Source organism: Indicator indicator, chromosome 22 (genome assembly GCF_027791375.1).
Source record: "Indicator indicator isolate 239-I01 chromosome 22, UM_Iind_1.1, whole genome shotgun sequence".
NCBI classification, from domain to species: Eukaryota; Metazoa; Chordata; class Aves; order Piciformes; family Indicatoridae; genus Indicator; species Indicator indicator.
The window spans coordinates 9,658,876-9,893,149 of NC_072031.1; the positions used below are offsets into that span (position 1 = coordinate 9,658,876).

General features: G+C 39.5%; 13 protein-coding genes across 18 annotated transcripts; 6 read left to right on the forward strand and 7 right to left on the reverse strand.

Moving 5' to 3' along the window:
* The first annotated feature begins 1,132 nt into the window (after positions 1 to 1,132).
* On the forward strand, positions 1,133 to 14,229 carry DAGLB (diacylglycerol lipase beta). 2 transcript variants are annotated; one of them, XM_054390919.1, is made up of 15 exons: positions 1,133 to 1,227; positions 1,888 to 2,039; positions 4,440 to 4,614; positions 5,244 to 5,505; positions 6,542 to 6,667; positions 7,546 to 7,673; positions 8,444 to 8,570; positions 8,849 to 8,932; positions 9,329 to 9,406; positions 9,811 to 9,891; positions 9,977 to 10,104; positions 10,527 to 10,595; positions 10,686 to 10,758; positions 11,459 to 11,712; positions 13,039 to 14,229. In XM_054390919.1, exons 1-15 carry the CDS (start codon positions 1,133 to 1,135, stop codon positions 13,229 to 13,231), a joined length of 2,025 nt encoding a protein of 674 aa, XP_054246894.1. In that variant the 3' UTR covers positions 13,232 to 14,229. The 2 variants fall into 2 exon arrangements, with proteins under 2 accessions (XP_054246894.1, XP_054246896.1); XM_054390921.1 differs by having other exon boundaries at positions 13,654 to 14,229.
* Positions 14,230 to 14,837: 608 nt separating this feature from the next.
* Positions 14,838 to 29,549, reverse strand: RAC1 (Rac family small GTPase 1). 2 transcript variants are annotated; one of them, XM_054391247.1, is made up of 7 exons: positions 29,485 to 29,549; positions 22,723 to 22,794; positions 21,257 to 21,374; positions 19,018 to 19,074; positions 17,462 to 17,524; positions 16,572 to 16,731; positions 14,838 to 16,416 (listed from the first exon to the last, which is right to left on the reverse strand). In XM_054391247.1, exons 1-7 carry the CDS (start codon positions 29,517 to 29,519, stop codon positions 16,286 to 16,288), a joined length of 636 nt encoding a protein of 211 aa, XP_054247222.1. In that variant the 5' UTR covers positions 29,520 to 29,549; the 3' UTR covers positions 14,838 to 16,285. The 2 variants fall into 2 exon arrangements, with proteins under 2 accessions (XP_054247222.1, XP_054247223.1); XM_054391248.1 differs by lacking the exon at positions 19,018 to 19,074.
* A 9,965-nt stretch (positions 29,550 to 39,514) lies between these two features.
* Positions 39,515 to 42,608, forward strand: LOC128974405 (small integral membrane protein 10-like protein 2A). Its single transcript, XM_054391024.1, has 3 exons — positions 39,515 to 39,700; positions 41,307 to 41,708; positions 42,573 to 42,608. The coding sequence occupies exons 1-2, from the start codon at positions 39,515 to 39,517 to the stop codon at positions 41,325 to 41,327; spliced, it is 207 nt and encodes a 68-aa protein (XP_054246999.1). The 3' UTR covers positions 41,328 to 41,708; positions 42,573 to 42,608.
* A 17,885-nt stretch (positions 42,609 to 60,493) lies between these two features.
* Positions 60,494 to 106,108, forward strand: CYTH3 (cytohesin 3). The gene is made up of 13 exons (XM_054391323.1): positions 60,494 to 60,524; positions 86,261 to 86,343; positions 86,871 to 86,935; positions 87,357 to 87,423; positions 91,110 to 91,228; positions 93,722 to 93,802; positions 95,816 to 95,928; positions 96,116 to 96,264; positions 96,778 to 96,889; positions 104,780 to 104,856; positions 104,937 to 105,008; positions 105,141 to 105,295; positions 105,928 to 106,108. The coding sequence occupies exons 1-13, from the start codon at positions 60,494 to 60,496 to the stop codon at positions 105,998 to 106,000; spliced, it is 1,197 nt and encodes a 398-aa protein (XP_054247298.1). The 3' UTR covers positions 106,001 to 106,108.
* USP42 (ubiquitin specific peptidase 42) lies at positions 106,029 to 124,357 on the reverse strand. The gene is made up of 16 exons (XM_054391324.1): positions 124,132 to 124,357; positions 123,191 to 123,391; positions 121,921 to 122,031; positions 121,662 to 121,764; positions 121,432 to 121,499; positions 121,212 to 121,282; positions 120,472 to 120,554; positions 120,075 to 120,186; positions 119,554 to 119,694; positions 119,256 to 119,356; positions 118,669 to 118,807; positions 117,248 to 117,985; positions 116,842 to 116,930; positions 114,693 to 116,159; positions 113,920 to 114,209; positions 106,029 to 106,033 (listed from the first exon to the last, which is right to left on the reverse strand). The coding sequence occupies exons 1-16, from the start codon at positions 124,355 to 124,357 to the stop codon at positions 106,029 to 106,031; spliced, it is 3,945 nt and encodes a 1,314-aa protein (XP_054247299.1).
* Positions 124,358 to 128,431: 4,074 nt separating this feature from the next.
* On the forward strand, positions 128,432 to 140,622 carry EIF2AK1 (eukaryotic translation initiation factor 2 alpha kinase 1). Its single transcript, XM_054391180.1, is given in 16 exon segments — positions 128,432 to 128,634; positions 128,736 to 129,091; positions 129,555 to 129,713; positions 131,491 to 131,627; positions 132,345 to 132,376; positions 132,650 to 132,749; positions 133,525 to 133,605; positions 133,985 to 134,102; positions 135,603 to 135,654; positions 136,306 to 136,672; positions 137,503 to 137,614; positions 138,253 to 138,359; positions 139,165 to 139,294; positions 139,404 to 139,489; positions 139,855 to 140,088; positions 140,500 to 140,622. Coding segments are annotated over 16 exon segments (2,397 nt in total).
* A 350-nt stretch (positions 140,623 to 140,972) lies between these two features.
* Positions 140,973 to 143,727, reverse strand: AIMP2 (aminoacyl tRNA synthetase complex interacting multifunctional protein 2). 4 transcript variants are annotated; one of them, XM_054391052.1, is made up of 4 exons: positions 143,713 to 143,727; positions 142,317 to 142,523; positions 141,616 to 141,847; positions 140,973 to 141,488 (listed from the first exon to the last, which is right to left on the reverse strand). In XM_054391052.1, the coding sequence occupies exons 1-4, from the start codon at positions 143,725 to 143,727 to the stop codon at positions 141,103 to 141,105; spliced, it is 840 nt and encodes a 279-aa protein (XP_054247027.1). In that variant the 3' UTR covers positions 140,973 to 141,102. The 4 variants fall into 4 exon arrangements, with proteins under 4 accessions (XP_054247027.1, XP_054247026.1, XP_054247024.1 ...); XM_054391051.1 differs by having other exon boundaries at positions 142,317 to 142,517; positions 143,596 to 143,727; XM_054391049.1 differs by having other exon boundaries at positions 143,596 to 143,727.
* Positions 143,728 to 144,107: 380 nt separating this feature from the next.
* PMS2 (PMS1 homolog 2, mismatch repair system component) lies at positions 144,108 to 154,745 on the forward strand. The gene is made up of 15 exons (XM_054390826.1): positions 144,108 to 144,127; positions 144,513 to 144,652; positions 145,232 to 145,318; positions 146,366 to 146,468; positions 147,149 to 147,332; positions 147,824 to 147,991; positions 148,626 to 148,723; positions 149,474 to 149,573; positions 149,850 to 149,934; positions 150,418 to 150,570; positions 151,577 to 152,471; positions 153,187 to 153,354; positions 153,811 to 153,911; positions 154,055 to 154,224; positions 154,602 to 154,745. Exons 1-15 carry the CDS (start codon positions 144,108 to 144,110, stop codon positions 154,743 to 154,745), a joined length of 2,616 nt encoding a protein of 871 aa, XP_054246801.1.
* Positions 154,746 to 156,899: 2,154 nt separating this feature from the next.
* Positions 156,900 to 169,055, forward strand: LOC128974562 (radial spoke head 10 homolog B-like). Its single transcript, XM_054391225.1, has 18 exons — positions 156,900 to 157,144; positions 158,003 to 158,078; positions 158,308 to 158,376; positions 158,579 to 158,752; positions 159,784 to 159,869; positions 160,510 to 160,630; positions 161,466 to 161,642; positions 162,342 to 162,480; positions 162,983 to 163,104; positions 163,531 to 163,720; positions 164,145 to 164,256; positions 164,349 to 164,428; positions 164,533 to 164,681; positions 165,408 to 165,515; positions 166,578 to 166,751; positions 167,121 to 167,172; positions 168,252 to 168,447; positions 168,881 to 169,055. The coding sequence occupies exons 1-18, from the start codon at positions 156,900 to 156,902 to the stop codon at positions 169,053 to 169,055; spliced, it is 2,445 nt and encodes an 814-aa protein (XP_054247200.1).
* A 703-nt stretch (positions 169,056 to 169,758) lies between these two features.
* Positions 169,759 to 185,185, reverse strand: CCZ1 (CCZ1 homolog, vacuolar protein trafficking and biogenesis associated). The gene is made up of 15 exons (XM_054390954.1): positions 185,087 to 185,185; positions 183,207 to 183,304; positions 182,995 to 183,088; positions 182,823 to 182,897; positions 181,885 to 181,932; positions 181,189 to 181,272; positions 177,941 to 178,116; positions 177,223 to 177,304; positions 176,583 to 176,644; positions 175,545 to 175,656; positions 174,918 to 174,951; positions 174,451 to 174,568; positions 172,184 to 172,342; positions 170,983 to 171,110; positions 169,759 to 169,889 (listed from the first exon to the last, which is right to left on the reverse strand). Exons 1-15 carry the CDS (start codon positions 185,183 to 185,185, stop codon positions 169,834 to 169,836), a joined length of 1,425 nt encoding a protein of 474 aa, XP_054246929.1. The 3' UTR covers positions 169,759 to 169,833.
* Positions 185,186 to 189,941: 4,756 nt separating this feature from the next.
* On the reverse strand, positions 189,942 to 192,501 carry LOC128974368 (parvalbumin, thymic CPV3). The gene is made up of 4 exons (XM_054390958.1): positions 192,441 to 192,501; positions 191,941 to 192,073; positions 191,409 to 191,518; positions 189,942 to 189,967 (listed from the first exon to the last, which is right to left on the reverse strand). The coding sequence occupies exons 1-4, from the start codon at positions 192,499 to 192,501 to the stop codon at positions 189,942 to 189,944; spliced, it is 330 nt and encodes a 109-aa protein (XP_054246933.1).
* A 6,937-nt stretch (positions 192,502 to 199,438) lies between these two features.
* Positions 199,439 to 201,598, reverse strand: LOC128974674 (parvalbumin beta-like). Its single transcript, XM_054391352.1, has 4 exons — positions 201,520 to 201,598; positions 200,747 to 200,879; positions 199,905 to 200,014; positions 199,439 to 199,464 (listed from the first exon to the last, which is right to left on the reverse strand). Exons 1-4 carry the CDS (start codon positions 201,578 to 201,580, stop codon positions 199,439 to 199,441), a joined length of 330 nt encoding a protein of 109 aa, XP_054247327.1. The 5' UTR covers positions 201,581 to 201,598.
* Positions 201,599 to 208,896: 7,298 nt separating this feature from the next.
* On the reverse strand, positions 208,897 to 214,211 carry LOC128974673 (parvalbumin, thymic-like). Its single transcript, XM_054391351.1, is given in 7 exon segments — positions 208,897 to 208,922; positions 210,448 to 210,557; positions 211,356 to 211,488; positions 212,273 to 212,340; positions 214,100 to 214,134; positions 214,136 to 214,169; positions 214,171 to 214,211. Coding segments are annotated over 7 exon segments (447 nt in total).
* Positions 214,212 to 234,274: the final 20,063 nt, after the last annotated feature.

Below are 234,274 nucleotides of genomic sequence, written 5' to 3' on the forward strand. Positions count from 1 at the left end.
TAAACTTCTCAATCAACAGCACCAGTTACCATTCTTTATCCTTTAAATGATTCCCTTTTTTTACTGAGCTGTTGCATGATTTATCCTGTGTTACCATCCTCAATAAACACTTTATGAAATGGTGAAAATGTTGGGGTTTTCTTTTTTTCCATTCATGAATTAAGGCTTTCTGGTAGCCTGAGACCAACTGCAAAGTTGTAGTAAGGGTGAATTGCTTAGTGTCATTGTTTGCTTTATTGAAATACGAAGTTTTTAAGGCTGTAAGGGGCATGATCACTGAATGAAGCAACGGTAACTTAGTTCTGCTTGTTTTATAAGAGCTCAGTCTCCAGCCTAGTGCTGGTGTGGGTTTGGTGCTTTGTTTGTGGTTTTAACTCTTGGGGATAGGGGTAGGTTGTGTGCTTTCCTGTTGTCAGCTTTTTCTTCAGTACAGCTGCAAACTGTCCCTAGAGGCTGTGCTGTCGTGCTGTGTAGGAGCACAGGGGCCTGTGGGAGAAGGCAGCAGGGCTGCGGTGACGAAAGCCAGCGGCAGCGGCTCGGTGCAGCAGCCGTAGCGCCGCCCAGATCTAGCCTGCTAACTGCTGCTGCACCTACTGAGCGGCTTTGCTGGTTTCTGGTGCCTGCTGGTGACCTATGGTGGCTGAGAGGGTTGGCATCCCTCAGCATCCCAAGAGCAGGCCGGATGGGGCGCTGGGGCACGCAGACGCTTCGAACTGGGTTTGTTCTTTACCCCTGAGCCACCTTCTGCTCACCGCTCTGCTCTTCCAGTACGACAGGGTCAGGGGCGGTGTGACATCCGCTCTGCGCATGCGCCTCGGGCGGGAGGGGCTTCCCGTGCCCGGGTGATTGGCCCCGTTCCGCCGTCTGCGGGCGGGCGGCAGGGCGGGGCGAGGCCACTCGGCGCGGGTGCGGCTCAGCCTAACGGAGTCGCGGAGGAGGAAATGTCCGCGAGGCACCATGGGCGCCGCGCTCTACGTCATGACGTGGCGGCGCCGTGACGCGGCATGGCGCGTGCCCGCGGGCGGGCGCTGTGGCCTGCGGTAGGGGAACAACGGCGCTGAGAGGGGCCGAGGGACTGGCGCAGGTGCTCGGGCGCCCGTGACGGAGCGGCCGCAGCGGCGCGGCCCGAAAGATGCCGGGGCTGGTGGTGTTCGGCAGGCGCTGGGCTATCGGCAGCGACGACTTCGTCCTCCCGGGGGCTTTTGAGCTCTTCGTCAGGCTGGTGTGGTAAGGCGGCTGGGGAAACCGAAACCTCCGCGTCTGTGGGGACAGGGCAGCCCGATGCTGCTGCCTGGCCTGGGGGTCGTTTCCCGGCTCGGCTGGCCATCGGCTTCTGCGGTCGGCAGGCGGGATGTACGGTCCGCCGGCGGCCGGCTGGCTTGCTCGGCGGCGGCGCCGCTCCCTTGGCTGGCAGCGGAGCGTGGCCCCTTTCGTCTGAGGTGGTGTATCGCTGGGGAGAAGAGCGGCGGGGTTGTAATTAGAGCCCCTTGAGTTACGTAATCACACGGCGTAATGTCACTGCCCTGTCTTCTGTATGCGCGGAACCATAATCACCTGCTTGTGTTTAATCGCTGACTGGTGCTAATGTGGTTTCGTTACTTGAAGAATTAATGCGATGGCTCCTTTGTTTAGATCAAACGACGTTCTTTGGGATCTGTGAAAATGAGTAGCATCACAGAGGGAGTCCGTGGCTCGGTCTGCAAACGACTTTGTGCTAATTACTGCTGTAACCACTTCATTCTGATGGATTCTTTATGTGACAACTCCCTTTGTAGTAATCTTTGTGGGATACTTTCATTAAGATGAAAACTGTTTTATCATGTGATCACTTTGCAGTATGCACTTTTCCCTTCCAACTATAACTTTTCTTATCTCGCTTTCCTGTAGGTGGATTGGAATTCTTGCTCTTTACACAGTTCACAAGGGGCAGTTTAATTGTCCTGGGGGAGGATTACTGCACAGCTACTTGCTTGTCCTCCTCATTCTCCTGGCCTCTATAATATGTGTGTTATCTGCTCTTGTATACATCAGTATGCAAGGTAAATAGTTAATATTTTAATAATTTATATCTTTCTAGTAAGATTTTAATATGTGTGTTCTTTTAATCTGGACCTGCCATTAAAAGAATGTAGAAAAATTCAAGTACTTTATTGGTAGTCAAGTCCAAGAAACTGTCAGCATTAACACATTTGCTTTAAGAATATTACCTCAGTCAGGAATCTAAAGATGCTAAGTGGACACCATAGCTTAATGCAGCTAATGGTGACATGCCAAGTGCCATCAGACCATCTTGAAATCTTCCTCCTGGGTTCACCATTCATACATGACCTCATGGAACTCCACTCAGCCACTCTGACAGAAATTTAGGGGAATTCATCCAAAATCAATTTCCCGTCTAGAGAATCACAGAATTGTTATGGTTGGAAGGGATCTCAAAGACCATCCAGTTCCAACCCCCCTGCCATGGGCAAGGACACCTGCACTAGACCAGGTTGTTCAGAGATCCATCCAGCCTGGCATTAAAAACTTCCAGGGATGGGGCTTCTACCATCTCCCTGGGCAATCTGTTCCAGTGTCTCACCACCCTCATGGTGAGGAACTTTCTCCTAACATCCATCCGAATCTACCTACTTCAAGTTTTGCTCCATTCCCCCTAGTCCTATCACTACCTGACACCCTAAAAAGTCCCTCCCCAGCTTTCTTGTAGGACCCCTTAAGATAATGGAAGGCCACAATAAGGTCTGCCCAGAGCCATATTATCTTTGTTTTGTATAGGAAATTTTTCCTCTCTTTTAAAAGTTCATTAGCTGCGTTTGGTTGTTTGGGAAAAAACACATAGGATCTGTATAAACATCATAGCTAAACTAAATGTAGTAAGTACTGTTACACAGAACAGAACTTACAGCTTGAAGTGAATGGCTAAACAGAAACCAGGACACCAATGCAACTCCTAGTCATTTGCTGAAAGGATTCTCTTTGGGTTTAAAAATGATAGGAAAGCTTTATTTCTGGTGAGGCATCTCATTATCAAAGTCATTAATTTGAAGAATGTATGTGGCCTCTCGAGTAAGAGATGAGACCCCACAATTTCTAATATATTCTACCTACGCAATGTAAATGAGAGAGTACTTAATTAAGTGGAAAGAAGCATGAAGAGAAACTTACAACAGAGTGGAGATATGGATAATAATCCTGGCCTTGAATCTGACCACTGATGTTTGTAGTTTCTAGAGAGGGAAAGGAAGATGAGCCAAGTTATGCTAATTATGTTTATATCAAAGTGGAGAAGGTGAGAGATATAACTGATTAGCAGGGAGTAAAGAGCCTTGTTTGGTATGAAGATATAGCTACAATGCCAACATAACTGAAAAATGGAAGAATTATGAGGCTGGATTTCCAAGAAAACTAACGGTGAGATGTCTTGGACTATGACTACAATGTGTGGGTTTGGGAACAGTGGTTCTTATACCACCCCTTGCACTGTAATGACATAGGGATTAGTGATGCCAGTGGTGAACCTCACTGGAGAACTCATACATTGGCTTGTGGTGCTGGAAAAGGAAAGGAGTTGTCCTCAGGAACCACAGTTCCATCTGGTTGTGTCTGTGCTAGCAACCATGCTGCTGCAGTGCAGGCTAGAACTTGGGAATGGGAATAAGACACCAGTGGATCAAAGGCTTTCCAAGCAGCTCTGTCACTGGCTGCAAACCACAGCTTTGTAGCTGGGGCACAGCTTCTAAAGTTGTTTTTGTTCTGCAGCATCTTAAACCTTTACAAATTATGAGCACACACACCCCACTACCTCATTGCACTGCCATCAACAAACTGGTGTAAGGAGCCGAGCTGGCCAAACATTGCTCTTCTTTTTATTGCCACAGAGTGCTAAATGGGAGAGATTATTAGTGAGCTACAATACAGAAAATAGTCTAGGAAGTGTTTGTCCTGGTGATGTTTGTATTTTCGTTCTTCTAAATTAAAAATGTGGATTAATTTATTATTTAGTGAGTCCATACTTCATTGTCGCCCAGCAGAGTGGCATCTAAAAATAAAATACACCGCCAACTAAAAGCTGAAGAGAAGGATAATAAGAGCAGGTGCCAGGAGTCATAGGGAACTGTAGGTGAGCCAGCACTCCACTATGCCAATTTGGCTTGTGCTGGGCACAGCACTTCTGCCTGCAGCTCACTGCAGGACTGCCTGTGACTACAGGATGATTTGGGGTATTAGGAGAGCAGAGACTTAAGACTGATAGCTATAAACCTATTGTGGTTTTTCTTTTCTCAAGCTTCAGTGATAGCTTTCTATGAAAATGCTTTATAGTTTCAATTTAGTTCTCTGTTTTCTGTAAAGCTCAAGAAGTTGTGTATCCGGGTGGGATTTTATGTACTTAAGATGCATTCATAAACAGTTGTTGGTTTAAATTTTCCCTGTCATTTCAGGAACAATTTCTAATCCAGGCCCAAGAAAATCACTTCCCAAGCTACTTTATATTCGCCTGCTTCTCTGTTTGCCTGAATTCATCTGGGCTGTGGTAGGAGCTGTGTGGGTGTCAGACAGCAGTGTGCACTGTGAGAGGACTGTGGTAAATGCCATCGTTGTTACTGTTATTGCAAGGTAAAGGAGCTTTCCCTCACATCTGCACTCGGTAGTGTATGTGACATGGCAAGTACTGCTGACTGGCTTTGGTTTGTGATTATTGAAGGCTTTTCCAGCAGTTAGACTTTGATGCTTCTTAGAAATGAGAGTTGTTTCTCACAGAAGGGTTTGCATTGTGAAAGGATAGGAATTTTTTATCTAGCCAGCTAAAATGCTTTGATAACCTTTCCTAAACAAGCCTTAGCTGTTGCCTTGAGAGAGCTCATGCTGGAATGAGGGAAAGGAGATAAACATCAGACGTGCTAAGAGTGATAGATGGGAATGTAGAAAATTGGATGAATGTGAAGATTGTAGTAACTAGATCACTGCTGGTGCAAAAAGGATCCTTCACACCTCTGGGTTGCTGTTTCAAAGCGCAGGGTCGTGATTTTGAGTTTGCCCTGTGTGAAATGAACTGACAGCCTTGTCCATCTGCCTAGTGGGTTGAAAGCCCAATAACAAAATGTGCGCCTTTAAGACAGTGACAGATGGTGTTCATGTCTGACTTTGTTTTCTGTCTGTCAAGATCTATAGTTGTGGGGCTTTGCATGCTTGTCAGAAGTATCTAGTCTCATGGCCTGTTTATCCCACTTCCATCTGTTTTGCAGCTGGGTTATCATCATCTTTACCATCATTGGAGTTGTAATCGTCTTTGATCCACTTGGGGGGAAAAAGACATTTTACCTCACTGATGGTGTAAATCGGAACCTGGAAAGCAGTCAGTCAGGGCAGCTGCTGTATAATGTGAAGAGCACTGCCACCAGAGTCTGGGAGAAGAGGATCAGGTTACTCTGTTGCTGTATTGTGCAAGACGACGACCATCGATTGGCATTCACAAGTATCGCGGAGCTTTTCCGCACCTACTTCTCAGTAAGATGGAAAAATTTCCTTATCTTTTGTTTTGACTAACTCTGAACTTGCAGATATTGCAGCACACATGTACAGCCAGAGGTCCCTGCCAGCCCATCCCTTGAAATCAAGTTTTGAATATGCCCATTTCAAAATTAAAGGTGATTCTCTTGCAAGGTGTACAACACTGAATTTTGATTCCCTTTAACAAAGATTTCTCTCCCTTCACAAGTGTGAGAAAGCAGTGTTCTTGGGTGAGTATCTAGTCAGGAGAACAAGGGTGGGTTTCTTATCCTCACTAGGTGAAGATTGAGGCTTGTTTCCTGCTGAAGATGAGTAAGGAGTCACACCCATAGCAAAAACTCAGGCTGCTTTCTGACTGTTAAAGAACCAGTCCCTGCAGTACATGAAGGCAGCCTGTTCTGAGCCACTCCTGAGCACGTGCCAGCCTGGAGCCTGCACAGGCAGGAAGCTGCTTTTGGGAAACAGAGTGTCTGCCACCTCAGGGTCTGTGTCACTTGCTGTTTGGGCAATCACAGTTCAACACTGACTTTGAATCTGTTCAACTAGTTCTCAATTATCAAGTGTTACCTGGGTATGCTGACTTGCAGCTACAGCCTCCTCAGTGGTGTGTAGGGTAGAGGGTGTCAGTCATAGAGAGAGCTGACTGCCCCAAATACTTGACTAAAAACTCTTCATCCCTCTGCTGTGTAAAATCCTTTTTTGTTGCTCTCAGTATAGAGGACTCTTCACACAAAGCTTTTCACATAGTAGTGTAGAACAGCAAAGTCTGGATGATTATTTTCTATATGGCTGAGCAGGTCCTCTGTTGGATATTCTGTTTAGTGGTGAAGTTGATGTAGAGAATCGTCAACTGACCTGCTGAAGAAATCCAATATGCACAGAAGGGCTGGGAGGTTAGATCCTGCTGTGACCTGTTTCTCCATTTATACAGACTGAAAAAAGAGAGTTCCACATGAAATTTCTGATAGGATAGTCATTCTATGGGGAACTGTGGGTTTGTTTTAAGTGGTTTTTGTTTCATTTCTTTGTACAGGACACTGATCTGGTGCCAAGTGACATAGCAGCTGGCTTGACTCTGCTCCATCAAGAGCAAGATAAAATGGAAAGTTGCCCAAAAGAACCTGAAGAAGTCTTGTGTCATTCTCCATCATCTCTTGTGGTAAGATGGGGTTGTTGCAGTCTTTGTTGCAGTTACTCTAGATAGTGCCAGATCCAATTGAAACACACAAAGGTTTTTGGGTTTGTTGTTTGTTTTTTTTAAACAAAATTTAAATACTTAAAAATTCTCAACTATTTAAATTATTAATGCATGCAGTGAAAATGTCTTGATGAGCTTGCAGTTAAAACCTTTGTCTGCTTGTGCATAAGTAAAACTTTATGAATGGGGCATTTAGTACAAAAAGGACCCATTTAGGACATTTGATCGTTATTGAAGAGTTGGGAGAGAAAGAACAGAGAGAAAATGAATATTTAATACTATTTGCATAGAACTGAAAAGTTAGTCTTTGGTATTGTGGTCTGTTTAAATTGTCTACAGCAAATACCTGGGTGACAGTTTGCTGGTTGATATTTTAGTCCTCTGTGGTAAAATGCCTTTGTAAATGATTTTACCTTCTTTTGATATGTGTTTTATGGAAGTATATAGTTCCACTTCAACCAATTCCTATCAAATTCCTTTTGAATCCAGCAAATATGATGGGGAGAGACTCTTTAGCTATTCCTTTGACATCCTTAAGTAACATATTTGGACCTAATATTGTTTTCAGCATTGAGCTTATCAGTGTATACATATTGGAAGAAACTAATGAGAGCTTTTCAAGATTCTTGAGCTGTGTAGCTTTGTAAATAGAGACTTCTCCCTGGAATAGGAGTGGCTGGTTTTAGTTCTTCTTAAACCTTCAGGTTTTGCTTTTGAACAGTGCTTATGTCATTGTACCTTGGTTTTCACTAGTCTGTGTTTAGGTTTTATTCTGGCACTGTCTTACACACTTTCTTTCCTCTCTCTCTTCATTTTTTTCTTTCCCTGTGTCCCTTCAGACAGATGATTTGGATATCGAACTGGAGAATGCTGCTCACTATATGCTGTTTGCTGCAGCTGCTTATGGCTGGCCCTACTACATATACACCAACCCATTTACTGCACTCTGTAAGCTCAATGGTGACTGGTAGGTCCAATCAAGAGCTTAAACCCACATAGCTTCTTTTTATTTAACTAATGTTAACAGAAATAAAATAGTTTCAATAGCAGTATTTTTGTTGCATTAAATTATTTTGCTTTTTGAGAGTACATGAGCTTGACTGGTAGAACTATCTTTCACAAATTAAAATATCAAAAATAGCAGCAGAATCCCAACATTTTTTCCACCCTCAGAGTAGCTTTTGTTTCTTAAGCAAAGTTTGTGATTAATAGAAAGAAAACTCATTTAGCAAAATGGCAAAGGAAGAATTGGAATTAAGGCAAACGTGTTTCAAAATGAGGCTCTTTTGGGCACGTATGCACATTTAGAACATGAAATTATTTAACCTACTGAAATATGCATGACTTGGAAAACAGCCCAAACATGTAATACAATGGATAAACATGAGATTAGCCTGCTGTACAGGAATTGGTTTGAATTGCCTCTTTCGCTGCTTTGTATTTTCTGTTATTGGCCTGTAGTCTTAACAGTTCTTTTCTTACTGCCTTGTTTGCTCTGCTGGTACTCCTGTGGCAGTGGTGTAGCAGGCAGTCCCTGAACTGAAAGTGTATGGCACACTGGGCAGAGGTAACAACATCTCGTGTCAGACTGCTGCTACTATTGGTTAAAAACAATAAACCAGAAAGAGCATTTGGTTCCTGACGGAAATCCTCTGCAAGTGTAACTGAGTTTGATTCCTGGAAAGGAAACCTAAAAAAATGTGAACATAGTAAGTTTTTTCTCTTCTTTTTTGTTAGTTGCAGAAATAGGCCAACAGATTCTGATATAACTGGCAGTGACCGTCATAACTTTCACTTTGGATCCATCCTAAGAATAACAGGACTGCAGTACAGAGACTTCATTCATATCAGTTTTCATAACAAGGTAAGCAATCTGCAAAAAAACAGTGATAATTTCAGTGAAAGCAAGGGGTGACGTTTCTACTTTGCCTTCAGCATTTGTCATGTGCAAGATGCAAAGCCAAATGAAAACAGGCCCTGAAACATTCACTTTTGTTTCAGTATTGCAATAAAGGCACTTAAAATAATGTGGTAGAAAATAATTCATCTTTTTTTCCATAAGATAATAAAGAGAGCTTGAGTAAGAGCTTTCAGAAGGTGAGAAAAGACTTTGGCTTCACTGATTACGTTTTTTCCTTACAGATTTATGAGATTCCATTTTATGTTGCTTTGGATCACAAAAAAGAAGCTATTGTGGTTGCAGTGAGAGGAACCTTGTCTTTTGAGGTATCATTAGCTTTACAGAAATGGGTGAAGTCCTTGTATTTAGAGGAAATTGTGTTACGTTGGCACACATTGAAAACAATCACTGACAGGTATGAGTCTTAACAGGCCTAAGTCATAAGATCCTCCTGGGCTTGGATGGCCACTGGAAGAGAGCAGAAGGTGGGCAGTGGTAATTTCTTTTCAGTCTGAGTGCAGGTGCATGTGTGGTGCTTGTGATTACACTTGGAAATAGTTGCTGAAAGCAGAGTTGATTGCTGTGTATGTTTGTTTGGGTGGTGATTTATGGTGGGTAGTATTTGCTTGGAAGTCAGCTTGATGATGGTCTGGTGGCAAAATTGAGCAGCAGAGACCATGAAGCTCTGCAGAGAGGCCTGACAAAAGCTGTCTTGTTTACAGGACATTCTCACTGACCTGTCAGCAGATTGTGAAGACTTGACACTGGAGGATGTTCTAGAGAATGGCTTTGTGCATAAGGTGTGTGCAGTCTGTAGCTGATTGTTAGTCATCTCAGCAGTCAGAGAGCTACAGGTACCTGGGATCCTTTAGTTAAACAGAACAGTGCTCTCCTTGTGAGATGGAAAGTACAAATTATTTCAGTGACTGTGTTGTTGCATCAAATATTGACTCTGAGCATGCAAGGTAGAATTTGTAACCCTCTTGTCAGAATTAATGTCCTTATTAAATACCAAAAACCCTTTTCAGTGTTATGTACAAGACCCCTTGGTCTAGTTACAACTAGACCAGGAGAATGTTGGACGAGAAGAGCAGCTTTGCAGAAAGAAAATTGTTCCATGGTGGTGCTGTATTTAAGATGTACAGGTGTCACACTTCAGATGTAGATGCACCCTTCTCTTCTAACTTGAAATGTTGTCTTCCAGGGAATTACTCAAGCTGCAAATTACATCTATCGAAAGCTAATAAACGATGGCATTTTAAACCAGGCTTTCACAATTGCTCCAGTAAGTTACCTTCCAAATCGCTCATTTTGCCAGAAAAATTACACAAAGCTTTTTCTGTGTCACTGTTTTGGTCTTCTGTCTGTAGGAATATAAACTTGTGATAGTTGGTCACAGTTTGGGTGGTGGAACAGCTTCGATACTGGCAATCATGCTCAGGAACTCTTTCCCAACGTTAAGGTGTTATGCCTTTTCTCCTCCAGGAGGACTGCTAAGGTGAGAGCCTTCTGGGTTTGTCTGAGATACAAAAATCTTCAGTTTATGTTAGATGGTAACTCTGGGCTGTGTGCTCCATCTCAAGTTGCAGTCAAGTTCTTGGGGGAATATTACAGAATGAATACATCTAGCCAGTTCTATCAGATACTGTTATTAGGGATTAAAATAAATGTTTTTGGAAATGAAATGCTCACCTGACCTAGTGCAGCTTGGCCTCTTCAATATCTACACATACCGCTACAGTCAGCATTGAAGTTAGTCCCTCAGCTGGAGTAGATCTGAAAGTCTGCTGAAGAGCTGACTGCAAATACTGCTGCTGGTGCCACCTATTTGTATTTTTGTTGAACAGGAACAGTCATAAAACTGAAGCTGGACATCTCTTTAGTGTATCTAAAGGGCTTCTCTTCTCTTTTTCTATTAAGCAAATCACTTGCAGATTACACAAAGCGCTTCATCGTTTCAGTCATTGTTGGAAAGGACCTTGTTGCAAGGTGAGATGAAATGGTTTTCAATTGTTCCTTCTGGGATGCATTAGACTGCAGAGAATAGGAGACTTCATTTTGTCCTGTGTGTTTCAACAGGTTGAGTATGCCCAACATGGAGGATTTAAAGAGGAGAATAGTGAGAATTGTAGCAAACTGCAACAGACCCAAGGTAACTAAATGCAGTTCCTGGTTAAAAATCGGTGGAATTGGTACAAGGATTAAGTGCCAGCTTTTATTAGTGACAGCTGGTGCCTGTATTTCTGATTCTTACACAAGAGTTACAGTCTTCAGGAACAGAGGTGTCTGGTTTTAATTCATTTGGAAAGCAAATTATTTCTCTGTTACAGAGTTAATTGCTTACCTTTTCTTATTACTGTTGGTGAAAACAGTTTTGAAAGTGCTGTGACAGTGTTGGTGCCTGGCAGCTGGAGATGTAGGGGGTAGCCTAAATCATAGAATCACCAATTAAGATTAAAGATTTAAACTTGCTGTTTTCCAGCATTTCTAAAGCTCACTCTGCTGTACCCACATAATTTCCATGCAGTGCCAGGATCAGGAGTCATAAATGCGGAGTAAGATAACAGACAGAAATTATAGCTGCAAGAAAGCTTAAACCTGCAGAGCAGAATCCACCCAGAGAAGTTCAGCTGGTAAAGACGGTGATGTTTTCTGCAGTGTTACAGTGGCTTGGGTTAGAAACTGGTGAAATAGGTATTGCTGTGGGGAAAATTCAGTAAGGAGATTTTATCAAGCACAAAGTTTGGGTAGCATCTCCTAATTGTGGTTTCCAATGATGTGCATGCAAGCACACAACTAGAAGTTACCTGGAGATGCCAGGCCTCAGTTTGACCTTTTCTTTCTGAACTCAGTACCAGATTTTGCTGCGTGGGTGTTGGTATGAAGTATTTGGAGGAGATCCAGATAACTTCCCAACTGAGCTGGATGGTAGAAACCAAGATGCCCTCAACCAGCCACTTCTAGCTGAGGAGAGTTTAATGGTGCATCGGTCACCTTCATACCATGCCCTGGAGGATGAGTCTCACTTAAATTCACCACCTCAGTATCCTCGTCTGTATCTTCCTGGAAAGATCATCCACATTGTAGAAGAATCCAGCTCTAGGAGGTGAGTAGAATGACGAATGCCACTGTCCTGTTTTCTTACAATCTACTTAAAGCTGCTTCCCACTTTCAAAGCATGTTTCCAGCTCTGCATCAGCTCTGCATCTGCAGTACCCCTCCTGGGTTATTACACATCAGCCAGCCCTTCAGTTTTTATTCTGACCCTCCCTGCTTCTTTCTGTTGGAGCCCTGGACACTCACTCTCTTGCTGCCTGTGTCCCCTGTTCCACCCACGTGTGCTCAAGGGATGATTTTAAATAAGATTTTAAAGCTGAGGTTTGGCAAGCTGAGGGTCCTACCTGAGACTGCAGTCCTTACAGTCTTGTGTCCTGGTAGCAAAGAAGGGATAACCAAATACCCAGTTCTTGAGTAGTCACATGAATAACGGTGATGAGAAAGAGGCAAAATACTGTCTGGAGTACCACCCCAACCAGACTGGAGAGGCTCAGTAGCCAGAGTGCCCATGCAGCCTCTAGTTTCCTGCCCTTTGCTCCTGTTTTGTGGGCACAGGAAAGTGAGACACAAAGACAACAGAAAAGCTGAAACTGCAGAAGGGATGAGGATTATGGCTTTGGTGGGGCAGAGTTGTTGTGTTTAGGGCTTTTTATTTTCTGATGTTGGATTTTTTTTTGGACAAAACCACCTCAAACAACCCACAAGCTGTGTAGTCCTTGATACCCTCTTCCATTCTGGAATGTAAGTAGGAGTATCTGTAAGGTGCACAAGACCCTCTTACAGAAGAAAAATTAAAATCTATACCTTACAAAAGAGAAGAGGGGTGGAGAGGAAATGCACTTTTTTTTTCCTCCTATGCAGTAGATTCATATTTAATTTAAGCTTCACATTTTCAACAGTTTTAATCCTGGATTTACAAGTTAGCTGCTTCAAGTACCTGTGACCTGCCTGTGACCTGACAGGCTCTCTCAATGGCTACTTTTATTTTACTTTTATTATTTCTTTTCCTTCTTTTCCTTCTCTTCCTCCATTTACTCCCCAGCAGAGCAATTAATCATGTTTTTTTAATTAGCTGAACTAGCACACGTCCTGTTCAGGTTCTATAAAACAATGATCCTAAATACATCACAGGTGCCTGTTTTTCTGCTGGTACCGGTGACTTATTCCCTAAACTTGATAGGAACCCTGTGAATGGCCAATGTTTAACCCTCATCCTGCTTTGCTCAGACTGTTCTGTGCATTATTTGTCAGGTTGAGAAGGTTCCAGTTCCTCCCTGAGCAAGGTTTGAAGGCTGTAGGGTTCTGTTCCAGGCTTGGTGTCAAGCACCGGTGCTGACAGTCTGAGCCATTGTATTTGTGGTGTTTTCTTTCCTAGGTTGTGCTCTTCAGATATTAAATATTCGGCACGGTGGTCAAACGAAACAACTTTCAGCAGCATTTTAATAAGTCCCAAGATGATAACAGACCACATGCCAGATGTTGTGCTAAAAGCTCTGAACAGTTTGTCTCAGGAACATGAATCATGTATTTCTTGTCAAACACGAGAATGTAACACCGATGTGGTATAACCAGAGCTGGGAGAGGAGTTGTGGGGGTTTACTGCAAGTCTCAAGTATTCAGGACCCACTCCACTTTCCTACTGAAGTGGGTTTCAGTACTTCACACATTGTGTAAAATAAACAAGGGCCTTAGTGCCCTTGGTCTGCAGCAACCCAAGTCCCATTCTGCTGGTCGAAGCACAGATTCTGCGTTGCTGCTGAAGGCTGAGCTTTTACACAATGAATAGTGTGACACCTTCTAGCTAAGCCTGTGGACATGAGCACACAGGAGCAGAGGCGTCAGCTGAGTACTTGACCAAAGCGAGCATGTGTGAGAACAGCGCGGCCTACACCCAAGCTCTGTCAGACCTTACAAATTAAACATAAAGTCCAGTTCTGCTTTGGAGTCACTTCAAGCCATTGTCTTAGTGCCCTGTGACCAACCCTTGCAGAGCCTGGAGAGCATCATAGGAAAGGAAGGCCCAGAAAGCGATGCCCTGCAGGGGTGAGTGGCTGAAGCCGGGTAAGTGAGCAGGGCTGCAGCAGTGTGCAGGCAGCGCTGCGCTGGGCTGGCATGGGGTGGTTCTGAACCATTGCACTATTACAGATTGTGGTAGGATCTGGGGGTGGTGTGGTGAAATGCTGCTTGGGTATACATGTGCAATATTCTTTACTTGACCTGTCTTTTCTATTTGCTGGCCCACATGACTACTTTTATTGATTTTAAGCTGAACTAATATTGTTAACTATTTAATGAGAGGAAAAAAAAATTATTCATGCCCTCCTGTCATCTTAATCACCAGCTCTAGCTCTGAGAGCACCAATCCAGTTCTACCAGAAGTGTATAATCAGTTGTGCTGATTTTAAAAAGTGGGTTCCTTGTTTCTAGTGTGCAGCTACTTTTAACTTCTGTTTTTTAAAGGCTCAGCAGCATCTGTCAAAAAAAAAAAAACAAACAGAAATACGTAAAGTTTTCTGTGGTTAACTGTGTGGATGTTGTTGCTGTGATACTTAATATGGAGACAAAATAAAATGCACTCTAAGAAACCTGTTGTCTTCTGTTCAGGTGTGCTGGGTGCAAGACAAAAGTTACTGATTGCTGGCTGTTCAGAGCTAGATGCTGTGCAGTGAGGAAAGTCAACACCAAAGGCCTAGCACGTGCTTCCTCTTCAAGGAGGCGACAGTGGTGGAGACAGGGGAGCTAACAAGCATACAGCACAGCTGTAATATTAAAAGGTTAAAAATCTGAGACATTTTAGCTCAAATAATACTGCACCAGAGCCATCATTTACAAACCATTAAAGCAGTAACAATTTTGTTTGCACAGAATGAAACAGGTTTTGGATTTGTTTTTTTCTCTGGCTGGCAGCAGCTTTAAAGCACTGCATAAGCAGCAGCAGGAGCTAGTAATGACTCAATGTGAGAGCTCTGAAGAAACGTTGCTAAGTTCCCTATTGTGTGGTGGTTCTTAACATCAAGGCACCACTGAAAGCTTGTGGTCAGCACACACACCCCCAGAGGAGACAAGTGCCCCATGCAGCTCTTGGCACCAGAAGAACACTTCATTCACAGTGGTACCAGAAAGAGAACACTTGCTCAGAAACTCAAACATTACCACCACACATGTGATTCAAGGATTTATTAAGTCATACATGCAAAACATACTGCTAATTGCATTAGCAAAAGATCAATGTAAAAACTTCACAATTTTGCAACTTTTCTTTTTCATTTCTGCTGTAGTGGTTGGAAAGGTGTAGTCCAACATTGCATTCCTGCCAGTTTAGAACGTACAGAACATTAGCACTAATTTACAGAACCTCACAAACCCAAATTACCATTACTCCATCTATGCTGCACATGTACATGTAGTGACATCGAGAACACTTGTCTGCATTAGTAATGTTACAGTGGTGGGGACATCTGGCAAAGAGTGATAGTTGAGAGGGTTCAGAGTTTTATAGAGGTTTAAAATAGAAAAAAAAAGAATTACTAAAATGTGTAAAGCTGCTTCACATGATTTTTACACCTAGTTAATAAACTAAAAGCTCCTCAGAAAGCATATAACTTACTGGGTCAGCAGTAACAGGAAAATTAGGAGGATATGCTTGAACACTACTCTACAAAAAAAAGAAAAGCAAATTTCTATCATCAGGTTTCAAAATACAAGTTATATTGCTCAATCAGAAGAGATCCTACAAGAAAAGCATTTACTACACAACAGCTGTGGGAATGACTGGTTCAGAACTGTACCTAAATGAATGCCCTGCTTGAAAATTCAAAGGAATTCACGGATGAACGCCAGCCTCTCCTCCACTACTGCACCTCGAGGAAAATGGTCCCTGATTTTAACCTGCAATAAGAGTCAATTCAGTTTCAGCTGCTCTGGCAGTGTAGTGTAAGTCAGCTGTACAGTGTAAAAAATACTGTCTGGCACTATCATTGATGCAATTTTCATTTATCCGTCACAACAGAATGCTGTCAAAAGGACTAGATACACTTCAGTAAGAACAGTTATTTATTTTGTTTAAATCACAGCAGCAAGAACTAGATTGCAACCAAGCCCTCACCAAGGATAAAGCATTTTACACTGTGACTCAAGGGTGTCAGTCATTGTCAAAGATTTAGGGTCATTACACAACACTATGCAACGACTGTGGGTTGTAATCAAGCACACTGGAGTGCAGTGGTTTGCTAATTACACGGTAGTTACTTACTGTGAAAAACTAGAAAGGTTTTGCATTTCCTACCAGAAATTAGAGTCATTTTCAAGAAAAATCTTTAAAAAACGGTTTAGTGCTTAGTGTTTGTAGCACAACGATGCAACTTAGTTCAGCAGATAGTTTGGCAACACTTAATTGAGCAAGAACAGGATTTTAAAAATAAGGCTTTACATAGGTTTGTCTTTTCAGGAGTTTGAGAAGAATGCAAGGTAACTTTAAACAAATGAAACCATGAAATTGTTGACTGGTTCAAGAATTTATGGAAGAGAACTAATTTAGAACAGAAAAACTTGGCATTAAATGTGAATGCTCCATTGTTCCGAGCAAAGCACAAGGTTGGGATTGGGCTGGGGGAGGGTAACATTTACAGCAGCAGACATTTTCTCTTCCTCTTCTTTACAGGAGGGGGGCACAGAACTGCTCGGATAGCTTCATCAAACACTGTCTTGAGGCCTCGCTGTGTAAGCGCGGAGCACTCGAGGTATTTCACTGCACCTGTGGAAGGAAGGCAAATAGGCAATTACAAAGCAGTTCTCCTCAGTTCCAGCAGCACTGCTTCTCGCCAACTCCACAATGAAAGCCAGGCATTTATTTTAATTAAGATACATCATCTTCACAAATTTAGAAGAATAACCCCGTTGCCATCATACCAATCTCTTTTGCCATGGCAAGGCCCTGTGGGTAGGTGATAGGAGTCAGTTTCTTCTCCTTCAGCTTCTCAATAGTGTCCTTATCATCCCGGAGATCGAGTTTGGTACCCACTAAAATGATGGGGGTGTTGGGGCAATGGTGCCGCACCTCAGGATACCACTGCAAGAAACCAGCATAGGTTGTGTGGGGGAAGATTTCCACAGAGGCTTTCCAACATTAAGACTGAAAGGCTCAGAGCCCATGACACTTTCAAGAGTCAAAGAGTAAGGGGAGATCATAAGACCCCATTAAGGCTGTATTAGAACATACAACTGCAAAACATTTCCATTGAGGCCAGCTGGTACTCTGCAGAACTTAAAGTTTACCCTGTTAAGGGGCTGTATTTTTCCCACATGCCAGAAAAACCCTGACCTACACTTCTCCCACCCATGGAGACCACCTCTCATTTGTGAAGTCTCCACAAAGCCATCATACAGCTGAGTTGTCCACGGAGATGAAAGACTGCAGCAGTAGCAAACCATGTACTAGAATACTGGCTGATGTAAGAAACAAGTGCTATGAACCTAATTTTTACATACATTTGAGGATTTTTTACTTTGCATTGCACTAAAAGGAAAGCTCCTATTTGTGATCTTAGTACCTCATTGGTTGAAAACTCTTACATTTCTGTTACCCTATCAATTGAAAGGAACAATTCATACTTAAGAGTGTTCTATGAACACTGACCTTCAGTGACTTCACTTAGGCAAACGGATTTCTGTCTTTTCAAACCACATTTCACATTGCTTACAAAAAAGCAAATAAATCCCACCTAATGCATTTCCAGACACTGTTGCAAAGTGAACCCTATGCTGAACCCTTAGACAAAGTGCTACCAGCTTGCACTTACCTTCGCACGGACATTTTCAAAGGAAGCAGGACTGACAAGGGAAAAGCAGATTAAGAAGACATCCTACAAAACAAGTTGACAGAAGTTAGCCCAGCAGAGCAACCATTGCAAATCTCAACTCTGAACAGGCCAGTGTCATGGCACGTGTATCACTCTGTCACCTGTATCACACTTGCAAAAGTTAAGGGGTATAATACAGCTGCACATAAAAATTAAAGGTACCTTTCCCAATGGGAGATCCATTCCCAGGCAGCTACAAGCAGACACAAAGGGCAGGGAGAACCAACAACTAGACTGTAGTCAAGTTGATATCGTCAGCTATTGCAGTAACCAGCAACTAAAACCACTAAAGCCAGCAACTAAAACCAGCACTACACTGCAATCTTTTATTTCATGTCATTCCTTCTCCCTCACTGACAGGGGAAAAAAAAGAAAAAGAAAAACCACCAAAACAAACCAACACTTCAGATCCTTGACAAACAGAAGCAAAGATGAATCAGACTGGCTTCTGAACTTAGGCTGGATGCTCTTTGCAGACCTCTAAGTGATTTAAGCCTTTAAAGACGCATAGGATGTTGCAGTGTTAGCTGTTGGCACCAAATTTTAAAACATTAATATACTGTTACTATACTAGCCTAAACTAGTCTTAAATTGCAAAGGCAAAGTATACAGTATGCAATCTTTCAGAACTGTAACTGCTATTGAATGTCAGTATAAAATATTTCAGAATTTCTTCCTTCTTCCCCTTCTAAATAATACACAGCTCACTTGTCAATTGAAGGCAAAAGAAAAGTTGCAAGAGCAAGTAAAATCGTTTTAGAGCACAGTACACTGCAGACCTCAAAGAACAAGGAGCTTCACACCTGACACACCATAGTCTGTAAGTGTTCAGAAGAACCACAAATTATGTTTCTTGACCTAAACTGATGAAGACTGTAGTCCTGCTGTGTGATCTACAACTCATGCATCTCTCAAGCAAGCCCAACTTTCCCCAACCTACCTCTGCATCCGCATTTAGTCCAGTATCAACTGTGTTACAGAATCAGGCATTTCAGATTGTTAGTTGATTGTGCTGCATTTCACGGCATTTTGTTAGGTCAGCAGCTGACATCTGCACTGCTAAGCACTTGCAACCCATGTTCATGCATCACCCAACAAGTTTCCGTAGCAGCGTCCCAGAAGAAGAAACAACATCAAATAATGTGATACTATGGCCACTACTTCTGTTCTCCAATTCTGCAGCTTTGTGATAACTGAAGTTTTGTACACTGTGCAGACTCTTTCCTTTGCTAGCTCCAGAGAGCAGAAAAATTCAGTGTAACCATAAGAAATTACATGGAGATTTCAGGTGTCTTGCACACTACCAATCTTAACAATTAGGAGGAAAAGCTATTTATTTGCAAGAGAACTTTTAGCAACTTTTACAGAGATTTGGTAACAGAGTTCTCAATTGGATAGTTCCAAGAAAGTAGCTGTTTATAAAATAGGGGCCAATTTATCACTATGGTAAGCAAGACAAGATGGCAGAACTTGGAACTGGAGTTAACGTTACATACGGCAATAGGTTGATCTGTCAGACTGGAAGATCTACTCTTACCATTGGTTCCTCCAACCTAGTAACAGTAGGAGATAAAGTTACTCCTAAAATGGCTTTAAGGGAAAATGTTCTCTCAGTCAGATTTGTGTTCACAAATATACACATGACTTTTCTTCTTAAGAGAGAGACGCTGCCCTGTAATTCAGCACAACCAACTGCCTGCACCCAGAACAGACCACCAGACTTCCCCCAAAAACCTGTAAATGTCTGTCTACAAGGTCAGAAGAGACTGGCAAGAGCAAGCTTCTCATCATGAGGATCCTCCTTACAGAATTTTCTTTTTGGATTAGTTGTCTGAGGAAACAAAGTTAACTACCTGTTCTGTTCCAACTTCTTTCTTTCCCAAATATTTTAAAATAATGACAGATTTCAAATACATGCAGCAGAATCTACCAAATTCCTGTGTATTTTTAAGGAAAAAATATAAATAAGGGGAAAAGGTACAAATTAATGCCTCAGATAGAGCAAAGTCCTTACTGTGAAGAGCTGCTGAACTGCTGGGTGTTGAATGGAGATACACTTACTGGCCAAGTAATCAGCAGTACCTACTGTCACCTTGCCCAGAAGCTCAGGTGCACACACTGGGAAACAGGACCACAAGAACATGCAAGGGGTGAGTTTTAAATAGCACAGGGAAGGAAGCAGGAGGCTGAATGCAGATACTTCAAGTCAGGCTTCACCAGCTCCATTTTCTCTTCCTCTGTGCTTTTTTGTTAGTTTTGTGGGTACCCTTAAGGGATGGCAATTCTTACATATTGCACAAGGCTGAAATCTGAAGACTACTTCATAAGAAGTTCAAGACCACCCTGTTTCATTTTCTGCTGTACATAAAACCTTTATGTAACAGATATACAACAGAAAAGACTATTTTCTCCAAAAGTATCCTAAAATGGAATTCTTTTGCAGTCTGAAAGCCAAAGTTATTTTAGCAGGCTGAAGACATGCACATGCATTCTGTCCTTCTGTCACAGAGGAGGAATTACACAACTCTGCTTTCTCACACTATTGAGTGATCTTTCAACATACCTTTTTCTACCTTGAGATACTTCATGAAATCTTAAGTTCTTAATATCCCATAAATATTAGATAAGAACAGCTTTCCATTATCTCTCTTCCTAGAAAGGCAGGTACTGCTGGCATTTCTACTGCAGTTGGGAATCAATGGGAAAGCCTAATTGTGTAAGTTAGTGAGTAGTGGATTAAAGAAAATTGTGAATTAAAACAGCTTACGAAAAAGAAGCACTGGAATTCATTAAATAAGATTTACATTATTCTGCTGTGAATGGCACCATTTTGCCTTTTACATTGTTAGAATTTGACAGTTAACAGCAATATTAATCCACACCAAAAAACCCTGCAAATGACCTTTCTTTACTTACAGCACAGTTCCACCAGACAAAAGTAACTGCTCTAAAGAGACTAAAAACCAGCCTCTACAGAGATAACTGTAGCTGAAGTTGCACTGGAAAAAGCACAGCAAATCACTTCAGCATTTTCCTTACACAAGAAAAGATGCAGCCTGCAAACAGGACTTAACCAGTTGCAAGCATGGAAGACAGAAGCACATTTGTATCGATGTTACAGCATGAACTACAGCAAGTAATAAAATAGCCACAGCCTTAAGTACATTAGAAAGCTCCAAGGCAGCCTCTGTCAGTACCAATAATATCTTCATTCAGCATTGCCTCTTTTGCATTTAGAACATCTTTACAGACACTAAGCAATTATCAAGTGCTTAGCAGTGACAGTTTCAGGTTGCAGCCAAACAGCAGGCCTGAAAACAAAAACAAGCCCTGCTTTTGGCAGGCAGCTAACCTGAAAATCAATGGACCAGCTGAGGGAACTATTCACAAGGGTTTTTTGGTTTTGTTTTGGGGTAGGTTTTGTTTGTGTTTTTCATCTTGTTTTAAATCAAGCATTCTAGTTGATTCTGAGGCTGCAGTTAAACAAAAGGCAACAAGTATGGGTGCAGGCAAATACACAAGCATGAAAGCGTTAACATTTGTACAACAGTATGCACATCAAAGACCACACAATTACAGCTACAGCATGTAGGATGAAGGAAGATGGCTTGCAATGAGTCACTGTTCCTAAGAAATACAGCTCCAGATATGACATCAACCTTCTGTTAAAAAAATAAAAACCTTTAAGTTTGACAAAGCTGTACAGATTCTTTTTAGTTTTACACTAGTTCTTACTGTTTGTGGATAGGAGAGTGGACGTAGTCTGTCATAGTCTTCTTGACCAGCTGTGTCCCACAAACCCAGGTTGACTGGTTTTCCATCAACCATTACATTAGCAGAGTAGTTGTCAAAACTAAAAAAAAAAATAAAGGAAGAATTAGCTGTGTAAGCTTGCACTAAAACAGGGAGCCCAAAGACTTGGCTAGAGTCCTCACTAGGAACACTGTGAAAGGAAACATTTTTATTGCATCCTTGTGTCCCCCAGAAACAGTAACACTGTCCTTTAAATAGTGAGCCTAGCCTTGGGTAATGGAAGGAAAAGCAACATGCACAACAGACTTGGTCCAGTCTAAGCAGAAGTAATCTTTTTCATTGCTCCTCCAAAGGAAGCATTAATCTCAGTAAGCACGGGAAAGCAGGTGACATGCTTAGCAAGCACTTTCCAGTCTTAGTGGGACACTCAGCAAGTTAATCTCTCTCGTTTTGTAAGATTTAGAATAGAAGATACATAAGCAACAACCCAGGAATCCTTAGAAAAAAAAATTTCTTTAGCCCTGCTAATGGAAAAAAAATCCTCCAATGAAATATCAGAAGTTAATAACCAGGGACCAGTAGAGGCGTAATTTTTATTTTACCAATACTGTATGTACAAAGGTTTCAATGATTTGTTAAGAGTAAACTACATTTACTGGAAATACAAGCATACTGTAATGCAAAAATCTGAATTTTAGACCAGAAAAAGAAATAGGAACAATTAAGACAACAAGGCCTCTGAAAGTTTACTGAAGCCATCTGTAAACATCATTAGAATGTACTTTGTTATCTGAAAAAATCACTAATAATTACAGAGAAGACATAAAAAGAGAGATATCTGGAAAGGGCAAAAAGCTGCTTGTGTCTAAGACACCTCCCTCCAACAGGCCCTCAAAAAGGGAACTACACTAACACTGATACTAACAAATTCTTACATGCCAGAAAACAGGAAGCACCAAAATAAATGAGTCCCCACAGTCTTGCCTGAGGAGGTACAGAGCTGTGGCTGGCTGAGAGGACAGGCGGCAGCACAAAATGTGGAAGGAACAAATGAAAATCAACCTCTAGCTGCATAAACTATTTCTGATTCAGATATGACATTTTACAAGCTGTTCAGCCTTGAGACTGCTTATTATGAATTACATTAAAGATATAAATAATACATTATTTTAGAAGAGAACAGCACTGATAAAATGTTAGTAAATGTTAGTCCCTAATAACCTAGGCCTAGAGGGCAGGCAGAGGCTAAGCTGACAGAGCATGAACAAGCACAGGTATGACTGTGCTAAGAAGTAAAAGCCCAAAATGCTTCTTGCACACACCTAGATACTCAGTTAAACATTTAAGATGAAACTGAGAGGTGCTTGCAGACAATTCAAACGACTCCAATATGGAATCTGGAATGGCAATAAGCACAAATGAGTTGTGAGCATTTCAGAAGTACTTACACAGTGGGTATATATTCTCCAGGAAATGCATTGGTTGTGTAACTGATGAGTAGGCATGTTTTACCTACAGCACTGTAAAAAGAAAAAGTTCACATGTGAAACACATTCATCCTGAATACTGGGAAATAATATTTGTTTTAGGGAAGAAGATTGCATCCAGTCATCTAAGAAACAATTGAGTGTCAGTAGTCACTGTTGTGAAAGAAAACAGCTAACAGACTATAGCTTTAAGATTACTGGTAATTAAAACACACCTAATACAACCACCCATTATGTGAAGTGTTAAATTAACAAATTTTGTTAATCTTTAGACCAAAAAAATCCACAAATATTAATAAGACTACTAACATCTGTTAGGTTCATGACTGGGTACTCATCAAGACAGCCTTACTCCAAATCCCTGAAATTGAAAAAAAACTGAAAAGCATTTCCAGATACCCTTTACCCAACTCCAAAACTGTTATCTCTTCCACAAAATGGTAAACTTTCACATAAGACTGAAAAATGTATTCTCACAACATTGGTACTTTCGAATATTTGAGGAACAAGTACAAATTATAATCCTCACAATGTCTGTTGCCATTGCAAAATTATTCCCCACATGCCTTTGTCAACTATTCAAACATTTCATAAACTGATTTATAGATAAATTACATTCCAATATTGGAGAACTTGAAACACTGAACCATTTCTCACCAATCTCATTCTGAACAGCTTCAAATGGGAGCAGGGCAAGGTTCTATTTCAGGTTTCTTTCAAAACTGGCAGTCAGCTCATTCCCTCTCCACCCTCCTCACGTCTTATCTAGAGTCAAACACTAGATGAACACCACCATTGAATTTTTGTTACTGTTTCAATTAAAGGGTTGGAAAACCTGAAATTGGAGCATATTTCTTTTAAGAAATAAGACACTGCAAAGAGTGTTTCTGGCACTGCAGACTGGTTCCCATGCTGGCTTCTCACTAAGTGCATAATCCTTTAACAGTGTGAGAATTTCCAGAGGTGAGTGTGCAACTAGTTGATCAAAAGCAGTAATGCCCAGACTTACAATTCTTCCCCATCACTCTTCTCAAACAGACAAACTCCCATGCAAGGAAAACTGTATTGCCTTACAGATGTTTTATCACTACAACGATCTGCACAAAGCGAGTCAGCAGTAACTTTGAAGCCTTACTGTACTGAAAGGTACAGTCTTGCTTGCCATTAGTATTAGGTTTGACTTGTGAGCCTTCTGAACTAAAGTTTTCACCAGCTGAAGGTAATCATTAGAGTTTTAGTCTAGAACTACAGTTAATATTAAAAAAAGAAAACCAAAACCACCAAACCCAACCCAAGAACCAAATGCTATTACTAAAAATATCCTATTATCCTTTAGCTTCTACAGAAATTAAAAAAAAAAATAAATCACAGAAACAAGCTTTAGTGAAGGGCTACTTAGCTTTCCATCTGCAAACATTGTGAGGCATTCATATATGGATTTTACTATCTATCTTTCACTTAAATCACTGCATTTCATCTCTCCGTTTGCCAGCATGTGTACTGTCCCTTAACTTATCAAAGGCCATCTTCAAAGCATCATTTAAAATTATTTAATGCTCAACATTAACCAGACAACCTTACCAACTGACTCACAATTAAGGCAGGCCAAGTGAATCTTGAGCTTTTGCACAACTGTAAGTTACCATTTTATGCTGTAGCTCAATCTGTAACAGGTCCCTCAAACTTTAGGCAGTCCCACACTGCATTAGCCCAAGTTATTGGATAGCAGCATGACATTACCTCAAACACTTGAGCTGTGAAAGAGTTGCTTCAGTACAAAAATTTACCTAGGATTTTACCCTACACACCCGTTTTTTAATTGTAATGTTATGTTTCTGATCTGACACCTAGCATAACAACCCATCTGCTGTAAGTCTCTCTGATCATACTATGCAGTTTTCCACACTACTTTTCACACCTGCTTCTAAGGAAACAAGATGCCAGCTCTTTGCACAGTCTGAGGTTAATTTTTTCCTTTCAGTATGCACTCTTTTACCAAGCTGTAACAACAAGAAAGAGGGCACTTATTCTGTTCTTTAGAATTAAGTGCTGAACATTTTCCTGTAGTAACAGGCTTGAGATATACTTGTGCTGAAAAACAGGAGAGGGATTTAGCCTTCAGAAACTTCTGTGGGAAAGAATCAGGGAGCAGTAGGACAATGCAGCTAGCTAATGTTAACAGCTATCAGAAGAGCAGATCCCATCTTATCTCCTGCACTAGCATGCACTGCCTCTGTAACAAGCCAGAACAAGGAGTTAAGGGAAGATATTACCCTGCCTCCCCCACTAGGACAATAATTTCAGCTCCCTGAGCTATCAGTTAGATCAGCTTCAATATACTGCTGAACTGCACTCACAGCGCTACAAAGCAGGCTACACCGGCCCAGTTTTAAAAGGACAAATGTGAAAACCTTTAAAATACTAAGAGAAGCAAAAGCCATTTTATTTGGAAAACTTCATGAAGTGCAGAGGCTGCATGTTCTCATGCTTCTAAAACCTGTTTGGTCTAATGCTTCATTTTCCAGTAAGTTCATTACACAGAATTTAAGCTTCTAACAAATTAAGGTTAAACTCAACAATTTTCAGCAGCAGATCAAGAATTTTTCTACACCCGGGCTCCTTTGCTCGCCTTACACTGAAACTGGTGAGTCTGCTGTGGCTAAAGAAAACAAGCATAGGAAAGAGGTGGTAAGAGATTCATTCCAAGCCTAGAAGTGCCTGTAGAGTGTTTCTGCAGCACCAATCAGCCAGAGTCATTTTAACAAGAAAAAACACGTTCAACAACCCTGTTTCAGACTTGCTCCATCTAGGTTTCCTGCTTTCCTTGCCTTTTGGCTCACTGCCCTATGAATCAGATCATTATGGCCATAAGTCTTAAAAATAAACACTAAAGCCTACCTTTACAGATAAGGTACAACCTTTATCAACTTATGTTACCAACTTTTTTAGACTTCTGTGTTAAAGCAACTCTCCTAAAGAGAACTCTGTTTGGCAAAACATAAATCCTTGTACATAAAGGCTGAGACTAAGAAACTAATGCTGAAACAAGATTAGTCATAGCAAGATTTCTAGCAACTACTTAATCATAGCTCTGTCCACCCACTATTACATAAATGAAACTAGTAACATTTGACTGTCATTAAAAATATGGCCTACAGAAATACGGTGTTTTAACCAGCAAGTGAAAGACTTAGAAAAGACAGCACTGGGTCTCCTATTGCTTCCAGGTACCACCCAGGAATTGATGTACTTATATAACCACATAGATATTAATTCCTGAAAACAAAACGTGCCATCTCTGTCCTGGACTTATTTACAGTAGCACATTTTATGAAGCTTCCCCATTGTGTTAGAGCTGCTTGGAGCCATCTTACATGACATGCACTGGAAATCTTTTCCATTCTGAAGGCACCAGAGTTGTGTACATGGCTGAGAGTTTCCTGTTTTGTTGCACCTAAAAACCATTGCTGAGAATTCAGTTCCCATTTGCAGCCATGCCAATAGAGGCCAGCTGAAGTACTTGCTCAGTTAAGTCTAGAAACACCCCTATCTGCCTTCATGAAAAGCTCTGACTATCTCCTTTCTTTCTCTGATCCACATGAACTACTTCCCTAGCAGACATAATGCCAAACAGCCCAGGTTTTCACTTAAACATTAAAGAGTAGCTGAGATTTCTCCATTATCATCCTCAGATCAAAAATTCAGTACTTTTGCTATGGCTCTGACAGATAAGCTGCTTTTACTCACTGTAACACACCCTCTCTCAGATACACTACATGGTACCTACAATCCTACTACATTTTGTAAACTGTAAGAGTTTGGTGACACAACTCCCCACACTCTCTACAGATTGCATTGCAGGGGTCCCAAGGTGTTCAGTATCCTACACCAACACTGCACTACACAGTAAAATGCCAATTACCCTACAAACCCTCCCTCAATAAGCAAGCAAATTAAATACAGCATGGCAGATAAGACCTCAAATTAAGCAGAATTCCAATCAGAGATTCTTAATTCACTGCTCTTGTTCTTACAGTATTTCTACAATTAAAAAATTACTACAAAAGAGCATGAAGTGATTACTTACATGCATAGAAATGGTCACATTTTTCCAATATGCAGAACTTCCCCTAATGTTACACAACATCACTGGAGACTTCATACCACTTAACAGCTGCCTTTTTAGAGTAAAACCAAAACCTGCTAAAAATAACTTGGACCAATGCTTTTTCTCAAGTGACAATCAACAGCAATTCCTGCAGTTACTCAAGAGGAGAGCTCCTCATCTGTCCGGCACATTCCTACTGTTCTATATCATCAAGAAGTCAAAGCAACAGTTGCCATTCATTTTTCTCCCAACAATCCTCACAGTGAATTAAAAGGACAAAATATGACAGCACAGCAAGCACACATGCCATATTTTCCTAGTCAAATTTACTTACCTAAACAGATACTATTCAAAGCACTAAGAACATGGGTTACATATGAGAAAGTCTACTCATTTACAAATTAAAAAAACAATCACCACAGAGGTACTTCTACACCTTTGCTTATTTTGTTCCTAGCAGATCTTTGTGGAGGGAAATAAAACAATACCTATGTTTTATAGTACAAAAGCAAATCTTTGGCTTGCATTGTTTCATAGAAACACAAAAGCTTTAGCTTTATCTAAGCCAAACATCACACATTTCCTAGAATACCTCTAAAGCCTGAACTTTTGAAGGAGCAACAGCACAGAGAAACACAGTTAAACGTTTTTTAAAAAACACTAAATGGAGAATGATACAAGACTACCAAAAATGAGCCATTCTACCTGAACAGAACCTTAAGAGAGACTTGTTTCTAATTTGTTTTTCTTCTTGGAAAACACATTCAACTCCTGCATTTTGTTCACACATTATGTACATCGTTCAGGTAGAATTACACCACTTTCCAAGACAATACACAATAAACATGTTAGGAAGCGGAACAGTTTACAGAGCAACTGACAATAAAGAACTGTTTTGTGGAATCAATTTCTCAACATGATAGTTTGTGATGAGTTTTCAAATCTAATGGAGGAAGCAAACTGATATTTTTCCCCCATGCAAACATGATGCATCACATTTACAGCAGTGGCACAGATAACAATTTAGGTGATTTAAGAAATCTGTTTGGTTTAAAATCAATACAACCAAAAGAACAGTCCACAGTTGTCCTGCCAAAGAATTCCATTGCTATGAAAAGTCTTAATTTGTCAGAATACCACTTTCATTGAAATTCATATTGCTCAAACTCTTGCACAGCCAGTCAAAATATACTTGTAACAGTAAACTTATCTTTCAACCATACTTAGCTTCATTTTTAGAGATCCAATATCTTTTAAAAGGCAAAAAACCAAAACCACACAAATAACTTGAAGATTAAGCCACTGCATGAAACGAGAGACAGTAGTATAACTACTTAGGTACACTTCATTCCCGTCATTTACACAAGTTTGCTGTGAAACCAATTATCATCAGCCTACACTGTGATTTTTGTTTCTCCTAAGGAAAACAAAACCTTTCAAACTCCATAAGGTAAATCTTGTTTTCCAGCCGGCCTGTGATGCTCCCCTGAGCTCTAACATCTAGCCAAAGAAAGCATGCCTCAGTATCGATGGGAATAGAACATTCTAAAGCAATAAACACACTTTCCCCATCACAATTTCAGCATTTCTGACACTGAAATCCAACAGCTAATCTTAAGAGTTAACCCGATTCTAAAAAGCATCCCCAAGTTGTTTCACTTATGACTAATACCATATTAGAATGCTGTAGGCGTAGCAGCTCTTTACCAACAAGTGACCATTGATGATTTTTATTTCGTGCTTTATCAGTCTCCCTTAGATAAGTACTTTTACAAGACTAGATGTACACATGCAGAAAAACAGTTTCTGTTCACAAGCATTTATGATCTGCTTAGAGCTCTGCGTCTTTCAGTTTTAGAGCAAGAATCGGATGTCAAAAATCGAGCTATAAACCGTAGTAAGTGTGTTACTGCCACAACAAGTATTTCAAATCAACATTAAATTCCTCATATCACTAAAAGCATTGTAATTTAATTTTTTTTTCAATACACTTTGAATACCTCGGTGTGCCCAGTGATACACCAAACACCAAAAAATAAGAGGCAGATCCCCGGGGGAGCTGACAAAAGCGGCCCACCCCTGCCACAACAAACCCGAAGCACACGCCCTCCTGTACCAAGGCAGGGTTCTGTCAGCACCAGTATGAATTATTCAGCCACCACTACAGCACCTATCCCAGTAGCACCTTCCCCAAGAGCGATTCAGGGCTCGGAGAGGAAGCCAGCGCTGGAGACACCCACCGCTTACTACCACCCCTGCAGAAATCTCACTCTCCCGCTCCCGACGCAGCCACCATTTGCTCGCAGCAGTCACAGCCTTGCCCCACGCTTCCCTCCCCTCCCCCGCCACCAGCAGGAAGCCGCGGCCACCACCCACCCTCTACCCACCCGCCGCCTCAGCACGGCCACCCCCGGCCACGGGCAGCCCCCGCAGCCCTCAGAGGCGGCAGGGCCGCGCCCGGGCCCCGCGCCCAGAGCGCCCATAACTTGCAGCGGGCCCGAGGGGCCCGCGCCGCTCCCCGCCCAAAGGGCGGACACCCTCCTCCCTCACCCCTACCCGAGGCCGGCGGCGCTCTCCAAGGCCACGGCCCGACGGAGGGCTCTTCTCAGACTTACCCGTCGCCCACCACCACACACTTGATGGCCTGCATTGGGGCTGCGCTTCGGCGGCGGGTCCTGCTGCTGAGCGGGGCGTGGAAGGCCGCGCAAGAAGGGAGCCGGCGGCGGTCTCCGCACCAGGTCGCAGCCGCCTCCGCCCTGTGCCTGGAAGCCGGGACGAGGCAGCGGCCACCACCCAAGGCGGGGAGAAGGAGGACTGCGGGGAAACAGGAAGCGGCCGCTCCACTCACATCCGGCCGGGCTGCGCTCGGTTCCCGCGGCCCCGCCTTCGGGCCGGCTCGGCGACACCCCGCCCTCACGGGGAGCCGAGTCGGCGCCGCCGCTTCGGGCCTCTTCGCCCAGGAGGCGCGCAGCGCCAAGCGGGCGTCAAGCCACTTCGGCAGAGTTCGGGTTTCTCCGGCGCGCAAGGAGGGCTTCGGGTACGATCGGCATCTCTCGGCACCGCCGAGCAGGAGCGGCCGGCCATGCTTGTGCTACTAACCCAGTCAGGGGCGGGAGGGCCCTTATTCCTTACTCCGACTCCCTTTGCTTCAGGACCAGGGAGGCCCCCAGGGTGATCTCGTTTTTGTCTTCTAATCATTCAGAGCCTTACTGAAATGTGATGTCATGCACTAGCACTGCTAAGACAAGCAGGCAGACTGGTGCTGCAAGCAAGGCTGGCAGCTATACGCAGACTGTGGAGAGGCTCCACTGCCGGCTCCAGCCAGCATCCTATCGTGGACACGAGTGGGGGCATCATCCCACACCCACTCTGTCCACCATATCACTGGTGATGAATCGACCTGGCAGCCACGCCATGACAAATCCCTGTCAAATAAAAAGCTGCCTTCTGACACCACTTGGATCCTGTCTCGTTCCTGACAGTCTAACACGATCTAGCACCTGTTCGCTATCAGGACTTCACATACCAATCAAATTGTTCGCATCTCATGAAGCATGTTAACGTGACGTCAGGTTTACCCTACAGATGTACTGTGTGGATGTAACTTCAATTACCAGACAACTTCAGACAACTTGCAACATTCCTGATGCAGATGTGTTTTCTTCTGGCAGTCTCTCTCAGTGTGCCAGCACAGCGCAGAGCCAGAACATTTCCCTTCATCAATGGATCATCACACCACCCTTAGTCCTCGTGATATGCTATGGCATTAGTTAACTCTGCTGGCAAGTTTGAGGCCAGGAGAGTGCACAGTTGGTCTTCACATCAAGATGGGACAGCCCGGGCACTGTCAGGCTACACAGCACCTTGGGTGTCTTTTTTCCCCCAGTTATTGTCAGGAAATAATGAAGAAAAAGTCAAGCAGAGCAGGTACAGTGATCCCAGGAGTCTTTTAATTTCTCTTAATTAATCTTGCTGTAATTCTGCTTGGCATAGGAGCTTCTGGTTGGACTGATGATCCTTGAGGTCTTTTCCAACCTTTTTGATTCTGTGATTCTGTGATGCACACAACTGCTATTCCCTCTGTATTGCCATCCATTCCTCAAAGAATGTATGGGGAAAGGGCTCATGCACATGCTGCTTCTGCAAAGTGATGATGAACTCACTGAAACTGATACCAGTGGGCGATTTTCTAGTGATTTGATCTCCTATGAATTTCAGAAGGTTTCTAAATTATTTTTATACCACACAGTGCAACCTCATCAGTGGACAGAGCATTCCATATTTACTGTCTCCGATGTCTCTTTCACTGAGCAAAGATACTTCTCAGATATTTCACATCAGTGAGGAGAACATCATAAATATCACTGTGAACTGGAAGGCTATTTTTGCAACACTTCTATGTCCATGTTCCTTCATACAGATGGAAGATGAAATGACTTGTCATTTAAGCTGAATATCCTTAAAGCTAAGACTCTGCTGCTGCCAATGACCTGGCAACTGTTCCTCACCCAGCAGCCAGGAGCTGCAGAAGAGAGGTGTGGGCAGTATTGCAGTGCTCCTGCTGTTCTTGGCTGCTACAACAGATTTTGAGGCCTCTGAGATAAGGCACGGAAATAGAGCAGACATGAAGACTGTCTAATTTATATCATGGTTCTGGAGAGACCCAGAACAGAGGAAGATTCAAGGAACTTGTAAAACTGCTTCTGATTTTCCCACTGCCTACCTGTTCCTCCACTGGTTCATATTATCTAGTATAAAATGGATGATTAGAGTTTTTCACATGAAAAAAAAGGTACAACAAAATGTACAGTATATAGCATACAAAGAAGGAATTGCTTTTATGATCCTGCCATAAGACAAGCAATATCTTTTTAAATATGATCTTTTCAGTGCTCCTCTAGTCCATTATTTGGGGATCAATTGTTTTTCATTGTCAAAAAAATACTCAGGTTAAAACACAGGCTCTGCTTTACATGTGTTTTAAATTGACAATTTTATATCCAGTTGGGGATATAATTGCCAGCACCACAAAATACCACACAGTTTGGATAGGTGGTGACAGTAACAGATCTATACATTTTTTTCCCCACACATTTGTAAATTCTGATTTCCTGAAATATGATTAAAAAGAATCCTTTTGGAATTGTTCGGAATTTTGTATTTTAAATCATAGTTGCTATTTCGCTCAAGGTAACTTACTTTTTTTGTCCTGGAAGATAAATTGTAAATTGTGTGTACATTCCTTAGAATCCATGATGTGTTAATTATTCTATTATTAAACTTTACAATCTTTTAGCTACATTTTACTCTATTATTGCATCTTTGTTTGTTTAATTACTATGTAGCATATTTGCTTTTAAAGAGAAACAAGTAACATGGTGCTACAAATGGTTACCACTCTTTACTGGCATGTTTTTTTCCCTGAGAGGGAGAGGAGAGACCAGCACAGGGAACATACTGAAACGTTAGTTTGGCAAAATAAAAGAAACTTAAGACTATAAAAGACAGGACAAAGGAGTGAGAAGTTAATAACAAACAACATCATAGAAAAATTATCAGCTGTGGTGCTGAGTTGTATATAAAATAGTTATAAATTAGTTACACAGATCATGTAAAAAGAAAATAATGATGGCAGTAACAGTAACCAATTATAAATTTTCCCATCATTCTGATAAGGTCATGAATCATAAAGTTGAGGTTTAGATCAGTCTTATTCCACAAACCTTATCTTCTCTCATCCACTGCAATTGTTGTTGAAAGTCTTTTTCTTAGACATGAAAAGGAGATCATTATTTAAAATTAGTTTGGATACTGTCTGAATGTGCACATTGTGTATGTGCTGGCAGTGAAGGAGGATTATTCTTTGTGGATGGGGAGTGGCAGGGTAATCATGCTGATGCAATACTGGAAAGTTCTGCTCACCCTGACACAGACCAGCAGCATTACAGAGACAATAATTATTTGCCTCTTTATAGTATCTTTCATCCCAAACTATAACTGCGTTCTTTCACATATTAGTTCATTCATAGAGCCACAAATGAATGCACAGAGAAATCTAAAAGTATCAGCGTACACACTGAACATCCAGGGAAACATGTCAGTGAAGCAAACAGAGCACCTAAGAGTGATTCCCTTACTCCTAGATGACACTTCCTCCTGACACCAGTTCTGTTCATTTGAAAACAGCATTCTGCAATATCTGGGTGAAACGTAAAAGCCTGTCCAATTGCGTAAAGTGTTTCAGGGCTGAAAAGCTGTAATTGTAATTCACAGCCACTTCAAAATGGGGGTTGGACTGAAGTGCAAGAGCCAGTCTGACATGAAGAAAACGTGTTATCACAGAGGGCAGAATAAGGTTTTCAGCATATTGCACTCTTCTCTCTCTAGATATTTGTATTAAAATCAGGAGGAAGAAGAGTTGTTGGTACAAGTCAGGTAATTAACAATGGAGTATTAGGGATATAGTAAGTTGTAGAAAGAACTGTCTTCCTGGACTCATTTGACCTGTGGTGCTATCTGCCTTAGTGGCTCTCTCACTGACAAATCAGGACAGCAGCACTATTTAAGCTGTTTGGACAGCAGCTAAAGTCTTAAAGAGTGACACCTAGCAGTGCCTGAGATTCTGAATTTTTTTGCTTAATTATCTTTGAATTATTTAGTTATGTGTCTTTATCAAGCTAATAGAGCACATGGTTTTAATTAGGAAAGTATCACTATGGCTGTGGAGGAAATTCAGAGTATCTTTATGGAAGTTGGGGAGATACTGTGACATAAAATTAATCTTAGAATGAATATAATCCACAAGTAACAGTCTGCAATTTCTAGATACTCCAGGGAGACATTTTTGGCATGATTAGTGTCTTGAGTGTGGAGAAAAAACCCTGTACTAGCATGTGATATGTACACTCGTCAAATATAGTACTCAGTCTGCTCTGGAGGAACTCAAGCCAGCAATAAAAAAGGAACCATGACTTTTTGTATGTCAGCATTTGCTGCACCAGAGAACAGATTAAGGCAGCATAAAGATAAAATATTAGTATATAAGTCTCTACATCAATAATAAAGCTTTGTAAAATAAATGTGTCACATTCATGTGATACCAGCACAGATGATTTAGCTGTATATGTACAAGAGAAACAAGTCCTGTATTTTCTTTAGGTAGCTTATGATAAATATCTCTTCTGTCAAGAGTTTCAGTTATAGAAACTGCATGAGGCTTTGCATTCACTTATGTCTGCCCTCAGGTTTAGCAAGCAGTAACGGACAGTGCTTACTACAGTGAGAACTGCTGTTGAAGGCAGTGGGTCTCTATACAGTAAACCCTGTATATGGCTGTAAGTTTTATGGAATAAAGACATCATTATATATTATAAATAAGGACTTCAGATTTCTCTGTGCCTCCCTCAGCAGAAATACAGGAGTAAGCCTTTTTATAAGTGTAAGCATCACATCAGTGAGGTGAGGCACTGCTGAAGTACACAGATGTGCAAGCTGCAAGTTCCCCTCAACTTCTACCTATCTGGCTATGAAACATTTCACAGAAATGAGCCTTAAAATATTAAGAAAAAGGATAAAGGCTTAAATTTAACATAAGCCCTTTCTGTTTTACTGCCTTCCACAGCCCAATCATTTTTCACATGAATAAAAACCAAAGGCTACAAGTTTTGTCCTGGCAACTTGTTTAGTGTTTCTTTTGCTCCAGGCTTGCAGACATGCTTACGGGCTTCAGCAGAGCTTAGTCCTAAAAGGACCAAGTCTTCTGTGGTCAGTTTGCCTGAGGACAGATGGAGTGATAAGAAGCTTACTTCCCTCTGTCATGGTGTACAGCTGTAACTCACGTCTCAGATAACTTCTCCTGGAGTGGAAAGCCAGACAATAACCAGACAGCTTCAAAAGCCACATTAGATCAAAGCCAGCAAGTAAAATCAGTGGTTCCTCATATAGCATAGCCAGCATTGGGGGGAAAAAAAAAGTACATTTATTACAGAAATAAAACAACTATCAAAAAGTGATTGTATATTCTGGAATCTATTCCTCACTGGAACCATTTGTACACATCCTGAAGAGTTTTTAAGAGGAATAAAGATCATAAATAAGTATAATATATCTTATTGTATCATAAATAGAATTAGACATTGTATTACACAGAATGGTTTAGGTTGGAAAGACATCAAAGATCATCTAGTTCCAACCCCCCTGCCATGGACAGAGACACCTTCCACCAGACCAGGTTGCTCAAGGCCTCATCCAGCCTGGTCTTTTTTTAGGAAATCATTCAGCATTAATTAATTAATTAATTAATTTCCACTCTCAGTGATTACATACTGACAAGCTGCTAAGTAACATTGCAGTGAAGAGGAAGACTTCACAGAATAAGATGTTTATTTTTCATTTCATAAATATAAAAATTACAAAATTGCCCTATTTGGAAAACCATCCAGGTTAATGGTGAGACAGGTCAATCAAGCTCTTTCTGGTTTACCAATAAATACAGTTGAGTGACTGATATTTCTGCTTATTTCTGACAGTTAGGTATTTTGACTTAATGTTAGACTGTGCCTTTATTAAACTGATGAAACATACCTGCTCCAGTGAGGTCTTGTGCCTTTTTAATACTGCCAGTGTTGGAATACCAATGTTCCTCAGCACAAGCTGTGCACAACACTGTGTTATACCACAACAGCTTCTGCAAGAGCTGTTTATACTGTCAGTAGCCTTCCATGCGTCAAACTGTAACTCGCCAACATTGTGCTGGCAGAATCCACAGTGTGTTGTATGCTTAATTTTCTGAAAGATTTTGGAGGGAGGGAGCTCTGAACTCAACATCACCACAAACTAAAAGACTAGACTGAACATTTTTGTCAGCATGGACAATAAACTCTCTGAGGGGTGCCTGGGATTCCAAAGTGTTAGATAGTAGATGGCTTCTGGGGAAGGAAACATGGCATCAGCAGACAGGCTATCAGGGATGGTGACAAGTTGCCTTGCATTCCTAAAAAACCCACTCACAAGAAGGGGTTTGTTAAGAACCATCTGTCTTTTTTAAAACTGAAATTTCAGTCAAAAAAAGGATGGAAGATGACAGAAACTAGACAGAACAAAATGTTTTGTTGTTTAAAATATTTCACACTTACCCTTTTCCAAGTTTCTGTTATGATCATGGTCTTTTGCAATCATTTTATCAATCATTTAATGCATTTTTTGCATACATAGCAATGGATAGAAAAAGGCACCAGAAAGAAAGAACTGTAAGCATAAATGACCCTAAACTCTGTTTCATTTAAATACTAAGTGTTCATGGTTTATCTGTGTTTGTACCAGTTCCTACACAGAATACCAGAGACCTGATCACAAACATAAAGATTGTTCTGTGTCATGCTCCAGAGCGAAGAGAGGTCCCTTCCCAAAGGGGGTCTCTCCTAAGGACAGGGAAGACAGAATTAAACAGGAGAATGCAGTTAGATAATATTGGTCTATGTAGTGGTTCATCAAGGGCCTAATTTTTCAATTTTTTTAAATACAGTAACTTAAGAGCCTTGAAGGAGAATAATCCCTGCAGAAATCTACAAGGAGCTACTTCTAAATATAATAGAATTATGTTGGGAAAAGCATAAGAAGACATTTTGAAAATGTACAAAGTCAGTAATGGTGACTAACCTTTTTTTTTTTCTTTCAACAGAGGAGTATTTGAAGAAATTTTAGGAAAAAGCAAATAAAACATTAAAATACTTGAAAATATTAGAATGTGCTTGTCTGATGCAACAGAGAAACCAAGTCAGGGTTAGGAAGCAAAAAATGGCATTAAAGTGATGGAAAATGGTCTCTGCAGCCATCAGCCACAATTTGCATATCAATAGTTTTGAACTTATGCATATTAAAGTAATCAGAGTTCTAGATAAATTGAAAATTATTTTACCACCATGACAGAGCTCAAATCAAAGGAGGAAGTGTGGGAAGGTTTTGAGGTTTGTTTTCACTGTCAAAATAATTAGCTAATTTCCAAATGTCTACGTGTAAAAAATCTGCTGAATCTCTTCAATTATTTTTCAGCTGCATTATCCACTAATTTCTTTCTTGGAGAGCTAAATAGTGTTTTATCAATCTCACTATTTAATTAAAGAATTAGATCCAAATCAATACCAATGATAGCTTGTTATTATGACCTAATTTATTAGTTATATTGCCTATTTTAGTGTGAAAAGTAATTTACAGTTACTCAAGATTTCAAAATTGATACTGTATCATATCTGTTTTGATGTGCAACATGAGCCAGAACTAATGAGAATCTGGCAGATATCTACGGATAAATATAAAAGTTAATCAGCTTCCTGATTCAACCTTCATGTATCACATTGCATTCCAGTTTAATCATGGAAAGCTCGTAAATGTCCTGTGGCAGCTAAATCACATTTGTGCTTAAGCTGTTGAGAAGATGGTCCCAGGACACATAATGGAGAAAGGAATGGAGACAATAGGGAATTTGAATGACCTTGGAATTCCAGTGTAGGGCCTGGACACATTTCAGTTCCTGTGCCACCAGTGCCTCTTGTACCAAAAGGGTTATAAAAACTTCACATGAGGAGCAAACAAGACATGCCACTATATTCACAAACCAGACATAGAAGGGAGGAGGATGGGGACACCACACCCCACACCAAGGTAAAAGCACTGCTGTGTACATTACTTTCCTGCTTTCAGAAGCACAATACCTGGGGATTTGGAAAGCTGTCAGAGGTTAAGACACTGTGGAACTGGGAGCTGTTGCATTAACTTTATGGATAAGGTGTGTACCTTCTGGCTCCTGCCTTATTTTTCTTCCATAGCTCGATGTAATAATAGTAACAACCTGAGGGATACTTTTTGAATGAACTCATGGGGAGAGTGAGAACTGTTACTTCAGGTTCTCCAAAATGGAAACAGTGCAGATAAACCCTTTGAAATTTTCACTCTCTGGAATTGTACAGATAGACTCAAGATCACCAGGCACATGGAAAAGACAAAATCATAGACAGATCAATTCTGGCATCAGATAGGATCATTCATTTTTGATTAAAGCACTGACAGAAATCTATGGCTAAAGAGAGATCTTTGAAAGCGCTAGGATGTCTTGTGCAAGATGGCTAAGCTCCTGGAAAAGGATAGTCTTAAATCTGGGACAACATTCAACTCCACAGCTTGAAATTCAGGCAGATCTACTTAGAAGACACCAGTGATCTGTGGCTGTCCAAAGCTGGAGAATGGGGTGTAGGTCAAGGATTTTCATGCTAAGAAGAAGCTATCTAAAAGCCTGAATCCAAATGGATTCCTCCAAGTCTGTTCAGAAGCTGGCTGGTGTTAAAAATTGCGCTAAGGGCAGCTTCACTCACTGGTTCTGCCATTTAAAATCATGCCCTACCACAGCAGCCCCAGGCCAGGCTGGAGGGGCCTGCAGTACCTCACCCCTAATACCGACAAGGTCTCAGAACACTCCCTGTCCTTAAAACAGTCCCATTCCTGAGAGCACAAGCCCGTGCCTGCGGTTCTCTTAACTGAGCTGTTTAGGGTTTCCAAACACACAAGGGGGTTTCCGCTCTATTATGCAATTAATGGATTACAGACAATGGGATTGCAGATAAACCTGGGAGGATGTCCATTTTTGACCTGGAATTAGTCTTTCTCTGAACACCATAACGATTGTGTGGCAATAAAATAGTACTTCAGAGGGAGTTTAGATCAATATATTGATTTTCCTGTTTCACTTTAGAGTTATTGAGAGTTGATGGAATGGAAACTGCACTGAGCAGTTCTGGTGGGGAAAAAAAAGGAGCCACCTTCATAAACTGTATTGGTTACCTGTTAATCTTTTGGGGCATTTTTCCCTTCCCACAAAGCAAATGTCATGATGATAATTTATCTCAATAACAGCTTCCTCAGAAACGTTTACAAAACGTTTGTCAATCTTAGATATAACCCATACCTGAGCACTCTGTGTTAAATTCAAAGCAAGAACTTAACTATGGATTTTAAAACGATAGGAGCTATTTCCTTGTGAAAATAGCTGGCTCGCAGAACTGATCGTCTAATTGCACAAACAAAAAACCCCACCCGCACCCAGAAATTATAATCAATATCGATGAATTGAGAAGGTTAAGGTGCACGCCTGGGTTAAGCCTTCAGGCCTCTCCTTCCCAGCCGAGAGGGGCTAGCTAAGCTGGACACAGATCTTGGAAATCGCAACAACCCACCGTGGGTGCCCTGCATGCTTTCCACACCCGCGGGACCTGCCGAGCAGAAGAGCGAAGGCGGTGAGGGCAGAGGGCAGGCGGCCCCGCTTACCACCCCCCGCTTACCACCCCCCGCTTCCCGCCACCTGCTTCCCGCCACTGCCACTGCAGCCCTCTCCGCTGCCCGCGCGCCGCCCTCAGGCCAATCTTGTCCCGCGCGCCTCCGTGAGCACGCGCAGGAGGAAGAGCCAGTGGGGCGACCTCGCGCGTCGGCGTGCTGCGGAACCACTGCGGGCACCGTCCCGAAGTACGACGTCACCGTTACGCACGTACGCGCGTCGCCGGCTGAGGGCTCCTCCCCGCTGGCGACGCCCACCGCCGGGTGCGGGGAGGGGGCAGTTGCGGGGCTCGGGCGGCGCGGCGCGGCCGCTGCAGCGAGTATATGGCGACGGTTCTGTCCGCCCTGGCTGCCAGGCTCTCCCAGTCAGCCGCGGCCAGGTCCTACGGGGTGTTCTGCAAGGGCCTGACTAGGACCCTGCTCATCTTCTTCGACCTGGCCTGGAAGCTCCGCATCAACTTCCCCTACCTCTACATTGTCGCCTCCATGATGCTTAATGTGCGGCTGCAGGTGGGTGGCGGCGGCGCCTGGAGTGGGGGGGGGGCTATCTGGGCTCAAGGTGGGGTTTGTGTTCCCACGTTTTAGCCCAGTGCTAGGCAGCGGGGACCGTTCGTTCCTAGGGGCAGCGGCTTCGTAGCCCTTGTCTTTTCACCCCGACTAACTGCAAAGTGCCGTTGGCCGCGTTCCCTGCCCTTAACAGGGCCGCGGGGGGCACTGCACTCCCTTGTCACCAAGGGAAATGTCGCTCGGATTTTGCACGGATGCAGTCAGCTGCAGAGACCTGCCTTTGCCGGTGTTTAGGAGCAAGTACCCCGCTATGCTGCTGGCTCGGGATGTTGGCAGCAAACGTACTGCTTTCTCATCTCAAGTTTGTCCATGTCACTAAGTCATAGTTCCCTTAAAGACAGACGATAGATTGTGAATATGTGCACTTCATAATATGTTGCTGATAATCTGTAAAGAGCTAAGAAAATAATTTATTTCAGGTGTCGTCGTTTGTTTTTTGTTTTGCTTGTGGTTGGTGATTGTGGTTTTTTGTTTGTTATTTAAGAACAATCGTAGCAGGAAAGACGGAGAGGTAGTTTTAAACGATAACGTCCTTGCATGAAAATGAGACTTCACGTTCGGATTATTCTCTCTTCTGCCTTAAGCCTCTTTGTCCAAAACACGAAAGTCCCTAAAAGAGGTTTGACCTAAAGAGGAGCTCACATTCTTTGTAGAGTTCAAGTTTGTTGGTTTTCTGATGAAATGAAAACTGTACCTTTAACTTAACTGGCAACAGAATTAAGGTGTGGACTATCACAATAAACATCTGTCCTTCAGATACTTTTAGATGATTTTTTTTTTCCCCTTCATAAACATAGATGTAATGAGAGGCTTGACACCTGGCTAGGGGCCAGGTGCTGAAAGACAAGTCTGGTTGTAGTTTGTGTCTTGTGAAAGGTAAATTGAAGTGGGATCTCCTGTTTTTATTTGTGGGACTACAGTTCTGAAGCTTGAAATTGAGCCATGCTGCCAGGAGTTGTACACATAGCTGACTAACTTTGGTGGCTAAAAATGCCTTGCCTTTGCTTGTTATCTCTGTTGGTACATGATAGTGCTCTTGTAACAACATCAGCTTGTCATTTGACAACATTATAGCTAATACCCTCTTAACTGTGCCGGTTTAGCCAGTCTGACCAGTTCCTTTTGGGAAACTCTGCATGGTACATTTTTGATTTCCAGTGTTGTGTGTCTCATTTCAGCATGTGCTTCTGTTTATAGGAAGATTAATACTTGCCTTTGGTGTTAAGCTGCTAATCAGTTACAATCTGTATTTCTAATGGTTAAGAAAAGTGGTAGTTATGTAGAGAATCTCTAGCTGCTTATTTGCTGATTCACTTTGATGCTTGTTATCAAAAGAGTTTGTAGCAGATTAATCTGAAACTACAGAAGAAAATTTATGTTGGGGTATATTTCCTTCCCCTTTGGATGGGTTGAAGCAACCTGTAGGGAGACTTGGGCTAATGTTGCACTTTGCAGTTGGGCTATTCTTTGTGTTAGAAGATTTTTTTTTCCCTATATATGAGGCACCTGGCATTTTAGTGTAATAACTTTCTGCATTCTTTCCCTTTAGGTCCATATTGAGATCCACTGACTTGTGACCTGGTGTGCTGCTTGCCCTGTGTGCTGCAACTAGAGTCAATCACACTCTTCAAATTCAGCCTGCCGTGAAACAGGAAAACTATGCTTGTGTTCTCTAGGACTACGAAGAAAGCAGTATGTGACTGTGGCCCAGATCATCACAAGGCAGCAGCTCACCTGACACACATGCATTCCGTGTTGAACAATTCTCAAAATCCTAGTAGCAGTTTACAAGAACTATTTTATTTTAACACCAGGAACTGTTCTCTCTTTAATACTATACCTCTGCCTTCTACTGGCAAGGAAATGCCTCTGAGTTTGAGTGAATCAGCAGGGAGGAACTCAAGTGCAGCTGCTCTGTGGAAGGATTCATTTCATCTGCACTTTTCTTCTGGTAAAGACAGTCTTGCAGTGATAAACCCTATCATTAGTAGCATTTCAGTAATGGGCTGGATGGAGAAAGCTTGTAGTTTTGCTGGAGACTTTAGCTCCTGCTGTTCAGGAGATAACTTTGTATGTTTTGCACACTTCTGGCTGCAAAGTTTGCAGTATAATAAAACCCTGCAGTTTCTGGAATTAGAAATGAGTGGTAGCAGAGAGACCAGATCACATCTTATGTTTCTTAAAGAGCTGGAGCTTGGTGGACTTCCTGATTTTGATTCAATTCCGGTTGCCTCACTGAAAGAATACGCTCTGGGACCCTTGATTAACCAGACACCATGTTTTTTTCTTTGTTACTTAATCCTTTTATCTTCAGAGCAAACACTTGGATACAAGCAAATGCTTTCAAACGTACAATATGTGACTAATAATTTTTGCATCATACAGCTAGTAATTTCTGTGCTAGCTTTTGCACTAGCAGGGCTTTGGTATGCAGTAGTGAAGGTAAAGAGAGTACTAAGATTTTAATAATTACTATTTTTAACATTAATAGAAATATACCTGAATAACAGAGACAAGGTTATACAGTTCAGGTTTTAGTGAGAAGGAGACAGCTAAAGTAAACATTATACTTGTGTAATTGCTAGTAAAACTGGCTGTTGGAAGAATAGCAACTTTTTTTTTTTTTTTTTTGTCAAGGAGTATCTGCATCTGAAAGAACTTCTTAATCTCAAAATTCTTTGTAACTTTTGCAGGTCTGCCTAGACTGGAACCCAGTTTGATTGTTTAGCACAGATCCTCTGTTTTCTTTAGGGTTTCTATTAGCAGAGTGTTCTGGCTGCTATTTACAACTATTTCAAATGATATTTTCTTGCAGAATTGAATTCCTGCTCTGAATCCAACAGAAGGAAAGTATCAATCCTCAAAACATTTTGAACTGGAAAGCCATTGGGAGAGTAGTCTTGTCTTCAATACAGCATAATTCTCAGCAGTGTTCCTTTTCAGGGATGGTACTGCTTTAATCTGTACAATATCTCATAAGCTTTATTGTGCTACAATAGACACTGCAAAAATTTTCTAAAAGAATGTTGCCTTTCCTTGAGGAAAAGTGATTGTTATCACTGAAACCTGGTAATCACTTCTGGGCCTGTTGACTTTGGCTTTGTGAGACTTCTGACAGCGGGGTTTGGCAAAGAATAGAACAAGAATGTTGGAATCGATAGAGCTGCTTGTGACTAAGAATTTGCTCCCATGGGCACCTACATGGAGAAACTCATTGTGCAGTAGGTCAAAGTTTGAACTCAAAGTTTCCAAAATTCTCAGCACGGAGTTGGTGTATATGGGATAAATGTGCTCTAGGGACTTGCCTAAAGAGGGAGGTATTGATTGAGTCAGGCTGTGTTCTCAGCTCACCCTTCAATCTCAGTTAAAGGTGAGGACTTAGAAAAATGTCATGCCAGTGATTCACACGCCCAATATCCTTTTTGCGAGCTATCCTACTTCAGTTTGGAAAGACAATGAGAGATGTTACATTTAGTCAGAACTGAATTCATCTGGAAAGCTAGTAGAGTTTCTAATGTGGTGTTTGTTGGGGTGTTAGCACACCGGTGTGGAGAAGTCCTTGATTGTGAAGATGAGATGCTGGTTATCAGTGTTACAGGGAGAAATGCTGGATTTTTTTTTAACCTTCTTTGAGTGCTGAAAGTAAGATACACTACTTTTTATGTTAAGTGTTATGCTATGTTTTTATTTTCTCCATTGGTTGGCTATTTCTTCAGGATGTTACTTTAATTTAGGAAATATTTTTTCCCCTGATGTGTAGTTTTATTATTTAACTTCTAGACTTTTGACCACATGATAACCTGTCACAAAATTACCAAAGCCCCTCAAATTATTAATGGATTATGTATTTTAAGTAGTTGACAGCAAGTTTCCTCTTAGTCCAGCCAGTCCTTTCCAGCTCCTTCCCAGCTACACTGCTGCAATTTATCACCCTTGCAGTGGTGTTAACACAGGTGTTTGTGGATCAAGATGGCTGAAGCAATGTGGACCTGAAACCCCAAAACGCCAGAAGCGAAGACATTTCTCCAGAAGTCTGTGGCTTATTTGACTTACGGTGTTAAGCTGTTGTCTGTGTACATCTTGACCCAAAAAAACACTTGCAGAGCTGAGGGTAGAGGAATGAAGGTGGGCAGGGAGTGGAGCCTGTTTAAGCTGGCTTGGTTGCTGAAGAAAATATTGTGCAACTAGATAGTAAGGTGCAGAACTAGCTCTATAGGTAAAGAAATGCTCTTTCCTGTTTGTTTGCTGGTTTTGTTTTTTGTGTTTTGTTTGGGTTTTTTTTCCCCTCTTCTAAGTTGCATCCACAGTTGAGTGCTTGAACTTCCTGTATCAAGAAGTGATTGGCAGTTGTATCTGTAGTTGCTGCTTGAGTCCTTGTGTGTACAGTTTGAAGGGTTTGGCCTGGAAGATTCTCCACTCCAAAACATCATTTGGGAACCACAGTCATACACCGCAAAAATTTGGAGATGATATTGTTAGGGTAATAGCAAGAGGAGTAGCTAAAGGCATAAAAGCATTAATCTGTTTTTTAACACACCTATTCTTCGTGGTCATTTTAATGTGGAGAGGTGGGAGGGGACACCAAAACATGAGAAATCGCCTGTAAATGAGAATTTAAATTGGTGTACAGCAGGGTGCCCATGGGTTGTTTCTTTCTTGATGACAAGCCTATGCAGGAAGGGATCTTGGAATGTTGAATCCTATTGTGTATCACAGTCTAGCTAATACAGTCCTGTTTTAAGCAAAATTTGCTTTTGACTGAGTGGCCTTTAATCACTTCTTACAGAATCACTTTAAATACAGATACCATACAGCTAAGCAAAATTACTGATTTTCTTTGGGTGTATTATATGTATATAGAACATAAGATATAAAGAATATGTCTTAATGGAGTGGATTTAATCCATTTTAAGATAGTTTATGTACTTTGCCTTGGATTTTATTGTTTAAAACGTAAAAGGTAACTTTCTAACTTGAACATTCCTTCTGAAATTCAAATAAAGAACAGTTTGGTATGTTAAAATCTCATGTAATGTACTGCACTTTAAGCTAGGTGGCCATAAATTGAAAGCGCTGTTCTTGCACTAAGAGAATTGTTTGACTGGCGGCGACCACACTCAAATGGCTTTTACTGTCTGGAGGAGAATAGTGAACCAGAAGGATTGCAGTCCTTTGAAACTACAGATAAACCAAACACTATGTGATTTAGGCCACTGTTCTATTCCTACAAATGTTTTTAGATTAACTCATCTCAAAAAATGGAAGGTGTCTCAGCTAAAAACCAGCTTGCATGGAATTGTCTGGCTTCAGTAAGTCTGATTTGGAAAGCTTTTTCTGAGTAAATGTGTTGTGAGGGCTGAGACTGTGTCTTGGATGATTATTATAGCACAGAAGAGTAACATTTTTAGTAGGGCAAGGGACCTTTACAGTTAACCAGGAGTTGCCTTCTTATTTCCAGTTCCTCTCTCCTCTTTTTCTTTTGTTGCTGATGGAAATAGGTATTTTGAAGCAAAATATCAGGGTTCTACTAAATAACTCGTGTTTTCTAGAATTTCATTCACCAATGTCCAGATCCTTCCTGCACTACATAGCAGAGTTCTATTTCTGCCATTAGAAAGCAAATTAAGAAAATATTCAGTATTTAGAGAATTGCCTAGTAGTTTCCCATAAATGTCCACTGGAGTGGAAATTTGCTATATGGTGTACTGCTTTAGAAAAGAAACCAGACTTTTAAATGTGTGCACATGGAGCTCTGCACGTAGATAAGTGTTTTATCACAGTGTGATGTTGGAATGCTTATGCAAATGCTTATTTACTTTCTGACATGACAATGCAAAGTGCAGTAGAGATGGTGGTGTACTTCTCAGTGTGATAGTAGCTAGTACAATCTTGGAAATCATGTGTGCATCGTCATGCACCATGAGAGTTTTATCTCTAGACATTTTTTAGCCTTTTGCCTTTTCAGTGTTGGGTTGGTTGGTTGTTTTTTGTTTGTGCTTTTTGTTGTTATTGTTTGGGGTGGGGTGGATTTTTGTGTGTATTTGTTTTTTTGCATTTTTCTTGGATTTTCTAGGACTGTGAAGACTGCACTTTCTTAAACTTTACCAAAGTTTGCTTTCTTTCTCCTTTTCTCCTCACTTGCCCTTCCTTTTAAGTGTACACACTGAATTTTTGGAAGAAGCAAGCCTGTACATACTCTGTTAATATATCATATTATTGTCAAGTTGTTCTTATCTGTATTTTCCTTCTCTTCCTTCACCATCATATCTCATCATAAGCATATTCTGATATTCCATTCCATTTCAGAAACACTGCCCTATAATTAATTATACGTACCAGACTGACAGAAACCATGTAGAGATGTAAGCATCCATAGCCATTAGGGTATATCTGACAGAATAAGTTTTCAATGTAAAACATTTCTGCTTTTTCCCCTAAAAACAACTGCTTTGATTAAAATCTGATAGTAAATTTTAATTTGTAGTACCGCTGTCAGCTGAGAATTGCAGCTAGAGTTTGGGGTTTATTAAAATGCACTGATGTCAAAACCTAAGAAACAGGCTAGCTTAAATGCTCTAGGTTTTTAAGTTACAACTTTATGAACAATTCATGTGAATGTACTCCTAGTATTTTTGAAAACCTTTTTTTTTCCCTAAGAGTGCATAGACTAAAATGTGTTCTGACACTTGTTTCTGAGATACACAGTCAATAACTGGGGAGGAAGGGCTGGAGGGGAAACCTGAAGGATTAAAAAAATTGTAATCAATCTCTTCAGTATCTCAGACAACAAGCCCTCTAATCCTCAAGGAAGAGCTGGATTCCATAGAACTTTCAAGTAACTTGCTGCTAATGAAAATACTAATTTATGATCAGCTTGCATAGTTAAATACAAGGACATTTAGGTATCATCTGCCAATGGTGTGAAAACGTGAGTAATATGGAAGTGCTAGAATAATGCTATCCTTTACCACCCTGCACTAAGGAAGTTCTGTTGGTGTGTACTTTGAGATTAATCCTGTATGACACTCCAAAATCTCAATTATCTTAGTCTTCTTGCAATTGGTGATAGAAGATAGCCTAGGAGACTTCTAGAAAGAAAACATGCCTTGAAAAGATTCAGTTTATTTCTGTGATCTCTTATAGTGTTTTTGCAAATTTCTTCTTTGTGGAAGATCTCTAGAAACCTGGTAGCAAAAATGGTTAAAATGCAAACTTGTAAAGTATTGGTGTTCTTTTTCTGTTTGTAGTTAATGTTACCTATAAGCAAATACAAAAATACCTAGATGTAATTTAAGCTTTTATTCTTAAAAGTAGGTAAATCTAATGCTTAGTGCCTGATTTCATCACTTGAAGTCCAGTGTTCCATGAACTTTTCTTGAAAATGGACTCTGCTACCTGCTGGTGACTAATTTTAAATGCTGACAGTACTTCCTGTAAACTGTGATATTATCCATGCAGAACAATTTTAGTCTTTGGCCCTAATGTTTTGGTTGGTTTTTTTTTTTGTTTGTTTGTTTTTGTTTAATTGCAGTGTGGGAGATGGAGAAGGCTGGCACAAACCATTGCTGTTTGTTCCAGAGAAAGATGTTTACAACTTTGTATATATTTCAGAAATTCATTGTAACACTTTTTAACTTGTGAGAGGAGTTTCTATAGTAAACTTGAAATCTGTTGTCTTTGAGGTGAATACACTCTTGAATGAGTGTTTAAGCTTCCAGAAGCTGTTGATCGTGATGCTGCTTGCTTACACCACAGGAGGGAGTTAAATGTCAGTCTTTTAAATATTTCCAGTTACAGCATCATTTTTTTTTTTCTTAGCACAGTACATTTCAGTTTATAAATATGCTGACTCTGAGTTGTACAAAATCAATACATGGTGGTGATGTATTGTAACTGTTTACAATTGAACTCTTGAGTATCAGTTGATGGGTTTTATCAAGCTATTTAAAAACAAATAAAAACCTTTTTAAAAACAAGTCTTTTGTCTGTGCTCGACTGAAGAGCTGGTCTTAGTTAGTCTCATTCCAATTTTTCACTGTATAAATTGTACAGATGTACTTAAAAGGGGTCATGTTTCTGACAATATAGTCAGATAGTGAGTGGCTTTTTCAGAGATACAACTTGAGATGTATGTACTGAATACCAAACAAATTTTAAAATCTCTGCAAGAATAGAAAGGTAAATGCCGTACACTTTTCCTTGGAAGCTTGCTATATGAGCTCCAGGCTAGCTTAAGCATGTTAGCCACCAGTATGCATTCAGGGTTGAAATCTTAGTTTTAAGAGCTATGTTAGTCCTCTTGTTTTTGCTGAATAAAATACTCACATTAGAGGATTGGAATAAACATGTACCTTCTGCTTAATGGTGATTGTTTAAAAAATGAGAAAAACCGAACCAAGAGGAAACCCTCACTTTTCAGATATCTCTTCTGAAGGTTGCTATCAGAAGATCTTTTGATTCTAGACTCAAAAGGCTTAACTTTGAGGTTTTTTCGCTTTCAGGGTCCCTCAATGCCACAAGTGATACATTTTGAGAATGTTATGTGCTGTATTTATTCTGAAAAGAAAGGGTATTGACAACCCTAAACATATTATCTTTTCGTCTCATAATTTAAACCAAAAAAAACCCACAACCCTCAGCAACTAAAATCACACACATTTTGATAGTCTTTCAAGTGTTAAGCACTGATGAGAGTATCCCCAAGGGCAAAGGACCAGAACCAACACAGAAGTCAAATGTTCACCTCTTGCTCATTGAACACACAAAAAAAGCCAGCAGAAAGGACAAGCAGAATGTTTTCAATGCCCTTTATTTTTTTCTTACCTAGTGACTTAAGTCTTTCATCATTTTAGTTGGACATTTTTTACAAATAACCCTTCTGAGCTCTGTAATCCTGCCTTGTTTTATCTAGTAAAATATTTCCTACAGCAGAGATTCCTAAATTGCTTTTCAGGACTTGGCCTTGTATTCCAAGTACTGCACACTGACTGTAAGCATGGATAACCTGCTCCAGTGTTAGAATAGTTACCGCTTTTCCAATTTCTGGTCTTTGGCCCTCTTCAGTATAAAAGAATTTAAGATTAGAACAGACCCAAAAGTATTTTTATGATACTCTGTAGCACCTTTCTAAGGGCTTGCTTGTACACCTTCAGCTGTCTTGTCATTTTAAGTCAAGTTTGTAGATTACTTTCCTATCAGGCTGAACAGCAGAGACTAACACAAAAATGAGATCTACTTGTCAAGACAGAATGAAAATGCAAACCTTTTTCAAAGCTGGGCAGCCTTTTCTGTTCTGTCTAGCTGCTTTCTGAGTGAGAACCTCTGTACAGACTGGAACAGGTTTCAAGTTCTTCACTTTGATAGATAGTATGTTCCAACAAGCTGTTGGTTTAAAAAAAATGCTGTCTGATCTGTTGTCACTGTCAAACATAGCATTCAGAGCTCTTCTTCACATTTTCTTATTGGTTTATAATACCTAATTTGCAGCTGATAACTATCTTCTGTTTAGCTAAACTACTTACCAATGCCAACAAGCTAGAAGTCTGTAGATTTTAATCACTGGATGTTTTGTTATGGTTCCTCAAGCTTCTTTGCTACTTGCTCAGTTTACAGTTAATTCTAATATATTTTCATTAAGTATCCATAAGGCATTGTAGCTGTTCCTGACTGCGTTATTTAGCAGTTTTTCTTCCCTCACATAGGAAGTATTTTCTTTTTCTCAAGGCCTCTATTGAAATAACATTGTCCAAAGGTTTGACTCCATTTTGGATACTGCTGTTGTTACTATAGTTGGTATAAAAGAATGCTTTTATCAGTGAAAATGCCTCTGGTAAATCTTTGTTACTCACATGCGCTTGTTAAATCCAGCAACTGATGTGCCTGGGAGGGAACCATACTAGCAGATATCCTAGCTGTGATAGATAATGACATACACAGGATGACTCTTGTCAACCTAACATACAAAACCAGAGGGATAATGAATAAACTCAGCAGGAGTGTAGGGGGAGAGACCAACCATGAAAAAAATAGTGCTTTGAACATATTGTTTAATTGTGGTAAGTCCTTTTGCCAGAAATACAGGATGAAAAGATGTGAATTACAACTTGAGACAAAGAGCAACATAGATATGATCTGATTTTCCTTTATAACAGGAACTCTGTCAAATAGTTCAGATTCCATAGAGGGGGTGGAGTTAAGTAAGGACTGGAAATGGGCTCAGAGGAATTAAAAAACCACACAAGTACTTTACATCTCCTTTACTGAAAATTACACTTTTTTCCCTAAGAATTAGTTCTCTTGTCCTTCCAGTCCTACATACACCTTATGATAATGCAGAGCTAGAAAGTGAAGTAGTCCATGAAAAAATCTGGAGAAAGCACACAAAGTTTGGCAAACGGTGAAGAGTTTTTTGCATTTCAGAAAGTGTAATCAATAAGAAATCTGATAGTAGGATTTATCTGTCTAAGCAACTTAAAGTGGTTTTAGTAGGACAAATCACGCTTCAATCCTGTAATCCAATCACACAAGATCAGTATTCATGTCTTGCCTTGCTGACTTAATGAGAGCTCTGTATGCATGAGGATCTTCCTATGTGAGCCAAACTATAAGGTCTGGACTTGTGTGTTTCATGGGAATATCCTTACATTTAAGCCAGGTTAAAAATCCAGGTGTACTGACAGAAGAGCCAATGTGAATCTTCCCAGCAGTTCACATAGAGACGATACTGTATTCCTGAAGTGCTTTGAAATTCATTGCATACTTCCCAAATATCATACTCGTCATAAAAGAACAATGCTAAAATATAGGTATATTATTTACCAACTGAGAACTACAAATATAAAATACACAATGTCCAAAATTATATCTTTGCTTGTCTAGCTCAAGAATGTATTTCTGGCTAAGTGCATTCCTAAATGATAAAAAGTCCATCAGCAAAGAATAGAAACACATCCCTAAGTGCTACATAAAGCATAGTCAAAACATACTTTTCTTTTCTATTAATCTGGAATTAATATAGATGTTCCAGAATCCCAGTGTGATAAAGATACTGCTTTACTCATTCCTATTGCCTGTGGCTGGCATTCTGGAATAACATCTTTAATTGATTAGCAATTTAGATTTCTGAGAAGACTGCTTTATCTGCATTTATCTGTCATGCATGCACTTTCATAATCTAATAAGAACAGTATTACATCCTTTCTAATAGTTTCAAGACAGGTTTTAATTATTTTAGCTGAAGAACATGAAGACAAATTTATCTCTTTTTAACTCTTTTCTGTGTAACTCACCTTTACTAAAACAGAATAAAATATAACAAGCATAGAAAGGAGAGCTCTGTAAAAATGATGCACAGTTCAGAGCATTTCAGGAAGCAACATTTAGAAAATCACTGCCAGGCTACTCTTCTTCATAAAAAGTGCAACTGGAAATTCCATACAAGTAATCAGGGCACTGAAGATGCTGATATAAAAATGTCTAAAAAATACCTGCTGGAATGATTTAATTTATGAAGGAGACAACCATTCTTATCAACAGATCAAAAAAGGTTTTCACTGTGAGAGAACAAGACATTATTTAAGAACAGTGCTCAGATAACCTTCTATTTATCTTGCAAATGTGATGAAGATGTTGAAAAAATATCTGTTTGTTTTCATTGTAGTTACCTGCCATCTTGTTTTTCAGGTTTGGAGCCTTCCATGCATGTGGAGTTCTGGAAAAGCCTTCCAGATAGGCATAAAGAGCAAGAGCATCATTTTGTTAGTCATAAGCACAGCTTATAACTTAGTACAGCTAAACTCTTCTGTGTATCCCTCTTCTACTGAAATAGTTTCTCTTCTAGCTTGAATAACAGAATGCAACAGGCCTTAACAGGACAGAGGAGAAAACAGCCTTGCAGCAAAGACCGTATCTGTTTTCAGCTGGTACAACAGAACTAAACATCCTAGTTTCTCAGGCTTTCGAAGTGCTCTCCGTCAACATCAGGTTTCAGAAACTTCTATATAAATGTACTTTTATTTCCTAAAGCTTTCATTTTTCCCCACAAACACATAAGCAAATGGAGAAGATAGACGTTTTAAAAAAATAATTCTTTATCCAGTGAAAAAAGGTTGAGCAGTGCATGTTTACTTGAGTAGCTTTGTGGATTAAAATTGTGCATCAGCTATTTTAAACATGTAAATCACTTTTCTATAAAACATGCTTTGTTTCATGTTGACTGTTTTGTACATTTTCTACACCCTGCTGAATGGCACACCTGATGCTGACATCCTTAGAGCTGAAAGCTTGCATCTGGACAACTGAGATTTCTGCTGTCTGAAAACAGAATGAAGCTTTTAAAGATAACACATAAAAAATGGGCAATTGAATTACTTTGTAAGACATTAGTTTTTCAAATGTGTCTATTGTGTTTTGTACACTAAGTAATATTTTTTTTCACATTACATCGCTTGTTTTATCTGAGCAGGCAATTTGCCAACCTTAGCTTTTAGTGATAAATTCTGCTATACAAAGCAAAAGTTTTTCTATCTGAGGCCACTTCCTTCTGCTATTTTATCATCTTCCGGGTTTTGTCTGTTTTCAATAAATGCCTTTGTATTTTCACATCTTTTATATGCATGTATACACAGATACTTTCCTCTGTATTAAAACTAATAGCTGCAAGTTAGTAAGGATGAAAAAGACAGACTGTTGACTTCAATTTCATTGCAGTAATATACTATATGGTTGCTTTTATATTACAGTAATAAAAGATCTTAACATATTGATATTATTTCCTGAATTTTCTGTTTCATAACAAGGTTTTAAAATGGAAATCATCTCTGGGTACAGCTATATTTGAGTACTACAGATTGACACACGGAGGCTGGGTTCTCACTGTGAAAATGTGTTATTTTAAAGCATCTCAAATTTGAGTATATTGAAATTTAAAATCTAAAAAATGAAGAGGGAGGCCAAACATTTCTGCTTTATCTATCCCAAGAAGTTGAGTATTTTGGCCTGAGGGGAAAAATCTAGAAAATCCAGCAGTAGGAAGAAGCCACAGAGATACCTGCACCCATAGTGAGACCCAAAGAAACTTCAGGGGAAAGGAAAACTGAATTATGGATGGTCAGGGCAAAAGAATGAGACTGAAGGAAAAAAAAAAGTTGCAATGAAACAAACTGGAGAAAAGCTTTTGGAACTGATGAGGAGCTGCCCCTGATGTCACTGCCCGTTTTAGCACTCTCTCATTCCTCTTTCCCACAAAAAACGGTTACTGAGGATGTAAGCTGCAAATCATCATGTGCTAATCTTTTAATGAAGCTGGTTTTGTTGTTGTTCTGTAGACTTATTGTTGTTTTACAATTATATTAACAGACTAAAAATAACAAAGGCAGTTCTATCAGTTAAGAAACAATTTTATATTAAGAATGATTATTTTATATTGTGCTGATTGAGATCAAAACAATCCTTTTCTGACCACAGAGGTATAAATTTGTCCTTCATGTAACTGCACTGAGGTAAATGGAGTTACATAAGGAATTAATTTGACCTGTCTCTGCCATTTCCTTGGAAAAATTCTTTGTTTTAATGCTTGCCAAGTTTTAACTTTGTCTCTCCCTTGCTTAACATCTTCTTGTACTTAGAGACAATTTTTCTTTCTTTAAGACTATAAAGAGAAATACAGCAGGAGAAAGATAATTAAGGCGAAAATCTGTTTTTTCAAGTTGGAAGTACACTTCCATTATGGTAAGAAAATACCAAAACCTTTCTGTTTTGGTATAGAAGTGTATGGGATTATTCTCACACCCATGAGAACATGAAAGGAATAAAATAGTAGTACATATAGCCATGACAGGGAAAAGATTGAGGGGATGTTTTTTGCCTCAGACCCCATGTATTTCTTTCTAACTGCAGCAGCTGGAATAAACAGGGACCTTTCTTGGCCAGAGACAGTAAGAATTTAAAATACTACATGTTACCTTTTACAAAGAATCACCTCCCTTTTTCACCTGGACTCAACAGGAGCTATCTATTAAAAATAACTTACAAGAGAAGCTAAAGGCATACTCCATACTCCCACCAGTATATAACTAATTTCACAGTACACTAAATTTAGGTTTCAGATGGTAACACGACACGAAACTCTTTGTGCAAGTTCAAGCCACCAGTACAAAGTTATTTAAAAACTAAAACCCTTGCAGAACAAGGTGTGGAGAGTGGTTTTACTCCTGGTGATTTTACATTAGAGTTTGTATTCTCCATCTTCCTGTTGCTGAGCCAGGATAAAGCTTGGTCTAAACACTGTAACTCACATCTTGCTAATCTTAACACGAATGCAATTACATGCTCATATTTGATCTTGATCAACTTATTACCATTAGATGATCTAGTATTGCACAGATCAGACATTAACAAGTCTGAGGCACAGTCTGAGAAGGGCTGAACATGAAGGATCAGAAAGTGAAATTGATGGAGATATTCTGTGGTTCAGGGTAAGGACAGAATTCTGCAGGGTTACTGTCCATAAAATAATTATCCAGCAGCTTGCCTTCTTTTCACCTGTGTGAATGGTGCGATTGTGCCAATGCAACTATTGTGGGACCAGAGTGTGAACTTACAATGGAATAATTCTGGTTAAAAATTATTAGTTTAGACAGAACTTTTAAAATCTGGATTGAGTCATCTGATTTACAGTGTGGCTTCACAAACACTTGCATTAATAACTGAGAGAGCACTAAAAGTCACAATCAGTAGTTGCCAGTTCCTGCTCCTGTTGAAATTTATGGTTCCATGTTTATTAAACCCAGATTTGTGCACTGTGGACTAGCCAGCAGCAAAATTCGAGCCAGCCCATGTGGAGATACGCAATTGCATTTCAGATGCTCACTGATGAGCCAACGAGAGCACCTGGTCTAATCCTCTAACACTGAATGTTATGAGTACCAGCTTGTAACTTGGCTGCCATATGTACCATGGGATGCCAGCCCTGTTACACCATGGAGCTGTTTAAGAAGGCTTATCTGGCTGGGGAGGAGGAAGGAGTTATGGGGAACTCCACTGTTTCCAGCACGACTACAGTAAATCCCTCAACTGTTGCCATATGCATGCAGCCAAAACAGAACTTGTGTGGTTTGAAGCCCAGGCACAGCACCTACAGTGTAGGACAACATAGGAATTTTGAATTCGCAAGTGCTGGTGAGACTGGAGAGTGGTACGTGATGACACACTTAACCATTCCAAACTGGAGATAGCCAGGAGAGGTGAATTCACAGATGTGGCTACTTCCCAGGTGGGAAACACAGTCTGGCCTTAATCAGTGCACTTTCCTTTGACAATTACTTTTACATCAAGCTCTTTCTAATTTTCCTGAGATAGAAAAACCCGTTCAAGCTTCATCCAAAATTCCACTCATGATCTGGTTCAGCCCATGTCCTTTGAATCCAGCTCCTCTTTTTCTGTTATTTTAGGCCCATCTTTCATGCTAGAAAGCATCCTGTTTGTGTCTAGTACTATGCGTAATTAATACAGGTAGAACAAGTTCTAATGCAAAGTATATTTCAGATCATAACTATCACAGACTTGGTGGACCTCCACCATTTTTAGTGCATTTGGTTTTCCTGACTGGGACATTCTGGTGTTCTTTACTCAATGACTCACCAGTAGCCCTATCAGTGTTACACAATGGGAATAAGCACGGACTTCCCAAACCCAAACCCAAGCATTTGATGCTAAGAGTATATTAAGCTTAGTAGAAGCCTTTGAAAACAACCTCAAAATAAGCCAAGAACTGGAATTTGAAATAAGCTGCAAACAAAATTCAGGCTATGATTTACATGTTCATATGGAGACTCATGCAAAGTTCTTATAGAGAGGCATCTTTTAACTTCAGGGGGTTGACTATTTCAACAGAGTGAGCTTCCTATCCACACAGAAAAGCATTCATAAAAGATGTTTGACTTGCTAAATTTCAGCTTTGATGTTTCCCAAAGCAATATAAAATGCTTCCACGTAATTTTCTTTTTGCACTAAATGAAAAGTGCAAGCACTTTTGAAACCGTTAGGACAACCAGCAAACAGGATTTTCTGTAAATATGTTTTTCCAGCTGAGACAAATATGATATGTATGACAGTATAAACATTTTAAGAAACAATACATGACTACAAACCGTCTGCCAGACAGAGGAAGTCAAAGACTTTGCCTTAAGGGTTTAAGAATACCAGATTATTCAAGAACTGATAAATAATTGAAAAAAAAAATAGGGGAAAGGAAGATATGATGATGGACTAAAACCTTCCTGCCTGGAAACTGTTAAGCAACACTTCTTGAAAAACAAAATTTGCTTGATCATTTAGACTAGAAACAAAAAATACTCTTTAATGAAAAGGCTGAGTATTGATGACAGTGATTCTGACTAACAACAAGATACTGTCTTAGGAAATGTAAAGCTTGCACCATTTTTCTAGAAATGCGAGCATGTAAGTGAGCAAGTGGTAAAAGCAATCAAATAATGGTAGTTCACAAACTTGCACAAAGTCTATATTCTTTCAGATGTATTGATATTCTTCTGAGGTGTATGTCTTCTTTAAGAATGTGTTCTTTGAACTAGAGATGTTCTTGTCCCTAAGATTAACTGTTCTCCTTAAGGGTAACTACAGAATCCTTCTTAGCAAATCTAAGAAAAGTCACAACAAGCCAGACTTGCAAATTAGTGGCCCGAACACATTAAATGGGAAGAGCCTTTCTTCCCTCTAAGAATAAGATGACCTTTGGAGGTCCCTTCCAACCCAGACCATTCTATGATTCTGTTATCTCTCTGTGTACAACACTGGTGGCTAGTTTGATGCCACAACGGCACTTTATTTCTGCACTGAGAAAATTCAGAATTACCTTTCTCTTTGAATACAATTGTACTATCTACTTTCCAACTATTATCAATGTATTGAAGATCATAGCTCGTGTTTTTAATTAGAAATACAAAGTTTACGAATCTATCATCATAAAGTGGAATTTTACATCACAGAAGCATTTAGTGAAAAAGGGAACTTAGTGAAGTAAGATTAAGCTTATTTCTTTGTACAAGTAAAATGAAGATGAATACTGAAGGTGGTTTTTTTTCAGAATTTCCATTGATCTGTTAATAAAAAGAAATCTAGAAAAAAGGGAATCCGCTCTTCCTGAGGAAAGGCTCTGATAACCAGTAGGGCTTTCCTACTCTTGAATTCTTCATTTAAAAAAAATGGGGGGGGAGGGAGGTAAAGAGTAACTTTAATTCACTGTTACTTGAAATCTGGTTCAAATTGAAGTGCACAGAAATGGCTTAATATTTAATCAGCCTTGTAGACCACAAAAATGTGATGCAAGGGATGCAGTTGTCTTCACTGACTCTCTGTGTAGGGACAAAGGTTGTAATAGAGGTGCTCCTGACCCATTAAAATGAAAAACTACACAATGAAATACTACCTAGTGGAAACTGAATCAAAACAGATACTAAACTGTCCAAAGAGGAAAAGAAATATAAAATGTATTACCTGAAAATTTGGTTAATAGCCACATTTATCATTAAGGAATCAACCCTGCCAAAAGCAGTTTTTGGAGAAAGCACAATTTTCCCCTAAAAATAATTTCAACAGATCAGCTATTAGACTAGTATTTACATGACTGACAGACTATGTAGTTCTTTCAACAAAGAAGGTTAGACTTGTGGATATAAAACTGGCAAAACATACTTGTGGTAAAAATAGAGCTATGACTACAGAAGGGACTGCAAGAAAGAAAAAAAAAAGATCTAGTAATCTTCAGAAAACTGTTGATTGAAACCCTTATTAATATGGGGAGAAAAAATAAAATTCATATGTATTTAAAAATTGTAAGTTCTAGAAAAGTTGCAGGAAATAAAGTAGATGCAAGGGAATTATTCACAGGACTAGGAAATAGTTTACTGGAGTGTGTCCTAAAACTTGCTGAGATTATAACCTGTCTTGCTACCTGGCATCTTTGTTGGTAAAGAAGCACCCAGTATTCAATGACAGTGCTATTGTTACTGTTGAATTACCAAAAACTGTAGAGTAGTTCTGCTACAGTAGAACTACTATGGCTGCGATGCAGAACTATGACTGTAAACCTTTAGTTGATTTTGTATGTTTTCAGAATATCTATTCCTGACTTAGTTAGGTTTATAGCCAGACATGAGACTTATTTTATACACAGGAAAACGAGACAAAGTAAAAGGTTTAATCTTAAAAGTTTCTATCACACATCTCACCTGAAGATCAAACAGCTTTGTCCAGTTTGCGCCTTGTACATAGAACAGTTTTAGAACACCTGTAGGATCAGGCCTGTGAAAAAAGTCTTTTTATAATACACACAGGATGTACAAAAATGTCATGTTTTAAGGAATATCTGCCATCATTTCAGAGACATACAGCCTTCAAGAAGCCACTATCATTTCAATACTCTTTTGTACTATGTATCATTAATAAGTCAATCTACTAAAAAGGCAGTGGAAAGAACAGTTTCCTTGAGAGGGTGTTGAATGACATATATTTCAAAGTTTCCACAGAGTAAGGTAAAATAATGCAAAATACTAAAAATTCAACTGTTTGTTCAAGTTAATAATGAAGTTAGAATAAAGAACATTTTGCTTCTCTCCCAAGTTTGGAATTGTCAGATATCACCATTAAGTTTATGTTAAGTATCCCAATTGATAACTTTTAACTAGGATCGACAGACTTTCTTTCCATATTCTGTTTGCATCACGAAATAATTTTTATCTTTGCTATTCATTTGGAGAATTTTAAAACCTAGTAGTGTTTCCATGAAGTCATCAGGAATTTTGCACTGAACTGGTAAAGGAGGACTGCTCTCCACAGCTCACTGTTCTCTGTTATTAGAATTAGTGACTCAGCTTGCCTTTGTTTTGCACTAGAATTTTCCTTATAACAAAAGGGAGGGAGGAAGGAAGGTAACAAAAAGAACACAAGTAAGGTTTAAAACAACACACATAAAAGGAAAGCAAACAATCTGTGATCAATTAACAAATTATAATTTTCTCACAAGCCCTCTTATGTAAATTAACAGTTTGCTCAGTGTGCAAAAATATTCAGAGCCCACTGCCACTTCATCTGCTTTCAGACCTATCTTAAAACCACTCTATTATCGCATTTCACTGACACACATTGCAAAATAAATCTCTTACCAAGGTAAAGCTTCTGATTTATGTTATTATATCCTTCTTATACACTAACTTACTAAATTATGACAATGTTTAATTTAAAATATGAAATACAGAGGAGTATTTTAAAGGTTTGTGATATTTATGCTTTGTAGATGAGGTAAAATGCTTTATCAGTTGAGCAGCTGTCAGAGACAAACCTCATCTCTCAGCAAAATGTGCTGTAATAACCACCCATTAGCCGTGGTGTCAAGAGGTGAGCACTCTCGACACAGCTTCCTAGACTGTGCTCTCTCCCATGCCAGCCTACAGGAGGAAAATGAAAAAAATGGTATTTTCCTGTTGGCTGACCCTTTCCTCCCGCAGCTTCCTTTCTGAATAAAATTTTGACACCAAAGGCTTTTAAAAAATAAAGAGGGGTGATGCCAAGAAAGGAAGGAAGGAAGGAAGAGTGGTCTGTGCCAGCACACTTCTGTTTACCTTTACAGACTTGGGAGGATGCTATATCTCGATTCCTGAGGTATCTCACTGAAGATCTTTACTGAAGAGTTAAGAAATCCCAGAGATCCTTTGACTCCTAGGCCAGTAAGCAGGCAAATCCTTTCTGTTACCAATGCAGAGAAAACACACCAAAGCAAAAGCCACTGCTGCGTAGAGGGTACAGAGCCATTGACATGGAAGGTTCTTTATGACCCCTTTGTCAGCGGAAGTACCCAGCTGCCCTGGACCGGACCCAAGGACAAGGAGCAAGCAAGAATCAACAGAAAACACGCTGAAACATCACATGCCTCAGGCTCCTTTTCGGAAACTTCAAACCACCTCACTCCCTTCTTCACGAAGCTGCTTCAGGCCAGCTCGGCCTTCGCCTTCCTGTCACCTCCTCCCTCTATTCCCCCTCCCCTCTTTAGACTTCTGGAAAAGAGTCACTGGTGCTGCATTTTCTGGCTACCTCAAGGGCCAACCCCAGTTGACATAAACCCAACTGATTCGATGGCTCCCCTCGGCCCCTCTCACGACAGCCCTCAGGCTGCTCCCCAGCGGGTGCCCTGCAAGCCAGGCTCCTCCCGCTCCCGATCGCCGCCCTCGACCCCCTCCCACTATGGCCTCTGCCAACCCACAGGAAAGTCAGTTTACGGCCCTCAACGCCGCCAGGCCGCGCCGTGCGGAACCTGCTGGGGCGGGAACACGGAAAAGCAGAGGCGCGAGGCTCCTTTCTTCGGCCTCCTTTCGCCGCAGGGCTGCCGCCCCTTGAGGGGAGGAGGCACTACGGCCGTGGCCGACGACCCTGTGGCGGCAGGGGTGGCGGCCCTGCGCCGGCCAGGCCTGCCTTCCCCCTCCGCCCCTACACGGGTCACATGAGAGGGGCGGGCGGCTGTGCCGAGGCGGCGGCTGCTGCCGGGGCTGAGACAGGGGTGGGAGGAGAGGGACTGGGCAGAGGAGCTCAGCGGCACAGCGCGGCGGAGGTGGAGGAGAAGGGGCCTCGAGGCGCGGAGCGCCGCGAAGGAGGAGCCGAGCTAGTGGAGTGAGTCCGGGGCCTCTCTCAGCCGCGGCCGTCGCGGAGCGTCCTGCTTGCGGCCCCAACATGGACGAAGAGGGCGGTGGAGGTGGCGGCGGTGAGTGGCGGGACTTGCGCGGGAGGGGACGCGGCCCTTACCTGGCCGCCGGGGGTGTGTGGAAGGCGCGCCTGCCGTCGGGGCGCCCTGCTCCCCGGCCTCTGAGGCCGTGACATTTGCTGCTGCTGCTGCTGCCGCCGCCGCCGCCGCTGCTGCCGCTGCCGCCACGGCCCCGCCGCGCCCTTCCCCTCGGCGCGGAGCAGCCCGCCGGTACTTTGGTCTCGTCCTGCTTGGCGTTCCCCCGAGAGCCGAGAGGCCAGCCCGAGCAGAGTGACTGTAGCAGCGAGTGCCGAGCAGGTCCCAGGAGCCGGGGAGCGGCGCAGGCTGGCCCCTTAGCCGGCGGCGACAATGGGGGCTCTGTGCCCCGCGGCGGCCGCCCCCGCTCCCGGGAAGGGTCAGGCGTGGGGCGGGGGGACATGAGTTTGAGCCGGCATGGCGGGTTCAGGCACAAAAGGGGGCGGCAAGGCCGGGCAGGGCAGGCGAGTCCCCGTCCCTTCACCGCGGTGACAGCCCCGCGACATTGCGTGCAGCTGCGCTTCTGATGGGAGAGGGGAAGGGGAAAAAAAGTATGTGTCTTGCAGTGAAGAGAATAATTAACCTTTGCGAGGGCTCTCTGTGTGTGATCTTAATGGAGGCTCGGTGATAATCACGGGGTGGTTGATCCAGTTTAAACAAGGCGAATTGTTTCTCAAGGCAGCGGCGTTGATGTTGCTAGTTTCTACTTTTGGAAAATCCGGACTTGCGTCTTGGGAAGCTTTGAGTTTTAATTTTTATCTTTTAGAGGCCGGTTTGCTCACTGTCCCAGTTTAAGGCGCTGCAGACTTGCAACACGCTCCCCTCCTTTAATTTATAATGTGTTTTGTGAGTGCGTGTGTAAAGCTGCTGCCTGAAATAACCAGTTCTTGTGTATCATCAGCGATAATGGTGGCTGCGGAGTGGCTGCTGATCCTGCCTTGGGGCAGAGGGATTGACTGAATGGGCTGCCCTATATTCGCAGTGTCTGTTACTGTGTCGGTGGTGCTGGTACAGGTTGAAGTGATGATGATAGATCTTAAAAAAAATGCTAGGCAGACTGCGTTTAAATGCACTGGCTGATTTCTAAATAGGTAAAGTGAGGGCTAAGCCTTGTATGATTAATAGTTGCATGGTGCTTGCTAATTCTAAATATAATTACCCAGAACTCGGAAATCAAGTGGGTGTGGTGTTTGTTTTGACAACTTGGGAAAAAATACTATGATGAATCAGAAAAATAATTCTTCAAGCAGTTGTCTGAAAATGTGGCCACTTCTCAGGAGGCATTTCTGCTCATTTTGTCAGTGATAGGCTTAAAAAAAATTCTGAAGAAGGGACACAAAAGCCAATTCTGAAAAGTTATTATTCAAAACAGTTGAACACTGTAATTGTAAAGAACAGAAAGCTCATTCAACTCAAAATATGTTATTTTCACAGTATTATGGACTTGCATCTGTAGTTAAGGGAGATTAGCATGCTTGTTATTGGCGCTGACCCTGTGTAAAATAGTACTTAATAACATTCAAATTGTCAGCTAGAAAGTGGCTGTATTGCTGAATCAGTCTTTCATAAGGTGTTAACATTTCAAAGCTGGATTTTCCTGGGAGGAAAAATACTCAGGACCACTGGGGGAGACAGTGTGTATTTAGCTAAGGACTGGTTCTATAGGTAAAGTCAGATTTTTACTTAGCATGCAAGTGGATCTATTATTTATAGCTTTATATCACATTAATAAGCATGTTGCTTTCTTTGGGTCAAATGAGAATATAATTTATGTTCCTTTGTACTTGGCTTCACTGTAAAAAAATTGTAGACTAACAAGACTGGAATTTTTTTTTTTGCAATCAGTGTCTTTGACATTTTACACAAGCTTCTTGTGAGTATTGCACTTCTTCCTTGAATAGAGATCCATTATAGCTTTTATTAGGGACCACTTTCAATTTGGAACAGTAGCATTAGTTAGGTCCTTTTCAGCTGATGAATTATTATTTTGAAGTGAAAGGGATTTTCTTTCTTTTCTTGTTGTAGTAGCAAACATCCAGAAAGTGTAGATTTCATAGCCAATTTTAAAATCCTTTCTTGCTGTTGAGTAGTAAGACTCTTAGGGTACCAGGGGAGTCTGACCAGGGCAGTCCAGTATTTTGAACCTCTGCAAAGCATTTGCAATCCTCAAAAAGTTTACCTTACTGAGTGGGAAACTCAGAGAGATAAGCAAATCACTGTGCACAAGTACTTTAGGAAGTATGCAAAATTATTTGAGGACTGTACACAATCACCCTAATTAGAGACTTGGTCTAGATAATCATCTAAATATCTAGGACATTAAACTGTGATTCAGAAGGTAAGCTGCTATTCCCAGTTCAGTTCTGCCTGCTGCCCTGCTCTTCAGTTTAATTTGCATCCTATGCTTCAGTTCTCTTCTTTGTCAAATGGGGTCAGTTGTTTTAGTGTCTTTGAAAAAAAAAACAAGCAAAAACAAAACTGTTAATGAAATCAGAGCTGTTTAGAGTTAGGATTTCTTTTTTTAGAAGCATTTGATGGAAGAGAAACGTTAATTAAGGGAATTGTTCTTAGCACTGCTTTCTCTTTTGTATGTGGAGCTCTAAATAGGGGCATGCATTTATATTATACAATCCACTTACACACAAGCCTCTCATTGATTTCAGCAGAGGCACTGTGCATGGATTATTGATGTGATATGATCCGAGTCAGTTGGTGTTTATCTCAACCTTCTTTTGTGTTCTGATTAAAATATCTCTGTGGTTCACATAATCCAGGAAATCTCTCCTCCTCCTTCTCCTCACTTGATTTAAAACCACATCTTTTGCGATATGACTGAGGCTTTTTTTAAGTGCTTACTGCTATGTGGTGGTACCAGTGAACTGAGCTCTTCATGTTGAATAGTGCTGTTGGCAGCAGGTGGTATGGTTGAGTGCTGCTGAACAGTAAGTGATCTTCTGTGTAATCTTGAAAGTAAAACAGTCAGTGCTGGAGGCTCAGAATAGTGCTTAATTTCTCTGAATTTGAGTCCAGTTATGCAGCAGCTTTGTGATCCCCAAAATTCAACTCGGTGCTCTTGGAAAAGACTGCAAGACTGAGTACTTGCTAACTGTATGTATGTATGTTTGTTTTAAGCTGCCTTTATGAAGGACTCTAAACAGACATGCCAAGAGGTTAAAATCCTGCTTCTGCTTGACAAATAGATCAGATTAATAGCACTAATTACAGCATTTAGGTTTACATACTGTTTTATTTCCGAATTTTGAAGCTTTTTTTTGGGAGAGAGCAGTTCAGTTGCCAAGCTGTGCTAGCTGTTGGCTGTAGTTGCCAGTGATGGTGCCAGGTAGCAAGTTGATTGTGTTACGTAGACAGCCGTTGACAAGGAACTAGACCAAGAGACAAGGTCATCTCAGAGAGGACTCAAAAGAATGGATTTACTGCCAAACCAGATTTAGCAAGATGACTTCTGTTCATGTAAAGGGCAAAGCAGTTATCCATTTATAGGTAAAAACTGTTAAACAACAAAAAACTCAGATTTTTCTTAGGAAAAAATGTTTCCAATTTTATTAAATGCATATCCTTCTCTCACTTTGCGACATGAGCAGCCTTATCGCTTCTGGTCTTTTCGCATTGTGGTATCTTTCAAAGTTAGACATTAAAGATAGAAGAGTCCATGTGGCCTCCTTATGGGTATAGACATTTAATCTGTGTGTTTTGTTTATAATAAAAGAAACTTGTAAAATAGTAAATATATTTTAATGCAGAAGAACATTAATCGTGTTTCACTCCCTACTTGTCAAGGTGGGTAACTCGTACCAATAGTTTTAAAACATTGTCCCGAAAGCCTTTTAAAAGAGGGTTTGTAGTTTTAAATGGCACTGTAGGGAAATGCCAAGAATATAAAACTGTACCTGAGTGGTAGACTGACCACACAATTCAATTATAGGGAGAGAAAAAGAGCAGATAGAGACAGAGCACAAAAAACTTAATGACATAAATAGGACTTTTATCAGCCAGTGGAGCTCCATGCACTCTCTTTAAACTAGATAAATATTTCTGCAAGGTAAACTAATCTCATGTTTGTGCAGATTATTTGTCAGATCAGTAATATTTTAATTTTTAGCCCCAAACCCATTTAATCTGTTACCACTCTAATAAAAACTGCTGTAATAAAATATTAATAATTGTGTTGTAAATACTAGTTTTCTTGTGATATCAGAGAATGGGCTTGTTAATTGCAGTAATAGTAAGCTTTTTCTTAGCCTAATGTTCAGTATTTTTAGTTGTGAATTGGAAGAATATACTTTCTTTTTAAATGCAATTTCTGGAGGTTGCCAAACTTACTCTGTTATTATATAATGGCATTTAGTGACTTGTGCTCAGCAATGTAAGCAGGCCATGGGTTTAGGAGAACATTATGCCTATAACATCATATCTGTGTGCTGTTACATCTAGGAATGAAAGCTGTAGGGTTTACTTAGTGGAACAGAGTGTACACTACAAAATGATGTCTGGGAATCCCAGGAATAGCTACCTGATAATGGGCTCCCCCAAGTACTGTTACTGAATGGATATTGCAATTTTGCTTTGGTTTTTTTTTTTTTTTTTGGATTTACCAGTTGAGGGAATGCGAATCTTGAGGCAAAACAGTCTTCCAAGATACAGTCTGCAATTCACATTGAATTTCTCAATCTCATCATACTTATTCCCTCCCCTTTTTTCTTGGTAGAATTTTGAACAGTTTTTTAACAGGAAAACAAATGAAATGCCCTGTGGGTTTTTTTTGTTTGTTTGTTTCTTCTGCTTGCTGTCTTTTTATCCTATAAGTCTTGACTAGTACAACAGAAAGGTTTTAAAAGCTTTAAATTGTTTTGCTGCTATATTCTGCTCCCTTCCTTTCCCTCCTAATGTGAACATGTTTTAGTCAATTTCTTTTTACAGTCCTTCTTTGGCCCCATTTACTTTTTGAACTACTGCCCCATTTCCTTTTAATGTTGAAAGTCATTGAAAGAGCTGTTGGCTGTCACTGCCTGAAGAGTATCTCCTCCAGGTTCATCCTAGGTCCTTTCCACACTTGTCATGACCCTTTGTGCTCAGTACATTCCCTTCCTTCTCTTTGTCCTGCCAGCTGCCTCTAGTACTGTTTACTATCCTTTTCTTTTTGAAATCTTCCTCTTTTTTTTGGCTTTTTTTGATTGTTCTTGTTCTTCTATCTTGTTAATTGCATTTTCACGTGGAAGATGATCTTTCTGCTTCCAGCTTTTTTGTGAAGATTTCCAGGACCCTGCACTTTGTTTAATGCTCTCTTCCTCTCTACATCTTGTTTCAGGAGAATCAAATTTGCAAATATAATGGAACTATCATATTTAAACTGATGACTCACAGCATGTATTGTGTGCTCTGGATCTAGTACCATCTGTCCCAGCTAATGTTGGCTTGTTTGACATCTTAAGGTTGTATAATCGTCATCTTAAGCTTAATGAGTCTAAAACAGAGCTCTTTATATTGTTTCTACCCACTTCATTTTTTTATATTGGTGGATACACACTGACATCCCAATTGGTTATTGACGAGTAAATAGTGAGATGTTATAATTTATTCTTAAAATAGTCTGTAGAAAAGTTGTAATAAAAAGGGCAATGCAAAACTTCTGGAACACTTTTACAATCTCAAAGTTATGAAATAAGTTATGTTCTCCTGTGCAATATTAGTTTTCCTGTTTAAATGCACAAATATATTTAATCTGGGTGTGGGATCATATGAGACATTTTCTGTAAGCTTCTGCATGGAACTAGCCAGCATGTGGGATAGTGTTTTGTAATGATTTAATGAACTTACATGATTTTTTTTTTCCTCCTTTTTGAAGTAAAGTGTTAGTTTATGTCTGCTTTACTTTGTCTCCTGTGGTTCATGAGTACTCGAGCGCATGCGGAAAGATTGCACTTGGTTTAGTGAAGAGTTTGGACACATTGACCATATTCTTCATTCACAGAGGATAAAAAAAAGTACTTAACAGCTGTTTTATTAGAAAAACCTGACAACTTATTGAAGTGTAAGGCGGGAATCCAATGGAGGTGAAGGACATGTGATTTTTACTTTCAGATTTATAGAAGCAAAGGAAAGGTTGTTTGAACAGACAGAATGCTGGCCTTTCAGACCTGTGCATTCCTTTAGAGCAGTATGTGGAAGGTATTTGACTTGGGTAGTAAAAGTGTACTTAATGATGCCATTTGTGTAATTTTGACATCTAGCAAATTAGTTTTAATTGCATAATTTAATTCCTCCTTTTAATTCCAACAATTTCATGGGAAAACTTAGTATTGCAATTTTTTTGGACAGCAGCATTTCCTCTTAGTGGGATAGACACAAAAAATCCACTAGAAAACCATGTGTTTTGTGGTCCTCTGAGACTTGCCTGGAGAAGGAAATGGCTTGACCTATTCGGTTGCTATGAACTAAAAACATTCTTTTTTTTTTTTTTTTGGTGAACATCTGTGTCACATTTATTTCATTACTTCCTGAGTTTCTTTAAACCCATTATTTGGCAATATTACATTTTATTCAAAAAATAAACTGATGCATAAATGCTTCTGCAATTTCATTGAAGTTATGATATTTTCTTCTACATATTTATTGTATAATTAAGTAGGTTTTCCAATAGAAGTTGACATGTTAAAAGGCAAACACAAACACTATGTGGTGTTTCCTGGCAAAAAAAAGTTTGAAAAATTCAGTAGGATTTCATGGAGTTAACAGGAAATGTTGCATGCTGGAAGCTTGTGAAATCTAAATCAGAATCTCATTTAGGATATGGAGTACTGAAGATCTTTGATCTAATTTTTCAACAGGTTGGACTTCTTGGTGTGGTTTTACTAATTACCCTTCATTTTTCAGATGTTGTGTTTATTATAAAAAGAAATAGTTACCTTATGCCAGGTATATGGAAAGAATGTGAAATGTGATGGAAATTGTACCAACAAGGACAGATCTTACTGCAAGAATATTAACTAATGATTTTTCTGAATTCCATAAGAAAATTCTTCAACAAGAACTGAAGATCTATTCATTTTTGAAAGCCCAATTTGAATTCAACTTCACTATCATGTCCAAGGACTCAGTTGGATTTTGAGGAGCTGCTGCTGTTCTCTGCAGATGTGGGTCCTTAATATGAAAGGAGAAGCTGTTTTTGATTTTGGGATAAAATACCCTAAGTTTCTTAACAAAGCAGCTGTGTGAAAACAATGAAACACAAGTCTGCTGATTCTCAGGGTATGGAAGAGACTGAACAGTAACTGTGGGAATTAATTTTAGCGTCTCTTCTACTCAGCTACCAGTTCTCACACAGCTTGAAGGAATATATCTACTCCTCAGTCAAATCAGATTGAAATTGAGTGCTACGCTCGGTCTACTTTGGCAGAAGGAGTTGATGGGTAAGAAATGTGTCTAGTCTGTTGTGCTCACTCATTCTCACATGCATGCACCCATGAGAAAAGGCTGAAAAAATTGGCATGTGCAAGTAAGGGGATTGCCTCTTGCTGTTTTCTCTAAGAGGCACTGTGAGATGTGATAATTTAATGAGTCACCTCTACGTTTTTCTACAACACTGTAATACTTGGTGTTACTCCTAGCACAGAGATATGTATTTTTTTTATTTTTCCAATCTGATTCATATTGCAAAATATCGTTCAGGTTGTTTTCGTGCTTAATTCCAAGTGCTCAAGAGTCTTTATTTGTTGTTACATTTTTGCTTTCATGTACTGTAGATAATCATGTTCCTTAATAAGTTCCTTGTTTAATTCAGAAGCAGTGTTGCCTGTAGGGTCACATAAACAGACCCTGTTGCTTTACTACAAGAGAGAGGGGATTGTGAAAAGGGACATTTCTAATTGCATTGGTATTATAAAATAAGGAACTATATTCAGTAGTCAGATTCCAAATAATTTTTTTTTCTTTCTTGCTCATCTAAGTTTGGACTAATGAACTTCCTGCCTAGTCATTCTAATACACTGAGGAGGAATTTTCCCACCAGGCTGTGTTCTCTGTCTGAGTACAGCGTTGACCGCTTGCAAATGCAGTTTTCGAATTTGTAAAGCTGCTGCATGTTTTTGTTTCACTATTTTCCCAGGAAGTGGGGGTTAAATGAAGTGGTTGTGAGAAGTGATGGTGGTTCTGTTATGGAGAAACTCCATTCCTTGGGAATAACCTTCCAAGTTGCATGCATTCTTTGACCGTGAATTTCCTAATGTACAGTAGACAGGGACTTGGTTCTCCATAGGACCATTTTTGAGTTCTTCTTGAGAATATCAAATGGACCTCTCCCCTTTGTTGTACATGTAAAGTGCTCAGCTGTTTCTGATTGCTCACACAGGAGCTGCTGTGTACAAACTGTGCAGGCTGATGATCCATTATGATAGTTCTATGGACTTTGTTGTGTGAGGTAGGTGAGTGTGGGTCTGTGTTTTGTGGTTCTTCTGTTGTTGGTTGTTCCCCCCCCCATAATTTCCCCCCCCCCCCCCGCCTTGTAACTGAAAAGGGTTCTGCTTGGGACCCTCTGTCAGAGTGAAGAAGTCATTGATTTAGTCTTGCATTTTGTAACCCTAGCATATACTAATTGGAGAATACTCATTTTGTGTGTGGCATCTGTCACGTAGCTGCCTAAATGGTAGTCTGTATTATGGAAATATATTTTTGTGGTCTCAAAAGTAACTTTTTTATTTTATAGAACTTTATTATTATTTAGCTTGCTCTTTTTTACAAGTCACTTTTGATCTCATGTACTACCCTTTTACTTAAGAAAATTGCCATATCACATAGTTGCAACGTTTTTAAGCAGCATCTAACATTCGTCTGGGGACAAGAATATCTGTGCTTGTTTTCCCACCATCTCATCATGTGAGCTGCTATTCCTGAATTGCAGTTTGTATAGAAACTGTGTCCTAAGCAGAAACTGATAGCCAAGGTCTGTCAGGGGCAAAGTTTAGAGAAATGGCTGTTGCCTATGAAAACATTTGGAGTCAGAATGAAGAGATTAAAATGTTTCAGGTTTATGTCTAGTTTGTTCTTCATGTGAGTGTTGCTGGTTACTTCTGTTGCCTGGGCATCTCAGACTGGGTCTTAAGCCAAGTTTCTATGTATTACATGAGGTCAACCTTTGTAGGCAGCTTGTGACATTTCAGTTTGCTGTAGATGTTTTAGCAGGGACAGATAAATGGAGCATATGGAGTTGATTATTTTTTTTGGCTATAGGATGTGGATTTTTGTGCATTAAATATAGTAACTTTTTAAATATCTGAGAGGAAGCTTCCCCATTCCCAGTGTGGTGTTTTTTTTTTTTTTTTAATCAAAATACATCTAACACTCCTCACTCTCATTTTGTGCAGCATAGGTTGGAAAGACTGCAGTATTTAGTCTTGGTCTTGTACCAATAAATGATGTAGTATCACATGAATGTTTTAAAAGATTCGGTGATATTTTATAAGAGAAGACCAGCTATTTTATAAAAAGAAGACCAGTTTAAGTCCTTCTGCTGTGAATTTACTGGTATCCAAAGTAAAAAGGTTATACAGTATGTTACTTGTTTTTATTTTGCTGAAAATTTGCTTTCCTTTTGTGTATTCTACCTGGGTTGTAAGCCTGCAGAAGTAACGTGTTACAAAGGGGAAAGGTTGGGTGAAATTGGTAATCCAAATGAAATAAAAATAATGCTCTACAGTTTATGGAGCCTGTGGGTGGGTGGACTTGGCAGATAGACCCATTGTGGTATGTTAGACTTGAAAGACCATATGGAGATGATTATCTTCTGGCATTTTGGAGCAAAGGTTTTTGAACAAGGATTTTTTTTTAGTTTATTTTTTTATGAAAGGGATGAAAAAAAGGAAGGATAACTTCAGTTTGCATTGAGCAGTAAAGGAGTTTGTTGTAGTAGCATATGGAAAACCAATTTATTTAAAGGTAAACTGCTAAAAGAAATTTTACTATTGGCTCTCTTGTTTTCTGAAGGCAGCCAAAGATCCTGTGCAGCTGGGACTAATACAGGATCCAGCTGTAACTTTTTTATTGTTGTTCAGATGTCCGGTGATGGTCAAATCTAAGTTATTGTGTGGAAATTCAGCAAAGGAAAAGGGTAGGGTGGGAAAAAAGTGACTCTCTATAAAAATATTCCCGTAAAAGCAACAGGAACTAGGAGTATCCATTTCAGAACTCTGCCATAAATCCCATCCTGAAATACTTAAACGCCTTCAGATTTTGCTGTAGACTTTAAGTCATCTAAGAGTTCTTGGTTTGTTTTTTAAAAAGAAATGAAGTTGGCTGGTTGGAGTATGAAGGTGGCTGCTCTTCTAGATTACTTATGGAAGAAGATACCAGTTTCTCATTCATAATACAAGGTTTCAGTTAAAATTCTTCACTCTTTTTAAAGTGTTGGTACAATATGTAATGCTACAACATGAAGTATATCAAACAGTTTTAATTTTAATAACTTAATTATGCTGTGTATTGCTAGTCTTTGGTTTACAGAGCTTAAGTGTGTAGGGAGAAGAGAAGCCCAGTGTCATTCTGCAGAGTTTGGTTCACCCTTGGTACATTTGATGCTTTCAGTCCAAAGCATCATCAGAGTTTGAATTAAACAGAAAAAGTGAACCACACAGATATATGGAGTGGTGAGAATGCTTGATGATGATCAACATAATATTTCTTTTATTCTTTTGAAACAGTTTGGGGTTTTGGTTTTTTTTGTTTTGGGGTTGTTGGTTTTTTTTTTTTTTGTGTGTGTGGTTTCCCCCCCCTTGTTAAAAATGTCGTATTTCTCAAGTTTCTTTATAATTGTAGCCAGTTATCCTGTTAGTTACTTGAGGCTGTTGATGCCAGTGTTGAAATGTACTGTCTTTCAGGTTTCTGCTTCCTTCCCAAATCTTCCCTCCAAACTTAACTTGCCTATGGAGTCCATCAAATGACTACCTGAATTTCAGAATTCTTCTGTTCCAAACGTTGTTACTCAGTTTGTAATTATGCTAGTCTAATTTAATAAGTTTAGTAACAATAGTATACAACTGTAAGTCCTAATTGCCTGGAAGAGCTAGCTTGACATACTGCAAGTTGTTTCCATTACCAGTGACAGTGAAAGGAATTTTAAAACATAACTCCTGTCTCAAGCATAATTGTGGGCAGTATTTGTCCATTCTTTTCTGTGTGACTTAATTGGTTGGTGATCCTAATTTTTTTACAGGGGAGGGAAGAGGAGGAAAAAAAAAAAGGGACAAACTGAGAAAGATTGGTGGTTGGTCTGTTCGCTGTCGGACCGCCTGGCATTTTGCCCCACAGTACTAGAACATAACAGCAGCAAGTTGTATTTTCCTTCCTGAACTAGTAGGGGCTCATCTGTGACTTCAAAGTGGAAGAGAAATGTGGACAAAATGCTACTTTGCAGGCAGAACTCAGCTGCAAATCAGCTGCAATGCAGAAATACCTATGATGTTCATATAGCAAGGTCAAATGTAATAATTTTGGGAATTCTTGAATGTGCTCACCAATACCAGTTGTAAAAACCAAGAAGTTTTGTTTTGGTGGCAGGACTGCTGCAGTCTATGCATGAGTGACAAAACCAGTTAATGCTATTTGTCTGGTGACTGAATTAATTTGCTGTCAATGTGTTTTGTAAACCTGCAACCAAATCTGTTTAGTTTTGGTTTTTAAATTGATAAGTGTTTCTTCTTCTGTTTAATTAAGCACATGGTGATGCTTCTTTTGCTCTACTACTGCATTGAGTGATGTATATGTGTACCTGTGTTTGGGCTTTGGTCACATTGTTTCCTCTCCCAAACACTCTTGTATTTTATCTTTTATTTTCTTTTTTAATACAATTATATAAATTAATACAAGAGAAATAATTTGCATGCTCTTTTTTTTTCTTCCCAGTAGTAGTGGCTAAATAAGCAGTGCTACTTTATTTTACAAAGTTTTGAGAAAATGGTAGTCAAAATTATTTTCACCAAGTTTTTGAAAGCTATGATCTTTATTTGATTTGTGAAAAGCCTAAAAGAATCTCTCAGTTTAATCATTTTCTTGAAGTGCAGGTCAGCTTTCAGTACATTTTGAAAAATGGGTTGTGTGTAGACTCTGCCTGTGTCACAGACCATTAAAATACAGCAACTAGAATAAGAAACTTCGCTTACAAGTTTACTTCCAACATGCTTGCTGTATCCATCATGTAGTTAAAGAAAATTCAGAAAAAGTTTGTGGCTTAAGAATATAATCTGCCAGCTAAATTGAAGAAAGCAGTATGATCATGTCTTTCATCCTGGAAACTGTAAGTGCATTGTATTTGGAGCTGAGATGGATTTAGGAGATTATTTTCTGATGCAACAAGAGAACATCAAAAGGTCCTCTTCAGGTTTGAGAAATAATGGTATGACAATTCCAGCAAAGTTTTAGCTTTTCACTACCTCGTTTTGCATTTTGAAGAAAAGGTTTCCTGCTGAACAAACACATGTTAGCCTGATAGCATTTCCTGTGTTTGAATTGTGAACAGTCAAATGACTCAAAAAAAATTATGTTATAGTAGATACAGGGTTTCAACATGGAATATGTGCATACAATAAATCTATTCAACTAATCAGTCTGCTTCCTTTCCCTCCCACCCCCTTGCAGCTGGAAGTTCATCAGCTTCTGCTACTATATCTAGCTTCCTCTTGAGACTTTCTGGTATAGAGTTAACAGTGGTGGCAGGCATTGATGAACAATATCATGATTATATTCTGGGGGTCTGTATAAGCTGTCATTTTCCATTGCTACTATTTCTTCTGTTTCTTATGGAAACTATGTCATCCATTTAGTACAGGCATATCATGTATGCCATGCAGTGTTGTGTGCTGCAGTATTTAGTGAAAGCATGTACGTCCTCATTAAATCAGTAGAAAATACTTCCAGTGACAAACCTGACATTTGAAATGGAAAATTTTTAAGATTTTAATTTTCATAAGGTTCTTAGTGAGGATGATGTAGGATGGCTTGACTTCCATTGGTAGTTCATAATTAATTATACTTTGAAGTTCTTTGGCATATGATAAGACTTTTTTTTTTTAATGGTACATCTGTGGAAGAATTTGGGAAAGAGGAAAAAATAGATGCTTCCATTTAGCAGTTGTAAGCTTTCATGATAAAATACTTGCTGTCAGGTCTAATGAGATCTAACAGCCTGATTGAAAAACCAATTTGTATAACTTGGTTTTTGGTGACCTTTTTTGTTTAAAGGATCAAAATGTTATCTTTCACAACTAGCTTCTGGACATTTAGAGACACTGGCTAAACATCTGCAGCTTCAGTGCAGGTGTTCTGATTGTGTTTCAAATACTTCAACAATGTTTTAAGGTCTAATTTATTCATACATTGAAAAGATGGTAGGACAAATCTTGAATAACCTTTTAGAACTAGTTTTGGTATAATTTTGACATGGGCTGCAGACTGCTGCCTGTTTAGATGTATGCTGTCAGGATTAGATGATTGACAAGAAGATCTATGCCTAACCACTTTATTACCAACCACCTTTCTCACTGATCAAGAAATACAGCAATAAAGAGTTTATCTGTGAGTGGTATTCTCCAGGTGTTTTGTAGTCACTGCTGTATCATCCCTGTTTGTGAAATAGGAACTGCATTAACAAGTTTTCTCACTACATGTTACAGAAGTTAGAGCTTGGTATTTCTGGTTGGCCTAAGGCAAATCTAGAAGTATTGCAAGTATAGTAATGTGAGTCAGTTCTTTTTCAGCTTTGTATAAAGTTTGCCTTTGTATAGTGAAAGCTCATGCCTGGTAAGAGCACTGCTCCAAAGAGCAGACCTCCTCTCTAGAAATGTGCTTAGCTGAAGCTCCATATAACCACACTATGAACTGGTGTCTGGAGATAAAAGATTAATAATTTGCTGTAGGTTTTACTCAGTGGTGTCTTTTATTTTCACCTTCTATGTCATGTTGAGGGGTAGCAGAACTAAAGCATTTGGTCCCAGTCAATTGTTTCCCAGTCAACAGAAATGTTTCCTATTTGAGCATGGCAGGATGAAGTGGAAATCTGAGAAAGAATGTTTATTAATAGGAGCAGCAGGAGCTGGTGGATTTAAAAAGAGGTTGAGTGTTGAATGCCTGTTAGTTGCTTAAAGTTTATAAATCTTTATTCATTTTCAGGGAAAATGAATAATTTTATATGCTGTAAATCAGAGAAATTGGGAGTAATAAAGCTAAATTGCTTAGAGCTTTGAAGTTGAAAGGATTTCTTTTTTAAGTACTTAGCAGAAAAAAGTTATTAAATTATTTGAAAACAAAGCACAAAAGATTATGTGTTCAGATTATTTTTCACTGATCTCTGGATGGAATGTAGTGATTTTGCCAGTATCAGGCAGAGAAAACAGCTTAGAAAGGGCAATGTAATATTTTAGCAGATCTGGCTGAAACTGAGGAAAAGTTTAAATAGGAGAAATGTATTTTTTCAAATGAGGTTTTGATCAGAATGCTAGAAGGTCTGCTTGGAGTATTAAAAAAAATCTTTATTTGTGTAACATAGGATTGATGTCTGCACTTAGAGGGATTCAGACATATGCTGAATGTGCTCTGTTTTGGAAACACAGTGAGCCAGATGTGGTATGAACTGCTAAGGTTTTTAGCCAAGCAAAGAATAGGAGACCAGGGGTTTGACCTTATGGTAAGAGGATCCATCCAGCAAACTTGCCAGTGGACCAGGTAAAAAACTCCTTTATATCTGGATTAGTGACCTGTCAAGCTAATTGTTTCATGGTGTGATGGCAACCAACAATTCACAAAGGCTAAATATACTCATTTCTGTGGAATCTGAAAATGCTTTATAGTCTTTACCTAAGCCTTACTATTCCTTCACTAATAAATCTATAAAAAAATTCCAGACCTCTCCTAGTGCCCTCTTGGGCTACAGAGCATGTGGCCAACAGGTCTGTTGATGCAGTAGCAAAACGGTGGAGCAATTCAAGCTAAGATGGCCAAGCAGCAAAACACTATTGCCTATAGGGTGTTCCTCTTCAAGTACTAAAGCTCAGTGGTTTCCATAGCAGGTATTTGAGTTAATTTTTTTGGAGGACACTGCAGGAATGTCTAAGGCTTAAACAGCATCAGGCATTTGTCTTGTTTGGGAGAAGGGTGAATGCTGCTTGAGCAGTTATTTGATAGGTGAGCAGTCCTACATGACACTATGTAGCTGCCTTTTGGAGGCTTTCTTCCGTGAATGGAGATTTTCAAATCTGGCAGTTGCTTCACCTCCTTCAGTGTGCAACTGATCTCGGAAAATGAATATGGAGAAAGCTTCTGCAATAAATACTGCTTCTGAAATCTAATTCCAGAGCTGTAACAAGCAGGGATGGGGGAAGGGGAAAGGTGAACTTTGCCTTGCTTTCTGAAAATTGTGTTTTTGTGCTTTAGAGACAGACAGCTAAGTAACTGGCTAATGCTGTCTGCTAATGAGTGAAGTACAGTGAGCACCTCTCTTATTGCCAAGATTAGACGTTACTGGAAATTTGTGACAAAGACTGTCTGAGCCCAAACTGTCTTGTTGGAAACATGGTAGGTCTGATGAGCTGTGCCTGGATCTTGAGCAGGATTCAAGAGTATTGCTGGCGGGCAGATGCAGGGCCTGGGCTCCAGGACCCCCTTGCAGCTGCTCAGCGACATTCCTGTCAATTTTCCATGCTGCTACTCGAAATGGATCTGACAGGAATGTCTGCTCTTACTCTGATATATTTGCTTTTTGATTTTTTTTTCCAGGGTCTATCCTAGGAAAAAATGTAGGTGCATGCCAGCCAACCATTTCCTCTTCCCAGTAACTGGAGGTGCTGTAGGTAACAGTGGTTGTGTAAGGGCACAGCTGAAACACATTGCTACAATTATATTTTTTTCCCCTTTTCCCTTTCCTTCTCATAACATTTCAAAAGCTGAAGGGATCAGTGTGTTCTTGTTTGGCTCTTCTTCACCCAAGAGATGATGAAATAATCTCTGCTTTCAGAAGGAGTTGTCCCATTCTTGGATCCTGGAGCCGAAAGCAATCTAGATTGGCAGCAGATCATTTGTAATTAGTCCAGTTTTTCACAGCGACTATTGGCAGCTGTGTGCAAGTGGGAGGTGAAATACCCCCCTGCTTTCCTCTTCATCCATACATACTTTTTGGGACAGCTAGGAGAGAAAAAAGGTGTCCTGTCCTGACTGACAAGGAAAAGGAGTTGACAGAGGAGGATTTGCTCTCCTATTAGTTTAAACTTTCCCTAAAACTCCACAGAGTCTCTAAGAATCACCCCAAACCCTCAGAAGCAAAGACAGAACCAAAATCCTAGTCAGTGGCAGCGATAGTTCAGGCTACACAGCTTTCCAGCCTGTATGGGCTTCCACATCTTCAAACTGTTTTCCGTTAACAGTCTGTGCTGATCACTCTCCCCTGCTCTTCAGCTGAAGTGTGTGTACAGGGCCACTTTCAGTCCCTTAGAAGAGAGCAACTTTAGTGATGGGTGATGTGCTGGAGGTAGTCCAGTGCTAAGCATGTCCCATTTTACATGAAGAGGTAGATTATCTTTGCCAGCTTTCTGATCTGGATTTGAACTAGGTATCTTCGTATTGTACAGCATGATGTCAGTCTGCTGCAGGCTTATGGAAATTTCTTGAAGCTTCCTTACCTGAAATTTTGTTGTCTTACAATTGTTTGAAACTGAAGTGGTTTTTAATTATGCCAACGTGGCCTGCATGCTTGGCTCAATCTGAGGTGAACTGTACTGGACTGTGAAGTCTCTGACTGTCCATTCCCTTTCCATCTCATTCTTTGTGTAATTCTGTTTAGTAATGCACTATTTTTCTGTTGGGCAAAGTCATAAATGCCCCAGGTTAAAAGGTACATGCTGCTTCTATTCCATGGCTTAAAAGATCTTGCTCTTGGAAAGCTATTACATCTATGCTTCTTAATTTCAGAATTTTTTTCTTCCTACTGCAAGCGTGCAAAAAATCCACTGCTCTTCTACAGCCCTTTCTTTGCACAGTACTGAAGGAAGGATTTCAATTAAATACATGATATCTGTAATGTGTCACTCAGCTATGCTGTGCATACTTGGCATGGTGATTTGTTCCTTTCACCTCCAAGATAATGCTTAGAGGGAACCCTGATTTCCTTCCCAAGACTCCCACTTAAAAGATACATTTGCTATCAGCTATTATCCATGGTCTCTCTCAGCATTATTGCTGATCATTCTCTCACTCTGAGGTACTAAAGTTTCCTGTGACTTGGGTCTTGCTATGAAAGTGAACAAAAGAAATTCAGAATTTGAAGGGCTTTACTCTCTATAGAGTAAATTTTGTGTTAATGCTTACTGTAATGTAAGCACAGGCTTTAAAATGCAAACATCTGAAGATGTACTAAGTAACCTACCTATTTGTTTCTCCAACTCTGCATATATGAGTGCTCCATAAGGAGAAAATTAGTACTGAGTTCTTCCAAAATTATTTATTATATTATGTGAGACTCTGTCTTGCAGCACACATATTGCAGGGCAGGGGCAAAATAATGTGATTCTGTTTGACAGTATTTTGTTGATCTAATTCAGTGTAAAGAAAAGGCTTGAGACTTCTGATTTTTGGAAAGGCAGTATCTAATTTTTAGACTGGTAGTGTTACTGCACAAAGTGGATTCTGATCACCCTTTCCCCATTATTTGCTGTAGGGAAAAGTTGGATGCATCAATTTTGTTCAAAAGATGAGTAAGAAAATCTTAAGGTAACATAAATGCACCACTGTTCCTAAAACAGTAAGACAGTGCAGGACTGAGCATTTTTACTTATGGTGCTTGGCACTGTATTGCATTTGTCCCACATTACCTCGATGTCACTGTTTTCCCTGTGGAAGGAGGACTGTAGTGTTAAGATGATGGTGTAAGTGACAGTGTATAGCTGTACCACTGTAATCAGAATGGCAATTCACCAGATTCTTTGAACAGTAATTGATAACTTGTGTTATCTTGGGTGGCATTTCCTGTATCTGCGCTAATGGGTTCATAGCCCTCCCCAAAACACATACCACTGTGGTGTGGGCACCATCTCCTGTTAGAATTTCCACATTAGTGAGTATCAATTTTTTTCTGTGCTCCTTAAATATGCATGGCCATGCATATTTTAACACTTTATATTATTAATGCAAGTATTAATGTGTTTGGGTAGGAGACTTAGAATGTGAAGTGAAATTCAGCTTTCTTTTCGTATTCAGTAATTTGTATTTACATATTTTAGAAAGAAAAGTTGACCTAGAAGCATCTTCTGATCTCGAAGCAGAAGTAGCCTGACTTCAAAAGAAGAATGCTCCTAAAGGGAAATCCACACTTATCAATTTTTAATATCAGGTTGAACTACTTTTAGGATTTTGAGAACACAGTCTGTAAGGATGGGGTTTTGGGGCTGAGATCAGCTGATTTTTGGGCTGGCTGTTGTCAAGGGGATTGCTGTCCTCTGTACCTTTCTTGCTGCCAGGGCTTTCTGCTGTGCCTGTTGTGTTGATGTGTGCAAATCTGTGGTCCCTCAGTGGAACCATTTGGCCTGCAAAAGACAAACCCAGAAGAAACAGGATCCAGGCAGGATTGTGTAGGAATTGGCAGAGTGATGCAGGGACATAGGGGAGCCAGTACCAACTTGCTAAGTGTGAAATCTCACTCAAGCTGATGCCTTGTGGTTTTTCTTCTTTCTCTCCAAGTGATGCTCCTTTATTTGCTTGAAAGTGGTTCTTCTGTGTTGTTGCAAAGTACTTGGCTTCCGAATAGAAATAGATCAAAGTGCTGAAATAATATACATTATTGAGTATAAGCTGTAAAGGAGGTAAACAGAAAGTAATTGTGGCCTTCAGTGCTGCCTATTCATGTTCATAAAAGTAACGTTGTGGACTGAAAAAGGAAATACTCATTAACTTAAACACATACTGCTTTCAAATGGCAAATACCTGTGTCAGTGGTATAATTAGGAACTCCAAAGCAAGGTAGGTGTCTTTCCAGTTCTTTCAATGGGTGTTTTTATATAGCAAGGTGAAGATCTGAAAGCTGTTGTACCTGTATGTGCTTCAGTGCCATTAAGAATAGCAGCTGATAGCAGCTGGTGTGGGCTATGAAAAGCCTTTATAGTCTTCTCGTCCACTTGGCAGCTGTTGTTACTAGTGTTATCTACACACATAGTTTGTAAAGATACACATACTGCAGAGTTTGCTGCAAACTCCTCTTCCATCAAGTTCAAGAAACACATTTACTGTGGTGTACACTGTATAGGCAGAAGGGTATTTGCAAACACTATGGTGAGGCAATGTTCTTTCTCTGTGTGACAGCTGAAAGAAGATGTTCTTTGGGTGGCAGGTAAAATGTATGGGTTGGATTAAGAAAAATCTTTTTTTCTCCCCCTCCAAATCAGTGTTGTCTGGACCCCATTCTACAGCATTTTGGAACTGCCTAATTACTGCTTGACTGGGGATACTAACGCTACTTAAAATCTCCATGGATATTTCTGAACAGGACAAAAACATAATACTGACTTTTTGGAAGTAATTCTTACAGATTATAATACATACTATTTATTTTGTACAAGAAATTACCTTACACTTGGCAGTGAAGTTACCCTGCTATATCTTTCTGTATAGAACAAAAATGTATTTCATATTTCCAATTTTTTATGCTTTTGTTTGTTCTTAAAAAAAAAAAGATGATGGTGTAATTAAACCTACCTTGCAGTAGAAGTGAAAAAATATAATACATCTTGCAGATTTAGTGGGTCATATTAGAGGGAAACTCTCTACATTCCTGAAAGTATGTTTTTATGTAGGAGTAAGATTAACATCTCTACGCTATTTCTCCCCCCTCACATATTATGAGCCCAATTACAACTTGCCTGTAAAGTATTTCCTTATGCTACAGGGAAAAATATTTTCAGGAACATCTTGTAATGGTGTGATTTCCAGAAGCTAAACAATGAGGATGATGGATGTGAGTTTGAAGTTCTTCTCTGGGTTTGGACACTAATGTGCTTTCTGGCCACAGTGTCCCTCATGACTGAAAATCCTCAAAATAACTCTGCAAGCCATGGACTCGATCCTAAATTCCTCATACCACTGGCTGGTAATTTTTTTTTTGTATGTGAAAAGGGTTATTTCCCCTCTTAGTGATCACTTCTGTGCTGGAACATATTCATCAGTGACTAAATAGCAAAGATTAATACAGTAAGATAGTTAAAAGAAGGAAGCAACCAAATCCATCTAGTTTTACTGATCAAATTTAATACAGATATAGTTTGGTTTTGCACTGTGAGGTATGTGTATTCAGGAGGATGTCCTCCTACAAAAACTTCTGTGGAATTTTTAATAGCCACAAGTGGTCACAGCTTTGTTTATACATCTTGTCTGAAAGCTGGAATATGTTCCTATAATTAAGTTTAGAAAAAGGGAGCATGTAGGGGGAAAGGGAAGAGAAAATAGCCTGAGAATATCCGTTGAGGCAAATGTCCTGAGACAATCAGATTTGTTCTCAGAGACGAATGTATATTATTTTAAAGGCGAGAAGAAACATGTCTACCCATTCTGTGCACCAGTGAGTTCAGCTTTGTTTAAAGCCTTGCATTGTGTAAATATCTTTACACTTGCAAGATGTTTCAGTAGTTGCAAAATTGAATTCCGTCCAGTTGTTCTTTGTTTGGAATGGAAATACTTAAGACCACCAAATGGGGGCTGACATGGAAGAAGAAGAATATTTGTCTGTGTGAAACCAAAAAGTTAGTTGAACAGTAAGTGAGGGAGTTGCTTCCTGAGTGAAGTTTCAGGATTAGCATTTCATCTACTGTTAGATGTTTGCTTTCTGCTGTTTTGTGTATTGTTTTACTGTGTCCACTTGAGACAGAGCTCTGAAACGAGAAGGAAGTGGTGGGGCTGAGGTTGTTTAACACCTTGACTGGTGACTGCTGATCAAAAGACTAGTAAGTTTTTCAAAAAAAGGTGAACACAGGGGTTTTGGTTCATATGATACCATTTGAGAGTTTGAAATTATTTAATTTTTGCCACTGGAAACCAGAATTATAGAATACTTCTGGGTTGGAAGGAAGGAACCTTTAAAGGTCAGCTAGTCCAGCCCTTCAACAGTGAGGTTGTTCAGAGTCCAACCTGATGTTGAATGTTTCCAGGGATGGGACTGTTACCAAGATGAAGGCATCAGAGGTGTGGACCTGCAAAGGACTAGATTTCTGTCCTCTGTTATGGAGCTTGCTCCTAACTGTCACTAACTTGTGGTACTTTCTTTGCAAGCCAATCTGTTGCAATTCTTTCTCAGTGTGGAAGAGACCTTTCTTGGGTGCCTTGTTGCTCAGAAATGCTTCTTATTTTTCATAAAAGTCATCAGAGTTCTGGGCTAATGTTTTTGTTTGCATACTGAATTTGGGTTTTCAGTAGAAAATTATTTAACAAAGTGACATCACTACTGGATGGACAAGACAGGACATTGATTTCTGTAGCAAAGCTACAGAGTTTGCCATGGAAGTCAAACAGTTTGGTTTTCACTTGAGTTTTGTGTTTGTTTTTTCTTCTAAAGCAGAGTAGACAAACCTGTATTAAAAGTGTTTATTCCAATAAGTGTTTGTTTCCAGGAAATGCAGTTCAGTACATTTAGACCAGTTAGAGTAGGAAGGCCAAGTTGGAATATATGAATTTTCTTTCATTATTCTTAGGTTTGTGTTTATTTGTTTGTTTGTTTTAATTCTGTTGGCGGTGCTTTGTTTGGTGCTTTGTTTTCATCTGGCTACTTGGCCAAGAGTAGAATTCGTACTTTCAACAATTTTGTTGTTCTTAAAAGTCAGTATGTATATTCACTTTTCATTCTGTAACAGCTGAAAGTCTGAAGTTTTAGAAGGAGGAAGCCCTCTGTGTAAGCTCTAAGGTTTTCACACAAATGATTTACACTAGAACATTGCCTTAATTTAAAGATAAGGCAGCATGAAAGCATGCTGCAGCTGTAGTTTGTTCACTATATTGAAATGCTTTTGTTCTTTTTCAGTATTTAAGTGTTCATGCTAACTCCTCCCATCCTGTCTGCTTTGTGTTTAGGTTGGTGAAAGACAAAAATGTTGGAAATGACTCAGAGAGGTCGGCTAGAAAATTTGTGTTACAGAACAAATATGTAATACGTGCTCAATGAGCTCTTGAGCGCGGAGGGAGGATTATGTGAACACAAGGTTAGAAAAACCAGAAGTGTTCTAGCTGCTGAAGTGAAAAAATGGCTTATGGAAGGGGTCTTGCCAGGGCAAATCATCACTTGTCATTCATCTGCAGTATTTGCTTAGGACTCTGAAGATGTTTTACCGCCCTGTTGTTCATCAGCCAGTTTTGATCCCCCGTTTGCTTGCCGTGAGTCTAGCATCAGCCATGACACCAGACATCACAACTGTGGTTTTCATGGGTTTTTTAATAAAAATATTTCCAAAGTGGAAATAGTCAAATTACTTCATAGGAACACCTCAGCACAACAGCTTTACAGGTTTGCTTTCCAAAGAGAATTATTTTCAGGATCTCACTGTGGTCCCTGTACTGCAGGTTGTGTAAGGCACCTTGTGCTTGAGTTAGAAGGACTAATTGCCATTTAAGCCTGTCACTGAGGAGACATTTTATCTATTTAGAAGTAGGATGCAGGGTTTTAATATTTCCTAGATTTTGTTGAATCTTTAGGGATCAATAACAAGCAAAAGATACTTGGTGTGAAAACTGAGTAGATCCTTACTTTTCCTTATTTGTAAGGAACAAGTTTAACTAATGGTGCCCTTTTGTGTAAGTGGGGATTTTGTTTGTTTTTAGTTGCAGGTGAGTTTCTTCCACTCTTTCAGGTAAGGTAAGCACAGCCTTCAGTATTAATATTCCAAAAATCTTCACTGAAATACAGAAATACTGTTTTGTTTTCAGACAAAACTGAAACAACAGGGACAATAGATACAAAGCCACATAGCCTTCTGAAGCAGGCACCCTCAGCCTCTGAAGTTGCAGGCCACAAGGTCACTTAAGAACCTTTATTTTGGTGAGTTTTCACATTGATAGAACAGCAGCACTGGAGAAGGATGAGAATAAAGCAAACATCTTCAATATCTTGCACGTATACCAGTGTATGGTGACGATAGGAGTCATGCAGACAAATCAATGTATGTGCTGGTAGTTTGGAAGTAAAGCAGTGACTATACCAGTACTTTCTAGAAGCTGAGCAGTACTGTAACCCCTTCTTAACAAAAGATACTGGAATCTTTTGGCTCTCTACCATTATTTAAAGATGTTGCATTAATGTGCAGTTTTCATTTAAGTGGTGTCTTCTAAGTGCTCTCCAAGTGCAGAATCTTCTTTTCTGGCAGACTTTTCTTGTCTTGCATCTGGCAGATAGATACTTGATGTTATTTCCTAATGCAGAACACAGTCTGACTCCATTTAGTTTATTTCCTTTCTATCTAACAGCCTCATTAATTATATTGTAAGGGTTGTCTCTCTGCTGTGCCTGTGATCAGAGGAAAGGAAAAAGCACAGCAGTCAGCCTTTGGGTGTTGTAGGAAGAAGATGGAGGTGTTTCATTTCTTTTCTTTGCTGGATTGCTTGAGCAAACAAAACTCACAATTTGTGTTGATTCCAAATAGCAATTTCTCTTGTTCTAGGCATTCCAGACCTGTCCCAAGGAGCTTTTACTGTATGGTAATGTAAGGAAGAAGAAACTGCACTCATCAAGCTCTCATGGAAGAGTTTGTGTTAGCATGCAATCCAGAGATTTTGTAACTCATCTTGAAAAACAAACTAGCACCATCTATGAATTCTATCTATTTAATGCTTAAAGAGTATTTTCTGTTTGGGTTCTGATTTAATATTTCCAGTTGTCAGCAAAGGAGGGAGTTACCAAAATGCTTGCTGTGGCAAAAAGGTAAAAAATGAAGAACTCTTACAAATACTGGTACTGCAAAATTGTAATGTCATTTCATCTACCAATGTAATACTGCAAAAATCCTTTAAGGATCCTTGAACATCCTAGCTAAGAAAGTGATTGATTATACAGTTTGCCAGCATTGAGTAACAGACTTCTTTTGTTTTATTGTCAGTCCTCAGTTAACTAACCAGAATATTTGTGGTATGTGTATGTACATAGTGTTTGTATAACCATCAAATCCCCAGAGTGTTGGTGGTTTAAGATCTTAGAGTGCAGATGTGAGACAAAGATAAGATGTAGGCACATGTATTTATAAGAGTTGTTGTGAAAAGTATCTTACTGGTATTTGCATGCAAGGAATTTTTAGGAGTGGGTGGGTTTCTGATGAGATGAAGGGAAAAAAGCAGGTTAAAGGTATTGAAGCCTGATATTTGTTCAAGGGAAGACTAATTTCCTAAACTGGAAGTAATTTAATCATGTTTGTATCTGGAGTAGTTAAATGAGATCATTTGCTGTAATTACTTCATGTCTAACAAGGTCTGCTGCCATTTGGATTTTATGTTTGATTTTATGTTATGATTAGAATCTGTAAAGAAAGGAGCTTAACCGTGGGATGTTGGAAGTAATATATTCCTTTATTAAAATTTGAACAGAGTGCTTCGCGTGTGTCTTTAAAAATCTCCTCTGAAGATGAAACTTTGCTTATGATCCTGTTGCTTACAACTTTGGCCATCTCAAATGCCTGTGTTGGTGTCGTGTGTTGCTGTTGGGACAGAAGCATTTAAATTTCTTGATAATGGTTTTTATTGTTCATTTTGCTAAGCTAGAAGGAAAAGCTGTTCTACAATTAAGGAACTATTTCCAAGAAAGTGGGTAGCATTAAAACTGTTATTATAGGAACATTGCAGAGGAAGTGAATATTTGTGGTTGATGTCTAGTGTTGTAGAAGTGAGAGTAATCTCGTTCCAAAGAAGTTTCTTGCTAGAGAAAATGTAATTGCTCAAGAAAAGCAGAAGTTTTGTGTGAACAACTTCTTGTGTTTGCTGGTGCATTTGCATCTTCAGTATCAACTGCTAAGGAGAGACCTAAAGTTGACGTAAATACTCCAGACTAACTTAAATGATGTTACATAAAACCTTAAGTTTGTGATACAGTGTTAAAGAACTGATTTTGACTGGGTGTTTATTTGTATATCTTACTGAGGGAAAGAGTGATGGTAGTATTGTGCTTACCTGTATCTCTGCTCTGCAAACAGATGAAGGGGTGGTGCTGAAATTGTGATGTTGTCTGAAATCAGATCTTGTTGATGATTTGTATATAGCTTTGACTTCTCTTTGGCTTTATTCCCTGAAAGATAGTCATGTCTTCTGAACCATAATTCATTTACATGGAGGATTTTAATCTGTAACTGAAGTAACTTGAATGATATCAGACTCTGCAGCAATTAAGCTGCAGAGCCAAATCTTACCACATACTCTATGCTAACAAGTTCCCTTTGAATGTCTGTCTTTCTTTTGAAAGATAGTTTCTGTCCATAGCCATTTATTTGATTACCTTACTTAAGATATTATAAAATAGAATTCCAATAGATAAGGTTTGGGGTTCAATTTGGTTTCAGGCTTTTTCCCCTGGAAATATTCCCAGCTTAAAAAACAAACAAACACGCAAAAAACCCAACCCTGATGTTTCCTGTAAACTCACTTTTTAAAATCAGTTTTATTCAGTTCTCTGTGATGAGATATTTTTACAAATGCTAAAAGACTACTTTGCTCTATTCTAGTGCCTGATGACCTCTCCATAGAAGAAAGAGAAGAGCTTTTAAATATTCGTCGCAGAAAAAAAGAACTGATTGATGATATCGAGGTAATTGATTTCTCTGTAAAGATCCTTAGAAGACTACTTCAATAGATTAAGTTACAGTAAACTGCATGTCTAGGTATGAATTCCAGGTAATTGTTTTAAAAGCATATAAATGACTTAAACTAGGTTTGGCTAACAATGAGTAAGATTTATGTGTCATTTGTGTGCTTTAAAAAACAAACTTCTGTATTTATGTAATGCAGTATGTGCATGTGTACACATTTGATTTGTGTAATCAAGAACTCATTAAAAGGCAGATTTGCATATAGAATAGGAGTGAGTGAGAAATCTGGGTAAAGAAACCTACTGAAGTTGATAATGGCAGTTTGGTGTTGATGCTATGATGTGAGCACAAACTGGGAGTTCAGACCCATATGTTTAACAGTCATTCAGTTGTGGCAAAGTCAATATGATACAGGTGACTAGCAAATACTAGAAAATAAAACCTAATAAATAATATATGATAGATGATCATCTGTCAAAAATTGTTCTAATGCAGGTTAACATATTGTCCTTCCTTCTTCTGGCAGAGATTAAAATTTGAAATTGCTGAAGTTATGACAGAAATTGATAATCTGACGAGTGTAGAAGAAAGGTAAGTACTGCTAACATATGGACATGAATCAGTAAGAGCTTGTAACAGGTCTTCCAGGAATAACAAAAAAAATAGCTTCATCACGCTAAATAAACATTGGGTCACCTTTATTCAGTCTATTATAAAGTCGCTAAAGCCTGACTTTATCCTGTTCAGATGTGTCATTCATGTGGACAAAGGATATGTTGGACAGAATGTAGTATTTTAGACTGTCCAGTTGACAGAATTCTCTGAAGCTGAATCACTCGGAAGAACTGAAAATGGTAATATAATTTTCCCCCTTTGTAAAAAGTGAATGGCTTGTTTTTGTAATAGAAAACACAAAGTAGCCAAAATATAAATACGCTCATCCAGAAGTTGTTGTTGTTGTAAAAGAGCAACTGATAACTGCTGCTTGTTTTGTCTTTTCCTACATGTGTAGCAAAACTACACAAAGAAATAAGCAAATAGCCATGGGAAGGAAGAAATTCAACATGGACCCTAAGAAGGTACAAGGTTTTTTTTGTTCCATTTGTCAGGAATGGAGTTCCTGCTTGTAATATGATCCATAGATCAACAAATATAGTCTGATAATAGAAGTCCACAGGTCTTACTTGTATATCCTGTAACAGACTGAGCAGAGCGCTTAGCTAGAAGCAGTCACCTAGTCATTTGCTAGTCAGGTGTGCTTTTTTCCCTTAAGCAAACCTTTTTTGATAATGGAGGTTATTTATCAACAATCAGATATGCCAGCTATTGATTGAGCTGGCTTACAGAAAGATTATTTGTATTTGCTAGTGGTGTTCTATGTTGGTATATCAAATACAGTTCTAAAAACGTTTTTATATTTGGTTATTAGCGAGGCCATGCTTTTAAAAAATGCCTTCCTATTTTTGTTTCTTCTAAAATACTTTGAACATGTGTTAATTTGTTCTTATATGGACTTTTTATATTTACATATCTAAGCTCTGTTTGCACAACAGGCATTTGTGAACATTCATAGGTTTGTATACATCTATATGTGTACTTACATGACTTGTACAAACACCTGCAGGCAGAAACCTGGTCACCAATATTGAGATGTCTACCATGCATTTATCCAACAGTAAAGTAGTTAATTTCCTGGTAGTGCCTCTACTTTTTGTACATAATTGTTGATTTTCTGGAAAATCAGGGACCCACACATGCTCTTACAGACTTCCCCAAATGTATTTAAAGGGCTGCTTTGACATAGTTCACCTTCAGCCTTTACGTTACATTTTATGTCTTCCTTGCTTTTTTTTTACTGCCTTCTGGTTTTTTTGCAATTGAGCCTCCATTTTGAATTTGTAAAGAGTCTTCTTTAAGCTCTTTTTGGAAGTTGTTTAGCCTTTTTTTTTTTTTTTTTTTTTTGTTCAGTGTTACTTCTTGATGTGTTTCTTTCCAGTTGCATTGATTCAGTTATGTTTTGGTGTTTCTGTAATGTTCCAAGTACAGTGATAGCTGCTATGCTTCAGGTTGTTCTCAGTTTACCAGAAACACTCATATTCTTTGGGGTATAGAATCCTTCTACTGACCATGTCTTTTTTTTTTTTTTTCATTTTATTTTCCATTCTGGTGACTGTCTAACTTAGAGTTCTGTTGAGGGCAGAATACTCCCCAGATATCCTGAGAGTTTGCTGTTGTCCTCCAGCTCTTTCATGTCCTGGAAGTTTCTGGCAAAGTCACAGGATGATGTCAGACGCTTTCATTGCAATGTTAACTATTTTTTGCTACTGTTCTTGTTGGGTGAAACTACTTCTAAAAATAGATTCTGGGGACACATTGCTACTGTAACATAATTTAAATGTAGTAAACATACTTACAGTAGTAATTTCTTAATAATGGCTGTGAATCAGTGTTAGCCTGCAGGAGCTGGCTGCTCTAGAGCTAGATCATCTTGTTTGCAGCTGCTGATTTGAATTACAGGCAGCTAGAATATATATCCTTCTAATGTTGAGAGAATTAACTTGGGTCATTGTGAAAAGGATTTTTTTTTATTCATAAATGGGAGGGAGGGTGGTCTCTGGAGTTAGAAATATGAAAGAACTGGGCTGATAATACATGCACCAAATCCTCCAAGTTTTTGTCTTTAAAACCAGGTAACAGAATTCTAATACTTTCATATTAGGAGTACATTGGAGTAACTTTCTCCTTTTTATATGAAGACATTTGTTTTCTAGCATGTAACCTACATATAGAGAGCAATTCTCCAACCCCCATCTAGAAAATTCTCATTCAAAATAGCTGTGTTTAAGGCAGATAATGTGATGTCATGTTACATACCACACTGTTTCGGATTTGGTTAGCTAGTGTGGGAAGGGTTATAATGGTAAAGTTTGTAAAACACTTAAAAAGAGTCCCTGTGCAGAAGACATAAAGTTGTGTTTCAGAGTCTCAGCACAGAAGTCAGCGCTGCCTGTGTTACAGCCAGAAAATTAATTCTCTGTGACAGAGCCTGGGTTTAAGTAATTGCAAAATTTGTAATTAAGGTACTGTGAAAGCTGTCACATTCAAAGGAGATTTCATTGCACTGATTAAAAAAAAAAAAAGATGAAATATTTGTAGTGAATGTGGAGTATTTCTGGAGCTATGAATTTTGTGTGTGGAGGTTAAACTAGTACAGCTGTCTTCCATCTCCTATCAGTCTACAGAAAGAAAATTTGCATCAAGACAAAAGATAGTGTAGGAGTTGATGGGGATTTGGCTGACCTATTTTACTGTTCATTCCAGACACTGGGGTTGTTGTCCCAGACAAATTCCTTTTCCTGTCTATTTGACTTTGTGTTGTTTAACATCTTATGAATAGTAAAAAAGGGGGAAAAAATCCAGAAAAAGGAAAATTAAATTCATTTCTGTAGTATCTGAAAGTATCTGCTTCTGTGCACAGAAATTTTGTTTTCCATGGACATTATCTTTTTTTCAGGTTAGGAAGTAGATTTTTTTTTTTTTTTTTTAGTCAGGCAGGTAATAATTTTATCATAAAACCCCAGAATCAACTAAACAGAAGGATAATTACTTTTTTGAATGTTACTCCTATGCCACATTAAAAAAAAAAAAAGATTTCCCAGTTGTAATGTAATAAAGAAAGGTGCTCCATTTGCAAAAATTGAAAACCAGTATTTCTGAACTCATGAAATACTCTAGTAGGAAAGATTGGGAATAATTTATTACTCCATATCTGTACATATTTGTAATCTAAGACATAGGGTCACAGCTGCCATTCCTACTTTTCACTAGTGTGCTGTTAAGTTTATAAAATCAGCAGGAGCAGCAACATCTTTATTGGGGTGTGTGATGGGGGAAAAAAAAGAGCTCGATGTCTTCATGACCTGCTGAGTGGCGGAATAACATCCCTTTCATCCTTTGCATCATTTTGATATAACTCTTAGTCTCCTTTCTTTACCACTTTACAGAGAGTTCTCTGAGCATCCCTAGAGTGTGCCAGTTATAGGGCCAGTAATTTATGGAGGCATTAGGAGTCCAGGGGCTTGGTCAAGTACCTGCTGAGGGACAGGGTAAGATTTTCCTCCTGGCTTTGATAGAAGCTCCATGATAGAAGCTTCACTGGTTCATGAACAGTCCTTTGTGAATAGTCTAGATCAAGTCCTTTGTGAATAGTTTAGTTCCAGCACAACCAGAAGTCACTGATAATCCCAGTGTCAGCATAAACTCTTTTAAACTGGTTTCAGTATCTTCTTCAGCTGCTACTTCTACTGCAAGTAGTGGCTTGATGTATTGGGTTGCAGTTTGTAGATTATAACAGATGCTTTATTTTGCCTCGTGATGGTGATTAAGTTATTCCTCTTCATTATATGATTTTACAGATTGTCTCTTCAGACATTTATGCAATATTATGAACAGGCCAACTCACACATTAAAGAGCAACGTGGAATCATTACTCAATATTTGATATTTCTGTTGTTGAGGGATTCAAACTGCCACCTAGTACTTCTAGCCTTAGAAATGTGTTCTCATTTTATCTTTAAACCAATACTAAATATTGCTTATCTAACTGAAAAACATTTGTTTACCATTTCATTAAACCCCCTACAGCTGTAGGCTAATGTAATATGTCTGTGTCAGGACATTAATACCAAATGTGTGAGCAATATTTACATGAATACTTGTGGGAGGAAATCTAACCTTCCTTTTCACCTGCAATTGTTCTTCCTAGGGAATACAGTTTCTGATAGAAAATGATCTCCTGCAGAACACAGCAGAAGACATTGCACAATTCCTTTATAAAGGAGAAGGATTAAATAAAACAGTAATTGGAGATTACCTCGGTGAAAGGTAAGGTGAAACTACTGAAATTTTGGGTTTTGTTCTTGAGTTTACAAAGCATACTTACGGGTTTGGGTGGTTACCTTACCCTTCAAAGACTGCTTGAGAGAGCTATTCTGAGATGTATAAATACTACATGAAGAAGTAAAACTACTGCAATATTGTATAGTGCTTTTTTCTGTTAAGTTGGTTTACCTTTAAATTTAACTGCAGTGCCAAATTTAATACCATAAGCTTTTGGAATGTGTGAGAGTTGTATTGCAACAGTTCCAGTAACTCTTGATACTGTGCCCAGTCAAGGAGTGATTTACAATCACTAATAATTGGATAGTAGAGAAATTACTTATTAAAATGGATAGTTATGGGACAACAATTTTAAACAGCTTTTACTGTTGTCGTCTTCCATGCACCTGGATTTCCCATTAAGAAATAGAAGTCTCAAGAGGCAGCTGTACCACATCTTTATCAATCCTAGGACAATAAACATGCAACATGCATATTGATACATACTTCTACAAAACACAATCAAAATGCAGGTTATTTCCAGTGCTGTGTGACCCAGGAATTGATTTTGAAAAAGGCAGAAGAAAAAGCCAAGTGAAGAGTGGCTTGGAGCACATGTATCTGCATGCTGGCACATGTTCCAGTTCAGGTGCTAGTTACAGAGGTTTGAAAGCTGACTCATTTAGGATATACTCCTGTAGTGATATGTTCTGGCAGATCCCTTTCAGGCACTCATAATCTGTTTACATCATCAACATCTTACTTCGTGCTCAGCAATTTCCCCCTGACTTTAATAGGTTTAATGAAAGTTTTTACTGTGATATGTCTGTGTTGAAAATCTTCACTATGAGGTTTCTGTACAACATATGTAGAAGCTTCAATGCTTGTTATACAACAGGATGAAGTTGTTTCTATTGAATATTTCTGTATTAAAAAATCCCCATGTTAATGTCCATCCTTTCAAAGCTGTAACAAAGCAAGTATAAAGCAGTCTGTGTCCGTTTTGAGAGCTCTGTTTGACTGTGCCAAATAGTCTTCCTAAGCTGCTAGTTTTGCTTTTTTGACTACCTCAGGAGCAAGCTATTAAGTGATTTGTGGCATGCAAATGACAGTGCATATTATAGATGAGCTTTTGCTGAGTTGTCTACTATCTTGTACCAAGGCATTTGGAGTCTGAGGACATTTTATTTTACTTTGTTACTCCCTCTTGGGGGCCCATCATTCTAGCTAAATATAGCTGGGCATGAGACCAGGGTAGTCAACAAAAGGGAAATATTTGTACAATATCCTGCCATAAAGAGTTATATTTTAAATTATTGACTTTTATAGTGTTAAGTACTCAATAAACTGGGAAAAAAAAAAGTGAATGGTAAAATGGAGCAAGATAATACCTAAAAATGTACATGAAATGCAGGATAAATTATATTCTACAAAATATTTAAGGTTTCTTTCTATGTAGGTAAGTGGCTTCCTAGACCTTTCGTGGTATTTGACTTGTGTCTTTGAAGCTCTACCCAGCAGAAGTATGAAATACTCTAATTTTAGCTCTTCTGGATTTTAATGTATCAGACTAATATTTGTTCTGACTTACTGCAGCTTTACATACATATGAGCAAAAGCAATTATTTGGCTTGGAGTAACAAAGTACCCCTATTGAGTGCTCTCTTTTGTTATACTATTACACCACTTTATTTCACTGCACTGAAGGGCAGTCATGCAATTTAATTGTGCATTACTAAATTTCATGAGAACTGCTTTGTTTTGCTTGACAGAGCTGATGTGTTTTTTTTCTGTAAACAATATAGGGACATCTTGATGAATGGTTTGTTTTAAGGTGTTTGCTGGTGAGTGTTACAGGTTAGTCTGACCATGCAGTTAGTAATGTAACAGGTAATTCCTGGTGGATGCACACCTTTCTATTTTTGGGTGGAGGCTGATATGCAACATTCTGTCTTGGTGATGTATTTCAAGCACACCCTGAGGATTATAAGCCTTAACACTTCTGGCACATGAACTCAGTGTAGACCAAATTCTGTCTGCATCCAAAAAGTTTTGTGTTCATTAATGTTTAAAAGTTGGGTTTGCCTTTCAACACCTTTGTATCAAACAAAATCATAATTTGGCACATGGATTACATGGCAATACAAAAGGTGAGAAGAAGCCTGTTCAAAACCTATTCTGATTTAGTGAACTTTCATTGTAATGCTTTTTGGGAGTGAAGTAAGAACATAGTACATAGTAAGCAGCCCTTTAAAAAATGCTGTTCTTAGCTAAAAAATTCTTGCTAAAAGCAGTTCAAATGTACTAGCTCTTGCTCACCTACCAGCAAAAATGGGCCAAATACTATTATAAAATATTAAAATACCCCTCAAATGTGTAAACTAGTTCTGATGATTTGATTGGTATAATCATTTATTGCATTGCTTATTCTCAAAAGCAAAGCCAACAGACCTTTATAGTTCAGTTGTAATTGCCTGTTTCCAATTTTGTCTTCCATAGAGATGAATTTAATATTAAAGTTCTTCAGGCATTTGTTGAACTCCATGAGTTCGCTGATCTCAATCTTGTACAAGCTTTAAGGTGAGTAAATTCTTTCTTTTTTGACCTGAGGTTCGTTTATCAAATTGCACATTCTCATGAGTGACTGTTGATGTATTTGTTGGAAAACTGATCTACAGCTCAGCACCATTAGCTGCATTACTGTGCAAGTTAGCAGAGACAGCTCTGTTTAAGCCTTCCAATTGCTTCTGCGTGTGCTGCCTTTTGAAGGTGAAAACCTAATTATTTCAGAGAAATACAACTAAAACATAGCTGTAACTCTTTAGTGTGCCTGCCATATGTGGACATTTGAAGATCTATTTATATCTTAGCACAGAGACAGGTAAAAAACCAAACAACCCCTAACCTAAGCAAATAAGTGATTTTCTTTGGTGCCATCTTCTCTCTCCTTTCTTTCTGCCTCAACTTGTTCATCTGAGCAGGGAGGGGAAGAATCCAACTGACCATAATCAGTGATAATGTTCAGTTACAAAGAGGTAAACTTTGAATCAAGTAATTTTTTTTTTCTCCTTTCCTCAGAGTTTCCCACTTGTCATGTGAATGAAAGTGTGATATCTTAGTATGCTTTTTTCTCTTGCTGAGTGAACAGTTTGTGATTTCTCTGGGATGCCAGCATACAGTGACCTCGTGAAGTCCCTTCTAGTCTTGGTGGAAATCCATAATAAATCTAGCAAATTAAGTTGATTCAGACAGTTCTGCCAGTTTTACTGCCACAAGTGACTCCCTCCTGACACCAGATAAATTGAAATGTCTGTGTGATCTTTGTCTCTGGTGCAGTGCCTTGTGATGTGAAGTCAGAACAGCTTTGCTATGGTTGAGTAATGTGGGAGTGATAACTTGAGCTGCCTGAGGCTTGAGCTAAGGAAATCTTTTTTTCTGGCTGCTGAAGCTTGTCTGCGAGGCTTCATATTCCTATCTCTTTAACCCAATTTAACATTAGGTTTGACTTTATTCTTCCTTAGCAGCTGCTACTATTAAATGTTTGTATTTTGGTAGCTTACAAAATTGGTGATCTGGGTTGGAACCTTGCACAAGGTGAGTATAAGAATAGTATGTAGAGCTGGCAAACTAAAGATGGCCTGTGACACCTTAATATAAGGTCCTAAAATGAAAACTGATAAAGACAGGAATATTGGCACCCAGGGTACAGGGAATACTGAGAACTTGTTTTGCATGGCAGAGCATGTAACTTTGCTGGTTCAGGTCCTCTTTTAATTGAGAAAATTCTCGTGCTAAGAAAAGAATAAGTGATTAAATTCTTTGGAGCTTTTAGGCACCACAGCGTGCCAAAAGTAAATTTGTGAAGACTTCTGTCCTGTATGCATTCCAGTGTACCTGTATATAGAAAGAGTCAGTGATGAAAGTAGTCCAGCTCATGCTGATAAACAGGAGCACAGATCTCTTGCATGCATTGAAAATTACGGAGATGGTACCATGAGCCTTTCCTTTTGAGATGTAGGTATGATTCTTCCAGGGTGAACTTAAACTGGGCAGGCAGCACCTCTCTAAGCACTGGGGATTTTCTTGTTGTTGTTGCTATTCGTAAAACGTTTTGATGAGTTCAGGTAAAGGCGTTTAAGCGTTTTGTATTCTTTGCTTCTCTCCCCTACCAGACATATTTCATCTTACTGTGTCTTTTCACATCGTAAGAAAAGTCTAGCTGAGTGTTTATTGGTTTTAGTGGCCAGGAAACAGAGGGGGGATTGAAATAATTGTTTCCTCATAGCATTCTCATGGAAAAAATGGGATGCATACAGAAAATTGTTTACTAGTCTGGAAAAAAAGGGAGCATCTCAGAATATGACCTGCTGTATTATCTTGCCTGATAGCATGCAGTGTTGCTGGCTGAATTACTGGGCTAGCCATCTGTGCATGTTGCTTTTTAATAGCTCCTGACTTGTGTGTGGAAAGATTGAGAACATATCTCCAGGATATTTTATATAGATGTTGCTGACTTTGCTTCTGATTATTAGTAATACATGCTCAATATATGAATATTGGAATGAGTCTAACAATTATTCTTCCCTTCTGTAGGCAGTTTCTCTGGAGCTTCAGACTCCCAGGAGAGGCTCAAAAAATTGATCGTATGATGGAAGCTTTTGCTTCACGCTATTGCCTTTGTAACCCAGGAGTCTTCCAGTCTACAGGTTAGTCACAGGAAACAATAGGGGCTCTTACTTATACATACCCATTTTTGGATCATATTTTTAATTCTACAAAAGACAATTCCCAGTTTGGAAGTTCAGGATAAAATAATACGTGAAATGAGAAACCTGTATGCTAACTGTACAGGTTTGTGGCACAACACAAATATGCTTTCAACTCTTCTTTCAGATACATGCTACGTGCTTTCCTTTGCCATCATTATGTTAAACACCAGCCTGCACAACCACAATGTAAGAGATAAACCAACAGTAGAGAGATTTATTTCCATGAATCGTGGAATTAATGAAGGTGGAGACCTTCCAGAAGAATTATTACGGGTAAGTTAGATTGGGTGAGCCAAGACATTTTTTAATAGGAAACTTAGAAGCATGTGCCATATTTCTCAGGCAAATTTGTTGACGGAAAGTAAGAAAAACATATTCTAGCACGCATAATAACTGAGTTGCTGAAAGAAGCTTTTTATGATACAGCTTTTTTGAGCTAGCTCTCCCTGTATGCCCTGTATTGTTGAGGAGAGGAAATTCCAGAGAAAACACTTCCTATATCTCTCAGTCAGAGAAAGAAAGAAAAAGTAGAAAGTAAAAATCACTGCTTTGTTACTGCACCGCATTTCTCCCCATTTGTCTTGTGGAGCTCCCTGTTGTCCCTTGAGGTATCAGTAAAAATACTTACTCATCTGAGACAGCGTGATAGTCTAAACCATTTTCTGCAAACCCAGATTCATTGGCAGAACTTGTACTGAATGTGAACTGAAGCTGAAATCCTGGTTGCATTCTCTGTTAGACGTTTTATTAATAATGTCTTTTTCCTCCTTTTTTTTATTTTTCTAGAATTTATATGAAAGTATTAAGAATGAGCCATTTAAAATTCCAGAGGATGATGGAAATGATCTGACACATACATTTTTTAATCCAGATAGAGAAGGTTGGCTGCTGAAATTAGGTTAGTTCTAAAGGCAGTTTTGCTGGCCTGTGTTTGTTCATTGTTAGCATGTTTGCGCCTTCCGTGTCTCTGCTTTCTTGTGAAGGTAATAGAATTGATTTTGTAATTTGTGTTTTAAAATGTTTGAGCCAAAGTAAGTAACTCCTTTAGATCTGAAGGTTATCTTTTTTTTTTCTTTCTTTTTTTTTTTTTTTTTTTTTTTGCATATCCGAATTATCAGTCTTCAGGCTTGGGAGTTTTATTTCTGCTTAGCTGAGAAATAAAACCTCAGCGACAAAAAGGAAACGTCGTATGTTATTTACCATGTGCTGTGACTGATAAATAACAACTAAGCCTCCGTAAGGTCATTTCAGAAAACTGTGTGAGATTTCAACTCAGTTTTCTGCGTACCAAAAAAAAAAAAAAACAACAACAAAAGATTTTTCTCTTCAAAGAGTTATTTTTGTATGTCTTTATTTTTCCATATTATTTGTGAGTTTCTCTTGGTTTGGTTTTGGCTATGATTTTTTAATGAGTGGTTTAAATGTGCCTTCTTGTTTTCCTTATGGCCTATGACCTATCACCTTTCTGTTCTGTGACTGGCTGTCTCTGCTTATTCTGCATTAGGAGGTACGTATCTGATTGCTTTCCAGTCCCCTCTTCTTCAGTTGCTCATTCTTTTATTTTCTTCCTCCTTCTTCCTGTTTTGTTTTGGGTTTGTTTTCTGTTTTCTTTTGGTTTTGTTTTTTGTTTGTTTGTTTGTTTTTACAATCAAATTTATTGTAGCATTTTTCTTTTTCACTCAGTGTCACTAACAGTATCATCAATGGTACTCTGAAAGACTGGCATGTCAGTGTCTAGCTCACATGCAAATGTGTTTTGCAAAAGAAGAGTGTTTACATGTAAAGCAGAAAAATAAAGATGACTATTCAAGATACTTTCCTTGTTTATTGAACAACATAACCAGAGAGACAAAACATGTTGCTAATGAGAGAAAACAACATGTCTTATAATGAAGTTCCAGAGGGATTGTTACTTGTGTATTATATTAATTATTGAAAGATCAATTACATGTGAACTATGCATTTATAGGAACTGTTCTTTTTCCTGCTTTGTTTTCTTTGTAAATAATATATTTAGCTTACTTAATAGAATCTTAAGTGAGCACCAAATTCAGGGTTGTGGAAACACCTGGTTATGTCCTGGCACTGCAAGGTGATGTCCGTGTTTTACAGATCCTTTTAAAGTTAATAGGATTCAGTTTTTCACTTGGGTTTAGGGATATTTTTTTTTTATTCCCTGTATGCAGGAGACTGGAATTTTATTTTAGCAATTTGTTTTTCAGAGAAGTAGGTCTCCTGTATTTAAAACAGTGCATGTTCTATTAAATCCAAGTGGTAGCCACTTTACTGTATAACTGCTTGTTAAAGTAGAAGGAACTTTGCCCTTAGAGAATGGTGACTAAAGTCTGAAAAGGAATATGTGCTAGAGAGTGCACATAGGGGTGAGTGTGAACCTAGAGCCTGGTTTGGTCCCACTCTACTGATTGCACCTGGAAATCAGTAGTCATGCAAGTGCTGGAAGGAAATAGATGTGCAAAGGAAGCATTTGGAATTCATTCACATGCTCTCCGATGTCTTATTTTGACCTCTAAGCTACAGATGCTATAGAGCTCTTTGTCTTTCTGAATACAGAAAAGGAAAGCTCTTGCCTTTTTATGTGTGTTGGCCCAGCTGGCGCTATTTCAAAGATAACTTTGCAGCTTTTCTCCATGTTGTAGCATGAGATGATAGCTATCTCAATAGAAAAGGCTTTTAAGATGATGTAGATAAAATATACTTTCTGGAGAAGGGGTTGGGTATAAGTTGATGCTCTTCATATTCCTCTGTTGCCAGTGTGCTCCTGTATACTAACATACATACTGAGAGTACAAGCAAGAGTGTGTGTGTAGAGGAGTGACAGTATGGAATCACAGAATGCACTGGGTTGGAAGGGATCTCTAAAGGTCATCTAGTCCAGTAAGCAGGGACATCTTTAATGAGATAAGTTGCTCAGAGTCCCATCAAGCCTGACCTTGAATGTCTCCAGGGACAGGGCCTCCACCACCTCCCTGGGCTACTTGTTCCAGTGTTCCACCACCCTCACAGTAAAGAACCTCTTCCTAATGTTCAATCTAAATCTCCCCTTCTCTAGTTCAAAACCATTGCCACTTGTCCTATTCCTACAAGCCCTTGTCAACAGTCCTTCCCTAGCTTTCTTGTAGGCCCCCTTCAGGTACTATAAGGCTGCCATCTCTTCTGCAAGCTGAACAATCCCAACTCTCCCAGCTTGTCTTCATAGGAGAGGTGCTCCAGCCCTCAGATCGTTTTTGTGGGTCTCCTTTGGACCCTCTCCACCAGGTCCATGTCCTTCTCATGTTGAAAGCTCCAAAACTGGACACAGTACTCTTGGTGAGGTCACACTAGAGCAGAGGAAAGTGGCAGAATCACTTCTCTCAACCTGCTGGCCATGCTTCCTTTGCTGCAGCCCAGGATGCAATTGGTCTTCTGGACCACTAGCCTCTGGATACAACCATCCAGCCAATTCCTCATCCACCCATCAAAGCACCCCTTGTGAAGAAACTGTCAATGAAAAAACATACAAGAGAACTAATAAAAAATAGAGGAAGAAAGACATTGAAGGAAAAAGGTGACTGAAAGTCAGTAAGAGCTGCCAGGTCCTTCTGCACAACCCATCTCTGGCCCTGGCACAAAGTCAGTAAAACCAACTTTTCACTGGGTATGATGCAGATGAGAGTGCACAGCAATCCCAGCAGAAGAGCCCTGTGTGCAGCGGAAGGGTGTTCCATGGAGCACTCCCACAGCCTGATGTCACTTGGATGAAGAAATAAAACATGTCCAGAAGCCTCCAGTGAATCAGCCTGGAAACGCCTGAAGCTGGGCTTCTGTGAGGGACTGCAGGGCTTTCAACAGGCACAGGCTGGTACAGACAAACACGTTGTGGCAGTTTAGATTCATTGACCAGAAATAAACCTGGACATCTTTTTTGGTGTCTTTCTGTCTTTCTTCTCCCTTGAGTTTCCTATTTGCTAGGAGACTTTACCAGTGTTTTGAGAGTGCTGTCTCAGCCAACATGGTTTGCATTTTTACAATCCTCTCTGTTGGGAAACAGTTCTTGTGAAATGGGTAGGGCTTCCTCCAGATCTGGACGATACTGGTTTTGAAAGCTTCGATGTTGTTGAAATGCTAAGAAGACTTTTCCTGCATGAGAGTTAAGTGCTCGCTTCTGATAACATTAAAAGTTGAAATAAAAAATTTTATGTAAAACTGCAAATATGACTAAGACAACTTGCAGACCCTGAGGGCATCAGGTCAGTAGTTTGTATCTGATATTTCTTACAGTCATCTCTTCTCAGTTAGCTGCTTATGCCCCACTTTAGTATTTCAGCTCAGCCTATTGCTTATCCTCTGGGCAGGAGATGGGTATCCTGAAACTTTGATATGTTGTAAAATGCATCTGTCCTAAAGCCCACTCTAGCTCTTTTGCCTGGCATTGGGTTTCAGAAGCTGGGATGGTACAACATGCTTTTGGAGAGTTTGCTGCTCCGAATTGTTCAGAGGTGACTTTGCGTTAATTCTGAGTGCCAAACTTGGCAACCGGACAGCACTTCTGGTTTTATCTCTCTAGTTTCAGCTGGTACCTTTATGTAGACATCTTTATCTTTGGTAAACCTAAATTATCACTCAGTTCTAGGTCATTTGAAGCCATAATGAAAATCCATCATTACCCCATAATGAAAATGAATGCTACAAGTGAAAAACTGAAAGCTGCTGAGTGGTAATGAATCTTCGCTTAGAGCAGCCTGAGACATTACAAGCTTTTAGATTTTTCTGCTTCATAATTGTTAGTGATGTTGGTACCGTGATGTTTTCTGCCATCCACTTGAAGGTATTTTGACATTGCTGCTTGTGCTGTCTGTCCATGTTACAGTCGCTTTGCCCAGGGAGGTATTTCTTGGCCTAAAAGAGCGTCTCTTGGCAAATAGCTTAGTTTGAGTAATATTTTCTTGTAGTTAGAGGGAAACCATGACGTTTCCTCTCCAGTATGGTGAAATACTGATTCAAGCCACAGACATGATCATATTAGTTTTCTTCTTGCCAGTCAGGCTGTTACTGAGGCTTGGAGATTGTCCAAAAGCTTTGTACCCAGGCCTATCCCACAGGTGGCACTTTTTACAGCACATCTGTCCGTGAGAGGATGATGTTTCTCTTCCCTAACCTGGGATGAGAGAAGAGCAGTGGTTGATCAGGAAACTGGTGGCTTCCTGTACCTGTCTGTGTTTTATGATAACTGAAGCTCTTGAGGCTGTAGTGGTTAGTGTTGTGGTCGAGGGAAGCTTGTTCAAAGAAACTGAAACTTCAATCCAGTCATCTGTATAACTGCAATTCCTGAGTCTGCTCTGCTGGGTGGTGAACTGAGCAAAAATCACTGCATTCTTGATGTCTGCATCTCTCTCTGCTCTAAAACTATACAGAAATGTGCTGAAGATGTGGGTAGAATTTTCTAACTTCAGTTACATTCCTGCCTTCAGTCTTAAGGCTTTTTCTTTATATTGAAACTGGTGTTTCCCAAGTCATTGCCAGTTGGTTTTCCCTTCAGTACAAGGTGGTTTATTTTACGTTGTTGGCTACTTCTTTGTGCTTTGCCCAGAATTGAAAGAAAGAAATAATCCTATGTTTGGTGACATAGGTGAAGAGGGTTTCTGTTCCTCTTCCTCTACATTTTGCCTTGTTGTGGCCTTTTCTTGTAGTTTCCTTAGATTTCCACCTACAAGGTATTGTGCTGCTTTATTTTGTTGTTCGTGAAATCTTTGCATTGTAATCAGCTAGATCTTTCAGAAGTACATCACTTGCATTTCTCCATTACTGTAAATGGTTATGGATTCATACTTTAATTTTCTTGATCCTCTTCTGCTAACTGAATTTCTTCCAGTTTTAATCTTTGAAAGGCTGGGAGCTGGAATGATACAAAGTATGGTACTAACCCCTTTGTTGTTGTTTTGTGAGCCTACAGCAATTTTGGTGGAGGAAAAGAATGTTCTGTTATGATGAGTTCTTACCCATTAATCTTGCATGCAGTGTTTACTTGCCACAAAGCCTTATCAACCAGCTTCTTGGGTCTTAGCCCACTGTAAAAGCATATCAAATGCATGTTAGACAGTGACCCCTGGAAACTTGATGAGTCCAGATAAGAACGCCTTTCAAAGCCTTATTAGAGTTTGTGCTGTTGTCAGCTGTGATTAAGTAATGGGGTGGGGAGACAGAGAGAGAGACTTAACTGCTAGAATAGTTGCCCATCTTGCCAAAAAAATACAGCCTTGTTGCCTTTCTTTTTCTGGAAGAGAAGAGTAACTCATGTCTTGGTGGAGCAGGAGCTGAGAGTCTATTTCTGTGGCTCACATGAGTGGTATAATGTGGTGAGCTACTGGCTGTGTTAGGGAGAAGGGAGCAGTAATAGAAATGTTATCAGAAAAACTGTCTTCTTTCTGGCTTCAGCAACAGTGTTGTCCTGGAACTGGGAAGTGTTTCCTAACAAAAGCTTCATCAAAACTGCAGCTTGATGCCAGGTCTCTGTTTTGAGAAATCTGGCTTTCTAAAGAGGATGTCAGAAAAAACTTTAGCAAACTCAACTGCCTTTACTAATTGGCACTTCATATTATTGTAGGTGGTGGGTGTTTTAAGTCTATTCTCCCTAAATCATAAGCAGGCCTTCTTTTAACTCTATATAGTTATTGCCTGATGATTTTTAATTGTGTTTTGACATGATATCACATTTGAAGAAGCACCTTTATTTCCTTCAAGCTGCCTCTCTGATAGTAACCTCTTTGCCTATTTATTTCATCCTCTATCCTGCTGAATTGTTTTTCTACTAGAATTCAGCAACCCATGACATTTGATGCTAGCTGATGTTACCAGTTAGCCTGAAAAATGTGGTGATGTTTTTGTGCTGTTAAAATGTAAATGATGTTAACCTTAGAAAGCAGAATGTGACCCTAAAGTCACAGCAATCAGCATGAGGTTTTAAGAAAAAATGTCATGTTATGGGGATAGCAAAGACTGCCCTGACAGTCATCCTGACTTGCTGATGCTTATTCATTGATCTGGAAGTGAGTCATGCTGAAGTTAGTCAGCTTTACATTCCTAGCCCAAACACTTCCTGATACTTGAACCATCTCTCAGTCAAGGTGATGGGAATTTTTCTAATGACTTATGTGCCAGTTTGAATGTTTCCGCAATGCTTTAAGGATCTGTCGCAGTGGTTACACTAAAATGCCACCAGTTCTTCCCTCACTGTCTCCAGTTCACTCAACCATTCATTGTGTCATGGCTTCTGCATCTTGCACTATTTTGCCTTCTCTTATTTCACCACACCTGCTTGCAAATTAAAGTTTTCTTAAGATACATGTATGTGTGTAATGGGAAAAAAGTTTACTGAGTACCTTCAACATCACAGTGTGTTAGCACTGGGTTACTGTGTAGGTCATGGAACCAAGCAAAAGGAAGATACAACATACTTGGTCTGCAATGCAAACACGTAGTAGGCTGGTATGGAGAAATTTCATGACACTGCTAGAATTGTTCATGAATGTCATTTGGATTTCTGTGTTAAACAAAACCCCAGATATCTCAAGCAGAACTAAAAGATTAAAAAAAGTAGGCTCGGGTCTTACATTTAGTTGTATTACCTGGATGAAATTGGGCATCTTGTGTGTTATCAGTACTGCTTCAAGAGGAAGATGAACTGTTTTGAAATGTTTGGCTAATGAAGTTAAATCACTGCTGAATGGATGATGCACAGGTGGTGACAGAATCCTGAAATCAGATAACTATGGTGGAACTAAGCCTGTATATTAATACCAAGTGAATGGTTTAAGTACAGTTTCCCTTTCCTGGAAAATTAGTTTTTGAAATCATGAGACTGTGGAATGATAGATGGGTTCTGAAGTAGCCAAGAGCAGAAAACCAGCTGAAAGGGCTGAGACCATAATGTATGTTCCTAAGAGGAACTGCTCCCTACAGCATGACATGAGCAGGTGTAAGCAAACTCTGTGGTTGCTGTTGTCTAAACTGTTAATGCAGGAAAAATTGGCATTTTGGGAGCAGTAGCTGTTTCTTATGGCAGGTGTACTCAATGATGTATTAATCCATGAAGGGAACATACTTTAAAAATACTAAATGGTGGGAAGCAACCTGGTCCATTTTAGCATATGATTTACTCCTTGCTGATGACACGTCCTATTTGTTCTGCTAATAATGTTCAGAAGCATCTTACGCACTTGATGTGAAATCTGAAAGCAGAGAGGGATTCTTAATCACATGTATGCTCACAAGTGGAGTGAAAGGAAGGTGATAAAATGCCCTTGATTTTGTATTTTGCCCTTGACCCTTTTCTTGTACAAGACAGGCTGTGGGGAAGGTGGGACCTGTCGCTGCAACCCATTTACGAATTTTGCTGGTGGTTGCTCCCTTTGTCTTAGCAAGACTGCATTTCTCAGGGCTATACTCTATTTGTATTTTTGATGCAATAAATAGGTGTGATGGACTGGACAGGGGGAGCAGGTCTGACAGCTAAAACACTGCATTTATCCTCTGTAAGAGAGGAGACGTGCAGCTTCAGAGAATTTGTGGTTGGTCAGCGACACCATAGTTAATGCTGCCTCAGGAGTCTGATCTTAGTACAAGAGTTGCAGTAACATGTTCCTTTACCCTCAGCTCATCTGTGCCTGATCCATTTGCAATTAAACAATTAAGCCACATTTTGAAAAGCAAGCAAAACTGAGTTACTTTCTTATCCATTGTTGAAGCCTTGACAGCAATACACATTTAATTCAGCCATGCCTTTTGATTGTAGGGGGAAGAGTAAAAACATGGAAACGGAGATGGTTTATTCTAACCGATAATTGCCTGTATTACTTTGAATACACAACAGTGAGTATATGTTACAGTGAACTTTGTTTGTAATCAAGATGTTTAAGTGGCTAACAACATGGCATTTCCTAATTTTTTAGGACAAAGAACCTAGAGGAATTATTCCGTTAGAAAATCTTAGCATAAGAGAAGTTGAAGATCCCAGGAAACCAGTAAGATATTTTCAGAATACATTTTTTAAAAATGAAGATAAATAAACCATGTATAACTTAGATGTAGTGTTAAATTAAGATGTTTGTCAGTTTGGGTTTGTATTTTCAAGTTTTTTTGTTTCTACCCTTCAGAACTGCTTTGAACTCTATAACCCCAGCCACAAAGGTCAAGTAATTAAAGCGTGTAAAACTGAAGCTGATGGTAGAGTGGTGGAAGGCAACCACGTAGTGTATAGAATATCTGCTCCCACCCCAGAGGAAAAGGAAGAATGGATTAAATCCATCAAGTGAGTTTGAAGTCTTCAATGTCTTTCAGAACTTAAATGTAAGCTTTTCTTGGAGTAAGATACTCAGAAAATTTGTATTTTAACTTGACTGAAGAATTCCGATATGGCAAAGTCCTGTAGGATTAATGACAAGCTACATGATGTTGACAGATCAAGATCAAATCTCCTATTATTGCCTGGTCCTGAGGAAACAGTGCTTCTAACTGAGATGAGGAAAATGTGGATTTTTTCTTTTTTTAGTATTTTCTATTTTCAAAGCAAATATAAAGCTATGTCTGAGTCATCTCTAACTCTTGTTTCATTAGATTCTTACTTCACCTAATGATTAACTTCAGTGACATATTTTAAGAATATTTACAGTGCAGCCTTAAGGTTTCACAGTTTTGCTTTAAAGTTTCATAAAGCAGACCCACACTTAAAGAAATGAAGAACAATCAAGGTGAAGATAGGAACTCTTCTTAGCAAATCTCAGCTGAATAACATCTTTCTCTAAAGAAGTATCAGTGATGCCTAGAAATCCACCCTCCATTATTTTAAGAGTGTGAGGTCATCCACAGAGAAGAGAGAACAGAATTGAGTTTCCATATGAGCTGTTTGTTAACCAAACTGATGATTCCTTTTGTCTCCTCTAGAGCAAGCATCAGTAGGGATCCCTTTTATGACATGCTGGCAACAAGGAAACGAAGGATTGCAAATAAGAAATAGAACCTGATCAGCAACTTGCATACCTGCATCAACCTATAAATGAGCATGGAGTTGAGTGATAATGTAAAAATTGGACAAACTGAATGAAGACAATAACTGTAAAAGTTTTTTTTTAGATAGATATATATATATATAGATATATATATATATACACACACACACTTTGATTAAAAAACTGGGCAAGACCTTTCAGGGTAAGTAGGTATTGGCATATAATTTGAAGCATCAAATCCCAGAGGTGATTCTATTGGAACTTAATTACACTGAAAACATGGAAGCCTTGTTTTTACTTACATTAGTTACAACTCCAGTTTACTTGGGTTGGGAGGGAAGGAATTTGAGGCCAATAGTAAAATGCCCTATACCTGTTATTTGAGTGCATTTATCCTAAAAGGAGGAGTGATTATTAAACCTTCATCTCTCACTGAAATGCAGCACCAGAAGTGGAGCACAGTGTGATCTAGCACTTAACTTTTCTGTAAAAAGAAAAGCCACCATCTCAATGTCAGCTTTCAAGTCTTGTGTGTTTCACAGTACACAAACAGCTGAGTGCAGCTTTTAGTTCGGATTTGTTCCCCTACCTTTATGGAAATAGCCTTTATTCTTCTTCAGAAAAGCAACTCAGTTGTAGCAGACTGGAACCTGCATACTTAACTAGTAGTGCCAAAGAGTTTGGTTGGTAAGTGTTGAAATGTATTTGCAGGTGCCACCAGCAAAGATTTGAGTCTGTGACATGACACTCTTAAGTACAGATGTGGTTTGATGTTTGCCAGTAAGCTAAAACTCATTGCTGCCTACTCATACTCTCAGAATAAGCAGTAAGACTGAATGAATGGTTTAATCTGCTTTTTTATATAGTAACATCTTTCTTAAGTTTCAGATATGTTGTAGTTTAATTAACACTAAGTTACTAATAAAGGATTAAGAAGATGGGGCTTGCATGAGTTTAGGCTTTGCATGTGAAAACACCCCTAAATATTTACAGATGCATTTGATCTTTCTAGGGGTAAAAAAATCCAGCAAGGTGGAATCTTTCTGTAAGATGCAGCCCTAGATAATTAAGCAAGCAGGGTTTGTTGTTTTGCTTAGTAACAAACTTTGGACATACAGTATTTGTATTCGATATTTTATTGCATTATTCAAAGGCAATTTTTTAGATCTCTGCTTCAGCAGTTACAAGAATGAATAGACATTTTTACTTAAAAGCTCAGATCTTGCACACCAGTTACTTAGTGCAACTAAACTCACCCACAAGAACATGTCTCTTTGGTTTGGGTTTTTTGTAATTCATGGGAGGTCTTTCTGAGGTCTTTTGCAACAAGCAAACTGTTATTGCAGATTTTTCTGACAAGGCTTTTCTATTCGTAATGCAGAGACCATTCTTAAGGTAAAGCCCCTCATTCCACAATGGGGACAAGAAGTGGTTTGTCTGGACCCTGCTGCTTCTGTTAGTACTCATTTTTTTCCACAAACTTGTTGAATCTGAGCTGTGCTGACTGTGCTGGTGAAGACCCAATTGGAGACCCAATATTTTGTCTAAGCAGTTTTGCTTGCTGGAGTTACAGAAGCATCTCTGCAAGTGTGCTGCACTGGCAAAACTAGAAACTTCAGTGAGTTGATCTGTTTCAAATCTCCTTGTAACTGTAAGGGAGAGTCTGTTTCATTGTTGCTGTCTTGCTCACTTGCCTTGTTTTGCATGGAGTGTCAGCCTGCTGATGTTTTGATTTATTGCATGTTTGCAAAAAAGGATGAGAGGAAGAGAAAAGAAGGAAAGTTTTTTACACCTTAGATTTTCACCAGAGTGCATTAAAGTGTAGTCTGCTTAGATGAACGTTCAACTCAAAGTACTTTCAAGGGAGTAAAACTCAACCAAAGGAAGTAGAATCCTTGAATAAGTATCAGTGTGGGAACTTAATGGAACACATTTAAACTCTTTATAGAAACAGATTAAATTGTATGTCCTATGTTGGCAAAGCAGCAGGATTACAAAGCTGCTAACATCACTTGCTTTGAGGCTTCTGTTCCACAACTTTAAGTGTTGTTTTCAAATGTTGCCTACATCAGGTTTAGCTTTGGACGAGCTGTAATGCAAATAGCACTAAGCCAGAACCAGTGGTACTAAAGAGAGTAAAGGGGAAGAGCAGCAAATCAAATGTCTGGAGAAATGTGAGATTACTGAAGCATTAATAAGCCATAAAGCACTTTTGTATCAAATGTTCTGAAAGATCACCTTCAAGGAAATCTATTTATTTAACCAGGTGAGGCTGTCAGCCTATAAGCATGAAGGAAATGCCTTGAGAGTTCATTTGCTGTATTTAGTTTGAAGTTCTTGTATCCAGCAGGAGTAACTAGAGTAACATGTAACTAAGGATATGATACCAGGAAATATATTATTTCTTAGCATTAAAATGCAACATCTTAAAACAGCTCTTTGTGGTGCTCAATCTATTTAATTTACCAAAGCTAATGGAATAGCATTCTTCTGTGTGATAATAATTGGTTTCAGACATGCTTTGTTAACAGTATTAGCAGGGAGTGAAACCGGCCCAAAATTTCCACTGGCCATGAGGCCAGTAAAACACAGTGGCTTGTGAAAATTTTGGCCAGATCAGGTACTATCCATGAGGGTGAAAAAAAAATCTCTCAGCCTTTCCCTTTTTTATTGGACTTTGAGTCCTGGGGCAGCTACTAAGACCAGCTGCTCAGTGGCCTAAAGCGGTGTCTGTTAAGGTTTGGCCATGCTGAGGAAAAGTCCTATGGGGACAACAGGCTTTTCCCTTCCTGTTGCACTGAAACTCGCTCAGTTCTTTGTCCTTTACAACTGCAGGGGCCAGCAGGAGCTGCTGCTGCTGCCATGCACATGGCTTCACTCAGCATCTAAATCATTTGGTCCCCAACAGCAGCCCATGTTACCAGTGCCAGCTGGGCAGAGAACTGCACGTAAAGCTTAAGCTCAGCTGGACTGACTTAAATTTTACAATATTCTAATGAAATAAGCTCTGAATCACTTAACGTTTTGAACCGTTTAAAACTGGTACAAACCTGAACCTTTGTAAACTGAGCAGCATTTATAGTGCTTCATATATAAAAACAATGCATATTTTTAAGATTTATTACATATCTATGTAGATATGCTTGCTGGAAAAGCTGGGTCTGTTGTAGCCACCTGCTACAAAGTAAGACTTGTGGCTGACCAGTTTCATTTCTCTATTTTCTTGGAAAATGTTTCTAGTTAGAGTTTAAATATAAAATGTAAATACTGTACAGCTCTGTATTGATAGAAGTATTCCCTGATGTACACAAGTGATTTGCATGACAAATACTCTGTATCAATCATTGTTAAAAATGTGATGTTTTGTGTAAATCCACTGCAATATTAATGTTTTCATTTACTGTTAAGACCTGTTGCTTAAATTTGGAGATTTTTTTTTTCCAAAAATAAAGTGTGAAACTATACCACTGTACAGCTCCTCGGTTACCAAGAACTCCACAGGGGTGGGGTGGTTTGGATGCCTACCACAGCCACTCTATCACTCCCCTTCTTAGATGGACAGAGAAGAGGGATACTATAACTAAAGGGCTGTGAGTCAAGATAGAAGTGATTTCATGGGATGAAGAGCAAAAGCCAAGGCCATGCTTGGAAGCAAGAGCAAAGAAAGATGTTATTCTCTGCTTCCCATCAAGCAGAGTCCTGGGAAGCAGAGCTCCAATATGCACAGTGGCTGCTCTGGAGGACAGGTGCCATCAATGAACATCCCCACACCACCTTCTTTCACTTCATTTTTATATCTGAGCTGACATCGTATGCCATGGAATATCCCTTTGGTCAGTTTGGGTCAACTGGCCTGGCTATGTCCCCTCCCAAGCTCCTGCCCACCCCTCAGCCTGCTGTTGGCAGGGGGAAAATGTTGGAAAAGCACAGCCTTGGTGCTTGGCTCAGCAGTAGCCAAAACACCAGTGTGGTATGAACACCCAGCTACAGCACTAGAAAGACATTGGCGAGCATTAACTCCAGCTCAGCTCACCCAAATACAGGGGGGCAATTGCTGACTCTTTTGGCTTGTTTTCATTGAGATTATGGTTCAGTTTCACAGCCTGTGTTGCAGCTGCTCTTGTAAGTAAAAGGCCTCTTCTCCCTACCTTGGGCACACTGATTTAAATTACCAGGTTTAAATTTTCAGAGAAAAACCTTCAACTGCAAAATCGATGGTTTCAGCAGATGGGCTTCAATGAGTGCTCTTCCACAAAGAGCTGGTCTCCTTTGAGATCCAACCTAAATTAAGGAAGTAGCTAGTCTGTTCTCTTCCATCAGCCTTAATCAAATGTAAGGGAGATGCAAGGGGTGGGGAAATTGGATCTCTGCTCAAGTGGATTAATTAGACCTCCCCCAGACAGAAATAGCTCATGCTGCTGCCCAGCCTGCTTCTGCATGAGCTGTCCTCCCTCCCTTTAACTGCTTATTAGCTAATTCAGGTACTTGTTGCTTCTGGAGCTCAGCATTGACACTCTTTTTATCCACTTACACCAGAGTTATTTACCAGACAACAGCAAAACCTTGGAGCTGCAGGACAAAAGAGGGAAAAAAAGGCAGATACAGGACAGGTATGTGTTTTCTTTGTCATGTTACTTTATGTAACTTCACATAACTGTTGCCATAGGAACATATGCAGGGTACACTTCTGGTTTGGCTTTATGGTGTTCTCCATGTACCAAAATATTACTTTAAGTTAGTAAAACATCGACCTTGCTCCTTTTTAATTTTTTTTTTCCTTAGTGTCACACACAATTAAAAGCTACTGTTGAGCTTCCAACCTGTTGCCTGGTTTTGGAAGCTTTTAACTTGAAAGGAGAAAGCCTTCTGCATTCTTGTCTAGGCAGGCAGCTGAGTCCCAAGTTACTTCTCTGGGTCACATCGACAGCATCTTCTCACCTACCACTGAAAGGAAGAGCTGCTCCTGGGAGTAACAAACACATGGCAAGCTGTCCATTCACATGACATATTGCATGGTAAAGAACTCAAGTAAAACTCCAGTAAAAATCCATTTTAACTTTGCTGTATTTATATACTATATAAATTGTACATGCTATATATTTACAGTGGGGCAAGTGCTTTTTATCTTTAAAAAAACAAAGATCAAACTTTAGACATCTCTGAACAACACAGCTTGTATAAACCAGACAGATTATTCAGATGAACTGTATTTAATACAGGTTCCCCACTCATCTCCTGATGCAGGACCAGTGAATAATAAGTGCATCACAGTTTGATAGCATTTAATAATAAAAATAAAAATCACAGTATGAATTTGTCTGTAACTAGACACTTTAAAGAGACAAAAACAGACAACTGAGACTTAAGTGACAGTATATTAAGAAAATGTAATAAAAACATATGGAAGAGTATACAAATAGTCTTGAGATACATTCAGAACTGCATATTCCTTGTTTCACAATGCTGAAAATCAGAAGATTTTCTTCAGATCTTGAATACAGCTCAACTGTGAAGAAGTGTCTAGTGTCAGACATCACAGGAAAAAAATAATGAAGCTCTTGCAAAACTCTATAATAGTTATTTGAGAGCCTGTGAAATTTTAAATAAGTCTTTAAATTAAATATACAGACTGTCAGTTGCAATTTCTGTAATTCCTGGTCGCTCTTGCACCAGATGTCTAACTTGGAGTAACATTACATGAATAACATAAAGTCAACCTGAGTCTGTAATTAAGCAGCATTTGAGATGGTCTATTCCAGGGCATTATCTCACATTGGTGAGAGACTGATGTGGTCATTTACAATGTTCAGCAGTTGTAAAAAGTTTCCACCCTTCTGGATTAAAAGTCTATTTTAAAAAAGAAAGTCTTGAGTTCAAAACTTAAAAAAAAGTTCTTTCATGGTAAAATTCTGTACAGAAATGTTAAGCACCACTTATGACTGGATTTTGTATTGATGGTAATTCTTTTGATAATAAATGTTAAGTTTTGATGGTCAGTATTGGTCAGGTTGGGTTTGATAGTAAAAAGTTGTTGGGTTTGATGGTAAAAAGTAGTTTGAGTTTGATGGTAGGTTTAGCTGGAGTAGTGAAAGCTTCCATCAGTAAGCTCTGCATCTGAAAGATAAAAGGAAGCAAGGTCACTCCCTGTCCTGACAATTCAACATAAAGCTGTGTCTCAGTGGTTTGATTTCTGCAAGAGAAGTCACAGAATCACGGAACTGTCAAGGTTGGAATGGCCCTCAAGGATCATCTAGTTCCAACCCCCCTGCCATAAGCAGGGACACCTTCCACTAGATCAGGTTGCCCAGAGCCACATCCAGCCTGGCCTTAAACACTTCCAGGGATGGGGCTTCTACCGCCTCCTTGGGCAACCTGTTCCAGTGTCTCACCATCCTTATGGTGAAGAACTTCTTCCTAATGTGTAATCCAAATCTACCCTCCTCTAGCTTGGATCCATTCCCCCTAATCCTATCACTTTCTGACACCCTAAAAAGTCCCTCCCCAGCTTGCTTGTAGGCCCCCTTTAAGATACTGGAAGACCACAATAAGGTCTCCTTGGAGCCTTCTCCAAACTGAACACCCCAACTCTCTCAGCCTGTCCTCACAGGAGAGGTGCTCCAGCCCTCTGATCATCCTTGTGGCCCTTCTGTGGACACGTTCCAGCAAGTCCATGTCTTGTAATGGAGGCTCCATAACTGGACACAGTGCTCTGGGTTGGTCTCTCCAGAGCAGAGGAGGAGAATCCCCTCTCTCAACCTACTGGCTACAATTCTCTTGATGCAGCCCAGGATACAGTTGGTTTTCTGGGCTGCAAGTGTACACTGGTGACTCATGTTGAGCTGCTCATCCACCCATTGTATGTATCAGTGAACATCTCTTTGAACTAGAGGCCGACAGTCTCCATGCCCCCGCCTCGTGTCATGAGATACAAGCCACTTCCTTTCCAGCCGGGTTTTGGGCTGCTGTAGGGAAACGCGAGTTCGCCATCCGCTGGCCAGAGAATTCACTACAGCCCAGATGCGTTTGCTTCTCTTTTGTGCCTGATTATCAGTTGGAACAGAGACGCCTCTAGTGCAAGAATAACTATTTTGACATCAGTATCACTTAAATTTGATTTTTTTTTTTTTTTACAACAGTAGTATTTGAAAGACCTTCTTAAATTTTCCTGGTTGAAAGGATGAATATAATTTTCAATTGTACAAGAAGAATGTGTGAACAATCAGCTTTCCCTCCGTACTTTTGTTTTCAGATTAAAACTTTTGGTTGCCTTTGCCCAGGAAGACAGTCCTTGTTTTTCCACATGTGCTCTTCCTCTTTGCCTTAAGCAAAGAAATAGCTGAACACAGTCCTTTATTTAAATCACTGACTCTGGCAGTCTTTTTTAGGAAGATGGTCTTTCATTACAGTATTACCAGCCTGGAAGTCTTGTGTCATCTCTTTCATCTTGACTACTGAACCCCCTGTCCACTTGATAGATTCTCTTCCAACACAGCTGCCCAAGGCTGCTGGGTTTTCTAGTTGGTTAAACTCTATTTAATGAGGCATCTTGCACCTCTCCCCCTTGTTTGCCGCTTATAGAATCATATCAGGGTGAAAGGGACCTCAGAGATGATCTACTCCAACCTTCCCACCATGGGCAGGGACGTTTCTCAACTAGACTCAGCTTAACCATCAGATCAAATTAAGATTACTTGCCTTTCAACCCCTTTTGCACTTTTAGTTCAGACTTCCTTTCCTAGAATGCATTTAGAAATGGAGAAGGGGGGTGTGGGGAAAAGCCTACCAACTCTTTCTGGTATGAATGCAGGCAGTTCAGAAGCCATGGGATAGAGCTTTGGATATCACCACACATTTAAATATTGTTTGAAATAACAGTGTCAGTTTGAATGAAAAGGAGCCCTGCAAACCTCCTGTGGCCCCTGCTTACCTTTACCATACTCATTGGATGGGATGAAGCTGTGTTTCTTGCTTTCACCTGCAGCAGAAGACTTCCCTTCCTTGGAGGGCTGGTTACTGCCCTGGTTTCTGTATTGCTCACAAAAATAGCCTCCTGGAGGACAGGATTCTTCCCTCTCCCACCTTTTCTTCTGAAAATGAGGATCTAAGTGTTCCAAGAAGTCTTTTGGTTTCCTGATGTGTTTCTTCTTTTTCTTCTTTTTCTTATGTTTGCGACTGTCATTGTCAAAGCGGAGCACAGAGTCATCCAAATCATAATGTCTGAAGGAAACAGGCAAGTTAAAAATAGAAAAACAGATGTGGCACTTGATGCATACATGAAAGGTTATTTCTTTCACCCCAGCCGATGACTTGCAGCGTGTCAGCTCTTTGGTGGTAACTGCTGCAGGTCTAAGTTACCTTAGATGCAGCAAACTTAAGCCCTCAGAGTGAAGGACAGTAGGTCCCGGTTTGTACACAAATCATTCACAGGGGCTACTTGTGGAATAGGTGGAATTAAGAATAATAAAATTGTCACAACCGAATCAAGAAGGCAGAGGTGACTCTAACTATGTGGTCAGATCTAGTGTTCCACCACCATTCAGCAATAGCTTTCCCGTCTTCCCTTGACCGGCCTAACGCCATGAGCCCCAGCCAGCTGATGCTACACAAATAACTTAGGAACAATGGAAGAAAGGCAGACATGAGAAACACCTGGAACAGAATTAGGAAAAAACTGCTTATCATGCCAGAATCCTTGCTTACTTGTAATCCTTCTCTCGATGTTTATCTTTGGACTTCTTTTTCTTCTTCTTATATTTTTTCATTCTTTGGTCATCTATTTTCCGGCATTTCCTTTCTATTTCGCTTCCACTGCTTTCTGAGGGGCTGGATTTTCTTTTGCCGTTTCTTAGTTTTTCATTTTCCCAGGAAGAGTCCTCAAAATTGGAATGAGCTGACAGAGGTGGAAGTGCATGCCTTTCACGAGAGTATTTTTCAGATTGCTGCTGAGGTACTGAACAATGATAGAAGTTTGCTCTGTGGCTGCTAAAGTGATATCCATCAGAGAAGGTGGTGTGAGGCCACTTGCTTCTGCAATGATAATCCTTGTGTGACCTGTTGTAAGCTTGACTCAGTTTGTCAAAGTCTTTATCGCAGTAAGAAGACTTTCTCTCTCTACCATCTCTTGCTCCGTAAGAGGAATAATAATCATTGTAGTACCTGCATTTATCCCATCTCCGTGGCTCATCTTGATAGTATCTTTCTCTGCTCCAAGTTCTCTCTCCTTTGGAATGATAATACCTATTCCTATCTTGTTCTGTTCGTTCTCTGCTTCGGGATCTATACCGAGAATATTTTCCTGAGCTTTTGCCCTTGCTTGGGCTCTTTCTGTCACCATGGGAAGCTCTGTACTTGCTTTCACTGCAATACTCCTGCTTAGGACGATTTTGCTTATTTGTTTCCACGCTGCGAGAGCACCTCCTCTTGTGGGAATGGTCATCTGCTTTGCTTCTGGTTTGCTTCTCCTTCTCTTCAGTGTCCGAGCTGTCTCTCTTCTTTCGGTAGTGCTCTTTGTCAGTTCTTTTAGAGTCATACAGAGTTTTCTTGTATTTTTTCCTATGTTTGTCCTCTTCACATTTTTTGTTACTCAGTCCCTCATTTTCTCTAGAAAATTGACTCTCCAAAACCTTATCCAGCTTTGTAATGGAAGAGTCATTAACAGGTGGTACCTCTACATAGTTATTAGAGATGTCCTTTGTATCCTGGCATTTGTCTGTAATATCTAGCGATGCAAGATTTTTAGAACTACATTCAATGTCAGACTTTAGAGAGGAAGTTGGTCCTAACTTCTCTTCACTCTCAGAAGACCCTTTGATGTACACGGGATTTTCTTTTGAAATGAGTTCTGGTTCTTTAGACCTTCTTGGTTTATCTTTGTCTCTGCCATCTTCAGACTCACCCTGCCCTAGGAATTCATTTTCGTCATCCAATGATTTTTTCCGGACCTTGTGCTGACTGTTGATATTAGGATGTACGTTATCAGCCTTTTTTATACTTTCAGCTACTTCTTTGGTAGAAATGGTTTCAGAATCTGATTGAGAAAAAAGATTCTCAACCTCACAGCTAAAGTTGGAAGGAACCTTCCTTGATTCCTCATAGGCAAAGAGTGCTTCCATCATTACAGTTTCCATAAGAGCATCATTCTCAGAAGATTTCTGTGGTCCGGGGACACTGCACAAAATGAAAATGTTTTTTACTTGCAAAAGGCCATCTAAAAGATTAATGTTAGGAGTAAAATCCCCTCAAATAAAAAGATTGGTGGCTACTGAAAAACTCTTGAAGACTTTCTCTTTAGAAACCTATTTTTGTACCTCCCTCAGCTCCCAGAAAAACACGTTTTCTTTCTTTTGATTCTGCAAGTACTGCATTAAAAATCCTTTCAACAGATCTGTCTCCATCCACTTGCTGCTCTGAATCCCAGCAATAGCCAAAACCACTATACTTGCTCTCCCTCCAACCAGAAAAAAAAAAATGGATGGACTTTCCTCTCCACAAATGGGAGACCAGATGGCAGGAATTTACGTTCACACATTTGAGGATGAAAAAAAGGGAAAGAGGAATAGAAAAAGTACTCCAGAAAATGGGGAAAAAAAACAACCAACCAACCAAAAAAAAACCTAAAACCAAACCAAACCAAATAAGCCCCAACATTCTAACAAAAATCAAAAATTTTCCAAAAGGTATCTAACTGTATTTAATATGGAATAACATATGCTCAGTGCTGACGTTTGCAGCACTAGTCGGTGTGGAATTCTCTGTACTAATTTAAAGCTTTTTATTAGCCAGAACTAGTAGGTAAAACAATGATAAACTTGTATGAAATCTTGTTTTAATGACAGGGGACTCATTTTACCTTATTTCCTCTGACAAGCTGTTCAACTGGCTGTATGTGAGAGACTCTAAGAGGATTTCTTGAGGAACCGGTGACAAAGTTATAGGCATCTGCAATTAAAATGTAGACATTAACAGACAGAAATATATCAGATGTTAAACCAGATCACTTGGATTTATGTTCACTATCACCCCACTCCCCTCTCCCCCCTTCATAAGTTATGAAACTTACGAGGTACTATCTCAGCTGAGTTTATCTTAAGTTTATATGAGCTCAGCTCTGCAAATTCAAATGGGATAAGAGCACAAAGAGTTATGATGAAATTTGCACTCTCTATTTTCTTGGTATATCAAATGAATTAGGAACATTAGAATGCTCCCAAATATATCCCAGGTGAGAAATTATAGAGGGAACAATCAAAACTCACTGTTTCAAGCAATCCATTTGTTTTAGAAAAGAAAATCTCAGGTTTAACAGGTTGGACTTGGCAAGTGGAATCATCAAGTTTCAGTCCATTTTCTTTAGAATCATTATCTAAACTAATAGCACCATTTAGTGACTCATTTTTTGGCAGCTCATGCTGGGATCTCTCCTCTTCAGCATTCTGACAGGAAGAATGGGAATTCTGCAATGTACGGACCACCTTTCCAATCAAAATTCCATTAGAAGATACTATGTTGCAATTCCTTTTAAACAAGCCCTTCGACTCCTCAGACTTCCCTGAAGATTCTGCACTGTAAGGGACTGCATTATCAGAGCTGAGTTTAGGGTTTCCATTTCCATTCACTGCTGGCTCAACAAAAATCTCATCAGGAACTTCCTGTTTGGAAATGTTAGTAGCAACTGACATTGTAGATGCATTTGAGGTAGACTCTGCTGCAGAAGAATTTGTAATGGTAGATGAAGCAACAGGCTTGCTTAGGTCCTCATCCTCTGCAGCACCACTAAGACAGTCAGGTTGTGACACAGTCTGACGTGCAGGCAATTTGTTATGAATACTGATAGTGATCTTCTGGGGTTTTGATGGATCTGGAATTGAAGGCCTGGCAATTGCCCAGTTTTGAACACAAGCTGTTGGTGGAGCTGAAGATGGCCGTTTTAGGGTAACACCAATGGTATTTGGATCCTCTTTTAGGGGTCCGTTTCCATTTAAACGACTTGAATTCTGTATTTAAGAAGAAGAGATTGCAAGATGGATATGTGGAAACACACAGTATTTAAACTTTTAAAATATGAATTCTTCTACTAATTATTTCTACAAATTGTCTCAACACCTAGGACAACAAAACACCACCCTTCAAATATAAATACAAGTCCAACAATTGTGTTTAATTCCTGCCTGTGGTTTGCTACATAATGGTATCAAGTGCACATTACTTTTGAAACACACCCAAGCAACTGAAACCTGACTAAAGCCCTTCCTAAATATATTTATTTTCCCCTTTAAACATTCCCTGAAAACACAAGAATAATCATTCTGGTACTTGGAAACAATACACTATGTTTTCAGTGTATCAACTAAAGTGACACTGATAGGTGGGGAAAAAAAAACACCTTTACTTTTAACTATGTAAGCATTAATAGATGACTTAAATTGTCTCAAGAGCGTAGGTCTCAGTGCTTTAGAAAGCAGAGTTGGAAATATAAAGCAGGGAAGTAACACGGCTGCACAATTTAGGATTACCTGCAGTTTGAATAATTCTGGCTGTAGCACGAGAGATGTGAAGAAAAATACAGAGATGGAAAATAAAACTCAGATGCTAAAAAAAACAGTAACAAAACCCAGACACACACCAGAACAAAACTGAATTTAGTGCCATTATCTACACCCCCCCCCCCCCAAATTACCTTAATCATGTGAGGAGGAAGTCGTGGTCCCATAAACCCAGCCTGCTTACTGTTGGCTCCCCGCTGACCGAGGAAGGAGCGGGGATAAGACGGTGCCGGCAGGTAGAAAGCACGTTCTCCAAGCGTCAAATCATAGCGCCTTGGGAAAAGAGCAGAGAGCTTAGCTTAGAGTTTTTCTTTCAGCCTCTTCCTGGGTTAAATCCCATCCTGTAATTTCGTAGGAACAGTTTCTATGACACAGAACGTGTACACAGAAGATTTAACCAAGACAACAAACTGACAATTAGATAATGGTCTTCCTGCAGGGACTGTCCTTTTCAGAGCAAGAACTCATTCTCACACCATCCATTGCCTTAATTTCTTCCCTTTTCTACAGAGAGCAGAGCTGGAGCAATGTACACCACGCAGTCGTGTAAGGCCAGGAAATGAAAGGTAATAAATGACACAGGGAATTTCAGGTATGACAGAATTGAATTAGACAAAGAGTAATCTTTTCATAAGACAGGAAGTAAAACACCTGAAAGTCAGAAAAATACCAGCAACAGGAAAAGAAATCAATTCTGAAGATAGTCAATGTTTGTTATTACCTGATATAAAAAAGTACATAAGCTTGCTGGTTGAGCACTGTCTTGATATCAGAGAGCTCTACTGAAGCATCATTCATTCGATACCAGAGTCCATTCCCAGCCTGCAAAGAAAGATCTGTGGATGAATCGCAAGTTTTCCAAATGACACCACAGACAGAACACCACGGAACAAAACATACCAAAACAAGTCAAATACAGAAAATGTAACCTTTTCCCCTATAAACAGGGGTTACCAGGGAACTGTTTTATTTCTTTGTCAGCACAGATTTACCCTGTTGAAAATCAAGCTGGTACCTACCTTGATGAAGCAGAGATAGTGTCCTGCATTACAGTTGAAACCACTATGTACAAGAACTGCATATAAAGCGTAGATGAGAGGTTCTCCTATTGATTGGGACATATATGCTCGGAGATCCAAATATTCAGGGTATTTTACATCCTAAACACAGAAGAAGATTCAAAAGTTATCCTGAAATACTTCCTGCAATAGCCCAACAAAAACTTCTAAAAACACAGACAAGGATTGCACCAGCAGATTTTTGATTCCTTTAAAGCCATCTATTCTCAGACGCAACATTTCATAACTGAAATTCCACTGGACTGTTGGCTACAGCAGGAGCTCTTGTAGAGTAAGGTATATTCTTAAGGTCATGAAGGAGCTTGATTGCAATAGAAAGAAGCCATAGTTGTTCCATCAACATTTCTTGGGCTATAGCTAGTTACTGCCTGCAGATGGTAACAGCTTCTCTATCAGTATTCAATCTTTGAGAAATCGCTCATTCCAAGAAAATAGTAGTTGCATGACAGCTGCAAATATACCTTGTTGATCTTTCCACCAGTGAAATTTGCAAACCTCTTCAGTGATATTGTGAGAACATTGGAAGCACGGTGTATTGTGTATCTCTTCGAGGCAGGAACCATCTTTTTACACCTTAAAGACAAGCACAGACAAATGATGAGCTGCATATTCTCTTCCTAAAAGCCAGACAAGGTTTCATCTCATGCCAGAAACACAAAAATTGCTCCCTTAGGAACCAATGTGTTGCTTTCCAAGGCTGAAACTATTGCAGTGTATGAGTTCTAGATACAAAAGTAAGTGAAAGAACAACAGAGCTGTGTGTCATTATCTTAAAGTCAAAAGGTAACCTGTGCTTTAAGTCACACCACACATTAAATATGTATTTTGTACTAAGGTGTCATTAGTAAGAAATCTTACTTGCTGCATTTGTAGCTGTTTTCACCATCCAGTTGTTCTGGTTTCACAAATTGTTCTAGAGCCCTGGTGACAGATGTAACTGCCTGGAGAAGTAAGAAAGGAGAGCACTAAGTCACAGAAATTCAAAATTTCTAGCACTTACTAGTAGTTTGAAAAAACCTCTCTAGATCCTGCTTAAGTGACCTACTGTGAACCAGCAAGCACTGTGAGGGAGGAAGCACAGACAGTACACCAAGCATTTACCTTGCTGGGAAAAGATTCTACTTGGAAATAACTAAATACTGTAATGCAGTAACAACAATAGATGTGTATTGAAGCAGAATAATTGCAAAACTTGTTTGTGTTGGTACAATTGCCGTTTTTCCAGATTAAATCCATTGCAAACATGGAGACCATTTCCATGGCTTCCACAGAAGAACAAAGTCTGCTTGACTCCCATCCCCCACCAAGCTCTTTGGGGTTAACAGCATCTGCTTAGAAGTGAAATGACTTGATCCGAGAAAGCTCTACAAGCCTTAGAATCCTGGAATCGTTTTGGTCGGAAAAGACCTTGCAGATTGAGTCCAACCATCATCTAACTGCCAAGTCTGGTCCCTTAGCACCACATCTATTCATCTTTTAAACACCTCCAGGGATGAGGATTCAACCACCTCCCTGGGGAGCCCATTTCAGTACTGAATAACCATTTCATTGAAGAAATTTCTTCCTGCATCTCAACACAGATTCACAAAACAACTTACCTTTATATCCAAAGTAATATCTAGGAATGGCTCATAGGTATCTGAAACCGCTTTGCAGTTTAAGCACTTTACTGGAATCAAAACAAAAATGCTTATCAGTATGAGAAGGAGACAAACTGTGCAAATTTTAATTATGAATACATATTACTAGAGTCAAACTACAAGGCAGACAAAAAGACATAAACCGGATGGAAGGATGATAAGATTCTTAAAACAGTACCTCGAGATCTTAGATAGCCTCCAAATATTTGATAGATAAGGGTGGTAGCTTGGGAAGATCTGTCCAATCTGCAAATAAATGATAATCAGGGCTCAGGAAACTTAAGGCACAGACTTAACTCTAGAAATAGTTTTTTATGAAAACCACAGACAGAGGTTTTAATTTATGCTAGTAAAGAAAGGAGTAAGAGGGAGTTGGGAACATTGCAAAGTTCGTTTCTTTATGCTTACTTGGTGCTTCCATTCAAGCAAGCTTTCTGCAAAGCATCAACGGTGAAGCATAAGAATTCATGTGCATCCTCCTGACTGCCAAAGTGGAAATGTTTTCCTATTCCTAATGAAGAAAAAGGTTATGATGTTTATCTCCTATGAAGCAAAAGAAACCCTGCATTTATAAAATATTTCTTAAAAGTATCAAAATAACTTCTATGCATTTTTCTTTGAAACATTAAAAAAAAAAAATCCCACCCCACCCCCTGAACTGACTTACTTTTAAGGCCATTGATAACAGATGTGGGTTTGATGGCATTATTGGAGCAACACAGGACTTGGTTTATGTGAGTTTCCATAGTGCACATCATACAGAATCCTTCTTCGTGACCTGAAGAGGGAAAGAAAGCAGCACAGTCTAGTCAAATATGCCCTAAAAACCCCTCCAATCTGTACATTCTGGGTACAATGTCCACCTTGCAGGCTATATTTTCTCCTCCTAAAGTGTCCACATCCCAACAGTTTGGTGACATTTTATTTTGGAGGACAGTAAACAATACAAATGTTGATTTAAGTCTGCATTCGAGAAAGAACTACATACTTGTACTACTGTAAATAACCACTGCAATATCACTTCTTTTCTGCAGGCTGACAGGGATGTGAGCTCCCCAGGCTGCAGAACATAGGGAGAAACAATATTGACACCAATGATTCAGCACTAAGAGCCAATGTGTATTATCTTCAGCACACTGCTGTTAGGTGAGCTACATGACAGAGCTAAAACTCCTCTGGGAGAAGTGGAAGAGTCAAGTAATGTACTTATCATTATGTCTGCCCTCCTTTTTTCAACAGGATTCTTAACTGATGGTAGGAAAACACAGCTGCATTTCTAGACTAGAAAGCATGCAGGTGCTTTTGTGAAAATACACATCTATGGATATGAAGAGAGGCTCTCAGGCTTCAAAAAAAAATCAAGTGTGACAATTAAATTCAAAGAATGCAAATCCAAGGATTTAAAAAAATACAAACTTTTATCCAATTGCTATTTTTTTCCTAATTTTTCCTCACTTTTCCATTGGAGTTCACAAGAGACTACCTTATAGTCCTTTCTAGGGTGATTGTCTTTTTTTATTTAAATGGGTCAGCAGTGAACATACTGTTTCTTGCAGGATTAGTGCATGACAGTATCCAGGCAGTAAAGACTGATATTTGACAGCACCAACATCCTCAATTTTACCACTTTTCTACCAGCAGCAAACCCAAATGCCAAATGTTCATCAAATGTCTTACTTTACAACGCATGTCATGACTCACAAGAGGGAAAGAATGACCTTGTTCTGAACTTTCACCATGGTGCATTAAGTGAACAAATGTACTTCATATGCTATTCTGAGCCCCCTGCTAATATAATCATAAAATCATTGAGGTCAGAAAAGACCTCTAAGGTCATGTCTGAAGCCAGGACAACTAAGTTTTCCTAACAGGTTCAATGTTGTTCTCCACCTTCAGAGCTGTCCAACAGATTTATAAGGATGTTGGAAAGTACTCACATGACTGGGTGTGTTCAAGAGAAAGCATGTAATTGGCAAGCGGAGGTGTATAGGTCAAACACTGGAGAGTAGAATTAAGGAAGCAGGTGTTGCCCAGATTTTGCAGTCCAACTCCCACACTTTGTGTTTGCTGCCAGTCCATACAGATTTTCTCAGGTGGAAACAGAATCCTTTGTGGTGGGGCAATTCCATCATTGACAACTGCAAAAAAATAGTATTTTTAAAGAGATGTATTGGTTTTGTTTGAATAGGGATAGTTAAAAACTAGTATGCAGAACCAGCAATGCTCCAAAATGCAAAACCAGATTATGCATAGCTTTAATGCTGCCATTCCACTGGTCAACACAATGTTTTGGACAACAGTTTAAATCACCTGGTCTGCTCTCCTCCTGATGCGAGACAAGCTACCACTCCCACTTTTGCCAAGCTACTTTCCATCTATAGTCTGATCATGAATTAATTTGGTTGGTTGTTTTTTCTCCTTACTGGAACTGACACCACACTTGTAATTAGATGGCAGTAAATATAGGAGCTAGCACAGAAAAATCAGCAAATAACTAGCACAAAAGGTAGCCTTAGAGATATCAGCTCTCTTCCTGAGCACTCTTATCATTCAAAGACTTGTGAATAATGGAAGGCACAAGTAGCACTGGTATAATGTACTTCTTTCTGCGTAACAGAAAAGACCTAGGCAAGTATCTGTAACATAAAAAACCCTCTCCACAACTGCCAGTCAGTAGATAAAAACTAAGTTACGAATACTGTAAATAAGTTCTGCAACACTAGTCCCTTCAACTTCCTTAGGGGAGTCACAAAACAGAAGTGTGCCACCAAAGTCTTTATGTGTTGCAGCCCCGTTTTATAGCAGCACAACAAAGAATAACAACTCGATTTTCTACTTCTGTTTCATTTTGAAGAAAAAATGGAGAGGAGACACTTACCTAGATCTCTTTGGGCAAAAGGCTTAGATTTTTGAGATGACCTACAATAAATATGACCTGCAGGTCCTTTGTCCACTGAGACGTTTGGATCTTCCGCAGGTGGTACCCGTCCCAGATTTGCAGTGCGTGATGTCATTTTCTTTGTACGGGGTTTCTTAGGCTTATCAGACCGCCTCGATGAGGATTTTTTAGAGTTTGAAGATTTTGGCTTGTTAACTATGGTCATTGTTCATATCTGTAAGAGAGGCAAAAGTCCTGGTTGACATAAGAACACCAAGAAACATTCTAGAAAGAAAAGGAGAAATCTTATCACTTGGTCTCAAAGGAATAACTGAAGGAGATAAATAACTGATAAGAATGATTAACAAACAATAAATAAAAATCAACCAAACCAAAACCTAAACACTCAAAGCAGCATTTTCCAGGAAACCTGTATCAATATTGCTTATAACAGCTCTGTGGATGGTGACTGATGGCTTTTGTGGGATTCAAAACACTTTCATGGGATGTTAATCCATTACAGTTATGAAGAGCTTTCTGGGAAGCTGGGAGCAGTGGTGTGTTCAAGTGGTGGCCTGGTGAGATACAGGAGAAGCTCTCTGGCCCATCTTTCTGTTCCTGGGAACCACACACCTCATGAGACAAAGAAGATGGGATACAGCTCTGACAAATCTGTGGAAACCACTAAAACACTTGTCAATTGATGTCTACCTGGCTTTCTTCTGACACCAACCCCCCTCCCCCCCCCCCGAAAGATTCATTTGGAAGCAGTTTTGGCAGAAGTACTTGCGATGTTTTGCACCTATTGCATTTCCAACTCTTACTGACAATCAAAAAGGACCAAAGCATCTTCTGCTTAGGCAAAGCTGTACAACTTTCCCTGGCAAAGCAACAGGGGGATGTAAGGTATAAAAAGGAAGCACAGAAAAGAAAGCAAAACAAGCCCTGCCCTCAAGGGCAAAGGCAATAACTGATATTAAGTCCTCTTAAAAACAATGAGTGGTTTCAAGATGAGACCTCTTTTGAGATGTATAATTGTGTGAGCATAGAAAGCTGCACACAGTCATCAAGTTTTAGATGTTGGTGTTTGCTTCTATGTTGGGGCCTTCATAAGTTTAGGGAAACTAGAAATTTAACTGAGTTTCAAGCATAAGCCACTTTCATTACACTGAAATAAATGAGAGAACAAAGCATGAAGTACTTTCAGATTTACTGCACAACTGGATTGCTATTAATAAGAAAGGCAGATTAAAGAAAACACAGTAAATGAGTACAAAAGACAAATGGTATGCAAAGCCCTTCCTCACATCTCTTCCCCTTTACATTTTCCATTTAAAATCCACTCTCTACACAATTGCCATTTTGGAGTGGAAAATTCCCACTCATTTTACTCAAAGATGAAGAAGTTGGCTCTGAGGAGACCTTATTGTGGCCTTCCAGTATCTTAAGGGGGCCTACAAGAAAGCTGGGGAGGGACTTTTTAGGATGTCAGGTAGTGATAGGACTGGGGGGAATGAAAAAAAAACAGGAATGGGTAGATTCAGATTGGATGTTAGGAAGAAGTTTTTCATCACGAGGGTGGCAAGACACTGGAACAGGTTGCCCAGGGAGGTGGTAGAAACCTCAACCCTGGAGGTTTTTAAGGCCAGGCTGGATGTGGCTCTGGGTAACCTGATCTAGTGGGAGGTGTCCCTGCTTATGGCAGGCGGGTTGGAACTAGATGATCCTTGAGGGCCCTTCCAACCCTAACAATTCTGTGATTCTATAAGTCACCCTTGGTTGTTTTGGAGACTAAGAGGACAATTCTCAGGCTCAGTGTTTGCAGGAGAGATCCAGGCTTGAAGCTGCAGATACCTGGGGCATGTCCTCTTGCCAGTTGAAAGGGGAAGTGTTTCAACAACAGATTTAAACCAGATGTGCAGGACAGAGCTCAGTGAAAGGCAAAAAGAAGACGACTATTGCCAAAAAGCGTGAGTGTTTCATTGAGTAACAAAGGAAACCTTAAGCAATTTTGAAGTTATTTGTGTTGGACAACCTTGCAGCAATAGCTGACCAAATAACAAGCACTGTACCAGAGCAAATGTCAAGACCTGTAGGAATCAATCAGATCCACCACTTAACCAAATTCTTAATTCTTAAGCTGGACATAACACCTCTGTGACAAAGCAGCAGAGAAATCAGAAATGCTGAGAGCCTTCCCTCTCCCGTTATTCACTCCACATACAGATTGAGTTTCTACAGCACTGCTGAATAGACACCTACGATGCCATGTGTGCGTAGTCTTAGTTCCCTAGGGGGAAGTCCTAAAGGATGTTTGGCACATTGTGGGATTATTTTTTCAGCACCCTCCCCTCAATGCTCATCAGTTACAATTTAGATCTAAACCTTTGCATCTGGTCTCCAGCCGCCACACAGTAAATCACAAGTCAGCAAGACTTTGTGCAAGATTCCACTGACAAAGCTGCCTTTCACCAGGGAGCAGAGATTGTAATGAAAAGCGCACTACCACCACTCCCCCAAATACCTGGGTAGCAATGAGGCGCAACAGAATACTACAGCAGAGACGTGAAGAGCAGGCACGTTTAGGTCTAGAAATGACATGCGACACTTCACAGCCCAACGCTACTATAAGCAAAACAAATCCTGGAGATGAAGAAACACTACAAGCAACCCACCACACGCCGACTTCATAAAGAAACCGTCGTTCAGAAAGAGCCCAGCCAGCAAGCCGGGAAACGCGAAACTCCTTCTCACTTCCTCACTCGGAAGCCAGTGAAGTACGTGAAATACAGAGCAGCTTCGGATGCTCCTTGCCCCGATGTGCCAGAGCCAGCAGAGGGTTTCTCGGCGCCGACGTTTCTCGGGGCGGCAGAGAGTACGGAGACCGCGGGTGCCCGAGAGCCGGAGTATCCAGGGCAACCCCAGTGCCCACCTCGGCTTCTTATCCCGGGCCATGGCTTGTTCAGGCGGGCTCGGAAGCACCGCTGCATCGGTGACCGCCATAGAGCTCCGGCTCAAAATCAAACCGTTCTCCTCCGACGCCCGCGCACTGCCCGTACTGAGCCCGAAGTCCCAACTCGCTACCCGCTGCTCTCCCTTTCGGAGGGGCAGTGGCTCCTGGAAGCGCTTGGGCACGACAAGAGCAAAGGCTGCTCCCAGGACCGGGCACAGCCCGCCCGCCCGCGCCATGAACGCCCTCGGGAGCGGCGAGAGCCCCAACACAGCCCAAAGAAAAGCCACCTCGACACGCAGGTGACGGGGACCAGGGAACGGCTCTGAAGGAGCTCCCTTCTCTCTCTCCAGCTCCCCCACCACCCCAAAGGGCCGCGGGCCCCGTGCCCCTCATCCCCGCGGCTCCCCGCCCAGCTGGGGGCAGGCCCAGCGCCCTGCCGCACCGCCTCAGCGCCCGCCCTCTCCGCACCGCCTTCACCTTTCCAGGCCGGAGCCAGCGCCTTTACCGATCGTCCGGAGGCAGGACCGCGGCACAGGCTCGCCCAACGGCGACTCCGTGCCCATGGCAACGCGGCGGGGGGGGCGGGGGCAGCCAGCGCCGAGGCAGGGGGAAGCGGGAAGGGGAGACAAATCGAACCCGGACCCTCCGAACAGTAGGCGGCAGGCCCCGCAGGGTGCCACCGCCTCGCCGCGGGACTCGGGGCAAGGGGATGCCGGCCGCCCTCCCGCCCGCAGCGGGACGCGGGGAAACAGCGCTCAGAGCCCGTTCTGGCCGGAGGAGGAGGAAGAAGAAGAAGGCGGCGGGTGGGCAAGCAAGCAAGCGCTGGCGGGACCCCGGCGCCTAAGGGGGGAATTCGGCGCAGAGCGAAGGCATCGCGCCGAGCACCGCCACCCCACGCCAGGAGGGGGCCGTCCTGCCGGCCCAGGGGGTGGCGGCGGCGGCTGGGCTGGGTCCTTTAGCCGCGTGCTGGGGACGGCGCCCCGCCCCGCCCGGGGGTCCCTCCCCCTCCGGCTGCCCGCCAGCCGGGAGGGCAGCGGCCGAGTGCCCGGCTGGCGCCCCGGCGGGGTGGGCCGGGCAGGGTTGGGTTGGGCTGAGCTGGCGGCTCCCGCCGGTCTCTTTCCCTTCCTTTTCCCGGGCCAGCCCCTCCCCCCCAGCCCATTGATTTCCAGGCAGGGAGGCGCACGCGGCGCTGCTGGGATGTGCCAGGCCGCCGCCGGGCCCAGCTCTCCTCCCCAGCCCCATTACCTGGCTCGGCCCCGCTTGACTCGGCGCTGCCGGGTCTCCCTCGCCGCAGCCCCCGCCTCAGCCCGGCCCGCTCCGCCTACTGTTACAGCCCGTCGGGGAACAATGACGTCCCTCCGCCGGCCTCTTGCATCCGGGGCCCGGCGCCGGCCCGGCAAGCGGGCGGGGGGAGGAAAGGAGGCGGTGGCGGCGGCGGGGGGGAGAAGCGAGCTCCTCCGGGTCACACGGGGACCAGCACCGCCCCTGTGCCGCTGCCGGGAGCCGCTAGAGGGGGCTCGGCGACCCCCTGCCAAGGCGAGTGGTCGAGAGTGCCGCGGAGAGTGGGTTCCCGCGGGGCTGTGCTGGCCTGGGAGCCTCACAGGGCCCTTTGTGGGTGATGCGTGGAGCTGCAGCCCCGCGCGGGAGTAAGAGGTCTTCACCAGCCCTGCTGCCTGAGGGGACGCCTCAGCTCCCCACCGCTAAGCTTCAGTCCGAGTTCCTTCCTCGGCCGTAGCGTTCCTGTCCGTTTCTGCCTTCCGGGCCCTATTTACCCTGCTGCTATTTATTCCTCCAGTTAATGTTTTATTACTCTACGCTCAAAGAGCGCCCATAAACGCTGGCCCGGCTCCCAGGGCCGCCCACAGGAAGGCTGGCAGGCCCCACCGGCCAGAGCGAAGGCCGGGACCCCAGCGCCCGGCATGTGGCGGGGCGTGTTCCCGGCGGCCCCCCGCTCGGTGCTGCCCGCCATCGAGTTTCCTGAAGAGAGCCCGGAGCCGCGCTTTGATGGTAAGCGGGGCCTGCAGAACAACCTGGTTCTCTGCGGGAGGTGTGGGGACCAGGTAAGTATCCCCGTCCCCGCGAGTGACGGCGGGGCGCCCCGGTTGGCAGGGTAGGAAGGAGAGTAGAACCGCCGCTTTCGTACGCTCCCTCCCCCATCGCCTCGAGGAAGCGGCAGCCGCGGCGGGTGATGCAAGAGCGGGCAGGCCCTTGGCAGCGCACCCTGGCCTGCGGCCGCGGTGGAAGCTCCCCCTCCGTCGGGGGGAGAACCTCGTCCTCTCCGTTTAGCTTCTTAATTGTATGCGCTTACTAAAATCAACCCGATCTCTTAATTAGTGTCTTAAGCTTGCGCGATGGCCGCTCGTGCGGTGCTTTTTTTGTGAGCTAGAACTGTGTTGAAGCTATGTGGGTTTTGGTGTTCTGGTAAGTGGGCATCTACTGAGACCTAAATTTATTCTTCCGACTTTTCCAGAATCGGATGTGCCGGCGGAGCTGCGAATTGCAAATGGGTCACAAAAGTTTGTCAACTTCACTTCGACCATCCAAAACCAGCTGCTGCTCGTGTCACTTTTGGAGCATCTGTGCCACATGTACACACGCAACCCCGTTCGTTCACGGTGTTTGTTCCGAAGTTAGTAAGAGTAGTTCTTTCCTGCCCCTTAAACTGCCTTACCCCAATACATTCCAGGTTCTTCTCTGTACTATAGTAGTGTAATATCAATACAAAGCTGTAGATCTTACAACATTGAGACAAATAGTTCTGAGAAGTTCATCAGCTTAATTGGAAAGGAGGGCCTGTTTTATTTTTGGGAACAGTGAGAGAATATTGTTCCATTGTTGTAAATGCAAAGATCAGACAGTTCTGTACGAGGTCAGTCATCTGAGTTGCATCATGGGAAATGTAGCAGGGTACATTACCTGGTTGTTAAATCTGACCTAAACCACAGATACAAATTTATTAAATATTTATCAAGAAATAGCTGTAGTTTAGTCTCCACTAAATGTTTTTAAATTATGGTCTGACAATCATAGTAAATACCTTTCTAAATCCTTTATTTTCCTGGAAAGTATTTTGATATATGTCAGGGAACTTGCGTTTTTAGCTGTGAAGTGTTTATTTTGAAGTTTATTTTTAAATCTATCCCTTTGATATGTGACTTGGCTTAAATATTTTGTAAGCACACACGTAATGGAGTTGAGAAACCGTCTTCAAGGTTTTACTCCTTACTATACTTGATTGTTGAAAATAAAATTCAGTACATTGCTCATACTTAATATTGAAGCCATTTATAGCATGACATGAGTGCAGACAACTCATTTTGTCATTCATAGTCTGATGTAGAAATTTGGCCCCAGGTCTTACTGTTATCTCTATTGAACCCAGAAATATAGGTGGAAAAGAAGTCCAAATAAATTTCCTCCTTTTAGGAAAGAAACAAAAAAAGCCCCCCAAAACTCAACCTGGGCATCTTCCAAAGTATGTAGCTGCTTGGCTTCCTGGTGTACTTCTATGGAAAGTGCTGACCCTCTATTGGTGTAGCTTAAACCAGTCTCAGAATTAGAATAGGCTTGATGAATAAAATAAATAAATATTGCAGTAATCATACTTGGTTTGTGGTTTTGTCTGGTACATTTATGTTGGCAAGGGCAGGTTTTTCCTACTTTTATAGTGTGTGCAACTGTCCCCCTAAGGTTTGCATAGCAAAATTCCTGAGTTCTTAGAGGTTCACTTTCAATAAACTTTATTTCCTTTAAAAGGTAAAGTAATAGGCTGTTTTTTTTTTTTTTAATACTGATACCAAAGAGTCATTTTTCAAAAAACTTTAAGATTTGAGAACTCTTTAAATACATTTTTGTAGCATCTTTACAGTTGCACCCATCTCTAGTGCTAGTGTTTTGTCTGCCACAGCATTGTTTTGCTCCAACTGAGAAAGATGTGCAGCACTGGAGTTGGAAGGAAGTGGCTTAATTCTTTGCTGTGAACACATGCACAAATGTTGAAGTTTGTATAGCACTTGCTGTAAGCGTGTCCTCATAATTGTGAACATGCTTAGAATTTTTTTTTTCACTGATCAAAATTAGTCCAAGGATATAAAGCAAGTGAATGGGTGGCTGTTTGTATGATTCATCTGCTAAGACAGGGAAGAAGAGGAGATGCAGTTGTGACCATGAAGGGCATGGCAAATAACTGTATTACACAAAGGGATTCCCACAGAGTAACTCGGGTTGGATTTAATTAGTTTTTATTGCTAAGAGTATGGGAAACAGCATTGGAGTAGGAGTGACTGTTTAGTTTCTCAGATGTGCTATCTTTATTCAAATAAAGTTTCTCATTTGAAAAACAACCATTTAGATGATCTCATTGGCAGGCTTTATTTAATGTGACCTTTCTCTGTTCCTTTGTACAGTACTCCGTGAGGCTTTCACAAGAACAGGGTTGCTCTCCCCTTTTGCCTTCTGTGATGAATTTAGTACTGTAAGACTGCAGCATAATAGAGCCATTACTGAACTAATGAAAGCAGCTGATCGACAAATACTGAGTGGGGTAAGCTTTGTTAAATTTCTTTGGCAACCTCTGCATTAAGGGATGAACATAACTATTGCATCCAAAGAAGCTTTTGTTCAGGGCTTCTTTTAATACTGGATTGGGTGTTTTTAATAATGATATTAAATGGTACTCCCCTTCTAGCTTAGCCATTTGGGATGGTTCTGGTTCTATAGGTGCAAAACAGGAATGTTTTGTTCCTTATTAAATAACAGTAAGTTTTAAATCTTAGTAAAATACAAGCCAGGTGGTTTAAGTAGTGCTACAGTTTTTTTGGCAGTGGACAGATGTGCATTTTCAACTTGTAACTGTTATAGTTGATTATGTTAACACCCTCATATTTATATTAGTAGAGGGCATAATTTGTATGCTGCATAATGTGCTTCAGGTTGAGTCAGAGCCGTTAGCTTATCTCACTGCTTGAACTAAGCTAGTTAATTTTGTCTTAAGCACATTTTAGAGCCCTTATTTTATCCTGTTTGCCAGGAGAATTCCAAAAGGGCAGTAATCTCTCCAGCTGAGAGCTGTTAGCAGATTACTAGTGGGGTAATACTTCAATTTGGTGAAGCTTTATGCAGAATGAAATGGCTCTCAGTAATTTTTTTGCTTCTAAGAACATAGTTGTAGTTTATAACTGATCAAGCTGTCTGTGCTGATGCATGGTAGACCTGTTACTCCATGGGGCATGTTTTTATGTTGGTTTTTGTTTTTTCACAGGAACTTGATAATGGAGATTCTCATGCAATTGGGTATGTATTCAAAGCATTGAGAAATACTAAACTTAACTTCCTCCCTAAGGTTCTGTGCACTGCTCTGAATTTAATTAATACTGCATTTCGTATTTTGGCTCTGAAACATAGAAATAAAAGTGAAAATTTCTCTAAACTCTTCAAAGGCATTGTGCATATGTTTTCTTCTTTTCATAATGTAAATAGTATTTCTAGATTGTGTATACCCATATCTTATACCTTACTTCGAAGTTGTGATTTAGGTTAATGCAGCCTGACTTTTTTTTTGATCAGGGAGAAAGAAGCACTCTTTGAAGGACAGACTTCACGATACTTGAATGAATTTGATGAAATCACAAGACTAGGAAAAGGAGGATATGGTAAAGTATACAAGGTATTCTTTACTTTCTGTTTGTAACTGATCACTTTTTATCTAATTATCCTTTGAAACGTAGAGTTACTGTTTTGTCTTTTATTTTTCTAATTAATTTTCTAATTAATTTTTCCAATAGAACAGATGCAAACCTGCACATTGAAGGATGTTGGCATTTAAAAAAAATGCTCAGTTGTAGATTTTTCTGTTTGTCAGAAGCAGGATGTGTTTTACTTGGTACATTTTGACCTTTTTAATTTGAACTTCAATAAGGAAACTCCTTATTTCTTGTGTACAGTGTTGTGAATGACTTAAAACAGCCACAGGAACTATTAGTTTACACACCCCAATGTACCAATTGTGCCTACTTTAAAAAAAGGCAGCTTTAATGTTGAAGTAAACTGTCCAACCCAGTGCTGAATTGTATTAAATGCTTGTAGCATATGGCCAGCCTAAGGTTCCCCACGTGATTACAGTTGTGGTCTCACAGATTTCCTCAGAACTTGTTTAAGCCTGATACTACAGGACCTATCAGCATTTTTTTATTGATGGAAAGATAGCTGTAAAGCTGTACATTTCACAAAGACCAGATTACATGATTGTAACCCTGAAAGTAGGCAGGAGTACCCTTATCTTAGACAGGTGGGGCCTGATCCCATTTCCATTCTCTGATACAGGTGAGAGGTTGTGAATGGAGTGTAGAAATTAATTTTTAGAAAATAGTGGGTTCTTAAGGACTTCTTCATTAATACAAACTCATTAATACCTGATTTTGTCTTATTACAATGGTTTTCAGGTCAGAAACAAGTTAGATGGTCAGTTCTATGCTGTTAAAAAAATTACCATTAAGAAGGCTAAAAGAAGAGATTGCATGAAGGTAATCTTTCCTGTGTTTCATTTGTTTTAAATCCCTGTCTGCTGTAGCTGATTCTGATTTAATTTAATGATGCAGTTAATATTTCCCAAAACATCAAAAATATTAGTAACATTTTTGATGCTTTGTGAATTTCTAAAGATTTGACCCTTTCAATACCTAATAGAAAAAAGAGAGTTAAATGAAGCATATTATTAGCTTGGATTTGATCATCTCTGCAACTGCGAAAATCATCATTTGTTTTAAAGCTTCCATATTTTATCCATTCCTGCAATAATTTTGTCCTTTGTGAGAAACTGGTTTTGGTTTTTTGTTGTCTTTTGGGTTCACTAAGCACTTGGAACAAGAAGCAGTCATACTGTTTCCTTTTTGGTCTTTTTAGGTGCTACGAGAAGTTAAAGTGTTGGCTGGGCTGCAGCATCCTAACATTGTAGGCTACCACACTGCTTGGATGGAACAAATTCAAACAGTACGTCCAAAAGGAAAGTACAGCATATTGTGTAATTCTTGCTTACAGCCTCTCTACTATTCTTTGCAGGGTAGTATTCTCTGGTATAAATTAAAAAAAAATACATTTTAAAAAAGTAAACTCCAGGGAGCCACCACTTCAATCTACTGCCTGATCATTTATCTGTTACTTGATGAATTTGGAACTTTGGCAGTATTAGCTTCACTTCTGGTAATATATGAGGAAGATGCTAAAGTTGTGTGAAGTTGAATAGAATGCAATGAAAGCCTTTTAACACAAAGTAGTGAGTTGACTAGGAGAAGAATAAATACTGGGGAATGAACCACTTCAGATTTTGGGGGAAAAGTGATGAAAAAAAAGGAAAAACCCCACTAATCTGCTACCACATTTTGCAGTCTGGAAGTTGTAACAAAACTAGAATAAGTCTTCTACGATGCTTCCCTTCCTATTGGGAAAGGAGTTTAGAGAAACCAAAAGAACCTTCAATGGCAAAAATAAATAAATATTCCTTCTTATTTTGCTTTCCACAGAAGAGTTCTTAAATTTGATAAATTGTGTTTAATAGTTCTGCAGTGACACAGCAATCTGGTTTACTGTCTGCAATCACTGAGAATTTATCTACTTTTATGTTGATTTTACACCTTCTTTTCTGCCCCTTCTCACTTTTGTTTCTCTTTTCTCAGTCTTCCCACACTTTTTCATTTGGTCCATTTGCAACCCTGATCCCTTGGTCCCTTTCTTTCTTGTCCTCTTCTGGAATGCCTTTAGCAGTTAAGTCCTTTGATCCCGTCTTAGTGGGAGGCTTTCTTATGCTCTATATGACTTTATTGCTTTCCAAATTGGTGACTTGACACCCAGTCAGCTATAAGCACAAAAGAAAGTACCCAGGAAGTTGATAGTATAGCAAGACAGACAAAACTTTTTAAGTGATGATATTGAGAATCTCAAAGGATGCAACTTTTTAGTGCCTTGAGGACAAGTACTTAATAGAGGTAATGTGAGTACACAAGTAGATATATAGGTAGGTATTGTCATATTTAATGGTTTTCCTTGGCTTACAGAATTGGTATTTTGTATTTGTATGTGCTAATTTTTTTCCCACATAAATATACAATTTTAATGAATTATTTCCAAAATAGCAAGTGTTTTCAAAAAAGCAGCAGCATGATACAAAGGATGGTGCCTTGTGGAGTTGCTTCTTTAACCGTATCATATACATTATAAGCCCTCATTTTGAACAGGCTGAATTCTTAAAGGTGAAATCTAGGTAAATAGCTACAAGAGCCCAATATGGCCCTTTCAGTGAAATGACACAACATGTATTTTCATTTAGAAGAAAAAAGTAAAAACATATTAGAGTTGCTTCTTAGTAGACTAACAAGTGCCTTTTACAGCACCAGAATTAGAGAAAAAAACATCTACAGGCAATGAAGTTAGACCCCATAAGATGCTGTAGCTTACATGTTGATTTATAGTAAATATATGCATGCTTTGTTTTGTAAAATACCATCTTTACCTTTTCTTCCAATAGATAAAACAATAATGGAGTTGCAGCCATTATGTCTGGACCAAGCAAGCAGCAAGTGAGTATTATAAATCTCAATGATAACATTTATTTGGCTTTAACATGAAGCTTTTAAAAAGTAACTTAAAGGGTACAGTTGCACAAGTACTTTTTGCTTCCATGTTATAGTGAAAAAAGGGTTGTAAATTATCCTTGTCATAGTTTCTGTTGTTGCATAAGCAACTGTATAGTTCTGCCTTCTTTAGATCTTTCACTTTCTGAGTGCCTTAATGAAGGACTGGGCTTCAAGTTTACTTCAAAGTTCTGTGTCAGCCAGCAACACTGATTAGTATGGTTGAGTCTTATTAGAGTGGTGAGGCACTCCCTCTATCTGAAGTGTTGATTAGTCCTTTCAATTAGGAGATGGAGTCCTATGAGAAATCCTTTCTCAGCTTTAAGGGACTGGAGATGTACTTCTGTGCAGTGAGTGCTGTGACCTAGGGCTGTACTTATGCATGAGCTGTCTTGGTTAGCTATCAAAAATCCCTCCTGGGGGGAGGTATTAAAAAGGCTGAAGTGTATGCTGCCTACTTTTTGCATTGGGAAGCAGCTGAACTCTTATTCTAGAATGCAGTTTGCAATTGGAAAAAAAAAAGTGTTCAGAATGCTGTCTCACAGATGATATAAAACTGTGTACATGTCTTGATTTCTCTCTCTTTATTATTTTCAGTGATCACTGTCACATTCAGAGTGTGGAAAGTGGTAGTTCAATTATCTTTGCTGACCTTACTTCACAGGAAAAGAAGTCCTACGACACTACCAGTCTTAGAAATGGTAGTGAATTAGTGCAGAATATGGATATAAGGAATGAGTTTACAAACAGCAGTAGTAAAGAATGTATGAATCCAAATAAATGTGAATTATCCATAGCATTAAAAAAAGATTCTGTAAGTAGTGTTAGCAGTAGATCAGCTGATGTGAAAAATCATTCTGCACATGGACCTCATTCTAATCTGGATCAAGATAACACCACTGAGAGTAGTTCCTGCACTGAAGAACGCTCCAAGAATGATGTAGCTCTCTGTGAAGAGTTTGAGGTAAATGTTGTTCTCTCTAATTGAAAATATTTGTGAAGTTGACCATGGGAACTGGCAAAACTTAGCACACAAGAAAATTTCCATGTCTTAGTTGTCTTGGATCCTTTGTGTTTACCTGAACAAAAAGCACTGCTCCTGCATTAAAAACTTAAAACGTTAAAAACTTGACAATCTTCAGCGTTCTGTAACAAAGGCTAATTCAGATGTTACTGATGAAAGTGTCTGGGTGTGTAATGTGGTGCCTATACAGTGTAGGACTACACGTGAAATAGAGAGAAGTAGATCTGGGCAGGGAATTGCCACTCTGCTAATGCTTCTTAACCTTTGCTGGTGTTCATACCACTGAAATGTTTTGTATAACACAGGCAGATCTGGAAGGTTTCAAGCTTTTGGTATCATCTGGAGTTCCCTCTTCCAAGAAATCCAAGATTTTAAAGTGTTTACTTGAGTTGTCTAGGTTATCAATTGAACTAGAACATGATCAGAAATTGGGTGTGAAGTTACATACTCATCCTAATAAATCATAACATTCCATAGGAATAGGTTGGGTTTTTTCTCTTTTATATTAATATACACTGTTTTATTAAGCCAGAATGAACCTCTGTTTAGTATGTCTAGAAGCTTTTAAACTCTAATTGGAATATTAAGGTAGATGGTTGGCTGTTTGTTAGCTTTTATCAGGACAATTATTAAAATATGAGGAACAAACCAAAAGAAAAACACCCAGACTAGATACGTGAATGCAGTAGATTACTGATGCTGTATCTGATATCAAGGAAACAGTGTTGACATTACAGTGGCAAAATCACAGACTCTTACTTCTCTGCCAGGTGGAATATCATTTGATGCTTTACATACAAATGCAGCTGTGTGAAATATCCTTGTGGGATTGGATCGCTGACCGTAATAAAAGATACACTGAGACAACAGAGGAAGCTTCCAGTAAGATTCATCACTGTCTTGAACTTACTGAAGTTCATGAGTTTTTAGACAGCTCTTCAGAAAAGAATGAGCATGTGCCTGAGGCATAGTTGTTTCCTGGGGAGATCTCTGCCCACGCAACTCTACTTACTTGGAATATATTTTTTTTTATTGTCAGAATCTGCTTTTTCTCAGTAAGCTGTTTAAATGAAATTTTGCTTTGGTAGTAGTCTTGCTGCTACAAAACAGAGCTCTTCACAGGCTGATTTGTCTGCTGTAAAAATCATATATACATCTTTGGTTCCAGACAAGTTAGAACATACTTCGTAGAATACAAGGTTGGAAGGGACCTCAGGGATCATGTGGCCTAACTTTTTTTTTTTAGGAAAAGTACAATCTAGATAAGATGGCCCAGCACCACCTTTAGAAGCAGACACATATTCATGTCCCCTGAACTTTTTTGCTGTCAAGGTTAGAGGCTTTTGCTATTTCAAAACCAGTTATCTTAAGCATAGAAAATTAAGTATTTAAACTATGCTCGTTCTACTAAAAATGTATTCTACATCATAGATAAACAGAATTCAACAAGATCTATTATTATAAATTTATATAGCTCAGTAAAATTAGCTGAAATAGTTGAGATTTTAAATTGGTTTCAGGTCCGTATCACCTTGTGGATGTCCACTCAACAGTGAAAATTTTTCAAGAGTTGGTAGAAGGAGTCTGCTATATCCACAGCATGGGAGTGATGCATCGAGACATTAAAGTAAGTTCATAGAGTTACTGAGATTGATGAAAGCAGTGATGACTGACATTATGGGAGAATAAAAGCAACTTCATAGTTAAATTTGAGATGACTTGGGCTCTTAATAATTTAGCTATGTTATATATGAAAAATACATTGTCTCTACAGCAATATCATACTGTATTCATGATAAAGATGGTACTCAGTTACATTGACTTAAACTACAATTAAACTGGAAATGCTTTCTCCTTTCTGGTTTTCTTGTTCTGAACAGGGATGGTCATATTGGTTTTGTTTTGTCTTTGTCTTTCTTTCACCAGGGTAGGACCCTAAATTATGTTTTCAAGGCTGAAACCCCCCTAGTTCTTACAGCCTTTCTTCGTATGAGAGGTGCGCCAGCCCTCTGATCATTTTTGTGGCCCCCTCTGGACCTGCTGCAACAGATCCATGTCTGTCTTGAGCTTGGAGCCCCAGGGCTGGATGCAGTACTCCAAAGTGGGGTTTTGTGAGGGTGGACTACAGGGGGAGAATCCCCTTCCTCAGCTTTTCATGCAGCCCAGAATGCAGTTGGCTTTCTGGACTGTGGGTGCTCATACCCACTTTTTTTATCCACCAGCATCCCTAAGTCCTTCACAGCACAAGATGCTTACTGAACAATGGTTAGTGGTGTGTCTGAGGCAAGAGATAAGATCTGGGTTTTTTGTTTATATTGAGTAAGACAAATGTCACATTCAGAATTAACAGTATATGTTATTTCATATCCTTTGAAGCGGTTGAAATTTCATATTCCTTTACATTTTAGATTTTATGATGTCTTACTTTGTAGCCCAGAAACATCTTTCTATATGGATCAGATCATCATGTGAAAATAGGAGACTTTGGATTAGCCTGCAAAGACCTTCTTTGGCATGATGCAGACCAGTGGTTTAAGACAGAAAGGGTAAATGGTAAGAGAAAAAAGCTGAATGGGTTTCAGTGTTTAAGTCTCTGTTGTATTTAAACCATTAAATTCTTAAGTGAAATGGTAACAATGCAACAGTAGCTGAGCAGGCATGAATTGCCTTTTTAAAGGACTGACACATACTTCAGGAGTGGGGACTTGCCTCTATGCCTCTCCAGAACAACTGCAGGGATCTCACTATGATTTCAAGGTAGGGGGACTCTTTTTTTCCTATTAACACATGATGATAGATAATAGGAATAAAACAAGCCTTTCAGAAAAATAAATACTAAATGTTTGGTAGATAAATAATCCTTCTACTGTTATTCCTAATGTTTTTGTTGAAACATGGATTTCAACTTTTTCTAGCTTGCTGCTAATGCAAACATTTCTAATATCACCTTGAGGAATGTATGTAATTTGGGTGTGTTTCTGTAGTAGTGTCATACTTCCCATACAAATATGAAACTTGTCATTAAACTTTTTCATATAGTGAAATTTTTAATGAGAGTGAAATCCAGTAAATAGTTAAAACCAGCAGTTATTCCACAACTTTTTTCTTCACCCCATTATCAGTCAGACATGTACAGCATGGGTGTTATCCTGCTAGAACTCTTCCAGCCATTTGGAACAGAGATGGAAAGAACAGAAATTCTTACACGTTTAAGAAATGGGCAAATTCCTCACACTTTCTACAAAAAATGGCCTATTCAGGCCAAGTACATTAAACTTCTCACCAGCCAGAGCTCCACAGAGAGACCAACTGCTGCTCAGCTTCGTGACAGTGAACTATTTCATACCACAGAACACGTAAGTTACACCAGCAGCTGCAACTGTTACAGCATAAAGAAAATGCTTTGTTTCTCTGCCTGGAATGTTTGTTCTGAATCTGTGATTGAGACTCTGATTTCAGTATTTAAGCCCCTGTGTTAATGTTTATAGTGTCTTTGCACGTTCATTAACTATAGGTACCTTTATGAAGACTGTACAGTTGACTAATTTACAGCTTGAGGTATTATTATGGGTTAGAAAAGCTTTACAAGCTTTTCATCAGCTCCACAGAATCTTTTTCCTTTTCTTTGCCGTGCTTTTTTGTGGATTAAGTTGTATCACAGATGCAGAATAGCTGTGGTGCTGCAGTGTGTAGTGGATTGCAAAGAAATCAGATAGGTTAGTAAGGTTTTACCCTTGCCTATGAAGTAAACTGACTCTTGTTTTTAGGTTATTTCTAGCCTACAACAAAAGGTGAGGCAGCAGGAAGAAGAAATAGACAAACTGCGAGAGAGGATAAGATTGCTTTCTGAAGAACGAGATGAACATGTGAGATTAGGTTCTTCTGTTTAAGTACTGGATGAACCAACCTTTGTTGTATACTAAGTTATATAAAATTATTCCTTTTTTACATAAAAGTATTTCAATGCACTTCGATTTTTTTTTTCCCCTGTCTATTCTTCAAAGGTATTCATCCTTTTATTTTAGTTCACAAAACACCAGCCCCCGTAAGAGTCATATTGTGCTTAGCCACAGTACAGTTTGACTTGGGTAAATAAGCTTTTGGGTTACATAGAAAAATAGAAAGTAAAAGTGCAGCTTGTATTTATATAGGACTACTTTAGAGACTTCATAACCATTGAATAAACATATGTTATGCGTCAGTTAAAAAAACAAAAGTCACACCCAAAAGGTAGCTGTGATGTTTTATTAATTTTAAAACTCTGGCCAAGTGTAGTACTTGAACACATCTCAGAAAAGACTCGAACCACTACAGCAGGTAGGCAGGAGTTGGAGTAGGATGAAAACTGCACCACGATGAAGAGCACACACTTACTTCAGTAGCTTCATAACAGAGCTGAAAGGTGCTAAGTTCTCACATGACTTCATCCATTTCTGCACATTGGCTGGGGCAGCATTTGCACTACCTGTCTGCTGAAGTGCACACCATGCAACAATGTCTGCTACGGTGAGTTCATTTCCCACCAACCATGATGTCTTGCCCAGGGCAGCATTCATGGAGCGCAGGACTGCTCCTTTTTCCTTACTGCTACCTTCTTTTAGCTGGAAGATGGCTGTATCAACCCAGCTGTCAATCAGAGTTGAAGTAACTGCATTGTACTTCTGGCCAAAGAGAGAAAAGAGAAATCGAGCAATGTTCCCTTCTCCTTCAATAGGGCACATTGTTTGAATGCTAAACTTCATCTGTGGTTTTGGAACTGAAATTAAGAAAAGAAAGAAAAAACAAGTGAATACCAGATGCAGAGAAGTTAAATGGAATGCTACTTCTATGAGGTTTTATTTGTGATTTTGATGTATTGATCTACAAGGTAGCTTCACTCTTACCTTCCTTCCAAATAAGAGTAAAGCCCAACTGATACTCATGACGTGATTGCTTTTTAGTCTGCTCACCAAAGCATTTCAAGAGGTTTTCTGGCACACTTTTCACTGATGAATGTGTGTGAACAGCTGATAGTATTTTATAGCGTTCACAAAGCAGACTGTGTAGTACTAATAATGACAGTGGAGGCAGAGAAGGATTTGCATTGATGACAATATCTTTCAGGGCACCATAATCCTGAAAGGAAAATAAAACATTCAGCAGGTAAGACATATTCCAGGTCAAACTTTGAAGTAGTGGAGTTTTCATCTGACACCAAAACGTTCATAGTCACACATGTATATCTGAAATTCTAAGGATAGTCAAATAATTCAAATTTGGACATTTAAAACTTGTTTAAGCATTGAAAACATTTAACTTGATAACATGACTGAGGTAAATTACAGTTCAATCTGAAGCCAAAATTAAAATTTTCAGTTAGTAACAAACAGGAAACCAACTATCCTCATATCAGCATTAGCCGTTCTAGTTTGGATAATTCCAAATGAGAATAAAAAGCATTTAGTATTTACAAATGTATCTTTACAGATGCCCAGCATGAGCAGGTAGCTGTAGGTTACTTGTAAGGAGAGGACTTGCGTATTGAGTTTGGACTGTCCCACCCTTCCAACCTCAAAAATCCACCTACACAATCAACTAAACTTACCTTTCCAAGCATCAAATCTAAATCTGCACCATTTGTTGTCAAACAAGAAGAGTCATCAGTTTGAATGACATTAGTTACATCAAAGTCAGCATCTGGAGTTTGTATCATCTTTGAGAGACCATCGACAGCACTCTTCAGTTCATACAAACGCTTCAGAATCTCTTCCTGGCGGGATTCAAGTGCTTGAAGTGATGGATCAGCCTCTTCCTACAAGAAAGGATAGACAAAGTCACGTAAATGTTTCACTTACCTGTATGAAATTAGCCCACAGCTCACTTGGCAGTTTTGAACGACTTTAAACATCTTCAAGTAACTAACATCATGGTATGTTATGGTCTTATCAACCCAACTTTCTTCTTTTGGTCCAGTGGATAAAAAGATGCTGAGCAAGGTATCAGAGTGAAATCCTGACAGCCACTTTACACAATATTCTCACAAGACACAGAAACACCTCTTAAATGATCATTATTCAGTCAGTGCACAAGTAATAAAAATTACTCTCAGAGGCTACTGGTAGTTAGTAATTTGTTGTTGCAACATGAGGGCACCTTAGTAAGCATTCCTATGAAGTTCTGCCCCAAGTCTACTACTGTGTTCCTCCATCGACAACCTGGGTGAGGGCACAGCAAATACTCACTGAAAAGATACGATGGTATCAATCTAAAAATGGCCACTAGCAGCCTGAAGCAACTCAAAGCATTCCTGACACTCAAGAGAGGTTGAAGTATGATAATATTTTGTGGGTTTGCCTTATTTAAGTAACTGAGACTGGAAACAGGGCCTGTGCAGCTTGCTATCTCAACAGCAAAAATAAAACCACACCTGAGCCAACAGTGACGGTGCAGCAGTGACACAAGGTCTGCAAGGCCTCTGCTCGGCCGCTTAAATACAGAAACCGGAAAGAAACACACACGAAAGCCCAGGAAAGACAGGTTGAGAATTACCGACGGCTTTTAAATTGTTGGGGAAAAAAAAACAGCTCCGAAAAAGGTGAGCTTATTCGACCCTCAAACGAGCCATTGATAGACGAGGAGGAGACAGGTGCCAGCGCTACCGTGCTCCTCCTCCGGACATACGTGGTGGATCGTGGGGACCCCTTCAGCTCCTCGGTGCCAGAAGCTTTTCCTAGCCCCCGAGGGCAGACCCCACCTCGAGCAAATGCTGATCCTGTGCAGCTGGCGACTCGCCTCTTGGGCTTCCCGACAGCGCGGCCCATAGACGCCGGCCCGCTGCCCATAGCCGAAGCCACCGGGCCCACCCGCTGTTCTCTCGCTCCTACCTGCGGTGGAGGCGACTCGGCGGACGAGGGGGAGCGATGGACGTTGGGCAGGCGGTACATGCAGGAAGGCAAGTGTTCCGCCAACACCTCCCCACCAACCTTGTGGAAAGACCTCACTTTGTACATGGGCATGGCGGCACCCACCCGCGCAGCACATCCGCTCCCGGCCCGCCAGCGGGCCCGCCCCGCGCTGCATCCATTGGGCCAAATAGGAGCACGGCGCATTACTGACTCACGCCCGAGCCAGTGCGCGCTGGGGGCTGCCGCATGGCCTCCTTGTCTTCTTTCTATTGGTCAGTGTGAGCCGGTGATTCGTTAAGCGAGTCCTCATAGGGCAAAAGGTGCAGCTGCCAGTTTTGATTGGGTGTTCTCATTGACCAATTTGCATCAAGGGAGTTGAGACTTTCTTTACGATGGGCGAACTATTTTCTGTAGTGGCCAATGACTGAGCGAGGGCGGAGCCTGCGGGAACGGGATTCTGAGGCGACTACAGCGCGTCCCGCTGGGTCCCGATGGACGCTGCCTCACCTTGGTGAGTGCCTTCTCTGGAACCATCGGCCCTCCTTCTTTCTGCAGCGGTGGGGTTCGCCGCTCTCTCGCATTCCCCTACTCTCCCTTGCTCTGGCTGCCTCTCACGGGAGGCTCGGGGCCTCGCTGCTCCGCAGTGCCCTAGTCGCTGGTGTGGTTGCGGCCTCCTCATCAGTCGCTGGCTTCTTGGTTCCCGCCTCCCCTTCCGACTTGATCGGGGAAGCGTGTGCGCCTTCTCGGGCGCTCCGCACTTGAATGCGGGTAGCAGTGTTTTACCTCCTGCCTCGCTCTCGGATGCCAGTTGCCCTTGCTTGGGAGGGATGGACGGGCGCGGTGCACCTTTACCGCCTGCTTTACCTTGTTTTTCCCCCTCCCTCCTATGTGTCAAGCCTGCAGCCTGCCAAAGCCATCAAGCCCATCGACCGTAAGTCCGTCCATCGGATCTGTTCGGGACAGGTTGTGCTGAATCTTGGCACTGCGGTGAAAGAGTTGGTGGAGAACAGTCTGGATGCTGGAGCTACCAACATTGGTAACCTTCTCTTCATTGCACTTTCTTAACATTACGTAGACTTCTCAAGTAGACCTTTTCCTCAAGGCACAGAGCACAAGGCACAATATTAACAAGGCTGTGCAAATAATTCCTCTTTGGGTCAAAGCATATTTGCAGTGATTTTAAGCCTCGAAAAAATAAAACATTTTGATTTTCAGGCTCCATCTGGGCTCCTAAAGGATGTAACTTTTTTTTCTGTTGTAGCCCTTTTGGCCACCAAATAAGGTATGCAGCCTGTACCAGCAGCGGTGATAAGGCTCTGCTATCCAATGGCCTCAAATTAGCGGATAGTTAAGGCAGGGTTGCAGCTTCCAAAGCTGCCAGGATAATAGCTGCTATAATTGGAAAAAATTCTGTTCAGGCAAAAGTGTAATGAAGCTGAACTATCTGCAAATACAGACTGGTTTGCATTTGTTTGCCCTAATTTTTGACAGCTGTGGACCTTGCATTGTTCAAACTTGAACTACTGCTATCTGGTAAAGTTACATCAAGTACAAAATTAATTGTGAATACTTTGTATGAACATACAGAATGAAAAGACTTTACTCAATTTTGTAGATGTAAAACTCAGAGATTATGGAGCAGAGCTCATAGAGGTTTCAGATAATGGAATTGGAGTGGAAGAGGAAAACTTTGAAGGCTTAAGTAAGTTGAACCTTTTTCTTAATTTATATTTGGATGTCTCTGTTCAGTACGAAAAGAGCTTCAGGGTTTTTTTAAAAACAAATTTCCTACATTTAATAATATTTTAGCAAATACTCCTCTTTTATATAACATATGCACAACCTGCAAGACTTGGGAAAAACTATACTGAACTTACGTAGTGCTATTGTGGTTATAGTTCTTGTAGCTTAGAATTAGTCTTTGGTTTGATCGCTTATTTAAGTGTAATAAAGAACAGAAATAACTATAGAGGAGAAAGTCCTATAAATGTTCCCTTAGGTTCATTCATGTTGGGTCATCAGTCATTGTGAAGGAGTCAAAGTTTGTTGAAGTGACTGCTTTTTGCTGAAAGGGAACTGACTTGTCTGGCTGTCAAATCTTCCCTTTGGTAGTTCTAAATTGAACAAATGGGAGCAGAAGCAATACTGTATGATAACTGTAACAAACCATTGCAACAGAAATATTTGCATTTCTTTTGTCATAGAATGACTTTCACCATAGGTTATTACTCAGTAACTTCATGTGTTCACAATATGTATATGGTACCTCAGAAATTCCTACTGTTCCAGGACACTGGAGTTTCTGGGGTGCTGCTACTAATTGAATTCGTAATCTAGTGACAAATGCCGTCCTGATTGTGTAGATTGAGTCCTCTTCAGCTGTGTTCATGGTGGATTAAGTATATCCCTGTCCACTGTATACTGTGGACGGCACTGCAGTTGTTTTCTTGCAGGGGAAAAAAAATCTGTGACAGGTACATCAGCAGCAATGGCAGGTACTGTGGCATCTTGTAATGCATAGATCAGTAATGCTATATGAATTTGGGGTGTAGTGTGGAATAACAGCTGTATCTCAGGATTTTAAAAGCTATTTATAGGAAGAGGAAAAAGGAAGCATTAAGCATTTAATTATTGTGTCTCTAATATTATCTAAAATAAAATTAATAATACAGAAGGTTTTTTGCATCTTGATAGGCACAGACCAGTGTCAATTTGAAGTGACACATGTATTTTAAATATATTTTTCCAGCTCTGAAACATTACACATCAAAGATACAAGATTTTTCTGATCTAATACATGTTGAAACATTTGGATTTCGAGGTGAAGCTCTGAGTTCACTGTGTGCATTAAGGTATTAATCTTCTTATTAGCAGAACATCACTGTATGCACAAAAATAACTGAAGGCAACTTTTCAGTTTACCATTATTGATGAATGAAGCTTTGGAAACTTCCAGTTGCTTAATGTTAGGTCAGTTCTGAGCAGTAAGTTGCATGGTATCCTGAGTCCTTTCCAACTAAAATTGTTCTATGGTTCTAAGCTTCTGAAATTATTGTGTGATTCTGAGCGTCTGATTGTTCTTTTATGTACAAAAGTCTTTGCAGGATGGGACTCTGGACTTGTGTAAAAGTGTTTGATTCTCTGATGTAAAGTAGTGCTGTGTTTGCTAGGCTGTAACTTGTTAAAACTGTGTTTAAACTTCTCCTAGCCAATCTATATATTGGAAATGGCTTTTGTGTACACAGTACTGTGCATCAAGAATATTTTGCTGTTAGTTACGTATTAGTGGTCTGCAACAAAACCAGACTTTATAGTCTGGAGAAGAATGAAAATGATAAAACTAAAAATGTTTGTGTTGTAACTAGGCAAATGTTACTCTGCTCTTCAGGTATGTTTTTAGTTGTTTGGGGTGAAGACTTGGTTTAAATGAATGAATGGGATTGATGTAGATTCTGTGCCTGATCAGGCCACGAGGAATGAGTAAGAAAACAGTGCTCAGTAAGTAATACTGTTGCCTCTTTCTGTCCCTTAGTGATGTTACCATTTCTACCTGTCATAAGTCTGCAAAGGTTGGGACTCGTTTGGTGTTTGATCACAATGGTAAAATTACTCAGAAAACTCCTTTTCCACGACAGCAAGGAACAACTGTTAACATACAGCAGTTATTTTATACTTTGCCAGTGCGGCATAAGGAATTTCAAAGAAACATTAAAAAGGTAGGCTTAGATCATCAATTATTAATTCAAAGGAAATGTATTCACTGCTCAATGATACTCAGTTCTCTGTAGAATCCACTGATGATGTCAGACTGTTTCATGCTTGTCTTATATCTTCATCACATAAGAGAGCAAGCTTCCTGTGTTCTTTCCTCTTCTGTTTTCCAATGATTGTTTTTAAAGGCACATTCTCAAATATTCAGATATTGGAAAGAATCAGTGTCATGCTCACTTTTGTGTACTTTAAAATCAAGGACTGCTGTGTTAGAACTAAATATCAATCTTCTAAATGTGCTGTTTATTTTTAAAGACATTATTTTTCATGTGTGTATATATATATATATATTTAGTTTCCAAACATTTACAAAAAAATATACTAAATCCAGCCACTCCCTTTTTGTGTTACTTGCAAATATTGACTGTTTTCTTCATTCATTTTTATTTTAAAAAGAGATGGTTTGTACAGATGTGAACTTTTCTTTTTTTGACAGGAATATGCAAAAATGGTCCAGGTATTGCAAGCATATTGTATTGTTTCGAAAGGAGTGCGGATTAACTGCACTAATCAACTTGGCCAAGGGAAAAAAAGCTCTGTGGTATCAACTACTGGAAGTTCTAGTTTAAAGGAAAACATTGGAGCAGTATTTGGGCAAAAACAGGTATTACTTGTATTATTGAGAGATACTATACTTACATCGAGAGATTTTTAGTATCTATTAAATAGAGGAGATATAGGAAACCTTTAAAAATCGTAAGAGGACAGAGCAAGTGTTGACTTCTAGCACACCCTACAGGTGGAAAAAGGAAAAACAGTGCAACCTCCCCATGTTTCCTTGGAGTTTGAGTCTGTTTAGAAATGTTTTGTTGAAAAAGGCTTAGGAAGATAGGGCTAGTGCTTAATATCTCTCTGAAGTCACTTTTATGTGTTGTGCCAGCAAGCCTCTGAAGGTTTGTGCTTCTCAAAAATAGTATGGGAAAGTACATTCTTGCAAGTCACAAGAAAAAGCAACTTTAAAAATCCTAAAAATGGTGTGAGTTATAATTGGGGAACAGAAAACAGGAGTTGTTTCTAGCTTTTTCAACCTCTTTCTGTGAAACAGGAACAGTCATTCATTAAGGCATTGTTCCTGTTTCTCAGTAGGCAGTGCTTTGAGTAATTTAAATGTTTCACTTAGTCAGCCAACTTGAAAAAAACCCACCATTTTATCAAATGGATTTTAAGGCTAATAAATAACAACAGAAGAAAAGAAGTCTAAGTTTAATGGTTCACTTTTTTTTTTTTTTTCCCCCCAGTTGCAAAGTCTCATTCCTTTTGTTCAGCTACCTCCTAGTGAAGCTGTTTGTGAAGAATATGGACTCAACGCTACTGGCATGCCACAGACTCTTTATAGGTAGCTAGAGAAGTACAGACCACTGCTACCAAAATGGAAATAAAAAAGAATACAAGGAGTTTGGTGAATAGTATCAAAAATAGCTAAGAACGGCATAGTAGATATTAGCATACAGTTTGGGAAAGACCATCACTTGCTTGACAAAGTTCATTCAGGCCTAAGATGTTGCTAGTCAGATGAGTAGGAAGAGCAAAACTACTATTCCTTGTGTCCTAGTTAGTTATATATTAGTGTAGTGTTCTGCTGAATGTCACCTTTGGTGCTCTGAGTAATGGTATTGATTTGCTGTATCAATTGTATACCTCTCTTTCTTCAGCATGGTAGAATGAGAAATGGTAGGAGATGAATGTGCATCAGTTTACCAAATTATCCTTTACTTTCTTAAAAAGTGTACCTTTAAAAATCTCTCACTATACACGAGACTGGCAAATAAATGCATTAATATCTGACTGGTGACAGTTCACAACTGACCCCTCTTCTGCTTTCAGAGCAGAAGAATTACAAATGCTACTTTTGAAATTAGAGCCACCTATTTGTTCAGTTGCCTGATTCTTTTTTGGAGCTGAACATCCAGCATTTTGTCAGCTCAGCAACTGGGAGAGGAAATACATACCCACATTTACTGATGCTGCTGTATAGTAGTGTTTCTTTTAGCCCCTTATACTCTTCCATTAAATCTGTTTAGTCAGAAAAATGAGTTTGCTTTGCTGCTTCATTTTTCCTTACTGTTGCATTGTTATCACACAACAGGATTACAGGCTTCATTTCTCGTTGTGATCATGGTGTTGGAAGGAGCACAACGGACAGACAGTTTTTCTTTATCAATCAACGTCCATGTGATCCAGCAAAGGTGAGGGTTTTCTTTTTCTGACATCACCAGTGCTAACTTGTTTGCTGTTTTCTGAAAGCCACTCTTACTAGTAGCTGATAGGTATATTTGTGAATTTATGCTGCAAGTTCTTGTGTCCCAAGTTTGCCTTCGTTGTATCTTTGTGTGAGCAAAAGCTCAATCACACAAGATACGGTTTAGTACTTCAATTGTTTTGAAGGGAATCAAATAACATACACTGTTGGGAAGTAGAAGATAATAGTACTGACATTTATTGTTTCTTCATTATCTCTGAAGGTTCTCAAGCTTGTGAATGAAGTTTATCATTCATACAATAAACACCAGTATCCATTTGTTGCCCTTAACATTTGTGTAGATTCTGGTAAGTCATGAATAATTTTCAGGAACTTCAGTAAAGGCTGTAACTTCAGTGAAGAATAAATTGTATTTATTTAGAGAATATTGTAACTTTTATCTGTGACTTTCTGCAGTGGGTGATTTTTTTCTTTTTTTCTTTTTTTTTTAATCTACATAGAGTCTAGTTGTGGTTCCACTTTATACTCAAAAGTAACTTATCTCAAGTAACAAGAAAAAGGCAATCTTGTGGTTAGCTTAAAGACAAGAAAACTTACCATGTTATTGGACTGATTTAGCTTGTGTTTTGTTTGCTGAAATGTTGAGAAAGTTAAAAATTTCAATTTGCAGACATACTGTGAATGGTAACTGTGGCTTTGGTTTTAATCTTGTGAAATAAAAGTGGAGGGTGAAAAGGCAAAAAACATAGATCCAAAGGTGGATTTTATGTTGTTGGTGTCTTTTTTTTGTTCTTCATTTATAATGCAGTTGATTTTATTTTTTTCTTTAGAGTGTATTGACATCAATGTAACTCCAGACAAAAGGCAAATTTTACTTCAAGAGGAAAAGCTTTTATTAGCTATTTTAAAAACTTCTCTGATGGAGATGTTTGGTAGTGATGTCAACAAAATCAATGTCAATCAGAAACTTCTGGACATTGCAGGTAGGACACAATATGTGAAATTTTTTGGTATGATATATGGTAGAGAACCAAAATGGGAAAATATTTTTTTTTTACAAACCCAACAATGAAACAAAAAGATCTGACTGTTAATTGGTAAACCTTTCAGGGCAGATTCTTCATGTGTTCCTTACATCAAATAATAAAGGAGGACCTTAAGTTAAGTGATTGTTATGGAAATGGCACATTCCAACACAACATGATTTAGAGTCAGTGGTGGAAAAACTAACACTTGAAAAAGGTTTCTCTTAAAATACTGGAAGCAATCTGTGTTTCCTTTATTTAAGTGTCCTTGAGAAAGAATGGTTAAAGTCTTGTAAATAAAATTTGAACTTTAAGTACAATTTCAACCTTTGATTCTTTTACAGTAACTACAGAAATTTCTGATTCTCTTGTGAGCATATAATCATTCAGAATTGTTTTTCTTTAACACTACCTCATTCTCCTTTTTTTGTCAACAGAACTCTAATTTCCTTTTTGCTGCCACAGAATCAGTTATGTACTGATTCTTAGTTATTTAAAACTAATCTTTAGTAAAATACATGTTGGACTGACAGATTTTAAGATTGAAGCCCTCTAATTACTTACAAATCATATACAGAGAGTCTCTTTTTTGCCTGCTCCTGAACATCTTGCCAGTGGGCTTTTATAGTGACCATTAAAGTGCAAAAGCAATTCGCTTTTCATTGTCACTCAGTCATTAAACTCTTTTGATAATATGCATAAATGTGCCAGTTGGACTGATTGCTGTTCCATCTTAAAAAGAAATGACAAATTCACACAAGTACCATTAAGTTTCTTAAAGATGTAGCAGCTTGTCTGTTGAATATTAATGCATTTCAGCCCCATACTTAGTCATTATCTGAGGATTAAGGGATACTTTGAGTAGTTTGCTATTTTTTTACTTCTCTTTTCATTCCCTTTACGTTTCATTCATGTTTCCAGGTAACTCAGAATATTGAAATATTCTTCATTCTGGTCTTATTAGGTAACTTGAAGAAGACACTTTCTGAAGAGACAGAAAAGCCTCAGGTACAAATGCTGCCTGACTCTGACACTGAAAAGCCAAGTTGTGAAAGAAAAAAAATAATGACTCTTGCCAGATTAAGAGAGTCGTTCTCTCTACATCAAGCACCAGAGAGTTACTTTCAAAGCCCTAAAAAGGTGAAACGGCAGCACAGCTCCTCTAGACAAACATCACTTGATACCACTTTGAGTACTGTAAGGACTCAAAAGGCTGTCTTGACAAAGGAGTCTGAGAATTGCCATAAGATGGACTCAAAGATGTCAATTCCAAGCAGATGTTTGAGAAAATTAGAAGACAGTGCAGATTCTGGATTCTGTAGCACATCTGAGTCAGATGCCGGATGCAGTACACCAGAAGCTGGAAGCTGTGTTAACAGTGAAAGCGTAATTAATCCTGAAGAAGAATCCTGGAGCTCAGAAGAACAACTTCAAAATGAGTGTCTGAAAACTGCTGGATGTAGTGAGAAATCACTGGAATGTGATGTTCAGGTCTTGGGTGCTGAACCTAAGTTAAATCAAGTGAATGACTGGACTAATCCAAATAAATTATCTCAAGAAGCCAGTAATTCTTCCCCAAGAGTAATAAGTTTTAAAAGCAAGAACTTTAGAAGTGAAGCAGGTAAATGTCCAGAAGTGAAGAATACCAGGAACTGTGTGCCCAGTGTTGATGTACTGGTGGAAGTAAAAAAGAAAACTGTGCCACTTGAATTCTCTATGAAGGTTTTAGCAGAAAAGGTAAAAAAGGTAATACAGCAACAACAGAAAAGTACAGAAACACAAAATTACAGAAGATTCAAAGCAAAAATTAGTCCTGGAGAAAATAAAGTAGCAGAAGATGAATTAAGAAAAGAGATCAGGTATTTTCACCTTCTTAATATGTTGTATTCATCAATTAATAAATATAGTTAAGTAAAAACATGAGACTTTTCTTACAGGGTGGGCAGGAGGTTCACATCTACCTGCTAATTTGGGATATATTTTTATATTTGACTTACACTTTTAAATGCTCTTTTGACAAGTTATTTTACCTGACAGAGCAGCTGCTTGAACTAAGGGCAAAAGGAAAGTGGAAAAAGACACTAAAAAGACCACGAACATCATAGATTTGGCTTGGTTCAGAATTGTAATTTGCAGTGTAGTCAGAGAAACAGTAAATTTCATCACAGATAGAAGAGTCTATGACTCATATTTCTCCTTCATGTGAAGTTGAAATTTGGTGAGATAAGGTTGTAAAAATAAGTCACATTCTACCCATTTCTAATTTTATCACCAGGAGCTGTATTTGGAAGAATTCTGAACCAATCTATCTTAATGATGGATTGTGTGCTGGGACACAATGGCCTCTCCAGTTAGTGGCAGATTCCAGATAACTGTACTTTTTCATTCATATCCTGCTTAAATGAAATGGGTTGGGGTGTTTTTTGTTTGGTTTGGGTTTGTGTGTGTTCTTTGCTTTTTTTTTTTTTTTTCTTTTTTCATGTGAAGTGTATTCGGGGGGAATAAAAGTTTTACAATCTGACATGATAAATGATGAGGTGTAATTTATAATCTGTTTATATTTTCTATACACAGTAAAGAAATGTTTGCAAAAATGGAAATCATTGGCCAATTCAATTTAGGGTTTATAATAGCAAAGTTGAATTCTGATCTCTTCATAATTGACCAACATGCTACTGATGAGAAGTACAACTTTGAGATGTTACAACAACACACTGTTCTTCAAGGTCAGAAGCTGATAGTGTAAGTATTTTCACTGGTTTAACAATAATTTTTTTTTTAATTTGATTCAATGTTTCAGAAGGATACCAATGGTTATACTTACGTAGATTTCACACTTTCAAAATGGTTAGCACAAAAACTGGTTTTATGTATTTCAAAAAGGAAAGCTTATGTGAAAAATAAATTCCACTGCTACAGCCGTAGCTATGCAGCAAGTCAGTGGCCAGATTTCAGTTTGGTAGGAGTGGTCATGCAAGCAGGATATTGGCAACTGCTGCTGCAACAATGGGTGCTGCCCAACCAACTTAACTCTGCAGAGTAACACTTGGAGGTGATCTGTTCAGTAGTGAGATTTTCCTAACAAAGCAAGGGTTTTAGTAGAGCTCTGTTCTGGTATCTTTGGACTGTTTATGAAACTTATCTTAAGTGGGCTGCATTACATACATATGCAATATCGTATTTTTCTGTCCTTTTTAGGCCTCAAAGTCTGAATTTAACAGCTGTAAATGAAACTGTATTGATTGAAAATCTGGAAATATTCAGAAAAAATGGCTTTGATTTTGTCATAAATGAAAATGGTAAGTTTGTGCCAGAATTACTGGAAAGACAACTTTTGCATATATGCAAGTCATGTCATATTAATGTATCAAAGCAGTTTCTCAGTTTCTCTCAAGAAGAGGTAATTTCCTGTAATGCACAAGTGTTTTATTATTGCTTTCAGCTCCCGTAACTCAGAAAGTTAAATTAATATCATTGCCAACAAGCAAAAACTGGACTTTTGGTCCACAAGACATAGATGAGCTGATCTTCATGTTAAGTGACTGCCCTGGAGTCATGTGTAGACCCTCCAGGGTCAGACAGATGTTTGCTTCTCGAGCTTGCAGAAAATCTGTAAGTACAGCATGCAGTGCGTGATTTCAAACAAATACCATACTTTCTGTTGTGCTATAGGTGACTATATATATATGTTGCAGGGGAAGTTTATTCACTATTGAGTGTCAGCAGCTAATATCTTTAATTTTGTTTGTTGTATTTTTGTCTAGTGTAACTTGGGAAAAATTTGTGGTAGTTTTTTATTTTGTTTCACACTAGTGCGTTTATGAACACAGCTGCATTTTGTCTTCTGTTCATCTTGTATATCTTTCTGCTTTTAATGCCTGGCACAGGATTTATTTGCTCGGGTAGTGGAAGTATTGTTCTTATCTGTATCACTTGTCAAGATGAAGAAAGAAAAATAGTAACTGGGGGATTTTTGCCTTTTCTTGCAGGTGATGATTGGAACTGCACTGAATATGCAGGAAATGAGAAAACTGATCACCCATATGGGTGAGATTGAACATCCCTGGAACTGTCCCCATGGAAGGCCAACTATGAGACACATAGTCAGTTTAGACTTGATTTCACCAGAATAAGTCAGTTTCTGTTTATTAACATTTTTTATTTTCATTCCTGGTAATATTTTGAGCTTTTATCAAGACTCTTATTTTGAGTAAAAAAAGTTTTAGCTTGTCTTCAGATTTGAAGATAATAAAGGCAGCTCAGCAGGGTTTCATCCTATCACTTCAACAATCTTGATGTACTGGAACTCACACGTAAATAACATTTCTTTCATTGCCATTTACTCTATTACTTCTGCAATTAGACTTTTAAAAAATAAATATAAATGTTTACATATAAAGTTGTTGAACCTCATTTATATCAAATACACTGTACTGTGTTAACACAGTCAGCTCTTGCGTGCCCCTCAACTCAACCCATGACAATACACTGATTCTAAGTGGAATGTGAATTTAAGTAATGTCATAAAACAAACGTTAACTTTTATGTTTAAAACTACCCTATACAGGCTGTATAAAGAAAATGTAAATGATACACAAGTGAATGTTTTTCTTCTTATGCTAAAGCTGCCTTTCATTAGATAATTACTTGAAGCATTAATGTCATGTTTATTGATTAAGTTACTGCTGCATGTGTTTAAACCTGGAATAGAATAATTCATCTGGTGTACTTGCTTTTAATTAGCATTGTTCTCATCCATACTCCAAACGTTTTTGTTCAGGAACAGGGAGGAGTTCCTTTTCTGGTAATGAATGGGAATAAGCTGTCTCACCAGACACTGCTGATGCAGGTCAGTCCAAATTCTGAGCAGAAGCAAAATCGTTACAAATATTTCTATTTCTTTGAAATCAGAAATCCATTAAAACAACTAGCTAAGCCTTTCCACTTCTACAGGACCTAGGTGTGCGTTTTAATGCCTATTCCCTAGCACCTCCATTTACAGCCTGTATAGCGGGGTTGTGGAGCTGCTCTTGAAGCACAAAGCAACACTCGCCACTCCTCTCGGCTGTTCGGCTGCTGCGGCGGGCTGGGGCAGAAGCCGCCTCCACCCTGTCTGTGCCCGCATGGCCGCGCGTGTGGAGGGGACGGGTCCCGTGAATACATTGTTCTCCGTGTGAAGCAGCAATTCCCTTCCTGCCTTGAAGCCAGCACCGGCCTGGCTGCTGGCGCGCTGCCCTCCACGGGCAACAGGGAGGTCGCTTCGCAGCGTGGGGCGACCCAGGCACTGCAGAGGGGCCTGTGGTGGGATTTACCCTCAGTAGAGCCGTGCCTCGCCTGCCTGCGGGGACCAGCCGGGTGCGGCCCCGTTGGTAAGGTTACAGCAACCACTGTCGCACTGCGGCTGCGCGGCGCGGGCACCGCGGCGGCGGTTGTGAGGCGAGGGGCGGTGGCGGGCCTCGGAGGGGTCCGGAGCCTGGGAGCTCTGGCCTGTGGGCAGGAAGGGCTGGCAGCGCCAGGCGGACCTCGCCGTTACTTGTTCGTTCTCCCACTCGGGCCCTTCGCACAACTGATCCGATATTGTAACTACCCGAGTGGAACGAAGCGCTGGGTGGAGTCAGGCAGTGGTGAGAACATGGCGGTTGCTTGAGGCTGTCGCTGTCAGCGCTCGCCCCTGCAGCACGCAGAGTTGATCGGGAATTGTGATTGCAGCTGTTTAAGCAGCCCTGTAGCTCCTAACTGGCACAATAACTTTCTAAACTGTAGCGGATACTCTAGGTTGTGGTTCAATCTGCAACTTGTGACTTGGGCAGCGATTTGAACCCTGATAAAAGCGCCACTGTAACGTTTCAGAAACTCCCCAAACTTTTGTCTTTGGGAAATGGTTTTAACTTTTCCACATCATTAAATCTAGAGTCCTAAAAATCTCCTAGTAAAGATGGAGACCTCTGTCTAGCAAAATTAAGTTTATTGACAACAGTTGGTTGTGGTGGTTTGGATGGGCATCTTGGATGTCATAGTTCACAGGCACTGCTGCTTATTTGACCTGCAATCTGCCAACCACAAGCTGAAACCACTGTATTAAGGAGCTGTTATAATAGACATAGCTTAAACACATGTATGTGCAATAATTAAGTGAAGACTGATGTTTTTAATATAGTTAGCTGTTGCTTGGCTGTGTTTTGTTTTTGTTTTCTGTTTTATCAAATAGATTATAGGGGGAAAATCCTTATGTACGACAGTAGATGTTAAGAAGGAAAGAAAATACATGTTGAGACAATTCAGTAGTTATGGCAAAGGATAAGAAGAAGGAGGGAAAGAAAGTAGAAAAGTCTGTGCGTTCTCCAGTTCCTGCACAAGATGTTACAGCTGAGAGCAGTTCAACAAAGCTGACAGATCTGCAAACCCCAGTCAGTGAAGTGGAAGAAACACTGGCAAATTCAGTGGATGAAGAACCAGAAGAGGTACAGGAACCTCCAGACCAAGATGTTCCTCAGTACGAGGAGCCTACTCTTTCTCTTGTTATTGTAAAAAGGTATGTTTTTTTACTCAGTGAAGTTCAGAATTCTCATTTAAGTATCTCTGGTGTACCTAGTGTCATATAAACGTGGATTTGATTCTCAATTTGAGGCAATGAATCGGGTTATTCGGATCTAGTAGCTGTGATACCTTAAAACGCTGATGCACATGGAGTTCTGCTGTCTTGCATCCCATCATGTTGCTGGTGTTCTCTGCCTGCCAGAAGCCTCATTCTTTTAGCTTATTTACCAGTGTGAAGTTACATGTATGTATACAGACATGGAGTGAAGAAATGGTAGCTATCATTTAATGTTAAGTTGTTGCAGCCTTTTGAAGTTTAGGGCTGCTCCTGTCCCTTAAGAGTAATCTACACTGAAGAAACAGGAAGTGTTAACCAAATCCTTCCATAGTTCAGAGGGACTGTATGTAATGTTTCACACACTGCCCCAGGTTACATGGTTGTAAGCTAGTAAATGCTACCTATGTGATTTGTTTTCTTAAGTGAAAGAAATATGGGTCCGAGACAACACAACAATTATGTGAAATATTACAGAGAAGGTGCAAAAAGTTGGAAAATTTTCTGCAGCTCATTTTTCCACACAAGGTGCAACAACTAATCTGTGTGTAGACCATGGTAAAGCCAAGGTCATAGTAGTTGGGTTACAATTGGACTTGATAATCATAGAATCAGTCGGGGTTGGAAGGGACCACAAGGGTCATCTAGTTCCAACCCCCCTGCCATGGGCAGGGACACCTCACACTAGATGAGGCTGGCCAGAGCCTTAATGATTCTATGATTTATTATATCTATTTTGTGATTCAGGTCTACTGGCAGTGACTTGAAACCTTCATGTTTAGTTTGTTTCCTTTGTAGCTATGAAGGTGAAAAAGTCTATGGATTATATGAGGGTGAAGGATTTGCATATTTTGAAGGGGGAAATACATACAAGGTGAGTGTAAATTAAGTAGTGGTTTTTTCTCTAGAACAGACAAGCTATTTATTTTAATGTAGATGGAGCTTGAGCACTCAGAATGTGTAAGCATTGAAAGCTCTGTTGGTGTCTGATATTAAAACTTCATTTGAAACTAGCTGGAATGGAGTGAATATGTCATTATTTTGAAATACTAAAGGTTCAGTTGTAAGAATAAATTTGGAACTGATGGTGTTTTCTTTTGAAGGGCATGTTTTCTGAAGGGCTTATGCATGGGCAAGGGACTTACACATGGGCTGATGGAGTGACATATGAGGTAAAGTCCAATTTAATTTACAACTAAACACCATTACAACCAATTAGATGTGCAAATTCAAGGACAGTAAGTTGCAGTAATTGGTAGAGTGTAGGTGGCAACCATGGAACTGTGACAGGGATTTCAATCACAAGCCTGACTTCTCCCAAACAGTTGGGGAACAGTGAGTCAGTTTTTCAGATGCTCTAATTTAATCTTTTAGGGAACATTTGTTAAGAATGTGCAGATGCTTACTGGCCGTTATACATGGAATGATGGCAGTGTTTATGAAGGATCCATCAAGAATGGAGTTAGACATGGATTTGGACTTTTCAGAAGTGGTACTCATCCTGTTTCTTACATTGGCTATTGGTGTAACGGCAAAAGACATGGCAAGGTAAGTAAGAACACCATGAGAGCGTGGTCTTGGGTCCCTTCTAGAACAACGAGCACTCTTATGCAAAGGTTTTGCAAAACTGTTTTGTGCTACTGCACAGTCTCACGCTATGTAGAGATTAGTTTATCCCAAGGATCTTCTCTAAGTCAAAGATGATAATTAAAACAATTAGAGTGGGATCTTGTGTTAAAAGGGATTAACGGTATCCTAAAAAGAGTCATTGGTCTGTTGTCTGGTTTGTCCTATATGCTGCTCCAAGCAGATGCCAACAAAGTGAAAACTGATGACTGCTTCAGTAGCCACATAACAGTGACAGAACAATTAGCTTCCCAGTAATGGCAAAGTAATCCCACTCACAAATGTATTAGGCAGACCAAATACAATAGTTACAAGTAAGACATGTCGTTCCAGCTTTTAAAGGCAAGTGCTTTTATCTGTCTTAGTTTTGTGCATCCTGATTAAGACACTTTCCTGGGTATGACATTTTGAAGACCAGTGTTCAGCATATGAGGAACATCCATTGTAATCAAATGGTTTTTTTGTGCTGTGTCACTATTGAGACATTAAAACCCCATAGGGTGCAATGGATGGTCACCAGTGCAATGATCTGAGCAGTTTGTTCTGAGTTGAAGCTATCAGATAGAGAAAGAACAATTAATGCTGTAGCCTCCACTGTTGGAAGTTGATTTCTGAGTGAGTCAGAAAACTGATCTATCTCAGAGTGACTGCTGTGATGAAGTTGCTAAACTGAGCTCTTGAGAAGTATTTCCAAGTAGTTTGAAAAACATTTAGGCTTTGCTGTCATGTGATATGATTTTATTTTTTTGACACTTGGTCTTTTTTAAGGTCTTAACTAACATTTATCGAAAAAAAGTTGCTTTTGCAATTTTATCACTTTGGTAGCTTTCAGTAGTGTCTCAAAGTGACTGTAAGTAAGCATAATTACATCTATCTTACATGATTTTTATACAATGTTTTATTAATGTAAATTAATATTTAGGTAATTAAATTGACTATCTTGTTTGTTTTAGGGTACCATTTATTATAATCAGGAACATACCTCTTGGTATTCAGGTGACTGGGTAAATAACGTCAAAGAAGGATGGGGAATGAGATGGTAAACACAGTAGCACTTTTTCTTATCTTAATTTTTTTTCTTTTATTTATATATCATACAGTTTCTCCTGTTGTTTAAAATGGATATAAATGCTGCCATTTCATAGTAGTGTGTACTTTCTGCAGTGGAATAAATAGTTGTCCAAAGTGCTTTATAATAATAAAATAGACCTTCTCTACAACGTAGGGTTTTATGTTGGTATATTTCTAGTAATCATTCCCACAGAATAATGTCAAAAGACAGAATCCAAAATCAGCTTTGGTAAACCACAAATCATCATTTAAAAATGGACAATCTCGACTGACTTGAACAGATGGAGCTGCTTTCATGAATAGATGAATTATTTGTGGAACTATATGTAGAAGAATATTTTGATTAGCTATGGCAAAGACTCTGGATAAAAACTCATCAATATCTTTACAGTGATTTGTAATTGAAAAATAGGAGATAAATAGTGGGTACAATCAAACCTCTGTAGCCATGTCATAGTGAGCCAACTTTCAGTACAACGCTAATATTTAACATTAATAAATGCTACATTTATTAGCAATGAAGTTTTGCATAAATAAAGCTTGCTTTCATAAGATCCACTCTGAATTTTAACATGAATGAGTCATTAACTTTTACTGGTTTATTGCAGCTACAGATCTGGAAATATCTACGAAGGTCAGTGGGAGAAAAATGTTCGTCATGGAAAAGGAAAAATGAGATGGTTGACAGCTAATCAAGAGTACATGGGACAGTGGGTATATGGCATACAGGTATTAATTTGTTCCCCAGTAACCTCTTCAGTTCAGCGTCTGCCTGTTCCTCTAGTAAAGCTACGTAGGTAGTTTTGTGCAGCATCAAAGGAGCTTTGTATGATTTTGCCAGTTGATAGCAGAAATATGCTGTTCATCTTAAGTTGCTTTTCGTGTTAGCAATATTCAAATTATTAAAAGGCTTCTTAGGCTTAGTCTTACAAAATAATCATTTAATTCTCCAATGGAAAATATAAACCTTTTTCATTAAAAAAAGAGTTTAAAAACTTACATGGCTTTGACAACACTTAGCTTGAGATGTGACTTCAGCAGTAAATATATGTGGCAGTTTACTTCTATGTAACCTGTAAAATATTAGACCACACTGTTGTGTCTTGTAAAAGTTTTATGATGGACAGAGGTTTCTGACATTTTCTCTTCCTTACATTTGTTATTCTGTTGGAGAAAGAATGTGAGGTACTTCCTCTGTCTTTTTACTTTGTGTAAAATTGTCCAAGAGTCAGCTTCTGAACATTGTGCCTCAGTGTCTCTTTGTCTGACATGACATTCCTCACCTGTTAAAAAGATTGAGGCAGGAATGATGTTTTTAGGAATCCTGTTGGTAGAGCTTGCTCAAGTATGTGTTGATTTGGTGTACCCTCTGAGTGCTTCTCCCATGCACCAGTTCTCTGGGTGGTTTGAAGTACTGCAGCTACCAACTGGGTGCTTTTATCTGAGAAGTTTGACAACAATGACTATTAAAGATGCTTAGATGGTTTTCCTTCTCAAAAGCCTGGATATGTAGAAATGGTAGCTGTTCTGGAGACAGTTTCTTTAAACACACTTTTTTTTCCAGCATGGTTATGGCACCCACATATGGTTTGTGAAGAGGATGCCTGTGTCTCAGTATCCTTTAAGGAATGAATATATGGGTGATTTTGTAAATGGTGAACGACACGGACACGGAAAGTTCATATATGCCAGTGGAGCAGTGTATGATGGTGAATGGGTTGGCAATAAAAAGCATGGCAAGGTGAGTACTGACAAGTGCTAAGACAAAACTGCAGACAGCAGCAGAGGAGACTACTTTGCTCTAGATTTCTGTAGAAATATTTGGATGGAATCCCAACATAAAGGGCAGAGTCCACAGAGAGCAGTAGGAGTCCTGCCAAGGACTTTGTTGGGCCACAGGTTGAATTCTGTGGTGGATGTGTGTTGTGTTTATAAAGAAGTACATTTTACAATGGGAATGTTCAGTCCAGTAGGTGCACTGAAAATGTGCTTTTTGGGGTGGTTGCTCGGTATTTCACTCTTAAACTGTGAGCTAAGGGATTTCAAGCTATTCTCACAGAGATGTTCTCACATTAGCACACTTAAAAAAACCTTAGTGGAGTGCAACATATGCAAACTAAGGATGCAAACAAGCCTTTTTATAAGGAGAGGAAGAAATGTATTTTCCTCAAAATTCTTTTCAGAAATAAACAAAAGATTCTTCATAGCAATGTATTTTAATTAACAGATAACAAAGTAGTTTATAAAAGAGAAAGCAAAAAATGGTTTGCTTTATTTTATCTCATATATTGCATTTTAGCAAAGATTCATAAAAGGAAATTTGAGAGCATTAATAGGGTTTTTGGGTTTTTTTTTGTGTGTGTTTTTTCGTTGTTTGTTTTTTTTTCACGATTTTTGATTTATATTTGTATTGAAATTAATTAAATTGATCTGTCTACAGGGCAAGTTTGTCTTCCAGAATGGTCATGTTTATGAGGGAGAGTTCAGAGATGATCATATAGCAGAGTATCCTTCTCATCTGGATGCAATGAATGCAAAAAAGCTGAATGCCATCCACACAGGACCTCATTTTGCCAGTGGTAATCTGCTTGACAAAACAAATTGTACTGAGGTCACATTTTGCTGTTCCTTTTCACTATAATGTGAAGCTGTTTGTACTTAGTCAAGAGCCAGACATATTTCTTCAAAGAACTTTGATAAAGGTGGGAGGTGTCTTGCTAATGAATAACTTTTGCTCCCATACTTGTTTCCTGTATATGACACTTCAAGTTGAGTGACACATTCATACTGCATCTTGCAATGCTTTTGGAACACCATTGTTTGAAAGTTTCCTAACTTACATAGTATCTGCATTTCCTCTTGGCTAAAGCATGGATTTGACAAAATTACTCTTCAGCTGATAGGCTCTTGATGATGAAATCTCTATTTCTCACTGTAAAGGAGTCTAGTATTCTCAGTTTGAAGCCAGCAAGATAAGAAGGGAAAATGTATGTTTTATTTTCCCTGTGTGCCTGTGTATATTTATATATATATATATATTTAAATTTCAGTTTGTTTTAATTTATTTTATTTGTGTGATAGAAAATACTGCAGTCATTAATGGCTCAGAAAATACTTCTGTTCTGGGATTAATTGTTGAGTTGGATATAACCTCACTGCTTGATTGGTTGCCAAGGGAAGACAGACATGAAGAACTGAAACAAGTAAGTCTACTGTTTGGTATTTTCAGTTTCACCCCACAATGTGTTTCGTATTATTTTATTTCTTCTTTATTTGTATTAAAATAACTTTCTCTATTAAAGAATCATTTGGAAATCTGAAGGCCATGAAACAGAAAAGCAAAAAGAACGAACAGACAGTATTGCCTCCTCTGAGCTTCCAATAAAAGACATGTTGACATATCTAAAAGGGCATTCAGCACCTATCTTTAGCTACTGTGAGGTTTGCCTGCTCTCAGAGATTAGTTTATTTTAATCAGTCTCCAAAAAAAAATAAGTATTAGTACTACATTTGAGTAATGCTTTCATGGATGCTTAACCAGGGATACGCTCTGTCCAGTTACAGGATCAATACAAGCTGATCTTTACTTGCTGTGAGACCATGCTGAAATCATATCCTGCCTTATTTAGGTAGAATTTGCTGTGTTGAGGCATATCACAGAACTAAGAAGAGTTTACACCTTCTACAGCAGCTTAGGCTGTGATCAATCTCTTGACAACGTGTTCCTCATGACTAAGCTCCAGTTTTGGAGATTTTTGAAGGATTGTCATTTTCATCACTCCAGCTTAACTCTTGCTGAAATGGATCGGATATTGAGCGGTTCGTATTTCTGTTGATTAGGCCCTAGAACTTTCCCAGTGCTCACTTTGGTTTGCATGTAGTATGTTTTGGGTTTTTAATTCTACAGAGCCAGTTAATCAGTCAATTCCAATTAGGCCTGCAGTGGGATGCACTGCAGCGTCCCTAGTCTGTGAATGATTTAACTCCAGGTTCACCTCCCTTGTCATTACTATATACTGAATGAATGCATTTCTAGAAGGAGAATTTTGTAAGATTCAGCTATGGGTTCTCCCTTGACCTGCCTGTTTGGAGTTGGTGGTATGTGTGGTCTGTTCTTCCAGGAGTGTTGTTATACTGTGGTAGATAGAGATGGAATGGATAAGAAAGGCTGATGAGTCAGTATAGCTATAAACATTTTAATGTACATGATAGCAATAGAGATTTATTTTTCCAGATACTGTAGGTGGTAAAACACCAGCTGAGAAGATACATTGTCCACATGAGACTTTACTGTTCAGAACATTTTTATCTTACCTTGTTCATCTAGCATTTCATATCTATCATGAAGAGCACAAGTAAGTTAATCTTTTAGTGAAATTTATTATCAGTGTAATCAGTTTGAATCTCTCCAGACAAGAGTGTTTGTTTTTTTTTTTTTCAACTGCAGAGAAAAAGGCCCTTATCTGAATAAGTGCTTCTTAGATATGATGTCCAGGAATGTTATTCCCTCTGCCTGTCATACCCAAAGTAGGTAATGGTATCTCTTCTGTGCTGTGCAGAATTCATCAATTAGTACCACATCTGTCACAGGTTTATTGTAATGGTTGTTTTTTCCCAACTAATTTTTAAAGGCATCTTATTTTCTGAAGAGCTACGTGCAGTTTTTGCCATGAGCTACCTTGACAAGTGCTGGGAAATGTACAGAGATTTTTGTAGACCAAGTACCAGACCTCCATTTGAACCCACCATGAAAATGAGGCACTTCCTTTGGATGTTGAAGGTAATAATCTATTTTTTGCTTCCTGTGGCTTCTGCATGGTTTCAAAGGTAGGAGTGATCTTGTTTGTACAAACCATTCAACAAACACTCAAGGGACACTTGTTCCACAGAAATTATTCATGTACTTCTGCAGGATTGAATTCTGGTTTCATACTTGATCATTTCAAATAATCAAATCTTAGACAAGTGTGGTTTAAGGGAATATAAATATTTTTGCTGGTTGCTTTTCTCCCTTCCTCTTTGTAAAATGATTATGTAAAAACATCTTATTGGTAGAACTCAATGACTGGCAGGTTTTGAAATAACTGAGTAAGCCATTTTAATAATGTATTAATATACTGAAAGGTGAATATGAGATTTTATATTAAAATTCAGTAATTCAGAAATAGATGAAGATCACACTGAAACTCAGGAACAATTCCCATTGATGTGCCTGAGTCACTGTTTAAATCCAGGACCTTTTTTCATTAAAAAGACCTAATACAAATATTGGCTGATAAACCAGTAATTTTTTGTATTTTTAATGTGTGGTCTTTCCTTGTTTGTGCAGTTCAGGAAGAATTCCCATTCACTTCACTAGGGCCAGATTTTCATGCTGTTGCATAACTTACATACATGGAAATATCATTTGAAACCACTAGAAATCTTGACACAGGCTTCAAAAGGGAGTTGGATTAGGGCCTTGTGGGAATGCTTTAAGTGACTTATAACATTTACTCCCACCCAGGATTTTAAACTTCTCAGCAAACAATTAACTGCCTCAAGAGTTGTGGAAATACTTGTCAAAGATGGTCCCTCTGTACATGATAGCAGTAGCACCAACCTGGAGCCAGAGGTGTGTATGGAAAAAGACATATCACAGTTCACTGTTGGAAGAACAATTGAAATTACTTGTTAAAAATGCTGTAAATGATGTCTTATCTGCTAGAACATGAGGAAAATTGATTTATTCCCCAAAAATCAATGTACAGATTTGAGCTTCTGTTTTTGTTGTCTTTGTTCTGCCTATGTCCTTTAGTTTAGCTCAGAGACTTCCCTCTTTATTATCTTATCCTTAATACAGTCTCAGCAAGCCTGACCATACGGTAACTCCTTAAGAGTGCTGTAACCCAGAAGGTGAAATACCATTTCTAGGAGACTGCTGTGGTAGTAGTTCTGTCTGCAGAGCAGTTGCCTGACAATATGTGCATACAGTGATCACACAGAAATGAATCAAAGCACTTCCAGCTGCCAAGGCATGCACTGGAAATGTTAAAATGGGTCAATATTTAAGATGTGAACCCACTGATCATGAAAATCTGGTGATCCAGGAGACCTGGAGAGTGATGTGTGAAGTGCTGCTACCTCAGTGAGGTTGAGTATTGACTTTAGAACTAGACTCTTATGCTACTTGACAGCTGACAAGCTACAGAGAGCCTTCTCCCTTAAAGAATTGGCTCTGACTCAATGACAGTCTATTGTAAATGACATGATTGAATGTATTGTTTTAGACAGTATCTAGTAAACTGAACAGACTGTGTAAGTCTTACTAAGGGATTCATTATAATCCCATTCTTGAGGTTTCTGGAAGTATTGTATGCAATTAGGTGTTTTGGGTAATAGCAGTAGTTGGGTGTTACTTGTTAGAGAAATTTCTCATAAGTCAAGATACATCAAAAATCTATGCAGTATTTATTTCAGTATGACTTGTATAAGGCATAACACAGAATATCACCTCCTGAATTTTTTGAGCTGTGGCTGTGTTCAGTTTTTCATCAGAAGAGATGTTTAACTAGATAAATGAGGCCAGTGAGGCTTCACAATTGCTTTTGAGTTCTTTTGCACAGGCACATACATCTGTTAATGAAGGGATTTTGCAAAAATTTATTAATCACTGCCTTTGTTGTTTTAACTCTAGTTGGTTTTTCTTGAGTTTGTTGAAGCTCTTCTTGGTTGTGCATTGGTGTATGTTACCAGTGATACGCTTCAGGAGCAAGCAGCTCATGATAATCAGAAAAGAAGCTTTAGAACCAAGAGTGTCTCCGAGGGAACAACCAATGTGTCTCTATACTCAGAGTATTTTCTGTCCCAGGTAAAGTTGATGCAGAGCTCCTAAATATTATTGTACGTCCACTTAAAGGATGAAGTCAGGCCTTGCAAATGTCCTATGTTTCCTAAACATAGAACCATTTCCTCTTCTGGCATAAACAGTCATTTGATTGGGTCCTTCTGCTTTTTCTGTTTGTTGCTAACTTAGATTGTAAGATCAGTATAAACAGTTTTAAGGCATGTGCACATTTTCCTAGAAAATACTATTGAAATGTAAATGTTATTAAATAGGCATAATTGCAGAATGTTTTGGAGACAGGAATTTGCATGACTCAAGTGGATGTGTGATTGCACTTTTTTATTTGAACACAAGTCCAGGCAGTGAGTAACTGAATTTAAAACTTCTTGGCAGCCACTGAGATCTTGGGAAGACAGAGAGCATTCTCTTGAAGAATTTCTACTGGGTGAGTACTGTAGTTACCATAAGTCTATAAGTGATGCTAGAGGAGATCCACTCTTTCTGTATCTTTGACTAACAAAAAACATGCCTTGTAGCTCTTGACTTGTGAAATGTTAATTACGTATGCAGATTTCAGCTTGTCACAAGAGGGCAGTAAATGAACGCTAATTCTGAGAGAGTTTTGTTTTTTTTGAAGAAAACTTTTAAAGAAAATTTTTAAAAGAAAATTAAATGTCTCATGTCATTATTAAGTACATGCTTAAATAATTTCCCCTATTTTAAAGTGCCACATTTTATTTGTAGGCCATCTATAAGCTGTAGTTTGTGTTTATGAGAAGAGCCTCCTCTTTTTTTATTTTTTAAATGTGTTGGACACAAATAGAAGATATTACTACTATGTCTTGGGGTTTTATGTAGTATAAGAATTATTAGTAATTTTGTGTCACCATTAGCTGGAATAAGATGTCTTATGACATGCCAACATGCATGCAGAAGAGAAATGAGTACGAGCATTTTTGTATGTTGAGGCTGGTAACCTTTAATGGCTGACGAGACTCATCTGGCTTGGTTTTTGTGTTAAGTGTTTTCAACAGATAAAGAATCCTGAGGATCTTTGTGTAGCCACCAGCTCTCTCACTGAAAGCTGGTGACTGAAAATTACTGATCTGAGGAACATTGTTTCTTCAAGAACCAGCAGATGGGCCCTAGCCTATTTTTTGCCAGTCCCAACAATTGAATGCTTGCATGCAATTCCATTCTTTCAGGTAGTCTCCATTCCCCCATGCAAAGGAGTAATGGATCCTGAATTGTCATCAGATTACTGCAGAAGACATTTATCATAAGATTAAAGGAGAAAAGTTCTGATGTTTTTGATTCCATTCTGAGGGATGAATCACTCTGACAATCCACAAAAGGGCCATCCCCTTTCACACACATCAGTTCAACGTTGCTCCCAGTTGTCATCTTCTGTACCATGCAGAAGCCAGACTTCCCTGTGGCAGAGGATCAGATTTGAAACAGCACAGTCCAAAATACTGAAAATAGAAATGTCCTAAGTACGTCTGTTTAATTTGCATGTTGCAGATGAACAAAAAGAAGCCAGACCTGAGCAAGATGAGCAGCTTGGTCTGCAGATGTGTCAGGTGCAGATCTTTTTTACAACTAAGTTATTTCCTGCCTACCAGCATGAAAAAGCGCTGAGGGAAAAAATAAAAGAGAATCGAATACGGGATGCTGAATTTGCTGAGCTGAGAAAGATCAAGGATGAGGAGCTGGCAAAGTGAGTGTTGTATTTTGTCTTGAAGTACTGTTATCTCTTCTACTAACAAAATGATGGAAAAGTGTGCTTCAGTGACTGCTTCATACTGTAACTGGGAAAACCAGCTCTGCCAGGTATAATAAGCAACATACACAATGTAACTCATGACTTCTATTACTGTTGGGAATAGCACCTACAGGCTGCTTTCAGGTTATACAACTCTTATTTCCTGATCCTTGAGCCCAGCTCTGTGTGAAGGTGGTGAAAATGTTAGCTTGTGTGTGGTTGGTTTGGGGGTTGCTTTGTGTTTGTTTTTCACATGTTAGAATTCAGACTTAAGTGGCAACTAGACAGATTTTCTATTTCTCAGGTAGTTTATACTGATACTGTGACTCTAAGAGTAGTAGCTTAGCTTCTTCTTGTAGTACAGAAATGTAAACTTTTTTTCACTCAGACTTATTGCTGAAAGAGAAGCAGAAGAGGCAAAAAGGCAAGAAGCTGCAGCAAAAAGTGCAGGTTTTCAGGAGGCAGAGAAGCCTGCCACACCCCCTCCAAAGGAAGAGGCACCCACTGTTGCAGCCCCCGTTGCTACCAAGGTGCCTGCTGGCAAAAAGAAAAAGAAGAAATAAATCTGCTGCTGAGAACTGCTGAAGCTTCAATTCAGTAAGTACTCTGAGAAAAAAAAACAACAGGAGAACTGCTAAAATACAAGTTATGATTAAACTGTATGCACAAGACTTGCTGGCTTCAGAGGGAAACTGCTTTTGCAAGTGTCTTGGACAAGAGAATAAAGCCATTTACAGAAGTATAACCCTTTGAACAGAACGATTCCAGTATTTGACTTGTAGATAAAAACTGTGTTAATACAAGTGGTACCTTGTCATGATCCTGTGTCCCAATGAAATAGTTCTGCTGAAAACACAGGTTATTTGACTGAGTACTGCATATAAGCAAGTTTGGCAAAGAATGTGAATCAGGCTGAAGCAGGAGCTACAAAGAACAGATTAAGTCAGAAAGGTCTCTGTTCAGGGGTCTTTTGTAACAAATAATTTTACAGTGTAAAAATTAGCACAAAGTCACACAACAATGTAAATGAACACAGGAAAACAAAAGGATGCCCTTAAAAGTGTAACAATTATTAGTTTTATTTTCCAGTAAAATATTCACATAACAGTATCAGAATGGAATGGTACAGATGAATTCAGACTGGTTTCATTAGCTTGCACATAAACATTTTTAAAATCTAAAAATTTTATGATCAGAGTTTACAGATTTTAGTAGAAATTTTGATTCTTACAAAGCAAGTATTGCTTTACTATTGTCATTATTCCAGTCAATAATATGACTAATAACTTTTCATGTTGAACAACTGACATTGACATCTTCAATAAATCAGCCCTTTGCAGATCAATCCAAGAAGAAAATATTGTTAAACTGTGTTGCACAAAGTTTCTTCACTTCTTCTGTAAAAAAAAAAAAAAAAAAAAGAAGTTCCAGCATGATTATTTTACAGGATCCTCCATAAGAAAAACCCTGGGGGCTCATCATGGAGAATATAACTAAATTCAAACAGAAAAACCCCTAGGAGTTTCTAATGTAGAAACACTTCATGTTGTTCTGTCTTCAGACTTGACTCAATCTTTTGCGGCCATTTCACACTGAAAGATGCTTTGTTTTCTAAGTGGCTGAAGTGTCAGTGATGGTTTGAGTTTGCTGCTGGGCCATTCACCTTGTCAAATACTTAGCTTCAAGAAAGGGAAGGAATTGTAACCTCTTTCCAGGAGAAGGAAAGGTTAGAGTAGTCTGTCACAACTCTAGTCTGCACAACTTTTGCTTTGTTCTGTTTAGCAGACACCACTTCCTAAGTTTATCAGGCACAGAAATGCCCACTGTCGGGCAGGTTTGACTCTGAAATACAGTTACAAATCATTGTTAAGCCATACTCCTCATCCCTCTCTTTAAAATGTAGGTTTGCTAGGCTTTTCCAAGAGAAAAGTGTCAAGTCTTTCCCATCCTTCAAGTAATCGCATTGCCTCCTATTAAAACAGAGCCCCAATTGCTGCACTTGAGACTCCCAACTGCCATTTCTCATAAAGATGCAGTAAGCTTTTAAATAGACTTTGCTAACTCTTACACATAGTGAATTGTGCTCAAAACAACATTAGCAACAAGACAACAATGGAATGAGGATCACTGACAGGGTAGACTATGTGTAAGTAACATACCCATGACTCACTGACAAATAAAATCTAATTTAGATGTAAATATGTTCATCTCTCATCCATAACACACTTCATTAATTACTCCTGAACTGAGCTCTCCTTTATTATTTGGAGGAGGAATAATGGCTGATTAATAATTGAGAACACCTGCTGAATATTTATGCTGTTCTTTCAGAGCTGGTACAAGGCAGACTAAAACCTTATGCAGACTTACCTGGTGCATCATAGATCAATCCCTCTCTAGATTTCTTGTGAGATGGATTTTATTACTTCTCCAGGGACATACATTTTAGTAGTAACTGTATTTAAAGGTAATAAAAAAAACAATCCTTACCATTAACTTCAATCAGATTTGCATTTTTTTGATTCAAAATAACATACAGTTCTCGCTGGTCAGACTTTTTCCCAACTACCCAGTAATCACTCATTGCCTTCACAATAATTTCCTCGTCTTCATCAACTCTGAAAGAAGTTTTAGAAAGAAGGTGGCAGCAAGATCATCTTCAACAACTTAATTTCTAATCAGTATAATGGCATGAATTGTGTAGCATCAAAGAGCAATTGCCAGTACTAATTCAGGTGTAGTTCAGCAATCCAAGATGAAGGCTTTGTAAATGGCTGCTTAATTACATCCCCAGATGAGTAAATCGTTAAAGTGTCCAGCAACCGAATACTCCAGTGCTCTGAAGAAAACACCTATCCTTCACACAAAGGATACACTTCACAGATTTATGATTTGCTACACAGTGACCAAATAAAGCAATCTGGAGATGGTATGGTGATACAGCATTCACACAAGCAGTAGTTAACCTAGAACTAAACCATGCTCAACAGCTATATATATATATTACATAAAGCTGTCACTGATGAAACAGTCTTATTTCATTTATAGAAAAATGAAAACCTTGTGCTTAGGCAGAATGGGGAAATTGCCAGTCACTAAGAGCTACACCACAGTCACTCAGCATTTTCGTGTCCTTCATTAATTTTTATGGTGAAGATGGGCTCTCCCATCTTGGAGCACAATATTCACTGAGAAGAAGCCAGTTATCTTCTCTAGCAGCAGTACTGCAGTAACTGCAAGGTTTGCATTTCATCTGTTTTCTGATCCCTACCAGCAGACAGCTGTTTCAGAGGAGGGTGTAAACAGCCAGAAGCAGGTTTCCCTGTCCTTTATGCTACTTATCTAGGGATTAGACAGACTTAAGTCCAAAGGCACTAGGCTTCATTTTCCTTTTACTTTGTAATAGCTACTCTGAAACTTCAAATAGATTAGATAGTTCTTTGGATATAGGCCCTGGCCCTGCCTAAAATTATTTTTTAAAAGGACAATAGAAGTTTTGTTTAAGACAGACTACTTCTAAACCTACACAAAATACCAGATACGATCCATGTTATACCACTTACCTCACAGGGCTATGAATAGCCAAGCATGAACAAAATGACATGAAAGATTCACTCATTGGAAAGAAAAATAAAACAAAAAAATCTACTTGACAGGAGGAGTTAGAGACTATTTAATAGTTAAGCATTACCTGGAGAAGTCACTGTTGATGTCACCGAGAATCTTCATGAGGTCAGGGTGAACAGATGCAAGTGATACACTGGGTGTTTTCCTCATGTGAATGGTACTTTTCTCTGCCAGGTTCATGTGATTGAAATAGATAAACTTAAACTGAGGCTCCTTCTCAGCCCTAAGAGGATTGTTAAAAAAAACAAACACACAAACAAATAGTCCATGAACACTGAGACATTCCGTAGGCACAGGCTTCACAGAGAACGGTAACAATCCAGTGCAAAGCTCACCAGACATCCTGAAGTTATTCTCACATTGCAGAGACTCAAGTACATTAAGACTTGTAGCATGATCAAACTTGATTTCAATGTACTTTTTTCATTTTGGCTTGTGGGTTTTTTTGTTTCTTTTTAAGAAAAGGCAAACCTGCAAACCCAACCAGTTTTTCCCCCTCTGCTGTTTAGGCTGCTAGAAAGTCGACACAGGGAATCTAAAGGCTTAGTTCTAAACTACTTCCCAGTAGTAGTTTGCTTGCATTTTTCTAAGGACCTGTTTCTTCTCTGTCCTGATTTTCTCTGTCCTCTGTTTCCTTCTTGCTCTCCACTATGCCAGTCCAATCTGATGCTAGTCTTTAGTTTGATTAGTAAGCAATCTTGCAATCATGTCTTTGTTTTTAGTGACAAGCAAAAGAAATAATTCCTTGATTCAGGCAGTTAAGACTTCCTCCCATCATTTGTGTGAGTCAAGCAAGAGACTATTTTCGAATTCCTGCATTGGAAGTCTTCCTCCCTTTTTTATTAATACCAAATCTGTCACTTAGTGATGTAGTTTTGGTAGATGTCACAACACATTCAGACTGGCAAAAACTGGCTACAGCAATTGGTACTTGAGGGCTATATATTATTTAGCATCAGGGAGATACTGTGATGACACCACTCAGCTTAGCAAACAACCAGATACCCCCTTCCTCTCTGTCACCCAGATGCATTAGTGTCAAGAAACTGTATCATGTTTTTGAGACACCATGGCATTAAAGTTTTAAAAGAGTTAAAGCTGCCAAAGCCAGTCCCAGGTGACATTTAAAAACCCCAAGTTTAATGATTTAGTGGATTGGCACAATTTCAAGCACATCCTATTCTATACCCTGCAGTTTTGCTGATCTGGCACACTACCACTGAATGAGTTCAGTCGCACACCTATCTTTGGTTTAATTCCTCTTTTGTCATATCCAATGCTCTTGCTTCCCCAACTAACACATCTATCTAAAAGTAAATACAATTTTATGGATAGTCAGCTATGGTTCTAAGGGAAATACTTTTACAGCATGAACATACTTTTTCACTTGACTTTCCTTTTTTTGCCCCTCAAGTATTTATCTTAGTCCTGCAAAGCAGAAAACAGTTTTTTTTCCTCACCTATTACACATTTCAATGCTTCAGGAAGCAGTAATTCTAGAAAGATCTAAAACCTGCATTGTAATCAAATAATCCACTCACTAAAACCTCCATTTCAAACTGTTAAAAATTGTTCTAGTGTCTCAACCTTCATTTTCCTTTTGGACTTGAAAGAGAGTTAAGAGTTACATGTACTTAGCCCAAGCTCTAAGTACTTGTGTCTAAGGCAATACTCAGAGTGGTGTCAGCATCCACTTGAGGTGGAAAATGCAGGTCTTTCAAGGTTATAAAAAGCAGCAGAATGGGAAAGCAGAAGCCAAAGGAAATTAGCATCAATATGGATGTGGGCACCAAGATAGTGACAACAAACCAAACCAAACAAACACCCACACCCCCCAAAACAAACAAAATCAACCAACCAAACTCCACTAGCCCAAGAGCTGATATTCTGTTTCCCTCAAGAAAAGGTAGAAAGCATAAACTGAAGATTTTGCAGGAACTGATACTTATCTACTTCAACATGAGAGATAGTGACAGAAGACTACCACTACCACTTCAGCTGTCATTTTGGCCACCTTGTATATATTTCTGCAAGCATGTTTTATACAATAGTTATGCGCACACACAGGAAAAATGTTTCAGTCACACAATGAACATTCATTCCTAAATTAATAACATGAGTGTTGTTACTTCAGGAAGACCTAATTAAGCAAGAACAGGTACTTTACAAATGCTTAAGATGCAGAAAGGTTGATAAACATCATTTAAGTACACAGATAACTCAATACGTTGAGCATTTGGCCTCATGTTACCGTTATTTAAGCAGTTCATTAAACCTAATTTATAGCCAACTAACGAGGGACTGCAACAGGAACAGAAAAGTGGTACAAACCCTGATATTCTCTTGTTGATGTTGTATTGTTCACATATATCTGATGCTAACACGGTGAGTTGAGGCCCAACAATGCTGTCCAGTTTACGGCAAAACTCCAGCGTAGGTGGAATTGAAGCTAGGTGGTGGGTAAAAAGAAGGGAGAGATGAGATTCTCTTCCCACAGCTGAAGCTTATGTTTCAGTACCCACTTTCTCTAAACATCACTGACAGTCCTGGGACAAACTGTTTCATTATAACCTTAGGGACAATTTTGAAAGTGCCTGGCTAACTAAAGTAGTATGTAGTCATTTTATTGTGTAAATGGAGTTATTTATACCACTGGAACAAAATTCAAAAGACTGATACAAGCATCCAGGAAGAAGAGACTCAATTAACAACGTATTTTTCATAAGTAAAACAAGTTGCATATAAAATAGCATTTTGTACTATGTCTTGCCAAGTGAGTGATGCTAATAGGTACTTACCATCAACCATAAAGCAGACAGCTGCACTCATGGCCTGGAACAAAAGTTGAAAAAAAACAAAAAAAAAAAATTTACAACAGGTTACCTCAACTACGTCAAATAAATGACAATACTTCAGTGAGGCTACAAACAAGTAAACCAGTTAAATTAAAAAAAAAAAAAAGCCAACTACTTTAGAGGCAATGCTTCTGTAGGATAATCTCTTTGTAATCTTGCACAACACAGGATAGTTGTGATTTTAAAAATTTAGCCCAGTTAACCATTTTTAAGTTGCAGGGGAAGGGTAAAATTTTCTGAAAATGCATTTTATGCAAGGATTTATGTCTGCAAGAAACTTGCATTTAATTTTAAAAAAAGGTTTTGTTTTACTGAGTAATGCTACATAAAGACTACATAAAGTAACTAAGGCTGGTATTCTGTTTAAATAAAGCAACGTTCTGGGGAGAGGGCAGGGGAGGGGAAAAGAGGATGCAAGCTTTAAAGCTTGATGCTGGAAACACCAAAGAGCTTTCTGTCTCTTCACTTCAACCTGGGCATATCAATGCATCTTTCTATACAATTCCTAAGCACTTCACATCAATATCTTCACCTAACTCTGTGGAATGATTGCACAGAAAAGTGTAATACCTTATAAACAATTAAATGAAGCTCTTCGTAAGTGTCATCAGTATTAACGAATATTTTGGGGAAACGGCATTTTGCTTCTGGATCATTAAGATTTAAAGGTCCAGTAAGAAACCTAGAAAATAATTTAACAGGTCAGATGTAATGGATTTGTGTATTTCAGTTCTTCCTATTTAAACAGATGTTCTTGAAACTAGCAATTACTTGCGTGTATGAATCTGTCTGAATACAATTATGAGTTTTCAGCAATGCAGATAGGCACAGAGCCCTTAATGTATTATCTCAGCACTTACATTTTTGAAGCAGTATTTGCATTTGTGCCCCAGAGAGTTACAGAAACAGGATCAGAAAGCCAGAATAATACTAAAGGAAATAAACTGCACAGATCAAAGGAACAACAACAAAGCTTTCCACATTGAAGTTGCTGCTGTTTTTAAAAGCCTTTCCTTCCTTTTTTTTTTTTTTTGTTTCTACTGGGAATGTACTTATTTTCCTTTCAAACAGTACGTTCTAATTGGTGTTAGAAGCACCTTAAACTTAGAGCAGTGGGGAGGGTGGAACAGGGATTATGTGCCAGTGCCTCGATCCCAAAAGAAAACAATAAATCAGGTAGGAGGAATTTTCATGATTGAAGAAAGATGTCCAAACCCACAATTACCCAAAATAGTGTTGCACAGCTGCTTAGGTACAGAATTCCCCACTCTGACATACTAAGCACAGGGGGGAGGGAAATAGATACATCCTTAGATTAAATCTATACCTTTGGCTGAAGTGCCTGACTGAAAAGAAGTGACCAAAGCAGTTCCAAACCTTTTGATGTAGCGCATTAAGAGCAGTGGGGAAGAAAAAGAAATCTGCAGTAATGTTAAAGAAGCCTTTTCCCTTTTTTCCCCAAAGGTCAAGTTTCACATTGCACCAACTACTGTGCAACCCTCTGGAATGAGCTGTGTGTGAAATATGTGCTCAAAATACATGTACTCCTCCTCCCAAGCTTTTGCCCTTGAGGGAAGTAGCAGCAGCTGGTGACAGTAAACAAGCTACCTTCCATAGTGTTGTAGATTTCCTGGCATTTCAGCACGTATTGGAGAATCTCTACCTGCTAACTGAAGTGAAAAAGAACACAGATAAGAAAACACAGCTTAGAGGTATTTTGTGTTACATTTTGTACACTGTCTTTAAATCAAATTCAAAGCAAACCACTTGCAGAAATTACCACTCATGAAGGTATATGCTCTGTGTAACATGAAGTAAGTAAAGCATTTACTGATTTTAAAGTTTAGCTTATGGAGCTTTTTGTTGGAGGGAAGGATAGGTAACTCCATGTGGTCTTATGGCCTTCCACACTGCATTTAGCCATCAAGCTGAAGGGATTCATTTGCATTACTGAGCAGTCAGCAGGTATCAACATTCAGTAAACTCCCTATCACCTCCTCATATTCAAGTTACCAGCACAATTCATACTGTTAGGTGCAAATACTACTGACTGCAGTGAAAACACCACACCTCTGAATTCCTAAACTAAAATTTAAAGAGGGAGGGGAGAGATAATCCTCTTTGGGTTTTAGCCCTTAGTGGTACCAGATAAACAGAAATTAAAGGAGAAAAACCAACCCGAACCAAAGCTAGGAACTAAGAACCACCTCCACCCTTGCCTCCCTAAAACAAATCCTAATTACCATACCTCAGGTTCCATGTGCCTTGGAAACAGAGATGTTGTGAGATATTTGTACAAAATTCTCATGTCATCTTGTTCCAGTCCACTCCTAGATCAGGGAGAAAGAAACACAAGTGATGTTTGTGCTGCAGTTCAGATCACACGTTTTCTGCTAACTAAAACTCAGGCAAAGCACATGCCAAAGTAGGGTACAACATTTCAGTGTCTCAGCAGATTAAATCCCAGAACATTAATTTTTAATAAAATGTTAGTTTATTTGCTAAATATAAGACACATCCAAAATACCTATAAACCATAAGAAAAACAGAAACAACATTTAAATAAAGATGAAGTCTGCTGTACCAAAGTCCATTTTTAAGCAAAACTCTTCACAAGCAGTGAACTATATAGTTATAACTGCTATAGTTATATAAAGGATAACCCTTTAATTAACCTATACTAAAAGTCCTACAAGAGGAACTCGTGTATATGCAGTCTCTTGTGATGGAAAAGACAAAGATACTTCTCTAGCTACTCCTCAGGCGACCTTCAAAGTAATCCTTTGGTACAGGTTAGAGATTTTTAAAGCTGAAGACCAATACTTTTCTTATGTATCATTCATCCTACCATTTAGTTTTCTCATTTTCATGCAACTCTTTCACTGAGTCAGAAGCTTTGCTACTATGACACTTATTTATAGGCTGAGTAATTGAAGACACAAAAAAAGAATTATTTTAGTACCTACCAGATAAGCTGGTCGTTGTAGAGAAATGCAGTATACTTGACTATGTTCAGGCTTTCTTCCATCCTATTAATAAATGACTGAATTTTCAAGTAAGTCATTTTATCCAGTGGAAAGAAGCTGATTCCACAAAACACATCCAGCAGATCACAAGACTGTAAGTGCAGTGTCTGCAAGTACTTGAGAATAATGACAGTCGATTTTTAGAATGCAGAAAACTTCCAATGTAGATTTAAATTACAAATTTGAGTCTAATCCCTGGTAGTCTAGACTAACAATACCAAAACCCCCAAAAAACCAAATCAAACAAACCACCAACCCTTCCAGTTCTCCTTCATATGGGGATAGACTTCAGTAGACCCAGTAGCAACACAAGGTGATGGTCTACTAAGAGTAGATTCAGACTAGATAAGGAAGAAATCTTTTATGCTGAGGGTGGTGATACACTGGCGCAAGTTGCCCAGAGAGGTGAGAGATTCATTCAAGTTGTATGGGGCTCTGAGCAACCTGAAATAGTTGAAGATTTCCCTGCTTACTGCAGGGAGGGGTGCACTAAATGACCTTTAAAGGTCTCCTCAAACCCAAACCATTCTGTGAGTCTATGTATGTGAATGGGATTCCAAGTGTCATAGTGACAACAGTATTGAAGCCTATTAAGTATTTAAGAGCAAGCACAGCCTATCTTACTAACATTTCTATGGAGTTAATTCTGAAATTAAATATTACCAGATAAATCTATTAGTCTTCAATGAGCAAAAATAATTTCTATGATTCTCTTTACCAAGAGATTTCAAATGCATTATCAAATACTCTGCTCTGTGAAATATGAGTTATCCAGTGGCTCCCTCTACAGTCACTTCACACTACCAAAAAAACCCAAGTAAATACAGATAAATAGTATGACAGATCTCTGTCACAGTTTACAATCTAACATCCATTTCCTGTCAAAGTTTCAGTGTGGTTTAAGCCTGCCAGTAACATGTAGCCAATTTATTCAACAGGGTTATAACTGAAATTTTTCCTTAGATTTCTTTCTGCTATACAAATCTATTACTATTTTAACTTTAATAGGAACTTCAAAGAACAACAACAGTTTTAAAGATAAAAATCTATTGCTTTCCTTTTTGCCATGCTCTGGTTTTTAAATTTAGACAACAGTATACACTCAGCTAATCAAACAAATACTCCTTATGCAAACAGTGTTCATTCTAGTCTACAACAGTCTTAAACATAAGCAAAAATCCTCTTCAAATCCACAAGCAAAGGCTGTCCTAAAAATCAAACTGTATTGTACTTTTGTTTCCACTGTCACAACATTGTGTTCTTTTAAAAACCCAGAAGAATAAAACTGTAAACATTGGTATAGTGTCTGCAGTCCACCATGAGCAAAGATATCAATATTAAAATCTTTACCACAAGAGAATTAACTGCTGACAGCAGTCCCCTGTTTCCTTTCCTGCAAACAAGAAAAATGGGGCTGCCATGTTTTATAGCTAGCTTGATGAAACTTTGCATGTAGGAGTTTGAAATTCTGCCAGACATGACTACTCACTTATGTGAAAAATACCTGAAAAAAAAAAATTGATTGATTTCTTGCTTAGAAATAGGATTTGCTTTCCATCCTTCCAGTACAACATTTCAATATTTCAATATAACATTTCAATACAACATGTTCAATATCTTTATTGATGATCTGGATGAGGGGATTGAGTCCATCATCAGTAAATTTGCAGATGACACCAAGCTGGGAGCAGATGTTGATCTGTTAGAAGGTAGAAGGGCTCTGCAGAGGGACCTTGACAGGCTGGACAGATGGGCAGAGTCCAACAGGATGGCATTCAACAAGTCCAAGTGCCGGGTGCTGCACTTCGGCCACAACAACCCCATGCAGAGCTACAGGCTGGGGTCAGAGTGGCTGGAGAGCAGCCAGGTGGAAAGGGACCTGGGGGTACTGGTTGACAGGCGCCTGAACATGAGCCAGCAGTGTGCCCAGGCGGCCAAGAGAGCCAATGGCATCCTGGCCTGCATCAGGAATAGTGTGGCCAGCAGGAGCAGGGAGGTCATTGTACCCCTGTACACAGCACTGGTTAGGCCACACCTTGAGTACTGTGTCCAGTTCTGGGCCCCTCAGTTTAGGAAAGATGTTGAATTGCTGGAGCATGTCCAGAGAAGGGCAGCGAGGCTGGGGAGAGGCCTTGAGCACAAGCCCTATGAGGAGAGGCTGAGGGAGCTGGGACTGTTTAGCCTGGAGAAGAGAAGGCTCAGGGGAGACCTCATTGCTGTCTACAACTACCTGAAGGGAGGTTGTAGCCAGGAGGGGGTTGGTTTCTACTCCCAGGCAACCAGCACCAGAACAAGAGGACACAGTCTCAAGCTGTGCCAGGGGAGGTTTAGGCTGGAGGTGAGGAGAAAGTTCTTCACAGAGAGAGTGGTTGGCCATTGGAATGTGCTGCCCAGGGAGGTGGTGGAGTCACCATCCCTGGAGGTGTTCAAGAGGGGATTGGACGTGGCACTTGGTGCCATGGTTTAGATAGGCATGAGGTGTAGGGTGACAGGTTGGACTCGATGATCCTTGAGGTCTCTTCCAACCTTCTTGATTCTTGATTCTTAAAGATTGAAGCTAATTTCTGAAGAGCAGTGATAACAAAGTATTTCCTGAAACCTTATCAGACACTATTACTAATTCCATATGGGTGGTGGAGAGGACAGAGTGGGTGGAGGAAAAAAAAATTACATTACTTCACAGTACTATGAGATTTGAGTCTGTGCACACAGGTGGAATCTCCATCCCTGGATGTTTTCAAGACCCAACAAGTCAAAGCCCTTTGCAGCCCAATTTGATTTCAGTGTTACCCTACTTTAAGTAGGGGGTTGACCTGGATAGCTTCTCCAGATTGCTCCCAACCTGAATGATTCTGGAGCAGTTATTCAAACAGGACTGCACAGACTGTTGCCATGCTAACCAATTCAAATATTAAAACAGAATTCCAAAGAATGAACATGATTCCACTGGGGAAAAGTTATCCATCAGCTAAGCTGTCCCTGTTGTGGTTCAACTCCACTTAAAGGATCTACCAAATTAGTAAGAAGCAGGAAATATTTCAGAAAAACAAGGAACCAGACTTTGTGTTGCCACTACACCTTTTCCACTACTTATTATTTAGAGTCACACTGCAGCCACTTTGAGAAGATTTTTGCTTTTACTTCCAACACAGAATCATGCTGTATGTGCCTGAAAAAGAAGGTCTTACCCGATGGAAGAATTTCTCTAGTCTCTCCTTTAGAACTTTTACACCTCCATCTTCCATGGCTTTCAGGAACGTGCCATTGAAAAGCTAATAGTTAAAAGGAAAAAATAAAATCAGTCAGGTAATCATTTGGTAAAGTCAGATAATGGTTGGACTTGATAATCTTAAAGATCTTTTCCAACCAAAACGATTCTATGATTTACAGTAATTTCCTACAACTCAGACATGAATACAGCTAAATTCCAAGCCAGCTCCTGTTTCTGAGTACTTCAGTACTATGGACTCCACATAAATCCAGATGCATCCCTTTATTAACAAAGTCCCTCAGACTTGCAGAGTTCAGGCATATGAGGCAGCAGAGGCAGGAGAAGGAAACATATCTCACACTCTTGTTTTGAAAACGACAGATTGTTTCTACAACAGGTAATAGCCATCACCATGAAAATCAAACCCTTAGTACTGTAACTACCCATGAAAAAAAAAAAATCTGGACTTGTAAGAAACTAGAAAGTTCTTATTTTTACCAGCACAGGTAACTGCAAAAGCTTTATCTCTCTTCCATCAACACCATTACAGCTTCAGGAAGATAACAGACAATAGTAATGAGACAAGAATGTCAAAGCTGTGATGAGCTTACACATCCAAATGGTACCAAGAGGTACCTCTGCCCAGAAGAGGAGCCTCTAATACTAACCCTACCTTGTACATGCTGTAGCACTGCTGTAGGACCGAACTATAAACCTTGTCCTGCAAAAAAAAAGGGCAGGATATTAGTATATGCAGAGGCAGAATTTCAAGCATTTTGGCCAAATGACACACTTCCAAAAAGCCAGCAAAAACACAAATTAAGAGAAATTGATCTCTGAAAAGTTAAATAGCATTTTCAATCAGCATCTAGACATTTCTTTGTACTTAAGATACCAGATACAGATAGTGGCCTTGCCTAAGGCCACTGGTGAGTGAAAACGAACTTCTTTCTAACTAGTTTTCTTTAGTCAAAGGCTAAATGAGGTGGGACACCTTAACAGGCTTTTATTGAGCTAGGATCTTAACCCAGATGAAAATAAGACTATTTTATTGTTTGTCTGGCAAAATAGAGTGCCTGCAACACCAATCCTTTTCTTTGATCACAATGAGGAGCAGAGACAGCATAAGCAACCAGCATTTTATTTATTAACCTACCCTTCCTGTACACAGTTAAACTTACCTAATGATACTGCAGTTTGGACAAGAAATCCATAACAGTTATGAGCTGTTTGTTTTTCCAGATTATTAGTGAAGATTGGTAGTCAAAGTAATAATGTATATTTATTTTTATTAGGTTTAAGTCATTTAAAATCTTGGAAGAACTTCTTTAGGGCCTAAGAAAAATTCACTTATTCCAAGCTAGAGGTCTCACAGCTGTGTATTTTACTGATGTTTACTGGGTGAGTTTGAAATGCTGTCTGGATAATTCTCTTGCTCTTTTCTTTACATTTGATTGAAAAGTACTTCCCCCCCTTCTTCAATTTGTATATATATGTATATATACATAAAAATTAATTTTGGCAGCAGTTCAAGAAGAATTAAACTAAGGTATTTCTGGAGGTACTCTTAAAATACAATATAGCCCAACCTCCCCAAACATTGGGTCTTACCAGTAATTCTTCTTCCTGATATTCGTAGACTGGCTTTCCATCTTTGTGTTTTTCTATGATGGGATTCCGTACAACCTAGAAAGTGGAACAGGCTGGCATTAGACAATGCAGAATGCATTGAGAACAGTGCAATATGATGTTTTAGAAATATGGATATCACATGCATAAGTACCATGACCATCCAGAAGTTTTCTTCAGGTTCATGGAAAAATTGTCTGTTCTTTTGCGTATGCAGGGATTTTGCAGGTTTTGTTGGACTGAAGGTCCTGGAAAGAAAGCATATATGTAGATGCAGACATTTATACACACAAAATGAAAAAAAAAAATGAATGAGAAACACAGTGCTTGTGCTGATACATTGAGCCATGCAACCAGACTTCATACCTTGTGAATTGTATTATAGCTTCACATAGTCCCACGTTTCTAATTTTTTCATTCTTTTCTACTTCATTTGGATGATAGAAGAGAATCTTCTTTTCTTCCTAAAATTTGAAAAGAGTCTAAGCAAATCCATTTTAATAGAATCAAGAGTTGAAAAATACTGGCTTCATGGTTTGTTTGTTTGAAATTGTAATCCCTTCATTTCCTAGGCAGAATTTTATCTTGTACCTAAGTGGGCTTCTGTAATAATGCATAAAGGGCATAGTTAAGCACGCTTAAGCAGTCAGGCATCCCAAGATATCTCAAAATGCTTTATAAATTGAAGACTATTGAAATCATAGGCCCTAGTCACTTCATAGCTCATTCAAAGCAAGGTTAGCTTCAAAGCCAGATCAAAACATGCCTAGCTTCAAAGCTAGCTCAGATTGCTCAAGGCATTGTCCAGCTAAGTTTCGAATATCTCTGAAGATGGAGATTCCATAGCCTTTCTGGGCCTTTCTCTGCTGTTTGACTACTTCTGTGACAAAATTTTTCTTCTATCTCATAAGAACTTCCTTTGCTCACTCAAACTTCTTCCATTACCTCTCATCTTTTCACTTCAAGAACCTGACTCCATCCTCTACAGGTACTCCTTAGACAGAGGAAGAAAGCCATCGCATCCCATCCACATCACTTCTTCTTAAGGCCACACAAATCCAGTTATCTAAGGTGCATCACAAAATTCACCCCTCTGACCAACTGAGGGGCCTTCCACTGGGCTTGCTCCAGTCTGTCAGTATTTGTCGTGCTCTGGGAAGCCCCAGAGGAACACAGTGTCCACCAGCAATCTCCCAAGTGTTGAAGAAAGGGGGAAGCAATCCCTTCACTTGACCTGCACACTCACTCACACAGCTTCGCACACTGGTAGTTTTCACTGCTGCAGGGACACACTGCTGATTCACATACAACCTGTTGTTCACTAGGAATTCCTGGTCCCATTCTGCAAAATTACTTTCTAACCAGTCAGCCCCTGGTCAGTCACAGTGCATGACATTATTTTATCCCACAGACAGGACTTTGCATTTGCCTTTGCTGAGCCTCACCAGGTTTTGGCTTGCCCACCTCCCCAGCTCACTGTGGCTCCCTCTGAACAGCAGCCTTGCCCTCCAGTGTATTAACAGCCTCCTTTGGGCTGGAGTCACCCACGGACTTGGTGGTGGTGCACTCAGCCTCACTACCCTAATCATTAATAAGGATGCAAGTACACTGCCCTGCTCAAACCCTATTAAAACTAAAGGTTATCATATGAAACATACAATAAGCTGCTATCTAGAAATAGTCTATAGCTTCTTGAATTTACTTACTGAAGATCACAACGGCAAGAAAATACTAGCAATAACCTGAACGTAACCAAGTTCAACACTAGGCTTTCTACCATGTTGTAGCTACCTGGATAAACTATTTGTGTAAGTTAATGCATTAGTAAAATATAGTTACTATCAGACCAGCTCTCCATCTACAGTATTTTCCGTGCTACTGCTCCTTTTTAGTCTGAAGCAGAGGCAGATCTAGGTGCAGGCGGCACTTGTCCCTGGCCCCGCTGAAGAGAGCCGATACACAAGCCCCAGGTGCTGACCAGGTGGCCACGGGCAGGCAAAGCCGCGGGTCCCACACCCCCGCCAAGCACCGCTCCTTGCCGAGCCGCCTTTGTCCGGGGATGTTCTGGTGGGCGAAGAGTTAATCCCGCGGGCACATGCTGCGGCCCAGGCATCAGGAAGGAGGGACAGCAGGGCCAAGACAGCCGTCCCAGAGCCCGCTGCGGCAATCGAACCCGGGACAGAGCTGGGCCGAGAGAGTACCCTCCTCTTCCCACAGCCCCGGGACGCGACGCCCCGCTCTGGTACCTCTCCCTCTTTGGGCCCCAGCTTGGGGTTATAGATGAAGAAACTGAGCAGGGTCGGAGCGAGCTGTTTCTCCTGGCCGGCTCCGCCCGCCGTCGCCATGCTGAGCCTGAAGTGAGAGCGCCTGGGGCCGGCAGCCGCCACACACCATCAGGGAGCAGCCCGAGGCTCTCCACCGGCGCCGGCCCCGCAGCTCTTCCGCCTTCTCTCTCCCCGCCCCGGAAGAGCACGGCGCGGGCTGGGAAGTGCTCCCGGGGCCCGGCGACGGCCGGTGCTCCGCCGCGCCCCCGCCGGCGGAGAGAGGAATGGCAGGTGGCGGGCAGGAGCAAGGGGCTGCGCGGGCTGGAGCTCACCGGGCGCTGCTCACTGTCTGGCGATCTGGGGACTCGCAGGAGGCTTGGGGAGCCCCGAGGATCCAGTTTGCCCTCAGTGAGACGTCGTGGCTGGTCAGGGATCCGTGAGCCCTGTGCCTCCCAGGGCGGGACTGCAGGCCAGAGGAAAGTTAATTTCTGTATGCTCTTTACTTACACATGAAAGCATTGGTGGCGTTGATAGGCAAGTTGATTTCTTACCAAAGAAATTATAAAACTGCAGTGACTGTGGAGTCTGGCTTGTGTTGGGTTAAACCAGGGGATGGCCATGAAAATGCTCAGGGGCCTGGAACACCTGTCCTAGGAAGCCAGGCTGAGGGAGCTGGGGGTGTTCAGCCTGGAGAAGACTCCAGGGAGGCTGATAGCAGCCTGCCAGCACCTGAAGGGGCCTACAAGAAGGCTGCAGAAGGACTGTTTACAGAGTCCTGTAGTGATAGGATGAGACACAATGGTTTCAAATTAGAGAAGTGTAGGTTGCGCATTAAGAGGGAGTTCTTCACCATGAGAGTAGTGGAACAGGTTGCCCAGGGAGGTAGCTGAGGCCTGATCCTTGGAGATATTCAAGGTCAGGATGGACAGGGCTCTGAGAGATCTCATCTCATGGAGGATGGCCCTGCTCACTGCAGGGGGTTGGGACTAGATGACCTTTGGTGGTCCTTTCCAATCCAAACAATTCTATGATTCTGTCACTTAACACAATGGACATTCTGGTCTGTGACAAGGTCTGTTGAATGCTGTAACAGAAATACTGTTGCAAGGAATATATTGGGGAGGCAAGTGTGGTTGGACAGTGGATACTTACTGTAATTGGTGATTGCTAGGGAAGGTATTTCCTTGCCAAACTTTCCCTGGGAAGGGGATTGATGCATATGTAAAGATTGCTAAAATACAATTCTGCTCAATACAGCCTCATCTGTAAATTGCCATTGCTTTTGGTGGAAGTATTTGTGAGAATCTAGAGAGAGTGATAACAGATTCAATTAAATTATTACATTTCTAATGTACAGATTAACAGGGCAGGAAGAAACTCCGATTGTGGTTCCAATTTCATCCCATCTTCTTAATTGTATGTGCAGTAACACCACACCTTGACATTTGCAAAGCGGCATCAGATCACTCTGAGTTTGAAATGTGATTCCTAGGCCATGATTATGTAAAATTAAACTGCTGCATAAGTACATTGGGAATTTGACAGGACAACCCCTGCATTAAGAGACAAATAATTAACAACTTGATGAGTGCTTTCTAGTTTATTAAAAAAAATACGTAGGAGTAAGAAACATTATTGTTTAGTCATACACTTTGGTTTGTGGAGCCTATTTCTAGGTACTGTTTTGAGTATTTCTGTCAGCTGCATGGTAACAGACTTAACAAAAAGGTGTACTATAAATCACTCTGGGTGTTAGAGCTGACAGCTGTAAATAAATACAGCTGACAGCTCGAATAGCTGTTCCATTGACAGTATGTGGTCTAAATGTGTTAACAAATGTGTAGACTCAGCAGTTTGGAATTCGTTTAACAAATAAATTACCAAATAGTGCTGTGATCCAGCAAAAAGCACAATGCCTCTGTATCCCTGGTCTACACGCTTTGTTAGTGCTGGAACAGGCCTGGGGAGCTCTCTGTGAGAACACAACACTGCAGCTAAATGCAGGGGTCCTGCTAAGGCTATCGGTCATCTCCCTGATTTCTTCTCAGTGTGATGTCAAGAAATGTGAGCAACTATCTGAGTGTTGCGGTGAGTAGAGATGGTTTAATAATAGATGTATTTGCTTTGCGGAATCAGAGATTTCATAAAGGAAGGTAGTAACTTTACACTGGCTTTGATTATGACTAAGCATAACAAGTTACTGAATAGCAGTAAAAACTAATGCAAAACTTCGGGTATTTAAATGCTGTGATTAATTGAGTGTATTTAACAGGAATGTCTAGGCTGTAGTTACTAGCCCAGATCTGTAGTACATGTGAAAGAAAAGCTGGGAAGAGAGCATGAGAAACAGGCTGGACAGTTTAAAAGGTTTTCGTTTTGAAGATGATTTATAGTAATATATTAATTATTTCCCTTCACAGCAAGAAATGAGAGAGAGAATTACATGAAGAATTATGCCATAGTCTGACATATTTAAGGCATGGTATTCCTTGTGCTTAGAGGTTGAATGAAGCCACTGTTTGTTCTCTTATAGTTTTAACTATTCAGAGACGGGGTAACATGGCAGAAGATATTATGGAGTAAATGAAATGGAACTCTGGAGCCCTGTCTTTTAATGGAATCAGAAATATTCCAGTGTTTTCTAATAATGTATTTTTATTGTTGTTTTGTCTAGTGAATAATTTGAGTACACAACATACAAGTGGTAATTCTGATAACTAGTGAGAATTTTACATTGCAGTTGGTGTGAGTGACAGGAGTAGCTGATTTCTGAATGCTGCCTCTCACGTCAGATCTTTTCATTAAATATAGTTCTAGAAAGCGGCTGCTCATTTCCTTCAGTAAGCCTCCATATCCATGTATTAAATGGTGGTTAAATATGGTAAATGTCTTTAGTTTTTCCTTCTTTGTGAGTCAATAAAGCACTGCCCAGGAGCTTTCTCAACTACAAGTGCTTACTTGTAGCATGTCTCTAGAAGGAGGCTTATCAATGGCATTTTTGTTTAGGCCATGGAGCAGACAGGTATCTTTGTCAGTGAGTAAATCCAGCTTGATTTATCACTATCACATGTTTTACAAAAAACATTCAAAAGTATGATTTAGCATTTCAAGGATTCCAGGGAAAGGGTAAGTTGGTTTAACTTTAAAATTTGGTTTCTTCCACTTCAGAAATCCTGAAAGCCAACAGGTTTTCCTTAATTTCAAATCTTCTCCCATAGAAATCAATAGTCTGCTGGAGTAGCTGCTGGACTATTAGGGTTTTTTAAGGTACTTTTATCCTGATGGAGAAACACAGAAAGATTCCTTTAGCTGCAATACTTTGGATGTTGGAGAGATCTCAGAATATCTCAAATAGAGTAAGCAGGTTGTATTTTTTTGTTTGGTGCTTTAGTGCACAACTTGAACACAATAATAAGCTACAAACAAACAATTGAGACTCATTTTGAACAAGATTTTTCTGAAGCTTTTACATACAAAGTAATTAAAAGCCAAGAAGTGCTGCCCTAGGAAATTTTCAATTGCTGCTGTAGTAGATTTGAAAAATACGGGCTGGGAGAGAGAAAAGGGCCAAGTATATCAAAGCATTAGCTGTCTGGGTTCTGTGACTTTCTTGCTCTGGAAGACAGATAGCCCTTCTCACAAGTGCATTCAGATTCTTTAGGTTCTTCCCTAGCAGTAGGTGATTATCTCATAAACAATTCAGCTCCCATTTTGGTGTTTTTCTGCAGTTACCAGTGTACATAGAGACTTTTGAAAAGAAAAAAATGCAGTTAATTTGGAATTTTAGTCATTTGCAGCCCAGGAAGAAATATATTGAAATTGCAGTGACTAAACCTTTGCTGAAAAGGCTTCTCTTGTGTTTTAGTGACTCCTACAAGCTGCCTGTGTGTGAACTGCAGGATAGAGCACTTGTTAATGTTGAGAAAACAAGTGGATATAGAAATACTCATCAGATCACCAGACTTTCTCTTTTCTAGTGACTGAATTGTTTGTTCACACAAAGACATTTCTTCAGCATCCCCACATGTGGATGCTTTTGTGAAGGACATTTCTAATATGCAAGACATAGCCTAGAAGTACCAGGTAGAGTACATTGGATCATTCTCAACATGCATTTCTACAAATTCTTCTACCTATTAAGAAAGGTAGAAATACCACCAAGAAGATACTTTTGTTATCGTTGTTGTTTCCCCTCTGTTTTTTAAGGCCTCACAGTTATTGGAAACCTCAAGTCCTCACAGGCTTTCATTTTAATCCTTTCTGCACCAAAGCATGTGGGTTTTATGTTCTTGTTCTCATAACTGGCTAATGTAAAAAGAGCAGCTGGAAACTGGAGCAGTCTCATGCATAAACCACTTAAGGAAAAATACATGACTGCTTTTCACTTGATGGTCACTGAGGGATTTTATCCTCACCTACCTCACAACTATATCTGGGCTTTGACAAAGACCTGAGTGTTTTAAGAACTTCAAGCTTAACCCAGATGGCCTTTTGTAAATGGAACTCACACTGATTTCAAAAGGTGTTCTTATATGAAGGCCTGATAGGATCAAGATCTGGAAGGGATTACACTTAGTTTCAATTTAGCTGTTAGAAAACCAGACACAAGCTACAGTATATGATTAATTTTTATTGGATATTTTTAAGGGAAGTGTCTACTCAAATAGAGTTAGAACATAGTAAATGGTCCACACAATGAAAAAAAACCACCAATTACTGTTTCATTATGTTGCTAAGGCAATGAACAAATAACAGACTCTGTCAAGATAATTTCAAGGTTTTGGAGTGTCTCATGCAGATTCATCCCAATTCTATCTTGTTTGGTCCTTTTGAACCTCTAAGACTGCACCAATTCTTGGAATTCTGTGAAAGATAAGAAAATATTTATAGCAGAAATATTAAAGGATTAGAAGCAAAAGATGTGTGGTTTATTAGAGATGTTGTCTAAACTTCCCCCTTTAAAACTACAAAGACAATGATTCACTGACATTTTTAAGGAACAGTAAAATGTTCAGGGCAGTTTGATCTTTCTCTCTACGTAATACTGATCTTAGCTAAAATAATGGAATGGCTAAGATGAAATTTGAGTAAGTAGTTAAGAACTTAAAAAAAAGCATTAAAAGTGAGTCCATATGTCTTATTGGCTGTTTGTAACACTTGAGGAGTGGAGTGAGTGTGGATTGCACAAAAGCCAAAACCATTGTGCAGCTTCACATGGTGTGCTGTTGAAGCATTGTGTTGTACAACAAGATACTGTCATTTGGAAGATCTGGTAAATGTTTGGCTTCTGTGAGTGAGAGTATCTGATCTGTCCTGTCTCTGAACAACTATATTAGTATAAAGATTGCTTCATAAATCATGTGTGTTTGTTCTGGCACATTTCCTAAGGAACTGGCTTTAATTCCTTCCAAAGAAAGAAACAGAAGTGTTCTGTCCTCCTAGCACAGTGAGCTGGGGAATCTGCACACCAGCACATTCCCTGCATGCTATTCCCCAAGCTCCTTTCATGCTCATCTAGGCAGCTTGTTTCTCTCATGGGACAAGTTTCTATTGGCTGCAGCCTTGTGTGTGTGTGCTTCCTGTTCAAAATGGGACACAGAAGTATGGAATGATGAGATCAAGAGGTTTCTGCACTGAGCAGCCATTAAATCACAACGACATTTCCACGGGGTGAGTGCAGTATGCTGCTTCCTAAAGCAGCTGCTTCTTCCTGTCTGGTCCTTAACCTGCCACTCAAGACAAATAGCACAGAGCCTGCTGTGGGATCTCGTGTGGGGGTAGTGACACTTGATCCTTCTGTTCTGTTTATTGTGCAAAGCAAATACTGAACTATGCTGTTAGCTCTTGCTAGTGAATGATTTCACTGACTGGCAGAATTTCTGTAGAGAGATGACTGCTGTTGAGAGCCACTGTATGTGCTGTTCATTCTCCTCTGGAGAGCTGATTCTGTTGTCCTTGATTTTACATTTGTGTGTTACAAGTGATGCTAGTGCTTACATCTGTGGAAGTGGAAGGAGAAATAAGGGGCAGTTTCTTTCAAAATAACAGGAAATTTGTGAGTGAGTGGCACTGAGAAAGTTCCTTAGGGCAACCTAGGTGAGGTTATTGACTTCCTTGTGCAGAAGGAATTGCAGGGAGGAACCTGTAAGATGGGGACTGTTCCCACCCATAAGCAGATTATCACTACAAGGGTTTCAGTAAAATCGATGAGTAGACATTAATGTACCATCAACATAAAAGAGAATATCATCACAAGTCATCCTGAGGAGCCTTATTCTTTATATAAATATAAATAAGCTTATACCTTCAGCCCCAATTTTACCATCCCCATCATGATCTGCAGCTGCCAGGAAGGTCTTGGTTTCTGAGGTGGTTAACACTCTGGCTCCACACTCAAACCTCTGAAGGAAATACCTAGGAAGAAAGCAACTTTGATTATGATTTTCATGGTTCTTTTATGCTGATAGCTATCCATAAACGAAGAGTTACCACAATGGCCAAGTCCTTGAAACACTGCTTCATTTGACAAGCTAAATCTTAGTTATATATATTTCTGCTTTTTAAGTTCAGCCCTGATACAACTGGTTCTGTCCACTACTGAAATCCACCCCCAGGGAGTTATTTGTTCTATACTGAGCATTTTAAAGGCATTTACTAGCATTTAAAGGTATTTACTAATATGTTCTTCTCTATTGGGATTATCAGACACCTTTCACTGTCTGCTGAAAGTTTTTATTAGTGTTTAGCATAACTTGTACTAAACATTTACAGGACAGTAGTGGAAAGAAAAAATGCTGGTGTTTGGACAGCCTCTAAATAGTTAACAAAGTCCTTACTTGAGCTCATCTTCCTCAATAAAGCCACTCTGATCATTGTCGAGAATCCGGAAGATCTCCTTGATCTGGCTGCTACTCTTTTTAGACATCCCACTGATCTGAAAGAATTTTTTGGGACTAAAGGAATCTGGAGCTGAAAATAAATTAATAAATAAATTAACCCCAGACCACTGCTTTCACTGTGCTAAATGGTCTGAGGGTGTTGCTTTGTTACATTGTAATTGTTCTAAACATGAATGATAGATAAAGCCTGTCAGAGAATTAATTTTGCCATAATGCACCATGCATACCCTCCTAAACATACAAAAAAATAATCCTATGGGGATAAGTTACAAACTGACAGTATAAACCAGTCATGAACAAATGTACTGTGACAGCTAAGGGAAGAGATTACAGAAATCTGTTTACAGTATGTGCTTGTTCAGTATTCCTTTGGAATGGAGTTAAAGTTGCTATGTGTTTACACAAAGTAAGTTTGAGAGTTTTAATTGTTCTCTCACCTTGGCAGTCCCGCAGAGCAGCAGCAATATCAGAAGGGCTTAGAATGTCTGTAAGGCTCATTTTATACCTGTGCAAAATAGTATATTGCAAACAGATTTGTGAAATGCAAATGCATCTTACAACAAATTGGTTTTTCAGTGTTCTGAAGCAGCACGCTATATGGTAACGAGACTTCTGAGGTAGATGAACCTAATTGATCAACATCACTGCTATTCCTGAACTAATTAGAAGATTTAGTATATCACTTCCTTAAAATCAGCAGTACTGAAATAATAGCTCTTAGTGAGACAGGTTACATAAATGATGTTGTGAGTTCATGATCAGTTTTTTATCATTTACCTACATAGTATTAAGTACAGCACATTTTAAAACTCTATGTAACTGTTAATCTAATAACTCTATGTAACTGTTAGTCTAATAACTAGTCTTACTGGAATGCATGGCCTCTGGCAATACAAATAACAGTCTATGCAGTGGAAAAAAGAAGGTCAAGAAGGTTTGCTTCTGTTTTCTCCCCCAACAGTTCTGAAGAATAAAAAGAAAACTGATACTTATCTATAGAAGGTCCATCATCCACATGTAATTCCAGCAATTAAAATTAAAACCTTAGAACAATGGTTATTGTACTTACTACTGGTGCAGCTCTGCACTGTAAATTCATTTAATTAATCTCAAGTCAGCTGCTCACCTTTATAGTTTTCTGAGCTAGGTAAAGGAAAAATAGCTGAGGAGATACCAGGCAAAATAGTAATGTTGGCTCTGGCTTGCCACTCTGGCTTATAAAGGATTCAAAAGGTGACAATAACCACTACTTAGGTTACTGTTTCATGGATCAGATGTTTGATTTGAGCCCTAGCTCAAATTTCTTCCTTAACTAATTAAACTTTTCTTTCTATTTATATCCTAAGATAATATAGACAAGAAGAACAGAGTTTTTTAATAACTCTTCTTGTGCTTAGTTTAAGTACAACTCTGCCATCAAAATGCAGCCTTTCAATCCCCAAGTATGTTAAAGGTTTTCAGTTGCATCCTTTAAGTTGCTCACTGGAAGATGACTCCAGAGACAAATCCTAATGAAAAGAAACTAGTTGGTTTCCCTAAGTCTGTTGATCCTTTGGAATGTATAACGGAAGATGGAGATGAAAGATCAGAGGTGACAATATGTCATTCTGACAAAGACAACTTGTCACTAGGATAGAGGCAAGCATGCTATAATTTGGGGTGATCTTTCTACAATAAGCTTCATTTTGTATTTCCTGACCATTTTCTAAATTACTGTGCTGTCCCTTATCAGGAGTAGAACAAAAGCCAACGCCTTCAGTGACAGCAAAACTCTGACACTAGGTGAATCTGAGTAAACTAATCTTGTCTATATTTCTTGAAGATTATGGACAATGAGATGGCCTACTTAATAATCTACTTTGAATATTCTAAATTACATTAAATCAGTAATAAACTTGAAATTGTAGGAATCAGAGTTTGTTAGTGTAAAGATAGATTTACAACACACTCTTACAGTCTGTTTCCTTAATAAGAAGTTAAAATAAGTTATAAAATGTGGGACTTATTATATATTTCAAGAGCATTTATTTGGGAAAAAAAAAAAAAGGGAATTGGGAACAACAGATAACAAAGTTTTCCTTCTCAGACACACTTTTTTTTCCCCTTAAGGGAATCTATGTGGATGAAATGGTAGGATGAAGACCAGTAAAGCATGCATGTATTTTGGTTAGAGTTTATTGTAGAACAGTCTATTATGGTATTAAAAGTAATGTTCTCCTAACACATCATCATTGGTTTAGTTTTTAATGGTTGGAAATAGCATGGCATGCCAAACAAATAGCATTTTTTATAGTAACAAAAGTTATAAATATTGCTGTCGAATGGAGTAGAGTAGTATCTAAGCCTTGGTGTAAAGTAATGGACTACAGTGGGTGTACTCCTGAGTGGTTTAATGGCAGTGAGAAAAGTATCAAGAATAGCAATTGTTCTATAGCACCTTTGTCTGAATTGGGGTAGAGAAAGCAAGGTATAAGTAACACAAAAAACCAGACATCATTTAGTGACACTTCAACCTGTTTTGCTGTTTCATTTGTATGCAAAAGAAAGTGACATAAGGCACAAATAATCAGACTTGTCTTTAATCCCAAATATCAGATGTCTAGTAGTGAAAGAATGCTCTCTTCCGTCTCTTTCAGTAGGAAAACTGTTTATAGTCATCTAGAAAAAACATTTTCTATTAAGCCTAAGAACCATGGGCTGTTGTAAATTAGTATTATCTGACTAAAACAACTCGAACTGTGCTGATTTGTAGAAGCAAAGATGTAATCTCAGGTCTTTTGGTGTTTCAGGGTTTTTTTTCTTCTTAGTTCGGTACTGTATGTACATGTTGATTTCTGTCTGAGATTTGTGTGATATTTTGATCCACCAGACAGTGGCCGTGGGAGTGAAGAGCATGCTGTGCTTTCTGCAGAATCATTTTGAAATAATGTTCATCCTTCTTGCACTCTGTTGTGAATTTTCTCCTTTATGATCATCTCAAGTTGATAAAGAGTTTTTACAGAAGGTACTTTTACAGATTTCTCTTGACATTTTTACTGCCAAGGTGTTTTTATTTTTTGGGGGGGGACTTCTCTGATCGTGCCATAGATACTACTTTGCAGTAGGCTTCCTTTATTTCTGCTTGTCCTGCACACTGCTCATTGAACTACTTGCTTTGTTTAGATTTTTGACTTGTCATACAACACTAATTATTGAAACTAATGAGAACGAGGAAATTGAAGTAGAGGAGAACGATGAGAAAAAGATGAGCATATAATAATCAGGCTCAAAATATATCTGCAACTAATTCAGGGCTTATGATAAAATATTAGCAACCAATGCTCAAAGAATGGCATTTGGTTACCTCATGTACTCTGCCACGGTGTACAGGATGCTGAACTGTTTTTAAACGTATTCAACAGTAGTAAAAGAGCCAGAGTTAGTATTATCAAAATATGATCTCAAATAAAAGTGACCTAACTGCTGCAATAAGTTCACTATTATTGCTTACGAAGGGATCTTTAAATGTTTGAAATTCAACACTGGCAACAAAAGTGATGGTAATCTTGGCTGAAAGATGGTTGACAAAAGCCTAAAAGAGCTGAATTTCAGAATCTAGTTGATGTCACTGTATATTGATACAGGTGGGAATCTAGGGTTACTGCCTTTTATTTATTTATTAATGACACTTCATCTGAAGTACAGGTTTCTCTCCACTACAATTAGAATGAAATAATCAGGGATGTGTATATTATATAAAGGGATGTTTTAATTAAATAATCAACTTTTACAGCTAAATTATCTGCCTGTTTTCATTACTTCTAGGGTATGCATTAGCTTGGGTAATTGCAATCACTTCAGGGGTTCAAAAACTGAGATCTATAAAATAAATCTGCTAAAGGATATCGCACAAGAAGTTTAATGCTATGAAGAAAATACCTAATAATTCAACCAAAACAACAGCTGCTAGATAATGGGAAGTTAACAACAGTGCAAAATCTGGTACAGAATCTGAGTATTGCACAGCTTCCAGGAATGCTTATCACCTATTCCTGTGAAATGCCCATTAAAAATCATTGTTGTTTGTTTGTTTAGTTGGTTTTTTTTTTGTTTATTTCCTCTTTCCTTTATTAGGGTTACGTGAAATTGTTACTGGATTGCTCATCTAAAGATACATGTACTTGTGTCACTTCTCAGGTTTTCCTCCAAGATGTCTCTATGCACAGTATATACAGGAATATTAAATACTTTTTTTGGTTGGCTGGTTTGTTTTTGTTTTTGTTTTGTTTCAGACTTCCAGAATTAAACTGGAAGGCGTACTTCTGGGAAATGCAGAACATTCTCATGGGTAATCGATTTTTTCTAGGAATGTAGCCATATGAAGCAACTATTTTCAAATAAGTACTGTTCACTTCTCTAATAGGCAGAGGAAGGTTGTGTTTTGCTAAATCATTGACAGGTTGTGGACTAGTCTTGTATTCTTTGTGTTCTCTTTGTTCTGCAGTACAGAGTTAATTAGCAGTGGCAATCAGCTAAAGACATGACTTTAAGCAGATGCAAAAGAAACATCAGCAGCTGTCTCAGGTGCGATCAGAGGAGAGGTGTTAACCTGAGACCAACTACAATAAAGAGATGCTGTAGCAGCTGTTCTGAAACCCACACAACTGCCTCGTTCAGCCCTCGGTTGCGTTAGGGCCAGAACAGTTGTATCATGAGCCTGGATAACCCATTCTGTATTTGTAATGAGTTTGGAAGTAACTAAAATATAGAATCATAGAATGGTTTGGCTTGGAAGGGACCTCTAAAGGTCGTCTAGTCCAGCTATCCAAATATATACTTTCTAACTATGTGGTTGATCATTAATGTTGATGTCCCAGTGGTGATGGCAGAGAATCTTAGTGTGAATATAGCTATACCATTGAAAAGGGTCTTTACAACAAAATTAATCCTATCCAGCCACTGCAAGTTGCCTCTTAAGGCACATTCTTCAATCATATAGAAATAACTACAGAATGCAATCTGAACGGCTGCTGGGACTACAGTCTTTTACCATATTTAACAGAAGTTTAAGAACATGGTTTACTCTTTGATGTTTTGCATTATTGCAATGAAGGATGAAATCTAGGCCTTGAAAGCCTCAGTGACAAAGCTTTCTTTCCATGCAGAAAGTAGAGGATGCTACCCAGAGCACTGAGCAGACATCTGGGCTGTAGGATCAAAAGTTCAAGATACATCCTGCAGCACTGTGGGTCTGGAGCTAAACAAAGACAGGTATGTCTCTCACATTAGGAGAAATATCTTGTGTACTTTCCCTCATTTAAATGATGTCCTTAGCATTCTGTGTTAATGAGATTGATTTCTATTTGAAAATGATAGCAGAATAGACTAACATAACTGATATGTCGTATAAGTAATTATAGAGATGACTCTGATCAGGATATTGTTTTTCACTTAAAAAATTGTCCCGGAAGATGTCTGCTAGCAGTTGGTATGCTGTGCGTTTGTCATGCTTCTGTGACTCAGTAAGACAATTTTCTCCCTCTGACCCTGAATGCAATTGTCTGTGTGGGGACGTACGATTATGATTTTGCAGCAGTCTTTCCAGCTGTGGCCTTACAAGCACAATTTGAAGAGCTTTCTTAAAGCACATTAGAAGCAGTCACAGAACTTTCACAGTACCTGAGAGCCTGTGTGAATGAGAGACAGAGAGGAAAAGGAGAGTGTGTTCTTATAAACAGAAAATAGCATTTTCTGCACCAGTATGCTTACTGGCAATACTGAAAGAAGGAAAGGTCTAAAAGCATCTATAGCCACAGGCTCTTCTTAACTTTCTGGAGTGATCACTGAAGCTGATACCAGACTTACCTTGTCATTAATTTTTTACTGTTCTTAATGGAATGGTAAGTGGTGAAATTGTCTTAGATTTGTAGACCTAGCAGGCTAATCAGTGTGGAAGTAAGTGTGGTTAAATAAAGGAGCTTCCTGGTAACTCAAAAGTTATCTGAGCTGTCTGTGCCTTTCTCTCTCATTATCCATTAATATTGGTACAATGCTTGAGGATCTTCATGTGACCCATATGAAATGGTGATATAAAACATAGTATCAGCTGAGGTATATAGCATTTTATGGCAGTAATGGGAGCTTTTAGCCCTGCAGTCAGACTGCAGTTACAAATGCCTCAGAATTTTGTTTGTTGCTCTCCTGAAATGACATCAAATTTATAAATGTAAATTTGTTTGATGAATAATTATTTTATCACTGTTAAGAAAAATTCTACAATATTAGGGCCTGATTTATTTAATAGAGTCAATGGAAAGATATTTTTGGCAAGTAGGACTTCTATGCAAAACAACCTGCAGTTGTGCTAACAATTAATGCTCTTGACATTTACCTTGCGAGAACTCATTTTAGCATAAATCATGTTGATTAAAGGGTACCAAATCTCTGTTCTTGCTCTCTGTGTACAGACTTTCAAGTCTCACACTGACAGAGAGGAGAAATCTTGGTTCCTGATTCCTACCCTTGTGCAGATAGACCATGTCTTGCTCCTTTCTGTATCTGTGCCATGGTATGCAACAGCTGGTATGCTGGATATTTGGTGCCAGATGGATGGCACTAAAGGGCATCCAGCGTGTGAAGTGAATCCAACAAAAGGTATTTATTCCCCTACTGCAAACAAGCACCACAGACTTTTTCTGAGACCTCCATCCTGCTCCCAAGATCTGAGGCATAGGGTCCCCTCCTTTGGAAAACAAAATGTTAGCATTCTGTGTTCAGAGATTATTTAATGTGGCAAAACTGAATCATCAACAGAAGTGGACAGACGGGTTACTAGAAGTGTTCTGGCTTGAATTAGCTTCAGCAGCTATAAGAGTTTAACTTCGTGTAAGTGGAACACTAGTGCCATCAGGTGGGCAGGAAGCTGCATGAGCCCTTGGAGAGTTTTGAATGTGTTAGTAGTAATCTAGATTCATCTTGGATACGCTGGACCTTATTAGTGCTAGGTCCTGCCATTTTGCTAGTGTCTGAAACATAATCAACTGCCTCAAAACGTATGGAACATTAAATACACCTCTTGATTAAATACCACTGCTACCAGTTACCATAAACAGGTTTTACCCCTGCACGTTTTATTAATCCTAGTTTTTGCAAATATTGAAAATAAATGGCCCATGGAAATGCTTTTAATTTTCTCTTAATATTTTTACTGGTGTCTTGAATGCCCAAAATTCATTTGAACAGAGCGGGTTCCAATTCAGTCTCCCAGTGGTATAAATATCTTCTGCTTAAAACACTGGGGAACATGGGTGAAGTAGTACTGCACTACTTTAAATGTTTTCCAGTGATAGGAAATCATTTGACAGCAATTGTTCATGACCTTCCAGGGTGCAAAACGAGTAAGTGAATAGTAGGCTGTTTATGGCACAGATATCTTCATCTTTATTTTGACTGCTTGTTAAGATTTGACCAGAGCTTGAAACTCTGAAAAAGAAATAAGAGGATATTAAAATGGGACCACATTTTTAAGTGCACAGTCAAAAAAGTACTTTATTTTTAGTTAAAATGGGAAACTAATGGTGCTTCCTCTGATTATCACTCTTTAAATGTAGCACATTATATAGATATAAAGGAATTGTTGCATTTGCCCTGTTGTACCATAGTTCAATAGTAAAGCAGTGAAATGATTTACTGAGATTTTATAAATATGTCAATTTAGATTCCAGTCCTGAAAAAAATCTAAGGGACTGACCACCTATAGCTGAGAGCAGTATATATTCTGTCTCTTTTGTTAGATCCTCTCTACAATACAGAGGAGATCTGAGCACCTCAGAATCAGATCCATAATATGCTATGTATGAAGCAGGGCACCTGCCTAGAGTCTCAAAGGCAGCTATCCCTCTGTTTAATAAAGGCAGTCTTACCTTCCACTCCAATTTTACCGTCTCCATCACTATCACCTGCTGCCAGGAATGCCTTGGTCTCAGTGTCAGTCAAAACTCTGGCACTGGCTGAGAAATTCTGCAGGAAATATCTGTTAAAGGTGAGAGGACAAAGGAGTGATACAGTACTGAAAGCATTCAGAGTTTATTATTGGTAATAGCTGCAAAATTCCAAGCTTTATTCAATTCTTGAGACTATTTCAAAAGCTCTTTGTGTGAGAATAAGAGTAAGAAAGTAATAGGATGTTGCATCACAACATAAAAAATTCCTTGATGATATTTTGGTTTCATTTGGTTAAAAAGGCAAAATTAAAATTGACTCCATAGCAGCAGGATTCATCTTCCCTTCTCTTGTATCATCTTTCTTTTCTCCCAACACTTAAAACTTAAGAATGGCAAGAATTTTTCTAACCTTACTTTTTAACTTCAAAGTCAGATGAATATGATCTGGAAGATGAAATTTGTGTGACAGAAGGAAAGATGAGAGAAAAGCAGCCCTTTGAATTCAATCTAGTAGAAAAATCTTGCAATAATAAAAAGCAAACTCTAGCAGAAGTGCTATTTCTGTCTTCACAGTCTGTCAGTTATCCCTAGATGAAACAAGTGCTATCAGAGTGTTCTCTTGTGATCCAGTCTTCCCTTCATTATATGTCTTGCAGCTCCTTCAGCACAAGCACATGCACGCACGTGTGCACACACACACACACGCACAATTGTCTCTCATCCAAAGAGACAGCTGGAAAGGGAGGAATTTTGATCTTATCCTGCATGTTTGAACAATAAAACACGAGCCTGTGGGTAACTCACTTTTTTTATTTACTTACTTCAGTTCCTCTTCCTCAATAAAGCCACTCTTGTCTTGGTCAAGAATTTCAAAGACTTGAGCGAGTTGGTCTTTGGACTTGGAGTTGAGACCCACTTTGATGAAAAAGGTTTTGTAATCGAATGAGTCAGCAGCTGAAATATCAGGAAGAGATGAAGAAAAGTAGTTCAAGATCTGGACACCCCCTCCACCCCCCCAGGATTGCAATTTGGTCAAAAAGCAGCAAACTGTTCTGCAGTATGGTGAGGGTTAATGCAGACTCTAATGAACAATCTTGGATTTTCCTGAATTTATTTCAGATTAATGGGATTTTCCATCAGTGATCTCTCAGATCTAGGACGATAAATATTGATTGTGGTCTTCATCATGCAAGAACAGATATTTGTAAATAGATGCTTCACTGAAACAAATTAATGGAATTTGAGGATAAGACCCAGGATTTCAGCCTCTGGATTTTATCATACTTAAAATTGCTACAATGCGGAAGTGATAATGAGTGTTTGTGCCTTGTCTGGCAAAGATTAAATCTTACATTTGTTTCTTTACCTTGCATTCTTTTTTTTTTTCTTTCTGATAAAGCCAGTAAAGCTGTAATTGTAAAACAAACATAACAAGAACATCTTATCATGAGTCCTGGAGAGGAAGTCAGCATTGTGCTGCCTAGTTCATCCTTTCAGCCTTTTCAGTTTCCATTGGAATTGAAATGTCAGGGTTGTGAGGACAAAAGAATTTGATAGATAAACTGAAAAGCTAAATTTAAAACATAAATGTTACCTTGACAGCTCTGTAAGCCAGCAGCAATTTCAGCTTCCATCAGGATGCCAGAAAGAGCCATGTCAAAGCTACTGTGAAATAAAAAATAATATTGGGGACAGTTCATACTGATCTTGCTCTGTCAGCCTTTGCTGCTGCCCCATGAAGACAACCATAAGTGGGGCAGTTGCAATCTAGGTATCAGGGCAAACCAGGGTAGCGGACCTGCAGGAACTAATTGTTCTGTCCTTTAGTTCAGACACAGGTAGTGCATCTGGCTTGCAGTTTTGTCTAGTTTAGTCTTCAGGTGCACAAGCTGAGGACAAACCCAAACGTATTTCTAGAACTGCATGGCATTTGGGTGCTTTGGTTATTTCCATGCAGTGTTTGTGTTGATTATTGGGATGTCTTCAAAAGCTCCAGAGGAAAGATTGAACTCACCTTGCCACTTAGTTTTCCCCAAGCCAAGAAATGTAAGGTGAAAGGTCTGCAGAGTCCTCTTGACTGAATTCTTTTTCACATGACAGAGATAATGACTTATATAGACCTTAATTAAGTCCTCTCAACCTTTTACAGAAGTCCTAGAGCCACGTGATGGCTCAGATACCCAAGGGATAAGTTACTGTGGCTGACAAGACCTGCTAACTAATCAGATTGATATTTATATCCCAAAGGAATATGCATGGTAATTTAGACAATATATAAGCTCTAGTGCCTGCCATACAAAGCAAATCCTCTCAACTTCCTCTCAATTTTTAGTCTAGTAAATGGTTTTTGTTCTGTGAATGAAAAAACCCCCACATTTATTTTTATTGCTTAATGATAGCAACAAATGGACATTTTCATGGTAGGCTTTGACATCTAAGGGCCCGATCCTGATAGGAATTACCCCTGAAATATTAATCCTGCAATTAGTCTAACAGTCTTCAAATAATGCTAATACTGATAGATTTATAATAAATATATCTGACCTACAAGTAGAATCTCACAGATAAAACTTTTAATTTGAAATCATCTGAAAGTATTTTTGATAAACTGGTAATTAAACTTTGGTTACCCAGTTACTGAAATACATGTTTTAGACTCTATGAGTCTAATATTGGAGACATTTGTTCCGTATTAATTGCATGGTGAACATTTAAAATTATCATAAGAAGTGTATCCATTTATAGATTGAAGGTTGTCAGTTGTTCAAGCAGCACAGACGAGTACGCATTAATTAATGGTAGTAAGGAGTGAAACTGAGCAGTGAAATCTGTGATACTTGGTTCTTTATTTCTGTACTGAAAAAATAAACTTCTGTATGGATTCAAACAGTAACTAAGCTCAAGCTGCACTCCTCCACTTGGCTGTCTTGTGAAATCTGTTGAAAATTAGCAGCCTCAAGAATGCGTGAAATTAGCCAATAGTGTAAAAGGCCATTGGGAGAGCATTTCACAGCCACACATACCAAAACATGCAGGGAGTGTCAGTGTAGCTTTAAATAGTTGAGTAACACCATTACATTTAAAAGAAAGCCTAACACTTGGTCAATATAACATAAAGCTGCTGTCTTTTCCTTCAGAAATTATAGCCAGGAAACTACATCTTAGCTTCTCTTGTTTATTTCTTCAAGTGAAGAACACTTAGGAGAAGCACTAACTATATTATTCTAAACCCATGCTGTGTAGTAAATTGAACACTGTGAAAGCACAGTTTTATGGACTATAGAAGATCAACTGAGCAAGTTATTTCTGAAGGCATTTTATTCTGGTGAATATATGAACTAAGTGATCTGCACTTTGCTCTTGGGAATCTAGCCTTTGTTTCAGATTGCTAGGAAATAATTGAGACTATAGCCTAGTGTAAGCAAGGCTCTGATAAGTGTGTTGGAATTACTGAACATTCCTTCTAACTTCCTTGTTAGAAGACCACATTTTTGTTACAGGCATTTATTGATAAAAGTGTTTTGAGTATTTTGAGGCAAACGAGAGCTTGCCTGTAGATGGCACCAAAGTCAGTGAAGGCCAGCCATGAAATCTCTCCAGGACTACCGGGGGTGAGATTAAAAAAAAACAAAACAAGTAAATGAGAATGAGAACAGGTTAATAGGTGGGTGCTGAGGAAAAGAAAGAGGAACAGATATTTATGAGAAAAAATGTCTAGTCTATCAAATCACTCAAAAGACTGGAATATATGCACACTAAACTGAAAAGTCAGGCATCATTCCAGAGGACTTTCCTTTAGTAATGATTTGGAAGAAGAGCTTATGTTGTCTGTCTGAAAACCATCAGGTTTTGCTGTGTTTATATTTATGCTGGCTAAAATTTTCTGTCTATTAGGGAGTATTGTGGAGGCACCCACAAAACAGAGAGCAACTGCCACACAAAAATGGGGATTTCTTGTGATCACGACTACTTAGCACTCCTTCCGACACAAATAAATTACAAGTTCAGAGGGCAGTTGGGGATACGCTGCTACACCAGAAATTCAGCTTTAACCTTGAGCTTTATGGAATACTTTTTCCACTAAGATGACCCAAAGTGTGCATGCACTCAGTTGTAAAGGGGAAACCTCTCACTCCAGGGTACCCAAAGTGTACAGTCACCACAGTGGTGGTGAGGACTCACTCAACCCATGGAAGTATTCTTAGATGGCATCCCAGTCTCAGGGTAGAGGGTCTGACTGCCAGGCCACTTGCTGTATGGGTACAAACTCAAAATGTCTGTGTAGCAGGACTCCAGTTATACCCTAAGTCAAGGGTGCAGTGGGGTCAGTTCTAGTTAGTTGTAGGGCTGAGCCCACAGACCCACCTAAAACCAGGCTAAGAGCCCGGGCCCAGAGGCACTGGTTAAAGTCCAAGAGACACCAAGCTGATCTTTATCAGTCTCTAGCAAGCCTCAGCCCTTTGTCAGGGGCCTGTAACAGGCTTTTGTGTTTCTGTCACAGTGGCTGTACCTGCTGCAGGGTGATCATTGCAAACATGAGATCAGTTTGTTCTGGAAGCCTGGGAGTTAGAGCAGAAAGTTAGTTATCTGAGAAATACCAGTTTATTAATATCTACTTGTGATGAAACCGATGTGATTCCCTTTGAGTCAAGCATGTGCATACTCTGCTCTGATATAAGTTCCCCTTTGAATTTAGGGTCCAGAATAGCTTTATACCTGCAAGGGAAGGCATGCCCTGGGGATACCTGATGGATAGGAGCAACTGATGTTGTGATCTGATTTTCTTTTCTGGAGCTTGATATAAAAGCCTTCTGATATTCCTGTTATCATGAGTGTATGACATGCTGATAAGCAAGTCAAAAGTTAAGGATCAGCTATATCCCAGATGCTAGATGGTGTGCTCTATAGACTGATGTCATGGTAGCTTTCTGTGCTTGCAAACAAAAGTAATGTGGAAACTGTGTCATGAAATGTGAACACTTTAAATTAGTTCATATTCCATAGCATCTATTTATTAAAATGTTTTTAAATATATGAACAATCAAGCATGAAAATGTTATGAACATGTCTACTCAGGGATTTAATCAAGATGTATCTATTTCAGTAACCCATTCCAGGAAATGAATCCAGCCTTGGCCCCCTCTGCCTACACTGTTTATGTGAAGAGATCCAGGCACCTCTGATGATGCTGCATCAAAGATTTTCCACATGGGCTGGCTGCTAACTCCGAGAAGAAACTTTACCAGTCTATGTGTGCAATGAATGTTCTGACATCCCCTTGCCCTTTCTGTCCTCTCTCACTTGTTAGAAGATGACTGTGAGATTTCAAACAGTTGGGGAGCTGAAATTGAATCTGAAGTTTGCAACTGGCTCTAGGTTGTGATTTCCAAAGGAACATGAAGTTAGGAAGCAGCCAGGTTCCACTAAATATCAGGAGATTTTATCTTATGCATGTGTCTGCTTCTTTATTAGGACAGCCCAAAATTTCAGTTTAAGAGAGATAATGGGTTCAGAGGCTAAAGCAATAGGGTGGATTTGGATATTGAGTTCAACACCCTGGACCTTTATATCCCTTTTGTAAGAGCTTGCATAGGGCAATCAATTTCTTTGTGATTAGTTCCCACTTAAAGAAATCATTGTAGTATGTCTTTATTTCACAAAAACTACTGGGAGGATGAGAGATTTAACTGCGTATACAGGTTAATGAGGGGACTGAGGTATGTCTGAGAACTCAGAGTCTTTGGGTTCAGCAGGACTCAGACCTGCCACACACATTTTGGGTTGCTCTTTAATTGTCTTAAGGAATGGTAACAGACACAACATGGCCTTTATCCTGGAAATTCTGAAGCAGTAATATATTGTGTATTATACTGAGTAGGACAGTCTTACTGAGAACAGGTTCTAAGTGTGATAATACAGGGTGTTACCATAGAATAGCTTATGTTGGTAGGGACCTTAGAGATCTCCAACTTCCCCACCATGGGCAGGGATGCCTCTCAACTAGACTCAGCTGCTTAAGGCCTCATCCAGCCTGACCTTGAACACCCCAGGGAGGAGACATCCACAACATCCCTGGGCAACCTACTCCAGAGTCTCACCCCCCTCATACTGAAGAACTTCTTCCTAAGATCCAGTCTAACCCTATTCTCCCTCAGCTTAAAACCATTCCCCCTTGTCCTATTGCTAGACACCCTTATGAAAAGTCCCTCTCCAGCCTTCCTGTAGGATCCCTATAGATATTGGAAGACAGCTATAAGGTCTCTCTGGAGTCTTCTCTATGCTGAACAACCCTAGCTCCCTCAGCTTGTCCTCACAGTGGAGATGTTCCAGCTCTTGGATCCTCTTTGTGGCCCTTCTCCGGGCTTGCTCTCTGTCTTTCTTATGATGGGGACACCAGAACTTGATGCAGTGTTTGAGATGGATTTTAGTGCCAGCAGAAGACATAATAGGGACTAGGCATTGCTTTTCCTGAACAATCTATGGGCTTTCTCTGAAACTGGGTACTTTTTTTTGGAGTTTTATTGTAACTGCTTCTAATTAAATGGCTGGATGGTTTTAATACTATTTAAAACATCTTCTTGCAAGGAGATACTGTTCAAGAAGAACACATTTTCTCATAAACCACATTGTCTGAAGTTTTACAAAAGGTCATAATATAGAATCATAGAATTGTTAGGGTTGGAAGGGACCTCAAAGATCATCTAGTTCCCACCCTTCTGCCATGGGTAGGGACACCTCCCACTAGATCAGGTTGCCCAGAGCCACATCCAGTTTGGCCTTAAAAACCTCCAGGGATGAGGCTTCTGCCACCTTCCTGGGCAACCTGTTCCAGTGTATCACCACCCTTATGGTGAAAAAACTTCTTCCTAACATCCAATCTGAATCTACCCATTTCTATTTTCTTTCCATTCCCCCTAGTCCTATCATTACCTGACACCCTAAAAAGTCCCTCCCCAGCTTTCTTGTAGGCCCCCTTAAGATACTGGAAGGCCACAATAAGGTCTCCTCAGAGCCTGGTACTCAGAAGTGCTTAATTCTGTGGCAAAAGTGCAGTTGTGAACAGTGATGTGTAGTTGTTTAGCATCTCTGAAATACTACCTAGGCCACTATGTAGCCCTGCATTTCTTGCATTCCACATGAGACTTTCAGATGTGCAAAGAATGCAGTATCAGGTCTGTCATGGTATTGTGTGTTCCATTTGCTTGTGAACTAGTGACATGATACTATAGTGATGAGCTAATCTGTGTATAACACTTCTCTACTGTTGCCCTCTGGGGTTCTTTCTTCAGCAGATACAAGAATGAATAAGGTAAAAGGAACCAAGAGAGTCTTATCATTATGCAAAATATTTCAGTGGCACAATTAAGAGCAGCTATAATTTAAGTCCAGATTTGACATCAAAGGTGGTGGGTACAGAATTAGGGTTTATATTCATTATAACATTGCCAAGGTTCAGTGGCTCTGATTGCTAGAATTCCTCTTTTACATTAGCTGCCTGAAATCAGCTGAACAGCTCTCTTGTATGCCTGGGTATGAGCGAGCTGTACTTGCCTCACATAATCATCTTGCAATTCATGGAAATGCCAACGTTGAATGTTACATAAAAGTTCCAGAAGGCTTTGCTTCTGCTCTTCTTTGAAACAGCTGCCAAATAATGTTATAATTAACATCCAGTCTCGGCAGAGAGTATTAAAATGACAGTCTACTTGTGAGCTGGAACCACGTCATAGTAGATGGGAAAGGAGGCAACTAAATGTTGGTGGGGAAAGTTCCAACCCACTCAGCCAGAAATTCACAACATCTACTCAGTCTGGTGAGCTCTGCATTTACCCATGAACATTGTTTGCTTTGTCCATTAACAAAGTCAGTGCCATAACTAGCTCTAAGTCCTGTAAGACACTTAGCAAAGTTCTTAGTAATTTTCAGACTTAAGAAAAATGGCTCATATTATGGTTTATATAGATGATTAATTTTATAATAAATGAAAGAAATGAGTAATGGCCGTTAGTTAGCAGTGTAACAGAGTTTTAAGGCAATTGAATAGCCAGACTGGCTGTTGTTTGATCTGTAGGAAACACAGAAAATGACAAACATGGCCAAGCATTACTCGTTTGTACGCATTGAGAGATAATAAGCAGTGCATTCATGATTCACAGAAAAACCTCCAGGCCTGTGGCACATATTGTCAGGGGACTTTGACTTGTGACAGTGTCAGAGTTGGGATTAGACCCTTCTCCTTTATCTCACAGCTGCCTTAGATTTCATGAAAGATAAATCTTCTTAAGGGAGAGTTACATCTTAGGCCATAAACACTTTCTGAAGATACATGCTGTAGCCTGGTACTTCATTTTGTAAAATTACCCACAAACGTATCCCGGGCTCTGAGCTATGTGTCAAATCCTCTGACATTTTTTTCTCATATTCTTAGGGTTGGGATGCAATATAAATTATTTTTAGCTATCTTGTTAGCATTACTTTTCCTCAAGGATCAGACAATTAAGCAGAAATAAAATCCAATTAAATCAGTACAATTAAACCTTAAAAGACATAATTGTTTATGATCATCATAATTGTGTCTGGAGAGTCAGCATGGTCAAGTATGAGGGTGGAAACCTAAGAAAAATGAAAAAGGAGCTTTTTTCCCCCCAGGTTCTTTGTTGTTGTTTTGTTGTTGGGATATTTTTGTTTCTTTAATCTTTTTTTCTCCCCTCTTCCAGCCACAATTTTAACATTATGAGTGGTTGAAAATCACAAAGTGCCTTTTTTATAATGGAAATGTAACAATACCAAGTGACCAAAATGTCTGTACATTGCAAGATTCCTCAGCAATCTGCTGTGTGAACTTGATGTCTGGGGAATTGCTAATGCCTGAAACAATATAAAAACATACAAACACATGCTGAGTATGAAGTGCTTGTTGGACGAGGTAATTGGAAGAGTCAGCCCAAGGTTGCCTTTGGTCTAGTGCCATTTATGCCTTCACCAGAGACTGGAATTCTGTCAAGGAAGAAAATGAGAAAGGCAGGGAATAAAACTAGATGAAAGTGAGCTTCAATATCTTTAGCAAAGATAAAAATTACTTAAACTCTTAGCTATGGAGGGCTCCCAAAGTTATTATAACACTGCACAAGCTACTGCTAAACTGAGATTCTGGGGGCGTAACAGATTTTTTGCTCCTTAAAAAGAGTGAGTGCAGAGAGGAGGAGTGTGTCTGTAAATTCCTATCTGTGGGGAATCCTAAGATAAAAGTTAAACTATCTTTAACCCATTACAAACTCTGAGAGTAGCCAAGGAAGCAGAGAGAGTTAATCTAAGTTGAGCCTGTAGCTTTCAATATGAGGCATTTTTTAGGTTTGTTATTCCAAAGAAGAAAATATCAGCTGTGATGTAATTTTAAAATGGGCGATTCAATAGTTAAGGGCTGAGATCTGCATAATATAATGCCCTATTTGGGACTCATAAACAGAAGCTGCAAAAGCTGCTGCTAAAGCAAATTCCTCCAACAGTGTATCTCTCTCTCCTCCCAAACTCTGGCTAAGATTAGCACGTGTGTTGGTTAGAGTTATTGCCACCTGTCCTAGTTCAGCTGAGACAGCCTTGTTTTCAGTGACTTCATCTCTAATACATGATGCATAATGTCCTATTTTTCTTTACTGCAATTTCTAAAAGAACTATCCTGCCCAGTTCACATCATCCCTGTGAGATTTTCTTTAGAAATCTGATTTAGATTCTCACAGAAGGGCAGCTCAATTAAATTTGCACTTAGCAGATAATTCTCCAGCACAAAATTATGTGCTGCACTTCAGCACTTCTAGCTTTGAAAAACAATACCAGTCTTAATTTATTTCACTGAATTAACTACTCATTTGTGTTGGCCAATGTTTGATAGTGGTAGATGAAGAAACAAGTTAATGTAGGTGGAAATGAAAGCGTTGTGTGGCTAGAAGCACAGAGCATCCACTGCCAAAACGCAAATTCAGGGAATGAATAGGGGCTCAGGAAGTTCCACCTCAACATGAGGAAGAACTTACTTGCTGTAAAGGTCACAGAGCACTGGAACAGACTCCCCAGAGAGGTTGTGGAGTCTCCTTCTCTGGAGACTTTCAAGACCCATCTGGATGCATTCCGGTGTGATCTGCACTAGATTATATGGTCCTGCTCTGGCAGGTGATTTGGACCTGAAGATCTCCTTCCAACCCCTAATATCCTGTGATCCTGTGGTATTTCAAAGTTCTGGCTCACTGAGTCTATGGATCAGACATGTGACAAAACCCAAACCCAAAGCTGCTAATATTGATTGGAAGAACAGGATCTGTATTTGGCATAAATACGTAATTGCTGCAACAAGGTTCAAATGGGAATAAAGCTATGAAAATAAAAGTACTCACTAGAATAAAAATTGTGGCAGGAAGGAAGTACCAGGTCAAAGTACTTGGATATATTCTTCATGCCACAGTTTAAATCTAGCCCTAAATGCATGCATTTGTAAACACAAATCTTACAATGTTTCCCCAAGTCTTACCTTCCACTCCGATTTTGCCATCACCATCAGTATCACCTGCAGCCAGAAAAGCCTTGGTCTCTGCAGAGGTGAGAACTCTGGCATTTGAAGAGAAATTCCTCAGAAACTGCCTGAAATAGAACAGGGTAGAATACTGTGCTTGAGTTTCATTCTCTGAAGTTACCTTAGAATATTGGTACTTCTGGTTTTCTTAAACCCATGCCAAAACCCCATAAGGTAATGCCTGTTCTTATTATCTGAGGAAATCCACAGATTCAAGGAAAGCCAAGGAACTGTGTTTTATTTTTAAAATAACAGCAAGTTTCTTCTAGCACACTAAGCAAGTTCAAAGGTTTACGTTTTTTAAAGAAACCAAGCAGCTGAACAGTACTGTGGTAGTTTTAGACTCTGCTTTTAAAATTTTTCACAGATTTCGAGCAGAAAGCAGTAAAAATGTAAATAAATCACTACTGGGTGTAAAAAGGAAAATAATGATTATTCTAAACAATTCCATTGGAGGGATATCTCCCATAAGATTTGGTTCCCAAAACAATTTCTCTCTCTTCTCTTCTCATTTCTTTGCTGGGGAGATACTAACTTGCTTCTGCTTGACCTTGGCTGCATTGCTTTTATTTTGGCAAAGTTTAATATATCTCTGCTTCTTTCTCTCTTCCCTTTGTACAAGGTGGGTAAGAGGGAGGCAGGGAGAGAGAAGCTGTTTGTAGCTGCCCTGTCTTTTGACCAGGAGGGTCCTTGTGCTGTTTTGTTGATTGTAAATATCTGTAAATACTGTATACTTGTACATATTCATTGCATTCCATTGTAGATTGTAGTTTTGCCTGTAAATACAGCTTCCATTTGCTTCCACAGAGCTGGTTGGCAAAGTTAATGTTGGGATGGGGAGTTTTCAACCCACCACAAGTACTTACTGAAGCTCTTCTTCTTCAATGAAACCACTCTTGTCCTGATCAAGAATTCCAAAAACTTTCTTTATCTGATCAGGAGTTTTGCTGGATAAACCAACCATGGAGAAGAAAGACTTGTAGTTGAAGGAATCATCAGCTGGAAGAAACAGAACTTATTTAAATATTTTCCCTTGAAACTGCTACTAATTTCTATATTCCTTGTGATTATATGTGTCTTTTCTGAAGCATCAGCCTGCTCCTCTTTCTCTTCTTCCCTGGTGTAGTGAAAAAAAAAAAAAAAGATACAGTGGATATTTTCCCTTTTGAATCACTCTCTGCCTGTGGTCATTTATCCTACTAGCCAGTTTGAAGTTTTCTGCTACAATGCACATCCTGGTAAATCAGGATTTATGCAACGTGTCACATGCAATTAATAATTATTTAGAGGGTGGCTTACAGACCAACTCCTATACTTCACACTTCATTTTCACTTACTCCTTACTTTGATTAAGAATTTGGTAAAAAACAGTCAAACTAGCTCTTTAAGCATTTGGAAAATTGTCTTTATCTTGCTGAGGAACTCTTAAGACAACTGTGACTGGTAATTGCTTCACAAATGACACTGTGCAAGCTGAATCTTTTTTAACCATTTTGAAGGAAAAGGCTAACTGTTTACTTGTAAGTCTTTAATAAGTTTAAAAACTCTCAGAGTTAAGCCAGCCCTAACTGAAACCTGGGGCCCTTTAATTGGTTCTCTGTCTTTTGGGGAATGTTACCCACCAAATAAGCACTTGTGAGGCTTTCTGAATTCAAAGGGCTATACTGTAATGTAGTAGAAAGAGATCTCAGGGGGAAGGAATCTAAAGGGAAAATGATAGGCATGTCATCTTAAGACATAAAAATGATATGCATCTTCTGACTGCAGAGAGATCATTCCTTACCCTGGCAGCTGGAGAGAGCAGATTCAATATCTTTAGCAGAAAGGATGTCAGTGATGGCCATTGTTGAACTGTAAAATAGATTAAATGTGAGCTACTTAGTCATTAAAATGACTTCTCTACCTCTTTCATGGCTCTATTTGAAGTCTCTGCTGTGACAGTATATGACAGGGGAGACATTATTCATCTAATTGTAAGCGGCGCACTCTGTAACAGATGTCTGCAGCAGGTGCTTCCACTTAAAGCTGGATAATGAGGGAGGAATTCTGCATGCAGGGAGTGTGGGGCTTCAGGAAGATCTGATGCTTGTAGTGCAACTGGGAGAGCCAATCAAAGATGTCGAGCACCACAAAACTTCATGGCTTCTGTGTGGGTTTCCCTGGAGGTGGGTTATTACTCAGTTCAAAGTGGCATGTGTTTCCAGCATACAGAAAAGATAAGGTCCCCTACAACCCCTAGGACTAGATTTGGGATAAATGTAATTGAAATTTAAAAAAACTAATAGTATCAATAAATGCAGTAATCTTTTAAAATAATGAAAATAATAGTGTAGAATACGTAATAATTTTGCTCTTTTCAAGCAAATCTAGATTTGGAGAGTAAGTCTTGAATAAGCATAGAATCATAAATGTTAACTACACTATAAATTTTGCTTACTGGGCTGCTGCATCATTACAAGACTGCATTTCATGATAGCTTTACAAAAAACATAAATTTTTATGTATGTTGTGGGTTTGGGGATTTTTTTAATTCCATGCAGGTTATAATAAACCAGGCTCTGTTCTAGATGTTAGCATTTCAGTATATTGATCTGCTTAAAACAGAGATATTGAGACTTAATTTTAATTCCTAGTAGGGTGGAGGAGAGGTTTTCTTTCTAACAGCAGCATTTGACAAAATGTACATTGTCCCATTCAGTCACAAACAGCTGCAAGGGTTTGCCAATGTAATATATCTATAGCTTAAGAAAATGCTACAAGGCCTAAATTTCTAGTCAATTTCTTAGCGTGGACATAGCATCAATGCATTTACAGTTTGGTAAACTGTACACACCAATGCAGACTGGTTACAACTTCAAACTTGCAATATTACTGTAAAGTAACTTGATGTTAATGAAGGAAGGGGAACTAAGGCATTGAAAAGTCTTTCTTGAACACAAGAGAACAGAAATATCTTTTTGTGAATCCCTAACATCTTCCAACAGCATCATTCTTCCTAGCTAAGCATGGAAAGCAGCATTCATGAGAAGGAAACCTATGCTGGTAACCATTAACAGTCTGTGCCCTGGTTTGAGATCTACACATAGCTTTAAACTTTGCCTACAATATGAAGTGGCTGCCACTGTGCCTGTTGGTTTGCAGCACAAGAAATCATCAATCATTTCAGTCTCTTTCTGAATATCTCAGAAGGTGTAAGGAGACAATGGGACAAAATCATGCTGATGGCAATGGGTATTTCTTCAGCTAAGGCAGGTAAGGTACTTCTGTTTTGCTAGCAATTATTTTGTCCTAGTGGCTTCTTGTGCAAAATACTTCTCCCTCTTAGCACTAGGCAAGATAATTTAGAGCTCTGCCATTCATGTAATTCCCACTGCTGACAGGATTGAAAATGGGGAAGTGTTAAAGGAAAACCAAAACATTACAGCATTTTTTACAAGGGGCATTATTCCTGTGACCTGGCTGCTGATTCTATCCTGTTAGCTTGTAAAGATACAACATATTGGAAGCTGATATAAGAATAGATATTTTAATTGCATAGGCACTTTCCATTTATGGAGCCTTTTGCTTTTGCGTTTCTTCTTTCCGAAAGCAGAGGATCTAATCAGCTTACCTTTGTGGTCTTCTTGCCTGGATGTGGAAGCAATCTGGTTAGGAGGAACGTACTTGCTGTGTGTCTCCAGCAGAGCCGAGCTTGCATATATATACTTTAAGTTGTATACCATATACAGATTTTAGATTTCAGCGTCACGAAGGGGGAATGGTGTCAAATGAACTTGCCTAACTAATCATCTTGCACTATTTTTATCTCAAGAGAATACATATGATATTTGCAAACGAAACAAGATAAGCATCCAGATAGGTGAAAAGGGCAGAGTCAAATTTCTTCTGATTTAAGCAGAAAATACCAACTTCTCCATATGATGCAGAGCAGGAAAAAAAACCCCACTATCTGATATGCTTGATCCGAGGAGTCAGATGAAATGAAGCATTACTAACTTCTGAAGAGGTGCCTTAAGTGAATGGTGAAATGGGATGACTCGTTACCTTATCTGTAGACACTACATGAGAGAGAGGTTCATCATTACAGCATGAAACAACAACCAAAAATTTATCCTGTTCAAATATTGTTTGCTGAGCAAACCCTTTAGGGAAAATAATAGTGGTGTTGTCTCCTAGAATATCTGCTCTGTTGTTTTGAAGAAAACCTCACCCAGTGAATTTGTTGCTACAGAAGGTAAAATAATATTATGTCAGTCCATGGGAACAGTTGGCTGGGGGAGGGTATTTCATCTGGTGTGTTTCCAGAGAAAATCATACAATTCTGCAAGGTTCTGACATCCTCTTTAGTCTCGTATTTATGAAGCAAAGAGGTTGTGATCTACCCAGCTGTCTCGGAGACAAAAGCCCCTGAGCCCTACATGAAAGATCTTTGCTTTCAGAATAGAGAGAAACATTTTGATAGCAGCATCACTGCACAGAACAATATAGGAAGAGTGTCTTTGCAGTTGTCAGTGATCTTCTGATCTTTTAGATAAGTGATTATTTGTTAACATTTTTTGGCCAGCACTGTCTCCAAGTATTCCTTTGTCTAGTTACTTTCTCTCTCTTTTTTTTTTTTTTTAAGTGTAGAAACAATTTAGTCATTCCAACTTTCTTTCATAAGCGATGCAGCCTGACTGGGTGATGAGCCTGCCAGCTTGGATCCCACTTAGGGATAGAGGCAGCCAAGCAGTGAAAGACAAGTCATATGGATTTCACACAAGATAATATTATGGCCAGGGATTTCAAGGGATGACAGTGCAATTGCCATCACAGCTTGAGGTGGTGGCACAGTAAGAAGTGACAGTGCAGAGACTGCCTTAAATTCAGAGAGAGTATCAGGGCACCTTTTTTCCAAAGCATTTTCCTCTAAGATGGAGGACAAACCTAGCTAAGCACTGAAGCCAGTCACTAACAAATCATAGTGTGAGGCATAAAAAGTGGCAAATGGGGTACCTATGAGACCTTAGTGCATCCAACATTGATAACAGCTGATGAAAAAGCAGCAAAATACTATTGCAAGTGACACTGTGTGTGGAGGAGGGGAACGTTACTCCACTTGCTGAGTATAAACATAAGAAAAATTATTCTACAAGGTGTTTTTTTCTAATTTTTTACAAATTCTGCATTTCTCTCCTCCCTGAAAAAGTTTCAGACTCAGATAATTTTTGTGAGGAGGAGAACCATTAGCTAAGAATGGCTGTGGAAGTTTTCAGCTTTCTCAGTTTTCTGAATGGGTTGTTGACCAGCTGACGCTGAAAAATGTCAAGAAGAATTTGATGGATAGATATTTAATACTAGCTCTTGTTGCCACTGGTGACATCTGGTAGAAGGGATACAAATATCACTTTACGCCCTCAAACTCTTCTAAGAAATTACTTTTATTTTACATGAGAAAAAAAAATTCCTCTCCCTTGTGCACACACTACCCTTTTCTTCCCCTCCAATTCGGAAAATTGCCTACATAGTGCCAACAACTGATGTGAAGTAAGTAAGGCATCCAACATAAAAACTGATGGCATGATATGACCTAATGAAGCTAAGTTAAGAGGAAGGCCAAATTCTGCTGAAACTCTTGGACTGCGGGAGTCTGCATGGGAATTTGGTCTCTGGTGTCTGTTTCAGAGAATGCATTTGATTTTAGATGCAATGGCTTCTCATTTTGCCCAGAGCTAATTCCACATATGTTAACCCCTCGCCCCCTCTCTTCCCTTTAAAAATAGCATTGATTGCTGTTATTTCCCTTAATGCCTGTGGACTGTTGCCATCAATTTGAACTTTTGTATGTGAATCACATAAGGATGCAGTCTTTAAAAATGTGTTTTGTTTTCTAAGAGGCTTTCATAAGCTGATTCCATTTGTTCTCTGAAATTTTAAGGATGAAGCATGGATGCCAAATGATTTATGGCTCTAGTCTGTTGAGCTGCTTTCAGACTCCGGCAAATTTTGGAGTCACTTTTACAGTGAGATTGGAGGCAGCAGAGATCCGGAGCACGTGCACTGGATGAAATGTGCAAGGATCATGTAACTCTATTTACAACCAGCCTCCAACAACCATTTTATTTTCAAGCTCTACATTAGAGATTGCAAAAACATCTGTCTGGTCAGTTTTACTTTCTTAAATATTGTTAGTAATTTTTCAGATGCCATCCAGCTTGGCAGGGAGAGGATCTGGGAAAGTATTAAAAAGTAAGAGGAAGATATCCCTTTCAGAGGTTACCACTAAAAGTGGGTTTAAACCCTGGGATGTGAACATTTCACTTTGAAGGAGTCTCACTGCCTTCTAGAGGACTCTGGGATGGAATGCTCCTCTCTTGTTTTATTTTTCCCACACCTAAAGTTACCTCCCCAGATTAAAAAAGCTGCATTTTAGGTCATCAGTAGTTCTGTGATAGTTCTATAACGTGTTCTTGCCATTGTTCTTTGACTGCCGATGAGACTCATTGTGCAACAGAATTAACAAATACACACTGAACAGTTGTGAATGCCTGCTTTAATTTAAGAAAGTGTGTGCCTGAATCGTTTTCCCTGAATGGTTATGATGGGGATATCTGTAGTCAGCAGTCAAGGAATAGAAATCACCTTATAGAGTGTGTTTAACCTATTGTGAAATGGCATTTGAGTAGTGCAAGTGGAATATTCACTCAGCTTGTAATTTGCTTTGGGAATATATGAGATCAAAGAAATTGTCTGAATGTCATTTAGTGCAACTGTACTGATGCATAATGCTCCTGTCACTTGAGGAACCTAATTCTTGGAGTGATCTCAAAATATTTGTGAGTGGTTTTAGATTTATATTGCTTAATCTGTAGCCACCTCATAACAACCCCCCAGAAAAATGCTGAAAAAAAAGTCATTCCAAGGAGAGGAAGCTGTACATGGGAAGTACATTAAGTAACATCTTCTTTGTTTGTGTAAACTTGAAGCAATTACAAATGTTAAGTAATTTATTTTTCACCAGCTATCATTCTAGGGTTGAGAAGCTTCAAATTCTGAGATGGATTTTCAGCAATTCTAAGAATTTGCAATGTAACTTTGCATGTGCTAATTGGCAAACTTTCAGTCATAATTTTCTTAGATGTTTTAAGCTAATTGGATTGTTCACATAAATCAGAATTTCTGGTTCTGTGTATCTGTAATTTGCTAGAGAAGAATTCCAATTCAGCTTCCAAATTTTGAAAGGAATACGATCTAGATGTAAAATCTCTGTGATTTCTCAAGCTGTAGCTTGAGATTTTTGTTTCTGAATTCAAACTTTAGAGTTCACTTCCATTTCTGTTTATTTCTGAAAATATTTGTGCATTGATGCAGAAAGAAAAAGATTTGTTCCCCCTTTCTTTTTTCTTTTATCTCTTTTAATTTCTTTTTTCTTTCTTGTTTTCTTTTCTTTTCTTTTCTTTTTTCTTTTCTTTTCTTTTCTTTTCTTTTCTTTTCTTTTCTTTTCTTTTCTTTTCTTTTCTTTTCTTTTCTTTTCTTTTCTTTTCTTTTCTTTTCTTTTCTTTTCTTTTCTTTTCTTTTCTTTTCTTTCTTTCTTTCTTTCTTTTCCTTTCTTTTCTTCTTTCTTTCCTTTTCTTTCTTCTTTCTTTCTTTCCTTTCTTTCCTTTTCTTCTTTCTTTTCTTTCTTTCTTTTCTTTTCTTTCTTTCTTTTCTTTTCTTTTCTTTCCTTTTCTTTTCCTTTCTTTTCTTTTCTTTCTTTCCTTTCTCTTTCCTTTCTTTTCTTTCTTTTCTTTTCTTTTCTTTTCTTTTCTTTTCTTTTCTTTTCTTTTCTTTTCTTTTCTTTTCTTTTCTTTTCTTTTCTTTTCTTTTCTTTTCTTTTCTTTTCTTTTCTTTTCTTTTCTTTTCTTTTTTCTTTTCTTTTCTTTCTTTTCTTTTCTCTTTTCTTTTATTTTCTTTTCTCTTTTCTTCTTTCTTTTCTTTTCTTTTTTCTTTTCTCTTCTTTCTTTTCTTTTCTTTTTTCTTTTCTCTTCTTTTTGAAAGAAACTGACATAGGATGATTTCTGAAATCATAGATTCCTGGGTCTGTTAAATTTGATCCAATCATGAATGAATGAATAAAACACCTGAACATCCAGATGATTCTATCCATAGTTTAAAATTACATGCATCAACTGTCAGAAAGCCTATACAATAAACTATTTTCCTGCTTTAACTCTGAAGCAAAAAGCTTACTATTTTCAGAAGTATCCTAATAAGATTTCCAATAAAAAGGTATGTGTGGGATAATGATAGCTTTTGAGTAGAAAATAAAATCAGTTATGTCAAGGCAATATTCTCTAGCTAAGTTGGAAGCAAATATATATGCTGAAAAAAGGACATTTTATTCAATATTTGATCTACTATACTCTGTTCTTGAGCTATGTTCCTTATATCCCATCCCTGAAGAGGGTCCTTGTTACAGGATCCATAACATTGGTCTATATGTTTACACTGTGTAGCCCAGTGTGGTCATGCTCCACAACTGTGGTTTATAAGCACCCTAAATAATCATCAGTTGCAGCAGACTTTCAAATATAGATATGCTTGACATGAACTCAGATGGTTTTGAGCCTGAATTGCTGAATAAAGCAGTGCCTTCCATTTTGCTGTCAGAGTCTCTTGTCAAGGATCTCTGTATATTTTAAGCATGTATGCGTTTCAAATCTCCCAAATGCTAACAGGTATAAATCTGACTCTTAGAGATGTTTTTCCTGTGCACAAAGCCCATACCAATCTGATTTATAGGTGCTCCATGAGGTGTAACATAAGTCCCTGCTCCTCCATTTGCTGAGATCAGGAAAGGGTCAAAACCTGTCACTGCTCCAGTCCAACCTGTGTGCTTGGGCTTCTTTTCTATGGAAATCAGAGCATTATAAGGGGTATTTGGGTGTTGTCCAAGTATGGAGTTCATATCTCCTGGGCACACACTTGGACTCAGGAACTCAAAAGCATTCCTTCATCTGTCATTAGAAATTGCCAACAGCACTGACAACAATTAGAACGAAGACTGTAGAAAAGTAAGCTGAATTAATATGGACATTGCTACTAGAGGCATAATAGCATCAGATATGAAAGCATTAAGGTCTTTACAAACAAGAATTCATTCAGCATTTGAGAGCTAAGCCTGGTTTAATCAAATTGTACATCAATAAAGTGATTCCACTCTTCAAATATTTAAAGGATCAGTGGGATGAAAAGACAGAAGCAGGCATTGTTCTTCCCATACAGTGCTGCATTTGTGCTGTAGCTCCTGAGCAGTACCAGTGTCCAGATAGCCCAATGATTTCAAGCTTTATTGTGTAGTATCGAGCAACACAGGCAGGAAATGTGGGTTCTTATTAATTTATGGGCAAGCTACATTGTATTCACTATGGATCCTATTAGCAAATTGCTGCGGTCAAGCGTAAAGTAAATCACTTCAAATCTGTTGCTCTACAACCAAAAAAATGTGTATTCTAGTGATAAATTCATGTAACAAACTTTACTTGAATTATGAGGGCCTTCATCTCAACTGAATTATAGCACCGATTGCACTTTGCTAAAAGGGCACATTTAAAAAGGCATCTTACTAAACTAGAAGCTTCATGAGTAAAAAAGGCTAGGGCAGGAGGCTTGTCTCCTAACAGAAATCCAAGCCTGGCTGTGACAGGTTAGCTGTTATAGCAGAAGATGTCTGTGAATTGTTCAGAAATCAACCATGAGTGCTTGCTTGCACAAGAGGAGGCCTGCCAATGGTAAATGGGGAGATGTTTGACTGCATCTATTACTCTCTGAGACAACTTGCAGAACAGCATTGTAATGCATAGGCAGCAAATATCTGAGCAAAACTCTTGAGATTCTTGAACCAATTTTACAATTTTTGAAGGATTTGACTAATTATATTTTAACTTTTATAAATACAGCAACCTCTGGATTTGAAAACCCTGAAGGTGAGAACAGAAAGTATCTTGCTGATTCCTGAATTCTCCATATTGGCTTGTCCTTTTCTGAGTAGAGGTGGATGGAAGCAGGTGTTATGCAGAGTGTGTGGTTTAGTGCTTTGCTGAATTCAAAAAGTATGACCATTTTACAAATGTATTCTATGCCCTACACATTGCTGAGCTGAGCTGTACAAGCTGTAGTTCTGGGAAAAATTTGGCACATAAAATTTTCGCTGGAATTACTTCTGTGCACAATGTGATGTTACTGAAATTTGATTATCATATAAAATGTGCAGTGCTCCAGAGCTGTTATCTCAGAATACCACAGTAAGGTAATTTCAGAGTACCAAATCCCAGCTATTTCCTGAAAGTTACAGCTATATAAAACTTAACAGCCATGTTGAAAAATGCATGCTAATCAGCGCAGAAGCTCTTCCCCATCACATCACCTTGTAATTGATGGTGCCATCAACAGCAGAGACAGTCATTTGAATTATGAATGCTTCTGGTTATGAATGATGGGTTTTTTTGGCAGGGGAATTAAAGTGTATGCATTATTAGAACTAGTAGGAGAATTGGAGTCATGCATTGGAGAAAAGTACAAAGTTAGACATGGCTTAATGGTCCTGGATATTTGGATAATCAAGCATATTTTTCTATTAAAATTGCAAAACCCATAGAGGCATGTGTTGAATGATGTTTGAAGCGTGTTTGAAAACCTTGCTGAAGTTGGTACATAGGGCCACCACTCTTAAACTGAAGTTTCTATAAGCAGGTATGTCAGTGCCTTTATCAATGCAGGCAGCTGAAATGATCAGCTTAATCTTTGTCAGTCTGTTCCATTTTGACAGAGGCAGTCTAGGGAGCTTTCTGAGGAGCGGTGGCTCTGATGGATCTGAGGGCGAGTGACTTCCTACACAGGGGTGACCTGCTGATCTGGGGCGTTTGCCAGAGTATCTTCTACAGTCACCTTTGTTTGCAGAATACACTTCTGTTTAGATGCTTGGTGTATGCACAGCCTCTAGCTAAGCGTCATTACCGAAACGAACATGGGAACTCAGCTTCTGCTGATATGGCCAGCAGGTTGCCTTCCAAAAGGAGGATTTCCTTTGGATGCATGGAATTGGATTTCACCCAGTTTTATAACTAGAAGTATGAAAACCATGATCTGATAATCAGGCATCACTTTCACTGTATCATGGTGCCCTAATTCTGCCAGTAGTTCTGCAATCCCCTAGAGTTTTCCAAGGAAAACTGTGTAAACAACAACAATGGCAAAAATAGCATGACAGCTATTAGAGAATGGAAAATAGAAGCATGTTCTTCAGAGGTTAAAATGCTGTAACTGCCTTTCCACAATTGCTTCCATGCTATTCTGTGGAGGGAGGCATCCATAAACCTCCTACAGACTGCACTCCTTTGTAGGGATATTGCCTGAGAGTTGTGATTTGGGAGTGCTGAGTCTGGGATGAGACCATGGCACTTTGGCCCTTGTTATCTCAGCTTCTCCAGGAAGCCCAGTTAGAGCCCACGGCAGGTTGTGGAGATTGCAGCTGGCTCTGTGCAGTGCAGAAGCCATCATTACACAGCCTAGCTCAGCTGTGCAGTGTGCCTCTAGGGACAAAAACAGCCTGAAATTCAGCTCTCTCAGAAGAGCAAAATGTGTTTGGAGATACTGTCTCATTACATCTAGCCGACAAGAGCTTGAGCTTCTTCTTGTCTGTAAACCCTGTTGAATTAAAGCAGCAGTCTGTGTGCCTAAAGTCAGCCTAGAGTGTGCACTTCAAAGTGCAAGCAGGGGACTGGAGGACAGCTGCTACAACAGTTTTACAGCCCTGCTACAAGCAGTAGGAGTAAGACTAAATATCCTAACCTACTTGCTTGTAATGACATGAGCTTGATGTAAGAAATTCAGAACTGAGTTAATATAGTTACTAAACTGTCTGTCTGTGTCCAGGGAATGCTGAACACATGCAGAGCAGATGGAGGAGATTAAAAAAGCATAGAATTAGGGATGAGAAATGTTGGCAATTACAGTGATGAAAATAAAATTTCTCCTTGTGTCTTTTTCCTGATTATTTTGAAGTGTTAGGGTGGAAATGGCTTAACATAAAACAATTATTGCTAACTCCATTTAGAATCAAATTAATTTGACTCAAACAAGCTTTTTCAAAATTATCTTTGTTTCCTTGCACTCCAGCCTAGCAAAAGCAAATCAGTATGTTTAACTCCACTACTCGGTTTAGGACCATTTTAAGTTGTCTGATGAATTTCATAATTCAGCTTGTCCTCTACTGTTTCAGCTACTAAGGAAATTCCAGTCAGGATCTGCTAGATCAGATATCCTGTGTCTCAGCTGACCCAAAATCCCCTTGATGGCTTTAGCACCATTCTTAAGAGAACCATATAGCCTTAGTGACTAACAGACTTGTTTACCTGATCATGGCAGAGGATTTAACTTAAAAGATAATGGCATAAATATTAGAAACCTTACAATTAAAGAATGGTGTTTTAAAGATTCTTAATTTTTTTCCTGCTATTTAGTGCAATCCATTAATAACAATTACTTAAGTATAAAATAAAAGAAGCTTAATGAATCTCTTTTGTTGGTGGGAAATTCTCTCCACCAAAATTGGAAGTGAAAAGTAGAAATCCTTTCAGGACCCTTAAATGTTTTGGGACTTTTTTCCTAGTCTCTAAGGATCATTTATCTTACTCCCACTGTGCTTACACTGAGCAAAGCTGAATAATACTGTAGTGAGAACTATCTAGCTTCTGCTGCTGCTCACAACGCTGATGGTATGGTGTTTTTGCAAAAGCAACAGTACAGAATTGAAAAAGAACATGAGTTTTACTCCAGCCTCAGGGTTTTTCTGCAAGCTAACAGACCTAGTTTATGTGAAGACTGTTTTTAGGGATCCCTGACAGGGTGTAGAATTACAGACTGGTCAATGCAGATAAAGCTGACACATGCTTTCAAGCAGAGTGAGAGTTTAGGGCTATATTTAACAAAAACACTGAGTTCTGTGTTTGGGTGATACATGCTGCCTCCATACCCAAAAGAGTCACTGGAATTCAAATTCTCTAGCTTCTCCTGATGATTACATCCCACATACGGGTTTCAAATTTTACCAAGTTGTGCTTGTTTGGGGAAAGAGGAATGGGTTTGAGGTAGGTAGATGGAAGATATTTTCTCTAATTGCCTAAGTTTTTGAACTCTCAAGGACTTTGTCTCATTTCCCCGTAGTGATGAAAATGCAACATCCCATTGCCTTTCCTTTCGTGTTGGTGAAAAAATGCAATCTGGATGAGCTAGGGAGAAGGAACGTATTTTTCTGATGATGCCTAGAGCACACCTCTACAACAGAACTAACAGTGTCTCTCCTGCATGATGGTGGGCAAAAACAATGTGATTTTGCCGTTATCTCACAGCCGATAACGTTAGACTACTAGAGTTAGATTTTTGAGACAGCCGCATACTGCCTGCTGAGTTTTCAAAATTCATCTGTCAATATCATAGTAGAAGCTGCTGGTATGATGGAAAACTTGGGCAAAGTGACTCCTTAACATTGAAACTCAGGCCTGCTACCCAAACAAATGTAAGCACTGTCTGCGTCGTGTTGACTTTTAAATATATGCAATTAATGTTCTAAGGTCCATTTCTTTGACTCATACGTGACAGGAATCTTTCCCTGGTGGTAACAGCTATTTCTGTTCTGAGGAATGCTGAGCACTTTCCAGATCTTTCTGAGATGGTTTGCATCATCTGACATTTCTGCAGGCAACATTTGCTCAGTGGTGAATTGGATTGTAAATTCTACAGCTGTGAAGTTATAGGAAACAGAATTCTTGGCAAATTTGTCAATAGAGCTCTGGTAAGGAGTGAGTGGGAATTAAAAAAAACCCCAAACTAATGGATACAGATTGTGGAACCAATCTCTTCATTTGTTCTGATTGTTACCCGGTAAAGTGCCTAATAAGGCATTAATAAGGATGGCAACACTGCCACTGTATTATGTGCTTCTATTTATATTATTTTTCTTTGCTTTTCATTCTTACAAAACTTCCAAGTTTCTCAACATTGGGATTGTGGCCTCTTAACTTAGTATCGTATTTAAATCCTCCCCACTGAACAACTTGGAAAGAAATGATCTTTTGAAGTCAGTACCAGTCAGTACCCCTGTGCATAGGAAGGCAGGTACTGTATGTGTAGTAGCTCCAACAGACTTTTCTTTATGATTTTTTGTATTTATAGCTTTATAAGAAGGGGATGTTCAGAGAATTGCACTTTTTAGCAACTGATAATACAGTGAGAGTGACTGGCTGATGAGAGCTGGACATAGCTCTCTCTGGCACTACTGTCATTTCTGGATTGGCTAGAGATCAGATGACATTGAAGAATGAAATTAACTTTCCCATACAGGAATAATACACAATCCACAGTGGTCCAAAACAAGGACGTCCCATGGCTTTTTACAGGGACTAGAGTAAGATCCAGTCTTCCAAGTAGAGCAGTCACTTATAAATTATACAGACAAACATATGATATTTATAAATGCTTACTATACAGAGACTTCCCCTTTCCACTGAAGTCAGTGGCAGAATTCCCATTGACTTCCGTGCCAGCAGAATCTGGACCGCAATAAGACAAATGTTTCCCATTAAAAGGATGGTATAATTAGCATTGGGAAGCTCCTTAATGAGGTGGATCTGATAGCTACAGAAGCTGTGAATCATTAGTATGAATTGAATCTTTCTTTGTTTCTCTGCTACTTTAATTTTCAAATTAAATGTCCCTGTTTATAGCAAGCTCTATAAATTTTTGACCTTGTAACTCACCGTGGTTAAAGCCATTGTGTTATTACTGTTAGTGAAACCTACTTTGTGGACTCTGTCAACAAACAGATGAAGGTTTTGTTGAAGTGATGTGGTTATCATCAGTCATATTCTTCAGAATATGAGCTTTATTCTTAAATGTACTTTCCAGTCAAAAGAGGAACATTTAAGTAGGGATTACTCTGTTAGGGATCAACAGGGAGTCCAGGTACTGGACTGGACTCCACTCCTGTTTACTCTTCCGCCACCAACTAACTTCTGTCTCTACATTTAAATAATTTGTGCTAATCAGAGAGATATGCACAAATCCCAGGATGGGATATCTGAATTCTAGTTCTTATGTTAAGCCTCCATGTGCCCCTGGACAGTTATTATTTATGGTGTGCTTTGTGTCAGCACCTCCTTGTGTAGTCTGCCACGTGTGCATTTAAGTGACAGACTTTGTCCCTAAAGGAGGATCAAAGCCAAAAAGGCAAACTGTGATATTGCTTTACTGTATGTTGAATACATTCTTGTGCTACATACTGCTTCACTGCAAGATAGGTGCCTGTAGGAATCAGATCCTACTCAGTGTAGGTACATCACAAAAGTTATTCCTATATGTCATTTCAGATGCTGTTTCTCTCTATGTAAAACATGGCTAATCTCTAATCTGGGGTCAGAGTGGCTGGAGAGCAGCCAGGTGGAAAGGGACCTGGGGGTACTGGTCGACAGCCGCCTGAACATGAGCCAGCAGTGTGCCCAGGTGGCCAAGAGAGCCAATGGCATCCTGGCCTGCATCAGGAATAGTGTGGCCAGCAGGAGCAGGGAGGTCATTGTACCCCTGTACACAGCACTGGTTAGGCCACACCTTGAGTACTGTGTCCAGTTCTGGGCCCCTCAGTTTAGGAAAGATGTTGAATTGCTGGAGCATGTCCAGAGAAGGGCAACGAGGCTGGGGAGAGGCCTTGAGCACAAGCCCTGTGAGGAGAGGCTGAGGGAGCTGGGACTGTTTAGCCTGGAGAAGAGGAGGCTCAGGGGAGACCTCATTGCTGTCTACAACTACCTGAAGGGAGGTTGTAGCCAGGAGGGGGTTGGTCTCTTCTCCAGGTAACCAGCACCAGAACAAGAGGACACAGTCTCAAGCTGTGCCAGGGGAGGTTTAGGCTGGAGGTGAGGAGAAAGTTCTTCACAGAGAGAGTGGTTGGCCATTGGAATGTGCTGCCCAGGGAGGTGATGGAGTCACCATCCCTGGAGGTGTTCAAGAGGGGATTGGATGTGGCACTTGGTGCCATGGTTTAGATAGGCATGAGGTGTAGGGTGACAGGTTGGACTCGATGATCTTTGAGGTCTCTTCCAGCCTTCTTGATTCTATTCTATTGTATTCTCTTTCATAACTTAAAAAGGTGTTGTTTGAACTTACTAGTTACCATTAAGTAATTTTGGAGATGAAAAAAATGTACTTAAGACCAGCTTTTTTTTTCTTTTTTTGTCTTTTTTTGTGCCTAGTTTTTCTGTTAGTTCTTCACTTTGGTAAAACAGAATTTGGCTTAATTTAGTCCTGAGTCCTTGCTTATCACTAGGCTGACAAAGCTTATATTGTAAGTCACTTGAAATGTTGCCTGATTTAGGGCTGCTTTAAGATAGTTTTGTCCATGTATGAATTTTTCCAGTTACCAAGATGGTCATGTCTGCAAGACAATAATCAATGGCAAAATACTGAATTCAGAAAAATAAAATGATCGGTGTTTTTCCTATGCTTCATTTTGTGCTGTACAGCTCATCGTGGGTTGGGGAGTGAAACAAATATTGTTACAGAGAGCAAAGAAACAGTGCAAATATATCTATCTATTTCTAATTTTGTCTTTGGGTGTTGAATTGCCCTGGGTTAAGTTGCATAATGATAAGTAAAGCAACTGGACACACTCCAGTGCAAAGTGATGCATGAAACCAGCACTTTTCCCCCTTAGCGTGTGAAAATTTGTATCAGCAAGAAACAGATAGCCTAACTTGTATGTAGCTGGAGAAGTGCCTGCATTTTGATACCTGCATTCTTTTAAAATGAATCATTCTTCAGTGCAGACACAAGATCCCCAGCTTACTGAAGCTAAGATGTGACATGCTGACACTGAGCTACATTAACCCTCCATCTTCACTAACTTCTCTGTACTGATGTGACCCTTGTAAGTGGTGACCGACAAGAAGCTGTGGTCAAGACTGTGGCAAAAGTGATTGTTGTGTGGTACTGCAGCAGCATTCTTTGTTTCCCAAATCCATACTGGAGCCCAGATTAGGTGTAAAATCTGCTAACATCGTGTCACAAACCATATATGCCAAGCTCCTCATCATTGGTACTTTAGCATAGGAGTGCTTGGAGTGACCTGGCTGCAAATCTCCATCCTGTTCAGCCACTTTTTGTCCAGAAGATGGGGCAAAGTGCATCCTTTTTAAACAAAGGGCCAGTCATGCTCTTCTACTGGTAATCAGATGTATTTGTCATTACATCTCAACAATGATCATAAAAGGAAATGCTTATGGTAATGATTTTGTTCTTCAGGCATATTTCAGCCTGAAAACCTAATGTGACTTTCTACCAACTAGGTACTAGAAAACCATCATGTAATAAAAAAGCCTTTGGTATTAAAAGGAAGTTACATTTTAAAATACATAACTTACATTTAAAACAACACTCCAGCATCAGGTAGAGAATAATCAGAGAATAATTTATATGTTTGCTTTTTTTTTAAGGAAAAAGTGTAAAGCTTTTTATTATTAGATAGCTGCCCCACAGCAACTTTTATAAAACAGAGTAATAGTATTTGTGTGAAAGAAAGAGGGAAGGATTCCATTCTAGAGTGAAGCTCCTATTTAGATCTGGTTTTGTGGGTTTATTTTTTCAAAATCCATATTCTGGGAGATAGGTATTGTAGTGGGATTTGGAGCAGTGCAAGAATAAATATGTCAGGTAGTCTTGGGAGTAGGGAATGTTCTAAGTAGTGATACAAACTAAACCAGTGTGAAACTGGGTAACTCATGCTGGTTTTAACTGTTGGTGAATCAATCCATGTGCAGGTCTGCACTTATATTTTTTTCTATTTGTCTCCTTTAAATAATGCAGAAACATACAAACACGTTGCAGATTTATCTTTGGTAGGTGAATATCTGGAGCCTAACTGTAATTAAAACTAGCTGTTAATGGCTGGCTTTTAGACCTCCCAAAGCTGCAACAAGAATTAGAAAGTGAGCATCTCTTTCTCTACTGTGCTAGACACTACTGTGCCTTGAATGTGCAGCAGGCCTTATAAAAACTGCTGGAATTTATTAATCATGGTGATTACTTTGATTGACAAAGGGGTAACTGAACAAATGGTAGTTCATCGTGGATAAGATAATGTGCCTGCACAATCTCTGAATGGCATTTGAAGTTTCATGCCTTGTTCCCAAGTGGATGAAGCAGCAGAATGGGAATTGAGGTCTTCTAGCTTTTTGTAGCAGATGCACAGCACTTTGCTTTTGTATGAGGTATAACTGGAACTATGCTGTTGTAGCCATCAGCTGTGGTGCACTCTCCTCTTACAGTGGTCAAAGGAATGCTGTATGTTGGGTAACCATTGCTTGGAGCAGTAGAGGGATCAAACAGGGCAAATTGACTGGTCTAACTAAATACTGTCTCTTCTAGGTGAGTTAAAGCATTCAGCAGTGACTCAAAGCTCTTTCACAAGGGCCAGTGTACACTGTGCCACCAGAGGCTTTTCAATGGCTCTGATGTTGCTGTGATGCTCCTGGAGGATGCTAAAGAGCAATGGCAGCAGACTTTTATTTATCCATTATACTTTCTAGGTATGTAATAGTCAACAACCATGGAACTAGTCTTTGCAAAGGATGTTGCTCCTGTGTATGGACTCATTAAATTCCACATCCACTTGACCATCAGTCTTTGCAGTTTAGATTTGGTGTGGTTTTTTGGGGGATTTTTTTTGGGTTTTTTTTTTGAGTTCTCTATGATCACAGAGAGGGCACAATTTGTCTAAGAGGAAATGTCATAAGAACAGGACAGGAAAGAAGAATTAATTCTGTTGCCTAAAAGCTGGTTGTGGAAGAATAGAAGGGATAATGTACTAATCAAATTCTGACAAGGTATTAAGGAGAGAAGAAGGGAGAGCATTTCTGAGCTGCCTGCACAAAAGCTAGATGCCTGAAAAATAAATCAGTTCTTATGCATAAACATAATTTTGATTTAGTTGGCATTACCCAGGGATAAGTCACACAACTATAGCAGCCACAGACGTCAAAGCATGCAAGAATGGGCCTCTCACATGTTGGTGATGCCAAGAAATCAGGGAGACCACCTGTTCCAAGATGAAGTACAGTATAAATAAATACAGATACCTAATCTTGCCCAGCTAGCATCAACACAGGTAGCACATGTTGCATGTGATGCACGTTGACATGATTATGTGAATAAAGCATACATTGCCTCATTTGCTTTTATGGGAGAAATAAAAGAAAGTTACAAAAATTGTTCAGGGAGAGTTTTTCCTTGTGATTACTGAGGTCTAGTTGTCTTTCCTTCCTGGTGACAGTTATATAAGTTCTTCAAACAGAAGCTGATTTTCAGACTACAGTGAAAGGCAGGTGATCCATCTCTTGAACTGCACTTTGCAGTATGGCAGCTCTGCTGCAGCCACGATGGCAAAGATGGGGAGATGAAAGCTTTGTACATGTGAGACAGGGGATGGCTTGCTGAGTCCTCTTCCTTTATGCTTTCTGAGAGACTGTACAGCCAAGAGAGAGAATGGGGACTGAAGAGAAATAAATAGACAGGGAGAAGGGAATGACCGAGAGACAGGAAAATAACAAGAGTGAAAATGTGAACAAGGTCTTGTCTTGTATTACACATCTTAGGCTAATTTGCCTGTCTCCTTTTTGCTTCCATTGTCTGAGCACAGCAGGAAGAATAGGACAAGTGTGGTAAGCCTGTAAATACAAAGTTAGAAGCTCTGGTAGGATTGACATCAATATGTTAGGATACCTCTTGGCTCCCCCAGTTTTCTTTCCCTTCGTATCTTAGTAGGTTTGATACACTTCACAAGACTGCTTAAAATGTAAAGCCTTTAGACATGCAGAATTTGCAAGCACTAATGCAGAAAACACTCGTTCAAGAGCCAAGTGTGTGAAGCATTCGGGCAGCTTGGCTGCCCGCCGCTCGCTCCGCATCCCGCCCTTTGGAATGCCCAGGCTCGATGCATGCAGCGAGGCTGATGAGCACCACCTTGTGGCTACTTGGCCGCGGACAAGGTCCCTGGGGGTGCCGGGGAAGGGGTGAGGAGTGGTTCTTCAGTGCCGGGAGGCAGCAGGGCCAGGTTGTGAGTTACCTGTGGTCCCATAGAACATACTGCCCTGTCGACATGCTGCTGGGTTCTACAGGGTGTGTGCAATGTACACATACAGGCAGAGGCTGAAAGTATGTGAAAAATAAAGCCCATGAAATCACTCATAATCATATTTTATGAAAAAAATCTACCCCTCTTACACTGCTTGTAGCTTGGAGGACAGATATGAGGATTCATTGATAGGTCACTAAATCCTGCCCTGCAGGACCAAAATCAAGAGAGGAAAGTCATCAGCAAAGTCAAGGACGTTTCCTCTACTTGCCCCTTCCAACTGCTCTGTTGTTTTGTGTCTTCTATGTTTGTGACTTCTCTGATTCACACAGGTTAGCATACAGCTGCTCTGAGACAACCTAAACCCCTTTCATTCTGCCAGGGTATCTTGCTCATGAGCCTTCATCCTGCTGCCATCTTTCCTAGTACATTTCTTCACAGTGGAGGTTCAGCTTTCCAGAAAGATTTTCCCCTATAGTCTTGATTCTCTCATCGAGCTATGAATAGCTCCCATTGGCATCACTACCTGAATCGTATCCACCCATGCTAAACCTTATGTAGATGCCTTTTATTAGGTAGAAATCTCAGAAGGTGGATCCTGAATGAACAGAGGATCCAATTTCAAACAAAGCACTCCTTTGGGTTTTGAAGTATCCTGCAGTGTTGGATCCACTGGGACACAGGAGTTAGAGCCTATTGGAATTATGTTTATTCTAAGAGAATAAACTGCTTTATCCTGACAGGCTACAAGTTACAGAGGATTTTGTGATTAAATCAGAATTATTCATACCAGTTTCACATGTTCAAATATCCAGAAAAATGCAAAAAGATTTCATGTGATGGACAACCTGAGTGTGCTATGTGAGACAGATTATGGTACCACTGGGTAAGAGCTTAAAAGGAACATAACAGAGTGAGTTCAAACCACTCTAGATGTGGTGTTGTTTTTCCTGTTATTAAAACTATTTCCATAAATGTTTGAGATGTTGTAGCTACTTCTCAGAAACACAAGAAAGGATTATATTGGGCCAGGTAGTTCACAGTGAGCTTTTTTTCCCTTTCCTTTTCTTTTTTTTCCCACTTTGACATGGAAACAAATAAAACAAACACAATATTGGCAATGACTTTGCTTCCTGTTGAGAACATGTTATGTAACTATTCTGGCTTTCTTTCCCAGTAAAATAGGGTGGGGAAGATGACAGCTGTAGAGAGGAGAATAAAGACATTCAGCCATCTTGCAGTAGTTCAGAGAGTCACTGCTGGCAGGTACAGAAGTAGTGTCCTTGAACTTACACTGCATCACTGCAAATGCTCTTTTATCACATACCATACTGTGGTAGAAGAGAGAAGCATCAATAAAGCAGAGAATGTAGCCTGAACAGCTGATGCTGAATAGAAATCTTAAGAGGCCAAGTGTATTTGAAAAGAATATAATAAGCAATCAGAGTTTCTCAAGTTTTCTGTAAGAAACCCATGCCCAATTTGAATTCCAAGGAGGGGGCCCACAGGAAGGTTACTTTTAATTTCTACCTAGGTAAGTAAGAATAGAAAAAGCAAGCACTTAAGAAATGAAAATTCATCTGTAAGACTGTAGAGGAAAAAATGTCAAGTAATAATTAGTTTGGGCAATGGAAAAGAGTACATTATGTTTGAAAAGGGAGAGACTGACTGCACTGTAGGGTGGCTTCAGTGCAGCAGAAGGGCACTGGAAAGGAGGAGCTGATTCAGTGAGGTCTTTATTGTATGTGTCCTTCCACGTGCCCAGGTAATACTCACAGCTGTCGGATGAGAAGTAGATTGTTTAACCATATCTCATCCAATGCAACATGTATTTTCCAGGCACATGTCTTCTTTGAGGGATAAAAATTGGCAAACCTCCAATATTTCAGAGAAATGTGAAAAAAACTCAGAAGCTAACTTGTGCAGGAATAGAAATGTGTTGGGAGGAACCCACTGGTTTCCTGTTGGTGGAACCTTTTGGCAGTCAGAAAACTCTGTGAAGCATGGCATCCATACACAAGAAAATGCAGAGCAAGAGAGATCTAGTTTTGTTTCAGACCTCTTTAAGTATATCCATGACATTTGCTGACCACAGACTCATTTTCTTACTTAGCTATACAACTCTTCCCTGGGTATATCAAGTTCCATTTGAAGACTGTTTCTGTTCCTTGCCCTTACTGCTGCCTTTGAGGACCATGCCAATGTGTGATCTCCTTAAACAGTTAAAAATACTGTCTTTAGCTTTCAGTCTAAATATACTGCTGATCAGATTATCAATATTTGATGGCACAGTCATGTTAACCTTTCACGTAGTTCTTCTTCCATGCTCTTTATCTCAAAGTCTGTTTATAAAGGACTTTCCTATTGTTTCTCCGCTGTCACACTGAATGGCCCATGGTCTTTTTATCTCTCCCTAAGCTTGGTATTTCTGTAATTGTTCTAATGGCCACTCTGCACTGATTCCAGTGTAAGCTAATCTTTTCAACACTGTTGACTCAAATTGTATAAATATTTCACAGAAAAACTTGCCAGTGTCTTATCTGAAAGTCCCAATATTTCCTTCTCTGCTAAAAGTCTCACCCAAGCCATCTGAATATTACATTATCTGTTTCCACAGCTGTGTCGTACTGGCAGCTCTGGCACACTCACAGTCTATCAGAACACTCAGATCTTTTTCCTTCTCTGTTTCTTCCAGCTGATGAATCCCAAGAACATGACTTTGCAGTTCACATTATTAAATTTCTGTCACTGCAGGCAAGAAGGTCATCTAATTCCAGTGTGATGATCTGGTCCCCCTTAGTACTGGCAATACCTTCCAGCTTTCTATCACATGCAAACTTTTTGAAGCTGGGCCTGATTGTTATTCCTAATTCATGGAAGTATACATTAAATGGTACTGCTCCAAAGACTGATCCCTGAGGAACCCTGTTGGGTAATTTGCTCCATTCATCTAACTCCCTTTTTATTATGACCTGTTGCTCCTCGTTTGTATTGCGTTTGTATTAATCCCTGTCATCTCCACCTTCAGTAATGGTTTCCTGTAGAGCACTATATCAAATCATCTGTTTCAGCTGCTGCAGACTGAATTATTCAGCTCTAAAAAGACGATTCTCTTACTCAAGACATACTAGCTCAGTCTGACATCCTCTACTTTAGTAAACCATGTATTTTTTTCTTACATTCCTTTTGCCTCTCTATAATTAATTGCTCTTTCTTTTGTTTGTTCTAAGACTTAGCATTATACTGAATTTTAAAAATGCATTTCAGAATATATATACTTTTTAGAATATAAACATAGCATTTACTATACTGGAGTCCTAGGCAAAATCTCATTCACCCTCATTAAGCAGTGGCTACTTCTACTTTCAATTTCCTATAACAGTTATTTCAATGTGCTTGGGGAGAGATTGTGTGCAACTCTCAATGTTTTTTTACCTTAAGAAATACAGTTTGTATCTCCTGAGGTATTGCAATTTCTGTTATCCTACTGTTTTCTTTGTGTATCATTCCCTTCTGTCATTAGCCTCATGTAAATAAAAGCAAAGGTCCTATTCTCTCACTCTGCAGCTGCACCATCTCTTGTTAGTAAGGGATTATTAAAAATACTCCATCTTTTACCATCCATATGTTTTGGATGGAACTCTGCCATCA

Excerpts from the sequence above, each read along its gene's own strand:
- DAGLB (XM_054390919.1), top strand. The coding sequence starts at position 1,133 with ATGCCGGGGCTGGTGGTGTTCGGCAGGCGCTGGGCTATCGGCAGCGAC. Across the intron at positions 8,933-9,328 it reads GAGGAACCTTGTCTTTTGAG|GACATTCTCACTGACCTGTC; the intron begins GTATCATTAGCT and ends TCTTGTTTACAG. Across the intron at positions 10,759-11,458 it reads CAAACTGCAACAGACCCAAG|TACCAGATTTTGCTGCGTGG; the intron begins GTAACTAAATGC and ends TTCTGAACTCAG.
- CCZ1 (XM_054390954.1), bottom strand. The coding sequence starts at position 185,185 with ATGGCGACGGCGGGCGGAGCCGGCCAGGAGAAACAGCTCGCTCCGACC. Across the intron at positions 183,305-185,086 it reads TGGGGCCCAAAGAGGGAGAG|GAAGAAAAGAAGATTCTCTT; the intron begins GTACCAGAGCGG and ends TTCAAATTTTAG. Across the intron at positions 175,657-176,582 it reads AATCTACAACACTATGGAAG|GTTTCTTACTGGACCTTTAA; the intron begins GTAGCTTGTTTA and ends ATTATTTTCTAG.
- CYTH3 (XM_054391323.1), top strand. The coding sequence starts at position 60,494 with ATGGACGAAGAGGGCGGTGGAGGTGGCGGCG. Across the intron at positions 87,424-91,109 it reads TCAACATGGACCCTAAGAAG|GGAATACAGTTTCTGATAGA; the intron begins GTACAAGGTTTT and ends TGTTCTTCCTAG. Across the intron at positions 105,009-105,140 it reads TTGAAGATCCCAGGAAACCA|AACTGCTTTGAACTCTATAA; the intron begins GTAAGATATTTT and ends TCTACCCTTCAG.
- AIMP2 (XM_054391050.1), bottom strand. The coding sequence starts at position 143,727 with ATGCCCATGTACAAAGTGAGGTCTTTCCACAAGGTTGGTGGGGAGGTG. Across the intron at positions 141,848-142,316 it reads TAGATTTGATGCTTGGAAAG|GATTATGGTGCCCTGAAAGA; the intron begins GTAAGTTTAGTT and ends TTTTCCTTTCAG. Across the intron at positions 141,489-141,615 it reads TACTCTTATTTGGAAGGAAG|TTCCAAAACCACAGATGAAG; the intron begins GTAAGAGTGAAG and ends TCTTAATTTCAG.
- LOC128974405 (XM_054391024.1), top strand. The coding sequence starts at position 39,515 with ATGGCGACGGTTCTGTCCGCCCTGGCTGCCAGGCTCTCCCAGTCAGCC. Across the intron at positions 39,701-41,306 it reads TGCTTAATGTGCGGCTGCAG|GTCCATATTGAGATCCACTG; the intron begins GTGGGTGGCGGC and ends CTTTCCCTTTAG.
- LOC128974368 (XM_054390958.1), bottom strand. The coding sequence starts at position 192,501 with ATGAGCCTTACAGACATTCTAAGCCCTTCTGATATTGCTGCTGCTCTG. Across the intron at positions 192,074-192,440 it reads TGCTCTGCGGGACTGCCAAG|CTCCAGATTCCTTTAGTCCC; the intron begins GTGAGAGAACAA and ends ATTTATTTTCAG. Across the intron at positions 189,968-191,408 it reads TGGTAAAATTGGGGCTGAAG|AATTCCAAGAATTGGTGCAG; the intron begins GTATAAGCTTAT and ends TATCTTTCACAG.
- LOC128974674 (XM_054391352.1), bottom strand. The coding sequence starts at position 201,580 with ATGGCTCTTTCTGGCATCCTGATGGAAGCTGAAATTGCTGCTGGCTTA. Across the intron at positions 200,015-200,746 it reads ATTGAGGAAGAGGAACTGAA|ATATTTCCTGCAGAATTTCT; the intron begins GTAAGTAAATAA and ends CACCTTTAACAG. Across the intron at positions 199,465-199,904 it reads CGGTAAAATTGGAGTGGAAG|AGTTTCAAGCTCTGGTCAAA; the intron begins GTAAGACTGCCT and ends TTTCTTTTTCAG.
- LOC128974562 (XM_054391225.1), top strand. The coding sequence starts at position 156,900 with ATGGCAAAGGATAAGAAGAAGGAGGGAAAGAAAGTAGAAAAGTCTGTG. Across the intron at positions 158,079-158,307 it reads AAGGGGGAAATACATACAAG|GGCATGTTTTCTGAAGGGCT; the intron begins GTGAGTGTAAAT and ends TTTCTTTTGAAG. Across the intron at positions 160,631-161,465 it reads AGTGGGTATATGGCATACAG|CATGGTTATGGCACCCACAT; the intron begins GTATTAATTTGT and ends TTTTTTTTCCAG.
- RAC1 (XM_054391247.1), bottom strand. The coding sequence starts at position 29,519 with ATGCAGGCCATCAAGTGTGTGGTGGTGGGCGACGG. Across the intron at positions 22,795-29,484 it reads TGTGTGGTGGTGGGCGACGG|TGCTGTAGGTAAAACATGCC; the intron begins GTAAGTCTGAGA and ends TTCTTTTTACAG. Across the intron at positions 16,417-16,571 it reads TGCCATGGCAAAAGAGATTG|GTGCAGTGAAATACCTCGAG; the intron begins GTATGATGGCAA and ends TTCCTTCCACAG.
- PMS2 (XM_054390826.1), top strand. The coding sequence starts at position 144,108 with ATGGACGCTGCCTCACCTTG. Across the intron at positions 146,469-147,148 it reads AGTTCACTGTGTGCATTAAG|TGATGTTACCATTTCTACCT; the intron begins GTATTAATCTTC and ends TCTGTCCCTTAG. Across the intron at positions 153,912-154,054 it reads TTTTGTCATAAATGAAAATG|CTCCCGTAACTCAGAAAGTT; the intron begins GTAAGTTTGTGC and ends TATTGCTTTCAG.
- USP42 (XM_054391324.1), bottom strand. The coding sequence starts at position 124,357 with ATGACCATAGTTAACAAGCCAAAATCTTCAAACTCTAAAAAATCCTCA. Across the intron at positions 120,555-121,211 it reads ATATTACTTTGGATATAAAG|GCAGTTACATCTGTCACCAG; the intron begins GTAAGTTGTTTT and ends TTACTTCTCCAG. Across the intron at positions 120,187-120,471 it reads AACAGCTACAAATGCAGCAA|GTGTAAAAAGATGGTTCCTG; the intron begins GTAAGATTTCTT and ends CTTGTCTTTAAG.